The following is a 288,358-nucleotide window of genomic DNA, read 5'->3' as shown; positions in this document are numbered from 1 at the left end:
TGTGTTTCAGAACTGTCCGTCTACACCTGGGCTCATCTGCTTGTAATACGTGCAGTCTCTTTCCCCTTCCTAATTGATGCACTCGGTTTACTGATTTCTCCCTGCCCTTCTAAAATGATATAGCATATGCTGGTTTTTAGTTCTGTGCAGATACCAGTCTACTCCTGCATATCTCTCAGAAACATTACACTTTTATTGTTTTAAGGAATAATCTATTTTATGTTATATTTGTGTTAAGGTCTGTAATTCGAAATAGGCAAGCTGATAATTAGCCAGATCATTCTGCAATTTAGTGGAGCCTGTTAGAATCAAAATGATTCTTCAGAGTGCCGGGGTGTATTTGAGGGCGGGGGGTGGGGTGGGAACACTGCTTATGAGTTAGTATGATGAAGCAGGTCTGCATTGCTTATGTAAATATTTTTTCCTTTTTGAATCTACTTGTTTCTCTGTCTTTTTTTACAACAGCCATGTACCTTAATATCGCTTTTGAAGACTAGTAACAAATTTCCAGGACTGCATACTGTAAAATTAGGGAATGTCAGTTTTCAGAATGTCTCAAATCTTAATTTGGTTTCTTTGTGCTTGTTCATTGTGATGATTTTTAATTCACTACATTATATTCTACAGGGTCTTTACTTATTCAGGCTCAGGGAGAGATCTGGCCCCAGTGCAGCTTCAGGCTTATGTATTGAAAGAGACTGTTGTCTGTAAAAACTGTTTAACCTGTAGATGTTGAGAGTATGTAGAGAGTGGGGGAGAAGATTGCAGGGGAAAAAAAATGGTTTCATGGGTAAGCTAGTCAGATGAAAAGTGCCCTTGAGGATTGGATTCTGTTCCTCTCTCTGCCACAGAATTCCTATGTGATGCTAGGCAAGTCGTTTAAATGAAACTTTTCCCAAGTGGTGACTAATTGATTTGAGTGCTCTGCAATTCTGGTTGCATAATTTGAGATACTAGGGGCTTATATGCAGAAATGCTGAGGGTTTGCAGCTGCAGCTGAAGTCGATTAAAGTCTGTGCCCTGAATGTATGGAATTTTGTTTGATACTGAGCACTTGGAAAAATCTTATCTGAGATAAAATTAGCACTTGAGATTACTGAAGATTTTACCTTAATCTGTGCCTCATTTTGCAATCTATAAAAAAAGGGAAGTAATGCACGCTTGTCTCTTAAGATATTACAATGGTGAATAATATTATTGATGAACTCTGATGCCATTGTGATGGGCTTCAAAACAAATAACCACGGCTTCCAAACGTGTTTGAACAGCATGCAGCTAAGAGCAGATGAGGCCACACATGAACAAATGTGTGAAGAGAAAAATACTGAATAGCTGCTCACTGGGTAAGCAGTCATCTTCTGTATGTTGCATAAAGACAGAGTGGCAGGAGTAATGACGACAGATTGTAGTTCCTTTTCAGGGAACCACCAAGTTCTTCCCAAATCTCCTTTACCTGTTCAGAATACTCATTATTTTCTGTAGCATGTATTATCTTTATCATATTTCTGTTGTCCCTTCATTTTTAAACTGCAAGTTTATATTCTAGATTTAATTAAACTCAAATCTTATCTTTTAACAATCTCATTATTTTTTTTAACAATAGCTTCTCTTGCAACTTTTTAAAAAAAAAACAACTCTCTTGATTCAAAGAACAAAAATAGAACTTGACCAAAAATTTTTATCTTTTTGGTCTGTTTGCCAACAGTGTGCTCTTTGTCAACATTGCCACAGGGTATACAGCTTCCATTGCTGGCATCTGCCTAAAGTTGGCTCAGGGTTTGTGTGGGATTAATTGGAAGACGGGAGGTAGACGAGGAAATGGACTGATTTTAGTCCTCTTCTTCTCTCTTCTTGCTTCCTCAGTTTCTTCATCCTGCAGTAAATATTTCTTTTATTTTGGCCAGAGGTACTTACTGTGACTGATTTTTTTCAGAAATAGTTTTGCAATAGTTCTGCCACCACTGTTTTGTGTGCGGGTTTTTTTCCTTCCAAAAAAGTTATGAGGGGAAGCAATTGCACCTGATGGAATTCTTTTTGATTTCTTGGATTTGATTCCATGGCTGGGGTTATGAGACAGAGGGAAATGCGGCTTTGGCCTATTATTGATACTTGTAGGATTGTCAGTAACACAATGCTTTTTTCCATGTAGTAGCTTGTAGACTTGCAGGTTCAGTCCTTTCCTCTCCACCTGTGTCAAAAGTTACCTACTAAATATATGTTTGCTTGTCTGTTGGTCTTTCTCTTAGTCTTGACTTTATAACTTGAAAACTTGGGGGAGAACCCACGTTAGGATTTATCTTTGCTTCCTTTAAGTCCTGTGATCACAAAACTTTTCCTGTAGCTTTTGCATTTGAAATATTCTACATTTGTCAGTGTTTCTACTTGAGGCAGTAGGACCACAGTTTTAGCTTCCAACTTGCACTGTTACCTTTGATGCTGATAATCCTGTAATCCCATGTTGAGATGCAAGTAAATGAATTAGTAATAGCCACTATCTTCTGCAGTCAGTTGGCTGAAACAGATTTCTGGTAGCATAGTTAACAGCATGTAACCTGTGCCAAGTTTTTATTGCTGCTCACTCAACTGCTGATTCTTCTTTTTCGCAGGCATAGAAAAAGGCATTCTTTTCCCCTTTATTTTGGTCTTTTCTCCTTTTGCAGTGTTTGTCTTGCTACCAGCTCTGCTTACCCAACTTTGTAATTCCTGCAGTTGGCTATTGCTCTCTGTCCTGCTCTGTACTGCTTCCATGCTGAGAAGGTACCCTTAAAATACAGGTGTCAGAAGAAAATTCTTCTTATCTGTTACTTCTGCGTGTGATGAAAATGGGGGAAATGAAAATGGGGATGGAGGAAGCAAGAGATCTCTTCTTTTCAGCTGTTCAGTTCCAACTCTGCTGTTGTGACTTGAGAATAGGTCTCTCTGGGTGGATGAGAGATGATGGGAGGCAAATACGCTCCATACAAGTGCTGCCTTTTAAATATCGGTGGCTGAAAAACTGACCTTACGTTTGCCCCTTTACTTATTTTTCTCTCAGGAGCAGGGAGCATTTCCCAGTCTGTTTCACATGTGACTTCAGAGAGAATATTGGGTAAGAGCTATTATTTTCCCTCTCTCAGCCCTCTGATGGTGGTGACAGACTGTTTAGTTTCCCAGCAAAAAAGGCTTGTTTTTGCTGAATTATTTTTATGTCTGTATAAGGAGAGAAGCAGGCACATACATGTGTTTGATACCCCCCGCCTTTTGTAGTGATGAGGTAGTTGGATGTTGCACTCACCTAACTGAAGTAGATCGGGAGAAATGTTTACTTCATACTCATCTTCTCAGCTTTTCCTCCTTGTGCAGACCTGCCCTCTGTCTTTTCTAGACTTGTCTGGATTTTCACAGCATCCGGTTCAGCTGCAGCCTTGCTGTGGATATTGCTGTGAGAGCAGAAGCTCGGCACGTGCTGCCTCTACCAGCTGTTCCCTAGGCTGCTTCTGGAGGGGAATGCCCTGTTGCGAGGGTCTCCCAATTTAGGTAGAGTCTGTCTTGCTCTTCTGGCTCTTGCAGGCCAAGAGGGAGGCAGTTTATGGATAAGTATGAATTACTCCCCTCCTTGCCTGATGCAAACGATGCCTCCAAGGTAGTACTGGAAGAGAAGAGCAGTAATTGCTTGCAGGGAATGGCTTTATGAAAAGCAGGGAAGTGATCTTTCTGCCTCTCACTTGAGCCTGTGTGGTTCAGTTCAAACGTTTTGATTTGAAAAACACAGAAGGCAATTCAGGAAACAGTGTGCCACTGTCTGTAACAGTATCTGCCCACAGCTGCCCTAAATCTTGAGAGGTCATTATCTTACTTAAAGATTATTTGGCTCATTCTCACTAGAAATAATGTCAGAATAATGTCAGATAAGCATTTTTAGTGACCATAATAGCAGTTTTCCATACAAAATTGCTAGTGAATGGGAAGGGCTGTCTTCAAGTCAGTTCCATTGCAAGTCATTGCATATATATTGCTTTTTTAATATGGGCACGATTTTTTAAATTTAATTTTATTTAGCTTTCAGTTGCTTATAAATTAATTTTTGTGTGAATTTTAATTGACGATTCCAAATGCTAAACTTGATTTCGTTATCCAAGTACATTTGAACATCGGCTGGCTAATTTATGGCTCATACAGACTCTTGCGGGTTTTGTGAATAGTCTTTTGGGATGTTAGTGTCCCCTGTCCCCTTGCCTTCTGCCCTGGCCCTTTATCAGATTTGCCATGTTTTATGCCATCAATCTCTGAGTTGAGGTGGTCAGGCAATGCTCATGCTTTCAGCTCACTTTGTTAGGAGTGTGATAACTTTTAGCAAAGTGGTGGGCCATAGTAATAGGCAATTGGTTAAGCTTATTGGAGTTTAACTGAGATGTTTGTTAAGTTTTAGGGTGGGATGTGTCTTACGTGCAGAAATTTTGCTGACACTGGCATCTGTGCTACAGAGAGTGATGGAGGGCATTCTTATATTCTTTCAAGGAGGCTATGTACTAACTCAGCAGTGAATTACTATATAGGTAGTGGCATGTTACAACCTCCCTGAGGTCTTCTGAATCCCGAGGTAGTAATAGCTCATTAAAATGGTAGTTAATGAGTATAAAGGGATCATTATGCGACTCTCCTACATGACGGGTAGGGCTAAATCCTAACTAGTTCAGTAGAAAGTATTCTAAATAAAGGAGGAAGGAATTTGATAAATGCTGCTCGTAGTTCTTTATAAACCTCGCTATTTAAAGCAATGCATTTGAAAAAACACTCATAGAAATGCATTTTGAATAAATTAATACAGGTTTGTAAATATTTTAAGGCTTTCAGAGGTCTGTAATGAAGCATCTTTAGTTAAAAATATACACGGTTTTGTCACTTCTGATTAGTTGGGTTTAAAATTAGGAAAAAAAAAAAGAATTTTTCCCTTAGTACTTAAATTTGTTCTTTTTTTTTTTAGGATCTCAATATTTGTAGGCATTTTCTGTTCTATATGCCAAAAATAAATGGTGGAACAATTTCTCCTTGAGGGAGGAGGAGGGTAACATTGCCCTAATATGATTTTTTTCGTGGAAGACATAACCACCTCACACATGAGATCATCTTTTTTATGCCTTTCATTTAACTACAGTTGTTTTCTGGAGAAAGGTGTTAAGGATTTATCCAAACTGAACAACGTGGATTTTGTAGCAGTGAGATGTAAAACTTCTTGATCTCGGTAAATGCTTCATGTCTTCTTCCAGGCTCTAGAAGGACAAATAAACAAATGAAAGACTGCAGACTCAGGTACACCTAGATCTCAAAGCTCAAGTTCAGTGGACAGGGCTATTTTTAAGCATCCTTAAACTAAGAAAAATAACATTGCTTCTGCAAAATGAGTCCTTCAGAAATATTATAGTACGGTACAGAAGCTAGGTAAACAATAGGAAAAGGAAGGTGGAAGCAAATATAAAATGTATTAAATAAATATATTTATAAAAATATATAACTAGATTGTAAGTTGTAATAAATTATATATATGATTTTGAGAGAGGTGTTCCTGCTTTCTGTCATAAATGAATAAATTATAACTGCTGTGCCTGGACAGGGTTTACTACAGTGGCTCTATCATATCCTCATTTACGTGTTTTTGTTGCAGGAATTAAGTATGTATTTATAATAAACCAAATACAGAATAGTTTTAAAGCAATAGTTTAATTTTAAAAAAAGTTTTAATGATATTTGTAGAAATTCCTGCTTGCTTTTCGTGTTCAGTTTAGTCCTTATTTTCATCTGACATTCTCAAGGAACCTAGCTGACAATATCCATTCCGTATTATCTTTCAAGGCTAAAGCTAGTAACGAGCAGAGAAAGTATGCTAAACTCAAATTATGGATGACTTATTCATGATCATCTACTACAGGATGACTTTCGTAGTAGTTCAGAGTAACTGTATGTAACAGGAAAATTAAGCCTAATGCCTAGTGGTCCAAGTCATGGAGCAGAGCCCCATGGGCCTTCAAATTCATAGCAAAGTGTTTCCTGCCACCTCTTGATACTTGCCACTCCTTTCAAAGCCCTTTTAGGTTTTGTGAAAATCTCATTGACTCTTTCTCTTCCAGCATGAGCATCTGTCATCCTCAGTGTGACAAGAATACTGTCAGGACCTTTTAAACTACATAAACAGACGCAGTAAATCCAGTTGGAATATTTTCAGAATACTTATTGAATCAATCATCAAAGGGATATTTAATTCTAAAATACAGGACTGTTAGTGACCTACTATACCCTGCTGGGGTATATATAACAGAACCGGTTAAATCTAAGTCATGCCTGATAAATGTATGCAAGACCTGCCTGGAAAGGAGACTTCAGCAGTCTGTTCCAGTGATACACTAGTGATGCTTCTAGGAAGTTTTCTTGGTACCTAACTTGAATCTTCCTGTGCTGTTATCTGACTGTTACTGCTTAGCCCTGATAGATCAGACAAGGCAATTATTCCATTTTTCTTTACAGCTACCTTTTATGTATTTGAAGACGTTAATTTCCTTGTGTCAGCTGCCTTTTCTTTAGGCTTAAGTCACACTTGTTCTTTCAGTTTCTTTCAGTCACTATTTTTTCTCCTAGACTTCTTATTATTCAGGGTTTTTTTCTTATCTTCTAAACAGGCTTATAGCTTGTTTTAACCGCATTGTTTGAACTGGACACAGCAATCTGCTGAGGTCTTACAATTGCTGCATGAAATGGCATGGTTGCTCATTGCTGTACTGCACGTGTCACGGTGGGCTGTGCCGCACAGAAAGGCGACATCATGCCACTGACTCATGCTCAGCTTGTGATTCACTGATAATTTCTGCCTAACTGCTTTTTTCTGTCCTGTGTTTGTGCAGTTGATGAATTCTATCCAGATGTAGACCATTAGTCTTCCACTTAGGAAATAATGTCATATTTTTTTAAAGCAATTCTCCAATTTGTCCGGCTCTTTTAAAATTATAATTCTCTTTCACACCATCTTCGTAGGTTTTCCCAGGTTAGTGTTAACTAGCAGTTTAATAGTGATTCTGTAATTCAACTTGCTGGTTAAAATATTATCAGTGGACCTGGGACAGACCTCATAAAATCCTGCTTGATACACCTTTTCATTTTTGACAGTTAGATCCTTTAACTATTTGAGGTATGATTTATTTTCTTTCCAGTTTGTTTTGCACCTGCAAGAGAAGCTTCATGATACCCATGTTTTTGTCCTTTGTTTAAAGAATAGTGTGCATTAAAAACATTACTTAAGTCAAGATATGGAAGTGATCACTGTCTATTCATTCCCAGCTTTATTTAGCTGGGTTCTTAAAATACTTTGTGAAGTTAAGCAACAATTACAAATATAAATTAGAGCATTGTATAAGCATTAAGGACTGCTGGTGAGGTACGCTTGTTTACATGTGTTTTTATATTAGCATCTGTGTGTGAAAATACATATGATGGATGTGTGTGGGTGTATGGGCATATAAATTGGTGTCCTTCACTGCTGATAAGGCTGGGAAAGTTGCTAATAAATAGTTAATGTTTATTCTGAAAGTTGATGCTTGTGGGGATTATTCACTATGTAAATGTTGTGTTGATGCATAAGATAATGGGTGGATTTTTGAAAACTTCTGTGTTGGAGATAATTGTTCTCTGTTGGCTTCTTGTATGGTTTTATAATATTTTCTTTTCAGCCATACATCCTATATGCTGTCTCTCGTATGCCCTTTCCTTATTTTTTGGACGTCAGAAGGGAGGGTAATAAACACCTTTGAAAAACATGAAAAGTTTTAGAGCTTACAAAACAATTAAAGATGTAGTCACAAAAGTGACAGTGACAGTTCAGGTGACACAGGAATTCAGTATTTAGTAGCCCAAGCATTTTTTGGGGTTTTTTTTTTTTTATTTATTTTGGTCTTTGGTTTTCTTTAAGATCTAAGTCTGTGGTCATTAGTAATCTGCCTCCAAAAAATTATGCTTAAATTGAGATCTAGGAAGCAGTTATTTGAAAAGACAGGCTAGGTATGTAGAAGCATATGGGTCAGTAATGTCAGTTCTGGTGGAAGGGTGTAATGAGAACAGGATAAAGGAAGAGGATGAGGAGGTAAAGGCTTGGTATGGAAGTAGCCTGTAGCTGATTCTCTGATTTCCTTTAATTCCTTACCCTCTGGAAAGAAGTTGGAAACATACTAAAGCTGAAATGTAGCAATAAAACTATACAAACAATTAAATAGCAGCATATTTTGGGCATTACGTTGTAGGAAGGGTTGGAACTTGTCAGATCCAACACCCCAAAATCTTTGCCATCTTATAGTGATGCTCCACAGTGGTGAGCATGAACTGCATTCAGCTGTTCTTGGGTATAGTGTCACCTCTTTTGTAAATCAGGGGGCTGCCCTATCTAGGGGCAAAGGCATTGAGCAAGAAATGCACTGCAGGAGACATGACATTCTGCTTTCCCTGTTGACCTGGGTCGTAAAAGCAGTGGTCTTTCTTTGTAGCAATTTAGTTCCTGTGAATATGTTGCAGGATCAGGAATTTTGTAGGTAATATTTTTATCTGAGAGCTGTAGACTAGAAATATCTGATGCAAAAGGGAGATTTTCAAGAGAACTCCCTAGAAACAACTTTCCTTAGCCTATAAGGGAATACATGCAGGTATATATAAATATATACAACTATCTATATTATAAAAATATATATAACACGTATTATGTAAACAATAAATGTAATATATAAAATGGAATCAAAATAAATATGTAATAGTGTTCCTGGAAAAAACATATGAAATAAATAAAAGATACCTACTCATTCCTTCCTTTTGAACTACCAGAATGAAAAACTAAATGGAAATAAACTATAACAGTAGGCAGGATTTCAAATTGGTTTGTATTGGCTTGAATAATGTCCTCAGTTGTTGTTTGATAGCTTTTCTCCATTTTGAATTTGAAGAGTAATTCTAAAAATGTTGAGAGTTGGTAAGTGTTCTCTGCATCTCAGAGACAAAGCTCATGTTAAATTATAACTTACGGTTATACATGACAGTGTTCTCTTGGGCAATCTAATTTTTCCTAAATAATCAGTTTCTGAAAAATCTAAGTAGAAAAGGTAAAAGGCTAAAACCGTTGCAACAGAAGAAAAAAATTGCATATAAGTACTGTTGTTCAAATTGGTCAAGAAAACCTAAGCCCATGTAATTGTGCACATGTGCTGAGGAGAACACTTTTTTTGGTTTCTCAAGCATGAGGCAGCAGAATTTTCATTCATTTGGCACGCTAGGCTGAAAACAGAGTCTTCTTTCATTTGACACACTCCCCTGGAAACAAACATGCCAGTGAAGAGATTGTGCCAGTTATCAGAAGCTCACAGGAATACATTGTGCTGGTTTGTATTAATTTTCATTTCATGAATTGCTTTAAAACTTAGCAACATAAAAAAACATTAAAACACCTTTTTAGCGTTATTTTTAGTTCCTACATATTTCCCTGCTGTGCTGTTACTCAGTTTAAATCAACGGAATGTTGTGAGACACATGGCTTGGTTTGCAGCAGAGCAGATCTCTCCTCCTGCCTGGGTATACTTGGAGCATTCATCTGTAGAAAAGCAGCAAATTTAACTCATTTTACATCCTTGAAAAAAATGAGTGTCTTAGAAAGAAGTTCAATAAAAATAATGGGTGACTTGAACAAAGGTTATGCAGCAAGAAATTTAAGCCAAAACTCAGCTGGCATCTGTTAACTATAAAAGTTCACAGATAATGCTTGGTCTTCTGGGAGACACTTGCTTTTCTTTCCTAGAGTTATATTCTTCAGGATTGCCAGCAGGTCCTTCCCACCTCTGGAATTTGCTACAAGACTCTATTTCCCTCATGGATGTTTTTCCAAGTGCAAACTTGGCAAACTCAGGTGTACTTCTTGGAACTAATCTGGTCATGGGAGCTTAAGTTAGGACCAGGTTGCAGTGGATGCATGTGAAGCAAATATGGGAGTGGTATTTTAATCATTTGATATGAGAGAAGATTCATTTATTTCCTAGTCTTGTGCTGTTGCTGCTGTTAGAGGAGAAACCATGTTAGATGCGAGTATGTCTGCTTTATGTAGCTGTTGCTTTTTTTCCGGGTGCTACTGAGCGATTTTTGTGTGTAGAAACAGCATGCGGGTGTGTTTTGGTTTTTTTTTTAATTATTATTATTTTTTAAGGGTAAATTACTTTTTGAAAAGGTGTTTGAGGAAACAGGGATGCTTGTGATTGTGCACAGATGATCTGTATTGTGACATTTAAGGCTATTGGTATTGATGGTGGGAATTTTTTTGTTTGTTTCATTTACTTTTTTAAAACATTTTTTAAAAAAAAAGAAAAGGTACAAAGTCTAGAGCGAATGCAAGCCATTGAATTCTACAGCTTTGGTGGTAAGCTTCCAGAGTCAGAATGGCCTTCAAGCAGGTTGAAGAGGTATGGTGTCAGCCTATGCAGAACTAAAGTGGGGGTGGGAATTGGGTTGGAAGAAGGATCACAGCTATAAGGTTTCTGTCCTAAGAATTTACCTAGAGAAGGGTTGTGGAGCAACACTTGTCGCTGTTCTGTCCCCATATGAGAATGAGACACTTAAGAGGGATCACGCTGCGTTTCTTCCTGTTGCTCAAGGAATGAGGACTGTGGATATTTAATTGTTGCCCTACAGTCATGTTTGTTTAGTCTCTGACACTTACGGATATTAGGTTTTTTTGGACTTCACATGAAAACAACCAGGTGGAAAGTAGCAATGTTGCCACAATGTTTAACAGACAGCTGTAGCTTCTGTCCAGTTATCTGCCCCTGCTTGTTTTGTGAATTTTTGTGGGACAGCCTGTGCATACTGCAGTTTCAAATCACGGAAGAAAAATATGTGATTGTGAATTTACAAAGCTTACTTTTTGTTTCTTTTTCTGTACCATTCTGCTTCAACCTGTATACCTGATGGTCATCAAAAGGAAAGTAGTGACTTATACCCCATCTTGTACACAGAAATTCTGAATGGAATATTTTGTTGAAGAAACCATATACATTTGAATTGCTCTTGAATAAAAAAATCCCAAACACAAGAGTTATATAAGTTTGATTTATAATTTGGGAAGGCTGAAAAAGGCCTCATGAAGGCCTGCCTGCACTGAGGTTATTTACAGGTATAAGGTTCACGCTTGAAATACAGTCAGCTGGTGCTCTGTGCAATTGTCACTTTTGGTTGCTGTATAGCTTCAGTAACAGGCACTGTGGAAAATTCTACACAGTTATTCAGCAGCACTGCAATGAAATAGATATACTGATGTCATTCTCTTTTCACCCATTAACAAGTGATTGCACAAACTGCAAGTGAATAGAAACGTGATTTCTATCTGCATGCTTGGTCCTCTGGACCAACGTGCCTTCCCATTGCTAATAAAGATAATGCCACCTATTTGAAGACATCGGCAGGCATGCTTAAAACCCAAGATGAATTGAGCACATTTACTGCGTTAGAAGCAGTTGCTAAATTGTAAGTAACTAAGTCTTGTTGTATAACTGCATTGCACTCAAGGGAACAATTTAGATTTTGAATTGTATATGTTGGTAAGTGAAAACTATGTAGACATTGATTATTTTTTTCCCCTTGACCTAATCACTGTTTGCCTATGGCAATATCTGATATGTTATGTGTTCACCAAGAATTCTCTTGGGACCACAATGAAGCATTTTTTTAGCTTCATTAGTAATCATAGTTACATTAGGAATAGAAGGCAATGGAGTAATATACTTGTACTGTACTATACCAGTTTTCCTATTTATTGTAAAGGTGGAAGTGAACTCCGTAGGTAGGAGTCTGAATTTGTAAAGAGAGAGGAGGAGACCAGATTTGAATCTTTGTGCATTTTCAGCAAGAATTTAATTTTTTAAAAATGGAAGGCAAATGCCTATTTAGATTATTTATTTTTTATGTGTTGTGAAAAAATCCTTTCTTTGTTTCTCCTTATCTATTTGTAGTCTAATATTAGAACTTGTCTTGGTAATACTAGAGAATATGAAAATGATGCTGAGTAAAATAAAATTTAGTAGTGTGTTTTTCATTGTCTGAATTAAGCAAGCTGCCAAAAGTAAATGATATAAATAGTGAGAAGAATGTTTCCTCTTCTCCCCCACCCTGGGAATCTGATGTGTATCACCCTTTAGACAAAAAGTAAAAATTCCAACAGAGTACCTTAAGAAATGTGTTTAACTTTTGACATACTGTTGATTCCTTCAAATGGTAATTTTGTTTGTGTGCTAAAATATTTATTTGTAGTGTAAGGAATTCTGCAAAAAAGTGTAAAAGATTGAACTTCTAACTTCTATCTAGAGGTCATGTAACTAGACACATGGACACTCTGCTTGTTCAATAAAATGTTAGCAATTAAAAAATTCTCACATGAATACTTGCCTATTTGCACGCATAAGAGGCCAAACTATGGCCTACCTAAATATAGACTTGCAGTTTGGTATTTCTGAGAACTAATTCTAACACAAAACACCTTTTCCTCCATTGACTTGTCTACTATGTGCGTTTTTTTCCAGCTATGCAGTGACAGCTGAGCAGTTTTTATTTTAGCTTAGAGCATTCATTTTGCATTATCTTTTAATATAAGTGCTTATATTATGCTTTGTTTTTCAAAATATATGTGATGGAGTATTGCCTTTTTTCCTCCTGAACAGCAGTGACTCTCATGAAAGTGGACTTAGATGCTGCATGTGGAAGTGTGTGCTGTTGTTGCAGTGAACAACAAGTTCTCAACTTGTAAGATCCGTTAACTTGAAACGAGTGTGTAAAGAGATGTTCAACCTTGGAAGTATGATGGGACAATATTGCTTTGAAAAGATAGTTATCAAGAAATAGGGTGATGCTTTTGGTGTTTGTATCCGCGTGAGGGAGAGAGTGTGACAGGCTCATTTGCCTTAATTGGTGACAAAACTTGCAACCTGAAGCACGGTGTTGGAGAAATTGCTGAATGCACTAGCTGTCTGTAACATTACCAGCTCCTTCTGCTATTAACTGATATGCCTATACATACATTTATTTTTCCCTCCTTAGATGTAACTGAGATCGAGATTTCTGAATTGTAAACGAAGTCATCCAACACGTCTTCTGAGCTTTTTACTTAAAACAAACAAAACCTTAGTGTGGTCATGACTTTCTCTCTCTAATCTTTGGGCTTCTGCCCTAATATGTAAAATAATATCTTAGTCTGTAGGAAATACTGACTCTTAACTCGGTGTTCTGTTGCTCAGCCTTTATGGAAAATGTTACTGAAGGTGGCCAACAAAGTCAGTTAGCTATAAATGAAAGTCTCTTAGAACAGGTGACTTCAGTATGGTAGATGTTTCTTTATTAGTTTGAAAATAATTGTTCTTTGTAGCTTATTTAGGGTCATACACTGCTAGGAAGTTCTGTAGTGATGAGAGGCTTTTCTCAAAAACCAACCTCTTTTGTTCAGGGCAGCTCTTAGAGGATCTGGAACCTTGCCTGAAGATACCTAACATTACCTATACGTAACTAATTAGCAAAATGTTCAGAACATACAACATTTTCCTGTGTTGTGTTTGACAGTATTGTGAAGAATTGGTTAGCAGGCAGACTTATCGCTTTAGAAATTTATATGGACCAGTTGTAACTAAATCATTTACAGCAACATCCCATATTTAATTACTTATTGTTATTACTGTCCCCTGATTGCCCCCTATTTCCTGATTTTTATTTTCTATAGTAGTGTTGAAATACTATATTTTTGAAGCCAAGCCCACATTGTTTATGAAGTGGCTGACTGGGTTGGTAGATGGAGGGAAACAAAACAATCTCTAAATTATTTCTGGTAACTGAGATGAACAATCTGTTTTTGTAAATTTATAAATTTTTGTTTCAACTTCTCAAGGTGAAGCAACATAAATATTTAAGCTACTTTATTCTTTAAGAGTTGACTGGGGATCTCTTGCTTTGCTTAAGCATGAAACAGATAAACTACCTTTTGTGCTGATCTTTTACACAAATAATCATGCTGCTCCCAAATAAAACTAAAGTTTACATTGTTGGGATACAACTGAAAACACTGTAACTTTTTTTTGCTTGTTTGTTGTTTGAAGTAATTGGAAGAATACTATGGGACAACTCTTTAATACGCTTTTATCAGCTTTTTAATTGTTCATTGGGAGTGTTCCAAAAATAATATCAAGCACATCTAAATGTGTGGTAGAGAAGGAATAAACTGTGGTTTATCCAAAATACACGGTCTGGAGGTACTCATTTCTTGAGGTTATCATGTTCTCAAACCCTAATTTTTAAAAGATTTATTTACTTTGCATTTTCGCATTTACGTCATATAATTCTATTAAGTCTACATACCAAGAATTTAATGTTTCTTTGTGCTTCAAACAGATACATATTCACTGTCTCTTCCTTCCTCTTAACCAAGAGTTAAAAATAAACCTATAAAACAATGGCAATATGAAAGAACTCACTGGCAGTAATCAAGCTGGAAGCAAGCTGGTACTTAACCAGAGGAATTTTGCTTTGGTGTGCACACGCCTTAGAAGTAGCTGTTGGAAAATTTAAAAATGAAAAAATGCATGTGTGGTCTTTTCAGGAGAAGTCTTCCCTGTGAGTAATAAAAGCACCTTCCTTTGACAGACAAGAGACTATGGAAACTTTGGTCTTGCACTAGGGGATAATGCCAGCTTCCTTAAAATATAATTTCAAAGCTGAATTTTCTCAAATTCTGCACTTTTCCCCCCTTTATCCTTTTCCCCTTCCCCTCTTCCAGTCTTTCTCTAATATTCACTCCTGGCCTAAACTTGTATACAGCGTTATTATAGCCTCATGTTATAAAACGGAAAATTTTACAATGAAAATAATGATTTGTAATAAAAAGCCTGACAGACTAATTACAGTATTGCATTAATTATTATCTTATTTCAGCTCTGTTCCTCTCACAGCTGATTCAGATCTGGGTTTTGGTGTTTTTTAATCCCTATTGACACTGTAATTTTGAGAGAGAGAATATACTGGGGAACAATATATATAAAAGCAAGAAATAAAAATTGTCAGATAAACAGTTGATTTCTAAAATGTTGCTTTGGACATGTTAGTAATAGAATGCAAGTAGTTCTGTTTAAATGTGATGCTTTGTGGATCTTCTGGTGAGTGTAACACCTATATACTATACAATACAACTCTCAATCTTCCATAGCTGGATATTTTTACCGCATGTACTAAATAGCAGTCATTAATTCAGAAATTTGTGCATTGTGCAGTTAAGTTGGTACATCATTGATGCATTTTACGTTCTGAGTCTTTTTTTTCCTCCCAAAATGTGTGCAATTCTTACAATGATTAAGGTATAGATTGATGTCAGTGCTATAGTATAGCTTCAAGACTGCAATTTGAAGCTACTTTAGAAAAATACAGTTCTTCAGACATGGTGAAGCTGAAGTTGAATGGAAGTCCTATTAGTGGTGAATTACATGTAAATATTAATAAGGGAAGAGTTCATAGCAAGTCCTGAGTTTGGGAAATTGAGCATGATAATTTGCTGAAATGATGTCTGTCTTGAAGATACGCAGATGCAATAATTTTCAGTTTTTATTTGAACTTCTAAATGGTGCAGAAGGTGCCTGGCTTAGTTTTTAAGCAAGAAAGTGTTTGGAAGTTTTGGCAAATATAATTGTAATGGATGTATGGTAATGAAGGAAGTTAAGATGAAAGATTAATTGGACTGAATGACTGTTCAGTCATTTAGGCTAGGCTAGTTGCATGGTTTGGTTGTTAGACATCTCAAATTACGCTGCCTTAGTTCCTGCACTTGGTTGGCTGTCTTCACATCTTGACAAAGTTCTAGGAATTAGTTTCTGACAGCTTTGTTTTTCTTTTTCAGGATGCTTCTTCTGCAGACATTCGGAAAGCATATCGAAAGCTTTCACTAATTTTACACCCAGACAAGAATAAAGATGAAAACGCAGAAACACAGTTTAGGCAAGTAAGTGCAATGTGTAGCAGTAAAAGTTTTAGGGAAAATAGGATCAGAATTTTTTATGATGATGTCGTTTTAGTAAGAACAATGGTGCACCTTTGAAATGACTGAGTTGAACACTGAATTACATTTTTCCTGATGTAGCTAGAATAAAACCAAGTACACTTTTTCTGAATTAACTTGTTGAATAACTCAAATTTAGTATTTACCTGTATATTAAAAACAAGTTGAACATAATACTTACACTCTTAGGAGGAAAATATGTTTTGCACTTTATGTAAGACTGTTTATAAATAGTTTTTCAAAAGCAGTAGGGAAAATTTCTGATCAGTTCTCAATGTAGGCATAATTTAATGAAAAGAATTCATTTTAGTTTTTGAATTTTCACTTTTTGAATCCTTACAGAGGGAAACCATGAGACTGTTGTAATTAGCTCTACCTTTAAAAATACACTTCTGATGACTAAATACGGCCTACTTGATTTTAGTAAGATCTTTAGGATGAAACAAATGATACCTTTTATTTTTATGTGTAACTGAGACAAGACTCAGTTTGACAGATGTGAGGAGGGGAAAAAAAAGTCTTTTGTAGGAGTTGCTTTTTTGTGTATCTGGTGACACGTTGTATATGAATGTCACTGTTTCTTCTGCACTGAGTTTGCTTCTTAGTGTTGTAGGGAAAAATGAAAACTAGCAAAGTTCGTTAGTTGGCAAATGTAAAATATCATACTACTATTCAAACATTATAAACTCAATCCTAAAGTAAACTCTTTTGTGTGTTTTTTTCTTTTTCTGTTTTTGTTTTAGTTGGTGGCCATCTATGAGGTTTTAAAAGATGAAGAAAGGAGGCAGAGGTGAGTTAATTTGCACAGGTTCTTAAATAAAGCATTCATGCCAGTGATGTATCGAAGTCCTATTTGACTTAAATGTAACTCTTCAGATGATTTTTTGCATAATTTAAGTTTGTAATTTCTCTGTAGCTGTTTAATTAAAGATTTTATGTGGCATAAAGTGGAAGGTGGTGTGTATTTTTGTGTGATATACTGGTTATTCTCCTTTAAATCTAGTATTTGAAAGAACTTTAAAAGCTAGCTGTTATTTGGAGCGATTTTTTTAACACGTAACAGTTATATAATTTTTTGTTGACTTGTGTCAGTTGTCATTTCTTGTTTTATTAAAGCTGTGGTTGAAAATACAGGCCACTGATTCAACTGTCAGTTGTATCTCACTATATCAATAAAAGGTTTGTTGCATGATATTTAGGGATTATTTCCAGTGTATGTCGTCTTCAACATTTTCTGTTGCTTAGTTCATTGTTTTTTTCTTTCAGATGTATTATCTATAATACTGTAAACTTTGATATACATAGCATAATTTTTTTTAATAAATGCTAGTTGTCCTTACTGCTTCAGGAGCAGGTCCAGCAGTACCTGAAGAGGATAGGATTAAGACTGAAAACCTGGGGCTGATCTGCTTTCTGGAAGACTATTTTGACCTTTTTTTTTCTTTTTTTTCTTTTAAGCAGATGACCATTTAAACTAATGATTATCAGGAAAAGTGGGACACTGAAATCAGAGTTTTGCTTTTGGGTTGGAGTTTTAATAAATCATCTTTCGGCTTACAAGTCTTTAAACAGGGCTTCACGAGACATTTCTTGAAGGGTTTTTGGCTTTGTAGATGTCTTGGCAGGAGTCCAGGTTTTATAGTACAGATTATCTACTTTTTGATAATCCTCTCTTCAAGTCTCATGAAAATGTACTTCACAGAAGTACTTTTGGAAATTTGTATTTTTTTTTTATTTCACCTCTCACAAGAGAATTTCATTGTGAAGTTCTACTCAAGGAAAGTTTAAAAAAAATTGTTAGTTAAGTGGTTTCAGACCAGTTGAAAAGTGAGTTATCCCCCAAATTTTCCCACCTTTTTGTTTATAACATTGTTTACATACACTTTCTGATATTGCCTCTCTGGAACTTAGTTCCAGCATGCAACTTCTAGCAATTTCCTTGCAGCTGTAATAGCAGCTTTTTGCACAGAACTGTGATGCAGTAGCTTGTAAAAATTGTTTTTAAGCCTTGTATACATTACAAATGTGACTAATTTACCCAACTTGTTCGTGAGAATATTGTTAAGTAGTGCAGCAAGTGATTACAAATGAGAAGTTAAAGCAGCAGTAGATTGTTCTAGCTTAGATTGATTTCATTGTCAATAACTTAGTTTGAACACAGATAATGTTGTATTTTTCTTGCACAGTGTGAATGTATGGTTGATATTGCTTCTATAGTTGATTAAATATAAATGTAGTGGATTAAATAGTGTTTACCTTCAGAGAATTTTCTGGAAATAATATGCAGAGTTTAGAAATAACATGTGGAGTAGCAGAGCTATATGGTCTCGTTGCTTTGAGAAAACCTTTATTGATTGGATTTATTACACAGTCTAATGATAAACTCTCAGTTGAGCTTGTAAACAGCGGGTGGTCTGTCCTGTATCCTGTAAGGCATTGTGGTAGCATGTCTTTAAAACAAGCCTTAAGTAAGTGTGCTAGGAGCTGCTCTCCCTGTAATATCGTTTCTCTTGTAAGGTAACTCATGGGTTTCTTGCAATCGCATGGCAAAGGAAAGGGGGGAGTTGTTCCTTTTTGGGATCTTCCTACTTTAGATGTTGATATTTGGCTACGCATTGTGTGAGGTGATGGACCTAGTGGAAGAGGCTCAAAGTTTACTCTCATGCTCATGCACTGGGGAGAAGCTATGCTGCACCTTTTGTTTCTCGGGGCTTATCAACTCAGTTTTATCCTAATTCCAGAGACAGTTATTTGGATCTGCTGTAACAAGGCTTTCTGCCAGATTTTTTTCTTTTTCCTTCCCCTTGGCAGTGTGGTAGTTTTTATTTCTAAAGTAACTCAGAGACCTGATGGGATGAGGTGGAAATTAGTTCCATTTCTTACAAATCAGTTGGTGAGGAATTCTGGCAGTTTAGCTGGGAATCCCTTCACAACTGGACACCTAAATGGCTTGGGGCACGGGATTACACCACCTTGAGAAGAGTGAGCTGCAGGCTTCTGCTTCTGTACAGTGAAGTCAGCTGTACCTGCCTCTTACTGTTCATCTCAAAAGTGATGTAGTCCAGCATTGGTCCTGGTGTGCGTACAAAGAGTGGAACCATTAAAGGCAGGGATAAGGACCTGCACTGTATGAGTGAGCGATTAACTCATTTTGAAACAATAAAACTGAGCCTAATTACACCCTTCCTCCATGTCTTGGTGAACATCAGAGGTGTTAAGTGTTTGTGTGCATGTACAGAAACAGCGTTCTAAAAAGACAGATTTGTTGGCCAGCTATATGTAATTATTTTTCTAAAACCTTTGTATTTTCATATTTATCAGTGAATTTTTACTTTATCTTAAAATATTATAGTTTCGCTACTTACAATTATAATATAGGGCTTTATAATTAAAATGTGGTTTGCTTTTTGAGAAAGTTATATAGTTGCTTGTGAAGGTATACTAATATTATTAGTAGTACTACAGAATATAGTAATATTACCATGTTACTACTTTTCTCTTACATTCTTTGACTGATAAATAATCAAAACATTCTAATAGTCTAACATTAAACATACATGCAGCATTGTTTAATGTAGCAGTGTTTAATATTAAATTAAACATACATGCAGCAGAATATAATATTTTATGTTTTGTATACACACTGCAGAGTGTGTGAAATTCTACAGAAAAGTTTATCTTTAGAGTATGTAGAGATAGGTGCATTTCCTGAAATACACTTTACTTTAGGGCATTTATTGGTAAATCAACTTGACGATGATAGATTTTATTAGCCTTTGATTATTTTTAATTTATGAAAAAGTAGATAGTTTTACGCGCTTCTATTAACTGTAATTAGGCAAAAATCTTAGATTTAATTTCATTGTTTGTTACCATTTTAAGGAGCTTTTTTCACCTACCAGGCCTATCCTCTGTAACAATGTGGGCTTGATTACAGGAAGCATTTGCAAAGGAATCAAGATATACTTGTTTAGAGTAAGAAAGGTGTTTATCTTAGCATTCATTATAATTAAATGTCTGTATTCATAGGTATAAATTGTTCTGGCTGATGTTGCACTGGATGTCTTTGACAGCTTGAGGAAAAAAGGTCCCCAGAATAAAAAACACCAGTGCAGTCTTCCCGTAGTTCAGACTAGATCTCCTTAATTCAAGGTTACAGTATATAAACTATATCAGATCTCTGAAATTATTTGAAATATGAAATGCAGTGGCTCTCTTAAAGGCAAAAGTAAATTATAATTATATTAAAATAGATGATACTGTAATTAGCTACTACAGTTTTTTCTTGCGATGTAATTGATTCTACAAAGAGCTTGAAAAACTATTTCATTAAACTTTACAGAAGAATGAAATTTTAATAATCTTGCAGTTGGTTACTTGTTAATACAAGTAACAAGTCTTGTATAGAATCCTGAGTTTTACAATAAAGATTGAACTTAAGTTATAAATGCGGATTTTTTTTGTCTTTTTGTTTCTGTACTGGTGCTTTGGGGTTTTTTAACTTGCTGACTGCTACATTTCAGAGACAACTGGCAGGCATACTCATATGTCAAAGATTTGCTGCATTCTGTGTACATATGTCTGAGGAAAAAATACTGCAGATTTATTTTTCTTTTTCAGCTTGATATTTTTTTTTTCTTACATAGAGTAACAATATAGGTTGCCAAAAGGAGAATGCTTTGTAATTAAATTTTGAAGGTAGTTCTTGATGCACATGGATTAACTATCTACCTTTCATGGTTAATATAGGTTTCTATAAAGAAATTCTTTAATGAGAAAGTTGCTTTTAATTAAACCACATCCTAAATTTGGAAATCAAGATTTAAAATTATGGGAAGCTTCTGAGTTTCAGTAGGATCATTTTCCAGTTGAAAACCTAAAAATCATTGATATCTTTATTTTTCAAATACAGAACTTAATTACTATTGAAAGCAGTGATTTATCTTTTAACAGTATATATTCTAAAAAGTGGGTTATAATAGAAGCTATCTTTCCTTAAAATGGCCAGTCGTGTGAGCCATAATGCTCATTGATAGTAAAATCAATAGAGCATTGATTCTGAGACTTAATCCTTGGAGACTGTTGTTCGGAACAGCGGACATAGCCTAGTAAATACAGAGTGCTGTTTAAAGTGTTTAATGCAAGAGACTCTGCTGTCTTTATTTTTTCTTAACAGATAATTTATAATAGAACATGGTTGCCAAACGTTAGTTTGCAATCTTGTTTTACATATTACTGTATTGTTATCATTAGCATATATGGACCTTATTTAATCAGTAGCCACATTTTCAGTACATCAATTAACAAGCCTTAGTGTATAAGACAGGCAAATGCTTAATAAATTTATAGTAGTATTAAAAAAATTCTTTCTTGATGCTACATATATTTCTCTGAAGCTTTTAAAGGAAGAGCATCTTTTGTGAAATCTTGTTATTAACCTAATTTGTTTTAAAAATGGTTTTGTTTCTAAAATATTTTCTTGTATTCTAACAATAAAATGTTTAGCAAATGCATTATTATTTTTTAAATGTTAAACCTTCTACTTAATTCTTAAACAAAAAGTTAAGTAGAAGTTTTAGTTTTGAAATAACACCCTAAGCAATTTTTCTGAACAGAGTTTGTGTTAAGGCATCAGTAGTTAATTCGTTCTGACTTACTGGGCAAGGAAAAAAGTTATTACTTCAAATTTTACAATAATGGATATTAATATTCTCATAATTGTCGTGGAAGATAGAATTTTGTAATATGATTTTTACTTGTGGTAGCATTCAGAACACTGCTGAATCCTGAGGTGTTAAATCTTTTGCATAGAAATAATGGTGCCAACTTGAACAAATGTTTTATCTGAAGCGATGTGCTGAATTAAAGTATATTTTTTTTAATTGAAAACCATTGCCTCTTTTTCTGCTTAAAAAAATGAATTTGCTTGTGGAAATTTTTTTTAGTACATCTCCAAGGTATCAATTTAATAACTATCAAAGTAGCTAGTGCAGTTGTTGCATTTAAATTGATTTACATGTCAAGACTGGCAGTTTAGCAGCTGCGCTATTATTCCTCGATCGGTCAATTTACTTGAGAAAAACCTACTACTGAGTTCTACTGACCTGCATGACAATATAGGCCCTATTTCTATTCCTGTAATTAGGCCTGCGACTAACTCAGAATATTTTTAATTAAAATATTTTGGTCAATGTGTTGCACCAAATTAAGCCTTTCAGTGCAGATTTAATTCTGGAAATGGTGTGATTAGAATATATAATGAGTTGTGTTCAATTTAAGATTAACAGGTTGTGCATCTTGAACATACAGGTTTTTGAGTTTACTGTAGAGATTTTAGTTTGAAACTTTACGCTGAAAAGTTAACAAATAGAAAAATCTGGTTTGCATGTCTGTGGTTTGTTTATTTTTAAATTGATGGGTAACATACTGTAAATAAAAGACCCCAGACATACTAAGGTATTTCAGGACTTTTGTGTGAAGAAAAACTGACAAATTGTCATTAAATGGTTTCTGTACAGTCAATAGTGTTAGTAAAATTAAACAGTTTTAAAATAGATTGATTTTGGAGACAGCTTTTCAAATAGAAAATCAAAATTGTCTAGCTGTGGTGAACTTTGTTTTCTAACATCAAAATCAAGCCTTTAACTTAAATTCATAGCTGACACAGAATGGATGTTAAGTCTGGCAGCATTTTTCCCTAATGGATATCGTGCTACTTAAAGGACAAAACAAAAGAAAAGATACCTCTCCCCTCCCCCCAACACTTGTGCTTTTAACTTGTAAAAGAAAAAAAAAGGTTTCTAGTGTTCGAGACTTGTTCTTTGCTACCTATTTAGTAGTTTGTGGTTTGTTACTTACTTCTATTATGGAGACCTGCCCAGTGGTTAGTAGGCAGGTAGAACACATCTACATTTCTAGAAGTCTGTTGTTTCAGAAGTGAATGAACTGGGTGCGGTGGGGTTGTTGTGTTGCAGGAGCCATCAAATTACTTTTTTTCTTTTTTTTCCCCCAAAAGACTAGATACATTTCCCCAGTGTTTGGTTCTGGATTCTGTTTGTTTCCAGATGCAAGCCTAGCAGCTGACAAAACAAGGCATTGCTCTATTAAAAAAAAAAAAAATTACTAAATCATCTTTTGTGTGTGTACTATTCAAGCGGTCTGTGGATTATCATTTGGTTTGTTTTATAATTGGATGGTTTGGCTTATTTAATTTTTAGCTCTCCATGAAAGCCTGTTATATTTGCTACTGTAGGTATGATGATATTCTGATCAATGGACTACCAGATTGGCGACAGCCTGTATTCTACTACAGGCGGGTGAGAAAAATGAGCAATGCTGAGCTGGCATTACTCTTGTTCATTATACTCACAGTGGGTCATTATGCTGTGGTTTGGTCAATCTACCTGGAAAAACAGCTGGTAAGTATTGGTAATAAATCAAACTTGCTTCAATTATTAGTATTGAATTTCCTGCAGAAGTTCGCATATATAGGGATCTCTTTCCCTGTTTTCAATTTGGATTTTTCATATTTTAAAAGGATTATATTTAAAATGTTGATAATTATAGAATGAGATATTCAACATAGTAATCTAAAAACTACTTAATTTTTCTAGAATTGGTAATAAATAGCAAGAGATGGTTCTTTGGTTTTTAACTGGAAGGAAGAGGAGGAATAAAAACTCTTCTATCATCTTGACGCAGAATCATATGCTACTGTAGTCGTGTCTATGGTTTTCCTAAATGTTGTTTAAAAATAATAAGTTTTTATTCATTTAAAAGTCATACTTGCTTTGCCTTTGTTCTTAGCTAAATGCTTTTTTGTTTTGGGTTTTCGTTAACAGGATAGGCATTGGTAAGCAGTATAAAACACATTTTTTGATTATTTTCTTTTTTTGTCCTATAAAAACCTATTGCACTTAGTAGACTAGAAAAAAACGTAAGCATAACTTGAAAAATATTCATACATTAGCATCTATTTCCTTTTTTTATTTTCCACTGCATTATTGAAGTTGATGAATGAGAAAGGAGGCAAGTTGAATGCTTTCTCCTCTTAGAAAACTTTGATTGCTATGGAGATACACATGAGTGACAGAACTGGACTTCATGTGTGTTTAAAGACTGGATACCATGGCAACAGTTATTGTTAAGATAGATCATTTTACTTAATCATGTAGGACCTCTAGATACATTTGCATAAATGCTACTCTACTGTTTACCCTTCACAGAAGAGTCCCAGTAACATTTGTGGTTTACATGTTAATGATAACCTGTAACCGTAGTTCTTTCTACATCAAGGATGAACTGCTTAGCAGAAAAAAGAGAGAGAAGAAGAAAAAAACAGGCAGCAGGAGTACAGATGAAGCCAAACTTGCTGTTCTAGACAAAAATGAAAGGTGGGAAGGAACTCTCTTGTTTTCTGCATTTTAAAACATTTTATCAGCTACTGGTTTAGTTCTATCATTTTCTCCTTGCATCTTTGAAATATTTTATGAGAATAATAACTGTATTTGTAGTAACAGCCATTGCTGATATCAAGTGTGCCAGTGTAGATGTGTTTCCAGGTTTTGATTTGTAAATAAATGTGTGGTGTTTATTCAGCAGATCAACAATAATTGAAAGATTAAGGCTGAATTAATGGTATCTGGCTTATAGAAGGGTATTAGTTCTTCAAGTTTATTTTAGAAGGTTTTACAGCTTTTTCCATCTTTGAAGGTTTTTGCCTTTGATTACAATTAACAAATTTCAATTAATTTAAGTTTTATTTTATTACTATACCAAGTAAGGAGTTTTTATGGGCTTTTAATGCTTGTCTGATTTAATACTTTTTATCTGATTAACTTAAAAACAAGCGTGTTGGTAAAGGCTTCTAACACCATTGTTTGTTAAGAAACACATAGGGGAATAGTGACTTTCAGGACGCTCCAAAAGATACCACCATTTCTTCTATTGATTTATAGAAAGAAATAAAGGGTTTAAATAGTTCACACAGCAGGGGCATGAACTGGATCAATGCAGGATGGAGATCAGAGACCATTCTGCCTGTCGTCTTTCCTGATGACATCAGTGAGTAATGCTCCAGTGAACTGCAAATGACATTAATTTTTATGTATTGTTTTGTTTATGCTACAGTCTTCATATCTGGTTGTCAGCACTTGTGAACACTTGGTTGAGGCTTGAGGCTTTTTTGGTTTTGGGGTTTTTTTAAACTGAAGTGATTATGTGGCTTAAGAATTTATTTTCTTGAAGAAAAGCCCTTTTTAAGAGATTAAAATACAGCGATGATTAGAAATTAGCTATTACATATTTTGAATTAAATATTCAAAATGTATCTTTAATATTATGTAGTTACTCATTTTTATAGGAGTTGACAAGTGCTAATCATCTTAAAGGATAATGGGTAAGTTCTGACTTTGAGATTGTGTGGCAGTAATGAAAAACTTACAATTTTATTTGACTGCAGAGTATTGGACAAACCACAGTGGCATGACTTACTTCCATGCAAGCTGGGAATATGGTTCTGTCTCACTGTGAAAGCTTTACCTCAGCTATTCCAGGTAATAGTAATGATTTTAAGTTATATTACTTTATTTTTCTTGGTGGTGTTATTATGCATAATCAGAAGCGTAGCACTTGTTCTTATGAATTTTCTGGTTCGAGCGCATACCATATATATATTATTTTATATATATATAAAAATCACTCTTTGGAGGCAAATTTAATATCGTAAGTTCATCAAAATATGAATATATTTTAAATGGATATTAATCTTAACATGCTAGGGAATTCAGCAGCAGTTTCTGCTAGGCAAAACTACAAGAATAAATGATGGGAGAGGGATGATATATATACATCTAATTAGGAATAGCAATGTCTTTTAAGTGATCTGTTAACGAAAGCATTTTTATCTCAAATAGGCAAATGCAATGTTTTCATAGCAAATATTAATATGTCATTTAATTTTGGGGGAACAGTGAAATTACTTTTTCTGATTGAGTAAGCTTTTTTTTTGAGTCACTGGATAATGAGATAAATTGATATCTGAAATTACTAAGGTAAAATAACAAAGATATGGTTGTAATTTATAAACATAAATGAGGCAGACTTGCCCACAGTTGTGTTTTTTGAATCTAATACTAAAAGCTGTAAAATTTAGCTGATATTCATCCAGTGTAAGTATTGTCAGATCAGTTATCAGAATAACTTTTTTAATATCCCATGCTCCTTCTTTTCATTTCCCTTTAATACACCCATTTGTTTTTAATACCCTTGTCACTGCTAATGAATGTGGATCAGGGAATGCAAGATGGATTTTACTTTGGTTTACCGAAATATTGAGTATTAATTCTGAAGTATAAATGGCATCAATGTTCAATTTCTGTTCTGTGTTCAAGCTGGAGAAAGCATGTAATTCATAATTCCTAATCTGTTAGCAAAAGGCTTGTAAAAGTTATAAATGCTATAAAGTCTGGTCTTTTAGCATCCCATTTTTATAGCCTTTAACCTTTCCTACAAAGAGATGCAAAAGTTAATCTCTCTTCCTCTTTTAAAAGTTTCATCAGAACTGTGTGGCTATTTTATTAAAGAATCCTTTCTTTTTGTAAGTTTTTAAAGCAAAAGTGATGATGCTTAATTAAATCAACTGTTGTATCCAAATTAAATTTTGATGTTCATCCCTCATTGAGGCGAGTCAGATGAAAAAGAATTAAGTTCAGCAATTGCTGTTGCTGCATTTTTGAAACTTTCTTCGTAATTATAGTACTTTCCGTTTTGCCTTAATTGCAAAATATTCAAAATATTATAGAATATAGTAAGAGATTCATGAAGAATTTTTAATTAAGACTTCTTATAATCTTTCTAAGCTGTCATTTTCTCATTTTTGTGATTTTAAGATAGTCTGTTAAGAAGTCAGTTTAACAGGTTTCAGATTTTCTGTTCAAAAAGCAGTTCCTATGTCTGCCAGAATAGGCAGAAGAGATGAATACAACAGAAGTGATGTTTTGCGCTTTGTAGACACCTAGCCAATACTTCTTGCTGTGGATTTTAAATCCATTAAATTAATGGTAGTGGAAAAAAAGCTATCCAATAATTCATGGAAAATTGGAGACCAGCAAGCAGGGATTTGGTGGCAGGGGAAGCAGGATGTAGAGGAATTCAGAGCTGGAAGGCTTTGGAGCAAGGAGGAAGCGAAGAGATGGGGTTCTAGAGTAAATTGCCCCATAGGTAAATTACACTACTGCTTAACTCCAGGGTTTGTTTTGTTGTTGTTTAAGATGACCTGCCAATTATGTAAGTTGAAATGCAATAAAATGTAAGTAATCTTCAATATTTAGAATATTCAGGACTTCAGGTACCTGAAGTAAGTTACTGTAGCTTATTAGTTAACAATACTTAAAGAAGTATTATCTCTTCCGAGGAGCGTAAGGGCAGCAGTGACCTCATATTGGAGATGTTTTCTGAAATGACAGCGCAAAAGATATCTTTTCTGTTGTAGCTAGCTGGCTGGACAGAGACCTCTAGGCTCTTTTTGAGTTGTATTTCAGGTTTTAGCAAGATCTGCTTAGTTGCAATTACCAACATATAGCAAAAAAGTAGCTATATTTACATGATTATACCCAGGTACGGAGATCCTGTTTTGAATATAAGTGCTTTTCTTTTCAATAATACGCTAACATAGGCTTGAAATTTCAGAGTATTTCAGGCTTTTAGTGTAAGTAGAATCACTAGGGCAACTTATCTGGAAGATAAGACTTCTACAGATACCAAGTAGTGTTATATGTGCTAGTTACGCATGCAGATTCTTTAACAAGGTGTTACAGTGGTTGACATAAGGATGGCTGCTACAGATCTTAGTTGTTTATTGAGTTAATCGAAATGATTTCTTCAGTCATTTAAGAGCCAACAAGTTATTTACAAAGTTGGCTGTCATTCATCTGCAACTAATGCAATTGTAGATTAACTTTTAAAAATGCATCCATATTTAAATGAACCCTGTTTGGGACAGAAAAGGGTAAGAGTTAGCAATACTTTTCATTAAAGGCTGCTTCTGCCTCTGAGTTTTTCAAACCCTGTCAGTGAAATAGCTGAAATGCTTCCTCAAATTAAGGAAACAAAACTACCTGCCTGTGTACACAAGTTCTTCCTCAAAGGAAACTTTATTAAAAACAAACCCCCACAGCAAACCAACAACAACAAAAAAACCCAACAAAACAAAACAAAAACCACAAGTAGAGGTCAATTTAAACTTTCTGCCACTTCTTGTATTGATTCCTTTTACCTAGCATCCATCTCTCCCCCCATTAGTTAATGTGAATATTCTCCTTAAAACAGCTCTGTCTCAGGATTCAGGTTGCTGAGCTTCTGCCCATGCCTGGCTCTCATTTATCCAATTGAGTGTCTTTTTCCTACTTCCCCTCCTCCTTCAAAATGTCAGATTTCAGGAGGCACTTAAAATAATTAAGGTGGGCCTTTACTGAAGAAAAATGCTTTGTTTGTATGCCCTTGTGATGGCCTATGCCATTTTATCGTAGTCTGCATTTTATGTCAAGAAACTGGAAGAAAAATGGGTGAGAGGAGGATGAGAGAAACTAAAAAATGATTCTTTTTTTAAACTGTTGACAATTGTATTTTGAGAGAGACTACATAGGCTTTTATATCCACGCATTTAGTTTAGTTAAATTTGGAGGTGAAAACAGCATCTTTAAGCTTGTTTGAAGAAGCAAAGGGAAAAGAATACATAAAATGTACCATAAATCAAATATCTGTGGTGTGAAACAAACATTAAGTGGAGTGTAAATTACATTGACTATTACCAAGTTTAATTCTTATAATGTAGGCTCAAGAAAAAGATAGAAAAAGAATGCAAATTGTTTCTAAGGTCATTTATAGTTTACTCTTTCATGAGAATGACCTGAAAGAAGGCTATATGTTTAAAAAAATATCTAAAAGAAGACGCAAAAAAAAGAAACAGAACTCAATTAAAATGCTTATTGGAACTGAAAATTGTTCTTACAAAGAAATAAACCAACTAAATATAATGTGCAAGAATTTCAATTCAAATGGTGAATGTAATACAGAATAGACAGTTGTGTTAAGTATACTTTTCTTTTGTGGGAGAACAGTCATATGTAAATTGCAGTATATTCCCAAAACAGCTGACTAGAGTTTTTTCTTTGGATGTGCAGACATGCAACTTAAGAAAAGTCATCTTTCTTAAAAATGTTGTTAATTATTCTTCACAAAATATTTCCTTCAGAAAACTGAAGATAGGAGTGTTTGTTAGTGTTCCTGTTAACTATTTTTCCTCCACCTTGATGTGGTGAAGCTTAGCAATGAACGTCTTTATTTTTACACCAACTTCATTAATGCCAGTCAGCACTAGGAAATGTTTTTTATTAGTTAGATTGTGAGTCTGCTGTTGTCCTGAGTGTAATGAAGCAGAAAGCATTTTTATTTGTTTCAGACAGAAGAGGATTCTTGCTAAGAAAATAAAGTTTCCTGCTATCTTCTATCTATAATAGTGTAGGTGTAGCGCATACACCCTGGCAGTGAACTGTTGGAAGAACGTCTGGTGGCTCGCCAGTAATGAGAAGGCAGTTCAAGCTCAATACGTAGTTGCACTGGGTATAACCTAGTGAGATTATCAACAAAGCTTTCAATTACAATAGAAACTTTTGTTTATAAAGACCTTTGTGTAGCACGAAGTGAATTAAAACAAAAAGGCCAGTAATTTATTTTTATGTAGACTACCAGATGGTAATTACTGTAGCTGATTTAGTAGCCTGGAATAGATTCAAACTAGTGACCCAGAGGTGTTTAATTTCTTGGCATTTTTTCCTCAGGTTTTCTTTTAATCCATGATTACATTTCAACACCTGTTTAGAGATGGTTCAGCTTTGGTCTTAAACGGATTGGCAATGTGTCATTAAACTCAAGAGGCTTTGCCAGCGGGGCATCTCCTTTGGCAGAGTTAGCTTTTAAGCAAGATTTGATTAGGTCAGCAAACATTTGTGTGGGTTGTTTTTGTCTTCACATATGACTTTATATAAAATCATCGTGTGAGATTAAAATAAAATTTATTGCATTTAATAATGTATGCCTTAAAAAAGATATTTTTTGGAAGGGATTTATTCAAGTCAGTAAGGTTAAATATCTCCTTAACTCCCAAACCTTTACAGGGTTTTTTGACGTGTCCCAACTTACTGTACAGCATCAATGTTGATATAAGTTGTGGGGAGCAAGCAGTTGCAGGATGTGTGGTGCGAGTGATTGCCCATTTGCTCTGTTTCTTGCTTTTTCGCAGCTGTTGGGAGAACCAAAGTAGGGATGAAGCTCTTGACCCTGAGGTCAATTAGAAGCTTAGAAGCAGGTCAGAGGAGAGTGGATGGTAAAACAAGTATTCTGGATGTATGCAAGTGAGCAAAAATAATTTCCGCCTAACGGTACCATCTGAGGCTCTGGAGACAAAATGTGCGTTCCTGCATAGTAAAAGTTTTAAATAAATGTAAGACACTAAAGAAATTTGCCTTTAATTGCCTGTTGTTCTGTGGCAGCCAATTTTGTTCTGCTCCTTCAAATCACTTACTGTATGTCTGCATATCCCAGCACACACGTTAGAGGAGTGTAGCTCCAAGAGCAGCTTGTGCGTACAAGGCGATACTGGCTCTCAGTTGACGGTCTGTTCTGTTGTGGTATGAGGCTTCACGGGCTGTGAATGGGTCCCAGGGAGGCCTTGCAGCACTGGCCTCAGTTCCCCCTTCTGGCTGCCTTTGTTTCGCAGTGTGGATGTGGAATACCCAGCAGAAACTACATTAGCACAGCCTGCTGCTGGTCACTCCCATCTGAGGGTTGGGAACCACACTTCAACTGCCCACAGGCTGTATGCAGCTGAAGAGCCTGGCCACACCTGGTATTATTCCAAGGTCAAAGCATGATTTTCTGATTTATTTCCTATTTATTTGCTAGTTTGCCTTTGAGTAAACATGTAAAAATGCCAAAAAGAAATATAAATCGTAATGTTTAACTTTTTTTTTTACATTCTTTCTTACCGTAACACATTGATATTACTAGTTTATAAACTCATCAAAAGAGTGTGGTATAATGGCTGGCATTTTTATTGTGTAGAAATAGCAAATTGAAGGTTGGATGTTATGGTAATTTTAATTTGACTCCTTTTTCTCTCTCTTTTTTGTACAAATTGTACAAGAACACTGTACTCAAAAAGACAAAAAATTAGTTCAAGAACTTCATACAGATATTTCTCTTTAAGTCTATAGGTTGATTTAATAAGTATTAATGCAAAGAAAATTATTTCAATATACTGATTTTATGTATGCTTGTGGGAAAGTTTCCAGTTAACCGTAAATTCTGAGGGGATGCGTTTTGTTTGTATCAGTCCTTCACCCAGAGAAGTAAAATGTGAAGCTGATTCTATCACAACACCTGTAATGGAGACTCACATATGGCCAATACAGCAAGTTGTTTCCAATGTTTGCCTTATTTCTCCTAATCTCTAGTCTTTCTGTGGTAGACCAGAAAGCCAGGAAGATTAACTGGAGGGAAAAAAATCCCACAAAGCAAACAAACCAACAAAACCTCATCACCCTCCCCAAAAGTCAAGGAGAGGCCGGAGTGGCTGAGTCTTACTCAGAAGTGAAGTTTTTAGTTCCAGGGTTAGTACAGTTCGAATAAATATGGTATCTGTTGATTTAAAAACAACAAACAAACAACTAAAACAAAATTAAAAAATTGAAAACCCCACAAAAAACCCCAACCAAAACCCCAAACCCAAAACCCCCAAACAAACAAAGAAAAAACCCTTAAAAGTCCAGTATCAAGAATTTCCGTATTTCTGTATAACTCAAGTGCAGCTTTGTCTTGGCAATCTCAAATTTATTGACACGAGATGATACTGATATAAAGAGGAACTGAAATAGAAATACAAGAATTTTTCAATATTCTTGGTTCTTAATTGTGGTTAAAATATTGAAAATGTGTTAATGAAGTGTTTGTCAATTTGATTTTTCTTCTGCGACACTTTTTGAAACTTTTAGTTAAATATGAGGGTAATCACAGGAACTTCCAATACATGGCAGTTGAAATATAATTTAGAAATACTAATAGCAGAATTTTGCGTTTCTAATACGCACTTTTTTCATTCTGTTCCTTTTTGGAAACTGTGTATTTGAAATCATGGTATAATAAACCAGCATATATTACCCTCTTCATTATTCTTTTTGCTTAACTACATGCATATTACTGCTTTGATGGTGAAGAAAAGTAATGTATTTGCATTGATTTTCTTTTTTGAAAACTTCTCAAACTCCTGCAAAAGAGAACGAAATATTTCTGATTAGGTAAGCTGGAGCTTCTAGTTAGAACAGTTCTAAGCTTTGTATTTATGTGTCTCTTTCCTCTGTCCCTTTCCACCCACAGAAGGACAAAAATGTTGCTTTTCTTATGTTTATTACCTATTGAAGGTGAAATATACATCAGGTATGAAATTTTGACGTTGTGCATATTTTGAGCTGTTTGGGAAAAGTCCCCTGAAAGAAAAATCATTACTGAATCTTGGGGAAGGAGCATTAGATTGGAAGAGGCTGTATCTAGATTGCCAGTGTCTTTAGGGCCCTAAAATATCTGTATTGAGGCAAAATGACTGCTTAAACGTATCACTTTGGAAAAGTAAAAAATCTGGACATAAATCTATTTTGAAATACTCTTACTACCAAAACTGAATATCCTTGAAAACGAATATTCCTGTTTAGACTGACACTATTGAAAACTGATGAGGAGTAAATTGAAACATGCTTATTTATGTTAAGGCAGAAGTTTTCTTCAAGAACTTCCTATTTTAAACTGTTTGCCAGTGTTTCCTTCATTTTGACTTCTAAGTTCTAATACCTATATAGTTTGTGTCTGTGGCTAAAATCTTTACTCAGGTATGCCTTTTAATTTCTCTTTGCAACCTGTAGAGCCATTTCTTATGCTTTTGTGGGAAAGATTTGATTTTCAAGTCTTAAATCTATTTTGATTAAATTTTTTGTTTGTTTTTTTTTCTTTGCTTTACTTTATATGTATACATTTTTATGTGTGCTTCAAAATGTGCATTCTCCCCTTTTTTTTGCGATTATGGTATCAGCCATAATAAACTGTGATTAATAAGATAAAAGACTAATGTTGCCTTTGTTACCTGGATATTACTCCATTTGCAGTGATAATCCATTTTATATCTATAAAGCAACAGTACTATTAAATTTCATTTATGTGCTTCTGACTAGTTTTCTTTGTTGTTCAGCTATTGTTTCTCATTTTCATCTGAGCCACATTTCCAATTGTTCTGTGATTGACATGCTGGAGAGATTGACAGTTACCCCCTAGTGCCTGCTGTCTGGAGATCCCACAAGCAATAATGGATTTTACACCAGAATTTAGCATCAAATATTGGCTTTCAGTGTCAAATGGGTTAAATTTAAATGCCAGTTAATTGTAGCCATTTTGAAATCATAGCCTTAAACAAAAGCATTTTTTGGATATCAGTATGTCTGAGTCCTGTGTATGCCATGCAACCCAAACGTCTCAAACTTATAGCAGAACTTAACCGTTACATTATGGCTGTTTCTGTTTCTTAGTGATGCAAATAGTCCAAATCTGGAGAGTACAAGGAAAGTTTCCATATGTGATAGGGAATTCATATTTCAGGTAAACCAAAAAGAGAACCAATGCTGATCCTAATTTTGTCGTTCAATGTTATAACATAGAAACTGAATGTGTTTCCTCAAAGCCTTCATATCTGCTGTTAATGGTAGTCCTCCTGTACCTACACATGGTTTTTAGCCCCAATTCTACTAAAACCACCAAAACCCACCTCTTTCCCGTCCCCCAGAACAAAACTGTAAGCATGTGAGATGCTCTCATCTGCTATGTTGCAGCAGCAAAAAGTAATGTAAAGTCTTTAAAATTTCTTCTGTGTGCCGTGATCTCCTACATAAACCTGGCACAGAAATGTAACTTCCCATTTCTGTACCCAAATGTAAAGACAAATAGAGAGTAAGAAGTATTTTGGAAGGAGATGAAACCTTACTGATCTTTTGTGGGAATTTGTCAGAGTTGTTCCTCAGGCTGACTTGTATCAGTGAGATGTCTCTAAAACATTACGAAGTTCTGCTCAGAGCTGGATCATGATTCTGTCCTGTGTTGTCCCACCTCCCTCAAGTTATCTTTGAAGGGGTAGATGCCAGTATAATACAAAGAACAACTGTGGTGTCATAATATCTTTGCAGGAAGCAATGTTTTTGGATTATTTCTGCCATTAGAGGCAGCAGTAATGACTGCTTAACTCAGTTTTTATTTTCAAAATTTATTAAGATGTCTTATTTAATTTTTAATGTGACCAGATTTTGTTCAAATTTATGGGATTATAGTTGAAATTAAAAAAAAAAATACTGATGTTTTACAATACTTTCTACATTAAAATTTAAATCACCCTTTATATGTAAAAAGTGGGACTGTTAATGTAATAACAAGAATAAAGTTATTTTTATCTGTAAAGAACTAAAATTAGGTTTATCTAATACTAGAATTAATTTTGATTTAATATAATAAATGTTCTGCGTGCTTGGAAATGATAAGTAATAATTTGTCTATTTCAGCATTTCTATTATAGATTCATTGTTTTTGAATGAGTAGAGAAATCTCTTAAATTGGTAAGTGAGAGTAAGAAAACTCTCCATACCTCTTACTTCAGCAATCTGGTTGTTCATATTGGAAAGCTTTCGACGCAAATCTATCATCAGATTTTGGAAATGTGTAACTTACTGTGAGATATATGACAGGACTTCTAGTTTTATGTGTAAATTTGCCAGATAGATTTCAGATTAGAATCTAATCTGATCCTTGGAGGAAAAACAACTTAATATATATTTTCAACACTTTAATAGCAATGTAGAAGTTGGTTTAAAAAAAAAACGGGGAGGGGGAAAAAAAAGGCGGGGAACAAGTTGGGTTTTGGAACATGCAGTTTGTGTTACCATAATGAGTTCACACTAAGAGGACTGCTGACTAGCAATTGCCTTTGTTTGTCCCTGCACACACTACTCTAATTAAAAACTTTTCTTCCTGGAACTTCCAGATTGCTGATGTGAGCAAAGTGGGTACATGGCCTCTTACAAAGCTATAGGTAGTGATTAGAAATGTTTTTCTAACCATTTTGCTTTTCAGGTTGTCAGTGAGCATCATAGTCTATAATATCAATACTATTACATTTGAACCTTTATTACACAAAAATTCTACATTCTAAACAAATACTTTCTATACTGAAAATTACTGTAACTCAAGCAAACGAATGTATCTTAAATTTTTTTGTGAAGTTAATTGAGAACTTAAAACAGAGCCATTTCAATAACTTGTTTGTATAAGGATGCTAATGCCATTGCAACATTTTCTTAAAGGATGCCAGACAATTATATGTAGAATATAAAGAAACAAAAATGAAGGCGAAAGAAGATGCCCTGGCTAAGGCTGAACTTGAAACACTTCAGAGTGAGTTTTTACCACTGTCTTACTAAACAAAGATATAATACGATATACCTACTACACAGGATGTATGTGATCAAACATTTTTATAATCTTCTAAAACACGTGCTTTATATATTTCTGTACTGCTGTTAAATTTAAATAAGCTTTTAATTTTGTGACTAATTTTGCAGTAGGCTGCCCGTTTGTTCCTATAGAAGCACAAAACTCAGGTGATAGTTATATAGTAGCAACAAAAGCATACTTTGCTAGAAATGTTGCTTTATGGGAGAGGGAAATCTCAAATTTATAGATCTCAAAGTATACATTTTCCAAAGTCACCTCTTGCGTTTTGAGGATTTTTGTATTCTCTTTGTCTGTAAATATTTTTTTAGAAAAATATGTTTAATAATTCTTTTGTGCATATTGAGTTGATTTTTGTGATAGAAATAGGACATAATTTGTTCATCCAAAAGCATGGATTCAGACTTTGGAGATGGATTCATACTATTATTGAAATAAATGCCTTAAAGTCTTTACACTCGTATAAAAGACCAGAGAAGGCAATTAGCATTTCCCTTAATAAAGTATTCAATAATTATAGGTGACTTTTCCTTTTCTTCTTTCAGTTATTTGCTTTTTCCAAGGATTAAACCTACCCTCTTCTGAAGATAATTTTAAAAGTTTTTTTGTCTCTTTGTATGTGCATGCTTGCTTTATTTACTGTATGTAAGTGCATGCTTTTAAGTTCCTTTATTCTGACAAGTGCATTGAGTGCCCTATAATAATTTACTAGCTTTGAGTACGCGTAAGCCTTTAGGCACTTAAAATACAGCTGCATTATTTATATTTACAAAATAGCTTAATTTTGTAAAATCAGCGAAGAGATCCAGTTTCGGCGATAATTCCTAATTTATCTGTAGCTGAATCTATTCTGAGAAAATGGATAACATTCAGCACCTCAGCGAGCATCGTGGACCCAGGCCAAATTTAGCAAAATAGTGCATTTAATGCTTGTTAGGGAGGCCTGCCATTATGTTTGAGATACCTACCACAAAATGGGCCCTCGAAAAGGGTCTTGACTCGGGTTATTAAAAACTTGTTAAATTGTCAGATAGTAACGTATTGCCATTGTTCAAAATAGCTGGCATACATTCTTCATTGAAATCTGTGAACTACTACTGTTATAAAAGAACTAGTTTGTGAAAACAGAAGTGCAAGTGAAAGTATAAAGTCATTAAAATTGTAGCGTGCGTGCTACACTGAAAGACCATGTGTGAACTTTTCAGTATTTCTCCTCTGCCAGGTGTCATGTGAAAGTCACCTTTTTTTGTCACCTCCAGTAGCAGCGCCCACACGTGAGAGGTGTGGGTTTGGCGCACTTCCCCTTCCAGGTCACCCCTGACCTCTGACAGAAGCACGACCCTGTCCCCTGTCATGCTGCCGGGTGTGACGTGGTGTGTGACCCCCGTGTCTGCCAGGTGACCCAATGTCACTCGCCTGAGCAGGGTCCAGTCCTCACCAGTCTCACTGGATGGCATCCTACCCTCCCTTGGTAGGCTTGCTGGCAGGGAGCAAGAGGAAGGATTGAGAGTCACCACCCGTAATTAGCAGAGTTTGAAATTTGGCACAGAATTGATTTGGTCAGCCATAGCAGTGCTATCACTGGGTAGCAGAATGAGCTGTCGGTTAACTTCTTTTAAAAGAAATAAGACTCCCAAGAGAAGAACAAGAGATGCATCTATGTTACTGTAGGCATAAAAAAAATTATGTTATTTTTTCCTGAAGCTTGCATGCAAAGCATCTGTTAAATTTGCTTATTTCATTATAGTGTTTTGCATTGTCACTTCACAATTAGCATAGAAAGGTTGTAAATCACCAAATGTGCATTTTGTTTGCCCCCTTTCTTCTTAATTTTAGAGACCATCCGTGAAATGCGAGTTCATAATAACAGTTCCATCTATCTAATTGAGTAAATGTATCTCATGCAGATTAGCAATAGCTGTTTTACAGTGCTTGTTTTTTCATGATCTAATTGCTAGTTTACCCCCATGTCTATCTGCTTTCCTGCTGAAATTGTGTGGTATTCTGTAGGCAGCTTGAACTAAAACCAGAGAAGGGTACTGGAGGAGGAAAATATAATTTGCAAAGTAGAAAAGAGAGGACAGTATTGAGATGTCATTAAACTGCTATATTTGGTAAGGAGTGTGAAAAAGTAATTTCTTGGTAAGTCAATATTACACACAATTTTGATTTATTTTTCTGGCACTTTTGCAGTGTTTCTTATCACTTCTCAATCCATTCAAAACTGTCATTACTACCTTAGTAAAATATAGCAACTTTACAACTTTACCTTACAAAAATATAGCAACTGACAATACAGACCTTATGTTTCTAGGAAATGTGGTTTTGTATGGAATTACAGATAACTGGGTGTTCTATGTACAAAAATAGAAATGGTTTGCCTTACATTTTCTGATGCCCTTTTCACATTTAGATGCCAGAAGACAAAATATATTTTAAAATAAAAGTGCTTTGATTAGTAAACTTTCTGTTAACTTCTCCCTCTCCTGTAGTGTCACACATGCATATAATCCCTGCATGGGAGTGATTCTGTAACAATAGATAGCCCTGTTCTTCATAGTCATGGGATAAAATAGAGTATGTATTAACTGAACTGAGTAGTCATTAAACTCAGAAGGCTTAGGCATACACTGTTGGGACAGATGACTCTGCCCGTTTTTAAACTTAAATTGCAAGGTTTGAGTAGTTGTCAAGATAAATTCTAGCAGCTCTACTGGTCCTTTTCTTGCATGAAGTACTTCTTTCAACCACGTCCATTTTGGGGGGAAAACACATCTATTTTTCTTTCTTTATACTTAGCCTTGGCAGTTCTCTTACTTCCTGTTCTTCTTATGTTTCTTCTCCCTGATCTCCAATATGAAGATTTAAATTTATTTTTAAAATATGCCATTTTAAAGAAATAGTGCCTGCTAGATATTGCAAGTGAACTTTTCACTGGCATCCCAATTACCAAACATATTTGCATTGTAAATCCAGAACTCTTGCCAGGATGTACGAGGCATCTGGAAAAAACCATGGCAAGAAACTATTTTGTTTCTAGTTATAAACCATGTTGAATAGTACTTAGTTTTTTGAGTTTTTTCCTCACCCTCATCATTCAAGCTTTAATTGAAATACAAAGTTACTAGCCCTATGGTTGCATTGCTAGCCTTCTTTCTGTATTGAGGCTTTATGATGGTAGCTATAGTGGTATTTATATCTCTGTATAGGGCTTTATAGTAAGACATGTCTTACCTGAGTGTCTGCTGTGAAAAATCCAGAGCGATAGTGAAACCTTTAATACATTTAATTAAGTTTGGTTAGGCTTGGTTGTTCTCCCTTTCCAGACAGCTTGGAATACAACATATTGCTTGGGTAGCTTTTTATATTGTTTCATGAAACTTAGGGGCAGAAGATATCACTAGATCATTTAGTATAATGTGTTTATTTCAGACCCTTACAGGCAAAAATCAGTGAAAAATACTGATTCTCATGACTTGTCTTGTTTGACTTGTACCAGTGATGCACTTTAGCTTTTAGCGTCTTGTTATGCAAGATACAATATTGATCAGAAAACCTTGAGATGCCTTCTGTTCTTCATGGTTTGTACAGACAATTTTACTGTTATATAGTAATATCTTAATTTCAGGATGGATTTCTCTAGCTTTAGCTTTCAGTTGTTCATTATTAGCATTTTTCTGTGCTTAAAAAAAGAAGTTTTATTTATCTGAAGCATTTCTTTAGCCCTTAATTTCTGTGGATTTTCTGTACTCTATTTAGTTTTCCAGTGTAGCTCTAAGTATTGGACCCGGTGTTTGTATACATTTTTCTAATATTTGTCATCTTCTGATTATAAAATCACGTTTCTTCTATTATTACTGTTCTGTTTACAGAATCACAATTACCTTAGTTCCCATTGCTCTTTTAGCTCATTTCAGATTGCTTGTCCACCATAACTGCAAGCTCTTACATCAAAGGTTCCTTGCACACAGTCCTTCGTAAGTGCAGATATGGCATACGGTCCTTAACTATGTAGTTTTCAAAAATGCTTTTGATTTGATTGGTCCCAGACTACCAGCCAGTCTATGTTCCTACTTCCTCCTGTACTTTCCTCTTCACTGTAAACCATTTTGGCCAAATTTATGTAATCTAGTACTATACTGATGGTGACTTTAGTTTACTTCCAAACAGTTGACAAATATCTTGCATAATTGTTTTTAGTATTAATCCCTGCCAAAATGCAGTGTTTGCATGCCTGCTCAGTAATGATTTGCTGACAGACAGGTTCAGAGAAAATTAATTCATATAACGCATGCTTTTTTGGTCGACATGGGTGTGAATGTTCTGATCACTTAATTGTTACCTCTGAAGCCTAATTATGGCAAACTAAGTATCATCAGTTTCACTGATTGTTTTGGCAGGCCTGCTGAAAGGATTTTGAACTTGCAAGCTCGTGTGCTTTTTCCAGTTGTTTCAACTAGGCTATATGACGCCTCTCCCTACAAAACTTGCTGCAGATTTTATGGAAAATATTCCACTAACATACAGTGTCATGAGGTTCATTTGAAAGAGGCATGTGTGTTTCATCATATGTTTGTTGGAAGGCAAATTAGCTCTCAAATATTGGAGGTTTATTTCTAACCCTTTCATATTATGAGGATGAGGTATTTTGGGGGAATAGGAAGTTCTGGGAAGGGTAGATACTCAGAGAAGAAGATGAAAGACATCAAACCCTACAGCTTGTGAGAAGTTCTTTGTAGTTGAGGATATATTCATCGCTAAGCATGTTTTTAGTCAGTTTGCTCAAAAATAAACTAGCTTCTAGGTCTCAGTACAGCAGATGTATATATTTGTCTCCAATTCGTGATGCTTTCATATAATCCCATTGGCTTTATTATGAGTACAGAAATGTATTTTTTTTAAACATATGAGTGTTTGCCCCATATTGCATTAATATTGAATATAGTTTGCTCCATTTTTTCAGTAGACTGTCAAAAGCTTAGTACAATTTTTTTTCCAGACTTTTGGGTCTATTGTATTCTATCTAACGGTGTTGCTGTACATGCAAGTGAATTTTTCTCTGTCATGTTTTAAACAAATTTTAACGCTGTAAATGCTTTGATTGTTTTTAATAGATACGTAGGTAAGTGAACAATATTGAAAGAAAAGGATATCTCAATGCAGTATCTTACTGACTTGCCAAAAAGATGTTTGCTGTCTATCTCTGTGTGATCATATTTCTTGGTTACCAATGCATGAGATACCAGTCAGTCTGTCCCTTTTCTTTCTGTGATTTTCAAAACATCACTGTCTTTTTGACCATATTTTCTGTGAATTCTGTGAATTCTTGTTCATGCTTAAAGCTTAGAAGCCTTACAAAGAGAGGGAGCTCCAGCTTGATGTGTCATACTTTCTTTGCAGAAGTTCAGCACCTTTTTTTTTTTATTTGTTTTGTTTCTTTCTATATGAAGCGGTGATTTTTTCTGGGAAAAATTATCTGAATTCTTTAAATTTACATCAACTGGCAGGTAAAATCAGTATATACTTTTCTGAAAACTTTAAAATATGGACCTCTGATATTCATTATGGAAAAAGCACCACTGTTTTATTACATGGCAGTCGATCCAAAAGGCTAGCTGATTCCTTATCTCCTAAAAATGACAGCTGATATATCTTAAAGCAAATAACCATTAACCAGATACTATTAATTCTGCCACTGATAAAATTAATGTAGTAACAAGGTGGAAGGACTAACGAGGAAGGTCAAAGTATCTGATTATGTGCAAGTAATTCATCAAACTTCAAAACCTGGATCATGGCACCATAAACTATAAAATGTATAGCCAGTACTGGAATAGTTTTGGAGGCCTTTAGAAACATAAAGTACTGTACAGGTTAAGAGAGTTAGCTAATTGTTAAAGTCTGGGGATCCCAGTGATGGGTGTGTTTATATGCTGTTCAAACATAGGGGACAAATTATATCTCTTTTTTTAACTCTAAGTTGTTAAATACAGAGTCAAACTTAGTCTTCTGGTAAAGAACTTGATAGTTCTAAAGGTGGAAATTACTCATAGAAAATTAGTATCCTTGCAGTAAGAATTCAGCAAATGATAAACCAAAATTTCTGCTACAGAAGGACTAGAACTCTGTAAAAGTCATAACTCATGTCAAATACTGATCATTTTACATTGAGGTGGTAGATATCAAACAATTTCCATAGTGCTTATGATCTTGGATTATCCATTTACTTTCTGCTGTTGCCTGTTTTTTTTATTCTATTTAATAAACTAGAAAAGTTACTACACTGTAATTTGGCAATTAAAATACATAACGTTCCCAGAAAATACTAGTGAGAGTAAGCTATTAATTTACCCTATTGAGCTTGAAGTCAGGCTCTGGTTTCACCGAGACTGTTTCTCTCCATTGCATTTAGTTGTGTGAGCACCAGTTACTCTGTTCATACTTAAGGTCCGCTGGATATCGGTGCCTGCGTAGGGCATAGTGGTCTGATTGTGTCTCCAGTGGACAGAGGGTAGGCTGTCACAAAACTGGGAGGAACCTCTGAAATCTTTTTCTGTATGTTTTTCCTGTGTTTCAGTTAGATTTATGTTCTAACGATATTAGAACAGTATTTGAGACTGGAGGAGAAAAATGCATTTTAAAAGCCTGTTCTGTTATTGTGGATGGCCACATAGTCTAAACCCAGCACCATTAGAAGATGACACTAAGTACTAAGGCAACACTTGTCTTTCAAAACTCTGAATCACAGCTGCAGTTGCTACTGTCAGCACCATCAAACACATCCCTGCTTTAGATTGTGGTGGTGGCAGCAGCACTAGTTTCCTGGCTGTCTGTCAAGCCTTAGCAGATGTAGGATTCAGCTGTCTAGGCATCATCTACTATTTGGAAAACCTGATCCTTATTCTCTTCAGTGGAAAGCACCAGGTCAGGTCGGAATTGTCCTTTGGGCTGGCAGTTGAATTGGTGATAATGAAAAGGTAATATGGAAAGAGAGGTTTTCTTTCTAGTTCTTCCATCTGCTGTGAACTTCTGTTGGTTTGGGTGAAATAGTTTCAGTGATCTGTTTTGCTTTCTTCATCTTCACCTGAAAGAACAACAGTGCTTGGCTACCTTAAGTTGAGGCTTCATAGTGTACATCATTACCTCTGAACATAACTTCTGAACTTCCCCTATCTGAAATCCTTTATGATGTTACCATTAAACCACTTTTATGTACTTTCCTATTCTAAAAAGTGGCTTTCAAAAATTCTGAGGTGAAACTGTTCTCAATGGGTTATTGGGAGCCCTATGTCAAAAGTGCTGTGACTTCAATTCTTTTTTTTTTTTACTTCAATATGACAGCCATTGTGGTATGTAAGGGTTATGCTGAACTCCTTCATCTTTTTGTATATGCACAGGAGACAGTAGAGACAGATTTTTTAATTCTGGTTGAGTGCATGTTTGAGGTTGTACAGCCATCTTCTCTAGGTGGGATTTCTCATTCCTTTGATAGTCAGCAAACAGCGGAGTGTCTTATCTATGTTAGGTCTTCCTCTCTCACTTAACTGCCTCATTTTAAAGGCAGTTAAAATGATACCTCATTTTAAAGTGGGGTGCAGTGCAGTTTCGGAAATACTGTTACAGAATTAGTTCTAAAACTACAGAAAGAGCCTAGATGACCTATTTGCAGGCTAGGCTTTTCATTTTTAAATGCTAGTTAGATGTATTCAGGCTTTAACTATTCGCACATTTTGAGAGGGAAAATTAGCAAACAGTAGATGATGGGGTGCAAGATACAGGAAAATCCAACTGTCTCGGTGTGTCTCCCCTGTTAAATAATTCCAAGTGAACACATGCAGTGTGCTTGATTATTTTGCAGGATTGAAATACAGTAGTGGAAATTGTCATTTAAGGTAACTTCCTAGAATATTTTTGCCAGTATATGTGTTTGCAGTAAATAGCTGGTGAAGCCATTGTTACTTATCCTGACTCCAGAAGCTATTACCTATGGCAACTTTGGAGAAAAATGAGATAATGGCTAATATATGTGATTTGGTTTTAAAAATTACGTTTCGAAACAGACAAAAAGAATTTTGCAACAGTATTGTCTTTAATAACATCTGAACAATGAGAGAAATGCTGGTTAACATTTCTGGGCTTTCTTTTATATAAGTCATTTAATTATATTTACTGTGCATACCTATAGAAGAATGCTAAAAAAATCCAAAGACAAGTTTTTACTTAATATTTCATTTATTGAGAGTAATTTGACAATTACAAGCAAAATTAGAGATTTCTCACAAAAAGAGGTCTCTGAACAACATACATTTAAAAGTTTAAAAGATCATTAGTAATTTTGTTAACTTTCAACATCTGTATGAATTTCCTGTTCTTTTTGGACTTCTGAAAGGTGCCATGAAAGAGTTCTCTCTCCATTTATTGTTTTCTTAAGTATTCAGTTCCTAGGAGTTTATCAAGTCCATGGAGTCTTTCCACTGTTCTGTTCTTGCACATATACTGTTAGGAAAAGGAATTCTGCATCAGAGTCTGTAGGGAACAGTCCTCTGTCCTCTTTAGGATTTTTTTTAAGTAGCTTTCATGAAAAACAGATATTTCTTCTCTGGTGCTCAGAAAAGTATTAGGGCATAGTTGCAAAGGCAGATAAACTGATATAATGGCCCACGGCTGCTGCTAAGTGTGGTTCTCCTGTTCCTTGCCCACCATCTTTAAATGACTTGGATTCTTTCTTTTCGTTTGAGTGTAAAGGAGTAATTTTCTACTAGATCAGTGAATTTAATTAGTTTGCTAAGTGATTAGATGACTGTCGAAGCACAAATAGAAGAGAGAGGAGCACATAAGCACACAGTGGAGAGTGGAAAGGTGGAGGCAGAGTAGAACTTTCCTCTTTTGGCTACAGCCAGCTGTTAGATCAATTTAGTAGCATCCTTAGGAGCATCCAGTTATTGTGCATATTTTTTAAAACAATGAGGAAAAAACAAAAGAGTCCCACTTGGCATATCTGAAGTTTCTGGATGCTTTCTGAGTGCTCAAGCTTCTTTTTCTGATCCTTATCCTCTTGTCTTTCCTAAAGCTCTGGCAATTTTCAGTCAATCTTAAATCTTTCTTTTGAGATCATCTTACATAGTGGGTATGTTTTCAGTTGCTGGGATTTAGGTGGTTGTTACCCCTCCTTCCCGTACCCTAAGTTTGCTACTACTCTTTAATACCATTTGAAAGACAGATTGAGCAGAAAACAGTGATCAGTTTGAGAAATGATGTTCCAACATTTAAATCTTCCTAAATGTGTAAGTGCTAGAACAGAGCTATTTGTAGTTAGAGAAATCTGAGAACACAGAAGCTATCTATTGACTCAGAACCTTTTACTCAGCATAGCTGACCATAAAGCAATACAAAATTGTCTAAAACTCACCTTTCTGCCTTTGCCAGTTTCTTTGAAGCCAGCTGGACTTTCGAAATCTTTTAACAACTCCCTATGCTTTTGCCTGTACTAATCTTAATTGCCAGATGGTGTAGCAGTGGCAAGAGCTAACTGTGTTTTTGAGGGGCTCCTCATTTGGCCCTTTAAGACATAGTTCAGATAGAAGAGGGGCTAAGTGTGTGCATTGCTATTTACTTTTTTTTTCATAAAAATAAAATTATTATGCAAAACTCTGAATTTTCTTTTTAACAAAGAAATTGAAGCCCCTTCCTCAGTGGAAATTTTAATATTAAGAGTTGAGGAGCTAAGCCTGCTTCTGAATTATACTTCTCTGCAGTATTAGTAGCATTACTTTTTCTTCTTCTTTTTTACTCCTGTGTAGAGGAGAAGAAGCCTAAAGTCAAGAAACCAAAATCGGAATTCCCTGTATACACGGTTCTGGAGTCAAGTGCGTATATACCATCATATGATCATGGAGCTTCAATTGAAGAGATTGAGGAACAGATGGATGATTGGTTGGGAGGCAGGAACAGAACACAAAAAAAGAAGGTAAATTCAAAATCTTTCATGTTATATATTTTAAATGTTGATTCATTTGCTTGCCTCTTAAGAAAATGGAATAATGTATGTAAACCACCACAATATTCATATACTGTTAAAGTCTAGAGAAATATTAATTGTCAGGCAGAGACATAATGGAAAAGATTATACCAATATTCAGTGTAATTTGTGTAATGATACTGGAAATGTTATTATAATAGGATGTCATTGATGAAAATACCTGAAAGCTCTCTATAGTTTCTAATATAAATACTATTCTTGTTCACTAGAAGTTAGTAGAACATAATGCTGTCAGGTTATGTGAGGCTTGGTTCTTTCTCTTAGCTGCAGTTAATAATGTTTTGCTTGCAAGAATAGATTCTTCTCTATTTTAAAAACAAAAAAAAAAGCAAAGGAAAAAGAAACCTTTGCTTAATATCCAGGTGTAGTATCTTTTGATTACGGAACTGCTTATGTACTTTATGCATTTCATCTGACTTAGGGAAAAGTCCTAACAATTTGACTTAAGCCTATTGTTAAGGCTCTTGCTACTTAGAGGTAAGGGTTCTTAGTGGCAGTTAGTGTACTTCTGGTAAATATAAAATATAATATTAAAATATACTGGCTTGAAAATGTATAGTTTTCATCTTAGAACTAGATGAGATACACAGGTGACAGAAGAAATGTTATAAATTGGTCTCCTGACTTGAAAATCTGCCTTGCCTGGAAGACTGAAATGAGAAGAACGGTGTGTTTGGAGTGTAGTTAGGGCAACACATTGACTTCAGCGTCAAAATAGTGAAAGAAGTTCCTGCTGTCATTTGTTTGATTCCTCTGCTGATTTGTGCTGCAGATTTGCTTACTCCTTAGTTGTTTTCAAGCCTGTGAAAAATACTTCCTCCAATTTTTAGCCAGACTTGAAATTTTTACTTAACATAATTTGAATTTTGCATAATCATCTGTTTAATCATCTACCACTATTGGATTCCTAAGCTTCATGACTTCGCAGTTGCCAGTTTTATCTTGCTGTTACTTTTATCTTTCTGTATTATTTAGTACATCTGCATTATGTTTACTTTTATATTTCTGTAACAAATCCGTTCTGCAAATATGCTTAGCTTTTGACTTCTGTGTAAGGGATTGACACTCTGAATCCTTAAACACTGGAGCTCATTTTCACGCACTTAGAGAAAATAAGAACTCAGGTCCTTAATTCTGTAGATGAGTTGTCTTGAAAGTTAAGAGCATATGTACAGTCATTGCTTTGTTTACCTTAACTCAAGAAGCTCCTGTGGATTGGATTCCTGTTAGTTGCATCTCTGTGAACCAGCTTTGCTTACCAGGCTGTGTGGGCAAATGATTAAAGGAGAAAAGTACATGTTTGTTTACAGTAGCTTGGGTTGGTTGCATGCTTGTCTATCTGGATCCCCAAATTCACCTTCCCCTCTGATGGAAATTGAGTCTTTCTTTGGATTCCCGTGAAAATGAAGGAATTGAATAAGACTGGGTCTATTCCATCTATAATTTTGCACCTCCTACACAGAGTATATATATATTGTGTCTTCAGAGTCACTGCTAAGAGAACAAGATGTAGGTACATCCTTTCAGAAACAGGAGTCACAGAAATTAAAACATATCAAAGAACTGTTATTAAAAGGTAAGTAACTTGTTTTTCTATGCTTACCTAGACGTTCAGTATTGCATCTCATCACTTTGATTCATGAGTTTATTTATTGAATTATATTCTGTTACAAATGGGGTTAACATTTTAGGGACAAGCAGGCAATTTGCAGGTATACTGTCTGGGTAAAGTGTTTGACCTGAACAAACTGTGATGAGGTGTGCTTCCTTTCCTTGACAGCTAATATGTTACCACAATGCAACATCGACATTTAATACAGTAGTGGAGAGAATCAGATTCATAAACTGTACAAAGAAATGGAGAATATACGTTACTGGCTCTAGTAGCTTCTAGGAGCCATTTGTATGTCGATATGAGAATGTCTGTGTCATATGATTTGTAATAAGCTCACTGGGAAAATGGTTGTACCACAAGTTAATTGTTTCTAACTGTCATTCAATACTTTTTCCATTTTAGAAAGATGTATTTTCCTCCACTACACATCATAGATGTGTTTTGAGACAGCATCCCTCTTCTACCTCCCTCTTCTGCTTCTTGCATGGACACGCAAGTAGCGTGTAACATTCACTTCTCAGTTCTGCTTGTCTTAAGGAAAAAGTTACTCTTTCATAAATCATTTTGCCATCAGACTTTTTCTTGGGATTGTCATGCTTCACTCATGAGAAAGCTTGTTAGCTTTTTTTTTCCTTTTCTTTCATGATAGCTCAGGGATGTGGACCATGTATAGTCAACCAGGCTTGAGAGCAGTTATCCATGTGGAAAGATCAAAGTAGCTTGATAAAATATTGTTACTGTCATCCTTCCAGAAATAAGGAAGTGGAGTTGCTGTCCCTGATGTTGGTATACCGAGTGTAGATGATTACGATTTATTTCATATTATTCATGAACTGCTTTGCACTGTTGACATTTGTACTTAGGAGGTGCCTGTAATCATGGACTAGTGTTTTGGAAGTGCTGTACCATGCAGAGTGCCCGGTTTGATAAAAATTTAGGTTATGTTCAGTTGTTAGGTTGAAGTAAGTCCCCAAAAGGGTTGTCAAGCATTGGAGCAGACTGCCCCAGGAAATGGTTGAGTCATCATGCCTGGAGTTATTTAAAAGATGTGTAGATGTGGTGCTTAGGGACATGGTTTAGCGGTCAACTAGGCAGTGCTAGGTTAATGGTTGCACTTGATGATCTTAAAGGTCTTTTCCAACCTAAACGATTCTATGATTCTATGGCTCATGGGCTACAGTCCTGTAAGCTGTTTACTAATGTTTCTTCCAGTTCAGAAGAGTACATTTGCGCTCTTTAGAAGAGTGAATTTGGAAGTCTAAAGTTATGAATTTAGATGCATCAAAGCTGTATAAAAGAAAAATTAAGATTTTTATTGTTCCATCTGCAACAGGAATCTGGATATTTTTCTGACAGATACTAATCTAGGAAGTAACATTATCATAGACTAAAAAGCTTTGTAAAGTAGATTTGCCAACATGGAGAAGATAATGGCTTTCAGAAGTATCTGACTCACTATTTAGTTTCATAAGAGCTCTACATTTTATTTGTAGAGCAAGAGTGTGGCTTTGGCACTGCAGAAAAATAAAATGGCGATTTTCGTCGTAAAATAAATATTACTAATTGTTGATGATAACTGGAGTTCTGTATTTGTAAAAAAAAAAAAAAAGATATTTGTGTTTCTGTTAAGAGTTTGATGGATTTAAAATTGGTGGTTTCAGAGGCCAGTGTCCTGGGCTTCCAAAAAAACCCCCAAAAAATCACTTTTGTTTGGTAGCCTAGAAAGGCATAAGTTTTTGCTGATCTTTCCAATATGTCTGTTAAGTCAGGAGGTATAGGAATAAAGTGCAACTTGACGAAAGTTAAACTGTTGGATATTGTAACTGAATAGAAGAAAAATAAATGTTGATGTAAAGAAATAGGCCAAGAGGAATTGATCAGAGAGGCTGGAATTAAGATTAATCATGATCTGAGGATAGCTTTGGAATAAAATGAATAATTTGCTTCAGTGTTTATTAAAGATTATCTTGAAAGTAAAGGCTAATGAAAATTGCTTGGAAATGAGAATTAGCAGCTCTAATGGGGAGGTAAAGTTTTAATCTCAAATTCAGAAGACTTTGTAGGCTAGTCCTCACCTTAGAATTCATTTAAAGTATCATCCTTACTGAAGAGCAGACATCGTCCTTTTTAAGAAGGAAAAAAATATATGCCACTGTCACCCTACTAAGTGACCTAACTGTCAGTTCAAAATGAAATAGGAGCAATGTAAAAGTACATGGAGAATAATATAAAATGCAATTTGGAGAACAGTGTGGTTTTTTGATTGATCTACTAATTTTTATTGATAGTTGCTTAGAAACATTTGGCTTTTTTCTGTCTCGTGTTTGAATGTGGTATGGAGGCTATTGATGTACTGTTGATTACTGTTTCCATAGGGTTTAAGTATTGAAGTACATAAGGAACAAGCTATAGAGAAGAAAACAGCTTCCTTCTTGGGCAAGGTAAAATGATCTATGAAGGGATGTAGAAAGAGGAGTGTTTCCTGATTTTTCATAAGGTTACATAGCTGGCTGAAAATGTGCTTATAGCGTAGTAAAGTTATTCTTCGGTGTTAGTTTGAGAACACACTAAGTTGATGTCTGTAAAGGGCTTGTCTTGGTATGTTGTTACTCTCTACTTAGACCTGAATATTAAAAGGAAGTGAGCTATTGGGAGATATTCAGATAATATTCAGTATTACAGAACTGAGAGGTAATTTTTCTGCATTTCTCTGCAGCAGTGATCCATCCACCTTTAGGACTTTTTGTATAGTTTTGATCGTTGCACTTTTCAGAAAGAAATAAAAATTAATAGGAAGACTAGATCAGCAATAAAAAGAAATTTAGAAAGTCGTATTTATGAGGAAAGGTTAAATAGGTGGAGTTTTAGACCAGAAGAGGGAAGCTGTTGGGTAATAACTGAATGCATGATTTTTCCAGTCCATTCCAGGCTGTTGTAGGTAAAATGATAATCATTTATCATTACTTACTACCTTTCATAAATTTGGAGAGAAAGAAATATTGAATTTAATTTGCAGCCAGGATGTTTAAATTCAGATTTGGGAACACATGTAGGGACAGATGCATAACTAGCGCATGTTACCTAGACCATTTATGAAACCTTTGTTTGACCATCTATGCTGTTCTTAAACTCCATCTGTTGAAAATAGTGTAAGCAGACTCAATTGTATTTGAGAGCATGGAAATGAAGTAATGAGACTCTTGAGGGATTTTTTTCTATATAGGAAATCGTATACTTACCTAGCACTAAATGGCATACTCATGTAGCACTGTCTACACTATTCATGCAAACTGCATATGACTACGAAGCTGAGAGGAATTACTAAAAGCTCATTCTAATACTGATAACAAAGCTTTTCAGAGCAAGTACTGAAAAAGTTTATTTCTAAAATTATTTTTGTTTTGTCACTGAATATTTGTACTTCCAGGTGAGATCTTCTTTCAGGTTAAGAGGACATAAGTAACTTGATTTACTTAGCTCGAGCTTCTGAATTTTTTTTTTCTTTATCTGTCACCAAAAATTGACTGGAAAAAGTGTTCCGTGTATGCTTGTTAGGAATTAAGGGAAATTTAGAGGGAATGTTATCATGGGCTTCCTTCTAGGTTGCATTATTTTGTGGTCTGCATATGTTGTTAAGCCACTATTGCATTACTTTGTAGCCATTTAACCCAACTTTCCTGTTGGGCAGCCTATTATGTGAAGCTGGAAGAAAAAAAGCAACTTATTAGAGGACATGTTTTGCTACATCTGATCTTGTTCTGTCCTTTTTGCAAATATTCATGCAAGAATATATGTATTTACCGTTTCTGGAATCATTCTATTGATGAATCATTGCGAAGTAATTTCTCTCCCAGTGGGATTTCTCTCATATTCTTTCTTCTGATTTGATTTTACATGATTTGTAACACATGCTGTTTTCATGAGAGTTCATTGTTTATGTGAATAATGTTGTTATTGCATGAAAGTCTTGGCCCTTGAGAAATCAATGAGAGATTTATCGTTGTCTTCAGTGGGACCAGGATTATAATTCCTTTTGGTTTACAGATTGCTCATCTTCTTCCTCTGGAATCTTCTCTTCGTTGCATATCATTATTTGACTCATTCGTCTCTGAAGATAGAGTTCCAAGTTCTACCTCAATGAGGGGTGAATACTTTTGACCTTTTGATATTTGCTTGCTCTGTAAAGGGGAGATAAAGGTGGAGAAAGACAGTGCCTGATCCCTTCCAGCTGGACCAGATGTATGAATAGAAAATCATGTTTCTCATTATTTTTGTTTTTCATGTTATCCTGCAGCACTTCTTGGCATTTGGGTGTTTTTGATATTGCAGGAGCACCTGGCTTGATTTTACTAAAGCAGGAGTAGTAAAAACTATTTTTGTGCACAGAGCTTGGGAAGCTTAGGTAATGTGGATCTCCTGCATTTGCTACACTTTACTTTTTACCCTTAAATTAGGATTATTAAAAATACCATGAAACAAAAGTATACATAAGCATGGTTTTTACACAATTTATTGGTAGGTGCTGGAAACATAGTAGTTTCAGGTTTTTTCAGTTGTTGAATTCTAGGCTGTGGTCATCTTGTACTGAACTGTTTTCTGGTTAAAATGCAGTTTGTGGTTTTATTTTTCTCAGCCTGGGTCATCAAAGCACTGTGTTTCATAGATAGGACATTGATAACCGAGTGAGCTTTTTAATCATGAAGGTTTTATTTGAAAGCTGGTTGTGGAGCAACGATATAAAATAACTTAACTTTAAATGTATAAAGGAGGTCACTCTGCTTTATAACATTAAAAGGCAAAATGCTATACAAATGCTAAGTTATTAATTTGTTAGTTTAAAAAGTATAGTTTTGACAATTAAATCTTAGTCATTTTATAATCTTGCACATTTCATAATTGCCAGCTAGCCTGCCACCTGCTCTCTTCTGCCTTGAATCTTCCCACATCTGTGCTGCTTTGAAATCTGAGTATACTTTTTCTTTAGTAGCAAATAACATGGTGCTTGTTCTAATCAGACGTCGTATGATGGATTACCTGAATACAGTTTCCAGGCTTTTAAAAAATGTTAATTCCTTAAGCAAGCAGTTTGTATCTTAGCAGGATTAAGGTGCTGTGTAAACCAGATGTTTTAATAAATTGGTCTTCAAGGGGAAGGGTTATTCTATTTTAGTGTGCTACCTGAGGTCATCTAGTTTTGAAATAACTTAATTTTGTTCTTCTAAGCAGTGAAACAAATATAGTATCTGAAAAGCATGCCTGTATTCTAAATCTCTTTTATTCCTGGGACAGGTACAAGTAAGCAACTAGCAGTCTGAGGTTCCCCATGGTGTCCTGCTAGTGTGCCTTGACCCTGACCCAGAGGGATTGCTGTAGGTTGAGAAAGTGAATCACTCTGTGTGCTCATTGAATTTAAGGCTCTATATTGAGACTGCCAGCAACCATACCTGTTAGTGTCAGTTATGAAGCTATTCACTGGGAGCTAGTCTAAGCTCATAATACATTTTAACCTGAGCTCCAAACTCTCATCAAATGGTGATGGCTTTGAGTCACTATTGATCTGGGCCATATTGAATTTAGTAACCCTGAGGTGAAAATCTCAGTATTCTATTACCAAACTCTTAAGCAATGTAGTGTCACTGAAAAGATACTTCATTTTAAAAAAAAACACTCAAAAATCTGCATTAGAGTGGTACTGAAAGTGTTAAGTTAGAAGACTCCAGGCTTTCCTGTAGTTTATTATGCTTTATGTCACTGCAAATGTTGCGGACCCAGCCTGAGTAAAATATTGAGTTTTGCATTTTAAAATAACTCTACAGTTTAAGTCCTATAGGTTAATCTTACAGTTATCATATTTACATTAGAGTTATTAGTGTTAATGAAAAAGCTACTTTTGTCCTATACACATACTTTTTAAAATAGGTGTTTAAGTCTGTCTATGTAATATACTCGGGCTCCTGCCTGAGGTCAGTGAACAGGTACAGAACAATATGTACATGTTTCTTCTGTGCAGCAGAATGATAATGATAAAATATTGATGATAACAGTTGGGACAGTGTGGAGAAGGCACCCTTTTGTTATATACTGTGTTTGTGAAATAGGGAACAGGACTTGATTTACCAAGACAGTAGATGGGCACCTTGGTTATTCCAAAATGTTAGTGTAATTTTTTTGTCCCATACATATATATTAGTGATTCTGTTCCTCTTTGCTAGCTATCAAGTCAGTCAGCCTAATGAACAAAAGAAAACGAGAAAAACTTTGAATTTTTCGAGTATCATACTTAACAGCCAATGTTTTTGTTGGTTTTATGGCTAATCTTTTTGTTTCTTTATGTGACTGTTGAACCAGAGTAGTCTCTTTCTAGCAAATTAGTGCATTTAGCATATTTCTAGCCAACTGCTGTATTTTTTATTTTGTTTAGAAACAATACATTTATGTACTCTTTGAATCATCTTTCCTTAAATGCAGACAATAGCCTTCTTTTCAGGCTTCTGTCTTAAATATTTAAGCCTCTGTGGACTTTACTTTGGAATTGAATATCTTTAAGGAGAGAATAAATGTGATTTTTTAAGAAAATATTATTTTTAATTATTGAGTTTTCCTTGGAGAGGATGACCCACATCTTTAAATCTAGAATAAGACCTCTCTGCTTTTAAGCTGTGAATATAAAATCATTAGGGTCAGAAATCTAATTTCATTTGCAGTATTAAACATTCAATGCTTTTAATCCTCAGCTTTTCTTAAGGAAGAATAAAGTTACAGGATGATGATACATTCTTCGACTAGCATCTCAAGTTGGTGTTTTCAGTGTTATGGCAGATATACATCAAAGAATGAATTGTATTTGTAAATACAAAATGGAGAAAATAAATTTTCCTAGCGATGGATTCAGAGAAAATAGTTGTTATGACTGGGACAAATGCCAGAAGTAGTAAGCATCGAACCAAGAGTTACGGAGTTTTGCCTAAAATAGGTCAGGAATATATGAACACTGTGAATAAACACTAACTGAACAACTGCTGTGTAAGATTGTGGAATTTACGTATTCCCTTTTCTGCCTTTCTCTCTTTGACTTATTAGTTAGATTGGTTAGGTTAACAAAGCATGGGAAACTTTATTTCTTTATTTAGTCTTGTATTTACAGAAAGTAATGGTGTATTTATAGAATATGTAATTCAATAATATTCTACTCTCAAATGTGCCATGCTCAGGCTGGCTAGAACTAGATTGGGTGGAGAGGTGTTGTAATCTATGCAAGCAGGAAAGTCATGCTATGAGCCTTTAAGGAGAATATTAAAAAGCATCTAAATGGTATAGAGAAATGATTTGATATGACAGCCAGGGAAAAAGTTTTTTGGAAACTGTATGTTTCACAGCACAATCAAAATTCACTCTAGATTGCAAAGGAAACGAACAGCCAAAATATGTATTTCTCTAAGGACATTTCCTAAAGATAGTAACAATATGTTATATAAACACTTATACATTAGTTAAAAAAAAAACCACACACACACAGCTGTGCATATGTATTGAATTAAGGCCATACAGTTGACATTTGTGTGATATTTCCTGATCTTGATTGAGTTTTTAAACTTTCTGTCTAATTAAATATAGTAGCATAGGTTCTTGTCTTGCACGGACAAGAAGAATAATACACTGATTTCAACACCATGCTATAGATGCTGTGGTGTCAAATTCTAGCTTTCAGTAGTTTTTCAACTGAATCTGTTATTCCAGAAGAAGTGATGGATGTGACTTGCTGCCATAATTCAGTCTGACTAGTTTTACATGTGTGTTTTCCGTATGAGGTCCTCAGTTTTTTGAGTCTCTCAGTTGAAAACTAACCAAGAGCTCAAGTTAATTGTGCAAAGTGTTAATCTGTGTGGACAAACACACAGGTTTTTTAAAATGCAGCTCTGTTTCTGCACTGGGCAGCACTATAACCTCTGTTTAGACAGCTGCCTGGGTCTCAACTAGGACTATATATCTTCTGTTACATTAACTTTTATAACTCAGGTTGGACTTCTTAATTTATCTCAGGTCTCAAGTCCTGTTTCATTTCTGAGATCGACATGATAGTTGTCTATCACAGAAAGACATGGTAGTTGACGTAAGAGAAACCTCATACCTGTGAGGAGAAACAGGAACTCAATCTTTCTCAGTCAACCGTTGAAAATCTGACTCTTTTCATGGGGAGTGTCTCTTCTGTTCTGAAGCTGATACCCATTTTACATAGATTTGCAAGAAGCTGTGCAGTGCCTTTGTAAATACAAGTCTTCATTGCACTGGTTTTGTCTCCCTCAGCCTGGGAGAGATGCAGAAAAACATCCGATGGGACTGCTCCGATTTAGCCCAGTTGGGGTCAGGGGGTGGTGGAAATCCTGATTTTCCCTGGCGGTGCTCCCTCCCTGTCACCTTCCAAAACAAAGTCACTCCTGTCTCAACTATGAAAGGAAGAGTAGAGAAGCAGAAGGAGGAGATTGTAGTTGCACATAGAAGGGATAGAAGCTGGAGGAAGATGTGAAAGCTGGTTAATCCCTGTGACCTTGCCCCACTTGCTCCTGCTCATCTGACAGAAGGGAGAGAGAGCAGTCGAGAGTTGACACAGTGTATCCTTTGAATTCTGCCAATAAATGAGAGGCAAGGTTGATAAATATCCCTGAAATGGGATTTTCACAGGATCCACAACTTGGGGATCAGAAAGAATTTGCAGTTTATGGCACCAACTTCTGTAGTGCAATTCACTGCTGCTCTTTTTGGCTTTTTAACGTGAATTTGAAAAGTGCGGACTGTTGCAAAATAGTTACTTTTCTTGGTGTGAGTTTAGCTATCTTTAAATTGGAGAATGAAGTTGACTTCAAATAAATACAGTTTTAATTTATAAATGTAAATAAATATTGATGTTGCTATATCGTATTTTCCAGAGAAACCAATTAAAATCTGGTTAGATTCAGCATCTTACCTTCTTTCACAATGGACAGTGCTGTTGCTTTCCTTTTCTTCCTGAGGCTATAACTATAGTGGGGTTCGGTCAAATTTATTTATAGAAATTGGCCAGAAACTATAATCTAGGGTAAACTCCAGCAACTAAAAATAAACTGAACAATGTGAGAGATGTTTGGCTTTTGTTTTCCCAGTAAAGATAAATATGTAATCCTGCCTTGCCAAGGAATGATTTAATACTACCGACATAAGCATTTCGCCACTTAGGAATTTTCAGAGAATCTCAATGTAGTTATTAGCCATTTTCTGTATAGTTTTTGACAGGCAGGATGCAGTCTTGAAAAGATCACCTTTAGTCTTCAAACCCTCAGTTCAGCACACTTGAGCATGCAGTTGCATTCCATTTAAATGAATAGGAGTTGTGTCCATATTTGAAGTTAAGTACACTTTGAATTATTTGGCCTGAACCATTCTTTATAAAATGCTACTGGATAATGTATTACTTACCCAAATCTGCAAAAGAGGAAAGCACTCTTAATGATAGCACAATATGAGAAATGGTGCATTGCAGTTGAGATTTGTTTGTCATATTGGTGATGGCACTTCCCATAATTTCCAAAATGCAGAATTTCTTAAATACAGTGACTGTCCTTGAGATGCAAATTGTGAAGGAGTGGAGGTTCTCGCATCGTTTGCAATTGAGTACTATGGAAAATCTGTGTTTTGCTGCAGTCCTGGACTTTCACAAAGTAAGCATGCATTTACTTACAAAAGTAGCCGTTTTGATGTGTTGTATAGCATCAGATTTTTTTACTTGGACCTCTTTAGGGAACATGAGCATTCTGACCATCCAAAGTTCTCCTAGTGGTGTTCTCTTTTTAATCATGAAATAAACTGTGTGCCTGGATTTGTTATTTTGTTAAAAGACACGCACATGAATATAGAAAATACAATACTTCAATTTTTACTGTTTACAAGGTGATACTTGCAATTCACATTGGAAATCTGATTTGGAACAGCTCTATAAAGAAAATAATGTCAACAGAGAACCTAGGTAGTAAGTTAGTAACTTCGTGTGTGTGTGTGTGTTTTTAACTATGTTTGTCTGGACTGGATATCTACTAGTATCAGCAATATTTCGCTGCCTTGCGCTCTTTTTCTTTATTGCCCTTGTTTGTTACTTGCCCAGTAACAAGAAAGTGAGCACGGGAAGAATGAGACTGATGTTAATGATGGCCATTTTCAAATGGCCACAAATTATGGGAAGGAAAAGCTGTGCGTATGAGGAAAGTGAAGGCTAACTTTGATTTTTAATAAGCCCAGGCTTTGTGGTTATATTTGGGAATTTGACAGGCAGATTCAATGTTTATATGTTAAGCAGTTTAAGTAGTGTTGCCCTTATTTTCAATTACACACATACTATTTAATGATAATTAATATTTTTTATATTTGGGGTTCTTTTGGAAGTGCAGCTGCTTGAGGTTGCCATCACAGATCTGTGTTTTATGAATTCATGAAAACTACTCGAGATTTTTTTTTTTTGCCTCCCCCACCCTCCTCGTTATTACATGACAACTTGGACTGTTGGAAAACAGAACTGAAAATTTAGTTTAGTATGGGCCATGTAAATTATATTTTCCAGGTAGCCCGTTTACGGTCCTAAGTGCATATTGTTTCTGATTCTTGCAGGCATATTCTGATGGAATAGTAGATGCTTTCCTTTTTTGCTTTCCTTTTTTGCTTTCCTTTTTTGCTTTCCTTTTTTGCTTTCCTTTTTTGCTTTCCTTTTTTGCTTTCCTTTTTTGCTTTCCTTTTTTGCTTTCCTTTTTTGCTTTCCTTTTTTGCTTTCCTTTTTTGCTTTCCTTTTTTGCTTTCCTTTTTTGCTTTCCTTTTTTGCTTTCCTTTTTGCTTTCCTTTTTGCTTTCCTTTTTGCTTTCCTTTTTGCTTTCCTTTTTGCTTTCCTTTTTGCTTTCCTTTTTGCTTTCCTTTTTGCTTTCCTTTTTGCTTTCCTTTTTGCTTTCCTTTTTGCTTTCCTTTTTGCTTTCCTTTTTGCTTTCCTTTTTGCTTTCCTTTTTGCTTTCCTTTTTGCTTTCCTTTTTGCTTTCCTTTTTGCTTTCCTTTTTGCTTTCCTTTTTGCTTTCCTTTTTGCTTTCCTTTTTGCTTTCCTTTTTGCTTTCCTTTTTGCTTTCCTTTTTGCTTTCCTTTTTGCTTTCCTTTTTGCTTTCCTTTTTGCTTTCCTTTTTGCTTTCCTTTTTGCTTTCCTTTTTGCTTTCCTTTTTGCTTTCCTTTTTGCTTTCCTTTTTGCTTTCCTTTTTGCTTTCCTTTTTGCTTTCCTTTTTGCTTTCCTTTTTGCTTTCCTTTTTGCTTTCCTTTTTGCTTTCCTTTTTGCTTTCCTTTTTGCTTTCCTTTTTGCTTTCCTTTTTGCTTTCCTTTTTGCTTTCCTTTTTGCTTTCCTTTTTGCTTTCCTTTTTGCTTTCCTTTTTGCTTTCCTTTTTGCTTTCCTTTTTGCTTTCCTTTTTGCTTTCCTTTTTGCTTTCCTTTTTGCTTTCCTTTTTGCTTTCCTTTTTGCTTTCCTTTTTGCTTTCCTTTTTGCTTTCCTTTTTGCTTTCCTTTTTGCTTTCCTTTTTGCTTTCCTTTTTGCTTTCCTTTTTGCTTTCCTTTTTGCTTTCCTTTTTGCTTTCCTTTTTGCTTTCCTTTTTGCTTTCCTTTTTGCTTTCCTTTTTGCTTTCCTTTTTGCTTTCCTTTTTGCTTTCCTTTTTGCTTTCCTTTTTGCTTTCCTTTTTGCTTTCCTTTTTGCTTTCCTTTTTGCTTTCCTTTTTGCTTTCCTTTTTGGCCAGAATTCACAGCTGTCTTAAACTGTGAATTCTTTTCCTGAAGAATTCATTGACCTATGTACTCTAGAAGATTTGCAGTTTCCTGTTCTCTATCCAGTGGTAATACTTCTCAAACTGCATTTAAAAATCCAAATAGAGTGGTGTTTTGGGAGAGAATTAAACAAAAAACTTTTATTCCTTTTCTTTGGGAATTTGTCTCCACATCAATGTATCACAGGCCAAGCCTAATTACCTATTCAACCTATAGTTTATTTGATCTGCATGCCTGAGTGTCCTACCATCAAATTTACTGAAGAGCGTCTCACTTTTTTCTGCATTAAAACAATTGCCTTGAAACAGCTAACAATTAAAAAATAAATGAGTTAACACTTTCTGCTAAATGCTACCATTTAGGTTGTAATATGCAATTAAAAACTACATTTTAATTTCTGTTCAATTACATTGACTTAAATAGTAATTTTAGTGTTATATTTATGAACCATTTAATTGTGACATTTTTCCTCTGGCTTGTGTAATGGAAAAGTAGATTTGATTTTGAGAATGCAGCAAGAAATAACCTTTTTCCCCCCATGGTTTTCTGTAATGACAAACAGAAAAAGATGAAATTAGCTGGGCTTTGTGTAAATACAACAGAACAATTTAATTTCAAAAGCCATAAAAATATGTCATAATTTGAATTATTTTTCATGTTTTTGAAAACTATCTACTTCATAGGAGGAATATTCAGATTGCTTTATGGTAATATGTAGGTAGGTATTTGAAACATTCCTGCATGTATTTGGTCATGTTAAAGGCTATAGGTTAAAGAAAGCTTTGTATAAAGTCTAGAATCAAAGCCTGGTAGATCCTGAAGTGTGAAAACATTAATTGTAGAGCAGCAGCATTTTTCAGGTGTGTATTGCTAGAGACAGATGCTTTACTACTTTTTGGCTTTAGATCCTTTTTTTTAAAAAGAAAATGGTGTTTGAGTTGATGCATTGCAAATAACTAGTTAACATATTTTTATGTTAATGCTAAAGGGAACTTGCTATGGAACAAGCTGCATATTAGAATGGATTAGGATTTTCTGTTCCCCTCTGAACCCAACTCCCTCCAGATCCTTTTAGCATGCTGAAAATCACTTTGTTTGAAGCATTCTCTAACTTCCAACATAAACTTATGGTACATTGACACCTGAGTGCTCATGTCCCACTTTTGTGATGAGTTAGTCTGTTATGTCTGTGAACCTGGGTGTAGGGATGTGAACAGGATCAGAAAACCATTCTAGATTAAACAAAACAAAACCTGGCCTAAAAAGCGTGTGTGTTTGTTTATTTTCTAAAGGTCTCTGTGTCTCTGGACAGACCTTATTTCATCCATTTGGTAGTATCTTTTGCTTTTTTGATCTCTGAATAACACTGGAAGTTTATAGTCACCCTTCTACCAGTAAATGTGGCTTTTTTTATGTCAATTCCAGTTGATGAGCTTCCAGCTTATCTATAAATTGAAAGGATCATGCACTTTATTTAATGTTATCCCATTTGTGTTACCAGATTCATAAAGTTCTTATTTATGCTGATCTTTGCCAAGAACCAGAATTTTAAAATACCATTTTTTTTCTGGTGTCCAATCCTGATGTTACAGACCAAGAGATGTTTGTTTCATGAAAATTTATATCTTAGGGATGGAATGAACCTTAAGACATCTAGTTGCGTTTTCTCCTGTTAAACAAGTTCAGGTATTGCAGTGACCTGTGCCTTAATTAGATGCTGAATATACCTCATTTTGGTGAGGACACAGCAGCTTCGCTACCAAGAAGGGTTCTTAGTATCTTTTAATTAGACCATTGCTGGAGAAGTCATCACAGAACAGTCTTTCAATTCCTGTCCCATCCTCATAACTCAGTATCTTCCATATAGCAGTGTCAGCATGACTGATGGATCTGCTTAAGAAAGGAGGAAGAGTATAATGTAAGAAAAAATACACTTTTTGTTCTGGGATTTTCGAAGTTTGATGTAAGTAGGGGTAGTAGGAGAAGGATGGCAATAAATTATGTGATGAGTATGTACTGAGAGATGTACTAGGAGAACTGTAGCTCTGAAATGTCATCCCTCATGCCATAGGAAGGATGACCTCTGAAAACAAAACTCAAATTTACTGGAAGTGCAACAGCAGATTATAGGAGGCTGTGCCTCCGTGTATATGTTGTGACTGCATGGAGGAGTTGTGGGATTTTGGATGCATTTCTACACTGACTTTGATAGATACCTTTTTTTCCCTCAAGCCATGTAGAATTTTAAGTGTAACTTTGAAAAACCTTTTATCTTTGTAATAATTTCCTAACCTATAAATTACTTATACCTTCACCCAAATTTAACTGTTTTAACAGGGCTTTGTGATTCAGGATACAAGAATGTGATTCAGGATACAAGAATGGGCACAAATGTGAATGTGAGTGTCCCTCTGAACATCAGGAAACACGTTTTTACTGTGAGAGTGACAGAGCACTGGCACAGGTTGCCCAGGGAGGTGGTGGAGTCTCCCTCCTTGGAGATAGGTATTCAAAAGCTGTCTTGTCATGGTCCTCAGCAACTGGCTCTAGGTGTCCCTGCTTGAGCAAAGTGTTGGACCAGACGACTTCCAGAGGTCCCTCCCAACCTCACCCATTCTGTGATTCTGTAGTATTAAGTGGTATGCATTTACTCATTGTCTTTAACTCTATTCTCAAAGAATGCAAGGGTAATGTCAGTTTTAATTGACTAAAATAAAGTATTCTGAGAGAAACATCTTACTCATCAAATATAAGTCATGTCTTTCCTGATCAAGGAAAACTGAAATAGAAATGATTATTCAAAACACCTCTTGTTAAAGAAAGCCAGGGGTAGGAAGTTCATTAGTTAATTTAGGCTTCTGATACTATTTGAGGACTGTGTAGGGAGTAATTATTCTCTAACTTTAAATGAGGACATTTATAACTAAACGCCCTAATAACTTTGTTCTTGGTTTTGTGTTCTTTTCATATATGCTCATTTTATCTGTGTTTTATGGAATTGTCATTTTTATCTGTGATCTCTTTGAAACTTTGCGATCCTGAAAGAGTTCAGTATTTCAGTGAAGGCAACCAATACATGCTGCCATTTAAAAGAGGTGACAATAACATCTTTAGAATGTAGACATCCATGGAAGATTTTCCTTTTTTATAAGCTAGTCAAAAAAAGAAAAAATGAAAAAATGTGAATAAATGTTTCGGAAGTGCCTAAATCACTGAGGGAGTAACTTTTTATTAGAAGTCAATAACTTTTACCTAAAATTGTCATTGGTTAATGTAGGAAATCCAACCAATTTGTTTTGTTATACCCAATAGATAACAATTTTTTTTATTTATTTCTTGTGGAGGTAGATTTGCAGACTACTGTATTGCTAGCAGAGTTTTACTTTAAATCTGGTATTTGTGCTGTTGTAACCAACAACAGCAATCGTAGATGCTCAAAACAGTTTTGAGGGGAGATCACCAAAGAATTCCCCAAAATTTCTCCTAAATACAAACCAGGATGTTGTAATTTGTTACTTCATAATTCTTTGGTGGGTTTACTGTGGCTGGCTGCCAGGTGCCCAGTCAGCCACTCTCTCACTCCCTCTCCTCAACAGGACTGGAGGAGAAAATAAGATGAAAAAGCTTGTAGGTCAAGGTAAAGGCATGGAGATAAGTGATCAATTACTGTCACAAGCAAAACAGACTCGACTTGGGGACAATTAATTTATTACCAGTTAAAATAGAGTTGGATGGTGAGAAACAAAGACAAAACCTAAAACACCTTCCTCCCACTCCCCTTGAAGCTGAAGGCTCAACTTCAGTCCTTCTTTTCCAGTTCCTCTACCTCCTCCCTGCTCCCAGTGGCACGGAGGTGATGGGGTATGCGGGGTTTGGTCAGTCTGTAACAATTCCTCACTGCTGCTCCTTCCTTCTCACACTTTTCCCTGCTCCAGCGTGGGTCCGCCACAGGCTGCAGTCCTTCGGGATAAACCTGCTCCAGCATGGGTCCTCCACGGGTCATGGTTCCTTCAGGGCATATCCACCTGCTCCAGTGTGGGGTCCTCCACAGGCTGCAGTGTGGATACCTGCACCAGCATGGTCTCCATGGGCTGCAGGGAAATCTCTGCTCTGGCTTCTGGAGCACCTCCTCCCCCTCCTCTGACCTTGGTGTCTGCAGGGCTGTTTCTCACACTTTCCTTCACTCCTCACACTGCTGTGCAGCGTTTTGCCCTTTCTTAAATATGTTTCCCCAAAGTGCCACCAGCTTGGCTGACGGGCTCATCTGTCTCCTGCAGTGGGTCTGTTGGAGCCGGTTGGAGCTGGCTGTGTCCAACACGGGGCAGCCCCTCACCTCCTCCCAGAGAGGCCACTCCGGCTACCAAAATCTTGGCACAGACACCTGATAAAAAATTCTCACTTTTCCTATCATATTTCTAAAGATTTTTACAACGAAATACTGAAGTGTTTTCATTCTTTTTACCTCCCCTGTTTTTCCAGGTGATGTAGCTTTAACCAGATGATTGTTCATATCAATGACTAGTCATTAACAAATCATTATTTTAGAGCAAATTCAGCTCTATTGACAAGAAAATATTTTTATTAAAGTAATTTAGAGATGTTTTTTGAGGTGTTCTTGTTCTGCAAAACCTGAAAATTACTGCTCAGCATTGCTTTCCCCTACAGATTCTTTATGAAGAACTGGAGCACTTTCAAAGAAAGTATTACAAACCGCTCTTGGCTCTGAATTCTCAAAGTAGGAATAAATAATGAGTAGGAAAGGGGAGGAAAGATCAGTTCTGAATGGCTTTTTGTAATTTGGGGATTTACATGAAAAAAGATGGAAAATAGACATAAAGAAAATCTGTAGAAATTACTCAAGGGTTGGAAATGGTATCTACTGATACTTGGAGAGTAACTTTTTAACTTAGCAGGTGCCTTCATGGGTGAAAATACTTGTTATTAAAGGGCCACTCAGTCTGGGAGAAAGACACAGAAGAGCCAATGGCTAGAAGTGAAAGCCAGAGACGTTGGAATTAATGTAGTATAATAGCAATCATCTTCTGAGTATATAGCTCATCCAGTGCTTCATTTTTAAGTCACTGTTTTCTGTTAGATGATTGATTACTACTGTTTTTCAAGTGTCTGCAACTTTCTGAATATAGTCACAACTTTAAAACATTGTCTTACTGCTTCATGTAGCTGGTTCTTGATTTATATTTACTTTTCATCCTCCTGCCCTGCTTTTTGTCTGTCTGTTAGAACACAAGTTTTTCAGTCTGAAGGTATGGCTTATGATAAGTCTAGGAATGGCCTGGCAGCACCATGTAATACTGCCGAAGGTAGCGGTGGGAGAATCTGTTATTCCTTCAGGCTTCCTGCTGAGGTTAAGTAAGCAATATATATATATAGGTACATAGAGATGCACAGCTTAGGAATGAGAAAGCTGAATAATAATTCCTTTTTGACCTGCATTATCTGTGAAACGTACTTGTAAATAAAGATTTTAGTTGATGGTTCTGAACAGATGGCAACTGGTTTTGCTTTCCCAAAAACATAGGGGAGCTGTTACATTGACATTATACACTTACGGACATATTTGCATTTTGGTTTCTAATATGCTTAAACTCTCAAAGTAAACGTAATTTTTTTTTCTTTTTTAATGTTTAAAAATAATCTGTTGACATGCAGTTAGGATGGGTTAACAGACTGCTTGAAGTTTAAAAAAAAATTTGTCAAAATTGTGAGTAATCAATATGGTAGCCAGTGGAAGAATCTCAAATATACCCATTTTACTGGAATTAAGTTATTCTTGTCTCAGACTAAAAAGTGAAGATAGGTACTTAATTGGGGGAAAAAAGCTTCAGAAAGGTAAAGACTTATGCAAAAGAGCATAAGATTTGCAAGTCAAATGCAAATCCAAAATAAGTTAAGCCCAAGAACAAAAAATTATTACTTTTTTCCAAAGAAAGTAGATGAAGGAACACTGCCAAGGATTTTGTTGAAGTAGTGGATGATCAAAATATAAAGCAGTTTCAACAAGATGCTAGGGCTAAAAGTCCTTTTCACCCATGTTTACTACAAAGGAGTTTAGGGAGTTTTTGACATCATGTATTGAAAGCAAGTGGGGAGGGAGTGTTTTAGATTGAAGCATTCATCTGAAGTTGATAAATAAAAAATTGCTTGGAACGATGGTCTTCACCATTAGTTGACCTAAAAAGAACTCTAATTAATACTACTGTTAATATTTTAGCAATTACTTAAATGAGCCTTGAAATGACAGATGGAAATAGGATACCAATTTCTGAGCTTCATTGAGGATGCTGGGAAGTACAGACTGGGTAGCATGAATTCCATACTGGGTAATTTCTTTAAATTACGAAATGAATGATACTATTAGATGCACCAATTTCAAAATAATAGTAAAAAGTCAGTGTGAATTTAAAGAAAAGCTGTGCCTTATTATTAGAGCTTTACAGCGTACTCGGATTTTATAAAGCTTTTGACAGGTTCTGTCAGCAAGACTTCTTATAGAGACAGAATAATGGTAAGATGAAAGAGAAGATCTTTAGAGTAATGCTTAATTAAAGAACAGGAAACAGATACATTTTTGTTATTGCAAAATGTCACTAGAGGAGTTTCATGTATATCTGCAAGGATCTGTTCAAATGGTCTATAGTGTGGTGAATTGCAAGTGGTGGTGCAGAATTATTCAGGGCAGCACTAATTGAAATATCTGTGAAATCCCCGTTCTGAAACAGGCAAGATCTAGAAAAATCTCTCCTGAGGAGTCCTGTCTTTTCCTACGGACTCTCCTGCTGCAGAAAAATTGTCTTCAACTGTGTGTTTAGAAATTAAAGAAACCACACTGCTTACTGGTAGTGTGTTGGTTTTGGTGGGGTTTGTTTGTTTTTTTGTTTTGCTTTCTCCCTCCTATATTATGTATAGAGCTGCAAAGCAGGGCAGAAATACATTGGACAGAGAAATGAAAAGGCAGCAGGGTATGGTGAGAAGTGAGAAACTGAATGTGTGTAGAAAGCCAGCTTATAATGTTAATTAAGAGGAAAAATGGGATGAGGAGAGCAGAAAACTTCATCATTGGCTTTGTAACAGAAATGGGTTCAACTTCATGCTTAGGAAGTCCCTAATCCGGGTTGGGGGCAGCTGTGAGGGAAAATATCTCTCTGTCCTAGAACATTTGCGGCTGCTAGAAGACCTGATACTGAGGCAGATGAAACTTCATGCTTCTCTTCTTAGGCTCTCACTTTTCTCTAAGAGCTGTTGTCTATTTACATTATGTGTATTGTTTAATATTTTAATGCTTTTAATGCTGAAGGCATTCCTGTGTGAGGAACAGTATAAACAAAAATGATTATGGTTAGGTTATTATCTTGACAAGCTTATGATATAAGTGAAGATAATTAGTTGTATCTTCATATTTACATGTAGTTGCTTTGAAAAATTCTAAAATTAATCTCTAATGTTCTTTTAGACCTATTGTTTAAGATATTATTATTGTAATATATTGTTTAAGATTAAATAATTTAAAGTTACTGGGACCAGAGGATATGCAACCAAGAGTTCAAAGAAAATTTAAGGATTAAATAATTCAATTAACTGTTTATTTTCTTGGGTGCCTGAGGACTGAAATGGCAAATGTGTCATTCTATTTATTTATTAAGTTGTCAGTGGAATTCAGGGACCTTTACGGGCCTGTACATCTGACATCTCTTTAGGGAAAACTATCAAAAACTGAAATAAATAATAGAATTAGTGAGCACCGGCTAAATATGACCTGCTAGGAATTGTGCTGCTCAGTGTATTCATGTAGTGTAGTGAACATGAGAGTATGGTAAAAAGGTGAGCTTTGAGGAGAGAGAGTTTATCAATGATAGTATTATTTGGAATAATGAAGATGAAAAGAGACACTGAAGAACTGCAGAGTGATCTTGTAAGTTTGATTGCTTGGGCAATAAAATGGCAGAAAAACTTCTCAATATGTAAATATGAAGTGATGCAAGTGTTGATATAGTGAAGTCCTAAATTCATGCACAAGATGATGAGCGCTGAGCTGGCCATGATTCTTGAGGAATGAGATCTTAGGAGTTATCAGTGCGGGCTTCATTGAAAACATCAGCTCAGTATCACTCAAAAAAACAATGCAAATGTTAGAAATTGTTAAGAAAAGAATAGAGAGCAAAACAGAAGAATGCTTATTCCACTGTATAAACTTATGATTAATCCTGCTGTGTGCAGTTTGGTTCAAAGAGATTGGTTATAATGGAATTGCAGGTGGTTTAGAAAAAGGCATCATGGGCAGTATTATGCATAAGATGGCTTTCACATGAGAAACCAGCTGGTTAGACTAGGTCTCTTTAGCCAGGAAGAGACAACTTACGGGGGAATACTATAGAGGGATATTTTGAACAAAGTTGTAAGTGACATGGAAGTCAGTAGACGTAGGCTGTTTGCTGGTTCTTCACTTTCAGTGAAGAAAGGCAAGAGCTAGGTGTCATCAAACCTAGCAGGAGGCAGGTTCAAAACAGACAAAATAAAGAGGTTCCTTGTATAATGGGTAGCAGATGTGTGCAACTCCTCATTGAAGATGATGTTGCAAATCCAGAAAGTTTACATAGTTTCAGGGGAGAGAGGAAAAAACACTGAAAGAGAGATTCATTGAGGGTTACTAAATAGATGAAATATATCAGCCTAGAGAAATTCCTTAAGCTGAAAATAATTGGAGTTAAGGAAAGTATTAGGGGAAATATAGATAACCTATATACTTGCCTTCCTCTTACTCTTAGTATCTGGATATGGCCCCTGTTTTTTCAAAGCAGAGTGGGACTGGAAAGGATGAGTGATAAATATAGTCCTTTTTGTTATCACAAGGTATGTAGTAAAGTTTTCTGCAGCTGCACTCCCTGAGCACAAATTATGAGCTTACTGGCCTACCTTGACCATTGATCTGAAACAGTATAGATGTCCTTATGGTTTTGTTGGCTCAAGTAATAAAAATTGTACTGGTGGAAATGGGATTTGAGTTATGGCTTTGAAGGAACAAAGAGTTGGGTGAACATGTTGTGGCTTTGAATATGAGTTCAGATTATTAATACCCTTTAGCAGATCTTCAGAGCTTCACAAGAGATCTTTAGAACTGTAGCAGATCCTTAGAACTGTAGCTGGATCACAATGCCAGATATGTATTAGACTTGATAAAACAAGACCGACTTCATGCTTCTTGTAGGTAAAGCAAGAAATTGTAAGAATATGGAAGAATAATGTAAGAAAAATAAGACATTATGGGCAAGAAATTAAATCAGAAATACTTTTAGATTCTGTTCTTACAGTTAGTGGATAGAAACACCACCTTCTTGTAGGTTAAATGTATCCTGAATTGCAAAACTGACTGGGATTTTACTAGGACCCTTGTTCTACAAACGTTTGCACAGGTATTTTTAAATAGATGTTGCCTCATAGTTTATTTGCAAGATCATGGACTAGACATGCTCAAATCACCAAAATTAGATGAAGCATAGCACAAAGTCCTAGCCAGATTGAAAACATTATCCAAACTTCCATACAACAGTGATTTTAATTGAATCTACAGTGTATTGATGACAGGAAGAAACGGTCTAAAGCTAAAATTTAATCTAAAAGAATCCAATTATCTCATATTGTCAAGTCAATATAAATAACTTTTAAAGTTTCTTTATAAACTCACAAATACTAGCCACTTCCCAATTTTATCAATAAAAGGGTATATAGTTTTATACTTATTAATGTTAACAGGTCTAAACAAGTCAGACTGTTTTCTTGAAAAGAAATGTTTTATTGTCTAAAAATTTGCTTCTAATGTAATTGAAAATAGAGTTGCTCATATTTTTAAAAAATCCTAATAGTGTAAAACTCTGTCAAGCTGAAATAGCTGGTATGGAATTGCTGAGTGCAGATACACAGGTAAAAGTGATGATAAACAATAAACCACATTCATATTTCTTTTCTATAGAAGGTGCGTAGTGGTTTAGGTGAACTAATCCTTCAATATTGCTAGCTATGTATGATAAACCACGTTAAAGGATTATTATTTATGGGAATGCTATGAATTTTTTATATCTACACTTGTAGTTCATTTTCATTTTAAAGACTGTAGACCATAACTCTGTACTTTTAATTTTGTATTCAGTATGGGGAGTTAATCCCAGAACGGGGCTTTTTTGATGCAAAATCTGAATGCTTGTGTAGTAACAACAGCTGTCCCCTCACCATGTGGTGTCTTCCATTGCTTTACTGTAGAGATGAATTTTAGCCCAGTGTTTCAGTAATATTGGACACACATGGTTTTAGGTGACAAAGCAGTATGTTTATGCATTCATTTGACTCTCGCAGTTACAGTTGGCTACAGATTAGAACAGGGAGAATACATTCACACCATGACCACCCTCATAGCTGCTTGTAGTAGTTGGATCACAGTAGGCGCTGTTGCATCTAAAGACACAATTAACTGTTGCTGAGGAATTGCAAATTCACTAAAGCTCTTTAGAGCTTTAGCGGTTGAGAGTGGATTTTCTAAAAGCTTTTCCAAAGATTTTCCAAATTTATAAATGTTTGAGATCTTCACATTCTAAATTTACTGTCAGCTTGAAATAAGATTAACAAGTTGATATTTTAATGTAGCTAATGAATTCTTCTGCTGTGAATTAACTATATAGTTAGCTACAGATCTACAGAATGATTGTAGTTTTGTCTGTTAGTTAGGAAGACAACCTTACGACTTCTGTAATATTTACAAATGGTTAGTAAAGTTTTGAGCACATAGGAAAATCAAAGCTTACCGAAAAAGTCTGAAAATAAAACTTACCAGAAAGCTTCTGACGCATCACTGAAAAGATCATCTTGATTTCCATGTGTAATTGCTTAAATGTGCTTTGGATATGGTAAGAGAGAATAGCTGTGAATTTACTTTAAAAAAATAAACAAACAAACAAACAAAATCCCCCAAAGCACCACCACCCCACCTCCCCCCCCAAAAACCACAACAATCCAGCAAAAAACCTCCATAAAGTTTTAATACAAATTAAATAGAAAATTACAGCAAAGTGCATATTAAGGCTAATTTTGAGGTATGAAATTTGACTAATTTTTGAACAAAAGGCTTTTAACCAAAAATCTTAGAAGAATTTATTATTTAAATTACAGTGATGAAAATTTTTATAAGTAGAACGTTAAGTAGTCCAGATCTTCCTTTCTAAAAATCTCTGAGAAATACTTTAGTATAAAATATATATGTGGAGTATAATATAATAAATAAATATATGGAGTATATTAACTTGTTTAATACAATAAAAGTAATAAGGTTATCGTTCAATGTGGAGATTTTCTATGTGTTTATAATTTCTTCTGTAGGCCAAGTGTAATTGTATGATAATGTATGTAATGTATGTGTGAGATCTCTCACATACACACACGTTATTTAAGCGTCTTGCGTTTGGATCATCATAGATAATTCATTTTATATTTGTATTAAAAACTATCCGAATATGATTGTCTGAGGCTTTCAGCATTGAATAAAGGACTACATGATCCAAACTAGGACGATTGATGAAATCCTTGCTACTATTGACTATTATTTACTGTCTTTTAAGTGGCAGGTTGTATTTATGCCAATTTATCTGCTTCAGGGAACACTCTTGATAGCAGAACAAAGTGAATAAAAGTAGTTTGCTTTGCAAATGAATGCAAATGGTGGAGCCTTTCGGGAAGCCCTTTAACAGAAGCAATGCACTTTGATTATGAGTGAAGCTGCCATTTGGACATGGTGAAAAGAGCACGCTTGAACCATTGATTGGGGGAGACAGTAAAAAGTCAGGAAGGGCCCCGTTAAGCTTGCAGTGCGGCAGGCGGATGTCAGTGTGGTTAGAGCACAGTGGGAGAATGACAGGCAGGATTAGTGTCAGGGAGAAGCCTTGCTGTAGTTGTGGAGATGGTCCCTGGGGTCACTCACCTCTGACTGTTGTTCTGTGCTGATGACTGTGTAATGCAAACTGCTTGATATGTGCCTGTTCATTATCGGAAATGGTGATTAGAAGAGGTATGTGTCATAAAGAATTCCTCAAAAATAAATAAAATGGCAAACTACTGATGGTAACAAAGATTCGGCTCTGCAGTTGTTGCCAAAGACGCTGCAAATGTCAAAGATGGATACTGCGTCTTGACTTCTGAGGCAAACGCGATTTCATGCCTTAAACTGCTATGATTGTATGTTCCTTGCTTTGTTCACTTTTATTTGGCCGTTATGAAGACAGTTATTTTTAACAGATTGTCTTATGTAGTTAGAGCAAAACATTTTTATAGCTTTTGGTTATTGGGTGGTAGAAGCATCTGGTTTGGTTTTGTGGCATAACCGTGTTTTGAGGGGGGGAAGGTTGTTGTTTAATAGTTTTAATGGAATATTAGAATCAACAGATTTCATTCCTGAATCATCCCAAAATGCTAAAACACAGGATGATTACAGTGACAAAAAGCTAAAATGACTGTTCTCTTTTATTTAGAGGCTTTTTTAAAAGGTAAAAATGGGGATATTTTCTTGTCTTTGCTGAAAAATCTTACATGTGCAATTAAATAAATGTCTAAAATTTTGCATCTTAAATTGTGATTTAATCTTTAATAAAAGTATTGTTGCTTTTTATCTTTATTGCATTTTATAGTTATGTACATTGTATAAATGTTGATAGAAATTAAATGTGTTAGTGTGTACAATATACAAAATGCATTTTTTGAGTGTTAAGGATTTTTAATACTGTTGGTCTGTTGTTTTTATGCGTTTTTGGCAACAGCACAGGGAGATGGCACCCAGATACTTGAAACTATTAATTTTTTTTTTTACACGATGTGAATAATTCGTTTGAAGGGGTTTTTTCAGTATATTACCTCACAAAATATGTCCAATATCCCAGTGTAATGAATGTTTTACAAATGTTTTACAGGCACCTGAATGGACAGAGGAGGACCTCAGCCAGCTGACAAGAAGTATGGTTAAGTTCCCAGGGGGGACCCCAGGTCGATGGGAAAAGATTGCTCACGAATTGGGTCGATCAGTGGCAGATGTGAGTTCACTCAGATTTGCATTGTATAGCGAGTGACAAACCAGAACAAGACAGGCAGTGTAGAAGGCAGACGTATATGGGGGCCGACATTGTCTTTTCAGAGAGGCTACAATCCTTTTAGGACCTGGAAGTGAACCATTAACTAACTATGCAAGAAGCAGATGTCAGCCAGCCTCTCCCTCCACAATTAACAGCTGTAACTGATCAGCTGGATGGGGGATTCTGGTGCTTACAGACTTGGCTACTGTAACCCAATAACAGAAAAACAATGCGCTTCAGGTTTTGAAGCAACCTCCTTTCACTGCAAGCGAATGTTTGTGTGACTTGGTTAAAGATTATATTTCTGTTTCAAGCCAGTCCTTAAAAAATGTAGATGAGCCTAATGGTGTTTAGACAGGTGGTTTCCATTAATTAAACTGAAATATCTTTACAAACTTTAAAATGAGTTATACATGTGATACTATTTCAGTCCCTTTTTCTGGATTATAGCATGGTTAATAACGATACTGTGTGAAATGATTAATATCCTTGTTAATTCATATTTTATAGTATTGTACCAGATACCAAAGAAAGCTTGTACTTAGGGATTTTAAGTGTTATGATCTTAAAACCCTTAGGGGCTAGGCTGTAAAAGACTTTCGCTTTTCAAGCAATAGATCACTAGAACATGATATAGTGTCTACTGAGGACCATTTGAAATCCCTTTCAGCTGACCCTATTTTATAGGCTCTGGAGGGGTTAATGAGAATAATGTTTAAATCTGTTGATGTACATTTTGAGATTAGATGTTCTTTATTTATTATATTTCAGCAGTTCTCTTAAATAATGGGAAACAAAGCCTCTGGCTAGAGTGAAACGTAACCCATTATAGCCTTCTGGGCAATTTGCGTACTACTGAAGTGTTTTTTCCCCCTGTTGATATAATCACAAAAAGATATTTTTAGAAGTTATTTTTAAAGATTTAGTGCATCTATACAATTCTGTTACATATACTAGAAAACAAGCCATTTGCATTCTTATCATTTTAGAACAACGCATATTATTTGCAACTAAGTGGATGTAAGAAAGAAGTTACTAACCTGCTATGCAAATGAAATTGTCTGGTTTTGTTTATCCTGTTTAGTGTTGTTTATTAAACTCCTGAAGTATTCATACTACTGAAGTGGAGTGACTTTATTAAAAAGATGCTACATTTTACTAAGCGGATACTAACAGCAAAAATATTTCACGTGGCTTGGGTAGTATGCAGTGTGCATGGGAAAGATCTTTTAGATTGCTTTGGAAAAACTGATTAATTTGCTTGATACTGATAATACAACCATGTGGAATGATTCCACATATACCCATCACAAAACTAACGCTATCTTAAGACTGCCTTTTGCACCCATTTTCTGCTTTATTCCCTGACACAGGTGTAAAAACATTCTTTATTAAGAATCCTTTGCATAATATATTTGGCCACCATACTTGCACACATCCAGTACGGGAAAGAAAAAACAAAGCTCACTTGCTTCTTCCATTAGGTGAGAAGTCTTGAGCAACATACTCTTCTTTTCAGTGAATTGGAAAGAGAAATGAAAGAAAGGTGTATGTTCTAAGAGCTGTCATTTTCTTGTATGAAAAAAGGAATTTTCAGGGATTTTTATGTGTGGAAAAAGGTCTGAGTGTAATCCTTTTTACTTTCAGTGACCTCCAACTATATGATTAATGTAAGTGTTCTCCACACAAGTTTTTACTTCTCTAAAAATTTCCCACTGCTGATAATGCTAGGTCAGCTTTCCTGACACAGGCTACTTACTAAGAGTTTCTGCTACTTTTATCATCACATTGCACAGAGTTACAGCGATTAGGTTTTAAGAGGAAACACTTAAACAAAAGTTTCCTGGAAACTTCTCTGGATCTGAAACTGTTACTGCATCAGTATTGTTGAAGGTGACATAGAATAGCAGCAAGGATTCTTATTTTGCTTGGGCATCACCATAGTTGAATAAGAAATGTTAATCTAAAGCTGCAGGAAGAACTTCTGGTTTTGTGAAACTTTGTGCACAGAAAGAGAGGTGTTTGCATGTGCAGGCAGTGTTTGCTGCCCAAACAACTGTTCCCTGTTTCCACTGGGAGAGGTGCAGGGAGATAAATTTTGGTGTATGAGGTGCTGTCTTGAAATAGCTTGTGTAGCAGAGTTTGGGAATCCCTTGCTTACAGCTAATTTAACATTAGTCAAGCCAGAGAGAGTTTGAAGTGTGTATTATCTGGCAAATGCACTAGATCTTAAAAAAGAAAAATATTCAAGGGCAAATTTGAATTTATTTTTTCCGACATTTTCTGTGACACAGGAAATACTTTTTAAAAATTTGAGACCACTTTCTGCTTGTTTCTTCTCCTGTAAAGTATCAAGAGCAATAAGGCTTAGTTTTCCTTTCAGTTAGAGAACTATAGTAGAAAGGATTGACAAGGTACAGTGTGCTTGTTTCCATGTGATTTTAAGCATTCAAATGCTTTTTAATAGTAGATTAGCGAAACAGGTGTTAATAAAAACAGCTCAAAGTAGTCCAGTCCAAAATGATTTCTCCATTGTTGCTTCTGTCTCAAAGCTTTCTTCCTCAGAAAAAAAAAAGGCTAGAAAAATATTTCAATACTTTTTAAAGAATAAGCTGAAACCATTCATATATACCAGAAGAGCATCAGTGATATTCACTCCCTCTAGCCACCCCAAAGGAATTCCATTTTAAATTGTCTTAAACCCCTTCCTTTTTTAAAAAAGTAAATTCCTACATCAAACTATATTCGTTTCCATTGGCAATTTTTAAGCAGGATGAAGTGACTTGAGGGGAGACTGTTCTTGGCTTTTGTGAACTTTTCTGCTTCGTGGTGTTGTTTTAATGTAGTTTCGTGGATTTATTTGTTTTGGAGTTTTTTTAATGTATTTCTGAATTTTCCTCCTGCCATTATGTTAATGAGTTTTGGAACAGTATGAAGCAAAGTTTCTAATGCTTGGAGCTTTAATACTGCTTTTTCACATACAAAGAAAGCCCAGAAAGTTTGTGTGTCTGACTCATTTCCAGAGAGATTTTTTCAGCTTGAAAAATTCTTCCTTGATTTTGCTAGAACGTGACTTTGATACCCCAGAACCTGGTGAGCACATGTATATCTTACAAAGCTAAGAGAAACTGAAAGTATATTGGAAGATGAGTAGAATTCAAAAAAGGTCGGAACAAATTGGAAAAATAAGATGCAAAGAATGGGGTGAAATTAAACAGACAATATATGCAAGGACACACAGTAAGATGGTGATCAGGTTCACAAATAAAAGATGCCAAACAACTGGCTGAGCTTAGATACAAGTCAACAACTAGCGAGTCGTTGTGAAAAAGGCAAGCATCTTACTGAGAATATACAAACAGGAGGATGGTAAACCTGCATCTACATCCTTAGTTTGTGTCTAGTTTTCAGTATTGTAGTTAAACACTTGATTCAGTATAAAGCATCCAAATGAGAATAAAGAGAATAATGGGTCTCTAAAGCATGATCTACAAGGAAAGATTGTGAAGGAATTCATGTTGTTGAACTGAAACAAAATATGAACTGAATATGTAAGTATTCAACTACATAAAAAGAAAACTGTAAAGAGGAAGGGGCTTGTGCGTTGTATTAGTTTTATAGGGCAAGAACTAATTACCTCAAATTTTATCACAGGCTGCAGAGTTAGACATTAAGGGGCAAAGACTTACAATGGAGATGATAAAGCAGTGGAATGAGTTGCTGTGGAGTCTCTATATTTGCAGTCCTTTAAGAACAGGTTACACAAACATCTGCAAGAAACATCAATGTAGTGATTCTGCCTGAGGTTAGGTCCTTCTCTTCATATGGTCTATGATTAGACTAGCAAGTGCAAGCTGTCTAGGAGGAAAGGGAGAGGAAACAAAACCTTCCCTACAATTGGAAGCATGTGTGAACTCATTTTTAAAAATATAAAATTAAAGCCAGATAGTCACTGTAGTTGGTTAGTAATCACTGGTATACCTTAGATTGACTGTTCTTAAATTCAGTAATTCCTAACAAAGTAATCTTTCAGATGTTTTTTTTTCTTTTCTACTACAATTCAAATTGGGGTTTTGTAGACATTTAAGTTTATTAGTTGTTATTTCCCAAAATACTGCACAAATAAAGATTACTGTAAGGCCCATTATATGGGTATGTCTACCAGATTCTCTGTCCAAACAGGTACATCCACACGATGTGATGCAGACCACTGGGAAAGTGCCAGCCAAATCCAACAATAAACAGCTATGTCTATGCTGTAGTGCCCTTGAGCTCACTCAGCTCCACTGTTTCTATTTATGCTGCCTCATGTGATACCAGCATAAATATCTTTGCAACATATTCGTACGCTTTTCAGCTCAGAGCTGATTTAAGCTTGCAACCGTGGTGCAGACATGCTGTAAGTAGGCTTATTACTTTAACTTTTGTCATGTTAAATATAGGATATGTTTGTCTTGTCTCTCTTCAGGAAGACATCTTTTAACAACCAATGAATAATCAACCCAAAATAGATGAGGTTAAGTTGTGCTCATTTTATCAGTATGTTTAATTATTTAAATTGCTAATTGTCATTTTAATATGTGCATATTGGGGATAATGAAATCTTATTGCTTTCACAACTGAAAGCTTCTACAGCTTTTTAAGTAATTTTTATGGCAATTGGCTGGTGTTATAAATTAGATTTTCAAGTATTTTGATTATGAAAGGGAAATGGAGTTCAGTTAACTCTAATCAGGGTTCCTGCCTGCTGACCTGGTTACCTGTACCACTGCTCTCTGTCATCCTCTAAACATCTGTTCTTTGACCCATTTTCCTTGCTGAATTTGTTGCTCCAGGGTTAGTTCTCATTCCTGTCCTCCAATACTTAAGGAAATAATTGACCTCTTAAAACAAAATAAAAAAGTTATGTTTGAATTTCCTAAGCACTGTGAACACCCTATAACATAGTATAAATAATGAATGGAATGGAGTTTCAAAACTACTGTTTCTGCACAATTTATATTGTTTGATTTGACAAATGCTAAGCCTTATGAAGATTTCTAATAATGATTGTCAGCTTTTGCTGAATTCAAAAATTGAGAAAAGGCACTTAGATGTGAAATTATAAAAGTATATTGTACTTGACAATACCTACTCTTATAGATAAAAAGTTTAAAAAAAAAATTTGCTGAAAGGCATAAATTAATTTCAGTAACTACAAAGGACGTTCAAATTGTAAAAATAACAGAGGAAGTAAAAGCTGTCTGGCATGCCAAACAGACTTTAATGTGATTATTAGGTGCAGGTTTTTTAAATTAAAGGCAAAGAGATCTCAGATTTCATACTTGTGAAGTAATATCATTCATTTGTCTTACAGGATTTAAACTGATTCTGTTTGCTCCTGCAGGCACTAATCTCATGCATTTGTGTTGCAGGAACAGACTGATTGGGATTTGCTGCTTGTGTAGAAAAACACTAAGGTAGACAGCAAAGCAATAGACAGGTGGTTATATTTGAGCAGACATTCTGAATGATCATGAAACCTGAAAGCATAAGGTTTGGCGGGGTGCTTATTTGGGGGGGTGATATCTCTTGTTGTCCTGGTTCCAGCTGGGACAGGGTTAACTCTCTTCCCAGTAGCTTGGGGGGTGCTGTGTTTTGGGTTCGGTGTGAAAGGAGCGTTGATGGCCCATTGATGCTTTGGCTGTTGCTGGGGGATGCTTGCACCGGGAGGGGGGAGCACAGCCGGGGTGGTGGACCCAGCTGGCCAATGGGGTATTCTATACCATGTGACATCATGCTCAGTATAAAAACCAGGTGGGGGGGGCTCGCCCCCCGTTCGTGACACGCGGTCGGCGGTCGGTGAGCGGTTGTGTTGTGCATTGCCTGTTTTGTGTATTCTGTTATTGTTGTTGTTCTCATTGTTATTATTACTGTTCTACTTAGTTTTATTTCAATTATTAAACTGTTTTTATCTCAACCCGGGAGCTTTCCTACTTGTGCCCTCCCAATTCTCTCCCCCATCCCACCGTGGTGTGGCGTTTATTTTTGCTGGCTGGGGTTAAACCACGACACCTGTATGTCAAAGCAACAGTTTCAGCCTTTAAGTCTGACTGCAAGAGTTCATACTCATTGTACTTTATATGCCATGCTAAAACAGATTTCTTATTTTTGACAAATGCAAGCTCATTACCTCGCCAGCAAGAAAACATCTATATGAGAAATGATCCATATGTAGAAGTTCATTAATTTATTAGGTTTTTTGTTTCTGGAGATTGGTTTCCTAAGTCTGTTTTACATTTCGTGTACTGTGTCTGTGTTAACTCAGTTACTGTCCTCTCCAGTTGTGGATATTCTGAAACATTCACCCTTAGCAGCTTGCATATATTTATGTAATCAATAGTTCTTCCAGTTGCTTATTGAAGTATAAAGACCTAGCTCTGGATCGAGGTCCAAAAGAGGTTATGAATATCTAAGATGGGATTTAGATCATATGTAGGTCATGTAGATCCCTCAATCTGAGAAGGAAATCTTTGAAACACCTGTGTAATCCCACAGACACACCAGAATGTCTCTTGTAATACTTGGAGGGGAGGAAAAGGTGGTTGCTGTTTACAGTTCCCTCATGGCACTAAGTTTTCTTCTATGCAGTTGTACACTTGCCCCTACAGTTTTTGCAGAATTGGGCAGCACTATGCATCTTATACCCAAATGCAAACCGGATTGATTTCCTTCTCGTGAAGCATGACCAGAGCATTCATCTCACTTAAAGGAGGAAGTTTTTTACAGAAAACAATGGGACACCAACTTTTAATTCAAATAGATGGCATGTGGGGTGGTCAAGCCAGTGCTGCTGCAATTTCTTGAGTGGCTTGAATTAATGTAATGTCTCACATACATCCTGGTGAGCTGGGTTTGAATTCCATTGCAGAATTCAAATCTTCTGACTCTCAGGAAAGGTAATGCATTTTGCATCAACAGTCACGAAATAAGATGTCCAAGTAGTTGTTGCAATGAGCATTTGAGCCAAACTCCTCTCTTACATGAGTGCCCGTAGTATTGAGCTAAAGGCTCTCAAACATGGATTTTAACAAAAGCAAACAAACAAAAAAGCTTAGTATGAAGTCTCCAACATCATGACAATTCTAGTTGCTGAGTTCTTCCTCTTTCTGTGGCCTGAAAAAATTCTTCTGCTGCTTTAAATTAACTATTTGGGCACTTAAACTGGAGAGAGGCTGGTGTTCTACATCTGGTAATTTAGGCCAAGTTTGCCTTTTTTGCAGGCTACATCTTAAACTGCCTTATAACTAAACTCACAGTTGTTTTGGGGATTTCTGTTGAGGTAGTTACCTCTTCTCCATCTGCTGTGGCAAAGTTCAGAATCACACATGGCTTCAAAGTCCGTAGCCATAAGAAAACTCTACTGTTGCCGGCTGCAACTGGTTGGTCTAAGCAAATTCAGATAAATTCATAACATATCTCTCAGTTCTTTCAAGAATAAAATTGTCCTTAAAATACTCATTTGCTATGTTAGCATTAAATTCAATGTGTAATTTACACAGTGGATAAAGACTAGTTACATTACATACTTTTGAGAAAATCAGTAACAATCTACTAAGCAAACTGCTACAAGTGGTGCCAAAACAAAAATGCATCTTCTAATTTGAAATACTTCATTTCAAGAGATCTACTAAGTTGCACATAAGGATACTTGCAAAAAATGGAGACTGATTTGGCTTGATGCTTTAGTATTTGAAGTTTCATCAATCTGTTAAAATTGGAAGATGATTTTAGCAGTCTTTTTAGTGTATGTAAGGGAAGGCAGTTCATAAAGCAACAAATTTTGAGTATGTCGCGTGAAAATAAAGGAATGGGTCATCATTGTTGTCTGACTTGGGTCAAACAGTTCTTGATATAGTTGTGGTTGCTATGAAAAAGCTATTCAAATCTAGATTAGAAGAATAACTCAGGGTAGCAGGTAGTATTTTGGTTCTAAGGGGAGAATTTCAAATTTAGCAATTTATTCTATGCTGTTCTGGAAGGTTAGATCTGCAAAAAAACTACTACTTTGATAAAGCCAGGAAGGCATTAAAATCCTTCTGTCTGGCTTTCCTTTATGAGAAAAATGTGATTTTTATCTCACATTAGCCCCAAAGATTCAAGAAATTCCTCATTGCTGCTTATTAGGCTCAGCTACTCACAGGCTGTCTCCACATTATATTTTTCCATAATTCCACAGATCTTGGCATTATGCATGACATAACTGACAGGGAGCATGCAGGAAGATAACAACTGGGTGAACAGAACACTGCTATTGGGATAGCAAATTTCTGATAGCTGATGCTGAGAAACTGTGGCAGCTTTAGTAGGTATTTAGAGGACTTCTGCTCAGGAAGATGCTAAGAATAGTAAACAATTTTATCAGGACCTCCAGTTTTCAGCAGCACAATAGCATGTCATCCTTCTTTGCAAGAAGGTTATATACATTCGGGAAACCAAGCCACATGGGTTCTCTCTTCCTCTACAAAAAAACCCACATTATTTTCTCAGAATGTTGTTAGAACCCAAGAGATTTGTACTTCTGTAATCAGCTGGTGCAATCCTGATCAAAATAGTATCCTATTCAGAGAAGGAGGGTAGATTGTTGCATACAGAAGATTGCCAGAAGACAGCAAAACGGCAAAGGCTTCAAAGTCCCATTGGCGTGTGCCCTGCGAAGCTAGGCTGGTCCTGGTGCTGGAGGGGTCAGCTGAAGTGATGGGCTGGTGGCTGCTGCTGTGGGAATGGGGAATTGCTCTCCTCTTCTGCAAAAGGGCTGTTTCTCTCTGTTTTTTATCAGTAGGATCACTGTACCTGACTTTACAGTTTTTCCCTCTAAGTCTGCCACAATTCTGTGCATTTTTTATGCCTGCCTTCCCTGCAGGATGAAACGTAGCCTCTCATTCACGTGATAGCAAAATTTGCTTTTGCCTATGGTACTGATAGTCTTTTAAGCTGACTCTGAATAATTTTTTTTTTCTCCTGTATGTCTCTGAAGCATTGATTGTTCCATCTGAAAGAGGTGGCAGGTGTCCAGGGTAACAAGAGATTTAACATCTGGATGGTCACGATGAGGAATGTTTTTACTGCTAGGTGTCTTGTTGAGTAGCAACTAGTCTTGTGATCTGGACTAATTGTCAGCAGTACAGGAGGAAACCAGCTCTGTCTGGCTTTCATCGCATAAAATCATCCTACTAATCCCACTTGCTTTCAATAAAACCTTTTTGTAGCTGAAGAACTATTGAAACTGAATTCAGAAGGGAGTTCTCAGAAGCAAACTGTTCCTGGGGCTTCTTTCTGTAGGTCCCATAGTAAGATGGTTTGATTTCTACTTCAGCAATTTGGTTGCTTGCATCCAACATTTTTTTTTGGTCATCTTTCTCTGTCTAAGAAAATCTGTTTCACTGTGCATGTGATTATCTGACTTTGTGACTTCTGTTATCCCTTGTGGACCACAGGGTTGCCTAGGTTATTCGGGTGTAAAAACAGCAAGGTTTAAAGTTGATTCCTATAAAATAATGCAGTGTGTCTGTTTAGCAGTACAAATACTTGCAGGAATGTGAGATCTGCCCTCTTCTGTTTTAGATCAATTTCACAGTCTTGATCCTTATTATTTAAGGTGTCCCCAGATGCAGGATTTCTTAAGGGCTGGCTAATCTCTGATGAAAACTGTTGTCAATAACAGCAGGCTTTTAGCATGACTTTTCACAGTAATGATAAAACTCATAATTTAATATACATGAAAACTATAATTTTAAAGCATTATGCAGGAACAATCAGCAATAATAACTAGAAGAGTAATTCTACAACTGCTTCATACTTTGAATAACAGTATTTTCAAGTATGTTATCTGTTACCTAATGAAAGGGTAATAATATAAGCAAGTTGTTATAAGAAATGGAGTAGAGAAAGCAATGGCGCAATTTACGTTGCGTAAAGAACTAGCTAGTAGATAACACTACTCACCACTGGAGAGGAAATTTAAATTTATATTAAGGATCTCTCAAAGTATGGAGGAACTGGCACCAGAAAAGACTGTAAATTTGAGTGGCAAGAGCAATTATTAAACACAAACAGATCAAATTGAAATACAATTTCATATGTTCCATAGGTTGGATTCCTAATAATCCTTAGTAGTTTGATACTGACATGTTATGATTCAGGCCCTATGTCGGCATCTTTAATGGCAATGACAGTTGAAGCTGATGGACAAACAAATCTTAAGTCTAAATAAGTGATACCTGAACTTGTAAGTGAAAAGAGCTGGAGTAAACATGAACTTTACATAGCACCTGGAAAAGGACTTGCAAAATCATCTGTATGAAGAAGAAAGCTGACAAAAAAAAAAAAAAGAAAAAAGGAGAATAATAGACAAATAATCTTCTCATAAAACCTATGAATGATGATAGTAAAGCTGTGAGTAAGAAGCTTGATGAGTTGTCAAACTTAGGTCAACTCAAGGTGCTTGTTCGGTGTTTGAAATTGTAGATTTTCAATATCTAAACCATACGCACAGTTGTTATCCAGCTTACCTGGTGAATGTTCAAATTGAAAGTCCATCAAAATATGGACAGATATCATAATGCCTTCAAAAGAGAAAGTCTCGGAAATATTTGATGTAGTAAATGGAGTAATTTACTACAAATGCTACATCTGGGTTCACCAAGTTGTTATGACTGAAGTTACCCAAAAAAAAGATAACCTAAGGCAAAACTGTTACTTCTGAACTTTTTGCATGTAGGGGGAAATGTGAAATGCCATTAGGATCTAGAAATAAAGCAAAACCCTTCACTGTTCTAGCTGGTTTAGATTCTAATTCGATTAGATGTAATATGCAGCAAAATTTATATCTATTACAGGATACCTACACTAACCTAATTTGGGAACGTCTGTCTTGTAAAGGAAACCTGAATCCAGCATACTGATTTGCACCACTTCCAATGCAAAGTTTATGTTGCATGTGTAGACTCAGTTTGAAAGATAAAACAGTAATTGCCAACCTCCGAAAACGTCAGAGGTTCAACATAGAGAAAACTGAACGTTGGCATTGGAGTAGCAACTCGGTATACCTGTCTTTGTCACTGCTTGCAACTTATTCTGCGCTGTTTGGTTCAGGGAATCTCTTTTCTCTTTTTTTCCTCTCTTGGCCTTATGAGTAGGCTGTAAATCTTTGAAAGAAGTACTTAAGAAATAGCAAAATGGTTTAGAAGCAGTTTTCTGGAATACATGAACATAGATAAATAATGCCTTGTCATATTCACAGTGAATCCACTGCATCATTGCAGCAAGCTCTAAAGAATCAGCTGCTTGTTTGCATGACAAGTTCTTCTCACTCTTTTCAAAATAATTAATTATAATCCAGTTTACATAACATAATTTCTATTTAAGAGATGTAGAGCAGGACACCACTAAGGATCCATTCTGTTCAGCAGTCAAGAACGGATTCCCTTCCACTCAGCCTTTTAAAGCATTGGCCCTATAAAGAAAAGTATTGGCCCTATAAAGACACTCTACTAATAATGGAAATGGAACACAAACATTTTAATTTCAATTCTTTTAAACCATAAACTCTTCAAGAAAGGCAATTTCTGTTAGTGGATCACCTGTTTGAAGGAGGATTGTTAAAACAGCAGAGGTCTATGCTGTGGCTCTGAAGGTCTAAATGGCTCATATTGTGAGTAAATATGATCCCATGTGGAGGAGTTTCTGACTTTGTAGGTGATGTATTTTTTATTTTTGCTCTGGGCAGCACACTACCAAATGCCTTACATTAAACGGATGTTAACATCTGAAGTCCCAGGCTCAAATAGCAGGAAACGCAGGCTACCCATCCTGGGTAGTATCAGTTCTGATTCAGTACGTTGCCTGTTTACATGTTAAGTTTTATTTGATTTGGGTGGCTCAGGCTACTTGATTTCAATTTCTAGCTTTTTCACAAAGACCTCATATTCAAAAATAATGAAATTGAAATCTGGTATTAATAAAACATTTTCAGTAATTAAAAAGTGTGTATATTTCTTTGATTACTACATTTTAAAATAATTTTACATGGTACTTGAATTTTGGACTCTAGATCATTTGATATAACACAGCTGCTAAGTGACTAAAAGGATCTTAATTTTAAATGAAGCCTGTCAATTGTTATCTATAGTGAGGACTAGAAATTTGGGATGGGGAAGCTCCTCGCTCTGGGTGCTGAGAAAGCCTGTTTGTTTCCTTACTTAAGTAAAAATGAAAATGCTAAATCTGGTGTTACTCTTCTCCCAGGACACAAATTTCGGTATACATGGAGAGGTTGAAGCAGGCAGCTCTCCATCCTTTGGATTCTCATGTAATAAACTTTTTTCCTGAAATGTCAGGACTTAGGAGGTGTCTTTGCTGATCTTTGTCAGTCAAACTGTTACATTTTATTTTGGGGCTGAATGCCAGTCCATTAATGTGCTTCATCATCTAGACCTACATGGATTATTTTCTTCTGTTGTTTAGTATTGAGAAACTAACATCTAGATGATAACTCATTTGTTTCCTTTTTCCCCCTCTCCTTGTGGTATTTTTAGGTTAGAGAATTAGGGTTTAACAATGAAAGAAAATAAAATTTGAATATAAACTGTGAGGTATTATGGTGATAGTAATAGAAATGTGTAGCATTGCTTACATTATTTTAATGTTAGGAATGTTTTAGAAAGGACAAAGTCTAGAAAGTTATTTTTTGCTAGTTTGGGATCCATATATGAACAAAGCTGGTAAAAGAACATCAGCCTCACCGTATTTAATATATGTTCAATGGTGATATTTTGCAGTAAGCTGCTAATGAATTCTTCAATATCTTCAATAATGCAATTTTTAATAGTCCTTTTTGTTGTTGTTGTTTTCATGCAGGTTACGATGAAAGCCAAACAACTGAAGGATTCTGTTACATATACACCAGGTGTGTGCTACTGGATCCTCACTGATTGTCCCGGTTTTGGCTGGGATAGGGTTAAATTTCTTCCTAGTGCTGTGTTTTGGATTTAGTAGGAGGAGAATGTTGATAACACACTGATGTTTTCAGTTGTTGCTAAGTGCCCTCCTAGTCCAAGGACAGCTCCCGTGCCTACTGACTGAGCTAGGTACACAAGATGGGAGGGAACATAATCAGGACAGCCAGCCCAGCTGGCCAATGGGGTATTCCATACCATGTGACGTCATGCTCAGTATATGAAGGGTAGGCGTGATCCAGGAAGTACCGATCGCTACTTGGTTATCGGTCAGCGCGGGTGGTGAGCAATTGCATTGTGCATCACTCGTTTTGTATATTCTATCATTATTATTTTCCCTTTTTCTGTTCTATTAAACTGTCCTCATCTCAACCCACGAGTTTTTCTCACTCTTACCCTTCCGATTCTCTCCCCGTCCCACTGGGGGGGGGCGGGGGGAGTGAGTGAGCGGCTGCGTGGTATTTGGCTGCCTGCCAGGTTAAACCACAACACTGATGCTTATAAAAAGCACTGTATTTGGATTATAGCTATGCAAATACAGTGCATTTTGTACCTTTCAGGGTATGCTTTGCAGAGAGGCTTTTGCAACCTTGCCTTACTTTGAGCGAAGAGAAGAACTGAGGGGTATTCTGCAAGAATGTTTCCCTTTAGCTACATCCTCCCAGGCTTTCTTACTCAGTTTATTGTGGGTTTTGTTCATCTGTTCATGCTGTTCTGTTATGCTTGTTTATATCAGTGTGGTAATTTACTAGTACTTCACATATACCAGATAAGCATTGGTGAAGTTCATTGCTTCATAACAAATACCCTAATTTCTCGATAAGCATTTTCCTTAAGCTCTTAATCCAGAAGAGCTTTTTCTCCTCTCTGCACTATGCCAGGTACCTTTTATTTGCGGGCAGTTCCCTGCTTGTTTGTGGTTTGTTTTATTTTTTTAGAAGTGTAACAACAATACTTCTAACAGGTATCATTAGGCTCTCCGAGCTTAAAACACTGGCCCAGAATTCCAAGAATGTCAAAGTCAACGTGAATTTGCCAGACCACATAATCACCCAGCGAGAAAGGGAGGAGGAAGAGGAAGAGGAGGAGGAGGGGAACTACGATCATATCCCAGAGCAGATGGATGTCCAAATAGATCAAAAGGAGACCATTGCAAGTGAAACTAGACACCGCAAACGAAAAACTATCAAAGCACCTGAAATGACTCTACCAGCAACGAAAGAGGTACCAGAAGAGAAGGGCAGAGGAAGACGCCAGAAAGATTTTGATAACACTGAGCAAGAGGAAGAGAGTGAGGATGAGAGCAGAAAAAGAGAGAAAAGCCGTGCCCCAGAAGAACTGTGGACTCAAAATCAACAGAAACTTCTTGAAATGGCCTTGCAGCAGTATCCAAAGGGAACATCGGATCGCTGGGATAAAATAGCAAAATGTGTTCCTGGAAAAAGCAAGGTATGCTTAGTTTCGTTTGAACTACAGTATAAATTGAGGGGAAACATATTTTCTACCAATTTATGATTACCTTAAGAACTGAGGGTCCATGCAGAAAGGTGAGGTCTTTACTTAGCCTATCAGTCCAGACATAATTGACCTAACGAGCATTACTGTCATCTTTGTTGTTTTTATTTAAAATATATTTTCATTTAATTTAGTTTGTTTGATCTATTACAGAAAATGCTGAAATAACTCCTGTTTCATTTAAAATACCTACCTCTCCTCTGCCTTTCAGATCTTCAATTGCAGGACAAATTAGATTTTAAAACAAATTTTGATTCAAAGTTAGTAACCAAATGTTGGTGAGCTGCTTTGCTTACACTTTTACAATACCTTTCTCATCTCAATGAACAAACAAAATAAGTAATCCATCTGCAAGTGTTAAATGCTCAATAATCTATCTAATGTTTTTGTAAGTATAATCTTTTTAAAATAGAGTTTGTTGTCATTGATATAGTTGGTCTGTGTTAGATTCCATTATAGTTGTGATAGATTAGTGTGCTTGCTTCAGTCATTGTAGCTGCAGAGAATCCTAGTTGTATTTGTGCCAAAACCAGCGTGAGAGAGCAGGAAACGTGGGTGGGGGATCTGAGCGTTTCTCTGGCTGTGAAGCTGTTCAACAGTATCTGGTGTCAGTAGGTGCTTTAGTGACCGCAGAGGCTTGTCTTTAACAGGGTAACCTGTCTGCAGCGTGGCTCATACCAGAATAACTGCTCTGAAACAGATATTACAATACAACTGTTTAATAATTGCTTTTACAGTCATTGTCAAGAAATACTGGGAAACTGTTTTCCTGGGTTTGTGCACTCTTTAAAGAGAAGAGTTAGCCATTAAGAAACGTAAATGGAAAGTTCATTTTTTCTAATCTGCTCTGCGCTAGATGTAGATTCTCCTTCTGAAATTCAGTGCGCAACTTTAAAAAAAACCAACCAACCAACCAGACAAAAAACACAAAACAAACATACAAAAACCCCCCCACAATCCCCAGAACCTAGCTCTTCTTCTAGAATGAGGTAGCATGTATAGAGTTAAAGCAATACTAAAATATCAAACTTTAATTAACACTTCTGTTTTGCCTTTTAGGAGGAGTGTATAGCAAGATACAAGTTGCTTGTTGAACTGGTACAAAAGAAAAAAATGGCTAAAAGCTGAATGTTCTGAATAGAAGAGATTTAGCTCATCTTTGTCAAAATGGGGGTTAAAATCTCATCTGCAGGAAACTGCATTTTTGTACCTCAGTATTTCTATGCGTCATGTGCCTTAGTAAAAGAAAATATCAATAAATCTTATACCATCCTACCTAACTATTTTGTGTGTTGAAGAATGAAGGTCTATTTTTGTGTTGGAGAGCTGCTTATGCAGATGTGCGATAACAATGTCTGAAAAATTAGTGGACCTTCAGGAGAAGCCACACTGATAATTGCATACTAGAACTGGTAGGTTTACAGCTAATGAATATACAGAATATAAAGAATTTTAAATGTTGTTTTGCAAAAGAGGATTGATCTGAAACTGTTAAGCAAGGACGAGAGTAATGGAACTCTGCACTCGATATTTTTTTCTTTCTTGAAGACAATATGCTTACAAGCATGTCTGCTGCTACATGAAATGTCTATTCACTCTAACAATATTTTGAAATGAGCAGTATTTCTAATCTTAACATCCACATACATTTATATGCATTTGCAATATAATTCCTTTTTTACCAACTCTAGAGACTAATACACAGTGATATTTGGTAGTGCTGTTATTTGGTAAAGTTGAAATGGGTAAGAACGTTAAATGTCTCTAATTAAGATATCTAAGACACATACTTCATGACCAGTTTTTAACTACAGAATAGGACTTAAAAGCTAACATTATTGAGCTGAGAGTTCTCATATTTGGGGGGGGTTTGTATACCCTGGATTCAATGTAGTTTGATTTTATATTTGAAAAATAGGTAATAAGGGTTATTATTCATTATTTGCTATTTTGTTTTTCATAATTTTGGAAAAGTTATACAAAGCTTAAAATGCTGGGATAAAGGGTGCTTAATGGGCTGTAAATTATATCAATAAATCACAGCAGTGATCAGTCTTTTACAAGAAACACTAGAGACTTGCATTTTTTAAAGAATTATTTACCACTCAAATTCTGATTTAATACCAGGATTCTAATAAGTTTTTGAGCTTTAATTTAAAATTAAAATGAAAAATCAGAGGACCATATATCTGAACTCAAAATCAGAGCTTGGTGGCTGAAAATCTCTGTTAACTTTCTGCCATTTACACTGTTGATTTTCCCCAGTACCTGTTTGCCAATTGTGTTGCTTCTGACAGATCAGCATTTCACAAAATTTCATCCCATTCCCATAAAACTTTAAGGGAGAAGTATTTAGGGCAGATAACAGTGTTCCATATGTGTTCCTTACCAAGTGGAACTTCTTTTTTTTTTTGTCACATATAAAAAATTCATCTTAGTAGAGAGAAACAATGATATTATGGAAACTTCACTAGACACAAAATAATGCATCTGAATTTTGTTTCACAGAGAACTTCACAGGTTAACTGCATTGGAAACTAAACATATTTAGAAGCTGTGCTATGATCTGTGTGTGCTAATTGATCAAATAGTAATTCTCTGCTACTAACACACTTATGAAGGAAGCGTCTTAAGTGAGATATTTTCAAGAGATATCAGGAAATACTAACTTTAAAAAGGTATTAGTCATCCAGAACAGTCAAAGATAGATGACTGTAGCTGTAAAGCAAGGTAATTGAAATGGCTACAAAGAAAAGCTGCTGAAATGCTTAGGTGAATTGGTGAAAATTAACTTGGCGGAGCATTGTTAGGGCTGGGGTAGAAGAACGAGCAAATGGAGATGTATTGTTCATGAAAAAAATAGACTGGTAATTGGAATATTTCTGCTATTTCAAAAAAAGAAAGCAAGTAAGGGGAAAGTATAGCCTGTGGGGATGAGAGTCATCTTTCCTCTCCACGCTGGGTTTACAAGACTTCACCTGGAATGGTGTGCCCAGTTTGGTATGGCACACTTCAAGGAAGACGCAGACCATCCAGAAGAGAGCAAAGAGAATGATCCAAAGTCTACAAAGCCTGATTTGCTAGAAGGACAGAAGGAATTGTTGGTATTTGCTCCACACTAGAGAGGGAAATAAATCTTCAGGTATGTAAAAGGAGAGCTTTGCACTTGCGTGATCTCTGTCTCTCCCTGATGCAATTAATACAGAACTGTTGACACGTCTGTTGTGGCTATGAAGAATAATAATGGGCTCACTTTGGAGCAAGAAATAGTTTAGTCAGATATTGGGGCAAAAAAATCCAGTGGCAAATGTAATAAGGACTTGGGAGGACTTTGACACCTTTATCACTGGAAATCTTTAAAAACTTACACGTGTAAGAGTACCTGCTCAAGACTTGCCCATATCATTAGTGTGTATGTATGTGGCAATTACATACTGCCTGCCCAACACCCTCAACTTCTCTCCGCCCTGGGGGGGGGTCTAAGGAAGAAGGACGAGCACCACTTACTGGTAAGAAACTTTTTTCTCCTTTTTTGTCTGTAAGAACATTCATACTGAGAAACTTAAAGCAGTGCTCCTGACAAATACAGTTTATCTGAAGGAAGATCCTTAAGGATGGGCAAAGATTGTACGTCATTGTGTCGCACTTGTCAGGTTGAGTACAGCAGTAGATGTGAATGTCTAATCACAGGTGCTGCTCATGCCTGGATGGAAGTGAATTGATGCAGTGCATCCTTATTGCTTGAAGAATCAAGCTGCCTTGAATGTAGAGGCGAGCTGGCTGTGTAAGAGAAATGCACTGGCCTCCTCCACAGTGGAACTGCACCATGAACGGGTGGCAGGCCCAACTGGAAAGGTTTTGCAATGCACTGGTGGGTCATTTGGAACTGGAAGGGTGTTTCACACTGAGCAGTCTGGCAGTGTAGGTCTTGGGATGAGGAACGTGAGTCAGTGTCCAGCAGCGGTGGATCTAATGCCTGCAACCACATGCTCAGAGATAACCGTGCAGGAGGGATCCTTCATGTAGCGAAAGCTTTGTCTGGGCACCATCCACTCTTATGTCAAGTTTCGTTCCTCAGGGGCCAAAGGAGTTGGCTTTTGCATTCGGCTGTGGGGAGGAGGGTGATATGGGACGGCGTCCAGGATCTTCAGGCTCTCTCAGGATCCTCTCCTGGGGTTGCTGGGTCTTTTTTGCATGCTGAGACCGCAGGCCCTTTTGGCAGCAGCTCTAGTCTGTGATCACTGAGGTGAGATGTGATGCTCTCCAGAGAAGTGGGAAACTGCAGCCAGTCTCCATAAGAATACCCAGGCTTTGTTTTCTCATGGTTCTGTTATCCACCAACAAAGCTACTGCTTTTCTAAAACTTCCTGTCCATGAAAATCGAGGTCACTCTAGGATTGGAATTTAAGCAACTTCTTCCAACTTTGGTTCTAGCACAGGGTGCAGATTTTTTTCAAGTAATGTTAATATTTTTACTTTCCTGGGCAGTTGTGAGCTGTACCTCAAAGTGCCTTTTGCATTGTAACTAACTTTGTGCATGAAAAGCTTTCAATTGCACTTAAATGAGTCCGATCTGAGTCTATTCTGAGCATCTTCTGCATGTCCCTGTTGATGGAATAGGCAAGATGCTACGGAAAGGGGCATTTGGGGCAGACTGGCCAGGGAGGGTAGCATTACTGTACCATGCTGAGGATACAGTTCAAATGCCAAGCTAAAGCATCAGGCTTTTGTAAAATAATAGCCTGACAACCATACACAAGTGAATGAGTAGAGTGTGATTGAGACACTATAAAGGTTAGTAGTGCTCTAATTTAGGTGAGTTTAGTTCTCAAAGACAGACTAACAGATGCTGTTCTCCTGTGTCCTGTAGATCTGTTTGGACTATATTATTCTCAACTTTACAGCTGACAATGTATGAACTAATTAAAAAAAAAACCATTTGTTTCAGGGAAGATTTTGCAATGTGACTTCTTTATGAGATGACAGAGTCTGAAAACAATAGAAACATTGAGTGTTTGACTTTAAAGGAGAGCTTTTTTAGGCAGAACCAACAGTGAGATTTTAGTGAAGCTTATGAAAAGCAGGCACCAGAAAATCAGTCAGTTAAATGTCACATAATCACATAGCTGAGAGTAGCTCCTACTAACACAGCTTGAATGGATGGAGTTGATAAAACCAGGATTTGAGGTGTCATAGGCTGTCCAGGATTAGTTGGCTCTGTAAGCCATAAGGTGTGTTGTCTTTGTTGTCAGTAAAGCTAAATTTTTGGTGAAAAAAACAGCAGAAAGTTCAAAAGCCTGTTAACATGAAACTCTCCTGAAATGCGGTCGTGTCGTCTGTGCTGCTCTCCTGACCCTGAACCCAGAGCGGCTCCCGACGCATTTGAGGGTGGCTTGGGAACCCGCCACTCGGCTCCCAGGGACCTGCGTAGTGGCTTGGGCGGCTTTGGCATCAGAGGCATTCCACAGGGACGGCAGTGTTGGCCTCTACTGAACTGGTGCCAAATCAGCCACAGACCATCATCTTTGATGTCGGGATCTGCAAAATCATTGAAACAAGGTTGGTTTTGACTGCATCTGGCCCTCACGTGAACTTGGCTTTGATGTGGTCTCTTCCTTTACAGGGCTAGTGAACTGAATTTTTGTTTAGATGTCAGAACTGTCCTTTTCATTATTTCCCTGCTGTTGATTGTTGGTCCATCAGGACTACGAGTACAGTAAAACATCCACTGCTATGTTGGGTTTCTGGCACCAATCTCTAACAAGCTGAAATTTTAAGAATGTCCCAAATTTGACGATCTCACCAGTACTTCCAACTTTCCCCCCTTCATGCTTCTCTACACCTTACCAGGCGCCTCATACCAGAGTTTAGGCAGTCCCTCTCAAATAAACACACAAGGAAAAGCAGGACTTACCCCTTCTACTGGTTACTGTGGTACTGCTCCAATAGGAGCAAGGTGACTTAAGGTCAAGTTTTTAGATTCATCTTAGGTCCATGAACAAAGCAGCAGCAGTGTAACCCTCCAGTCCCTGACTCCAGTAGAAGGGACTTGGGATTCCCTGGAGGCCTGGTGCTGCGGGCATATTGGGCTTTTCTTCCCCCTCACCTGCAGGTCTAGCAGTACGAAGTACAAGTCCAGTGGCCCAGCACATATGTGCTATGTACTCTTCCTTCTTAGCATTAAGTAACAAATAGTCAATGCCCAACAGAGCCAGAAGAAAGATGGTACCCAGTTCTAGAACTTGTCTAGACGGTGCACAGCTTTAATCAGTAGAAATGCCTTCTGTTCAGCTCATCTTCCGAGCCTCTTCACCTCATAGCATAAAACATTCATCAACCACCCCTAGAACATAGGAGGTTTTTTCTTGCCCTGATGGCTGAGGCACCATCCAGCAGGTGGGAGGGTGGGGGGTAGTGATGCCCCCAGCTGTGCCAGATGATGGTTCGCAGTCCCCTGCTGTTAGTTCTGAGCTTGCTCATTTACTGATCTTCTCTCAGGACTCCAGTTTTCCCCATTTGGAAATAAAACACAAATATTCAATGCCCAGGACTTGAGCAGATGGAACAAGACACATGGCATAGGCCGATGGCAGCACCATCTTCCTGCTGCTTATTCCAAAAGCTGCACCTGACGAGCAAGGGGCTAAAAATGGTGAGGGAGCCCTTGCCTGCCAAACCCCCTGCTACCACAAACCTCACATTTTATCTTCAAGTGACAGTACGGGAAGGGTCAAGTCCCTCCTTGCTGCCTGGGAAATAAAAGACCAGGAGTTCAGCTGTGTGTTTACCACGCCCCCCCCAGGGACAACAAGCAAAGTTTCTGAAAAACACTGAGCTGGTTTTACAGAAAATACAATACAAAAATTACAGCAACAACCAAAGGCCTCAATCACCTTGACACAGGCACTGCGTAGATAACGAACCGGTCCCGTCTCCGCAGTCCTCTCACCAAGTTATTTCAAAATGAACTGGGGCCATTAGAGCAACAGCTCACTCCTCCTCCTGCAATTTCACAGTAATTTCTCTTTGAAGGATGAAAGCAAAAACCTCTGACATCAGACTATGGCACAGGGCTGCGACTGGACATTTACATGCAGTCAGCACAAGTGTCCCTGGACAGTATTGCAGCTGCATCAGTGTCTCTTGAAAGCAAAAATCTATGTAAGAAACATTTTAAAAAATTTGTTGTAATAAATTTTAGTGGCCATGTGCAATTGAAATCCTTCCTGTCATGTCAATAGAAACATTCCATTCTTCTACAAGACTCACATTCACACAAGCAGTATACAACTATAAACATTATTAAAGTTTATTAACAAAAGCTTTGTACATATCTTTTCATACACTTGGAATTTTACATCTAGTCAAAATAACAGCACATTTCCATCTTACCTTTTGTACAAATTGTTACAGAATATCCACCAGTGTGTTGAGTAAGTAAAATAAACCACTGGTTTGCTTTTGTAAAGTATCTACAAAAGTGATTTGTGACATTTTTAAAAAATTCCCCAGAACATATAAAAATAAATTATTTTTACTTTTGCAATTAAATCTACTAATTAGAAATATTACAAATCAAAATATCAATGTTTTCTTATGAATTCTTCACAATACAAAACAGATTCACAAAACTTTATTTACAGAAATGAGGTAAGAACTGTGCAATGTTTAACTAAGAAACATATTGCAGAATTAACATGTTCTTCCAAATAAGTACACAGTGGAGGTCTAATTACAGCTGGGTCTTTTCCTCTAATAATTCCCACCTTAATATTGATTAGTGGTGATTACCCCCATTTAAACTATCCTTCACCATACTGCATAGACTCACGCCATGAAATCAGCTACCGTCGGAAGTGTTGTAACACGAGTTCACCCGTTTCAACCACTTGTAAATTTCAGTGGGAAATATTAACTCACTTTTTTGGTAATTTATTAGCGAAAAGTGACCCAGGTAACAATCTGCCTGAGCTATCTACAGTGGTATAAACACCTCTAGGAAAGGCAGAACAACAAGGCTGCTGGTGCAACACAGAATATTCCCGCTGCTAACGAGGACACATCTAGTGCATGATCAGCTGTTTGCAGCCATTTCAACAAAATGGAGGTAGCAACAGGCACTTGGTTTAGGCCAAACACTACACGTACTTCTTCCAGTGTGGCCTTCTCATCTGGTAAGGAAACTTTGTCACTGGAACCAAACTGGTTCCTTTAAAAACCTCAGAACCCTAAAACCTACACCAAAATTAATAAACTTTGGATTTCATACTGTAATTCTTACTCAGGAAAAACTCCCACTATATAACAACAGGAATTTAAAGGAATAAAAAGTTCAGAAATGGATTCCCTTAGGAGTCAGGTTTCAAAACAGGTGCGTAAAAAAGAAATGACAAACAGCAAGTCCAGGCTGCCATTACAAGCTTAGTCTAGGAGGGTATATTGCAACTGCAGCAGAAGATCAGACTGGCTCGGGTTGGGGTAGGTTGGTTGGTTGTTTTAAAACTACTGCTCTGAAACCAAAGTAATGCATGACTGCAGACAGTTTACTAGTCTTTAAATTTATAAGGTTAGGACTGAAGAGTCAAGTATATGTTTTTCTATGGTTGAATTTGTACTTAGTACCATCATATTGACAAAATAATTACGGTTTGCAGAGTTTTATCTATTTCACAGTCTGAAACATTAAAAAGTACATCCATTTTAGTGCAACAAAAAGCAAATGAAAGCCTACCAAAAATATCCTTATGAAAATTATTAACCTTTTGCTGTGCAGTAAGAGTTCCTTGTTGCATTTCTTCGATCTGCAGAAAGGAAAACTGCAGTTTGCAGCCAGATGAAGTGCTGTAACAGCAGGACATGCAGTTCTCAAGTATCATTCAAATGTCAACTCTTCTCTGACGCAACTGGTCCAGTTTTATCATTGAGCCTCTGTGTAAGAGAAAATACTTCTAAAAATCAGATTATAAAATACAGAGTTAAGTAAAATTAAATTCAAACAAATGACAAAGCAGACGAGGTACATTTACTAGAGCTATCTAAATAGTAACTTTTGCATTGTAAAGAATAATCATGTACTGTAGAATAAAAAGTGAGAAAGGAAAGAATAATTAAAGGAGTAGTCCTACATCGAATCAACTCATACTAAGTTCATCACAGCTAGCATTAGAAAACACCAGTTTTGCTTCTACTTTCATTCCAGCAAGACTTTCTGTTCCTGGCTGTTGGTCTCTCCTTAGAACCACATGACAGTCAAGACAAATACCAGGTGACCTCTGCTACGTTCTACCCACTGGAGAAGGCTGAAATCTACCCTTCTCCATCAGAATAGAAATACAATTTCCATTTTGCCCCCGTCATGATTATCCTTCTTCCATAAATTGCTACAAAGACATTTCCTGCAAGTATTGAACAGGACTGAGCAAAAACCTCATTCACTGAGCATTCAGAAACACTTGAAAACCTGTTCCAATTGGAAATGAGAGTAAAACATTCAAACTTTAGGCAAATAGAGAATTTATTAAAAATTCTTTCTGGATTAAAATAGTTCAACAATCCAACGCAATCCGCCTCAATTCTAACCTTTAAAAAAAAAAATAAAAGCAATTTCATAAGAAATTTATTTCTAAGGGTTTTGTTCAAAAGATGTTCTGAGATTTCCTGGAATTGTTTACAGCTAACTGTTATAAGAACAAAAACTAAAATTGTAACAGCATATTTGTAAAATGTATTAGTGCTGCCCGGTCACGCTGTCTAAACCTAGTAATAGCCATTTCAAAAAATTCAAAATAAGGTCACATATAGAATAGTTTGTTCTGATGCAAACCAAATACAGGGTCTCCATTCCATTCACTACTAATTTTTAGAAAATGAGGGGAGATAAATTTTAAACATACTAGAACAAATTGTGAACATTCCTAAATGAAGGCAAGGCATTGAGCAAATCCCTGTGATAGAGCGGTTCTGCTCTGACATTCAGTGACCAGGAAAGAACGTGATCTTACTGGAGTCCTGCAGTTTGCAGTACGGTTGCAACATCAGAACAACATCATGCAACATCGTGACAATGACCATGCCCAAAGCTTAAAAAAAGTAAAAGCTCGTATTTTTTGAATGGAAGGGAGCTGTTTCCAGGAAAACTGTCTTGAAAATTCATCATTTATGTTTTGTGTCTCACTTTATGTTTGGGAAACACCACAAAAGCCCAGCTGCCTGAGTCCTTCTCCACCACTGTGCCCCTAAAGTAGCTTTAGGAGGTTTTGAGGGTGGGGAGTGGAGAGGGGACAAGTATCTAGCCCCAAACTCTTCCCACCTGCTGTTGCAGACTCGCTTCCCTTTTATCACTACCACTGCCACTTGATGTCTTCTCCAAGGAATACTGGAACTTCTTCTTCCTGCTCTACTCATCCTTTGTTTTTGCAAGTTCCACATGCTCCTTCCCTTCATCCTCTCTTATCTTAGTTGCACGACCCTTAGAGAATGAAATCTATTCTCTGACTCCTAGAAGAAAGAATTCCTGTCTTGGGGATGGAGGTTACGGGCAAATGCTGAAGATGATGGAACATCTCTGCCAGAAAATTGTGTCGTGTTTCCTTATCTGTCTGGGAAAGGTTTTATTACTCTGTCAAGCAAAGGAGTTGCTCAGCCTCCTAGGGTACAGCCTCATCTTCCCACGCCAGAACCAAGATACACGTAGCCCATTCTCCTAATATGTATTTCACCTTCCCGGCAACGGGACCCTCATCTCTCAAGTCATCAACTAATCTCTGCAGCTCCACAGTGCCTGAGGCCTGGCCAGGACAAACTCTTCAAGTAAGGTGATAAAAGGAATGATCTACAAAATAGTGGACACAAAGCTGGGGAAGAAGGTGGAGCGAGGAGGACTAGGGCTGCAGTTGCAATGACAAGAGGAAGGCAAGGGTCACTGGATTGGTGTCCTCATCCACGGAAGCAGGAGTGTGCAGCAGACAGGTTAGGTGTAAGTGACTACAAGTTCACAGTTCTGAACCTCATTAAGTGCAGCCCAAGGCTCAAGAAAAAGAAAATAAAACAAAGAAAAAATCCACCATCCTTGAGTTGTGAATATAGGCACATAACTTGCTTCGTATCTTTTAGTTACCTCATGGAGGTACTACATTGAAAATGAGGTGAGAAATATACTTACTGTCACCTTCTGAGCTGCGTTATCTCCATGAATTGTAAGGAATGGGTTGGTAGTAGCTGCATTAAGTGGTGAGGCCTGTGTGCCTGAAAGTAAGTTGTTTATGGGTATCTGTGCTCCTCCAGTAATCTGCAACTGCTGTACTTCAGATTGATGGTGTTGGTGGTGGTGATGTTGTTGCTGTACTAATTGATACAAAAGGGCCTGATGTTGTTCCTTGAGTAATACAAGGAGAGGGAGGAGAAAAAAAAAAAATATCAAGAATTAGTTACTGAAAATAGCTCCTCCCTGGGTTCTTGCTTATCCAAATCTTCAGTCAGTGCAACCCTTAACCTGATCCCAGCTAATTTACGTTACACGAACGAAGTTCCACGAGACTGTGGGAAAGGGAAGAAAGTGCCTATAAAATTTCCTGAAATCAGTAGCTCAGCAGAAGTTCAGCTAAGCCTGCTGGCTTCATCAGGCCTCTATCAGAAGAAACATACCTGAGAAGAATAGCAAACCATGTTTGTCAAAGTACTAAAACTACACAATACAAATAGTTAAACCAGTTACCTAATGAACTACATGTATACTGCAAGGCAGAGCAAAGACAGTTCATAAGATGATACCCAAAAATCTTTTGCTAGAATCCTAGTGGAATTGGAGAATAGCTTAGGAATTGTTAGAATCCATACGTGGTCCCAAACTCTGCTGCCCACAGCCGATGCCGAGAGACACAAGCCAGCATGTCCACACGGGACAAAATAGGACTGAAGGCACTAGGGAACAATTTTTCTAGCAATACACACAGCCCAATAATATCCTGTAATTTAGCATGACTATCATCCAAAAAGGTTGAAGCAACTGAAAAGCTAAAAGACTATCAAAACCTGTAATATCCAGTTAAACACATTTCTAGTATTTATATTAGGGTGAGGAGTTTATCTATGCCTTAGAATACAACAGAAGAATAAATCTTAATTAACTGGAAAACTTACTGATGTGAGTTGCTGGGTACTTAGTAATTGCTGAAATTGCTGGTGCTGTTGATGGAGTAGAAGTTGTCTCTGTTGGTCAGGAAGTAATCCTAGTCCTGAGGCACTGTAGGGTTTGACAGGATAATACTGTAGTTTATATGAAAGTATGGGAACTTTTTACTCCAGCTTTCCATTGAAACAAAGAAAAGATGTATATAAATAGACAGTTCCTATTTAGCATTTTGGTTGCATACAGTCAAATATTAAATTGTCTGTCTGTCCAGTTGCATTTTTTGATACGTACCTAGACTTTAGCACCACCACCCCCAGTCTCATTTATGCTGAGCAACAGCAACACCTTGCCTATAACGTAAGTCTACTACATGCACATTATTTTAAACTCAGATAATAATTACCATTTCTACATTTTTCAAATACTTCATACAGAAAGGTCAGATTTTTATATTATAAGACAGCTCTTGCCAACCTTTAATGCTTAGTTAACTAGCATTTACTTTGCCTTGGTTTCCTTCTAATTCTCATCTTTTGCTATATTCAAATCTATCACTATTGCCTATACCTTGTCTGTAATTTAGCAAACACATTCAGCCTTGAAGTGGACCAACTGATACTGCCCTGGAATGAAGCAGGCTGCCTCTGCACTTGCCTACTGCTTAGCTATTAGTCCCTATTTTCATGCCTACGAAACATTTTCTGCAGGGAACTGATCCAGCTGACAACTGGTCTGGAAATAAAGGGTTTCTTCAGCTATGCCAGTTCACTGCAAGACCAACAGCATGAACAAGGGTGGTTTTGGAATAGAAGACCAGGAAGACAGCTGGATGTACTCTTTTGGTACCAGGATTAGCTTTTACTAGTTTAAAACACCCACTGAATTATTGAAGTGTAGTTTCATGATAGGTTTACCCCGCTATTGAAAGGTTAAGTATTTCCCTTTCATTTTTGTCTCTTCCCCTTGCACTAGCTCTTGCACAATGAGCTGCATCTCGTGGGAATGGAGCCGAAACCTAAGCCAGTACGAAACACACTGAAAGATTATTAATGTAGATGAGGTTATTGTGTGAATGCACAAGCACTAGTACCAGCAAGAAGGTGTGCGTAGGATGACCAACAGGATGACAGGATTGCTAGTTGTGATTGGTAGTAAGGAATTAAATTAACTTAAATCGCCACAAATCCGCACAGTTAGGCTACAACCATTTAGCTCTTCAGGACACAATATTTATCTTGCCTTTCTACAGTAGCTAGCATACTGTAGCCTGGCTCCGTGATCACTTTGACATTTACTTTGTATTAACCAGCCAGTATGAAAATACCCATAGCATCACCATTCTCTACTGCTGGGACAGGGCAAGCAACACATAAACTTTGTTTCATACTTCATTGGATGGCCTCAATGCTATGGGAAACACGTGCTGGGCTGCATTTACTATTTCCCATCATCTACTTCACAACATCCATTACTATAATTTCTACCACTTTCCTGGTTCTCAAACCTCTTGTCAATGGTCCTTTTCCCTAGCCAAGAAACCAATTCTACTGGTCCTTTGCAAACCATTTTGCCTCTGATTATTCTTGGTGTACTGCTTTTTCCTTGTATTGTATCCTTTTCTGAAACTGTATAATCAGAACTGCACATAATATTCCAGCTGCACACACACCAGGGATTTAATGTGACCAAACACAAAATGGATAACACCATTCTATTTATGCCCAATAACTCCTAGCAATGTTTGTTTGATTGTTGATGAAAACAGAGATGACACTTCACCTATCCAAGGGAACTCCTAGGTTTTCCTCCTGAGCTACAACAGGAAAACTCAGGCCTAACATAAGCTAGAAGTGTGTATATGTTTGACTTTCAATCGATGACACTCATCAATTAATTGAAATTATTTCAAAAAGCTTTAAATTCAAATGTATTGAAAATATTTGCAACTGCAAAAAATAAGTACCTTCAGTTTGACTAATATTACCATTACTTACTTCTTCTGTTTTAACTTCACTTTTTCTGTATTCTGCTATACTGGAATGAATCTTGTCCACTGTTTTTTCATTCTTTTATCCCATTCTTTCTTTTTTCCTATATCATGTTTTACCTTTGCACTTCTTTTTTCTGCTGTTATTCTCCCTTCTCTTTATCCACTCTGTCTTCCTCTCTTGCTCTACATTGGCACTTGAAAGAAAATACCCTCAGCCAGCAGCTGAGATCTAAGCATCTAGAAACAAAACCTAACCGCAGAAGACAAAACGCTGCAGCTCTCGAGCTTCCCAGAAGAGGCAGTTCACTGGATTTCACCACAGAGCTTTCCCTAAATCAGATCAGCTTGGAATGTAAAGGTAATCCTTTTTAGCTTCTCATTAAAAGGTATACGATCAGTCTGAAACTCTCTATCCTATGGTCTTCTCTGGTTGTGAGAATGTAAAGAAACAATCCTATCTTTTTCCTCAAATCATCCATATTAAGCCATCTTCTTCCCAGAAAAGGATCGAGTCTTTTTCTCTGCCAAATGAACGTAGGCTCTTTTACCTACAATTTGAAACTCTCTCAAACAGCAGCATGCAGATGAGTGTTTTCTCACCTCCCTATGTCCCACAGTTAAAGAGCTCATGTGAATAAGGACAATATGTATAAAAAAGTCTTCATGTATTGGTGAATAATCTAGCTATTTTTCACATGAAAGTGTCTGAACAGATTCTGAAGCTTGGGAAGTTACTGTAAGTAGCAACTTACAGGAACATCTGGGAAGTCTTTTAAGTACAGAAAAATACAAAAAGGTTAGAAAGTAGGGCTGAGTTCTCATGTGACTTTCCATCACCGTGAGAATACTGATATAAGCCAGCTCCAATCTTGATCACCATCATCAGGTTTGGAGAGCTCGCAACAGCGTGTTAGCAAACCTCCATGCCTGCCTGTGCTTGTTACCATTTAACCCTCCCACTTACGCAGTTCAAGGAGTGGTGATGCCTAGAAGAATTTGATATTAAAGAAATAGTCAACTAGGTGCCACTGAAACAGCATTGAACTCAAGAGGGGCAGGAACAAACAATGTCCCATAGAGTTTCAGAACCAATAATCTCAACCAGTGGAAAATACTTCCCCCCCCACCCCCTTCATTCAAAGTCATCCCAGAGCCTCTTCACAACTTAGTTCCAGTAACAGAAATTTTTTTTCGTATTTTTCACTGAAGCACTTGTAATGGAAGAAACAGGAATGAGGAATGTACATGTCATTGTTAAAATCATATTAGCACTAATTAGCATTAGTGCTTGCTCGGCCTGAACTTTTTTCCTCTAAATATACAACCAGAAATACTGAAAACTCACAGAAAATGGGGGCAATTGTGAAACACCTCAAAAGGAAGGGAGCCCAGCAAATCATCTGGATGAGATCAATAAAGCAGAGAATTGTGTGAAAAGTGCAATTTTAAATTTAAAATAAACATTAAGTTAAAATTAATATTAATTTTAAATTAGTATTATTGACGGAGCAGTGCAGAAAGAGATCATGCAAGAATAGAAATAAAAAAATGGAAATGTTGGCAGAGTTGTACATCATAAGTTTCTTGTAGCAGAAAATAGGGAATCATTGGAGTATTCCAGACCATGGTAAAAGTTAGAATGAGAGCTCATGAACAGGATACTAGTTGCAGTATTCTGCATGAACTGGAGTAGTCTACTACTAGGCTACACACTCAAGAGCAGCAAAGATGGATATAAAAAAAAAAAAAGGGGGGGACAAAAGAACTTCTGCAATATAAAAAGTCAGAAATAAATAATCAGTGCATTGACAAAATCATATGAGACAACAGCAACATGACTGGTATATTTTGGCATTACCTGAAAGTGGAAAGCATTATACAACTGGTTAATATTATTGTCTTTGTCTAATATTTCTCACTCCTCCTCACACTGCTGAGGAGAGTAATGCAAAATTCTTGTGTTTTCAGCAGACCTCTGATACTCAATAAAGAAGATAACTTTTCATTAATAAAATGTCTTTTGTTTAACGTATGAAATGTTATGTTCATATATGATATAAACTATGAAAAATATAACCTCCTCAGTAAAATATAATAGCACATCAAAACAACCGATACACTTGGAAGTATCAGGTTTTACGAGCCTATTGAAGCAATACCACACAATGATACTGCACACAAACATTCAGGAGCTGCCAAACAAACAGCAAGGAAAGAAACTGGAAGAAGCAGCTACAAAACCAGGGATCCCTTGCATCATTCCAATCACATGCGCCTTTTTTGGTGGGTAATCCACCATAATCTTCAGAAATAAACTCTACTTAAAAACAAGTAATCTACTCCCTATTTGCAGGCATTTCTTTCTACATAGAACCGTAGCTCTCCTTCCTAAGCGAAGGACAATACAAGGGGTGGGGGGAAGGGGAGCGGGGAGAATGAGTTAGCCCAGACTCTGCTCTAACCCAAAATACTTCCAGACCAAGCAGTCCATTCCCCTTCCTGGAAAGCAGCTGTCTCCTTTTGTTACCCATTTGCCTTGCAACTCAAGCAGCAGCAGTTTATGCTACTGAGAATACCTGGTTTTTGGGGGAGGGCTGTTACGAATACACAAATGTGGATCTTTTTATGCATTTAAAAATCCTTAGGAATACCACTTGAAAAAATAATTTTGCCATCTTTGGAGTCACAGATGCAGAGAACTGAAAACACCATGCAACTGTACCACTACTCTGGTTAGTTATGCCTATTACACCTTTAATTACACGACCATATAGTGTTCTCCTCCTCCTCCCCCCTTCTTACTGCAACAAATGGTGGCTTTTCCAGTGCTACTTTAATCATGGAAGAACAATTCGCAGGACAAAGAATATTGTTTTCTGAACTAAAAAAAAAAAGAGCTGAAGCACATTTACATAATGACATTTGTTTGGAAATGTGACTTGATTAAAGAACAGGAATCAATGGACACTAGGATTCCCAACAGCTAAACAGAAAACATCTTTTCTTTAACTTGACTATTCGTGCTTCCATTAAATGCCTTCTTACTTTCAGGAGCAGAACCCAGTTTGACAATTACAGGTTAAGGAAGAAAACAGGACCTTTTGAATAAGACAGTTAAAAAATAGTTAAACTGAAGAACAGCAAGCACTATCAGGAAAAACAAAAATCAGCAAATTCTTACCTGTTATTTAACGTGGTTGGCAGAGGATGCGTTGCATTGGGTGGCACAGTTGCATGAGTGAGAGGAGAAGGGTTCTGTGATATTGTTGCTGGGGTCTGAATTACCCCATTTAAAGCCCCTACAATTCCATTGATTGCCAGCTGGCTGGCTGGCAGTGCTCCAATTATTCCACCCACACCAGGCACTGCAGGAATGGTGGAGGTTACAGTCTGCATACCACTAGCTAGTGCCCCCACTGTCACACCATTGACCTGTTGAACTCCTGTGACTCCCGAGCCTTGCTGAGCTGGACTCTGCCCAGCAGGTGGTGGAGTGGAAAGAGCTGATGAACTGCTGGTGCTTTGTCCGCTGGAGGTTATCTCCTGGTGTAAAAACAAACAACAAAACCCCCTCAGCTGCATAAAATTTCACCTAACAGCACAATGCAAGGACTATGATGAGTTAACTTGTAACAAGTTTAAGTTTAGAAGAAACAAATAAAAATTACCTGATTTAATACAGGAAGAGAATTGTCTGGTAAAAAACTGTTTCCCAGATGAGGGCTTTTACTGCTGTTCAAGGAATCAGTGCTAGGTGCTAAAGTAATTATTTCAAAAAACACACAGTGGTTAAATTTCTGTAACATGTAAAAAAATTCAGAGTAATTATTTCAAAATAATGAAAAAGGTAAACACAGAAAATGTAAAGTCAACCTTAAAATCATTGCTGAATAGTAAAATATTAACTAAATAATTGGTGAATCAATAGATTCAAACAGATGTGCTCCAGACTGAAGTAAAAAAGAAACTGCACTGAAACAAGTAGTAATGGTTCATATAAATCTTCCAATTGACTTTTAAACACACAAACAAATACTTAGTCTATATTCATCCTACATATATATGCATCTCCCATCAATGGCATACATGGATGAAACAGATACTTCATATAAATACATGTTCGAATTACTTTTACACTTTAATACTCTACTTACCTGCTTGTACTGGAAAGGCATGTACTTGATGAGAAGGGCTAGGATTTGAAGATAGTGTTGGAAAGGGCACCGAAAGCTGTGCATTGAGTAGCTGAAGCCGCTCCTTCTTAGCGGTCAGATTCTTTATCTGTTCTTCTAACCGCCTATTTTCAACCTGAAGTTGGTGTAATGATTTAAGCATTCCTAAAACTAAGGTAAAAATGCAAATGTTATCTTTCACAACCACATTCAAAGAATGAATAACATCTTCATTTTTTTTAATTTCTGTATTACAATTTAAGACTAGCATTAAGTCATATGTGAAAATATAAATAAAGTTATTACTGAGAGATACATTACAGAAATTTGACTTTAAGTGGAGAGGTTTAGGATCGATTTTGTGTAATTTCAAGTGCAGAAAAAAGTACGTAGCATGTGATAGTAATTTTGCAATATATCTACACCCTGGCTTAAATACAGATAAAGTCGTGTCATTAGAGCTGACATTCATTTTAAGCAAACAGCAGTACATGATAACTTATCCCCAAACCAGAATATAAAAATAGTATTATTTTAGTAGCACAAGTTAATTGCATAGTTGGGAAAAATCTATTTCAGCTGCAGTATTAGAAATTTTAAACATTATCAACACAGAAAAAGTTTGACAAATATGCATTCAACTAACAATACAGCCGATCGACAACATTTATGTAAAAACAAGCAAGTTAGTGAAAAGGGAGTTTTTCTGCTTTAACGCCCTGTACAGTGAATCACAGACGTGCAGAAACAATGAAAAAGAAAGTCATCCAGCGTGAAGTTATCATGACACACCTTGTGAGCAGGAGCTCTCATTTGAGCGGCTATCTACAAATCACCCAGCAGGGAGCACTGTGTGAGCACTGCAGTTACCACCCCATTTTTGCAGAAAAAGGGCATCATCGTCTGTACTAACCTGATTTTTACCAAGCACAGTTTTCTCAAACTGTGATTTGGTTTCAGAACTTGGATTTCCCAACTAGTACTAGAGTGTGACTGTAAAGCCACAGGGATAGCCATTTTTTTTTAATTCTAAATTGTATTTGTTTAACATGACCTCTGGGCCTACTACAGACATAAGTCTACTGGTATAGGCACATCTGGTCATTTCCCAAGGATTTAGCTTTTATCCCTCCTCTTCAAGAACATACAAAGGAACCCTCAGTGAGCCCAAATGAGATGCAGTAAGACTTAGCTAAACCTGTCCTCCAGCTATCATGTTTAAAGGATTATCCCTGCATGAATTTCCTCACAATTAGCATTTTTGTCAGAATACCATTCATAAAAATACCAACTAGATACCACTTTACACTACCAACATGAGGAATAGTATGTTCAATAAAATATAACAGAAACCCTAACCTGGTATTAAAAACATTTTTTTAAATGTATTCAATCATTGTCTTTCATACTGATATATTGTTGAATATGGAGAACCAAGTGATCTACTCATCACTTATGCTTTTAATGTATTCATTCTTCGACTATTCCACTCTATTAAACATAACTTGGGAAAATAATGATTTGCTTGCTTTGAGAATTTCACCAGAAATGCAGAGCATAGTAAAGATACGAAAGGCCAGTAGGACACCTGCCTAACATTTGTAAGTATTTTTTTAAAACAGCAAGAGAATTAGTTTAGAATTTAAAAATGAAAACTATAACAATAAAAAATTATTACGCCAATTTATAATCACACAATATAAAGCAAACTGAGGAACTGTGCTATACTATTTACAGTAGTGGATCTAAGAGTCCAGAATTCATTTCCAAACTCTGCAACCGACCAGCTGGATCTGCAAGTCACTTCCTCTTGCATGACACAATTTCCCCATCCATAAAAATGTAGATAATTATAGAGAACTCTTTTGTAATCTACTGAAGCCATGTTCTGCATTAAGAACTATGTTACAATGATACACTACAGTTGTATTTCTATTCACAGCAGAAAATAAGTTTTTTTAAAATTCTTGGACAAGCACTGAATGGCAGTTCTGAATAACAGAGTTAAGAAAAGCAGTAATAAACACAGAATGTGAGTACTTACTGTCACTAGGGGTGCCTTGCTCTAATAAAAACTGCTGTCCTTCACTCCATTGCCTCTCCAGAAGCTGTTCTATGCTGGCTGCTACTGGGGGCAAATTTTCCCCACAACTGTTGCCTGATTGATCATAGCGAATCTGCAAGCTGCTTACAGGGGATCTGTTGAAAATATTGCAATTTATTGTTTAAAGAAAAGGATGGAAGGAAATGTATTAGTATAAGGCTGGTGAAGTTTCTTACCTGATATCAGCCCTTAGCACCTACATATCTTACATTTCCAAGACTAAGTTAATTCATCAAAATCACTAAGAACTCCTGGTTCTCACTGCCATGACTTAAATAAAAGAAAGATGTAATATTTCACAGCATGAGAATTTATACTGAGAAAGCACATAACCTCTTCTTGCATACAGACTAACATAATAGCTAACTGACAAAAATCATTGTATTACATTATGCAACACATACTTCTACAGCAGGAAACCATTGTATATGGATACACAGAGCACCTGTCTTTTAAAAAAAAAAATCTTCAAACCTTTCCCAGAGAAAACTGGGAAAATAAAAAAAAGTATTAAAATCAGCACAATAATGGTACTTCCACATAGAAAGGCCATATATTAATTCCACTGTCTAACTTGTTCTAAAAAGAATCATGTAAAACCAGATTTTTGAGGGACTTTGTGAAAATATTATTTCACAAGGGACGCAATGAAAGTTAAAGTTATCCTCTGCCTGTGCTGTGCACACTTAATATACTCCCTTTTTTACTCATGATCACACACAGTTCAAAGAATAATCCCTTTGCCACATGTCTTTTCTCATTCAGAAGAAAATCAAATATTCAGCACACAGCCACTAAGAAAGCTGGGTACCCCTCAGGTCCTATGAGAAGGCTTCTTTTGCATTGGATGGGGCAAAATTTAACCTTTGAGCAAAACCAGATGCTCAGTGTATTTCTGACTCAGGATTCTGGCCTCATGTATGCATAGCCCCATTCCTCATACAGGACCAACACCAAAGCCCACTAAAAGTTGGCTGGTGTTTTTGTTTGTTTGTTTTGTTGTGTTTTTGTTGTTTTTTTTTTTTAAATCAACTCCAGTGAGCTCAGATTCGGATTCTTATTACTTACAGTAATAACTATTGGTGCCATCACAGGATCACAGCCACACTGTTCTACATGTAGTGCAAACTTACCAACAAGACCACCATAGTCCCAGTACAGGACAACATACAGGGCTCAGGAAATCATTGTGTTAATTATGATTAGCGTAATAAGCAGTGGTCACAGCACATTAGCTACCTAATGACCGTCAAGCATTTTGGAGGCACCAGAGCAAAGCGATTTTTACGAGAAAAGGTTTTAAGTAGGTGACTTAAGAGCTCTCCAAGTATTTATAAGTAATTCCTCTTTTGCATACAGGATGAAAGAAGAAAAACACTTGTTAAAACAAAAAGCCCTGATGAATGGGTAACCAAGGTAATGTTTTTTGACAAGAGATGACAACTCAACAGCGTTTAACAGTTCAGCACAGACATGGCAAAAACAGCCTTAAAACTAGTTGTTTACACTATGTGCTGAAGTGATAAGAAGAAAGGTTTATGTGGAAACATTCTGAACAGATGTACTACACTCCACACAAACAACACACTTAAAAAAACCCCAACCAACCAAAAAAAACTAAAAAACAAAACAAAACGAAACCCAGAAAACAAATACAGAAAACCACCACACAATCCCTGCAGCAACTTCTTTCTAAGTATGCATGCTTTTGAAGGGCGCATAACGCTACTCTAACAGATTGCGCCATTTGAATTATAAATCACCAACAAAATTCTTGTTGGGCTTAGGACTGTTTCCTATCAATTTCACAAAGGTAGAAAGAAAGCAACACATGATTGTATAACCTCTGCAATCCTTCACTGGAAGCCTGTACAGAAGGAGAAAAAAAATAAAATCTAGATTTCCATGTATTGCAACATTAGTCAATCCATCCTCTTCCAGCTGAACACTTGCCTCATTCATTAGACATGATACGGTTCTTGCATACTAGGTTGAATCCTTATTCCAAATAGTATTGGATCATAGTTTCTGATAGGAATATAAATGTGCTGTATGCGCAGGTCCAATGCTGTCATTGAGATGGGAATCCCTTGTTTCATGTTTCATACCTTGCTTACTTTCACAACTGGTTTTTTTTTTGAAGTTTGGGGTACATTCATACTCTTATAGTATTAATTGTAAGCAATACTGAATTTAGATATAGGCATATATACATACTTCAGTGCAGGTATTACATAACTCATTTTTAAATCTAAGGTTAAGTATGGGGTAAAAAAAGTTTAAGTGCTACCTTGGGAAAAGCGGCAATTCCTTTGCAAAATGGAAACAGCTTACATATACCAGGTATAGTTATATTTCTCATATATATTAAAACTTTAAATATGACAGCTTGAACATCAAACACTGTGATTATATAGGGGTAGAAAGATATAACAATATGAATTTGAAGTGACCATACAAGCTCATGAGTCACATACGTCTTCTCTGAAGAGCTGCAATCGGCTGCGTCATCAACAGCAAACAATTGTTTCTGCAAGTGTTTTTATTTTAAGCAACTATTTGAAAATTACATGGTTCTTTCAGAGAAGTGTGTTATTCATGAATCTCATAAGCTTCAAAGGGAAGAGAGTCAGAACTTGCAGAAAAATAATTTTAATAGATAAAGCAGGTAACATTCAGAGTTGCAAAGTTTTCAGATAGCAGATTTTTGAAGTTAGCTTTTTATTCACTATAAACCATATTTTAAGTAACCAGATTTACTTACTTATTTAGTTGGGGAAGGTGGGAAGGTACCTACACATTTTAGAAACGTCGACATATGTGTGATCTTTCTTATCACACAAACCAGGGGTGAAATTTGCTGACTACTGAACTTAACTGAATGGGTAAGTTTTCTAAATTTTTTCCATGCGAGGTATTTCAAACTAAGTTTTTCCACCTTTCAATTTTGGAACTACAGCAGTGATTTCTCCCCCTTTCCCCCCCACTTTTAGCTTGTTTTTGAACAACTCTACTGCCAAGCAAAAGTTATCTGCTCTTTGCGAAGTGATACAGCTTCCATACGCTGAAGGAAGCTCTGCAATTGTGGACTGAGGTGGCCTTTGTATCATACATTTCTCCTTTGCCATCCGCACCAAAAACAGCTGAAATTTGACCATGTTGTAAGTGCTGGACTGTATATACCCTGAACACACGCACCGTAGAAGCATCATATTTAAGAAGTTTAGCTTCCCAAATATTCTACCTAGAGACAGCCTGAACACAACTGTGGCCTACTGCAAATCATACAAAGACCAGGTCTGTGCATATTAACTAAGAAGGCATTAAAACTTGTAATTACCACAATGCATGTATGCATAAGAGGACTAGTTAATATACAATGAAAAGTTCTGGAATTTCCTAATTGTTGAGCATTTCCCTTTCCAAAATTCTCTTAATTTACTTGACTGTATATATACAGACATATTCCTTATTTATATAAAGATTTATATGCTAATGTAAATATATGTATTTATTCTGAGAACACAATCTAAACTAATTTGTAAATTCTCTATTTATTGTTTTAGAAGCAACACATATTGGAAAGCTTAAAAGCCAGTTCATTACTAGGTAATAACACCGAAGTATTATAATGGATATTCTCACCCCATTCACCAAGAAGTCTGTTGATTAATTAAGGAGTATAATACAAGATCAACAACACCAGACATGTACATTAAATTATCTAATTTGGAGATATTTATTATAAATTCCTGTAATAAACACATGCTGTAACAATCAAATTCATTGTTACAATGCTGTATCTGTGTAAGTACCATTTTTTAGCTATCCTAAAATCCTTTTCAAGATAAAATCCCCATGGTTAGTCCCTAAGTAAAAAAAATACAGTAACAACACTATAAAATCTAATTCATATGGGACCCAGTATGGAAAATAAAGCCCTTTAAAAACAAAGATTCACTTAAAATAAACAGAAAATATTACTGAAGTATTTAAAACACCATATTGAAATTTTAAGAGAAGTATTTTAAAACAAAATAATGTGATACAATTCCAGCAGAATTCTTACATCAAACTTCTGTAGTAGAGGTGAATTGCAGCGCAACAAAAAAAGTACTTTTTTTTTTGACAGAGAATTGTTGCGTATTTTGAAGTGGTGAGGGGAACAGAAGAAAATACTTGTTTGATGTTTTTACTGATATTTAACTTCTCAGACTATCTTATTCCTGTGATAGTTGTAGTCTTTAAGTCTATAGGATTTTGGCATTTTTGCAAATATGACTAAAACATGCTTATCGTAACAAATCTGAGGAGGTAAGTAGTACATGTGGATTAAATGATAGAGAAATCCCTCTAAAGCAAGTCTCCATTTCTTAAGTAAAGTCCTTCATTTGTAAACCTAATTTCAGTTGATATAAAAGTAAATTTCAGCACATTTTTAGCTATCTGGACATATTAGGGGTTTTTTTTAGACAGATGTATCTATGTAAAAATAAATTTAGATATACATGTGTGTGTATATATACACATATATATATATATATGCTTTTAAAACACTTATGTATTATTAGTAAAAAGACAGCGAAGTTTCCAAATCTTAAAACATTTCCTCTGCCTGCACTCTCCAATGTAAATAATGCTTACCGTGGTGAGAGACTTCCTCTGGGTGAACCTCCTCTGCCAACAAGGCTGCGGCTATTATCTCCGAGATCTTGATCTGCAGTGTAAATATTTCACAGCTGATAAATCGACTCTTCTTAGATAAGAGTTTTAAAGCTGATGTAGATATTTTAAAAATACCTTAAATCTCAACTTCTATCTGTAGTTACTGCTGAAGAGTGAATACGTAAGTAGTTTAAGATTGCTGAACTGTAGCATGTAAGGTGTTGTCCTTACACATTTCTGAGGCTGTACCAGGCCATGGATTATGTTCACTTCTTTCATTCCTTTCAGTTTTACAGCACAGAAGCGTGGTTTGCATTTGCAGTACCCTCCCCTCAGCCACTTTTAATTTCTACGGTGAAAGTAATGAATCACAGCTGTGGACAGCTAATCTGTATGCTTATCACAGCAAATCCTGATGCTCTGTATTTTTTTTAACACTTTGCATCCCAAAACAACTCATAAAATATATAACTTATTAAACTTACCGCTGCCATCTAACAAGCACACATTATTCTGCAAATTTACTGAAAACTTTATGAAAACGTATAATTCACTAATTCCTATTTATAAGCAGAAGCATAGGAAAGTCCCTTGCTAAAAAGGTAGTAAAACAAACAAAAAAGGCCTCATTAAATATACGAAAACGTTTTGCTTGGAAGGACTCAAAAGGGTTATTTTCCCTATGGCCTCTCAATAAAATAACCCTATCTGCCCCCTTCAAGGTTGCCCTCCCCCTATTCTGAGTCAGGCGACCTCCGACCTCTTGGAGGGCAAAGACATGACTGATCCATTCTTGGTAAACTGCTAAACTCATTCCCTTCCCCCAAACAGGCATGACTACTACGACATGTCAACAAATCCTTACGGAGGGAATGAAACAAAGCAAAGCCAGCGGCTCATTAAAACTGTAGAGGAAAGCCAACGGTACAAAATGCCAATCAGTAAATATTCACAAGATTATTAAAAGCTGCAGAAGTTCTCTAACGGGATCTCTTTCACACGAAGTTGTATGTAATGCAATTTCATGAATTATGCAAATAAAGGTTTAACTATTCACGACAAAACCCAGAGCTGTGTTACTCTCGTTGCAAAGAGCTCCGAACTGAACACATCAATCACAGAAGTCACTGGAGACATTGTTGCATTCCTGCCTGCTGATGGCTCTGCTTAAACATTTACATTTCAGACACTAAAAAAAAAAAAAAAAAAAAAGAAAGAAAGAAAAAAAAGGGGGGCAGGGGGGCAAGAAAAACCACGCTGTTCTGCAGGACAACTGAGTCTTTACTTTCAACACGTAACAACTTTATACAAACATTTAATAACCAAATGTATTAAAAATAAAATTAAACAATCTTCTTAAAAATACTTCAGTCTGCAAAGTTGCACATTTGTCACCAGCAGCGGGAAGCTTACCTGCTTGGCTGTTTTCAGACTGAGCTATAAGTGCTGCCACTGCTGAATTTGGGTTCAGCCTATTGCCATACATGTGGGATGGAGGCAGACTGAGCGAAGATCCAGGTAGGGTGCTTGCCTGCAAGAAACCAGTTAAAACTTGAATCCTTTTTTTTAAATGGGGAAGAAATGCTAAACATATTTTAAAGAAGCCTTACTAATGCACAATTATTAATTTTTTTCAAAGTTGAATGCTTTTTAAAAACTGAATGTATTTAAAAGAAAAAATATTATTTTCCCTTTGTGAGTACAGAAATAGAATTGCAGTACTTTGAAAATGTATCAGGTTTTAAAGTGTGTTTTACTTGTCGTTGGCAAGATCTGTTAATAAAAAAACCTTCTAATAAAAAAAATTACTGCAGCAAATATTAAGAATACCTGAATTGCATTTTAGAACAACCACCATGTAGCAGGATGGGTAGACTTCCTTGCAATCCTGAAGTATGCACTCAATGCTAGGACTTAGTAGCATGGCGACCATGTGGTTATCCTACTAATTATTTAATCTTATTAAACCATTTACAAAATAAGGGCAGGTAGACAACAGATGTCTCACAAATGCTTGGGTTCCTTACATCACAAGCCGGCTGTGGGGGTCAAAAGGTCCAACTTTCAGCTCTATAGTTTAACTACACAGAGCCATATTTCCTTTGCTCGACTCGGTCATTAGTAAAACCTGCACACTATTTTGTTACTTCCTATTTTGATAGACTTGGAAGCCTGGTGTTTTTTTGTTTTGTTTTGTTTTTATTTTAAAGAACGCAAACAGCCATTACAAGTATGTTTTCTATACAATAGGGGGCTCGCCGAATCACAGCTTTGCCCTGACCCCATATAAGGAACTGTATTTTTGGCAGTTGGCCAGCTCTACTTATTGAAGAGCTCCCAAAGTTTGTGTTCATTCATGTTGCTAACCACAATTCTGAAGGTCTCTGCTGGGACTTGTGCCAAACAAGCGAAAATGAACCCTTAAACAGATGAAGCTAAGGAGGCTGGCCAAAATCTTGCATAATCCAACGCAATAAAAATACCTTCTTCCTTGGCTGCTTATGCTTTTTCCCTTTCGAAGAAAAGATTTGTGTCAAATGCTGAGTTGCAGAGACAGGCAATCAAAGAAAAAAAGGCACGGCTGCTTATTAAAAAGGCATTTTCCTACCTGATACAAAAATTATTTCAGAACAAAGAAAAGATTGCAATATTGGGGGGGTGTGAGTGAATCAAAAGATACACAACCTGTGTGATCACTGGTTTTAAAATGCATCTTTTAAGAAAATGTAAACAACCCTTACAAAGGAAACTTTTTTTGAAAAACGAAAAAAGAAGGTGAACAGTAAGGAACTCAATTTGTGGGACATTTTGACATGTATAACTGCACACAAGAGACGGGGGAAACATACTGGTTATTACAGCAAAATATTACAGAGTATAAACTATGTCTCTGGAAAGAATCACACACTACCATTAAGTTTTGGCTTTCAGCCAACATATTAAACTTGATGAATGGACTTTTATGAATTCACACAACTGTTTTCAATGATGCTTTATTTACTATATACTGGTGAGAAACTGTGCCTGATACTTACATTCTTCTACTGTCACAAAGTTAGAAAAAGCCACAAGTAATTACGTACGATGATCAGGTTTTTTTCACTTTTCAGTTTAAAGATATGTGCAACATTGCTAGCCACAGAACCACAGTTTCACTTCAAATCTGGCTGTTATTCCTTTTTTTTTTTTTTTTTTTTTTTTTTTTTTTTTAAGAACTGCAGGTCTTTAGTAGAATTAATCTGAATTAGTTGTAAGTCTTAAAAATAATGCAGGTATAACAGCTTCCAGAAATACAGTAGATATTAGTACTGTGACACTGATGAAGGCAGCAATACTGCACAGCTCCTGCTATTTTCCTTAATAAACGCCTATAGTGTGACTCCAATGCAACTATTATTTTCACTAGCAACCTTCAGCTGTTTTCCTCTCAAAAACAAAACAAACTTCAAAAACAGTTTAGCTTTTTGTCAAATTCTTTCACTGAAGAAACCTTACAGAATGGAATATTACAAGATTCAACCATTATTTGCTTCCATATCTAAGAGGCAAGACTAGCAAAATAAAAATCTACATACACTTTATTTAAATAAATTGGTTGAGGTTATGAATTCTATTAATACCGTTTGTGCTTTTATTTTTTAAACTACAAACACCAGGTCTTATTTCTGTTTAGTTTGAGAATATTTCTATAAAAGATTTCTCTTAATTCTAGTGAGTGTACTGCTCACATTTTACACAGAAGCCGCTATACTTACTCTCACTCTATGTAATTCAGTGCAAGGCTGCTTAAACCTGTGCAATAGCAACTATGTATTAATTTATGGTGGCAGGGCAGCTATAATCAGCAAGGAGAATACACGTTTATTTGACTGAAACATGCCCAAATAGCTTTAAGAAGTTTCTAAAAGTATCTAAGTATCTTGAAAGGAGTTGCTAAAGTCTGTTGAGTAACCATCACATCACAAAACAAAAGACATCAAAGGAATTAAACAATGTTTGCTAAGTGGGTTGATATAACAGATCAAAAGACTTAGCATAATTTAAACAATATCTAAGAACTTGAGTTTTTTAACAAGTGGTGGTTCACCCTAAACTTAACCCCTGTTTATACTTCAAAATAATAGTAAAGGTGTCCTACAACAAGTTGGAACTACAAAAGTTCTAGTGCCATCACGTATCCTATGCAACTCTCAAAGGAAAAAGTCACATCAGTAAAATTGTTCAAGTAAGATGGAGGCAAAAAAAAAACACTTTTAAAATACTTTTTTTAAATGGCAATGTAAAATGACAAGAATAATGATTTGCGAAGCTTTATTATGTATGTGACGACTTCATCTGACAGGGAAGTAGAGGAGGTGGAGTGCTGCTACATTATTTAAAGGTGAAATAGGAGCTTCATGTTTCACTCACAGTCGAAACAAGCTGTAGCAAGCACTTATTAAAAATGCGCAATCATCCTGTCAATACATATTAAGGTCACAGGACTGAAACATGTTCTAAAATGCAGAACTTTTAAAGCTGTAGTATTCTTTACTTCAACTGATTCTATTTAAACAGTCAACACAATACACAATCAAAATGTATGAACTAACAAAATAAAGAGACTGTTAAGTATTTATTTTGAAAAGGTAGCAAATTTTCCTGAAGAGATTTTAGCAGAAGGATTTAAGCCCATCTAGAGGTATATAATACACTGCTTTCATTTATGGCGTGTTCAATAAATCAGTAAAGCAATAAGCAGCAGAGCAGCACAGAAGGAAGATACACTGTAATTCATGGAATGCCCGAGTGCAATAAGAATACATGATTGATACTTGATTGATGCTTAAAAACACTTCCTCTACAGCAAGAGAGAAAGTGCAAGTATATTTTTCTAATTAAAGAACTAGATTTGCAAGGTAACTGAATTTAACTCGTATATATAAATATCCTCTGAAACATTTAAAATAGTTTTAGATTTGTTTGCATCACTCCAAAATGGTATTTTACTGTAACAGTATGACTATAAAGTTTCCCAAGTTGACAACTATTCGCATTCATAACCAGTCGTTTACCTAAATTTCCAGGGAAAAGTTTCTTCATTTCAGAAGTTACGTGTTCTTTAAGCAAAAAAAAGGTAGGGGAGAAAAATGAGCCAATACTTAGCTGTACACAATTAGATTAGGTCTCAAAAATTTGAGAACCTTTGAACATGCCTATTCCCCTGTTCCTTTCAAGTTTTATGCTATGAAATATTTTCTGATAACAGGCCTCATTTCTGTCTCAGCTCCACACCAGTAAGGGTTTAATACTCAGCGTGTGATGAGAGATGAAACCAAGTGTGAACAACTTTCGGGTCCCATGAGTAGGCTGACTGTTGAAGCTGTCAGGTTCAATTGCATCATTCCACATTATTCAATGCCCCAAACTGCTCCCTAATTGTTAGGGGCTTAACATATTCAAAACCATTGTTTAGGCTAATGCTGAAATGCCTACAGTTGAGTTTCCATAAAGAAAGGGGAGGGATTTAATTGTAGTTAAACCATTACTGAACTCTCCTCCTTTCATGATAGGACAACAAGGATGGCCGGAACAACCAATTCCAAGACGGCTTCTTCATCAGTTTATATCCAATCAACATCCCTTTTCCCCTCTGCTTTAGAAACAGTCATTGCTATATTGTAGCTTTGCATTGTATTATGATAATGCTTCACAATTAGTGACAGATCACCTAATTACCTACTTCAGCCAATATCTATTTGTCAACAATAATTTCAAAGGTTATTTATATTTCTTGTTTAAAATAAAAAAAAAAAAAATCATTGCTCCTGCACTGTCTACATCCCTTGAAGTATGAGTACCAGATTAATGTGGTTGGGGTCACACCATTTACCAATCATGCTAGGTTCTTCACAGCACAATGCTGTGATAGAAAGCACAAAGCTACCCCTCGTTCCTAAATTAACACAAAGTAAAGAAATCAAGAGCACTAGGTATCACCAACAACTACTTCTTATGGCCAACTACTACTGAAAAACTACTGAAAACAGTATAAAAAAAAAATTGATGCAGAAAGTTTAAAGCTAAATTTTCTGTGAGCTATTCTGCCACACTTCTGAGAAGATGTTACTAATGCTTTCCATTCAATTGTCTAGCTTCATGAAATACGGAAGGAAATTCAAGCACTAGACCAAATATTAACATCAGCTTACTTCATCTAGAAGTCATGTTGAACTGATGTATTTTGGTCAATGGCAAACAACACTTATCTGAACAACGTAGTATTGAAAATAACATCAAAATTAAAACCTGCATTGCAATTAAATGAGCTTAGATATTAAAACATATTAATGCTATGTACATAATGATAATCAATAATTGATAATATACATATATAAAAATTAATTGCTTTTCTTTGGAAGCAAAAAGAGCTGCCTATCAAGTGACAGCAGCAAAAGCAACCTGGTCTTATGTTTCCTAGCTTAACCTGGACAAGTGAAGAAAAGTGGTTTTTATCCCTAGAATTTTTAAGGCCAGTTACACTATGGGAAGCATATAACAGTTGGCTTTTCTTGGGTATGCAATGCAATGGGAAGAATGTGCTATTGCTTCCTTTTATTCTTTCAGTGCTTCTGCTACAATCTTTAACTTCATTTAGGGCATGTGGGGGAACCACTGCTATACATCATCACCTGCCTTACTGAATTCTGTTAGCTGTTCATCTGGGATGGCAATACACACCCACAGAAGGGTGGCCAGACTGCAGTTAACTGCAGCAATACAACCAAATTCCTAGGAAGCCCAAGAGGAAGTTCTGCCACATCAACAGCTTTTCATGCATCACTTGCTGCAACACAACTCTGGAATATTTTCACCACAAATATGGAATTTGCTTAGAAATGTTATCTAGACCTTGTTTCCAATGAAAAAAAATCCAAATTCCTTTTTACTTTCCTGTATGCCAAGAAATACAAATGGAATTGAGGACAACACAGAAAACCCTTAATAAAATACTGTTTCCACATTTCTTCTGAAAACCATCATATGACTTTTCAAAACAACTAGCACAACACAAAATAATATTAAAATGCAGCATGATAAACACTATTTATATATTTTAACTAAATCAATACTTTCATTTACACCTTTTTAATTTATATTTTGGCTTTCATAGTTATAAGTTGAACATAATTAATTTTCAAGCAAACTATATCAACTTCTTGACTAAAACAGCCTACAGCACTATTGATGACTGAAAGCGGAAAGTGTACTTTTCACAGCTAACCTCACCTCACCTGACATCATACATACATCACCAATGTGAATCAACCCCAAACATCCACTGTAGTCTTTTACTCATTCATTCCACAAAAGCAATACTGGGATTGACGATAACCCATCCCATACTGCCACCATTACCATCCAAGCACTCTGAAGTCCTTAAAATTTGGGTTTCTTTTAAAACAGATAATCAAGGTGGAATTTTACAATAAATGTTTTCACTAACTGGCTGAAATAAAAGAATTAATTGAAAAGCTTAATTAGGAGCTGGAAAAGTTAAAACGAAATCAGAAAAAGGGTCTGTGATATCTTAGAAGAAAAAAGCAACTTTTCAATCAAAAAGAGCATTAATTACAAATGTACAAATTATTATAATTAAAATCTGTCAGGAAAACTGTATACGTGACATGTAAAATCATCCTATGGATACATTATTCACATCATTAGTACTTTTTATGTTACTAGCAAAAATAAATACTTTGAACTCCTAGCTGTAATGAAGACTTTTGCTTATGAACAAGCAAATAATCAAATACTGTCTTTGAGAATCAATTGTTTGATTAAATGTACAAATAAATCCTTCAATTAAATGAAACCATCTAACCTTCAAACAGCTGCACTCAAATATTTTCCAAGAAGGGCATGAATGAATGCAACTGGGAAACACAGTGGGATTTGAAAGGCAAAATGAAAAATTAATGGCACACCTACAGAAACTAATTTATACCTCTGCCCAGTGTACAACAAGGGCACATCAAGTCATTAAAAACCACATGGGTAGAAGGCCTATCTTCCAATAATGTGAAAAAGCTATAACCTCAAATGTACTACCAGTTTACTCATCCCTTCCATGGTAACTAAGCTGGATATTATATAAAATTTTAACCAATTAAAATCTATTTATTTATAAACTAGACACAAAAAAAGAGACTTTTACAAAAACTTATTACAATACTACCTCATTAAGAGGTCTTTGTTGTTTGGTTGGGTTTGCCCTCTTTTTTTTTTTTAAAAAAAAAAAAAAAGGCTTTACAGAGATAAGACCCTGGGATTCGTCCACCTCCCCCACAAACCTAACTGAAAACAGAGCTATCATTTTGACACAAATCCTTTTTACCTCAAGTTTGTTCCTCCATCCTTTCCATCTACCTCTGCCTTCATAGCACTTAACCTGTATGTGCTTTACATAGACAATGGAAGCAATATCTTACCCAAGAATCTGTTTTCCTTAAGAACAATAACCTATATATTGGGAATCACAATTTCACTCTCATATTCACTAGCAGAAAGAATGACTTGATTAGGAAACAAACCCAGTATACCCATGTAGTAATCTATTTTCTTCACGTAAGTATTCCAAAGAAAGCCAGACACTTGAAATACGGCAAATAATGGATCTGAGAGAAAAGCAACTACTGTCAAGATCATCTATAATTTCAAAAATAGTAATAATAAAGAATCAGCCACTTATTCACAAACACTGACATTTTAACATTCTAAATAAACCTCAGTAGTCTTTGCTATTTAAGAGATGAAACAAACACTTACAGTAGCAGAATTACTGCTGTGTAAAAATGCTTGCAAGATTCTCAATATTTTATACAAGGCCTATAAGGACACTGCATCAGCAATGAACTTTGCAGCTTGTAACAAAGCATACACCATGTAAACTTGAAATCTTTTTCAAGTCAAACCTAAACATCTGGTTTCATCTAAATAATTTTTATTTATTCTTTCCATTGCATACAGACTAGAAAATTTCACATTTTTCACATTCAACACCATTACTATTGTCTCAGGCAGCTAAATTGAAGTAGTGCTACACTCAGTTCAACGAAGAGGTCAATGTGCCTCAGTTGCCTGGAGACTGATGGTTGCTACAGCAGCACCAGATAAGCCAAGCTAAATAAGCTTCAGCTTGAAGGCAGAAAACATTTATTGCTAGACCGAAACATTGATGCAGTTGTCTCAGCATGCAGCACTGCGCAAAATCATGCAACTGCCTTTCAGACTACCTGTATATTATATAAGTCTACGCGAAGACAATCTTACCGAAGCAAGAGGAAAATACAAAAAGTAAAGATTTTAATTGGGCTAAATACTAGATTACTTGCAACTATGATCCCTTTGTTCTTCTAGTTGAGTCACATGTTAGAAGGAATTCTCCCTCTGGCTGTAAATTCTTCCTCCTTGCTACTCTCCTCCACCCCCACCCCAAAAATCCTCAGTTTGATTGAATGAGAAGAAAATCAGATTTCTACCCGTTTTGCCTAGAAGTAACAAGGAATTAAAACAGCTTTTAAGTGACGAACAAGAAAATTTAGATGGAAAAACCTTTACTAGCATGGACCTTTTACATTTTTAATTTTGCAAGACGCTTAAATTTAAGTGGCTGTGACACAAGGTTTAGTGGTTTTGGAAGGAAAGTCACTGTTTTGCAGTGACATCTCACACCACAATACCAAACTCCTCTCTGTCTACAACATACTGAGGGATGCATTTAGCACACTTTCTAAATCTACCAGCGCTGGCAATTTCCTGTGGCAATGAGTCCCAAGGATGAGCAACATATTCTATTAAGAATGATTTCTTTTTGTTCTGGATATGCTGTCTTTTTCTTTTATATCTTTTTCTTAAGTTATGAGACAAGAAGAACAGAGTAATTTCAGCATCCAAACAGCCTGTGATCCATGTTGATAGTTTATCTTTGACCCAGTGGGTAGGAACCTCTTTTGAGAGATCTTATCATTAAGAGGTGTTTTGATAGTCACATAAAATATGTTAATTGGTTTTCATGTATCCACCATTTCTATTGATTAGAGAATTTTAGTACCGCAGTAAGGATATGATTTCCTTTTTCTGGAAGCATGCTGCTTAAACCATGCAATATCATGATCTCCAGATGTTTTATAATTCTCTTTTTAATTGACACTCATATTAAAGGTAATACAAATCATCTTTAGAAAGACAAATGCAGAAAATACAACCAAACTGACCACAAATTTGCAAAACCTGCTACTTTACACACTGTACGGCAATGTATAAATTGAACTTAAAAAAATCAACAAATAGAACTTACAAAACATACTGTTTATCTACAGGAAAGATCCCTTGCTCTAGATTACATCAAATGCATTAGTATCAGCGAAAGGAAAAGACTGGTATGACCTGATGTCATGATCACCAGAGGAAGCATAGTTTGGAGAAATTTGGCAATACATTAACATATTGTCATAAGCACTGTCTATGCTTTACATAAATGACTGATTTCTAAGGGGTGAGAGGTTTCACCACAAGGCACCCACCCTTTACTAGCTTTGCAGATAAGCAGCAGATATCGATACTATCTGCACTCTGGACTTCATAAGAGCTATTCTGGCATTCAACATCTCAGCTATTTCTATATTAAGAAACAGACTTCAGGAAGTGGCCTGAAAAAATGTAAAAAGAGCATAAGGGTCTTCCTAAATTATGGAAATAATCTCTGATTACATGTCTTACGTAATTTACCATAATTAGGATAAATTCCTTTGCAATGCAAGAAAGGATTATTGCTTAAATAAGTTTGTTGAGACCATTTCAAAGTCTCTAGTTTTAAGTCTGAAAACATTCTGATCCAAAGGTGTCTGCAAGACTATTATACTAAATTCTTAACTTCAGCCATTACACATGGTTACGATGTGTACCTTTGGGAGCAAAGCAGGAAGCTCACTTAAGCAGCCAACCATCTACTGCAGGTTACTTGAAGTCTGAGATTGTCACATCTGTCACATCCCAATGTCCTAGAACTGAGGGCAATTTGTCTTTTTTCCTGTATTCATTCTACTCCCCAAATAAAAGTTCATTAAACGCTGACAGCTAGTAGACCTGCCATTTTCTAGAGTACCCACAGAGAGGATGGCCCAGAAACTTTCCTTAAATGGACTTACACTTTCAGCTGCCCAGCTCTAGCAAACTTCAGATGCTTAGCCTGAAACTTTCCTCCCTTTCTCACATTTACTTTGAGCTGGATATTTCATTAAAAAAAAAAAAAAAAGGGCAGGAAACAGGGTATGTTTCTCTGAGCAAGACTGGGAAACAGAAGTAGATGGAGGAGTATCTTCCTTAGCCATACTGAATTTGAGAATATGACATACATAATTTGAGACTACAACTGCAAACTTGGCAGCAATATCAATCAGGTAGGTGCATTTTACTGTCCTATGAAAATGCCCAAATCCCCCTTCTGAAGACTTGCCAAAAAACCTCTCAACTTGAATTTTCAGCAAAGACTACTTGTTGAAGATGTACTCTTAAATTCCCTCATAGTTTCAGCCCTGTTTTGGAAGGTATAAATAAGATTGCTCCCAAAACTGCTCCTAACTTCTCTGTTGATAGGGAGAAGAACTAAGAATAGAGTTCCTTTTTCCTGTGTTTTCATCCATTTTCCTGTGAGTGCCAGGATAGAAAAGAAAAAGGAGGAGAAAGTTCCCTTGATAGATGCAAAATAATGAGCAGACTTAAACTATGACAAGAAAAAAAAATAGTGTAAACTAGTGATGTGGAGAAAGAGCAGGGGACGACTACAGACATCAAAATTAGGGAGTAGACTAATTCAGAAAGTGAGAAAATAAAAACCACAGGACAGAAGCATCTGAAACATCAGATGCCCAACATTTAGAATCTGAAAAGATCTCAGGATTCCTGAGCTTTCACATTCCCCTATTGTTAACAAATAACTCCAAATCTATTGAAAAAAAAATAAGCCTTATCTCCCTCTAAAAGCTGGATCAGACAAAGGAAGATAACCATCACTATATGAATGCTAAAGAAAACCCTGCTGTTCTTCTACCGCTCCTAAAGGGAGTAAAGCCAAACGAACTTCAGAAGGGATAATGGAAGTGATTAAAGCAAACTTATTTCACTTAGAATTGCAACTGAGTAGCAGACCTACCTTCCCAATTATCGCATCTCCACCATGGAGGCAGTATTTTATTACACTATGTTGAAGCGGACCTATCATGCCATCACAAATAAATCCTGGACCAAGAAGAGTAACGAACAGCAACTACTCAGTTTCCCTATCTCTGTGCAAGCCATAAGGACTGCTGTTACAGATACTTCTTGTCCTTTTCTTTCTCTTTAATAGCTGCTTCTGTGCCAAAGGAAGCACAGTGCATAAAGTAAGAGATGGGAACTTAGTAAGAAGGTAAAACAGAAGCTGCAGAGGAAGAAAAACAGCTTGAAAAAGAAAGAAGAATCCACTAGCAAAAAACATTTTTCTCTCTGTCCTAAGGAGAAAATAATCTTTTGGACTGTATCTGTAAAACAGGTTAGTAACAAGTATGTGCAATATTGCTTGAAACTGCCTCACCGATGAGCTTATTACAGTCACTAAGAGCACAGATACCATCACATGGGAGAAGAAGAAAAAAAAAAATCATCTACAAAGTCACAATTTGATCATATTAAATTTCCAGAACAAGAATAAATCCTGAAAATTTCTGAATAAACTGAGACTACTATAATGTAAAGATCATACATTACTGAATCATACAATACCAGCACCAAATAGTCAATGAGCTTCAAATGTTTAAAATAAAAGGTTGTATGTCTTAAAGAAACCAATACACGCCATTTCCACACCCACTAAAAATACTATTAAAATCAGACGGCAAGATACCTAAATGCATTTTTTTCTTAAAAGGAATACAGTCTGAGAGATGGCTTTAATAAATCAATGACTGGAAGAAAACCCAGTCAAAAACCTTTAATTCCATTTCTGCAGTCTGATCCTGTATTCTGAATGTAGAGACACCAGAAACAAACGGCCACAGAGCAGTAGTGGGGTAATTTCACTCATCTAAGTCATCAAAAAGAATAGACGGCTCAACCAATTTCAGTCTCAATCTCACCAAAGTAGCAAACATTTCGTTATAAAACACTAAATAAACTAAGCCAAAATTTAAAAAGAAAATTTTTTTTTTTTTTAACCTAACAACACCATTTCCTGATAAGCAGAAAACAAATCCTGCTGTACAATATCAAAAGATACTGAGGCACCCAGGTCACCGCTTTTTTTATGAACGTATATTAATCACTACAAATAACTTATCAGAAAGAGCAACACAGCAAACTTACAGAACAACACAAGAGGCTGACAAACATTTCTGCTATAATTATGAAACACAAGGAAATCTTTGAGATAAAAACTGAGCATGAGACCTCGGAGTGGTGTAACTTGTGACTTGGCTTAATAGGGAAAAATTAAGACACTATTCAAAATCCAAATGCAAGAAAGTGATTTTTGTCAACAACAGAGCACAAATTAATATTCATACGAAAGTTAAAGGCATGCTTCTGAGAGAAAAGACAATAGTTTGGGATACAGTAATTTGCTGTTACACGCAAAACAGGCAGTATCGACAAGCATATCAAGAGATTCAATTCACAGAAAACCAGGACCAAATATTTGTGTGAGCTGTACCTTCTTTCTTGTATCGCTTTTTTCCTATGTTCTTGCAACTGTTAAATGCATTGTTATGCTAATAAAGCCTCAATGAATTAAGCAGTGTAACCTATCTGACGCTATGCCCAAGACATAAAAAAGAGGCATAGGATGCAAAAAAATCTGCATTTCCAGCAAGTGGCATTTTTACTAAACCACTGATTCCCACCTGGTGAGGAACACCAGCATTTAAATTCAGTTATGGCACAGCATGGAACACAAGCTAATAATCTCTTCTGGATTTATTAGATTGGAATAGAAACTATGAGTGGCATGAGGGAGAAGAAAATGAAACACAAAAGAAAAGTGATTGCAACAAGGCTCATACTGTGTTTTTGTCTTAAAAACAAACAAACAAAAACCACAGTATGGGAACTATCATACTAGACAATAGAATGAAAGAATCAAAATCCAGGATTTTCAAGTCGTTTTTTTTTTTAAGCTTTAAAATCAGTGTTGTTTAGTTGTTGAAGGAAAAAGCAGCACTTGGGGGTCTTAATCACTAAAGTTTTATATGGACATAGCAGTTATTCAAAAATAACAAAAGGCACAGTAGTATTACCTAATTTTCTCACTCTAGGACAGTTGATTTCAACTGCTTGCAAGTTTTCTTAACACTGTGAACAAAATTTTCTTTATTAGATGTCTACCATAACCTCCTAATCAAAATAGTTCAGCCAATTTTGAGACTAATTCTATGGAAATATTTTTTTTTTCCAAGACCACCTCTTCAGAATTTCTTAACACCCTTGCTTTAAAAAAAAGGATGCAAAAAATCCATCAAAAATTGACAAATTTATGATGTCCCAAAAATCATAATTACAAATGCCCAATAGAGACCAAGAAAACCTAACAACTGAAATCTTAGAGGAGTGCACCTTGTCAGCACATCTTTGAGGCTCTTCCAATTTTTAGTACTATTCCAACTGCATGTCTGCCATCCTGACCAAATAGCTGAGCAACCAAGGTTTGGGCAGACTTGCTCTCTTAACTAATAGTTTAAATAAAACCTACTTTTTTACTTGTTACTTTTTATCTGCTATAGAGGCACAAGCTTACCTTAACTTATAACCATTGTATGTACACCTAGGATCTTAGTTGATTTTAATTAGAACACTACACAAAAAATACATTAGCACACTGTTATTCGAAGACTTTCATGGTCAAGAGGTGGGTAAACACTGAGAATACATCCACAAGAGCCCAGTAAGCAGACACAGCACTCTGATGAAACTTTGCAGAACTAAGTAGGTAAAAACCCTAGCCCTTGAAGTATAGTCAGTCATTTACGATAACCAGATTAAAAAAAAAAAATGGTTCTCTTGAATTGGAGAACAACTGCATGGTAAAATAGGCTCTCTTGACTGAGACTCTTCAAACACTAGTAAAGACCTCATGAACTGAAACTGACGAAGACTCCCAGAGGCCAGGAAAAACAAAGGCACGTTACAGGTGGTTGTCATGATTTAGCATGAATCAAAAGACACTTCCAGTGGGGAAGACCTGCTTGGTATTTTCAAGTCTTGAAAGTTGGGAAAAAGCATCTAATCTGCCTGGACAATGACAGAAGCAGCACCAATCTAAACCTCAACCAGGACATGAAAGCACTTAATATTTTAAAATTCACAACAGACATCCATCTTCTTTCTCCTCCATGCTAGAAAGTACTCTGTAAACTCATTTTCCCCATGAATGAGGAAGAACTGTGTCCATGGACCTTAAAGCCAACTGACTGTTCACCTCTTGCCACTACAGCTTCTTTGTAGGAAGTTTCTCTCAAAACTGATAAATCAGCAAGGTAAAAAAACCCAGAAAGGTGACAGTTAAAGCAATTTAGCCTCAACTGGAAACTTCCATTGCCTACCTGTTGGATGTTACTAGAAGCCAGATAAAAAGGAAAAGTGCCAGTCTAACTGCAAATGGTGAAGACAGGGAATACAGAATGGAAAAAAGGTTGGGACAATAAATATAGATGCCTTGGTTGCAGAGCATAACTTGGAGACATGTCATGCTACAAAGCTTATCTGAGGCGTGATGTTTGGTTGAAATATCAATGCCTGTATAATGGTTCAGATAGTGGAAAGATCAAGCTGAAATTTATGCATTGACACCACTGATATAAGAAAAAACTATGCCTTCACCAATTTCCAATTGGCAGACACTAGTTACCAAAGTGTAGTCCTAGAACCATTGAAGCAGCATAGGACTTCGTTAATTCTCTGTGCAAACACAGGTGTTCCCTTTTAAGGCTGTCAACCAAAATTTCTCACCATTTGAACCTCCCTTTATAGTTCAGAACCAAAAGGCTCTTTAAATGGTAGTACCTGTGAATAAGATCCTGACAAGTAAATCTATGACCACTTGAAAACAAGTTAGGTACTGAGGTAAGATACAAGACTCCTCGGGGGCGGGGGGAATCATCATGCAAAAAAACAAACAACCACAATCCGAACACCTCTCCCAAAAAACAGAGCCAAAGGAAGGACAGGAATTTTAAGCACTTAACCTAGGGGAGGCTCTCTAGTTCAGCTAAACACTAAGAGAAAGTGCACCTCCTTGGGTATACTTCACCTTCTTATGATAACATGAGGAAAAAAATACTACGGTATTTCCGTTCCTGTCTGCTAAATATAGGCTCTGTCCCATTGCTTTTTGAAGATGTTTATCCTCTGACAGAGTTTAACAAATAGAAGTGATGGTGCACAATTCTTGCTTATTTAACTTTTTCCATGTCATTTGTGATTTTACAGACCCTTCTCTTATCCCATCTCAGAGTCTCTTTTTCAGGCCAAGAGTCTTACACTATTTACTCATTCCTTATAAAGAGGCTGTTCCTTGCCATTGTTCACTACCATGGCTCTTCTTGTACCTCTTTTCATACTGTATCTGTTTTGAATAGAAACTGCCTTTTTCCTTTAACATGAATTTCATTTGCCCTCTTACCACCTTGTCAACATAGGCTGCTGAGGTCTTTCAGCAGTTTTTGACAGCTGATCTTCATAATAGCTCATTGCATAACCTAGCATAATCAGCAAACTTGGCTTCTGTTCCTCCTCCTTTTCCTAGATCATTTATGAATACATTGAGCTGTACAAAAGGCCGTAACACTGATCTTTCCAAGAGTCTGATGGTAAACCTCTCCACTGTGAAAACTGAGCATCTACTTGTTTGGGTTTTTTTAAATCTTTTAATCTGCTACTAAATTATGACACAACCTCTCCCCTTATCTCCAGACTGCTCAATTTAAGTGTCTTCAGTGAGTTATGTTGTGTAATACTCTTTGGGAATTAAGGGGGTGGGGTGGGGAAGGGACTAAGTCCAATTCGTTGTGATTTCCCTTCACAAAAGCTATATTGGCTCTTTGCCAAAACATCGTATTTTTAATTCATTTCTTTAAAATAGTTTCTATCAATTCGTGCAACAGACATGTCACCCAATTTTGTGTGAAACTGGCCAACAGGTTCCAAAGTTACAAGACAGAAGTCACACTGGCATAACGCAAGCCTTATTTCTTCAGGAAACCAGTCCAGAAGAATTACTTAAAAATATGAACCGCCACCTGTAACAACGAAGTGGTATTTGATACTGAAATGTATCCTATGTTGGCTTGCACATAGTATTTCTGATATACATGTACTATACACACATGCGTGTGCACATACACACATGCGCATATAAGTATGTATGTATTACGCTTGATTTTAATTCTTCGGGTTTATATCCACTATCTTAAGTCACTGTGGACTCTACAAATTAAAAGTGGATGGCTTATATGCACACAAAAAAAGATATATTTGATATGTTCATTGTAACACAGATTCCCATCAGAAAATGAAAAATATAAGGAACACGAAGTATAAAAACATAATGTCCAGTACACTATTCCTTCATACTTATACTCTAATCATGGTGGCTCTCCACAACAATAACTTCATACTCTCTTGCCTTGATAAATGCAATCTTGCCCAACTTAAATTCATTAAAAAGAACTACCATAAAGATATTTTTTCTGGTTCATTACTTCGACTATGTCACCCTTCTGCACTTCTCCAATGCCCCCCTTATCCCTTCACCATCAAACATGAACTACGTATCTTCATTTGTATGACCTTCCAAATACAAAACTGTAGCATATGTGTCAACTTTCATTTGCTATCAAGATGTCAGCCTTGGCCACCTCTTTGCCAGGGCTAGCCTTAGCTGTCCATTTGTCAAATCTCCCAAATAAACCCCTCTGTTCCTTTAACTGATACCAGCATTTTTGCATGAAACATGCAAAATTTTATGTGTTTTCCTCTTTTAAATCCTTTCGTAAAACATTGTTCTGATAACAGAGTTGGTTAAAGCACTGATTAATTGTAACCAGCACTTATGCTACTAGTCATAATATAGTCATTATTACTACACACTTCCACAGACCATTTTTAAAAATCTATGTGCGCTACAAAGATGGGACTATGTAATATTATGGGGAACTTCTAGCCACTGTAACATTTTCACAACAAATACAATGTTTATGAACCTATTTTCCAAACAAATTATTGTCTCTTTTAACATTGAAAATAAGCACGTCAGTAACATGGTTTGCTATCTTAAACTCTTGCGATGGTTTACCTGAGTTGCAGCAACAACAGTAGTTATAGAAGGCGCAGTTGAAGGTGATAGAGCTCCCACTTGCTGCAAGTGGCCTGAAGCCTGCTGAGGTAAATGAGAGCTGGAAACGGGAGTGCTAGATCCTGAGCCAGATACTGCATTTGGAAATGATACTGCTACATCATTGCTGCTAAAAATACCTGAAAAAAATTACAAAAACGATTACATGCATCTCTCTCTCTTCCCCTCCCTGTTTTCTAGTAACCATGTAAATATGCAGTAGAAAATTAATCAAGACAAACAAGATCACTTAATACATAATGCAGAAAGTTGCTGTGTTGAAATTCTAACCATGCTGATTGATAAAAGTGCTCTCGTCATTTGACATTCTACAGTTCGGGGAACACAGTTCTAAGTTTTTGTAAAACATATTTTGTGTGAGAAATCAAATATTTATGTGCATTACAAACTGCTCAAATATTAACAGTAGCAGAATTTTTGGCTAAAATGCCTGCCTTCAGCTGAGTCTGCTATCAGAGTTTGTTCTTTCAATTAATTACTGTAAAAGTTAAAGTAGATAAAGAACGAAGCATTGGGCTATATAACTGAACATACACAATACAAATGGAAAAATACTTCTTAACTTTGAAGTAAAATGTTTCTGAACAACATTTTTGTTCTCTATCCAAAACTGTAATTTTGGCAACTAAGGATTGCTTGTGTATTTTCAGAAAAATATTGACAGCAAGTCTGAGGACAAAGTACTCAGATTTGCTGGTAGAACTGGTGTTATTTCATTTATTCACAAACTAAAACTCCATCCGTGATATAAGAATGCTTGACTAACATTTCTGCTAGAACAGCCAACAAGTAGATGATAAACATGTTAACATTAGTCAGACTTGTACGTTAGCAATTTAAATAGGAAGAGTTCATACCCCTCTGTGAAGCCATTACTTCTGTTCATCTACATGCAGGGTAAAGTTCATTATATAGGTTGGGAAAAAACCCTACTGACCAGAAGCCCAGGACAAGAAGTAGTACCTGTCTATGAAACTGTTAGGCTCCACGTGCATTAGATAAGTGAGCTGTCAGCTGGCCAAGGAATATCAAGCATGGTAGCACTGAACTGCAGTTAGAGGAAGAGTGCCACAGGGAGTAAACAGAAGTAGAATGAACATGGTTAGATCAAAAAAAGCAACAGAACTGAAATGCCAGTTAGAAGGCAAAGGTGGAGCTAGTTTGTCACTTATACAAATAATGATTTGAAGAAGGCAGTGACAATAAGAAGATACGCAATGTTAAAACACCACTCGCCACCCAGCAATCCCTCTGAGCACAGGCAGTCAAGAGAGACTAACATCATCCAAACCCACACATAATATGCAAACACTGATGCATCTTAAATTCCCTGCCTCTATTAACTGTCAAGAAAAACGGAAGAGAAAACCAGGCAGATCCAGTAGAGAAAGAAGATATGAAAAAAACAGCTGAAGACACATTCTGACAACACTTTTTTCCTGCCTAACCAAGGTTAGTGATTTCTTATCATCTCCTCCCCAATCTCTTTATCATAGCACAATTCCATACCTGCTCTGCTTTTCTACTGACCTTTGTATCTTTTTCCATTTAGCACACCTTCCTGTGTCATCTTCCCCTCCTTTTCTTTTGGTCACCATCCCAAAAATCTAAGTTATGACATTACTAGCAGTTAAGATCCTTAAAGTGTTCACTTTGTTATGACCGTTCTCCAGTTATATCTGCCTCATCTAACTAGACAGTAAATGCTATGCATCCTACTCTAATTCATCCCTACACACCACCAAAATGAACATGATTAACAAACAGCCTTGCTACTGAGTCTACGATACAATTACAATCACAAAAACTGAAATATACTCCAGGTCCTAAAAAGATTTTTTTAAAATCTGCTTTCAATCAGAGATTTCAAATTAATAAAAAGGATGAGATTTTTGACCCTTTGTATTTTGAATGCATTAAAATGACTAAATGTACAAAAATTTTGAAAAAGATGAGATTCCTATGAAATTATCTGGCTCCAGGAACCATGAATTTTAAGGGTAAAAATAATGAAATATCACAACATTTATGATCAAATCATAAGAGCTCATCACCACTCTCACAGAATCTCAAATATCACTCTCATAGAATGTCAATGACAATGAGTGGAGAAAACAAAATTTTTGGTGAGAGTCAAGTAATAAAAAAGAAAGATATTTTGCCAGAAAGGTAAAACAACTCCAAAATTTTAAAGCCATTGTAGATTTTTTTCTTAATTTTTCAAAATCATATTTAATAACTGCAGAATTGCTGCTGCTTCTATTTTAATGATAAGGTTTATTCTTCCTCTTAAAAATAAAATTCTGGAATACAAGCAGATAGTTATAAAGTCACAGGCAAAAAACTATTTCAAAAGAAAGACAAGCAGTAAACTAGTTTGCCAGTGGAATGAGGTAAGTTATTATTTGTTGCTAGTAGTAGTAGTAGTATTAAAAACACTCACTATTTGTTGCTGTTGCAAAATACAGGACAAATATGACCTATCTGCACACTCTGTTTGGGCTAAGTACTTTTATCTAGCAGTACCTTACCTAATACACAAAGTACATGCACCTTCTGGAACTAGTCATGCAACCAAGATATTACTCCATGTAAGCATTCGAGTGAACTGTATGCTAAACACACAAATAAATCCTTCATTTTCACACCATTTCAAAAATACCTGTATAAAAACTATGTGCATATCATATTAGAAAGCCAAGAAAGTACATATTTAAAATGTCTCAAACATATCAAGTTGTCCTTTTGGGGCTTGGGGAGAGATAAATCACTTTCTGGATCAGGAAGGAATGAAAGCCTGAACAAACCACTATAAACCACACCAATGTTTAAAACAAACAAACCACCTTGAAGTCCTTCCCATATTACTGAAAAGCCAAATAGCTATAGCTTGTGATGAACAGCATTGTGTAATTTGCCAGAGGCATAAACAGTATGGTTAAATACAACCTTCAGCATTTTGAACAGAACACAGTTCTTCAACTGCAGGTGGAAATGGACATGTAACACTGTTCAGGTAAAGTCTGGCTGTGCTTAACACCGCTAACACAGCTATAGAACGTGGTTTCAGGTTCTGACAGATAAAATGCATATATAGCCTGCCTTGCTGGAGTGAAAGGCTTAACAAAAAGGCCACTGCAAAAAAAAAAAAAAAAAAAAAAAAAATCTCTGGACAACAAACAACTGCCTGCTTAGCACAGAAGGGTAGTACTATAGAGCAGGGAACACATCAGATTATGCAGATTGGAAAAAACTGTATTCTTTTTGCTGACAATCAATGACGAAATAGATAATAGAAAAAATAAAAGAACTTCAAGAATAGTGAAAAACAAAATAGCCTCAATTCAGAACTAGCTGTGCAGCAACATACACCAAGTGGCACACAGAACAATTTTAATGATTTTATTCAAAATCTCAAAAATAAGTGGTTCCATGAGCAGAAGAATTAACAAAACAGATTAAATTCTGGCTTTCAGCAGTGGTGCATCTCACAGATGACATCAATACACTAAGCTTTCCCACCACGATTTCCGTACCTAGCTACAAAATCCTCAGTTCTTTTTATTTTCTAGTAGTACACCCCACTACATTATTCAGCTCCCTTACATTCCCTTCCTATGCTAGTGATTGCCTAGTTCAGCAAGAGACAAAAATAGGCTGTGATTACTCTTGTAGCCATACACTATCCATCCCTATTACAGGAACTTACATATTTTAGACTCCTTTATCAAGTTTGCTCGAAATTGGACAATAGGTTGAAAGCTTACTGCGGGCCAAAAATCAAGAGAGACAACATACAGACTGCTTCCTTAGGAAGCTAGGAAAATGTTGTCCCTACCATAAAGCTGTATCTTCTTTTTTAAATCAGTAACTTGAAACTCTTGCAACAATTGTGAAAAGAGGAAGTTATCTAAGATATCTATCATAGGTTGCTGATCCTAGCATTTTGCCAAAACTTAAGGAATAAGCAGAATCTGATCAAAGAGTTTTTTTAAAAATGTAAACTTGCAACCCCACAAAAGTTGCATAGAACTACAGAATCTTCCTGCTTGGGGGAGAACAGATGGACATGGGGCAGGAAATTTTGAGTTACAAGAACAAGAACTTCTTTACAAAAACTGAAGCTATATACACGTTTTCAGTACCTCCACTTCCTGTGATCTCAAAAAAAAACTCCCCTAAAACCATGACAGCTTTCTATATAGAGCAAAATGAAAAAGTGCCTTTGAATGAAGCAGTCCATTAATTAGTAACTAAACATGTAGAAAAATTGATTAAGTTTAGTTACACAAGAAAGAACATGTTCTCTTCCAGTAGAATGTTAATAGTGGAAGAAATATCCCACTATTTGTTATTTTGTAATATGGACATAAACTGAAGTGAATCTAATGCTAAACACAAGTGAATAAAAACCAAGTTATTGTGACACAGTTGTCTAAAAAGAGAAGAAAGTTGTGTTTAAAACTGCCAAGCTAGCAACAATATTTCAATTCAATTAATCTGAGATAATGAAACTATAGCTTGGATGCTAGGGCCAACCTATTTCCTTCATGAAGAAATTTGAAATCTAAGAATCAAATAATCAACCTGTTTTCCTGCTGCTGATGAACAAAGTGGTAGAGTTCACTTTCAAATAAGTTTCTACAAGATTCCGCAGTAACAGTTCTAGAAGTGCACAGAAATGATAATTACTGATCTGCAGCCTGATGACAAGCCAGGACCTCCCTCCCTTTCCATGACTGGGGGTCCTTTTTTGATGGAGGCACAGCAGTCTCTGTCACAAATCAACAGTCAATACCCTCCTTTTATGAAGGGCATTCTGTGTCCTCTCCATGATGAGGTAGAAGGAAAAAAAGCTCCCAAACTCAAAGTACCCAAAGAACACACACCACTGGCAGTGGGGGGGGAGGAGGGAAGATACGAAACACAGGTACACACATCTTCAAAATGGAACAACTATTCTAGTTTCGTATCTACTGACAGAAGGCAGACTGCTGTAATTACTCCCTTTGAAAATACTCCATAGATTGGATTTATAGTCAAAAACGAAAATACTTGACAAGAACCTTCACACAACTGAGGAATACAATTCGGCATGGCAATGTCACACATATGATGAATCAGTGATCTAAGAACAAGGTCATATCATCTGAAGTCTGCTATCAAACACCATTAGAATTAACCCCAAATCCTTGGCAGATCAGCTACCAAAAGATGCTTAGTCAATCTCTTCTGCTTACTTTCACTCCCATGTTCATAATCCTGACTGTACAGCTATCTACAGTCATTCAGAAACGTATTCAATAATGGGGTGAGGGGTGAAGGATCAGAACTGATCCATGTAGTTACCAAAATGGTCTACTCCTCTGTTCAGCTAGTCCCACCTGCTATAGTGAACATATAGTTGTTTTATATTTGATCCCACATTCATTAATGACCACACATGATGTCAGCAGTGTTACAGAACTCACTCTTCAATAAACTGTGAGGAATACATACACCAGTTAACTAACATGAAACAACACATATGAGGTGCTTAAACCAAGCTCAATCAGTATACAGTCCTCAATTAGACTTTTATTTCCACAGGTAGGCTTTTTAAGTGCAAGATTTCAAACCTGCCTAAACCAGTCAGAAAGGTTACAGCTTCCTGGTGCAGAATGTGCCTACTCCTACTTTGAATTAATCCAAGCTGCTACAGGTCTTACACTACAGCCTTCCAGTGCAGAAGGGCTCAAACCCACGTTTTTCATAGCCCAGCCAAGGTGAATTTGCTCTCTGAGAGGAGAGGTTTGACCATGACACGAAGGGACAGATGAATGACACGCTGGACTAGGAACACAGGGAGAACTGTATCATTTTTCTAGCCCTAGTATATCCATTTCTAACAGTGACCAACAGCAGGTGCACAAGGGAAAGCACAAGAAAAGGGCAAGCATGAAGTAATACTTCCCTCAAATATTCTCCCAGCCTCTAGAAATCTATAACTTATGGATTTTGAGCTTGAGGAATGGTCTTTGTAATTATTAGCCTTTAATTTGCTTCCAACCCTGCCCCAATGAGTTTCTTCCAATCCTTTGTGAACAGTTGTAACTTTTCATACCATATCCCATGGCAAAGTTACACCTCAGCTAAACTGTGCGGTCTTTTTTTTGTTGGGGGGGGGGGGGGGGGAGTGGAAGACAGGGACAACACAGGGACAAACCTCCTTTTACTTGTTTCTTCCAGATGTTCTGATTTCCCACAATAAATCTTTGAGATGCTTTACAATTACCTGTTTAAGGTTCACATATATAATTAACTCAGCTTTACGAAATCAGACACATTAAGAATTTCCTGCCTATTCTAGTCTGATTCAACAAATTTTGAAGTACTTTTCTAGAATAAGAGCAATACGATAATGAGCTCCATGATCATATCTGAGACACATAGCTCAGCACTACAGGAAAGACCTGTAGTTCAAGTGTGTCACAGCACAGAAAGATCTTTGCAAGAAGAAAAAGTTAGAAAGTTATGGAAGAACAATTGATAAATAACGATCTTAACTTTTATTTAGATGTTCACTTTTGTCGTGGTGAGCCAAGACATACAAGCCTACATTACTTTAAAACAACATACTAAAAACATAGTAGTTTTAGGCCCACTAAACGAGTATTCCTGAGTAGGAGCATGACACTTGTGATCTACGTTTCTTAATGGTTTCCAGGGAGAACTTAATGTGTTTGCTTAAGATCTCTGAAAATCTACCATAGCTTCAAACCATTCTGACAGAAATCTCAGTGCTGAAATGGTGAGTCACTGGAAACACTAGATTCCTCTTCACTATTAACATAATATAGTCTTTTAAAGGAGTTTCTACTTCAAAAGTTTTCTCTCTTTTGGATTCCAGTGATCTGAAGTTGGTGTCTTTGAAGGCATGCTGCAGGATGCTTGATTGAGCCAGAATTTTCAAAAAGAGGGCCATTAGAGAGGCTAACGAATAACAACGGCAATTCTGTTGTGATTAGTTATTTCTGGTGGTGGGGAACAGCTGTTGCCTGGACTGCTGAAAGACTACACATCGCTGTCATTAGCAACAACTAAAGCTTTAAAGTGGTATTCTAGAAACTCACAGACAGGTAGTTATACTTAAGGTTGTAGTATTTGACAACTGAACAGTAACACTCCATTATTCAATACTCCGAAAAAATGAGCATAAAGGAACTATTTCAGGATGACTTTGTAATTTGTCCTTCTCTTCTTCTTCCCTTTTTTAAATTTATGTGGTTTAGCTGAACTACTGTCCCCGTGCTTCTATACCAGCAGATGCCTTTTTATCAACACTGTAAAAGCCTGCCCAAGTTGGGCTAGATTCAAAAATTTTAACTCATTAATTTAACTCTCAGTAGAGATTCTGACTAGTTTAGGTTATCTTGTTTAAAAAATCATATCATACATACTAAATTTTGCCTGCACTGATGTGGAGGCCAAGTCTACAGAACTGAAAACTTCCTTTGGAAACGAGCTGTCTGCTAAACCTGATCACAGTGCTAGCATTGGCACCATGGATGTCTGTTCTGTGCTACGACTCTCCTCACTGCAACTCACAAATTAGCATAAGACAGAACAAGCATAAACAGAGACCTGAAAACAGGAAGAGGAGTAAGAAATAAAACAGACAGCAGACAGAACAAGCGAGCACAGAAGTAGCCACAGAAAGGCTACAACCAACCATTACAATTTACAACTAGCTCTAACACAAAATTTTAACATTCAGGTCATCACTCCCCATAGTCTTTTTTTAAAGTATGCACTAAAATCCTCAACAGATATGTATCTCTGTATCCCCTCCTCCTGCTTTCCAGTGGTAGGCCCATAAAAATGATGCAGAAGGGATGAGACTTAAAGGTCAAGTCAAAAAAGTTTGACTGTAATGTCCAGAGTAAGACTGAGAAGGACAAAGCACAAAGTTATCACACAGCGAATAGCGGTAAAAACTTTACATCTCTCAACTGCAATTTTTCACTATTTTTTTAAACCAGTTTTTAAAAAAGCATGAGAAATAAGTTGACCATACAACCGAGAAACAAAGCTCTGTGTACCAAGTCTCTTACCGGCAAAACTGCAGTGTGCCACTTCTGCCTTGAAGTGTCTTGACTCCTTTCTATTAAGACAGGTATCTTTATGGAAAGATACAGCCTGCATGACTCCATTTTCTAGTCCTCTTTTATAACTGACCCTTTCAAATGTGTTCAAGTGTTTAGCTATCGTCTTTCCTCCTTTACACTTTGTCAGCACCAAATTCAACTGACAGGCTTTGACCATCACCTTTATACTAGCATAATGATCAAATGAACCTCTCTGCTCCAAACTTGTATTTGTCTCCACTCAAACCAAAACTCTCAGTTTTTTCTTCTCCACACTTTCTTGCTGATGTGCAGCCAGCTTAAACTCAGTGCAATGCAAAAAACAAGCTTCTGATACACTGCCTCCATCAAAACTCCTACAAACAATGACTCTCCCAGTCCTCAGCATTATCTGACTCATAATCTGAATATGCTATTGGAGTAAACTATCTTCCTATATTTAAATATTGATCTCAAGTTTGAATACTTTCTTTTCATCCTATACACACATGGCAAGATCTTTCCTTGCTGTTCACATTACCAAAATTTCTACCTACCCTCATTTATGTCACCCATATATATATGCTCCTGCCAAAACAAGAGTACGCAAAAAGACCCCTGCAAGATTGGGGGGGGGGGAAGTAACCAACTTTAAAATCTTACTTAGAGAAACATGGGAAGGTAGATAAAACACACACACCACAAAAAAAAAAAACAAACAAAAAAACCCACCAAACCACCACAAAAAAACCCCAACCAAAAAACCATCCCACCAAAACCCACACCAGGCAGATTAGATGATAAATCCTGTCCAAACACTGTTCTAAAACAAAAACAAACATACATGTAGGTAACATTATGCTGCCCCAAAATAATGAGTCATACAAAGCATTTTATTGCTTGACAAGAAAGCATACAACATTAAGTAATCACTTTCCTCTATGCTCTTCCAACTTCTATGCTGGAGTTAGGAATACACAATCAGTTTTTAAAAAAGTGCAATGTGGAAAGAAGTCATCACACATGGCGTTCCATCAATTTCTATTCTGCACTGTTGTGTACCTATACTTCTTCAACATTAAATAGCAAAAAGGCTCTGCTTATAAAATAGCAGAAACTCACCAAGTCCAAATTCAGCACACTTTGTCAGATACCCTTCAGATGTTTTATTTTTGTTCAGAAAAATGGTGAGCTTGCTTTCCTTCATCTCAAAGCGGGTTCAGAGCACTGTATACCTGGGAGAGTGAGAGGGAAACCCTATATCAAAAGGAAAAAAGCTAAACCTATTTTACTAAAGCAAAGCAAATCTAGAGAAATTTCAGTATTTCTCACCACATGTAGACTACAAAATATAAATTTAAGGTAATAATTTTTTTTTTATTATTTAAGAGACCCACCACTATAGACATCTGCCTAACAGATGTTAATTCGTGGCTCCAACAATGTGAAAAGCAAAGTCCTATAAAACCTTAATGATTGCTAGCTTAAAACGCAAAGAACTTCACCATGCAAAGTTTAAATATTTAAATTCTTTTGCATATGCTGAACTCCAAGTTAATACAATTTGCAACGTATACAGCACTGCTCTTCCAACATACACATACAGCAATAAGAAAATCATTCTATTTGGCTGACACCAATGGATAAAAAATTCTGATTTTTATTAACAGATTGCCTGACACCAGTTAAATGTAACATTGAGAAATAAACTTGATCATCTTCAAAACTAGCCTCATGAGAGGGTTTTAACTATAAATATTCCCTCCTAAATCTTTCAGTAACTTGTGAATATAGCTATGATTGTTTCCTACAAGTGAACAAAAGCCTTGGAAAAGTAAACCAAGTTCTAATTTAATAAGATATATTTCATTTCCACTGGCTATGAGTGAACTCAGAACAAGGGGTACAAAGCCAATAGGGAATACTAAAGTGAAAACGGCAATTAGATACATTAAAGATTCAATATTGTTCCCTCTGAAATTGATAGTACTGTTATCAGTGACACAAATGGGCAGCATTGGGCTGTCAGAACAAAGAATGGACAAAACAAGGCTACCTTCACATGCATTACTTGTAGTAATTTAAGTAGTCAGGAAGGCAAGTGAGAGAATGCCAGAGGTAGACACCACTATAACACAGCTATGAATGGAGCACAGAAGAACAACTAGAAACACTATTCACAAAATTAAAGAAAAGAATCTCAGAACTGGAATAAAACTGTTATCATTTTACTGCGCACATACAAAAAGATCATAAAAAGAGAACTGAGGAACTATTGACCTATCAGGCTCCTGCAGCCAATCTACAAAGTTTTCACTCAAGTACTGAACAATTGACTCACTGCAGACCTGTATTTCACCCAATCCATAGAATATGCGGACCTTCAATCAGGCTTTTCCACAAAAGGCTACCCTTTGTGATAAATGAACCTCTGAAAAAGACTCTAATATAACTTACCATTATGTATGGTATTCATCAATTTTGAGAAAGCTTTTGAGTTAGGAGAAAAAGGGCTTCATGTTAAGATCATGTTTAACAGACACACAAAAGAATATATGTATAGACAGGAATTTCAGTGAACAATAATATACCTGAATACATCTTTCTTGTATTAGAGCTCTGATCACAGTAGCTCAAATTGTAAAACGGATTTATTTCTATCCACTATAATTTTTTACTTATATTTCTTTTGTCAGTGTTTGTTAGCTTTTAAATGTCGAGTATAAGAAGAACATTCCAGCACACGCCAATTAGCTGCATTCTAAAGCTACTATTACAAATAAAAAAATCAAATATTCTTTCCAGCCACAATCAGTCTTACCAACAAAAGAATTATTTTAATTTCATTGTCCGCAACAAATTCAGAAACTTAAACTGAAGCTGCCTTGCTAATTTTTATCACAAGGCATCTTTTTTGCTTCACTGATAGACTGAGACTAACTCAAGCAATCAAAAAGTTTAACAGAAAACAGTTGTGTCTCCTTAGGGAGCTCAGTTGAAGACGAACTCAAATGTGTAGAGAGAAAGAACGTCCAACTAGTGGTATACCAAAGGACATGCTCACACACACTTCCTTTTCTTCAAGGGCTGGGGTTTTTAGAGAATATTGATCTTTGGCCATGAAGTGCCAGAATACACTCACATCCTCTGCTGGGTAGCTAGAAGTCTCTGTAAGTCAACCTCCACAGCAACACAACGCTTTTATGCCCAGTTGCAGAGTGATGGCAGTCATGCAGATGGCCCACTTCTTCCACTTATGCCACCAATTTATTCATACTTAGGATAATGACCTCATGACTACAAAATTATTTTAGTTTCAATTTACTAGTTCACTCTTTCACACTACTAATGAACAAAGCCCTCAGCTTATTTGTCTGGTTTGACAAGATGATAAAATGAATGATTTTGCAGGTGAGAGTGTAGCGAACACCTGTCATATGTCCGTGGGCAAACTTTCTACCTGCATCAGCCTCTGAGGTCTGATTGTAACAACAGTTTGTGTTCCAACAGGGTGAATGTCTTTTATGCTTTATTTTTCTTTTCTTTATTCTCCCCACAACTGGCAGCTACTAAAGACTGCTGTCAGAAGCCATTTTTTTAACTGCCAGGCTCTTCTGAACATCAGGACTCCAAAAAAATGAATTAACACCAAAGACAATTTAAACTTTTGTCATTGATACTAGAATATTATGAAACTAATTTAGAAGTCATTAAAAAAAAAAACCAACCTTGCCTTTTACTTACTGCCTAAACTAGCCAAAGTTATTTCCATGGAAAAAACTTAAAATTTAGAATATTTTCATTACAACATTACAGACCAAGTCTGTACTGTAAAAAACCAAAAAGTAATGTTTTTTAAATTTTGTGGTAGAGGAAAAAAAACCCACAATATACAAAATCCTGGATGATTCTTTACAAAAGTGGATTAATTCGATAAATACGAAACTGATAATTTTAATTAACCTTCTCAACAGTTTTCAGAGAACTAACAACAATGTACTATTGTACACTAATCAAAACTATTACTTTACAAGGCAAAAAAAAAAAAAAAAATCACTAAAACGCACAGAATTAATATGGCTGGGATCATATACATTACACTATTGGGACAAAGACAAATTCTGCCTCAGATGCAGAGGACACGATGCAACTGCTGTCTGCCACCCTTAAGAGCAGAATCATTACTTTGAAAGTCTCTTTTTTTGGAATCCTTAAGATTCCCAGTAGGAAGTAAAAAGACTGTCATGCAATGATCAAAAAAGACAAATACAGTGTTACGAATTATCAGAGGGAACAGAGAACAAAACAAAAAGCATAATTATGCCACTTGAAAAATTCATGTTGCACCTATATTTCAAATACTACCTGCACTTCTCAAAAAAGGATACAGTAGCACTAAAAGAGATCTGGAAAGGATAAGACAGATATAGTATGAATGAACAGAAGGTACTAAGATATCTCGGTCTAAAAAAGGTAATGAGGGGAAATGACAGAAATGTATCAATTAGGAATACTCTAAAGATGTTTAATATTTTTAATGACTATTCACAGTTTTTAGAGGAGTGTCAAAACATGATCAGCAACAGCTGTGAACAAAGTACATCCTTTTACAATACATAAAGATATGAAATTCATCTCTCACATTTCAGATATCAACAGCATAAATGGTTTCAAAAATTATTAGACAAATTCACAGAAGAGATCAATAGCTACAGATATCCAACCTTGAGATGAGATGCAAGGAATCCCAGTAAGAAAATGTCCTGTTTAACCTAACTCCTTTGAAACAAACTGTTCTAACACAGACTTCATCTAGTTACATGATGAACGGTGTCCTGGTTTTGGCTGGGATAGAGTTAATTTTCTGCCTAATAGTTGGTATAGTGCTGTGTTTTGGATTTAGTATGAAAATAACGTTGATACACACTGATATTTTAGTTGTTGCTAAGTAGTGCTTACATAGTCAAGGACTTTTCAGCTCTGCCAGGTGCACAAGAAGCTGGGAGGGAGCACAGCCAGGACAGTTGACCCAAATTGGCCAACGGGGTATTCCATACCATACGATGTCATGCTCAGTATAGAAACTGGGGGAGGGGGCTGGGGAGCAGCAATTGCTACTCGGGGACCGGCTGTGCATCGGTCGGCGGGTGGTGAGCAACTGCATCGTGCATCACTTGCTTTGTATATTCTATTATTATTATTACTACTATTTTACTTTATTTTATTTCAATTATTAAACTGTCTTTATGTCAACCCATGAGTTTTCTCACTTTTACTCTCCCAATTCTCTCCCCCATCGCACCAGAGTAGGGGGAGTGAGCGAGCGGCTGCGTGGTGTTTAGTTGCTGGCTGGGGTTAAACCATGACAAGGGCCAACGCTAGATCAGCCCTCCTTGTGACTGATGGAGCTAATTCTACGCTCCCCCCAAGCCTCAACACAGAACAGAAGGAGAACTGTTCCCCTACTGCTCTTCCCTTCCACACCCCATAAATTAGTAGAAGGTAGATGAAAAAAAGTGTTTTAATCTGGAAGGAAAAAAGAGCTACTGTCTGGGTTCCTGGTATAACTGCCTCTATTGGCAGCTACCTCTTTCCTGACTTTTCCTGCACTGAAGTACCCTCCCAGCCACCTAGTTTTCTCCTACAATGTACAGCCAAGTTATTGAACTCCAACATGCTAAGGTGTCAAGAAAGGTTAGCGATGGTGAACGGTAACCATATATGCCAAAAAAACGTATGCTGTAATAGCTGGACTTCACATTCATTGTTTTCCTTTATTTTCCATCTCTGCTGCCTTACGCACTTTGCTCTCAGTCTTGCATGAATCCTTCCTTCATCTAATCCTTATGGTAGGGGCTACTGCTTGCTTTAAAACCTTACAATTATTCTTCCTTAAAATCAATGCTGCTCAGGAAGACTTCGTTGCTTCCAGCTCATTCATTTCAATTAGTTTCAAAGTATCTCAGAATTGACTGTGTATTAATACTTACATCCGAGTCACCATCCTTTTACTGTTCATTACCTGTTTTTAAAGGAATTGGTTATGCATACAAAAAATAAAGTTAAATTCTAAGCTTACTACTCCCACAGCACAAAAAAGACCTAGTGACTTGGTCCTTGAAAGGATGTTATTTGCTGTAACCAACCACTAAATCCTTCAGATCAGGAATTAGTCCATGACAGCTATCACACTTTTAAAAAAAAAAAAAAAAAAAACAACAAATCAGCATTTGAGATTCTTACGTGAAAGCTAACTATATTAATGGCTCGAGAGTTGCTTTTTGATTTGTTTGGGGGAATGGGTTTTTTTTTGTTGTGGGTGATTGTTTTTTTTTTTAAATTCACTTGGAACCTCTAGTCATTCTTATCAGGAAGTTCTTCTCGTAAGCATTTAAAACAAATAAACAATGGAAAATAGATATAAAGCCAGGTCAAGTACAAAGGATCTGATAGGATTACTCATGCACAAGCCCCAGACACATGTTCGTATTCTTCAGCTCTGTTTACAGCTTCCATGAATCTCTTCTCAACTCAAGTTTCTAGAGCTATACTGGTTCAAAGACCATAAATGCTCACTCTTTTGGACAAAAATTTCCAGTTTTTTCAAGTTACTTAGTCTAAAGAGAACCCTCTTCAGAAACTTTTTACCATTGCATGTAATTCTCCCTCATGACAACATATGCAGCAAGCTAGATCACCATCAAAATTAACAGTTATCTTAGTGTTACCCTTATGGCCTTCTCACAGACACCTTATATATCTACCAGATCTGACACAAAAAAATGAAGAATTCTATTTAAAAGCTGAATAAAAAGTATAGAAAGAACAATATGAAGTAATGAGTTTGCATCTAAACTAAGTGTTAAATCCCAGTTCAGTTCAAATGGACCAAAAATTCACTTTAAATTCAGGATCAGACAAGAAGTAGCTTTTCTAACAATATAAAATAATTTGTTTCACTTACTACTTCTTGCATTACCACCACAAAAGCCCTGATAAGAACTATTTTGCTAAGTATTTTGACAGCATGCTTTGTGTGTACGGCATACCTGTATATTTAACTCCTACGACACTTTTTCAATTACGTCTAACGCTCCTGAAAGAGAGGTTTATTTGAGTAATCTTCTGGAAATACGGTGTTGGCTTATCTGTGCCAACTTTTTGCATTTTATTTATGCTGGGGAGATCTATTAAAAATGACCTCATATCCAGGTGGATCAACATCAAGATCTTGCAGGTTTTAAGCAACTAGCACAGGTAATCTTTATAAAGTATCAGGAACTGCCATACAGTGAAAAGGCACTGGGATATATTGTCATTTAGTGTAGCTAAGACACGTATTTACATCTGGACAGACACTGAATTCCACAGTTTCCCTTTTTTAAAGTGTTCTTAAATACAAAAGCTATTGAAATCTTCGATTTTATCTGCAAAGCTATCCCGGTTGGTTCCTGCCATTTTAACTAGAGCTAGGCATTTGGATTGTCATCAGCCACGGCGTATGAAGCTACCTGGGGACTGCCTGACTTCAAATATTTCACTACAGAGCAAGAATTGCTGTGGTACACGTGCCCCAACGTTGTACCAAGCAACATACACACAGTACCACACCACAGCATAGGCTATCAAGAGCTTCAGGAAGCTACTGTTAGTACTATCACCTCTGTGCAACGTGTTTAAGAAAGTAAAATAAATTACTTGAATAAGAAGGAAGCATATGGAAATGTGGAGTTGATAATCAGACACTTGGTCTGATTATATCTGTTTAAAAAGAGCATAGTATACAGATAGTATAGTTCCTGTACATCAACACAGGAATCTGTCCACTAAGTCTTAATGGATTTGTCCCCAAGCAACATCTTTCAGTTAAAAGCTCACTTATTTTAAGGTAACTAGTCATCTTTATACCACTACATTATGTTAGTATTTCTACTTAAATATTTTGTTTTCTTTTTAAAACTTTACAGGGGAATCTCAGAAATTATTATGACAATCAACAACAGCTCTAGACGTCAGAGCCTCTTCTTATATAGTAGTTAGTCACCCCAATCTTAATCCTGAAACAACTTGCAGTCAATTTAACTTCTGATATGGCAGCTCTTCACATCAAATAAATGGAAAATTTAAACGCAAAGTACATTTCCTTCTGATTTTAAAAACCTCACTGTAGTGCTATCACCTCTGACTGACAACAACAACAAAAAAAGAATTTTACCATATGAATTGGACAGCCTTCAGAGGGACAAAAATGCTGCAAATACTATCAACACATACACATCACTTATTTTTCAGCTATATTTGATTTCTAAAAGATTTTAAATATTGTAAGATCTGAAAAGTACCATTTTCAAGAAGGGGTAAAAAATCCTACTGCTCCTTTTATAGTCAAACCTCTTCTTTGCCCCCCCTCCCCACTTTTTTTATGTTCCCATGTCACCTTTAACAGATTTTATGGAGTTAAAAGACTGATTGCTATCTCACATTTGACTTACAAGGAATGCCTTACTCTAGTAAATTGGCTCCAGATGCTGAAAAATGTTCACACTCAGAGAGATGTACATTTTAATTTAAAAATCTATATATACAAAATTATATCAAATGAAGGGGGGTTTTAAGTCTAATTTTTAAAGGAGATCCTGGGAACTAAATAGTTGCAAGTAAGCAACCACCACCTGTATCTCACTTCAGTTTCCACACAGCAACAGAATTTCATTTAAGGAATATTTCCTTCATCTTCAGAAAAGCGATACACCTCTAAAGCAAATATCAAGTTCTGCAACAAAGACATCTGATAGGACAGAAATCTTAATTGCTTCGGAGTGTCTCCCTGTTCCCCTGATCTGTATATTTTAAATTCTAATTCTTAGTTTTATAAAAAGAGCTAAAGAACTAACATAATCCAAGCACAAAACTGGAAGTTTCAGTACATTTTCTTTTTCTGCCCTTTTTTTTTTTTTATAAATATAATAATGATAATACCACATACTTTTACTCCATGTATCTGCAAAGATAATCAACTCCTGGAAAAGTAGGCAGTTTATTTTGTTCACTATGCAGGCAACAATAATAGCAAAGCTGTCAGCTACATCTCATCCATACAATGTAGTTTACCCAGATTACCCAGGCCTAAAATAAGTGAGTTTTTATTAGGAATTCAAACCTAACACCAAATATATACAAGGCACTTCGAAGGCTTATGGGTCAAATATAATCTAAAAGCCAACAGTTTTAAAAAGGTCTTCGAAAACCTTCCCTCACCAAACAAGAAAGATTTATAGCTAAATTTGAAAAGTAGTAAGTACAGCAACTTAAGTAGCCTTTAAGCCCCCCTCAGTCCATTTTCTTCTCTGCCAATATAGATACAACTAACAAAAAGCCAATGTATTTATACAGATATTTATTATGTTTCGAAAAGATCGTATTTAGATGCCAATTCTGCAAATAATTCTGTATGGGCAAAAATCTAGACCTACGGAATTTATTTTATTCATTATTAAATTCATATTTGGGTAGAAGATTTACAAATCTTGAATAAAAACAAAATTTCAAATAATTTATAAATAATTACATCTTTTTGCTCAGCTGTTTAAAATTATTATGTCTTTCTCCTGAAATGAATAACTACCAAAATCTTCTTTATTCTCTTTTTAAATGAAAGACCTAAAAGGGAACTCAAAAAAACCCACATTCCATATTAATCTGTTTTTTGTTTTCTTGGGTTTTTTTAGAATCTGAAATGCATTACAAGTTCATAATTTAAACATACTATTTGCTGTTTACTATCAGATCATAATAAATAAATGATTATATATTTTTAAATGTAACTAGCAACTAATGCCCAGAGTCACACCATAATTTGGGAATATAGTTTAAAGTATATAATCTTCAAAATTTCCATTTTAACCTGACAGACACTTACGTTCTCATACAACAATTAACTCATCAGGTAAAATCTCATTTCCACAGCTGCCAAGATCTCCAATATAAGCAGGCCTAAGCAGCCTGACATGCAAGCTATGCCCTAGCTACTAAAATTTACCTTCCTTTCCCTGGGACATTTTTTCACTTCAGAAAGCCCTCACCATCTGTTTTCACTCAAAAAAAAAAAGTACAATTTTTTGAGAAAGGAAAACTTTCTTTTGTTTTGAATCAAGTTTGTTTCAAAGCAATGCTCCAAGAGTCTCGAGTCTTGCGACATTCACAGGGGAGCTGATTTGTATCTAATGCACAAACCACTGCTTCCATGGAAAGTCAGGCAGCCTGGAGACTTCAAAGGTGGAAAGACTGAACATTTCTTGTTTTCAGCAGCCTATCTAATTAAGTACTATAGGTCTGTATTTTTCTGTCAACATTTTTTTTAAAACCAGAAAATGGGGCAATTACCAGTATGCAGTATGGAATTACCAATGAAAAAATCTTGACCAGGAATATTAATTCTTCCTGTATAACAATTATGATCATGCTTTTAACCATTTTTGTAAACTGAAATATTCTCAAATTAAAGATACTTCAGTCTATCAAAGATCTTAGGACTCTCTGAAAAGGACATTTTAAAAATTTTGATCATTGTATGCCTCTTCTCAACTTTCCTATATTCATATTTTAGGAGGAAATTAATATCAGAATTAACTATAGTACTCTGCTACCTGCAATATCTATGGAGTAATTTCAAGTGATATAACTTTTCTATCCCTTCTTGAAATGAGTATCACTGGGATGACAATAGCCTTTTTTTCCTAAAGCATCTCAATATGAGATAATGTTCAGTTCTCCATCATTATTCAGAGTTTTTCATAATTGTTTTCAAAACACATCTCTCTTACAAGGTTCATTATTCAGTATTTTTTGTACAAAACTTTCTTAATCAAGGAATTATTATTTATTACATCCGAGTACAGTTCTTATAACATACATTTTTAGAAACCACCGTGAACACTCAGAGAAAGTAGCAAAGATTTCTTAATTTCTTTCCAATCTTTGATAAAAGCATACAACATACCATGTTGGGAACTAATTTCTGCAGAACCATACTGCCTGACAATTCCCCACTAACTACTGTATTTTGAAATGCATTAGTTGCCCAGTTACAGTCTACTTCATATGCCAAACTGATGCACTATGTTAATTTTTCTTTCAGAAATCAAAGGCATAAATACAGCACAGAATTAGGTTCATAGATAAGAGCTAAATAAGAATTTCTGTGAGCACATGATTTGATTCTTAGCCCTATAACTTCCTGCACCTCCAAATCCAATAAAAATGCTCGACTAAACTGTATCTTCTAGACGATTTTCAGAGCCATTACTGAGAATTTTTCAACTATTATTTTCTCTCACTTGATCATGGTTTTACCTTTTTTGTTAGGTTAAGGGTCTTTATAGTATCAGTTTTCAGTTCCCCATATGATATCCAGACAAATAAATTCACTCCTTAGCTTTTCTACAGTAATGTGCTTTTTCCAGTCCTTGAATCCTTCTCTTCTTTACACACAGCAGATACCGGAACTAGATACAGTATTTGAAGACCAGATGCACTCTGCTGAATACAGAGCTACCTTTCTCATTAGTTTGCTGTTTATGCATTCAAACCTTTTTAAAAACAGCTCAGCACTGGAAGCTCAGGCATAAAAAGAATAAAAATGAATGATCAGTTATTTTCAGTCTTTCCTTCCCCAGAAGGCCATCTTATCCTGCAAGTACACATCTGTCCTTCTTAGATATAATCTTTTACTTTACGTCCACCAACACAACTCTTAGTTTTATTGCTTACCAAGAGATCCATTCTACCCTGTCCTCATACCCAGATTTTTTCAGAAATTGCAGAATTTTCCAATAAATAGTATAAAATTGATAACGGATGCACAGGGAAATAACAAACCCCAAAGTAAACACTTTGATTTAATAATTCTCTGATCAAAATTAAATTGAGACTTATCCATTAACTACATTTAATCCAAAGGTTTGCAGACTTCCTATCATTCCAAGTCTTTATTTAAAATGTCATGCTGTATCAATTGAAATCTACTATGGCACTGCTTTTATTTAAAAAATTCAAAAAAAAAAGTCCAATAAGTTATTTTCCATAACTCACAGTAACCGCCATTACTCATTACATCTCTTAACATTTTTCTTTCTTGTATCAGGCACATCCTAATTACATAATATTAACTACCCGCCAGTCTCCTACAACTTCAGAAATTTTAAAGACTTAATGAAATTTAACACTGACAGTCTGAAAACGTGAAAATATGAAGTACGCATCATCAGGAAATGCCAATTTATTACTTCTGGCTGTAGCTGCTGATAACACCTGTTTTAGTTAAGAACACTAATGGGGGATCCATTTCACAATAATCCCCATTTTCATAAGCTTCTACTACCTCATGTGATTTCTTCCCAATTACTTGATGTCTCCATGTTTTCTATACCAACAATCAAAATTTTAACATTTTCATCTCATATCAAACCAATACCATTTCTGTTGAGCCTCAAATATGAAGAATGGCATTCTCTGCACAAAATTGTGTGTTGTTTTCTACACCGTTTGCTTAGTCCTTATAGGCCATTAGTATCTATTAGTATCAATTTGTCCTTTCTATTCTGTCTCCTCTGGAATACAAACTGGTTTTTTAACACAGCAAGACTTCTTTTTCTGCTTCAGCTTCTGGGGCACCTAGCAGATAAATGTAATAGCACAAACTGTTTCAGAATAATTTTGTCTAAACTCTTTCTCCCAATAGATTTAGCTAGTAAGTCAAAGACTACAGAGGAGTTTAAACATAACATCATAAAGATTTAACATAAGCTCTGAGAGACTTGGTATCTCAATGAGAATGATTTCAAGTTACTCATCTACTTTGAACCTTGGAGTTCTCTTACATCATCAGTATGACAACGAGCTTAAAAGATCATCTCCTTGCACAGAAGTACATTTGGCAGAGGCTTCATCACTGCTTGAATCAGATGAGAAAGGAGGATAAAATACATGGACTAAGCTGAAGCATTTAGTAAACTCCTATATAAAGCTGAAATTTGACTGCACAAGACGTAAGATGAACCCAGAGGGGCTTGTGCCAATTTGAAATACTGCTATATTAAAGTACAATACTGGGTTTGGATACATCCTTTATTCCAAAAACTGTCTAGTATTATCAACCAGAGCCTACTGAAGACTGGTCAAGGGTAGAATATATATGATGTGACTGCTCAAGGGTAGAATATATATGATGTAGAGACAAAAATGTAGGAAGACAAATTATAAGGTTGCCTCAATTGTGCCAAAGGAATTCCACAAGATGGGCACAGCAAGGATGCTGAGAGAATGGGCTAACCATTTCTAGGCCCAATTTGGAATTTAACCTTCTCCAGTCGTCTTAGGGGAAAAAAAGAATTGCTTTATAAGCTGTTGTAGTGTTTACAGTACTCATAAGGGCATAAAATCAATCATTTAAAAATTAAAATATTGAAGCAGATGATCCCCTGAAGTCCTTAGCAACTGAAGTTGATACTATACAATTTGTTGTACACTTGAAATCAAGAATGGAACTGGGAAAGACAGAGAAGCATCCCTATATGCTGAAGCACTGTAATTCTTCCAGCAGCAAGTATCTATGCAGAACTTGAAGATAACTGTGCAAGAACTTTATCTACCATAAAACAGAAATTTCAGTTCACTTCTGACACTTGATTGCTTTTCATTTTACCTTGCTGCATTATTCCACAAAAGTCAGAAGGTACTGTATGTCACATAAAATGTTTTTTTCCCCTATTGCTGTGGGACATGAGTTCTCAGAAAGTTCTTCAGGCACTAGAGTGTACTCCAAAAAACAAGGGGCCAGAGCTTGCACAAACTGCTTGACAGAAAAATACAGAATGTATGAAAGTTATTTATTACATCTGTATTTTTTCTTCTTCCCACCACCTTATTAGTTTCTGCACTACTGTTGAAATAAAGTGCAAGTATGGTAAAAGAAACATTTGATCTTGGAATCTACTACTAGCAGAGGTAAGCATTGGGACAAAATGCTACTCATCTCTTCCAGTCCTTAGATGAAGGTTTTCTGTTCTTCAATCACCATTGTTGTGACAAGAAAAAAATAAAAATCTTCAGCAGAAGGGATCCCTCCTTTACAAATACTTCGGACTAGAAATCTTTAAGTATTATTGCCTAGAAGGATGCTGAGAATGAACTTAATCCTGAGAATACTAGTGTGACTTTTAAAAAGTTAAATAGCTCTATAAAATTGTAAAGTTCAGATGAAACCCTCCCCCATTAAAAAATCTGGATCCTGAAATAATTCCAAAGACCAGACCCATTTTGGGGGAACCAGTATCAGCTTTATATAACTACCACTGACAACTGACTTATGTCTTCTTAGACAACAAACTTGCAGTGCTTGTGAATTTCCAGCAGAAAGATAAGCACAGTTTGTAAATAAGCTGTTATTGGCTAAAGAAGCTTTTTTTTTTTTGACAGGGACAGATATACTAGAAAAATGTTAATTCAATATAAAAATTCCTTATTACCCTACCAACTAAATTTTATTTCATTTTTTTATACTTTTCATTCCTTTGAGTACACTGTTAAAGTAATGCATACAGTGTTTCCTATCAGATTATAAATACATTTCAGAAAAAATTATAAACAGCATTAAGATTGAACATTCAAGTGCTCAAAATTTTGGAATCATCAGATCAGTTGCGTGGCAACTGTAATACAACCTGAGTGTATGTATTGTAACAGCTTTCAGTTACATGGCCTTGTACTATTCATGGTACATCTCTGTTCTTATTAAGCAGGAAAACAGAAGTTCTGTAGACTGGAAAAAAGTTTGGAGAGGACAAATATTTTCACAAAATGAGCTGAATGTACTTATCCTGGATAAAAGTTTTATGGAAGACATTTAATTATGTATAAATTTGCATTACCTTTTAAAATACCTTTTCCTTTACATTTCATCTAATTTGAACATTAACTGTGAACAGGATTGTCATAAGTCTGTGAAGTAATGATTTTCATAATTTTTACGGATCTCAACAAGTACTCTTAAGAAAATGGAAAAAGAATGATAGCTTATGATAGCTGCAGCTAAGGAGGTTATTAAAAAAAAAAAAAAAGAGGAGATTCTTGAAAAAGTGCCTCAAAAGCTTTGTTTAGTATGGTCTAACTCATTCCTGATTCTGCTTCTTTGAAATAAGAAGGCAATTCCAAGTAAAAGTCAGTAAAAACTTTTTGGCTTGACTTCCCCTGCATTTTCTCTCACTCCACTTAGATGTACAAAATCTTATTTGGGGTTTTGGGTCAAATCAATTAGATTCACTTGTCAGATTTTGTTACTGGGCAATATAGAGACATTTCAAAGAGAAACATCAGCATATGATACCTGAGAAAATGTTATGTTTCTGATAATACTGATAATACTCATCTACCCTTCCTCATTGTAACAAAGTTGTAAATGGACTGCTAAACCCAGAAAATGCTTATGATGAAGTGAGGAAAGCAGCACTACAACCATAAGAAAGAGGGGAAATCAGGGAGAAGAACTCATTAAAACAATATGCTCAGACGCAAGCAGAAGTTTGTGGATGAATTTAGAGCTCATGCTCGAAGGCAAAGACATCTGGTTTTGCTTCTTTGGGTTTTCTGGGTTTTGTTGGGGTGATTTTGTTTATGGTTTTTGTTTGTTTGTTTGTTTTTCATTCATATTCTCTGGCACCTTCAGAAAATATCACTATTTTAGAGGACAGGTCTAATGCTGGCTAGCAAGAATCTAAGTATGCTTAACAGAGGTGAAATTATAGGCTGAATATCATGATAAAGGTAATAAAACCTACCCGGTATTTCCATCCACGTATTTCAAAGCTTTTTACAAAGGGAGTTTAACATTATCACTGACATTTTATAGATGGAAGTGTGAGATGCAATAAAGAGGACAAAGGAAGCAAGGATGTACCTGGCCAGCAAAAGGCCTGTTCAAGGAGCTGAAAAAACCAGAATATTCCAAGACAAATATAAGGTGGGAAACATGGGTCATTCACTTCAAACCAAGACCTTGTCCTTCCAGCTGTTACCGCAACTACAACAATATATAATCCACCTCAAAGGGATCATAAAGGAGTAAGAAAGTTCATACTAAAATAACCAGAATACTGATCTAAATCTATTGGATGATCTCTGTCCATAACAGATACGAGGTTAACGTGTTTTTAAAACTGCATTTTAATCAAAAAGATGTGAAATAGGAAGTTTTGTCACATAGCATTTCTCCCTGTTGATTTCAATGCAGGAAAAATATTTTTTTAATATTGTTGCCACCGCTATTGCCATTATTACCTGTAATAAAAATCATCATTTGCCTACACCTAACGAAGATTTAAAATAATGTGGTTTTGAGAACAAGTTTTGGAATACCTGCCTTCTTCTGAAACAAATACAAAGTTTTTTGTTTCTTGATGTATATTTTTCAAGTATCTTGTGTTTATACAGTGAAAATATACAATATAAAAGCATAAAACCCCGCCCACAACCAAATATTCAAGTTCCATTTCTCTTTCCTCCCAAAAAAGAACAATTAAGCAAAAAATCCACTAGAACAACAAAAAAGACAAAATTTCAAAGTTACAAAAACGAGGTATCAGATAGTTTGCTATTTTTTTATCCAAACACAAAGGCCTCAAAAGAAACTTCAAAGCAACAAAGACTTCGGTAGATAGTTTTGCAAGGTCATTCCACACACAGGTTTACTGGGAACAGAAAGCCTCTCACAGCCCCAGATGCACATAACATTTAGAACAGAGGAAGAACAAACCAGCTAATTTCAATTGCTAAAAAGCACACAAGAATATGAAAATGTCATCTGGCTGCACAGGGGTCCAGATTCAGAATATCTGTTTACATGTTTAAACTGTTAATTCTCCATATAGACATTTTGATTTTTAGTTAAACTAAATTGGGAAAAAATAATTGACGGAAATAATCGAGGGACATGCTCAGCACAGCTGACATGCTTGAGTACTGATTTTGTTTCCTCTATGTAACAGAATATACAGACAACATAGTCTGTATAAACTATCATTTATTTTAGCTAAACCTGTCACATGTAATTTCTAAAGAACCTATTTTCATGCAACTTATTTTTCCCCCTACAGCCTCAAAACCTGCATTTATATAGCATATAGGTCAATACACAGGTCAATCTACTACAGCCACCTACAGCACAGTGGCACCTATACATGGAACAAAACTTGACGTGTTCTAATTTTTACTTTTTTTGCCCAATGTGAATTTCAAGATACTTTAAATGATACTCTGTTCTTGAAAAGCATACTCAGAATTACGGCTAAAATAATAAAGACATATTTTGAGGTAAGAAAACAAATCCAATAAATGCCTACCTGAACCCACTGGAGATGAGCCAACACTAAGACTTTGTAAACTTCCATTCCTGAGCAAAGTTGGAGATTTTTGAAGACCAGAGCTTGTCACGCTTCCTGCAGCAGATGCCACAGATGAAGTTGGGGAAGCAGAAGAAACTGAAAGATGGGAAATACTTTCTTGACTTTTATTTCCTTTGGGTCTACCAGGCCCATGTTTACTTTGCTTATTTCCTTTCCGTTTCTTCTCTGTTACAGTTTCTTCTTCTATTCCAGAAGTCTGAGCTCGTTTGTATGCTGTTGAAGTAAGGCTTGAGTTACCTATGTCTCCAGGTGAGCTGTCAAAGTTTTTAGATTGGGAAACAGCTGATGATGAAGGGAGCCCAATTAAGGAAGTGAAACAATTGACACCCCCCTCTTGACTCCCAGTCTCTCCTTTATGTACATCTTTGGTTGAAGCCTGTTGAGAATGTGTGAAACTGTCACTTCGCAGATCTGCATCTGTAAAACTCAAAAAATCCTGGGGAGATTGAACTGAACTTCCAGAAGATGACTTTATGCTCCCAGGAGTGCCCAAAAAGCTTCCTAAAAAAGAAAGTAAAGAAAAAGTACTTTTTTTTTTTTTCCCCTGTAGTTGATGGAAATTGATGGGAAAGATTAGTATCTTAGAATACAAAACTTTAAAGTGCAAGGACTTTATGAAAAGTGTTATCAAGAGCTAAAGAATTTATTTTTAAGATAACTCGTGGCTTCTCCTGCTGATCTTCATTCTGCTGGATCTGATTCTCAGATTCCTATCTGAGATTCAGATTTGAATTTGGGGCACAAACAAGGTGAAAATGAATAAAAGGAGAAAAAAAAGTTTGCTGCTTAGGCAACTTTAACACCCCCCATGTTTTGAAGCCACAACAAACACTCAGTGCAAGTCAGAGCAGTTTTTTTTAAACATACACAAATATAAAAAGAAGGTGGCTGATAGAAACGTGCTAAGATCACATGCCTACAACCTTGCTTACAATTCTACCTAAATCAAGGGTTTGACACAGGTCAAGGGAACAGCAATTGCACTTAATTTACCCTGGCTAAGGAGGTGTTCCACAGAAGAGGTATTTTTCAAAACGACAGGAGAGGAAGTGGAGAAAAGTGTATAAAATTGGCATTTTATGATTTCTTTAGCACTGTCAGAGAACCATAAAGATCTTTTGTGTAATAGAATTACATTGCTTCTGCAGTATTTGGAAGGCAGTCATTTCATCACTGTGTTAGCACATGCAAAGCAGAAAATGGAGTACACTTAGTAAATACAAACACCTACTTTCACTGAAATTCAGTAATTTTGTATGGGTAGGTGCATGTGGATACTGTTTGCAGTGAGCAAGATTTTTCTTTAAATGCAGGATTCCAGAAGGCAATTCTCAAAGTTTTGAGAATTTAAACAAAAAAACACTTTTTTCCAAGTAAAAAAAGCCTGAAATGTTGAAAGAGTTCTAGACAAATTTAAAAGTGCTCACTGCATAAATAAACGCAAAGAAAGAGCAACATCATAAAGCAGAAAGGACAGTCAGCTACTACACACCACAGTGAAAATTATGGAAAAACAATTACTTTATAGAAGGCCTAGTTTGTTGCGTTTCAGAACAACATGTTTTATTAGCTAAGTAATAAAAAATAGACTTTTAAAATTTTTTCATCTTTCTTTAACTCTGACGAAGATGCCATAATAAAATTAGCTTTTCAGAAGTGTCAACAGTGCATTTAGTGGGTTTTAGCATGTTCAAAACAAACTTTTTGCATTACATAAGATAAATAAACTGTATATACTTGCCACATAATCATCATCTGCTTATGTATTTCAATGACAAAAAAATAAAAGTAAAAAGGTCTTTCACTTTGAAGAAAATAGTGTATTTTAAATGTCTGCATCTTGAAAAATTAATTAGGGGCCACCGCATCCTATACATTAGGTAGTCCAGTTTCGTTCGAATATGCACTAACTACAAAACATCAGTATTATTCCCTTAAAGAGCTAAAACAGACTCCTAGACTCAAATTCATATGTTAAATCTTACCCCAGACTAACTTTTCAGCCCATAAAGAAACTTCTGGTTTTAGCAGTTAAAGAGAATACCTTAACAGTCTAAACAAAAGCATCAGTTTTGCCCTTTAAAGATGCACGACCTTCTTTTTCATGTTATGACAATGAATGCTTTTTCCCTGAAAAAAGATCTTTTTTCCCCAAATGAAACAACATTCTCATTATTGAGGATAAAGGATGAACTACTTTTCAAGTTTTAAATATGTAAGATTTCTAATTCATGTCAAAGCAGAAGTCATGTTACAGCATAACAATTAATACCTTGCTGAAAAGGGCTAGCTGCAGTCACAGTTGTTCCTGGATTTCTTCCAGCACCAGGCTTTCTTCCCCTCTGACCTGAGCTATGACCTGCAGATTTCTTCCCTTTGCTCTCTGACCCTCTAGCCTCTGAAGAATCTTTTCCACTTGAAACGTGTGTAGAAACTTCCTGGAAATTTGCATTTGTAAATCGAGCTGTGGTATCTTCCAGCCGCTTCAAGGAGCCTGACATGGAGTTGTTGCTAGTGCTTGTGTATGTCTAGCATTTTGATAAGAGAAAAGAAATAAGATAAAAGAAACAGGTCACACAAAAAACTGTAACAAAAGAACTGTTTAAAAGAACTCATTCTTTCAAATAAATTTAGAAGTGTTCAAATACTAAGGTAACTGGCAACAGCAGGAGTTACATAAACCGAATTGCTAAGATTTTCAGCAAACAATTGAAGTGCATAAAACTTCATTTAGTGGAAAAATGCACAAAATTAACGTCAGCTTTGGTTGAAATTTTTACGGCATTGAGGTCAATGGATTAATCTCAAATCTATGGTTACACAGTCTTTATATTCTATTTAAATAATATAGTTATTTTACTGCTTAAAATTAAAAACTAAAAAGAAAAAATGAGATTTCAAATGCTTTTCTGAAAATACAATTTTTATGCAGTTTGTTTTGTCAAACTGGAAACATCATTCCATCAGCAGTGGAACTGATGAAGGCTTCAGAACCCAGGAACTTGTATTTTTAAGACTTTATAGTCTCAACACTGAACCAAAATCAACTCCAACAAGCCCAACTGCCCCGTATGTCTTCACTTCCCATCATCACACTAGGATTCCCTGCCATCTGAACCATTCAGTCAGTTGCTTAAGTATCATCAAGTAAAGACAACATGAGATCTAGTTGGGCAAAACACAGGCAGGAATGACTGGCTACCTACTACAACCCTGCTGCCTGACAGGAAGAAAAAAGCCTAACACACTCTTGAGCTCCCACTGAAGATTTCTTCCTCAATCCCCACCCATCCCCAAAAATGTTGGCCCTTCTCCTACACCCATAAACTCTTCACAGGACTTTCAACAATTTTATCTTTAGGCCCGTTATTCTTCCATTAAATTTTGTGAGAATTGTTCATATTGGTGAACAATAGTGAAAATAGGTTCACAGAACGCAATTAGGTGGGCAGGGAAATTGTGTGCACAGCATTAGGAAACCACACAAACGAATATTATTGTTTTCATAATTAAAAAAAAAATTTAGACTTGTGATAGCAGAATTTTAATATCAGAAGAAAGAAAATGAAAGCAAAATTACAAAAAAGGAAATAATATTCTATTGTTATTTATACTCAAACCAGCTAGTAAAATAGCCTTTTGACTGTACCAAGCTGCTTCAACAAAAAAATATTAATCAAACCTAGAAGCTACTCATCTGTTCAAAACAAGCTTAGTTTGTTTTTCAGTTCTTTATAGAAGAGAGTTTAACTAGTATCTAAATTTATCTCCGTTAAAGACCACACAAACACACGCCTCTCAAAATTGAGCATATACTCAAGTTTTCTCTTCCCCAACTGGGATGCTTGCTGAATTTAGGCCTACAGTAGAATATTTCCTCATTTTTACATACAGCTTTGTATGGCTGGTATAAAAAGTCCTCCATATTTTCATTAAAACAGCTAAGAAATTTACATAGAACTTACTTTTCAGCTGCAAATGCCAGAAGACAACTAAATATGCAAGCTTTGAGGAAGACAAAAATTTCAATCTATTTGCGTACTGGCCTGCATGAATTATTGGGGGGAGGAGTAGTCTTTATTTGGGGGGGAGGAATCCACTTGGCCAATAGCATCTTTAAAAACATGGTTTCCATGGAAATTGCTTTACTTGAATTCTACTGCTAGTCTGTTGGTTTAGTATTAGTTTCTACTGTTGTTTTTTCAACTTGTTCCATGCAAACACTGTAAACCAAGCTAAGACGGGTACTGCTTTCCAAACTACAACAGCAGACCCAAATGACTCCAAAGACAGCAAAGTAACACATGGATCTGAAGGATTCGAACTGGTTCCGTTTCATGCTTTGTTTTACACTGTCAGTGTCTCCACGCAGTATAGGTCACCGTAGAAAACAACCAGACTCACTCTTCAAGCACTTTCCCCATTAGCTTAGGCTAGTCCTGAAGCTCTCCATCTCACTTAGACCAAACCTACATGACCTAGTGTAGTAAAAAGCCATGTAAAGACAATGCTTCTAAACTCTTCACTCGTGAGGAAAAGAAGTAGAGCACAGCCTAAACAGAAATCCAGTATTAAAACCTACTATAGAATCAAATTTGATTTTGTCAGTTCCACTTGAGAGAAGTGATTCTACTTATCTTAACATCTGAAGCTGAAACTTTTATATACTAACTCATGTTGAGTACCATTATGTCTTTAAGGTCCACAAGTAACAATGCCTCCATGTTAGCATTAAATTAAGAATAAACAAATGTTTCATATTTTCATACTGGTCAATTACTGCTATTTTTTCTTCTTATAGCAAGTAAGCCAAATCATAATAAAATTAATCTCGCTATACAATATTCTAAATGAAAAATATATATCATTACGAACATGTACAAAGTATTTGTAAAATATCCACTGATATGAAACAAACTCTGCATACCCCATCTAAAATCCAACAATTTTTAGCTAGCAAAGAATTTATTTTAATTTACCTACCTAAAAGAAAGGCAAAACAGCCCTTCAAAATTGCAAATATAGGCATACCATGAACTGCAGTAAAAATATATTATGGATTTTCTGAATAACAGTGAAGAAAAATCAGTTTAAGTCTGTTAAAGTACAATGTTAAAAATAATTTACATCAAATTCATATTACTATACTGGTAACTGTTTCTAATGAAGCTGGAGCCAATTCTAAGGTAAGTTTAGTAGTTAACTTTTTGAACTATTACAAAGTCCACAAGTATGCTCAATTTTCCTGAAACTGATGTGTCACTTGACCCGAGTTAAGAAGCAGTGGTTCAAATTTGGGTCATTTGAACAAAAGGTTTCCAGACATGCAATAACCTAAAACAAAAGTCAGGCTTTTTCTAGGATCCGGGATTTCTCCTCTTATCCAATTCCTTCCTTTCCTAATCTTTATCTCCTATCCACTCATTTAAATATTAATTGCAAGGATAATTCTCTATAGGTATCAACAATCATAGTTTGATGTTACTAGTATCTCTTCTCCTTTACTGCGCGGGGGGGATGGGGTGGATTTTTTTTTTCCTTTTAAAAAGGAAATTAAGAGTTTTACATAGCTCTGCAGACTGGCCAGGGCTAGAAAATGACAAGTAGGCATTAATTTGCATATACTGTGCACAGATTTGGTTTGACTGCAAGCCTGAATCCTGCTCCTAGCAGATTTTGGAGAACATGCATGCACATTGCAGTTCTGCTTTTGAAAATTTTCCTCCAACAGGCATTTCTGTTTTGGAAGGTGCTGTAAAGCGTACTGAAATCTACATGCTTACTCAGAGTATCTTGAACACGAATATGATGCAATAGACACTCAGAGAAGTAAAATCGGTATCATTTGGTCAGTATTTTTTCCCCAGATTATATTCCTTACTTTAAGGAGTTAAGTGCAATGAAGTGCCCTACAACAGATATGCATTGAGAATCCACAAGATATGCAGTAAGATCTAAGGTAAAACTGCAGCACAAACTTTAGATTATTAAGCTAATTGGTTCATAGAACTTACCCACCCCTAAACAAACTGCTTTTCTAAAACCATAAGTTCTAAAAGACGAAGGCCTAACATAAATGTCACAAAAAACCCTAATATGCCACAGCAAAGTTATAATGGGTTTTTTGGTTTGTTTGTTGGGGGGGGGAGAAGGGGGGTGGGTTTTGAGGTCAGGAGAGTGAGACTGGCAAGGAGCAAGGATCTGAGGATGGAGGCAGAACTCCTTTGGTTATTTAATGATTGGCTTCAGCCTCTGCAGTCCCCCCTCCTCCCAGCACAGCCTTTTTAAATGGAATATGCTACTCGAGGCCCTCCCCTTCACTGCTCACACTCCAGTCAGTCATTTTCCTCCATTTAAGTACAAACATCCCCCAAAAAGGAGATTCCCCTGATGCTGTCACCCAACACCATTCCTTGGTTTATTTCGGAGGACTTGACTAGCTATGTCATGAACGCTAATCCTGTTCTCAAAAAGCAACCAGTATTTGCCAGTGCAATTACTAAACTCTGTGTGTCTCAGGGTTCCTTTATGCTTCCCATAAACCAGTTTGCAGTTTTTTTTTTCCTAAAAGCTCACTTTCACATTGCCAATTCGGTGCACAGAGAGCTACTGTCATTTTACACTCCCGTATATCACTCTCTGCACCCTGAAGAGTTATACCACCCATCTGCAGCAAGTCTTACAACTTCTGGGAAAGCTACAGATTTACGGTAAAGGCGTAATAATCATTCTTGCTATACACAGTACGTCCCAAGGCTTGAGAAGCCGTTAGCCCTAATACAGATATATAGGCCAGTAGTCTTGCACAGAGAAGGGAAGGACCACAGCAGGTAGTCATCCACTAAAATGCCAGATGGTAAGGGAATGGTCCAAGCAAAAAACCACCCAAAAAAAAAAAAAACCACCAACCCACACACACAACCCCGTAGCCCACAAACACCACGCTACTGTAGGATAGTGACGTTCAGTCATCCAAATAGAGATTTTTCTATTTATTTCATGCCTTCTGTATTCTACTGCAGTAGGATCTGATCACCTCCCCTGGGAACCACAGCAGGCTGACACTCAGGGTGAACTGAGGAGGGTTATCACCATCATCTCTGCAGAAAAAATTCAGTCAGCTATACTTTCTGTTTGCAGTATCTTTTAGTTACTAGCTACAATTTGAAAGCAGATACACTGTCTTGTGTATCTTTCCATACATCAATGTTTTGGGGTTTTAACTAAAAAAAAACAAGAAAAAAAAAGACACCTGTATTTTTCTGGATTTGTTAAATGATACACATTTTTAAACTTTCGATACAAGCCCAGCCTCCCAAAGCTCAAAACCTGAGACAGAAGCTTTTATCAGGGCTAAATAAAGGGTTGATAGCAATTCCCAACTAAGAGGAAGGCCAGAAGAAAACCTCATCCAAAGAGGCAGAGAACTCAAGTTCCTAAGTTATTCTAGTCCTTCTTAAAACATTCTGCATCTATGGCCCAAAAGAAAAGTGAAAAATTTGTTAATACATTAATCAAAGAGTAGTTAAGAATTTCTAATTTCAAACTTTTTCAAGCTTAACTGATCCAGACTGAGCAGTGTTTGCTGAGACATTACAGGGATGCACAAAACGCATACTCGTAACTCAACACAGCATTTGGACTGGAATCTCAGTAAAATTTCTTGGAATTAAATTTTGCAGACAGGCAAGCCAAGTATACTAACTCAGATAATGTAAATCCACAATTTATTCTGCTGTCTTTCATGAATATATCTTAGGAAGCCACTCATCCAGATAAAAACATGCTTTAAGGTATCACCTGCATAAATGGTCATTCCCACTGTATCACAAAGGATTTCACTTCTTTAAAAAGGAAAATCAAAATGCATTTCAAGTTCCAGTACCCCCAACAGGAACAATGCGGCAGCAGAAGTGATTATATAGCATGATAAAATAGTGTATTCACTGCAAAGACAGACTACTGTGAAAAAGACATTAAGTCCAAATCAATTCTGATAACTCCATATAAAAGGATACACAAAAGTAACATATTAACAAAATATTCTGAACCAAATATTTATCTCACAAGAAAACAAAGCTTGTTTAATTATTAAAATTTCAAATTTTTGAGGAACACCCTATGAATTTATAACTGAGAAAAGCAAATACATGTAAATGGTGTCAAAAGGACTTAGGAAAAAAAAAAATTAAAGGAAGATAACTGAAGGAGCTAGCCACAGAAAACACTTCCAAATAGCCAGCAGACACTTTTTTTAAAAACATAATCACGCTTAGTAGCTTCATTAAAAAAAAAAAAACCACAAAACAACGGAACACCAATTTTCCTGATGGTCTGAAGCATTATAAAAAGAAGGTAGAAAATGAAGCAGATAGCTTAGATAGAAAGAAACATGGGGTGTAAAAGGTTAAAAAAAGAAAACTAACAGAAGACATGTTGATATTTAAATTCCACAATGAATACTTCTGTTTTCATTTAATTCATTTATAATTGAAGTTGTAGAATTATAGAGTTTCTATTCTCTTTAGTTATTGCTATACTATATACATATATAGTACAATCTTGATCAATAGTATGGCCAACAACTCGGCAACATTTTCATTTTTTACTTGGATTAAACAGAGGTCTGCTAAAAATGGGATTTTACTTTTGTTCACCTTACTGAAGTGTACACCATTCAGTCGTAAACCTTGTAATTAGGAAAACTCTAGGGAGGAGCAATTAGAAAATAGATTAGCAGAAAAACAGAATCCAACTGTGTCTTCAGCATTAAAAGCATATTCTAATAGATGGGACTCAAAAATAACCAATATTTCAATATATTTTCTTTAACTTTTACACAAATATACAGCAACATCACTTTTCGTTAAAACTTTTGATGATGATTAGATAAGCGTAATACAAAAGGGATATATTCAAGTAAGATAAGATCATAGATAGCACAAAGCCTAAACAAAAATTGTATCATCTAAAGGAAGTTCCCACACAAGAAAATGAGTTTTATGAGTTGTCTCAGACCCAAGACGAATATGTTCAGGACAAATTAATGCAATGAAATAACAAATCACATGGACCAGTCAGTACTATTCAGAGTTCTACAACAATTTCAATAAAAACTGTCACACTTACTGATTGCAATATCTAATTGCTCTCAAATCAAAACAGCAAAGCAGCAAATTTTCTTTTTTTTTTTTTTTCCAATAAAGAGTTATTGGGAGTTTCAGAAAACCACTGACTAGTAAGTCTCACTTGGCATAATAGTGTCAAAAAGAATGCAGTAGAACCAGAAACAAGATTAGTTTATCAGAAGCGTGAGTCACAAATAATGGGATGTTAACAGGTACATATCCTCAAGTTAATACTCCTACTATTGAGAACAAAGAAATATCCAAAGCATACTAAAAAACTAACTTTCTTGGTGATGATTCTTGAAGTTGATACCATTAGTTATCCAGGGACTCGAGAAAGTTGGTATTTCAATTGTTTTACCCTGTCCTGACAAGGTCTTGGTGTACCACATGCAGATAGACACATTTGTTGAATATTGCATCTCAGCAATCAAACTACATACAGTTAACACAAGTTTTGGCTAAAAAACAGTGCTCTACATACTGACGGCTAATTAATTCAAACCATGATTCCCTGACTGGGACATCAAACATTCCTACAAGAACGGGACAAATGTTTTCCAACTTTGAAATCAGAAAACCCATTTCTCAATACTGCTATCCACTTTGTAATACTATCATTAGTGTTATTTTTTTGGCGGATGGCAAAAGTGATTCTTGTAGAGTACAATGAGAACAGTCCCTATTATTTAACCCTCTATGTTGTCCCTTGAGTTAGATATTTGCTAGCACATTAACAGGACTGAAAGACCACAGAACCTAATGGAGCAGACTGCTAAAAAGGCAATGTGATATTACTAGTATATGAAGCATAAGCTGCAATTTCCTAATTACCAGCTTAAATGCTTACAGGTGTGTGCTGAGCTGCTGCCGAACAAGTGAATTTCAAAGGAAAGATTTTCTAAAACTTCTCAAATTATTAAGCATAAATCAATGAAATAAAACCTACTGGAGTATCAGTGGCACCTGATTGGTGCCATTAAATCACTTGCTATTCAATTACAAAAATCTAAGCCTTTCTTCATATTATAAACTTTAAAGTATTTTAGGATTTTACATTATAGGAAAAAATACCAAGTGTGTTTGATAATTATAGAATCTATGTCATTTTAAAGCTCCAGTATATACACTGGAATGATTACATCATGAAATTTCAACACAAGAACTGAAGTGGAAGAGGAGGAAAACACATTAACTTACTTTCTCTGTAGTTACAGTAAGAGATGGAACCAGGGATGGTGAGGACTCCGATTGCTTCTTGTATTTTTGCTTGTGTTTATCTTTCTCTTTATATTTCTAGAAGTTATAAAAGACAATATAACCTAAGTTCAGCTTCATCTTTAACATAACCCGTTTTAAGTAGCATCAAGTGTTAACAAAATTTAAGAGAGATACTAATAATGTCCTGTGCTATTTTAATGGAAACAACATTCATGTTTTGAAATTTTTATAATGTAATTTTATAAGAGCAAATCAAGTATTTATATTTGCTTTCAAAATACACAAACTGAAATTCTTCAATTATAGCCAGCATTTATGAATCCACTGTTGTTAATATTATCCACCTTCCCAATAATCAATTAACCAACAAAAAAAGCGGATTAAAAACAGAGACATGGCTTCTGCTTCAGAGGTCTTCCTGCATTTATGCACCTGCACAGTATTTTTTGTTGGGATATTACTGTAAATTAATGCAAGGTTTTAGCTTTGGCTCCCCTACTGACATCTCCATGCATAAGAATGTGAAATTTTATTTAGATTTCATTCCCAAAAAGGTGCATGCAGTTTACATACTAAATAAGTATCTTCCATGTTAAGCTGAACAAAATACAAAAAGCTATACAAAGCAAGTGTGCTTTCTAAAGAGGCTAAGAATTTAAATTTTTTTTTTTTTTTAACCACTACATGAAGCATTGGCAGTGTCAACGAAATTATGCAGAGAGAAAATAATTTCTTAACCCAGGACCTTTAGAGTATAATAGAAGTCTTCCACGCTGAGAGAAATCAATTCTTTAGAGGATTACAGAATCAGATCCAAATTGTATTTGTTTAAGTAATTCAGACAAATAAAAAAAAATACAGAGTCTGACAAAATAAACAATTCAACTTGGAATACAGAAGGAGTTCAATATTTTTACTAATTTAATGACAAGCAAGTCTAGAGGGTCACTTTTTCCTTAGTGTCATAATATGGTTTATTTCGACAGTCAACATCAGAAGATGCAGAGAAACCATAGGTGTGAGAGGTTACTTGTAAGCTACTGGCACTCAAGTATTTTGCTTCTCTAACTATACATTTGTGGAATTTTTGTGTACTCTCACAAAACCCAGCAGAACAGTTTAATCTTATGGCCATTTGTTCATAATGAATACTTCAACAGAAAGCTACCAAAAAATGAATACATATGAATTGACACAAGGGGTTTAAAACTCACATTGAGTCATTGAAAATACGGAGTAGCTTGAAAAGATGAGGAAGACTACTTAAAATGTGTAAGTCTGAATAGCCATATGAAAACTCAGTAACTGTTTTGAATTTTGAAAATTAACCATGGTGATCGTCCTCTAACTATCAAATGATTATCCAGACCCTCAAAAGAAAACATAATTTGTTCAACAGTGACTGCACAACCACCAGGACAAGATGCAATATCACCAAGTGTCAGCTTTCTATTTCAGTCACAACAGAAGAAATACCAGAAATGTGTTTCATGGAATCAGCCCAAGAGAGTAAGAGAATGCATTCTCAAGTTCTCTAATAAAGTAGAATCAGTTAACTGACAATCTAGATGCAAAGCTGAAAGCAAACCAGATTTATCTCTACCTTTATGAACTATAAATAGCATTTGACTTACTTAGAGATTGCCTTGTCTCTAACCAGCCCCAAACCCATTTAACTCAACTTATAACCTCATTTAGCCAGGAAGGAAATACAGTTTATTCCAAAAAAATCATAAATAAAGTACCAAAGGTATCTTCACCAAAATATCATGCAAAAATATACTTGCTAGAATACAATACATAAAATTCTCTTGATTCTTGTACACTTTTTAAAACTCAAAGAAAAGTCCAAGAGAACTCTTTAAAAGGCTGATGGGGATTTCTAGGTTTGTTTTTTTCATACACTGCAGGTTTTTTTTTCCCCCCGGTGTGCGGCTTGGATAGAAATATGCAGTTTTCCCTTTAGTAACAAAGTGTGCAGGTGTCATAATTACAATAATGTACACCATAAGGTAGGATTTCAATTGTTTAAAATCTAATATAGGCTTGTTGAGGGAGTTTTAGATCAGGGAGGTTCTTTTTGGTTTGGTTTGTTTTTTTTCTGGAGAGGGACTGTTTGTTTTGGTCTTTTTAGACTTGGAAAATACACTTCGAAAGAAAAAAAAAAAGGAGAGGCGGGAATCAAATGCAGTGCACAATCTTTTCACTAATTTCTTAAATACAACAATCCCAAAAGTGCTACCCATACTGCCAGAAAACAAAGAAGGATCAAGACAAAACAGAAGCATCTACACCAAGACTGCCATGTTAACCATCACATCGGTTGATCCAAAAGCCTTTCATCAGTGCTAGTTACCCAGCTTACCATATCATCAGTATACATGTTTAGATAAACTTAAGTAACAATTTCACTGAACCCCAAACAAGCCTTAAGAGGGAAGTTATGAAATGGAAATCTAAGCCCCTGCCTGAGTTTCTTTAGCTTTCATCATTTAGATGATTTAGAAATCACCCTCAAGAAATTTTTTTATTTATAATTTCGGAGCCAAGAGGCAATTTTAATTTGCTTTAAGATGAAACTTCACAGCAGTATCAGTAAACAAGAGGAAATGTTTAAATGAACATGTTTTACAGTCTCTTCTGTTGACTTTCTAGTGTTCTTTTACTCCCAGTGTTAATTTTGTCTGAAAGGCAAAGAAACAAAAAATTCTGATCAAAGGAATAGTCAGGAGGACTTCACATTACATTCTGTAATGTACTGAAATCACTTTGTTAGTAGTCTCAATGGAAAAGGACGTGTCAAGAAGACGGAAAGAGGGACACAAGAAAGAGTGGAGGGAGGGGGGCATAAACAACTAAGAGCCTGGAAAAAATATGCTTTAGGTTCTGTAAAGTGAAGCATTAGCAACCACATCAAATTCCTCTCCCAGATCCAAAACATCAACACAAAGTTTGCCAGGACAGTTTACCATGGTTACAGCTTACCACTCAAGGCCACTGGAGGGTACCCCACCCTAAGGCCTTCTGCATACAAAGATCTCATCCACAGGAGGTCTGCTGTCCTTAACTCTATATTCCCTCCTCCTTTTAGGTTACACTTCCTCTGACAAATAATCTCTCCTCTTTTTTTTCTTCTTTTCTTTTTTTTCCTAGGGAAAGTTCAGAAGTCCTACTTCTGAATGTGAATTGACTCTAGATACAAACAACATCAAAGAAGCGGAGAAAATTTCACTGCAGGAAAACCTTTGAAAGGAATGCTCAGGTTTTATGTTAATAAGAATAAAAATTTCAGCAACAACCTGCTGAGATGAAGAGACTCAGCTCCCACAAAGTGACTCCTTGCAGCTACACCCTCTTCTCACCACAAAGATGCATACAAAGCATAATAAGAGTTCTGAAATACCCACTTTTAGATCCAGAAAAGGAATAACAGAGGGACATGATTCCCACAATGTTTAACAAATATGACAGCTTTCAATCAAGTCTGTCTCAAAGGACACACAAACTAGCCATCTTCCCTACCGCCAGAAACAGAACAAACAGTTGGCCCTTCACGGACAATTCACTGCATGCTTTGCTTTTGTGAGACCTCCTCTGACCAGCCACAGCTCAAAAAAAAAAAAAAAAAAAAAAAAATTTAGCAGCTGCTCACTAAGACAAACATCCATCCAGAAAGCCATACGGAAACCTACCATTCTAGGGAAGGTAATGATATCAAATGTCTGACCTTTTACAAGCTTTACTGTAAGGAAAAAAAGGGCAGAAATTACTCTTAACAAGGACTGAAAATAATATTGCTAGTAAGTGAAAGCTAAGGGAGCCCTGAGGGCAGACAGAACCCATGTATCCCATTTATATACTCAGACTTAAATTTTTTAAAGATTCATAGGCACAAATTCAAATGTTCCAAATACCTGTATTTTAAGACAGTTGCAGAGCTGATAAATGCAATGCCACATTCTGTAAAAACAGGTTAGCAGAAGAAACATTCCAAGGAAGAATACGTTAAAAAATACAGAGCCAACTACAAAACTGACAAAGCAAACTTCAATCTTGGTTCACAAATAGGATAGCTCAATAGACCAGATTCAGGTATCTCCTGAAACCTTTCTTACTGTAAGAAAAATAAGGCACGATTGCCATGCAGCCATTGGGTAAGCAGCTGTAACATTATTCATCCTAGAATTTGAAGAGCCCTGGATTTATGATGTAGCTAAATACCAATACAAAATACCTAGAGTTCATATGTCATGATTAATCAGAAAACTTTATTTATCACTAGGGATCTCATTTTTGGCTTTTGTCTCTTATGTAAAAAATTACGTAATACCTTCTTAATTCCAATAGCTACATGCTACAAGATAAGAAAACAAATATGGTGCAAGATTTCTGGAATTCTATAGCACTTTCTGTATATTGCCCTCTTGTGGGGTAGAGGGGTGGAGAAGGGAAAAAAGCACATTTTGATTGCTTCTATTTCTCCCACAAAGATTCAATCTACAAAATTATTACATAATATGATTTCACAAATACAGTTTGGTTCCAACTCTTTGGTTTTGTAGCTTATATATACACGTTGGATCACTCTGAAGATCAGCACTTGCTCATTCATTTTCTTTAACGTACTTTCAGAGGAAACATTGTTATCAGACTACTGAACGAAAATATCATCTCATCGAAATATCAAAATAAGGATCATGCATAATTTTATCTTAGCTCTGATCTGTTACCAACAGAATAAATGTTATCAAATCTTTCTTTCCACAGTTTGGACCTCAATGTCTGGGAAGACTGAATAATGCAAGTGAATGATAACTTTTCCAGTACAGATGGAATGGATGAGTTCAGCTTTTCTCTAATAGCATTATTAATTCATAACTTTCCACATGGAAGTATCATTTAACTTGTTAAAGGTATTTACCCTTATTTGCAATTCATTTTTGTCTCAGGAACGCACAGCCTTCTCCAAAGACATTTCCACAGCACTTCATTTCATTAAACTACGTTCTGAAGTTCAGCGTTTAACAGTTCACTGTTACAAAGGGGGGGAAAAAAAGTTTCCTAACCCCTCTCTCACCTTTCCCACACTGCTTAGCCTGTCAGACCTTCTGTGTGCCAATTCAAACTGCTAAAACAGCAGCAACAAACAACAAAGTGGATAGTTTTCTGCTGTTTTAGCGAGGTAAGTTAGTTCTGTGAAGGAGCATGAGAGATGGACAGCAACAGAGACAAGAAGAGGCAGACGCAGAACGGAGGAGCAAGACCTCACCTGCCCAGGGAAGAGGAGACTAACTTCTATTTTGGAAGAATTAGCACACATGCACACTACCAGCAAGCACTAATGCTCAGCCCTTCAGACAAACCTGCTTGGGCTGACCTTGAAGTATTCCATTTTTATCCCCTTCTTTATTACAAAAATCATAAACCCCCCCCACTACCTTTGGTTGTCCCAAGTTTTCAAACCTTAACATTTTCAAATCTATTTTCCTTAGTGATTCTTGTAAGCAAAATCATCCGAATGTCTAAATAACTAATTTTTCAGCCACTGTTTTTGACTCCCTCAAATAATTCCAAGGTATCAGAATGTTCTATTAGCAGAGAGTACTCAGATTGGTGCTTTTGTCATTTAGGGATTTTCTGCACTATCTTTCCATCACTGAAGCTTGTAAATACACAGCTGTCACCATCACAACTAACATCTTTAATAGAAAGCTGCGCATAGTTCTTGCTAATCCCCAATACAAGACCTGCTTGGCTTCTTATTTGTGAGTAGTAGCTATCAGTAATATAACCACAACAATTCGAGAATGAAAGATGCCCACGGTCCACAAGTTTCAAATTCAAATCCTAATTTATCTTATTTTGACAAGAACAGCCCTAGCTCAGGGATTCATCTATCTATCATTTCATACAGTATAAACCACTGAAGGAAAATTAAATGCAGCAGCAGCATTGCTGCAGTCACAGTAGTAAAAGAATATAGGCACAGGCTAGTGGAAGACTACTGCCAGCATTATTCAAATACATACATATTCATCTCTAAGCACGAAACTTGTACTTAAGTACCAATCCTTGATATAATTACTTAAAAGATTCAAAAACCTCACTTCAGTACAGGGTTAACGGTCAGAATTTTAACTGTCAGTGGTAAAAAGACTCAAGAATCGATGATAAAAATGCCAGCCAAAGCTTCTCTTAGGTGCAAGACTAACTCACAACAACTCTTATTCAGAATAAGCTACTCTTCTTTCGATAGTTAACATTAAAATACACTTTTTCTGTTATTTACACAGTTTAATATTAATGGTTAGTGATGGATACTCAGTGCTAAACACTTGAGTAGCACTTTATAACTTCAAAAATGGTGCAAGACTAACTAAATCAAGGCCACTATTTATTGTCCATGCTCGCCTTCATTTATTCCTACAAAAATTGCAAGCATTTCAAACTTTAAAATATGTATTATGTTACATACTGTGAAATGCTCCACTGTCTGTAAGGTAACTTAAAGATACTCATCAAATATGTGTCAAGAAATAGGCAAACAGAATGGCAAGCAAAAAAAATACATTTAATTTTCCTGGCTCAGCCAGCTTAACATTGCAGATCACCTTTAACTGCATATGGTCTACCAGCACACAAAACATTGTACCTGGTGAACAGCATATACATACAACTTTAGAAAAAAGTATCAAGATTATCTTGTAGAAACTGTTACAAAGTCAACACAAAGTACTAATAGTCTTGTATTAATCTAGGATCCAAAGCAAAGAAAAAGAAGTATCTCAAAGCACCTTTTGCTTCTAGTTACAGAATTGACATGTAGGAAGATACATTGCTCAAACAGAAATAAAAATCAAGCAGTAACCTTAATGATGTATTTTTAATGTTCAGGTGTCATTTAGTTTTCAAATTAAGACAAACAACATTGCATAATTTTCTCAAGCAAGAAACGTTCACAATTCTTCAAAGTTCAGCTTACTTTTTACCCCAATTATTCAAAAGTTACTCTCCTCTATCTTATAACGTGGCAGAGTACAAACATTGAGGAGTTAACTAAATGATGCTACAATACACTGAACTTGTAAAAAGATCAAAATCATAATCAGACAAAAAGTCTTTTAAAATTTTGTGAAGATATTGATGAAACTGAAGTAAGTAAGATGTAATAATAGCATAAATAAGAGTAACATCTAGTAATACCTCAAGTATATCATAACAATTTTTCAATGAAACAAAGTCTTTTGGTTGATCCCTGCAGACTAAGGAAGACATCCAGACTAACAATGTGATTTTTCTTAAAAAAAACCCCCACAATTCATGTTTGATGAGCACAGTAAGAACTTACCACAGTAGAGATCTACTCAAAATTCTGATTCTCCCAGTACTGCTCTAGAGACGGCTATAAAAACTATGGTGAAGTAGCAGCTCCATGAAAGAAACAAATAAATAACAGAATTTCTTCAGATAAATGTTTGAGGATTTTGCCACCCGTGGAATTTCAATTTTCAGTCTACAGAGACAATTATCACTGCTACTAATCACTATTATTCCATGCACAGGTTCTGCAGGGATCAGGTTTTGAGTTTGTTTTCTTTCACGGTGAAAAGCATAAGACTAAAATGTGTACCTTGAGGGAAAAGGGACAGCTGCAGCTAATGCAGCCTTACAAAATTCTTCATCTTACAGAGCAGTTTTCAGGTATACCTGAAGTGGTATTTTACAATTTGATTTTACAATATTTACTAATCTCAGGTGCCAAGCTTAATATTATTATGAGGTGTTTGTTGTGATAAGGTACACTAAGAGCATTATTTTTTTTTCCATAATATATATAATGTGTTACTGTAAGGTTAGAAAAATATGAGGTAGTCAAATCAGTAATTCCATGATAAGCATGATAATTGAAACAGAAGTTCCTACTTTTCCTCTTACTAAAATAAAAGAAAATATAAATAAAAATGAGCTTATCTGCTTATATACTTCTTCCTGACCTCCATAAGAGATCATTTTGCTGTTTCATCAACACCAACTGGTGCCTGTTCCAGTAGTTGCAGTTGCTGCAGTACATGCAGTTGACTATCAGGCCGACACAGAATACAGAGCAAGTTAACACAGAACTTTAGCAGGCAACAAATCAAACAAGAAGATGCCACCTTTGCTCTTAATCCTGCAGGCTTTAAAGATATATATTACTGAATATACTCAGATAGAGTAGCTTTCTAATGAAATTTTGTTTACACAGTCACACTCTGTCAGTCCTCCCAAATAACTAGACTTTCAACACAATTCGACATGAAGAGATGTTAAAAAAGAAAAAATTACACTCCTACAAAGTCAGTAAAGAACAGGTGCCCAGAAACAGAAATAGTATTCATCGGCACCAACAGTAAAAGACTGCAGCATGAAGTCACCCCTTTTTGAACACCATGGAACCCACATAAAAATTCAGTCTTAGGAAACAGGAACCAGGTTATGCAGCTCATAGATAGATATTAAAGACCATCTATAAACTGAGCTACATACAGTATATACTTATTGACTAGTTTTTAGAGGTGTTTTAGAGGCATTCTTCTTTCCCTCCGACTGAACAGAATTTGGAAGAAGTCAATATGGATAAGCATCACCATTAGCATCCATACCACACAATTTTCATTTGAATAATATTACTTCAAAAATTAAAATTGAAGTAATTTCAAAGTGGTTGCAAAACACTTTTCTTCTAGTTATTTTTAGCATTCTTACAATTTTGTTTCGTACGTCAAGAACAGCTGAAAGTATTAAACTGTCAAATCTATTAAACTGATTAACAAAAACTTTTAAAAGTTAATAAAAATGCAGTGGGATACTGCATTACTGAGATGAATCTGGAGCTTTTTTCCCTAAAAAGTTACACAAAAACCCAATGTTCAAATAACATAATGAATTTTATGAAATGAGCCAATTAACAAAGGAATGACATAATTAGAATTGCCTTTGCAACACTCTGCTTTATACAGTACTATAAATTGACTCTTCAGGACTAAATCAGAATATTTTTTTTTTTTAACAAGAGAAAAAGGAAACCATTGCTTATGCAGCTGAATGATAACCCAAAGAACGGCAATCCGTTCCTATTTTTGCCACAGAATCTTATGTGATGCATAGCAGGTCAATTTTATCTTTTCACAGTCAGTTATTCAGACAGTGAGGAATACATAATGAACACTTGATCTGAGTGTTTAGGACTTGATTTGTAACAGCCCACATAGAGCATTAAAATACATTAAAAAGCACGAAGTGCCTTTCTCCCAAATGAAATTCATAGCTCTGACATGAATGTAGGCTCCTTCACAATATATTGGGAAAGTTTGGGCAGTTCAGAATGCAGTTCACAAACCAACACACAGCTAGCCTATGGAAACTTTCAATGAGTAGAGGTGTGTTTTAAATTTTCCCTTCCCATGGGCCTAACAACCAAACGCACGGCTACGATGGAACACGCCAAATGTCACACACTGCCTCAAACTCTTCTTAAATGTTCAAGTTTCTCCCCTTAAAATCAGAGAAGGTGTAACATTTATTTAAGAACAGGACAAGCAGCAAGAAGATGCCCATAATGAATTCCCTTTAGCCAGTAGCTCAGTGTTTAGAACACTTGTCCTGACTCCTGCATTTTAGGTTCTCCGCAGACTGCCATCCTCCAACTTCCAATAGTGCCCTTGGGCTCCTCGTCACTATTTTGTTCTTTTTGCCTCTTCAATCACCACTTCTTACACATTTGCAGTCTTCAGTCACAAGCCCATTTTTGTTTATTTTGCATCATATGAGCCATCACAGCAAAGAGTTTTAAATTTCCCCTTCCTGCTCAGCCCAGACCGAAGCACTTCCAGTAGAAAAGGAATTTATGTAATTCAGCTGCTACATAGTAGTTACTTACTATGTAGTAAATTCACATTTTTCAGAAGTCAAACATATAATGCTAGTAAGCTTGCCTAATTTTCACATAAGTGGCAAGAAACACTTCCTTTACACAAAAGGCCAATCCCAGACATGTTTAGTTCCTTCTTTGGTCCCTTCCAAAGATAACGCTGCCAAGAACATTAGCAAAGCAAGGTATTTTTCTACAGCTTCGTGGTGGCCTAAGTTTTTCGCCAAAAAGCTTGAGAAAACACCTGGGCCCTGAAAAAAGGGATATTATAACAGGACGTCAAGCAACATACTACCAATCCTACCTAAGAGGCACACAGCCTTATCTTTCTTAATTTCTAAATAACATCTCTACCATAGAAACTAACAATACTTAGTGCAGCAGCAATCAGAATATAATTAAGCTATTTATTCTGTAGCTTCAAATTCCTCATTAAAATTAAATCATACCAAAGGTTTGGTTTTTTTAATTATTACACCCTTATATATTTGCTATCGATTTTGTAAGCACAGTGCCCAGAAGAGACTAAATGCATATTACAAAGGAAAACACATGCTTTCAACTCAGTGTCTATTTACAAAAATGACAGCTACCTATATCAACATTTTCAGTCCAACTTCTTATTGCAAAATAATATTTTATATCCAAATGGATAGCTTTTGAGGTCTGACAATAAAAATGGTTCCAATCCTCAACCCATACAGTTTCTGCTTGGCAAAAGGGAAAGCTTTAAGGATGCCTAAAGATCAGATTATCCAAATATCCAAAGAACAAAGATGAAAGATAAAGTAGAAACTAGAGTGCCCTTACTGGGAGGGCGAGACTCCACTGTATCTGGGAAGAAAGATATACATATTTACAGTAATATGACAAAAATCCAGATTCCAAACAGATTTATAGAAGAGGAAAATAAGGAGTGTCACCTTAAAAAATGACCCTACTCCTGCAAGATATACTGTATATTTGATATACTATATCAAATAAGACATCACATGCAGAAGGTAATGAAATTTACCAAGAGAATAAGCCTCCATACCACATATGGTTAATTGGCTGAAGATTAGTATTTTGCAAAGCACAGGTCATTTTTTAAACTATAGAACATGTAAGATTAAAAACGCCAAACAAAAAATCTGTAGCCACAAAAAGTTAGGTGATTAACAGCTTAAGGAAACTGCAACTTTTTTCACCACTCGGAGGTTTTGACTAGAATAGTGTTTTGTTATTATACAACATATAAAGCAAATATAACTTGATACGTGAACATGCTGTAACGTGCCATGAGAACCAGCGAATGTCAAATAACAGGTTAGTGCTTCAAACTGCACTGCTTCACTTGGTATTACAGATCATGAGATCTTCTGGATTACCATGTTTCAGTTCATGAAAGGTAGAAGAAACTTTAACATCCTGTTTATAGCAAACTTCAAGTCACAGAAGAAGGCCAGGACTTGCAAGGGCAAGCCATAACATTAACTATTTCTAGAAGATCCACATCAAAACACTTCCAGAGCAGGACAAGCTGAGCAGCTAGCAGAAAAATAGCTGATACACTGGCTGAACACGCTGTTAGAAAGTCCCTCCGAGTATTCCCTGAAGATTTTACAGATACTACAACCTGAAGAAGCATAGTATCTCCAGTCAAACTCACTTAAAAAAACCACACAAACCACAAAACAACAATAGGTTTTTTGCACTGCTCAGACATACGAAACTGAAATTGAGCCTCATGCTCACACCTCAAAGTTTCTTCAAATTCAACTTCAAAGTTTTGTCAACGTGAGTAAAAATCCATGCATGTATTTTGACAAAACATGACCTGAAATATGACAGCAGTGAAAAACTAAGCAAACTAAGAAAAAAATATGGCAAATATTGGTAAAGTTTTACCTTGCAGGTAATTCTGTAGTCTGCAATTCAAGATTTTTTTTTTCCGCCAATGTGTTACTAAGAAAAGAAGATCTGCCAAAAACCCACACTTTTGTTATTTTAGTCATAAATTTAGAGGTATAATCACATCACAATGCACACCAGACTCTTCTGCATTACCAGATGAAAATGGAACTATTCACCTAAACCATTAACCAGATCTAAAGACACTTTTTAGAATACTATCCAAGAACAATGGCGATCAACATCCATCCAAAGTGGAAGTGAGCTTAAAAACCAAATCAAATATTAAGGTGACTAAGGGTCTGAAGACTGACACTTGTTATTCAATTTCCTGTCACTATAAATATAGCTCCTTCATAAATACACATTTGGTCAATACATTGATTTCAATTTTTATGTAATGATTTTGAATAATGCAAAACTAAGTCTACCCACACCCGCAGAAAAGTCTTGTTAGTTGTACAGGATGCGTGCAGGTGAGCAGCTTTGCACGTATTCTTAGAGGGCTAAAAAAGAGCCAAAGCAAATTTGCATTATTGTGCCACTGTGTTATCACCCTGTGTTGAATTTAGATGACAAATTTCCCGCAGACAACTATTAATCTAGCAGTAATAAAAACAAAGTAATAATCATTATGAATTTAAAATTCTTTTCTAAAAATATGTAAAGTTAAATTGTTAAAAGAGTACACCAATGATAGAAATTAGCAGTCAGTTATGTTCTTTGTACCCTCACAGAAGATTCCCAGGTGAATGACAAGGTATTTTGCCATCACAGTGGGCTTGACTACCCGTACCAGTAAAATGTGTCAACAAGAGATGTCAGTTCTTTGATGAGGAGAAAAAGATATAACAGGTTGAAACATAAAAAATTAGATGCACCTGTTTGTCAGCACACTTGCTAAAATGTCTGCTCGTTTTTCTTTCCTGCCTAGTCACAAAGGCTACACAAAAAAATCCCTAATGGAAAACTAAAGCACAGGAAGCTGCGTGGAAACAGCCTTCACAATGGATATGTTTCAGTGTGTATCCCAAAACGAATGATAAACAGGAATAGGAAGGTGCACGTACAAATGCACCTGAAGATGTTTCCTCATTGGACCCTAGTACCTCTAGTTTATCACCTATGTTATTTATTATTCAGTGCTTCAGGAACAAGATTTCCTTCACGCTTTTCAGCAAAAATTAAATTTATCAGAAATTGCTACTATTAAGCAGATGTGCCACATAATTAGCAACGACAAATCCACTTACTTTTTTCTCCTTCTCATGATGTTTATCCTGAGAGTGAGAGGAAGAATCACTTAAACTTTGATCATATGACCTATTAGATCCCCGTTTGCTCTTTTTCTAAAAAGAGAAAATATATTTATGGATAGAGAAAAGGAACCATTTGAATAAATAAAAAGTATAGAGCATTTCAACTGATAAGATGCCTTACTGCTTGAAGAAAAAAAAACTTCAGTTACTGAAAAAAACTGACAAATTACTAACACTAATAAAATTAACAAGACTACCCAACGTATACCAGGAAAAAAGCCTATCCTTACATCCACTTTTACACCTCCCACAAATTTGCAAGATATGCTTTCCACAGAGAAATGAGATATGCCACTTTTTAAAGGTTAAAAGATGCTACACAATTTTCAAGTTTTCGTAATATAAAACATAAAAGATGCTCAAATGAGTATCACATGAAGCCGCAGTGCTAGCACTGCCACATGCTTGAACGCATTGTGAGGTGGCTGCTTTATGGCTTCATGATTTATTATACAAGTGACCTGTCTGCAATATTTTCTTTAAAATGGTTTAAAAAATAGGATACAGAATGCTATGGTCATGTATGCATTCACAAGCAGCAGATATAATTGCCTGTATTTCTGTAATGTTTGAGAGCCCAGTCCAGGACTGCAAACACTTTATACTAGGCCAGTGTTCAAAATGCTTGTTATACTACCATAGCTGAGGTAGCATTATAAAGACATTTCACATCAGTGCTTTGCCAACCAAAGTTTTCAGTGGTATAATAGACATATGCCACCCACCATCTTCAGTAGTAAACACTAAACACCTGTATTTACCAGGCATCAACAGTCACGATAATCCTAAAGAAACACTAAAAACACTTAAACGATCCTGCCAGTCTTTACTATTCTTAACACTATAGTTTTGTAATGGAAAGCTAACTAATTACATGCCAAATATGGAGTTATGTCTTTATCATTAAACTTGCTTTTGAAATAAACATACATGTTCTCAATAATAGCAGCACTGGAACATTCAAATCAAATGCATAATAGTGTAAGAGCTTGCCTTCACTGCTAAGTAACAGACCATTTTTGTTCTTTTTGTATACTTAGCTCAAGATAATAATAATAAAAAAAAATCTTAGCTTAGTAAGGGCCTAGAAAGCCCTGTCTTATATTCATTACGAAGCAAACTCATCAATATTCACAAGAGCACAAAACTAGCCTCCCCAAGCTTATCTTCCAGAAAGCTAAAATGGTTCATTAGCCCTGTATTTTTACCTCATTGCAACCTATTCAAAAGTCACCCAAGTATTCACCTTTTTTAGCAGTGAAAACAAGTAATCAGCAAGTTTAGCTACACTTACAGCAGTATCTGAACTTAAATCTATATATTTTAATTTTCATAATTCAATATTCATAAATAACGTTTTTTAGACATCAGTAAGTCCTTCAAGTCCACACACTCACACACACGTACACAGAAACAGATATCTGGAACTGTCAAACTGATAAGAAGCGATAGAAAAGACTCCAGAAGTCTGATCCAAAACCTACTGAGATAACTGAGAAATTTCAAAGTTTTTTGTTTGCTTGTTTGTTTTTTAAAAATCAAACCTCCAGTCACTTCCTTGAGGTTGTGTTTCAGAGAACTTATAGGCAGGGAATATCCACTGGCTACACGGTGAGAGATAGAACAAAAGGGAAAACATATTTTAAAAAAAAAAAAAAAAATAGTAACAGAAGCAGAAAGAAATGGAGGGCTTCTTTATTCTCTAATATACAGGATAATAAGTAACACTTTCTAGATTATTCCAAAATGGACTAAATTCCAAGAAGCCAACTAATCAAATAGCAAAAGAAAACATTACAGGAACTTAGGAACTTAATGAAAAAAACACTAAATGTGCATGCTATTTCTGCCAGAGGGGAAAAACCCACAGATCTAGAAAGTAACCACTTATATACGCATTTTCAGTTAGTACTTCTGTAACTGTGATTAAAACATTGTTTTAATGAAATACAATCTACTTTCTGAGCTACATGAAAATATCATTTCTAGTGTTAATAGCAATTCAGAGTGAAAAAATAAGTCAGTGACATTTATTTATAGAATTTAACAAATACATACCAGTTTACTAAAATGGTATTTACAGTAGCCACAGTATTGGACGTTATCTGCACCATTGCCTTCTTCTTCACAAAGAAGTCCTGCAAACTGTGCACTAAAAATAAACCAAACAACATTCAAGAAAAGCAATTTTACATCAACTTGTACCACAATATCACAACTGATAACATACAGATCCTTATATCTGCATTTAATAGAAGAGATTTCCACACAAGTGGCTTCTAATGGCATGCGAGGAGCACATAACCCACCTTTGTATCCCAGTGAAAAACATGTACGGTTTATATTTTGGCCTGATGCCTTTTTCAGAGTCTTTAAGCCACTCACAGAAGCTTATAGCTTGAAAATCTACATTTATTATGCAGCTACTGCCACAAATGAATAAACCAAGCAATTTACAATGATTCTTAGCTCAAATTCAAGCCAAAAATTATCTACAGAAAGAGTTTTTAACAAAACAATACTGTAGATCCAAAGAAGAAATTTTTCTAAAGTTGCATACATCCTTCTCTACTTTGCCAGGAAAAGTACCTTTTTTTTTATTTTTTAAATAAAGCTTCAATGACATAATAAATCAAACCATATTCATTGGTTTAAAAGACTGTGGCAGGTTAATTTCTTTTAAAAAGAACAAGACTTACAAGTTTCCTTGCCTGGGCTAATTATTACCTTATTCTACTACATTTTTTCAAATCAAATTTGCTTTTCACCATTTGTAACGTTGATTTATTTTCTTTATCAAAACCAACTTAGACATTGAAAAACCAAATACTGTTTAATTTTCCATATCGTTTTCATTAGCATAATAATGCAATGTTACAGTCAAAATTATGCATGGGAGTATTTAAATGGAAGAACAATATATAAGGCAGCTTATTTTCATGGCTTATTAAAATAACTTTCCCCTCATTTATACATTATGTTCTTGGGCAATCCAGAAATACTGCTTCCTAAATACATGCACACCTACAGCAGATGCCAACTAAAGAATACATTTAACAGGATCTCTTTAAGCGAAGATTTATTTTTCTAAACTTGCCATACAAAAACAGATGGACTCGAGCTCATTTTCTTCCTTAGACATTAGTTTTGTTAACCCAAAATTGATACACCTCGCCCTGGATCTCTGCCTTCTGTAGCTTTCACATTTTTCTTCCATTTTTTAAATATTACAGAAGCCTCTCCATATCCTCAGTTACACTACTGTCTCGCTAGATATCATTTTATAGTACATACCTGGTTTTTTTTAGAATCAAAAAATCCTAAAAACTGGCAAGATAAATATTTTAATTTTGAAACTAATTCCCATGTTCTTTATGGCATTCACTGAAAACAGGCTTTTGGAAGAAAGAAAAAATGATTAAAAGGACTCTTGTATGCATGCAAGAGTTTGAAAGAAAAGAGACCTTTCCATCCAAACACTTGCAGGTGTGAAAAAAATGTATATATCCAAGTAACCTCTTTACATGGTATGCACGCTTTGAGGAACACAATCCATTTTCACCATAAAAAGAAACTTGACATTGATCACATCCAATGAAAAATTAGATGCTTATGAAAGAGTAAAACCAACCAGACAGTCAAGTAATTAAAAGAAAAAAAAGAAGAGTTGCCAAGAAATCAGTGCCTAAACTACACAATTATATCCTTTAAGATCTGCACTTGATTACACTGAAGAAAATACATTTAAGTAATTTAAGTACGTGTGCAAATACCATTTCCCTGACTGAACTGGTCATGAAGAAGCATACTGGGGCACTCATAAAACAGACAGGTAAATCCACAGATTATGTAGCTAGACAGTCTATGTAATCTGCTATCTATCTACTGCAAAATAGCTTCAGCTGAATCTGAAAAAACAAATAATGCCTGTAAATTGTGGGGCGGAACTCCTTTTGCCTCTTTTTACCTGTTGACATGTGGTTTAATCTAATTATCCAGCCTCTGTTAGAAGTCCATAAAGTGAGACAAGCATCTCCTAAATGGAAGCAAACCTAAATATCTTAAAGTGGAATGAATCAGATGGTGGACACAGCTGTTTTTCTGCAACAGCCATACGTGAAACCTAAATGAATAGCTCAGGATAGATGTGTACCATTTAGATAAAACCAGTGAGGTGAATTACCCCCAAATGTTTGGAAATCTGTACCGGAAGGGGCGAGTCTAGTGCATTTTTATGTATAGCTCAATAATTTTTCCCACTGATTTACCAAAAGTAAACATCAAATCAGTTCATGGGTAAAAAACCAATGTCTTCACATTCCCACATCCTATAAAATACCATCTAAGAAAAATATCGTAAGACAAAAAAACCACTAAACCTTATTCACAGGAGCACACAGCATTTAATACAACCCAAGGGAGTATTATCAGACAGCTTTTGCAGCTCACAGCAATGTCTATGCTGCCACTGCCATATTGCTAGTAAACTCTATTATAATGAAGTTGGATATTTCTACACAAACCACTTTACTATATTTCTTTACTCAGATATATACTAAATGAAGAGTTTATTCATTACATTGTGTGCATTGATTCTTTCTGGAACATCAGAGATGTTAAATAATAAAATATACTTACCACGTTACGTGAAAAGCTTGTCGACATCCATGTTTATTACATGTCATACAAGCACCAGTGGCTGCTTTACTTTCTCTGCCTTGCTCATCACAAATATAGCATGTCTATCAAAGAGAAAATACTTAATATAACAAGAAGCATACAAATAAATGCTGTGCTACTCACAGGAGATTCTAGTGTGAGAACTACTGGATTCTGCAGCTAAGCTTATATGAGAACTTCTTTGTAAAAGTCTAATTATGTTTGTTTGCAAAAGGAGATCACCTGGTAGACACCTGGGATCTGTGTAACACTTCACTAACGCTAAAGCAGTACAAATACTAATTTACTTAAATTATATATCGCTATTCAACCAGCCAAACAGTCAAACAGCCAAAGGTTAATAGCACTAGGCTTCATGATTTTCCTTGCTTTCAAGTTTGTGTTTACGTCCTTTTAGGTTGCAATCATTTTCACATTCATTTAACATTACCTGTATTGGTGGCATTCAGAAACATCAAATTAGACTGAGTGCCTAATGGTACAAGATACCATATGGTATACGTGCATATGTCTACAAAATTACATACAGAAAAACTGCAAACTTAAAATTTTATTTGTATATTTGGTATAAAAAATTTTCAGAAGTCTCATAGCATGCTTCAACATTCACATGATGCTCAGTTACCTTTAATTAAATATGGTGTTTAACAGAACTTTGCTTTGATTTCAGCATGACTTGGACAGCCCCATAAATATCTTAGAAACTAATCAAGCAAGAACCTTCTGTAAACAAAGCTTAAATTAGTATATCAAACCCATTTCAAGCTCAAAAACAAGCTAAAATGAAAACAAACTGTCTAGTACCTGAAAATCTTTTCATAGCATTTCTGTCAATTTACTTGTTTTACTGGGATACTAGGGCAATTTGTAATATTTTCAAAAACATTCTCAGTAAAATGGAAGAAGAAAAATTAAGACAAAAAGAATCCAAAATCTTTCTCACTATTCAATACTGTTTTTTTTTTAAATATGTGGCCAATAAAAATGGATACATGCTGTATGGAAGCTCACTATTATACTAGACATCACTACAATCTCTCACCAGCATTTTAGGGAGAAACGTCAGGCAAAACTAAATCTCCCTCCTTTTTTTACTGTCCTAATTACTGAAATGCCGCTTAGAGAGATTTCTATCATATCACATTTATGTGTAAAATTTAACAATTTAAGAATAGATTTTTAATGAAAGTATCCTCCAGCATTGGGGCAGTCAAGTGTCTGTTTTTAAATGAGCGAGAACCTTATTGACCTAACAAACATCATCAACACACTGCTACCTCTGTAGAAATCCCATTACAAGATTTTAGATGAGAAAAGAGAAACTTCCCCCCAAAAATTGTCTACATTGAAACTGTAACCGGCTTATTGCAGTTGTATCACAACCTCCCTTCAGTGAAGCAGAGAATGAGAATAATAAAAAGAACATCAAACATGGGTAGTAGAAAATACAGTTTAAGAAAAATGGACCAAGATACCACTGATATAAATAAGAAGGATATAACGCAAAACTAGTTATTACTTAGGAAAGACATGAAAATGAGTGAAATTCTGAGATCACAACAGCGTTTAACAGAGGTATTTAGAACGACATTTAACATGAGACGTCAGCTAACTAAAGCATTTTTGTTAACATGCAAGACTCTAGGGTAGGCGAGTCATTCTTGTATGGTTTCCACAAGACTTAAAAAGCATTAAACCCAACAGACAATATATCCTAAAATCATACCCTATATCCTAACATTTGAAGGATCAAAAAGGGAATAATCCTACTTAATTCTTTGCCTTGCTCCCTTTGTACATCAAGGTAGTGCATACAGATAATTCAGTTGTTTGACAGGGTCTGAGACTGGCTGCTTTATAGCTTTCCATACCATGACGTGACACATTTAGATTTTAGGAACAAGCAAGGTCATGATCTATCAACCTCACCTGAGTAACTATATTAAAGAGTAAGTAACTTCAAAAGTAAGGTACCTCTATAAACAGAGAGTTCGACAGACTCCATAAAACTCAAGCTCTAGTTACTGTTCTGTTTTTTTCAAAGTTTTGCCTTAAGATCTGTAATTTTTTTCCTCACTGAAGCTCAGAAAAAGTCATATAAGCATTCCATTTAGTAAGGATGTACGCCCTGTTTTTTCAACACTACATACTACATTTAGGATCTGTTTCAGGACCCCTTAAACAAATTGACAGTAAAATTACTGAAAAATTATAACAAATGACCAGCTACATTACAAAAAAGTTTGAACACAACATGGTGGACTGCCTACCCATTTTAACAAGCTCAATGAACTTTTATCCTTCCTACAAGAGTCATGAGAAGTACAAAACATGTTTCCTAATCTTCCATATGAAACAGGGACAAAGAAGGTTCATCTTCCCATTCCAAAATGGTTCTCTCTAAAGCTGAGCTTCTCATACCTCTACCTTCTCTTAGACACACAAACAATTCCAGAAGCCTGAGAACCTTTATCTTTCACAAAGCAGAAAACCAAAGACTTTCATGCATTTGCAAATCCATGCAATTGCTACACCTCCTCTGAAACCTCTGGAATGGGGAAGTGTAAAACTCTGTGTCTCACCACCTACAGCAGTGCTGCTCTTCAGAGCTCTTAAAGGAAGAGAGTACTTAGACTTCTCCCGAACTCATTGGAAAATAAGGAAAACATTACACAAAGGTTTTGATTCAGCAAGGAAATTTTGCTCAAAAAATACAACAAATATCTTGGTTTCTTTAATGGCAAAATATATGTTTTGCAAAGCTGCCTTTATGTTTCTGCCAGTATTTTTTCTTCAAAATTCAAAATGTAAACCTTCCCTGCAAAAGCAAAGAAGGGAAGATGAAGCAAGAAAAAATTTACAAAACAAAAAGTAATTTGAGAAATAGTTTACTCTACTTGTAACAGCTACCCAAGAGCATTCCCTGCTTACAGAATCAAACCTAGGAATTGTACAGAAATTTCTCATTGTTGCAGCAAGTACTGAAATAAAAGTCTAACAGCTGCCTTTACTACTAGGCAGATCAAGAAACTCCAAATACACTTATTTTTTAATCAGCTCTTAAAAGAGATTCCTAAAAGCAGTAATTATATTCAATTACCACATACTTTCAAATGAACCTGAAAGAGAAAAATAAAGCTCACAAAAAATAAATAGAGATTATCCATGCATAACCATCCAAGGAATAACAAATATCTACTAAATAGGAGAGCAACTACTAGTCCATTTCTTTTTGGAAGCAACTGTGTAAGAAGAGTTTTCCTGTTAGTTAACCCACTAATCAAGTCATTCAGCGGATTCATTCTGTAATGTGATGGTTTTTATCCCAGAAGCAGGTAAACTTCAGGGAAATAGCAGCCAAACGTCTTTAGATTGATAAGCCTCATGCGTTGGTGTCTGCTGTTTTTCTTCTTGCATTTAAGATTACTGCACTTTGTAATATTGCATATTTTGCAGTGTTCACTAAAGAAACAAGTGCATCGAAAAGACTGTGTAAATTAAGTAGTATCTCCTGGCAAAACTCCAATGACGTTTGTTTCTATTTTAAAGACTACAGTATTAATTTTCCCTTATGGTAATTTTCATTGACCTGTATGGTCCCTCAATTCCATACGCTAGCCTTCTATATGTATTCAGCCGCCTATGCAGAATTATTTAGCACTTCACAGGAAATAAAATCTCTCTTAAAATCATCTATTCCAACCTGAGTTGACAGACAGAATGAAATTAGCACTAAGCCTCTGTAAAAGGAGAAACAACTCTAGTCATTTTTTCCTAATTACACGTTTACATTTGTTCACAATGCACCACAAATGTTTTAAGAACTGTTTGCCATATCTACTTCTCAAAAAAACTGCTTTTCTTTCCCATTTTCTCTCAAATTGATAAAGTCAGAGTTAAATGCTTTACAAAATTTCTGATCTAAAAAACGTATCATTTAAATAAACACAGTTTATACTGAATAGCAAGGGGGGTAGGGAGGTGAAGTTATTGCAGGCTGCCTGAAAGGGAATTAGTAGTTGTATTGGTTTTGGTGGTATTGCTCAAAACCAGCCTACTTGGGAACTGGTGGCAGTTTAGCCCAGCAGTACCAAACTCAGCACTGGCTACAGATCTATCAAAAAAGGTGGGAGAGTCCCCAGTCAGCGACCGCCTCTTAAATTCTGTGCTGTTACAACTAGACTGCTGTTGGTGAAGTTAGATTGGTTTCACGAGGTTTGCTGCAGCAACTGCACTATAGGCATTTCTTTGATTTCCCCAAAACCCACAACCGCTATCTCACGGAACCAAATAGACCAAATAAAGACAGCAAGAAGCGGGTTCTGTAAAACAAGAGGGAAAAAAAAAATAGTAATTTGCAGGCTAGGGGTGTGACTCCAAACTTTGAAATTTGTAATACAAATATTTTTACAATATACTGTAGAGGTCTGTATAAAAGTAGTTTTAGGCTGACTGTTATCATGGAAAATAGGCCCAAATCAGAACACCCACCAAAAAAATGCAGAAAACGAAAAGCTTGACACCATCAGGAACTTCATCTATATAAGCTGTATGGCACTAGTAATTATCTAGCAAGCCAAAAAAATCATGGTAATTACAGACCAACAAAATGCAAATATGGAATTTTAGCAGTAAGAGACAACTATACATTGTATATTTGGACGAAAAACAGTTCAAGAAAGAAGCAACTTGAATTAAAAGTCTAAAGACATAGACCAACAATGGACTTTGTGAACAAGTAATATTAAAAGACACAAGGTACATTTTTTGAAGTTACAAGGCTTTACTCATCCAATATCAGTTACCATCGGTAGAAATGGTGCAAAATAAAACAAAATCCACTGTGTTGCACAAAATTTTTGAAGTACATTAGGGAAGAACCACTACCAATTAAAAAAACCATTATGGCTACTACTCAAGTTAAAATGAGAAAACATATGTGCTGTTGGCCCAGAGTTGAGGAGAAAGAGGAAATAAACTCATCTGCCACAGCAAATCTGTACTGCTTTGTGTCCAAGCTCAAAAATTTTATTAGTTTTGCACTTAACCTCACTGTCGCATGTTCTTGTCAATGCAAAAGAAAGCCAATAGTGAGGAGCCAATACAGATGCTCAGGTAGCACGTAATGAGAAACCATAAGAACCTAGATTTTGATTCCTGGCTTTTCGGATATACTGGTAAATAATATGGGCAAAACATACTGACAGCAATTATGAGAATGCGAAACAGACACGGAAAAGACCAAAGTACAAGAGAAGAAAAAATGATAGGAAAACGGGAGGGGGCGCATAAATCAGACATGTAAACTGAAGGGAAAAAAAAAAGTAATGGGAGGTCACAGAGACGACATGAAAAGGTCTGGTTTCCCTGTAGGAAGAACACCAGAGGTGATACATGTCTTTTTTTTTCCCTTTCTTTCTTTTATAACACAGTCTATTCCTCTTTTACCCCAGTGTCCACAAATCACCATAAAATAAGAGAAAGAAACTAGAGGTAAAAAGAACACAAGAAAAATATGTAACCAAACTAATCAGAAATTCAGACATTTTGCTGTTTACAGAAGGGAAAATATAAAAATACAAAGGAGGAAGTAGTTATATCTAGTGGCAAAGAGGTAGTATAAGAAAAAACAAGTAGAAAAATGTAACTATCAATATAAAACATTAATAAGTTACTTTTACATTGCTTTGCCCTTTTTTTTTAAATAAAGTCTCACCACACTTCATAAAACATTCCGTCTCACTCTGATACTTATTTAGCAGTTCTTCTACAAGCAAATAATCCCACTAAAGCGAATACTGTTTACAAAGGCAAAAGTCTGCCAGCTTTTGCTTCAATATATTAGCATAGCTTTTCTTCCTAAAAGAAATGTTTATGAACATCATATCAATGCTTAAAACAGTAGGACTTAGTGGTAATTAATAATAACATTTCAAATAAGCTGTAATAATATTTCAACCTATGGGAAATATTTCACATTCCTTTCAAAATAAACTGTTATTCAAAGATCACAATATTTTTAATTAACAAAACAGTCCCTAATCTGTAAAAGAATAATGAGACATGGCAGATAACCTTACAGTTTAATTTAATCATAGAGCTTTCTTAATTCTTGAATTTATCATAAAGCCATAGCAGAAAACATACACCATTACTGCAAACATTTATGAATTCTATATAAAGTGCATTCTAAGAAGTGTAGTTTTAGATTATTAAAGCTCACAAGTTTTAAAATAAATACATTAGATATAGATAAAAAGACATATAATTATACCTTATTATAACGATCATGAGGAACAGACTGCAACACGATAGGTTCCATTGTAGAAACATTTGCAAACTGCACCTCGGGAATGTACAGAGCACAAACCACATGAGCCCAACCTACAAAAAGTTATAATTGTATTTAATTTTAATGTTTTCTTAGAAGCTAAAAGGACATTTCAATTATAGCACAAAGACCTTTTACAACACTTTTTTCCATGGACTATTTTAACTGTTTAAAATATTACAGACATAAATAACTTAAGTCATGTTTACATTTCATTTTATATTATCCAATACTATTATATTATTATTATTATTATTATTATTATGTTTAGATGAGCTGTAATAGTTTTTAAAGTTTATTCAGTGGAGAATTTATACAAATACTCCTCCATGAAATCCAAATACTAATGATTTATACAAACAGCGACACACAAACAGAAAAACGATTATTTCTTTACATTTCTTGGATCAACATAGTCATCGCGTAAAAGCTATGCAAAGTCCTGCAAAAGGGAAATATCCTCTGAACAAACTAGTATCCATGTAAGCATTACCATCATATAAGACTTCTGTGTACACTTTTTATTTAAACAAAGTCATTCTAATTTGACTAGACTCCTGTATTCTTTCTATAGAAAGAAATCCCAACACACACACCCCCACATCCCCTCTACCAAATCTCTACTTTTCCTTCTTTAAAGGTGTGGCCAACTCATTTTTTCATAGGAATATCAACTCCTACATCCAGTCCTGTTCTAACTCATTAACTTGGGGTCATCAATAAATGCTTAGTTACTTACTATATTGTCCTTCAACAACATTTCAAGAAGTAAACATTTGGTTGGATGGGGGCAGCGGAAACACCAATTCAGAAAGAAACCTACTAATTTTAGGCCTTTTTTCAATACTAAGGATCCTGAGAGCTGTCAGTTTGTTTCAGTGGAGGACAGTTTGCCATAACTGTAAATTTAGCAGAAGCTGCTATACAGCTAACCCAGCATACTAATATACCAACACTAATAACAGAATTACAAGAGTAATATCGCATAGTACAAAGCTGCCTCATCTGAAAGTGAATTTCATGTGGCTAATCGTTTAGCATGAATTCTGTTCTTCCCCAAGAGGAAAACTAAAGTCTTTTGTCATAAGACCTTCAGTACACCTTAAAAATAATTGTGCTTTCCTCCTACCCAGGCTTACTTGTATGCAAATATTAAGGACATAAAATGACAGACTTACATAATTAGATAATCTAGCAGATTATTAGATTAGGTAAACAAAGTAAATTATCATTGTGCAAATGCATCCTATAACAAAAAAACAAACCACACCATACTGCCTCAATGCAGACCTTTTTGAGTTTTGTTTTCATCTTGGATTTTCTCTTTTTAACTCCTCTGCTGAATCTAAAGGTTCCTAATTTCTTCACCCAACTGTACTTTGACTCTTAAACTGAGTTAAACATAAAGTTGTACTTACTTACAGTAGTATTGTTGAGACTCTGGAATGGTATTTAATATTTGGAATTGCATATGTGCTTTTTATTCTTTTCTTAAAGCACAAATCTTTTCTAGTTGCTTCCAACCGATTGGTGTCCCCCCCCTCCCCATTTACTAAATCGGTAGTTGCAATTTTACACAGCTCTTATAGTCAACATAACACGCATCATTCTAGTATTTCATCTGCAACCAAATACAGTATCTGTGCTGCTTCATCATTTTATTCACAAATAATCTGTAGAGTTATTCCACACAGAAAAAGCATAAGACTAATAAAAGAATAGCGAAAAGAAAGTATAAACTGCCAACTTGAGCTGCTTTTAAAAAAGGTTCCAACAGACCATTTTAAAATTATCATTAACAGACAGACTGAAAACAACTATAAAAATCGCAGTCTTTTTTTGTTCTCTCCTCTACTTGAAATATCTCCAGGGAGTAAGTGCTTATAAGGACTTTTCGAAGACTTGCAAACTGCCCTAAGCCAGAGTCATCTTACTAAAGACAGATAAATAAATGTTAACGTGGTGTTAATGGTGAATATTTATCTTTAAATCTCCTCTCAAAAAATTGACTCAAATAGAAACACCATTCACCTAATAAAGCCAATAAACCAGCAGAAAAGTGACACTGAAATTTTAAAAAAACCCTTCTTCAGTTAGTTACTCATAAACAGATGGCAAAAGCTTTTACTTCAGACTTAATTAAGCCTGTACTCCAGTTACGCTTATAATGAAAAATTATTACGTAAATATACAAAACATACCAGAGACATTAAAAAAAAAAAAAAAAAACCACTTACTAAGTCAACTGCAATTTAGGTAAGTAAAGAATTTTCACTACAAGAAACCAGTTTCAGAATTAACTTTAGCTGAATACTACTCCATCACTATCAAAAAAAACTAAACAATATAGCCAGAAACCTACAAACTTAATATATTCTGATTTCCAAAATATATAGCGCACATCCAGGATAGTTGTGGGCAATAGCACCCCTTTATCTTTCATGATAACAAGAACAGTATCTATATAATGAAACAAATGAAGTACCACAGCACTAACACACTTTTTGAAGAAGTGGTCAGTAAGTGCCCAGGGAACTGAGGACAAGGGACCTTTTCCATTGGTTTCCATCCGGTATCTTTAGACCCCAGATAATTTGACCTTGCTGAAAAATCACAACCTGTGCAATAAAAATTTAACCATAGCGGAGGCGGCAGCACCCTTATGTTACCAGCCTCAAACGCCTACATCATAAAAGAAGCCTAACTCCAGCACCAGCTCCCACTAGGACTCAGAGACCCCATACACAACTGCTTAAATGTTCTTTTGTCCAAAGTTTCACCAGTGAAGAAATATAAAATTGTCAGAGAGCAATACCCAGCTCACCTGGAAGAGACGAAAGAGACAGAGGTTCAGCAGCTCTCCCTGAAGAAAGAATAAGAAAGACACTTTTCCATAACAAGTGTGGTTAAGGACTGGTTGCCTAAAGGTGCTGTGAAGTCTCCATCTTTGGAAAATTCAAGAAGGTCTGTAGACTCCTCCACAAAACTTGTCAACTTAATGGAGGTCAAGAAGATTCAGTTTTGCCATATAAGGACCAGAAAGTAGTGGAGGAAAACAGTGGAGGAAAAAGGAAGCAAACAACAATCATCTTTTTCCTAAGCATCAAAAGACTAGTCACTTTCGCTACAAAGAGTAAGCATGGAAGCAAGGACACCTACAGCCAAACAAAGTAAGTGTGATAACTCTCCCCCATCTCACTGATGGAAGAACAAGCCACTAGCATATAAGCAGACTTTACTTTTAATGTTTTCTGCAACTGAGAGGGCTCTTGACTATAATAACACAGTGAGGAAAATGCCTCCCCCATCCTTCACTGCCACTTCCTTCTCTTTAGACAACTACTCTCAGGCAGAACACGGAGCTCAGAATCCCAACAGAATAAAGTACCTATTGCCATGTTCAGAGTTGAGTGCTTTTGTTTCTTACTGGATGACAACTGCCTACTTTCTCTGCAGGGATAATGAAACATCCTAAAGAGACACCCACACAAACTGTACATAGAGCTGATAAGAGAAGCAAGCATTTACAAGGACTTACGATATTTAAGACTACATTAAAATACATATTTTTCAATTAACTCCATCTAAGCCATAAACTTCCTATTCAAATCACTTGCTACATTATTCTTGGGCAACTATCAACTTCATCAGCAACTATACATCTTTTTCTTCCCCAGCCCCCCCCCCAACCCATCATTAAATCCAGTCCTTTGAGCCTTCCCAATGTTTAAGTGTGAAAAATACTGTTGTATACCTATGTTTTAGAGTTTTTAAAAAACTCCAGTAGCACTGTTCTACACATTCAATAACATTTAAAACATTCTCACTAGTTTCTGTTGGAGCTGAAATTAATTTATCACCATTCCTCTTCACGCAAAACACCGCATAGAAGTAACAACAGGATACTCTGACTTTTGTTAATTGTTCTCCAAACTTAGCCAGGAACCCGTGCCATTTTTCAGATCACTTTTGTTCCAAATGAGTACTTTTGTTCCAAACGAGTTTTTTAAAAACCAGCTGTATAGACCACATCCTTTACTATTCAAATCAATAAGCTTCCATTCACTTTGGATGTGCATGGTTTGCATCCAAACAACTGGCCACAGATTTATTACCCACTTATTTTAATTTTACTTATAAAATTTACAGTAATTACTAACAAACTCTTACTATTGCCACTGAATTGCTTATACTCAATTTACTTCTGCTTTCATCTCCCTTCCAGGACAAATGGGGTGGGAGGGGGGCACAAATGTTTTTGTAAATGCAGGTACTGTCGTCTTGCAAAATGTTCTTAAAATTTTCCCTATCCTCAGAATTTTCTTTTCTTTTTTTTTTCTTATTTCACTTACTATTACTTAATCTTTGAGAAGGTGGCCATTTTATGTATGTGCTTTCTCAATAATAGTATTTTTACTAGATGATAATGCCTGGCTTGCTTATTCTAAAATAAACTTAGGCTTTAGCTTAAAAACAAGAAATTAAGAAAAGTATTATTATAAGGATTCAAATCAGCCACTGAGTTTTCTTGTTTCTGTGCATTCTTATCAGAACTGCTTTCTCCGAAACTGCTGAAAAAAATACTCACAGCAGGCTACCATGGTCTGGCAGCTTCACTGTCTCTTTTGCTTTGAACAATCCAATATTCTAAAACAATCAATGCCTCCATCCAGAAATTGTAAAATGTCATCAGTTTTTGTTTATTACTTATTAGAAACAACTTATTGATGACAGCCAAATTAAAATTAAAAATATTTATTTCAACTGTGCTTTCAAGTCCAATAACTTTGGGAAATGCTGCTTACCTTTCAAAAAAAAAAAAATCCACTGTGCTTTCTAGATAACATCACACAAGTACAGCTAAGACACTTTCCTTTGAAGAGATCTTAGGAAACAACTCCAACCAACATTAAAACAACATCAAAACCACATATAAACCAACTCCAAGATTTACTTTGATAACAATAATAATGACAACAGTTTTCTCCAATATCAGAAATTGGAAATTCATGCTGAAAAGCCTTCAAAGTTGAAATATGTCTTATGAAACTTCCAGCTTTTCACCTGAGTCCTTTTTTATTTTGATTTATCCCTCAGAAAGACACACCACTGAGTTTTGCCGATTTTTACGTCTTGTTCTAGCATGCAAGATGTTTAATTACCAGCACAGAATCTATCCAAATTTTACCAATCTTTTGCTGAGATTTTTATTTCAGGTGCCCAACTATTTTTTAACTCAACGAAAACCTAACAGTACATACTTAGCGGGTATAATTTGAACATACATTATTCATTAACATTCGGAGTAACAAATCTCAGGCTCCAGAACTCTAACTGAAAATAAGTAGTTGATCTGTTATCTCAATGCGACAGAGAACAGGTAACTCCTAACAATTTCACCATCAGCAAACAAAAGACTATTGCCAGCAAAGAACTCTATAACTAGAAGCAAACTCTAACAAAGTAATCTAAAATTAGCAAATAAAACCCAGGGAGATAAATAATATACAGTACATTATCCATCTAACTAAATTTTTGCCTTTACAACTACTGTTTAAGTGTTTAAAACTTGACTCACAAGCACTTTCACCGTAAATAAAGTCATAGTGCTTTTAAACAATCTTCCAGTGCAAATTTTGAAGACTTGCTTTTATAATCCTTTACTTCATAATAAAATAACAGCAACAGACTTACAATCCATCCTACCATCCAAATCAAGAGAAGTCCACCTACAGCTTGTGAACTAACAGACACAGAGTAGGCACTACACTAGCGCTATGTCCCACAACCAATGTTGAAGCTGTGCTGCAAAGCAGTAACAGACTGTAGAGGCCAGAATCATGAAGTCACACTGAGATCCAGCCACAGTGCCAGTGTGGTCCCACAAGAGAGCTCTGGGATGTCATCACCATCTCCTAACCCTGCACCAATTCCAGAGTAAAATTGGTTTATGCGTTCTGTGTAAGTCCTAAAGAGTCCATTATATCTCACTAAGGAGATTTTACTTTATTTGTAACTACAGCTCACTTCTAAACCAAGTGAATGTATTCTTCTAGCATGGAAAAATCTTTCTCTGTTGAAATGTTAGTTTCTTATTAGGGTTGCTCCAGGTTGCAGTTTAAGGATACACCTCAATCCATTTCAGCTGTGGGCTGTCACTAACAGGTAAGGTCTCACTTTACTCTTCACTTTCAACTGTACATCCCTACCCTCTCCCTGTTGTATAAGCTTGCCATGTAGCAGGGCAGATAAAATTTTATTCACCTGATTACTAAACCTGGGGTTATTCATCGGATTACTAAACTAAAGTTTACCTTGCAGTAGGATCACTAAATAAGTTGATGCAATCCATACTGAGGTCGTGTGATTACCATATGCAAAATCACCAGTGAAGAAACATCCAGTCATGGGAAAACCACCGTCCACTCCTTTAAGCAGAGGTCAATAGCTGTCCTAGATTACGTGAAACTGCACCCTCAGCGTCCACAACTGTCAGATCTGCTGACTGACCCCAAGACTCAGCTCCATCCCACTCTGAAAGGTGAATCCAGCAAAGATTACTTAAGACCATTATTGTTACTATTTGCAGAGGGTAAGATTAAGTACTATTTTAGACCTCTAGTTAAGTGTTTCTTCATTAAGGCATTCCACATGCTTTTATTTTGACCCTCATCTTCCTTTCCTGTAAAGACAATAAAACTTGCAGAAAAGAAATCTGTCAGCTTAAGTTACTGTCTTTTCCTTACCCTAGTAAATACAGTTTTAGAGTTTGCTATAGTTAATATAGTATTATTCACTAATGATCTGCTCTTTTCAAAGGTGGGTAAAAAGAAGGTGCTCACACTAACCGCTAGAGATCTCACCAGTGTGGTTGGCAGTCAACTTTATCATTGGTACATTGAATGAACCAACGGACAACTTCTGTTAAAAAACAAGTAAATAAATACTGTTTGTCTATGAAGAAAAGGCTTCACTCTACAGAGTCCTACTATAGAATTTCACCGAACTCTCCATTTATCAAAATTTGTTCCTAAACTAAAGAATTGGTACAGAAGAAAAATTCACTTTGGGTCATTATTCAGCAGCATAACAAATACTTTGTTTTTGAAACAGCTACAGATTACATTCCACTGGTCCACTGAGTAAGCTAATGGCTTTAATAATTTTATCTGGCATGCTACGGCATTGATGAGTCTCTTCCCCCTCCCTCAAGAAATCCTTTTATACAACAAAACGAAAAAATGTCATAAATATCTATCTAAAGCTCTAAAATGTTTTTTTCCCCTAGTTATACACTATGATCACTAGCAATGTAAATAATAAATATACAATATAGATTATATGGTAATATGTATATTAGTAAAATATTTTAAATTGCGTATCCATTTTTACCGTCTTTCCCAGTTAAAAAAAAAATATACACATACAAACTCCTGCAAATCTGCGCAAAAGAACCAGAACATTTGTAAGTGAGCACTTCTTGCAAAACGCATACACCTGAATGTGTACGTATGACATTATACCATCCATATTCTTAGACGTTAATACCAGAACAGTAAATCTGATGGTGAGAGCTGCTGACTCTAATAGTAGCAATAGCAATAGGAAAACCTAGCATATGATGTTTTTATAGACTTGGGAGATCCCAACGCTAACCCAGGAGATGGGAAGAGGGCCTGGACGATGACATAAAACCACCACATTGTTAGCTGGCCTTTTCCCAAGCAGCTGCATGAAAGAAGTCTTGGTGAAAAATCACACAAAGAATGCTGTTACACAGCATTCCTGATCATCATCCAATGGAATCAGATTTCAAAGTAACAACTTGTACAGCAAAATCAAGCCTTTCAGGCTTACAAAAAACTGTGGACAAAGATTACTGTAAGAAAACTATTTGAATGGGAGATGCGCAATATTAGATACAACTGAACAATTTGCTTAGAAGAACAGATGCATACTCAGTATTATGAGAAGGTAAAAGAATTGGCATTCAAAAAACTATAATCAGTTCAAATGGTCATGATTTTATTTCCTCCTCACTGAGTGTCAAAAACTGAAAGGAAATTACTGCAACAGTTAAGGAAACATTACTGAATTTAAAAGGCCCAAAACTGTCAAACAGCCTACAGTTCTCAAGTATCTTCAAACAAATGCTCACTTGTTGCATTTCTGTTTTTCAAAAAAATGTGTTTATATTTTGTCCAACTACTAATCCACATACAGAGTAAAAAGCTAAAGAAAAGTTAATCTCTCTTTCAATAGCCTTCTTACACATAAGACAGCAAATCAATAAGCAACTCATACATACCAGTTTTTCTCATTTTAAAAAACTTTTCTATTCAGCCATGTGGTTAAAACCACAGTAGTGCCCCTAAATGAACATGAATACCAAACTTAGCAAGGAATTTTGTCAATAAATATATTCAAAGAGAAAAGTTCCTTTTTCAACTCAATCCTACTTTTCTACTTCTAGTATCAATTAAAAATAAATAAATAAATAAAACAAAACCCAGTAAATAACAGAATTTACAGAACTGCAGTCTCTGAACACTGAAAAAGTGCTAATGTTTATGGAAAAACAAATTCCACAAAGTCCACATATAGGGAAGACTATTTTTTGTTCACAAAACTTAACCATAGCTGTAAGACAATCACAGATATTAGGCAGCCGAATACTAAAATGTATTCAACGCTTATTCCTAAAATTTCTGACAATCACCCTGATGATAACCATGCAACGTCCCACTACTTCAACAAATTAATTAAATCGAATGTGCAGCTAAGTACAGTCAACTCTTGATAATCCTTAGCACGGATAAACTGCCACAGATAAGCCACACCATGGATATTAGTCCAGGCTACACTCTGCTAAATGCAACTGTATTGTTTCCAAGATCTGTGCAAGTGCAGGAGCAGAATGACCATTTTCACATAGTGTGAAGAGACTGAACAAACATTTGCAACCAGACCTTAGCTGCTTCTGTTCAGGGTCAGTTCAGGTCTCCAACGATGGAAAGCACATGAGGGACACCGAAGCAGGCTAGGACATGTTCCGCTCAAATCCAGACAGAATTATCTCTTTGGGCTCGATACAGGTTCTGATTACAGCGACAGCCGCCACCATCACCAAGCCAAGAACAGGCAGGCATCTGTGTACTCTCCAGTGTACCAAAAAAGGTTATGAGCAACAAAAACTGCCATTTCCATTTGGTGCTTCACATTAACTCTTTAGTCCTTCCAGATCCAGACACCCTAGCAACTTGGCGCAGAACCTTCTGCATGAGTTTCCAACACTAAGTAGAATGTCTCCACAACACTGTCTAGAAAACACTTGGCTAGTACAGTCCCTATTATCTAGCATAACTGAACTTCCCCTATCCCACTCCACCTCCAACAACCCAAATAGCCAAGAGTTAACTATGGCTGTAAAAATAGTTAATGCCTCAAAAATGTAAATTACCCATGTCTTCTGTTCTCAGAGCAGATGCAGAAAACAGCGCACTCAATTTTAAGAACATTCTTCAGGCAAAAGCCTTGCTAAAATCAATACTTTGGTTCCAATTTCAGGATCTGTCCTAGTCTCGAGGTAGTATGAATGTTTAGGGTATTCTGCAATCAATGAGAAAAATTTGTACCAAAAATGGTGACCTATAATTACATTCGTAGTCTATGTTAGGGAATACTAAACCATACTGTAATCATTTTGCAGTCTAGAGATTCCATGGCATCATGTACAGTAGATTTGCTTCTCTAAAATTTCATATTCAGCTCTGGTAAAGATTATGTATCATTTGGAAGACATATAGAGAAAGGGAAAGGGGATGGTCAGTTTTCTGTACAAGGAACACCCAGTCAGTCTGGGCTCCTTCATCCTGAAAAGGAGACAAAAGACAAATATGACAGAGGTCTATAAAGCCAGAAGAGGTATTGAAAAGGTGAACATAGAATAATTGCTTTTTACCACTTCCTATCACTTAGCAAGTGCCAAGTGGCATCAAATAAAACCATGAGGTAACAGATTCAAAACAAACTAGCATACATCTCACCACATTGTACAGATCAACTGCAAAATGCCTTGTCAGACAACATTATGGACACTAACCTTTATACAGAAGTGGACACATTAATAGTGTGATGGACTCTTGTTCCATTAAACACAAAAATACCACCTCTGGTTAAAGAAGTCCAGAAGCGTAAATTCTCGTAAGCTGGGAAAGTATTCTGAGAAAGCATGCAAGAATTTTCCCAAGAATCCAGTTCATACTGTTAAAGAGAGCAGGCCAAATGTTGTTTGGCCTCCACTATATGCTCCTCTCCTATTACGATCTCAGGCTGGCACTTTAAAGTCCTATGTAAGATCCATGACAGTACTGCTCCAAGAATGCTGTATTTACGGTACCACTGAAAACTGTAATTCTGTATTTGCCATAGATGATACTGGAGAACCCAACATTAACCCTCAGCAACTGTACTGATAAGCACGACAAAGGTACAGTAGATGTCTCCAATCAGAAATATAAAACCTAAAAAGCAAATCTAAAGAAGTGTTGATCTCCAGAAAGTCAGATAAGCAGTAAAAGGAGAGAGAGAAGGAAAAAGGCGGCACACAAAGGAACCTCATGCCACAAAAAAAACCCAAGCACACGAACACAACCACACCATACACCACCATTACTATTTTCTAGTCAGTCAGTAACATTTAAAAACAAGTCTGGTTCCTAGACTACTTTGTCATTGTAATGGTAGTGTATGGTGTGGTTGTGCCCCAGAGTTCTTAAAGGCAAGATAACACAATTACGTGAGAGCTATAAGATTAGGCTGCTTTCAGGTACGGTTGTGTCACTGACTTAAGACAGATAATGAACAGGCTGCTGCTAAAAGAATATTCCTGGTCATTCCCCTATATAAGAATTAGCATGGTCAGCTGGATCAGGGAACTGATTTCATTTAGCTGAAAATTAACCTGGGGGGGAGAAAACAAAAAAAAAAAGTTTTAAACGCTAGTACCATCACAAAGGAGGAGAAAGTAATGCATAGCAAGGACCCTCCCCGCAGTAACAGCATCTTACTGCAGGTTAAGAAAATCATGGAACCCTATAGTAAAAGCTCAATAGACCAAAAAACATTACGATTCCTGACATAAAAGAAAATACAGTATTTTCAACACCCAAACAAAACACATTTCTTCACATTATTAAAAAGCAAATATTCAGAAAATTGTTACCAAAAAAAAAAAAGATTTAAAAAAATAAAAAATCTGCAAGAGCAGCAGACCATGTATGAGCTAAGCTATCTGCATATTCAAAACAAAAACTGCATTGGTTTTCTGGCCACAAAATGAAGTTACTGTTGCCAGAAGGCAGAAAGAAGCATAACTTTATATCACTGACATAAAATCAGTAATTTCTTCACTTGTTCTGAAAAGCTAAGACCATTTAATTATTTCTATACTGACAGAAAGACTCCATAATTACATATTTCTAAAGCTGTACCCTTACAAGGTTTTATCAGAAATGTTTGTTTCGAAGTTTTTTCAGGAATACCTTCATCTTTTTATCATTTCACTTGGCAACAAATGGTGTAACAGCATTAAAAAAAAAAATCCAAGTATTAACCTACTGTAAATATAATTTAAAACTGAGAAGCCCATTACATGACCTTCAACAATATTTCCTTAAGTCTGAAACTCTTCTGGCACAATCCCTTGTTAGGCAACTCTTTGAAAGGAAAGCTTCAGGTTAAGAATGTAGATTTCTGAAATACAATACCAGTCAGAGTTCTTTTTTTCCAAGATTCACAACCTTCGGTAAAGCTGTTATTTAAAGGCCATTTGGTCCATAAAGTAGAATTTGCTGTATTCAACACCATGGACAAGATCTATTACTGAGGGAGGGATGCTTCCAGAAGCTGAAGTACAAATTCTTAAGACTTATCTGCTACGAAATTTTCACTATGAAGCTTTCACTGATTAAAACAGTTGGTCATGAAAATTATAATAGGGACAATATTGTTCGTATAGTGTAACATCTTTGCTATTTAAACTTAAATAATTTCAATCTTATACTCACTTTCAGACAAGAATTCATAATTACAATTAATACAGCTATAAGAGAGATAACTAAAAGGATGCTCAGATCTTTGTGCATACTGTGAAAATATGTTCTCAAGACTTTACGCAAAAAAAAAGTTTCAAAATTACCATACAGAATAGCAAGGCATTCCCAAACACTGCTTTAAGTATAAAAACAGAAAACACTTCAGCCACTTCACAAATTTTACTGTATATTTCAAGAGGTTTGAGGCTTTCTTATTACTTATTTCCTAAAAAAGCAAGTGTCCAGCTGCCATTTTTGAAGAAATTAATTCAACACTGCCAAGTATCAACCTGTCTGAGAGGAAGAATAGTTCTAAGGCTAAAGTACTGGGCTGGCACTTAAGATGGTAGCTTCACTGACACACAGACAACACAGACTTAATACAATCTCCCAACATTCATAAATGACACTAAGTTCACTAATGTGTTTGAGATAAGCAGACACTAGAATGGTGAATGCTAGAGCGTATGCTGTACATTGCAGCCAAAGTGTAGACAAGGGAAAGTGTAGATCAGCCCGAACACAAGCAGGCTCTGCGTTCCTGCAACTCAACTGCAACAGAAATAGCAAAGCTGCATCAACTGCGTCAACACTAAGCTAAGTTAAGATATAAATTAGTTAGAATATTATGTATGCAGCATAAAATCTCCAGAATACAATTTACATAGAGTGTTCAAATGAAACCCAGAATCCTGATCATACTTTCTCCTCTCACAAGAGAAAGGGCTCAGTGTCAAAATGACCAGGCTATTTACAGATAGATGATGGACAGGAATTTATAAGTATGCAGTAAAGAGAGAAAAGGAATTCCAAAAGTGATTGAAAAGTTAATTGAAATTTTTCATTCATATCACCCATTAGTACAAACCAAACCAAGACAGGATACTCAGTGGAGACTTTCTCTAGCAGTTCTACTCAGCAGGAGCAGAACTGATGATAACCTGAACGATGAAATTAGAAAGATGCAAGGGACAGGTAATCACTACTGCAACTTTTCAGCTCTAACTTCTTTGTTACAGAACGTATTAGTAAATCAGGCATGAAAGAGCTATCCTTTGAAAATGCACTGGTGCATTCAGTCTGGGCTACAGACATAAAAATTCCATTTTCCTCCATGAATGGTACACTTTCAACAGCTTTCTATAAACGTTCAAACTCCAACTGAATACACATAAAATTTATCCTTTTTCCCCATTAAAATCTTATGTTAAAATGCAGTTTCTCCTTCATTGTAACTCTTTCTAAAAATAAAACTGAGAATAATGATTGATGTTCTCAAACTAAATTCAACCTAAATTGGACAAATAAAGGTTACTGTAAAATAGTTCTCTTTCCAAACCAGCCAGTGTTTTCATTTATGTTTAGGATCCCTATAATTTTTTTTCCACAGACTTATTTCCCTCATACAAAATAAGAGAGTTCACAAAAAATAAGAATAAAACTTACCCCCATTATCTGTTCTCTTTAAAGCACCATCCTTATGAGGGCATAATTCACATCTCTAGGGAAAAAAGCAAAAATAAAATAAAAAAATGGAATGATCATAGGAGCATTGAAAAAGAAACCACACACATCAAATCTGTTAGCTGTCATTAAGGAAGCAACCATTCCTTCAAAGTGAATGAGTGTGTTTTCCCTTAACCTTTACTTGAATATTAATGTTAGTTTGTCACAAAAGAAGCCTTCTCCTTCAGATCTTGAAACTATGATATATTTAAACTATTTGCAGTTCCACCTCCAAGTTTTTATTCCTGGATTCCACACCCTGGAATTCTGGAGACAAGCCTCCAAAAACTATAGCATGGGGTAGACTCGCTTGATAAGAAACTTGGGCACAGTCCAAAGACTCCTTACACTATTTCTTTCTCCTAGGATCTCTGTATTCACCAAGGTGGTCAATCACAAAGACGTGCCATGGATATATTAGCACAGGTGCACATACTATAGCTGACTTCACAGTCTCTGCTGACTCTCACTTACCCTGAGAGACCAAAAATAATCTTGCTTTCTGTCTCAGAAAAAAAAGAGGTCTGAAGTTGACTCATCCTCGAAATTCACCAGACTGCCTGTCTGGAAACATGCAGTTTGACCTCATATTCTTCTGACATACACCAGGATCACAACAGTACAACCTTTCTGCTACTGCTGCCTCTATCAAGTTCCTAATATCAAGTTCATCTCTAAGTGTTCTAGAGCAGTGTGAACCAATTTCAAATCAGTTCAGAGATGACAGAAATGGAACAGGTTTGACACACATTCCACTTCAACTGCTCCAAATGACATGCAAAGGAACACCTTTATAGGAGACCCTATACCTAGGAATCACCTTACTAAAACCTTTATGAATTCCCAAATCAGGAACAACTCAAAGCATACCAATCTAATAAGCTTTTTAAGAAACTGAAGAACAGTCTGATCATCAGATGCAAACTTAACACCACATCCTTCAAATGGAGAGGAACATCTGGCATCAATCCAGATCTTCTGTGTGTTCCCTGAACAGTACTATTCTCCTTTACCAGCTAACTGGCAAGTCAGCAGATAAAGGAGCCTATGATGCTAGAAGTGACTCAGAAACAGATTGTTCAAACTTATTTGAGGAATGAGAAACTCCATTCCTGAAATTCATATGGCTGAAATATATCTTGAGGACTATCTATTCCTCTTAACCTGTAAGAAAATTGATATTAGCAGCTGTCGTGGTTTAGCCCCAGATGGCAACTAAGCACCACACGCTCACTCACTTCCCCTTCCGCCGGGGCGGATGAGGGAGAGAATCAGACAAGTAAAAGTGAGAAAACTCATGGGTTAAGAACAGTTTAATAATTGAAATAAAATAAATTATTATTATTATTATTATTACAGATTGTAATGAAAAGGAACATAACAAAAAGAGAGAGAAATAAAACCCAAGAAAGACAAGTGATGCAAATGAAAAACAATTGCTCACCACCAACCAACCGATGCCCAGCCTGTACCCAAGCAGCGGCCACGCCTTGGCCAACTCCCCCAGTTTATATGCTGAGCATGATGTCATATGCTATGGAATATCCCTTTGGCCAGTTGGGGTTAGCTGTCCTGGCTGTGCCCCCCCTCCCAGCTTCTTGTGCACCTCCAGCCTTCTCGTTGGCAGGCCGGTATGACAAGACGAAAGTCCTTGAAAGCTTAGCAACAACTAAAACATCAGTGTGTTATCAACATTATTCTCATCCCAATCCAAAACACAGCACTATTCCAGCTACTAGAAAGAAAATTAACTCTATCCCAGCCGAAACCAGTTCAGCAGCAAAGAGGCTTTCACAAAGGGTAGAACAGAAAAGTTCTTAAATTATTTTTCCTCAGTACATTGGTATAGACGGCTGCACACAGAAAGAAGAATCCTTAGGATTGCTGCTTTTTGTCTTTTGCTTCACTCCTCCCTCCCTCACGTTCACCCACTAAAATGATCAGCAATTTATTGAAACGCAGTATTAAGCCTATGGTGAAATTTAAAGATAAAAGTGGTTGAAAATTTCTGAACCGTTCTGTAAGTTGCCTGCAGACTGGGAGCATTACACCATTTTTTGAAAGTCAAGATTACAAGGACTTCCTTGCAACTGAGATGAACTGATCAGTTCATTTTAAACAAAATCCTACATACGCAGTATGTATGTGAGCTGTATCTTAACACTCTGGCTTTCCAAACATTAAATACTAGGTGCTGAGAGACACTCAATAGCAGTAGGTTCATTTCAGTGAATTCCCCATACACTGAATCAGATTCTCAAAGCAAGAAGTCTGGTATATATTGACACTGACAGTGTAATAAAGTTTGTTCCCACCCCAAAGCTGTGAGCTGGGAGCTTAAGGCCAGTGAGCGGACATGACATATCTACCACTGAGACAAGGGAAGCTGTTAACATAGTCTACCTTGCCCCACCTCTGCAAGCCCGTGGAAGTTTGACATACATTTTCACTAGTGGCAAAACCAGTTTTGGAGGTTCTCTTCTTCCCGCCGCCTCTCCCTTATTAATCTCTCCCTCCACCGCTCCCTCAGCTGCTCACCCAAGTATCTGTAGGGCTGCACCTTAAACCAGATCAGTGAAATGGAGTGAAATTAACTTTTTCTTTTTAACATTTTTAATTTTTCAGGTCGTATCACTGATGCAATTTAAGCATAATCCCACAATCAGTTGCATCAGCAAAACCGAAAGCAGGGAACCATAGCACTGCAGCATTAATAATTGAAGAATTAGCAAACTTCTTAAACAAACTTTACCACAAAATAAAAAAATTTACAGTGATCATAGGACACTGAGTAGTAAGGAACTGAACCAGTCCTTTAGGCAGAAGAGTTAAGCATGCTCCACTCAGTCTCTTCAGAGCTGTTTCAACTAATTTCTTTTTGTCTCATATCTCTAATAGGACTTGGGTCCATTAGGTCTTCCCTCATTACTTCTCTGCAGGCCTGGCTGCAACCAGTCAGAGAAGATAGAAGACAGAAAACTGAAATGGAGGAGGGAGCTTTGACAGTGGAAGAAAACCCAAGTGCAGGGAGTTCTGCAGAGTATCCTCTTGCTGGCAGGGTGCAGTCCTGCACTCAGCTCTTACAGAGCTGGAGCTGGGCAACTATGCAGACATACTTGCACTCTGATGACACAGAACGCTTCTGGTGCGGGAATTCTGGCTACAATCTGCAATAAAGTAGCACCCTAGTAACCTAATAACACCATACAGTGACCCTTTCCACTTCCCCCTCTAGGTTATGAGCCTACTCCTTCCCAGGCTCCACACTCTCAGATTCTGTCACCCATTTCTGTTCTCCCAAGTTTCAATCTGCACCACATAGTAACACCAGTAGCTTTGCCAGGTGGCAACAGTGTGCTTCATCCCTTGAGACAAGTCAGTAGTAGAGGATTTTTCCTTTTTTCTTTTTTTCTTTTTTTTTTTTTTTTTTAACTAACACTTTATTACTGGTTCTAAAATCTTACAGCAATATAGTATTTCAAAGAATGTGATAGAATTTGCGAAGTGACTGAAAAAAATCTTAGGTACTTTCACAATGCTTAAATGCATGTTGTTACAAAGGATTCTGTAGGAGAAAGGAAAGGAAATAGTTGGGTGTATATGTATCTCAGAAGCCCAGTTACTTGTAATTTCTTATTTGAATGTTTTTGTTTATGCAGTGTCGTCTTCTTCCAGTTTACTTATGGATGCAGCTTGGAGTTTAAGTGAACAGCAACAGCTGAATCTCTCCACTAAATGCCACATCACATACAACTTGTATGATGAAATAAAGCTTTGATCTCTGCAACACAGTATAAGGAATAATCTGACCATCTGTACGGATGATCAGATGATCTCTATTTGAGCACATGGACCATGCCAGGGCTCTCCTTCTCCAGTTGTGCGTTCTAAGTCTTAGCTCTGGCAAAGGATTTCTGACACAAATGTATTGTCTGAGCATTCAAAAGCATTGTGAGGAACTACTAAACAAGCTGGGGGGTAGGAAGGGGTAGCAGGGGCAGACATGACACCCAAAAGATATTACAGCATAAATAGGGCAAGCTCCTATGACTGATCAACAGTTCAGATAAACATCATCAGGCTAGACAGAGCAAATGTCAATACCAAAGAGGCTAACTGTGACCCAAGAGAATAACCTCATTCTTTGGTGTGCTGAAGGGCACTAGTCCTACAACAGGGAGAGGCTACCAGTGCATGTGGTGCTGTAGGTACAGCCAGTTGAATCAGATATAAAGAAGAGTGAAAAAGACACAAACACTGGCTGAAGGAAGACTGAAATTGTAGCAAGTGACATTGTCCTTCCCCTCCCATCCTTACAGATTGTAACACGGACATGTCATTTTCGTTTCGTGGAACAGACTAAGTTCACGGATCTAGCTTCTGTACAAGCAGAATTCAGCTGAACTCTCAGCAGGAATTGCTTTGGACTATGAGGTCTCCTGTAGAGGACAAAATTGAAACCAATCTCAAACTTCTGTAGCTGGAACAGTCTGACAGTGTGACTGTCACAACTCACTTCTGAGCTACAAAAACAGCAAGTTAATTAAGTGAAAGAAGACTGATCCTCTAACCTTAGCATCCAGGCAAACTGAGACTGCCTGGGTCTGTTGAAAAACGCACTGCCTCCTGAGGGGCCCAATCTTCAAAAAGCAGAGACCTGAAGTGGTCAAAAGTATGGGAGGCCCATGCAGAAGGGGAAAGAACCAAATTTTTTTTGTCATTATTAAAAAAGTAGAAATAACCAAGAAATCAATAAAAGTAAAATAAAAAAAAATAAAGAATGGGGGTGTCCACTAAAGATACCCAGCAGAAAAAAGTTCCAAGACCGGAAGACCAAAATAAGAGAAGTAAAGAAGAGGCTAAATAAACCCATCTTCCCGTACTGAATTAGTTACAGTCCAATTTGGCTCCACTGCATTGTGGCACAAAGCTTTCTCCCCCTATTTTAGATAAATAGGCCTTTCCATTTTAACCAGGACTAACAGCTACCTTAACCATAAGTAGATAACATTAGACAAATCTAATTACTGGTGTCACCTTGGTTAATCTAACTCTACCAATTTTTCAATTGGAAATGGAGGAAAGGCACATAGAAGCTGATTTAATCTAACAGACTACCTTACTCATGTTGAAATGAAGAGAAAGAGCAAGAGACACATAGTAGATAAGGAAGATAAAGAGAGACAGGAACAAGACTATACAAGTAGGAGAAGAGAAAAAAAGAATAGTAGGAATATAGCATTGTTCTTCCCTCAGGGTTCTGTAAATTTGGAGCAAGTTTCATAAAGCATCATCTGCAGACATCCATTATATGCTGTCTCTTGTTATAAGGAAACAAAGGTCAAAGAATTCTTGTGCAAGTGATTTGCTGAATTCTGGTCCAAGGTAGGCCAATGGAACCATTCACCTGAATAATGACTGTCAACCAAGTAAAGTCCTGCAGGACTGAATTCCCAGCATTGCAATGAGGCAACAAACTGTGTCTCAATATGACCTGTTAACCTAAATAACACAAGAAGATCTACAGCAGATTAAATAGACCACAGTTCCTAAAAGTTAGCGGAGAAATTAGGCTGCAGTTCCAGCTGACTTTACTTCAGGCTCACTTTAAGCTAACATAATTGCGCACTGCTGCCAAAAGAAGATCACTGGCCATCCCCTGCTGTGTACCTTCCACTGCCTCCCTTGCTCTGGGAAGAGCATTCATTTGACCGTATGGAAATCCTAATCAGCAAGCTGAAAATAAAATTCTTTTTTTTTCAGCCAAATCACTTCTTTGAGCCACCTTTCCATAGGGCCACACGAACAATAATGCCAGATAAAAAACGTAACAGGAACACAGATAGGGAGTAGGGCAAGGATACAACCACCCTGTTAAGGAGGTGGCATCATCTATGCTGGCTCCGAGCGAGTATGGAATTACAACCATACAAGGGCCTTAAAAAAAAAAAAAAAAACAACAAAAAATAACCGACCAAAACATCACCACACACACAAAAAGAAAACAAACCAAAACCAACAAAACCAAAAAACCATATACCACACCTGAAACAGACTAATTTAATTTCAGTAGTAATGTAGACATATTTCTTGGGCCCAGACACAGACATATTTATTAGGCCAATTTTGTTTTGGTATTTCCCTGACATTCATATATTCCAAGTTTTTTAACAGGCATCAGCCATATACACACAAACTGTTTAGTTTACAAGCTTATTTTCCCTCCCAAGCTGTACTATACCCAGCATGACACCTATGCTTCCAGTACAGTTTTTTTTATCCAAAGTACATTTTGATCACAAAATTACTGTTTCATATTGCTTGACAACAGCAAACAAACAGTATTTAACTTTAAGAGATTGCAATACATGACCCTTGAAGTTACAAATAACAAAATAGCAAGTTACACAAAATCAGCATCACAGTTCTTGAAACCTGACACTCTTTATCTCTTTCAACCCTTTCATCAAGAGGAGTTAAAACTTGACATACAAAACATTTTATTCTGTTGCTCCTGTTAATCATTAATCAAACAGCAGACTGGTTAAAACCATTTGTTTTTGTTGCGAGTTTTAGTCCACATTTTAGTGAAAACAAACCCTGCACACGCTCCATCAAATTCTTGTGACTTTCTTAAAACTAACCTAGGAGGAGAGAGTCGGCTGCCAAGCAGAAGTCATTTTATTGCTTTACTTCTGAATTTGCTTCCAAATTCATCTACTTTACAGCATGCCATGCTACTGGGTATTTCTGTATATCTCAAAATGCACTAACTCAACACACTCCCCCGAAGCACATGGACAGATTTACAAAGGTAAGCAAAGCAGCTGACCAGAAGGTTAGTTTCCAATCAATGGCTTTCCAACCGGCAGCCCCTGATGCTCTCAGCAACCTTGTCTCCCTCCCATTCATCGGTAGTTGCGGAAGCCTGCAGCACAGCTGATTGCGTCCAGGCATTCATCTCCCAAGTTCTGTGGTACAGCTTCACCTGCCTTCACCAATATTCCATCCCATTTTGTCTCACCCTGGGGTGTTACCAGAAGGAAACATACAAAAGTCACCTCTAATACTCTTTATCATATCTAAGATGATCTTTCCAAGTCCTATAGACTTTGAAAATGCTAGATGGTCTCATACGCTACTACTTCAGGTAATACAAACCTACTTAATATGGGTTAAAAAAATGGTTTAGAAGGGTAAAGACATCCATATGGGTAGTTATTGCAGTTAACATAAAACAATTTAACACTGGCAGGCACATACCCATTGCTGTCAAAAACGTAAAAATCCTGGGGGGAAAAAAATTGATATCTAGAAAACAGTTTTGGATACAAAGTTGATCACAAATCATGTCTAGAGTTTCAGTTATGCCAATGCTGCACATACGTCATCCTACCTATATGTACCTAGTATTCATTTTTTGATGAAAAATTATCTTCTAAGCTCAAAACATTTTTGCTATTTATCTTCCTTTTCCCCCAAAAGGTGTGAAATTAGTATTCCATCTTCTCCAGAGGAAAGTGTCTTGCATTTTCTCATCTTCCTCTTATACTTTTCTTTCTACATCCCTCTTCCCCATAGTGTTTTGGCCCATGTCTTTGATGGGGGGGGGGCAGGGGGGATGTAAAAAAAATAACACGCATACATTAGAATGAAAACACTGAAAATAAGAAAAACTAATAAACCTGGAAAAATTCGGGGTCATTTTAGCGATTACTTTGTGTTAGATTCAGACAAATATGGTACTGAACAACCAATGTAAACATAGCTCCCTCTATAAAGAGACACCATACTCTAAAGACACTTACATAAAAGTGTACTAATTACACCACAGACAACTAGATTAAAATTATCAGAAAACCTCACTCAAATTCAGCTCATCAGAGAGTATCTACAGAAGAACAACTGCCTTAGAGCCTACAAAGAAATAGTTTTTGCAAGATTAGGCAACCAGAAGAAGAAAAACACACAGATCTTTGCAGAGAGGTGCAAACCAGCATACTGGAAATTTAGATCTTGGCATAAATTCTATCAATAGATGAGAATTCAGAGGCAGTTAGTACAAAAACAGACCCAGCAACAGGATGCGTACCAGACTGACCATGTCTACATCTGCTGGCAGTAACTCACCCCAGCCCTCAGAACCCAGTCACATCTCATTTTTCCGTTCACCCCTTAAAACTATCTTCTATGAAGCAAAACCGATACTGCAACATACAAAGACTAACCAGAGAAGATCATTCTCACAGCCTTGAAGCCTCCAGAAAGTCCAATAAAACTCACAAGCATTCCCAGATGCTGCTGAAATTACCGAACCTCTACTCGCACCAACTTAGGCTATCTATTCATATCAAACCCTTTTACTCTGATATTTTACTGATCTTTTCTTTGGTGTTTTTTCCTTAAAACCAATTAGGTACTTTGAAAATTCCCACCAGAGTTTATTTCTGATTTTTTACACCCATGCTTTATAATACTTGCCAGAGTCAAAACTTCATTTTTCACTTGTTCAGTACAGCAAAAAGGATGAATTGCATAACCCCTTTTCCAAAAGCTTCTACAGGAATACATGGACCAACCAATGAAGAGGCTGCTATCTACAAAACCAAATCCACATTTTCTTATTTATCAGTTTCTAAACTACAGCTAGATAGCAATATACCTTATCAGTAGTCTCAACGTACAGTATTTTAAGACCTTACTTATAAACCCACAAAATACCCACCTTCAGTATTTTGATCTAAATGGCTCTATAAATGATAGCTTGCAACCATGCAAGTATTTGAAGCAGAAGTCAACGAGTAGCTAACTACACAATTTTTCGACCAAGGTATCTGAAGAGAAACAAACTAAAGTTCCAGTGTTTCCAACCTATGATTCACACCAGACTCCAATATTTATAAGCCACAATGAAGAACCAACAGGAATCAAAAGATCTTCTGCCACGTTCAAGAATCCCCAACTGGCTGACACCACTAATAGAGCAAACGAACGCATACTGTCAGTAATTCTCTTCAAAAGTGCTATGTTCTGCAACTTGACAACTTAAGAAATTAAGTCATCTCCATCTTCAAATAATCATTTCTTGATGCTGACAAATTTGCCAATTCTCTGCCCCATCTCCATTCAGTCATCTGTCCCAGGAGAAGGAAAGAACTTTTTTTTTAAAGGAGACAGTTGACAGGTAAAAGAAAAACAGACTGACTACCTGAAGCATTTCGGGTTTTATACCTGGATAAATTAAAGAGACTCGACCTAGTTCTCTTTATCAAGGCATCAGATAAAAATATATGCAGATTCAGTTAGCTCTGTCAAAAACATGTACTACAGATTTACAGACTATGACAAGAAGATTAGAGGCACTCAATGTGCAAATCAGCTTTCTTCCAAGACCATCCAGTCAGTACGTACTACAGGTGACGTATAGTCATACTTTTACTCAATACATGTAAGGTAACTAGAAGAGAGATAACATAATGTACAATGTAACATAGTGACGACACACAGCATGTATCAAGATCTGGCTACTCCAACTTCAGAAGTCCAAACCCATAAATCTCCCATCACGTATTTAAGACTAGTAAGCCCTGTTAGATGTTGCAGGAATCCAAATTGTAAACATACACAAGTTTAAGATTCACACATTGATCTGTAGTGGAAAGCATCAGAAGGCTATGAGAAATACCTGTCATGTTTGCCTGGATTTCCAACTAAACACCCAAGCTTTTTTTACCAGGCTGAAAGAACGCTACTGACCAATTCAATCTAGCTGAAGAAAACACAGTATGCGATGGTTTGCTTCAGTGTCCTCCTGTAACATATCACAGCTGTACCCTAAAAATTCCTAGGTATAAAATGCTGGCATGCATTCTAAGGGTCCTTGCAGTTAAGGAGCTCCTTGCTTACTTTAGAGACTACTTCTGCCAGTGATTTAACAGTCTAGCAATGAAACTAACAGGCACAAAACATTTCTGTGTAAGAATTAAGCAATTCCTGTAATGGAAAATGTTTTGCTCTAGTTTCACATTGATTAGTAATTCTGCCACAGAACCTTTAGAGCATTTACTAAAGTACCTGTGATATTGATACCCATGTTAAAAAATTTTTGATCAAGTAGTACTTGAGTGATGAAATTATTTTACACTGTTTTAGAGCCTGAATGCTTTATGTATCCATATTTAGCGTAATGTAATTATGAATTACTGCACAAATAAGGTGTACATTTAGGTAAACTGCAGCTAATCAAAACTGGAAAAAAAAATTAGCAGATCTTTTCTGCTGTAATGAAGTGCTTCAAATAAGTTATGAACTCAGCTGTGTATTTAGAAACCAAGTAGCAAGTATGCATACAAGCAGGGAAAAATGCAGCACAGCCAAAAAAAGCCCTGAAGGCAGCACAATCAGAAATAGCATTAATACTCCCACTTTGATATGCACGGCACACAATAGTGCATAAGGTTCAGTTCACCAGTTGGATAGGAAGATGCAGGGAAACTGTACTGCACTTCTGCAGCACCTTCTGCCGTTTGTACTGCTAACCTTGATGACAAGAAACTATGCAATCCTAAGCAATTCCGTCATCTTTTGAGTAACAGTGCAATAAAGTTATGCCTAAGTTATCTGTAACCACTACGCATACAACACAAATCTGAACAGGAAAAAGTATTTTCTCCTATTCATGAAGTGCCAAGCCAACAACACTCACCCATCTATGTAATGGACAAGAAACACACATCACTTAATCAATAGCATTTCAGAATAAAAGTTGTTGTTTCACATGCTGTGCCTAAGTATCTTTAGGCAGACCTTTTATTCCGGTTATCCAGCTACAAACAAACATTCACTGCCTTCCAAGCTGCATAGCCATTAATAAAAGACACAACTGTGTTGTTGGGTTTATTTTGGGGTTTGTTTGTTGTTTTTTTTTTTTTTGGGGGGGGGGGAAGAAGGAGGAAGCAGGAGGATATTCTTAATAAGTAGTAGTTTCTCATATTTATAAAAAAATCTACTAGCAATTTGTATTTTACAGTTACTTTTCTTTCTCTTATTTATAAGTTTACTACTCTACTGCTGTGTAAAAGCCACATAAATAACAAAAGCACATAGGCCAATTTTTCTGTTGTATCCTCAAAACTAAAGCAATTTTTCTATTACTTTTTATAGTATTCTTAAAAGTAGTTGTAGTAATACTCTTACATAAAATGTCCTTTAAGGAAAATTATGGATACACATTAAAAAAAAACATTCATTTCAAAAATTTCTTTAAGAATTATTTCAAGAGATATCTTCAAAGAGAACACGTAGTATATTAGTCCTGAATAATTTGGTGGCCAGTATTTCAAATTGAAGAAAAAAAGAAAACAGCAAGTTTTCTTCTTCTAAAATTAAGTTTAGTTCACCTCTATTGTGACCATATTTATCAACGTACATTCCAGTTTACAGATACAGGTATAATAACCACAGCAAAATTGATTCTAAGCACAGGCACAGAGATCCCATTCCCCTGGAGGCAGCCTGTTGAGCCAGAGCTGTCAGAGCTCTGATCACAAACCTACCTGCATATCGAAAGCCTACTTTCCTATTTCCTCCTTCTTTGCCTCCTTCTTTTTAGGCAAAAGGCAAGTAATACTACACCTATGTTTATTTCATACTACATAAACGCTGGTGCTGGGGTGTTAAACTACGGATACATCTTATGAGCAACTCCACAATAACAAACTTGTAGATGCATGTGATGGAATATTTTTTTAAAAAAGGGAACTTGGAGAGTAGAATTACAACCATTGTTATATTGAAGGTTTTAAAAAAAAAAAAAAAAAACAAACACACTCAAGCATTCAGACTGTGTATCATCTGTGCAGCAGATGCAGGAACACCTCAGGTCTGGCAGGATTACTAGCAGGAACCCATCACTATGAGAGCACAATGTACCTGAACTGGCTCTGGAGGTAAATAGTATAGCTGCATTTCCACAGCTCTGAATCCTTAAGTATTAAGTACTGTATGATCTAAACTGACCCTGCAATGAGAGTCTTTCTGTCTCCACACTGAATTCCAAGAAGCACATGTGCAAGTGCAGAGACTCCAGTTACACTAGATTCAGCTGAGATCCAGATGAATACCATCTCAAATCTTATGTGGCTAACTCCACAGGGAGTCACAGACCCCTCAACACATTCCCTGGGACTAAAATCCAGGTGGCTTATTAGACCAGCTGTAGTGTCACGCAAATGTGCCGACTCAGTTCTGGGCCAGTACTGTATTCAACTTCATAAGCCACCCCAAAAGACTAACACAAAAATGCTAAGTGGAAAAAACACCACCTTTACAACATTAGAGTAATTTGTACCAAGTCCAAACTGATTCTTCCAGATGCAATGACAGGCTTATAATATACATATTCCAGTGAAACAGATCAACAGCATATTAATTCACTTGCAATGCTGTAAGCAATCTGACGTCACAAATACAAGCTCAGCTGTGTTTGAGGTAGTAAAACTTTCTGGAATTCATAACACTGAAGTTCAGTATTGAGATCTCCTGGTCCCTTTGAATCAACTTGGATTCACAAGGACCACCATCTACACGTAGCTAATAAGCCTGACCAAGCTAACTGTTTGCGCAAATGTTGCATGCCTCTGTGCTGCCTGGTATCTCTATCACATGGATTATTCCAGCTCCCTCATGATAAGCACGAATAGTAATAGCTTGTAGTAAACCATAAACACATTGTCTGTTTATACCCCACTATATACTATAATTAAATCATTCTCAAAATAAGATCATCAAGAAATATGTTTGGCATATAATAGGATGATGGGAAAAAAAATCTTTTTGAACTGCAGCTTTGCTACAATTCCCAAACTTAGCTTCTCTAGTCTCTCTTTGGGTACCAGTAGTATCAGCCCCTGGAAAACATATATGCACCGTCCAATTTCCCAAGCCAGGACCCAAAGTCCTTTACATACTACTGCATATGTATACATTCTCACACAGACCCTAATATTTTTTTTTCCTACATCAACATGTATCTGCCCTGGTTTTTGATTCAGAAGTTCAGGTACATGTGAAGACATCAAAAGGGCCCACTATGCAGGGTAATAACAGCTGGTGCTGACACAGACAAAGCCGGGAGCAGTTGTCACCCTTCTTGAAGAGATTCACATTCCAAGCTCACCATAGGTCAAGCTAAGATAAATTAGCTGATTTAGGGAAAACTAAGACTTTTCAAGCAATAGTTAAGAACTTACGCAGTGATTGTAAAAAGTGTATACTGGGATTACAACCTTCTATTTATTATGTACTACATATGCATGATCATAGGGTAGGCCAAATAATTACCAGACGCCTCAATATGTCCATTATCCAAACAGTTCAGGTTTACAAAAATCGCAGTTTCTCTCACACACAAAAACATGACCCTGCTAGAGCCAAGACTCAGCATGGCTTGTCAGGTATGGAACTGTGCTTTCCAACTAGTAGTTGATCATTCAAAACCCAAGACATTGGCTACCACCTCACTACCAAAAATGCAGAAGTCAACCAGCCAGGAGGCTTGGGTGGCTGGAAAAAAAAAAACACAGCCACCGCTTTCACTGACAAGCCATATGTAGCAGCTTAGCGGCAGCACACAAAAGAAAGGGAACACAGTAGTGTAGAAAAGCTGAAAGTATGTGGGAAGCCAACTGCTCTAACCTGCTGTTAAGCAAAGTTCTCGGGTGACCCACCTAGTTGAGTTACATGCTGTGCTCCTGAGTTAGTCTATTTCTTTCAGTTGTTAAAGCAAGACTAACTTTAGAGCAAGCAATTAACCCTGGTTTCCAGAATTTGATTTATTTGCCCAGTAACTGCTGCTTAAAAAAAAAAAAAACAAAACAAAACACCACGCCAAAAACACACAACGCAGACAGCATCAGCAGGGAAAAATATGCCTTGAGTGCAAGACTCAGGTCTTATTAAAGATTAAAAGCAAGTAAGTAAGTAGAAGCATGTTCAATGTAATACGGTTAATTCTGGTTTTGTTTTTAGACAAAAACGTCAACAGAAAAACTAAGCTTCAGTCTCCTACAGTGATGATAAGGAGGTCTGCTTTTGCAAGTAAGTGCATTACAACTTCTGAGTCTGATACACTAGTTACAATAAAGTTCCAGTTTTCATACTGAAGTCAGAGCTTCAGTTTAGTTTTTTAATGTTAAGGGCTTCTCTAAGACACTTCAGAGACAGGCACCATGTTTCCAACTCACTAACATACAAGTAGTTGTTAAAACTTCAACTGTTACCAATCCGTTCCACCTCACATGCAATTAGTTTCACTTTAGAACCATTTAAACCTATGCTATATTACAAATGGGAAAGATTTTTTTTTTTTGAAACAAGATCAATACTCAACTTGTTGAACTGTACCATAAACAGGCCCCGTTAGGTGGAAACAAGAATAGAATACACCAGGCAGAGAATTCAGTTAAGTTCATCACTATTCCTTCTTAACTTCAAACACCAAAAGCAGTATAATGCCTATTAAAGCTATTCTTTTTGGTAAACTCAATAAATTATCGGAACGCAGTGAGACATTGTTTATTTCAGAACTCAGTACCATTCTCCTTCATTCCTTGTGTCAGGTGAAGCCAGGAATAACTATATCCTAAATCCTGATGAGAATTCCCTATTATGCACCAGAAGAATCCTCCTTCCTGCCACCACCTCTCTTTCCCCCCCCCCCTCTATATTTTTAACTTTGCTGTCAACCTGTATATATCAAACTCAGCAACATTAAAAAATGCTACTCTCAAAACTTTACATTGCTGATGGTCTTCCCAGGAAAAGAAAGAAACAGCCTTTCTTTAGAAAGGGCAGCAGTTTAGATTTTCTGTTGACAAATATTTGGAGAGCACATAGAAATCAATCCGTTCTTGCTCCCACCAACAGGTCTGCTTTGGAGAGAGTAACAAAGTCTAGGTTACTAGGGCATTATGAAAACATTAGTGGCAAGTTGGGAAAAAGTAGAGGAACAAGATTTTTCAGTCCTGTGCCAAAAATTCACAGAACATTAAATCATCCTACCATTTCTGTAGTATTTTATATTAGAAAAGGAAATAGGTACAGCAAACAGCTCATGTAAACACTCTGTCCATCACCAACAGTAACTGAAAATTTGATCTCAGGCTCTTCATTTGTCTTTAGATAGGAAAGGAACACCTTAGTCTTTCTAAATACTCTATCTTTTGCTGGATACAAACTAAAAAGTGCCAAGTAGCGAGAAAGGTGATTGTCTTTTTCTAAAAATGCCTGGTACCATGCAGCTTGGTCTAATAACATACAAATCTGACCAAAAAAAAACCAAAATGTAATCAAGAAAAAAAAAAGTGTTGGGGTTTTTTGTTGTTACTCAGAAAGATTATCTGAATCCCCAATATTTACCATAAAAAATTAAAAAGACAGAGAAAGAAAATATTTCTCAGTTAGAAGTATCACATTCCAAGTAAGCATTAGATTCCGAAATTAAGAACACTACTTATTGCTTAAGCGTTCCTGGACTGAAGCTTTCAACTGGCAATCTAAAGTTGCTGTAAAAGAAAATTGGACACAGATTTGATTTCTTCCCCATACCTAACTATATAAGCATTAAACTGAAAAAATTACACAAAACCCACACTATAGATAAGAAGAAAATAATCTTTGAAACAGTTGGGAAAAAAACTAAAAAAAAAAAAAAAACCAAAAACCAACACCAAAAAAAACTCAAACACACACATTCCCCCCAACAGAAATTGTCAGAATACTTAGAGACAGTTACATATTTCCACTTAAAAAAACAAAAAGAAGAAAACGGGTCTTTCTCAATAGCATCTAGATGGAATTATGACAGAAAGCTAAGCTATTTTCTACTAGTACAGGGATACCTGGGTAAATATTATCCACACAAGCATTATAACTAGCATTATTTAATAAACAAAGCACATACCACTCTGGCTGCTCTTTCCTGAGATTCACACTTCCTGCAAAACCAAGGTCCAGTGGGTACTTGAACAATTCCATAGCAAGCTGTTTTGAACAAGACAAAATATTTCAGCAAACATAAGCAGCACTACAGTACTACTACTATGAATGTTATAAAAAAAGCTTAGTATTAGTTGATCTCACATCTTCATAAGTCAAACTGACATCTATACATTGCACATTAAATCCTACCACAATAGTACTCAAAATGAAGTACAAGTTTCCACTTAAAAATTTATGCAAAAATTGATAAATAAATTTCTTAAATAAAAAAAAAAATACTGATTAGCTTGAAAAGTAGTATAACCATTCAAAAGCAGCAATGTTTATTTACTAGCAAAACAGATAAAACACTTCACAATAACAAACCCCCATTTACTGTAAAGTCTTTTTTAACAGAAAAATAAAAGCAACTAACAAATCTGAGTTTGTCATAAGACATTCATACACTTAGTTATAATCAAGTTCTCTTACTCTTTATGAGTAAACTGGTCTTAAGTAGGAAATCCATAATAAACAGAACAAAGACACAAAGTTTGCTTCCCCCCCCCCTGAAAATTCATATGGGGCTGTAAATACAAACTAAACTGACCATCAGGGCTAGGATCGGTTGCAACGATAGCCAGGCTACAACATAAGTCCTTAGGAAAGAGAATTTGAGACATGCAGATTTCTCTGCAAGACTGTCATCTATATTTTTATAGTATATTAAAAAAAAACAGGAGTTTGAGAAGAAATTCCACAGAAAAAGAGTTAGTAATTTGGCAGTACTGTTCATGTTTGAAATGCACAGATCAAGAAACTTTAAGAACTGCTGAGGGAATGAAAATACAAGAACACAAGTGCTGTGAGTATATTCTAATGTCTGCATGGGTTTAACAACTAATTACAAACAATCGAAAAGCCAAACATTTTCCTCAAAAATATAACCCTGAATCTGACATCATATTTTTAAATATCTTGATTTCCAACAATCATATGTTACTTAAATAAGAAGATCTGGTTTAAGTGTGTAACTAGGAAAAAAAAATATATATGATAAATTAATAGTTAACAGGAAAGCTGAGATTAAATTAGTATCTTCTAGTATATATACAAAAATATTATTGGTCTTGTGCTAGCCTGAAGAAGAAAAAAAAAAAGCAGTAATGCAATAGTAGTATAAAAAATGTCGGCTAATACACCTTTCCTTCTACAAAGGAAAGTCAATGAAATCATTTCCTATTATATACATACATGGAGTCATATTAAGACTCGTTGTCAGATTTTCAAATACATTATCCAAGTAGTGACAGACCTAACTATCTTGATAAGCCCTTTCTACTGTACAATAACGTTCTTTAACATGAGAAAAAACATCTTGTTTTCGTTGCATCTATATTAACCACAGATGAGGGGGACTTTGAATTCCTCTTCAGAAATTAAGAGGGAGACTTTAAATGTGCAATCACACATTTAAATTAGCAAGAGACAGCGCAGGGTAAGAAACTAATTACAGAACGCAACTCAGAGACAGGGCTGGCAATTAGATTTAAAGGCAACACGAGTTGGGCAAAGACCAAAGTTGAAGCAAAGTACTCTTGCATCTGCAAACGTAAGAGAGTACACCTCGAGCCTGAAAAAGTCCACCACGGGTTTGTGCTCTGATACACTGTGATACTGTTTATTGACTTGCAGGACTTCCTTTGGTTTATACTTCCACTACTATGCAAAGCTTCTTTAAACACATTAAGAGATTTTGTCCTCCACAACTTGCCAATGGCTTAACACTTGAAAAGAAGTTTCCTCTGAATTAAAAATAATTATAATAACAAAAATGCAGTTAATAAAGTCTCCTGGGTAATACTGCTGTCTGAACTTCAAATAAGGATTACCAGCTTCAACCATGAGGACTACTGCTTTTATTACAGTAAGACTCCAAAAAGAGTGGACACGCTTCCTCTACCACCTTCACATGACGCATCAAATCCAAAACATAAAACATCAATGATACAGTGAAACAAAACATACAATTCTTCTTTTCTTAAGACCTCTACAACAGCATCTGGATTTAGAAGCAGCAGCACTTTGCACACTTCCTGCCAGATTCAAATTCAGATTTGGACCCCACCTTAAAAAAACAAATAAGTTCAATATTCTTGTACCCAATTTACTGAAGTGTGCCTCTATATTAGGAATACTTCCTAAAATAGACTTCTGTTGTTCCCACTATTTCAGCTATTGCTATAGTCAAATTCTTTCACTGAAAATATCAGCAAGGCTCTAGATGCAAAGAAAGATGCCCAAGAAAATACAAAAGTAATAGCTGGTTTAGGTACGACTTCTAAAAGTATTCATGTTTTAGTGTTCTTCTTCATGACTCTCAGATTCCACAAAAGCAGAGTTAAGTTACTGGTTAACGTTACTCAGCTCTTAAGACAACAGAAAACTGATTCAAAACCAGACTAATTTCACAGATCCTGTCAGCTCCCCTCTGCGTTCAATCCAACACTAAGAAGAATAACTGAGTTCTTTTACAGATCTCCTTAAATTATTACTATTTCGCATTATTTCTTGTCAGTTTAAAAAGGAGCATATACCTGAAACAAGCTGTTACTATATCATCTTCAACACAATTTACGATAAAGCATGAAACACACATTAGTAGTATTTTCACATGCGCTAGGCATTCAGACTAATGAACTAGATTTAGGTTTTTCTGTCTCCTCCAATTTGTTCACCATCAAAGAGCAAGCCAGGGAGTTGATACGACTGCTTGGGAGTTGATACGGAGAAACTACCATCTTATTCCTTATTTCTGCTACTATAAACCAAAAGTCATCATAACTTCCTTTCTTACAATGTAAGCAGCAGAATCCAGTCTCTCCCTCTGCTCTCCCAAGAAGGGTCAACCCACTGACAGAAACAAAACAATCACACATAGAGGGAACATGCCAGCTCCTGAGCTGAGCTGGAAACCAACCAACCAGCCTCCACTAATCCAAACAAATCCAGCATCAGCCATTCCGACAAGCACCCTCCCCCTGCAGATCCACAACAGGAAGTCTTTTCATCTACCAGGAAACATCAGCCAAATGACATTCAAGGAAAGGCAGGCAGAGGAAGAAATCACATGATAGCTAACTCTTTCCTACACACCGCTCCCTTCCAGTCCTAAACCCTCCTCGTCTACTGGCTGCCCCTCAAATAATTTTTTCTAACTTGGGAAAGGCAGGAACAACAGGCATCGAGTATAGGAATAAAGAAATACAGCAACAATTGCCAGAACAGAGATTAGTAAGAAGTTCCACAGAGAAGGAAAGGAGTTTTAGGTAGTCTTTGGATTGCTGCAGCTGAGGTTGTTAACAGGGTGCAAAGGCGGACTGGGAAGCATCAGCACTGAAGAGGTACAAGAGGAGGAGCAAGGGAAAAAAACCTGGAAGGGGGGTTCTTCTTTCCTCATAGCCATAATATAGGAAGTCATAATAGAGGAAGTCTCACGTGAGGGAAAAGACAGACAGACTGGAAGGATAGAGGATGACAGGACAGGTCAGACCAGAAAGCACGTGGCCCTAGAAACAGGGAAATAGGCTTCATGGGTGACAAGGAGGAGCTGGGAGTGGGGAGGGAGAGAAGAAGGGTAGAAAAAAGGCCAAGGGGGGGCAAGAGGGAGGAAGCAGGCCCAAGGGAAGAGGACAGGGAGCATCAAGAAGGAAGTAGCGAGGCTGGAGGCCAGAGCGGGTGCGCTGGCACTCGCCTGCCTACTCACCTTGATGCACTGCGACATTGCAGCCGTGCCCGTCGCAGTAGACAAGCGGGTTCTCGGCCCAGCCCCTCTCGTCGGAGCACACGCAGCAGCCGCCGATCATCTCCTTCATGCTATTGGAGAACTCGCCCTCCAGTGACACAGGCAGCAGCAACGGCTCGCTAGAGACCATCTAAGGGTTAAAAACACCGTCGTCAACAACACACACGCACACACACGCTTCACCCCCTGCCTGCCCCCTCCCCCGGCGGTGTCTCCCCTCAGTCACTCAGCCGCCGCCGCCGCCACCGCCGCCACGGCAATGATTTAGGGCCCATGACCGCTGGCTGAGAGCCTCTTCTCGCCCCCGCCCGACCAACCGGCCAGGCTGTATCAGTCACGCAAGCAGGCAAGGGCAGCCCGGCGGCGGTACACTGAGGAGGACACCACACAGCAGGCAGACAGGCAAGCAAGCGGGGCCTGCGCGCAGGCGCACTGCGCGCCCCCGCCGGGAAGGCCTCGGCCTGGGCCTCCTCGCGATGGTTCACGAGCCGCCCAGGGAACGTGAGCCGCGGCGGAGCGCGCGCCCCCCACCCGCCCAACGGCTCCAACCGCCGCGCCGAGAGAGCGTGCGCGAGCGAGCGGCGCCCCGCCAGGACCGCCCGCCCGCCCCTCGCCTCGCCTCCGCGCGGGCCGGAAGAGCCGGCTCTGCCGGGCACCTGATGGCCCGGCCCGGCCCGGCCCGGCCCGCCGAGCGCGCCCGCCGCCCCGGCCTGCTAGCCGCGCCGTCCCCGCTCGGGCACCCACCTCGGCGTGCTGCCACTCTCCGTCCCCCGGGCGAGCCATCTCGACCCCCCCGGCCGGCCTAACCCTAACGCGCTCCGCGCCGCCACCTCCCGCCGGGGCCGCCGGCCGGGCCGCTCAGCGCGCTTCGGGACAGCCCGTGCGAAACCGCCTCCCTTCCCCGCCCGGGCGAGCGTTAGACGGGCTTATTGCTGCCCCCCTCCCCTCGGTGTGTGGGGGGGCGGGGGAGGTGGCAGACATGCGCCCCGCTCCCACCCGCGATGTCACTCTGCTCATGCCCCCTTCAGGAAGGCTGGAGGACTCGCCCCATTCCCGCCCTCCCCTCCCGCCCCGCAGAAAACATTTTTACTATCTTGTTTATTTTCCCCCTGATGTGACTGCTGGACTAATGCATTCCCGCTCCCAACTTTTATTATCCTGTTTATATCCCCTCGGTGTGCCTGCAGGACTAATGCGTTCTCACTATTACGCCGCTTCCCTGCCCTCGCCGCAACTTTTACTATTTTGTTTATTTTCCCTTCGATGGGGCTGCAAAACTAATGCATTATTAATCCTGCTCGCTCTTCTCCCCCAAAACTCCTCGTGCGGATGCAGCGCTGCGTGGCTATTGCTGCCACAGCGGCGAAAGTGGTATGACAAATAGAGAAACCAGGGAGGCCACAGCGACACAAAACCAAACATGTTCTTCAACACAGCTGTCCTCTACTTTTACTTAGAGGTGGATATGCCTTTCTGGAAGTTGGGCGTTTGCGGGTTTTTTAGTAAAACAATTATAGTTCTCTTGTCTCTTTTAATTAAAGCGGGAAAAAGGGGGGGGGGGGGGCGGGGAGAAAACCTGGGGGGAGAGAGAGCTGAGGTGGTCAGCAGAGAGGAAAATCTCAGGCTATTCAATTCTCCATTGTGAGCAGGTATGCCTGTAGCAGAAGGAACTAATTGTGGTGATTGTTAGGAGCACAGAGAAATTAAATGCAGCCTTGCAAAATTCTGCTCACTCGCTTGCCCCAGGGCCAGCATTTATTTATTTATTTATTTATTTAGTGTTGGGCAAGGAAGATATCATTGCTCTATCTTCATTATCATGCTAAATGGCGGAGAAGCAGAATTTGTGCATGGACACTATTTTTCATGATGATTTTGCAAGGCCAGCTTAGTTGATTCGGTATCTGTACAAATCACTACTGAATTATGTACATTCCTGGACACGTCACTACCTAGACGCATATTTATGCGGGTTATATTTTATACATTGTTAACTAATAAAACATCTGCACTTGTGTATGGGAGCATGACGAACTGCTACATGGAAGGAAGAGGTGGGATGTGCACAACTCTCTCCTTCTAGAGACATCTGAGTCTCCAGTTTGTACGCAGGATATCTTGGGTCAAGCTCTTTTCCCTCCGTGAAAGTTTTAAGTGAAATTATTTAGATAGAGGAAGAAGGCAGGGCGGGTGAAAAAGGAATGATGAAGGTAGCTTCCTAGATGAAGGGCCCAGCTAAACATGCGGTTAACGCAGCCATTTGAGACACATTCTAAACATTTCTCTGTAAATGTATGTTCCAATATCCTTGAGAGTTTAGAAATTTTTAAGGCATATGTAAAAAATGGGGGTGGGGCTGGAATGTAGTACGTTTCAGTTTCTGTAAAATCATTCAGTGATTGCTCTCAGAAAAACCCCATCCCACACCCAAATGTCCTGTCTCAACACTGAAGAACACAAATTTGAACATAAAACTATTTATGTTCTAAAACATACTTACAACACTATTTTTATTACTTTTAAAGCTTATAAAAATACCCTGAAAATTGCAGGTGCAAGCAATTACTTTGTAAGGAAATAAAGCAATTAATATATGCTGGTGTTTTAAAAAACGCAAATTATTTGAAGCTGATAGATACAGTGCCCCAGCCCTTCTTCATTCTTGTCAAGAAAATGACATCTAATTTAAAAAGCATTCTCAACGATTCTGTTAACCCTGACAACAAAAAAAAAAATATCACGGTACAGCAGCAAATCTGTCCTTTATTTCCCTGACAGGTAAATTAAAATAAATATCCTTTTAAAATGAAAATATATTAAATATATTTTAATTTGTTGGACAAATTTCTACATTTAGTAAAACTTTAGTATAACTTTTAGTAAAAAAAAACCAAACAATTCTAAATTTTTCTCACAGCCTTTTTTTTTTTTTTTTAATTAATTGACAAGGTCTTCCTGCAATTTCTTCTTTGAAAAGCAACTAGTACAATTCCCGGGTCTGTCTTTTTTTTTTTTTTTTTTTTTAATGTTAGCTATTATAAGGCTCCATTTTTAGTTTTACAAAGAAGCATCACCAAAGAAAAAAATTAATCACTTTGTAACAACTTGATTAAAGCCACGCCATGGCAACAAGAGTGTATTAGTGAAAAAACTACTGTATAGTTTTCAAATAAAAATATTTTAATCTCATACCATGTAACACACCAGCTCAGTACTGAACAGCCTGAAATTTTGCTTTGGTCAAAATTCAGTCAAGCCTAATACATTCAATTATTTAATGAAACATTTGTTGTCTTTTTTATGGATTTCTGTTTAATTCTTTCTATAGAAAGAATGTACATGGACCAAAAGGAACTTCATGACTACCACCTTATGGTATTGTGTAATATTTGATGGAAAAATTTAGATAACCTCTTGATAGTTCTGTAAAACAATCATTTAGAGAAGACCTTTGAAATGCAAAATAGGAAAAGAAATGCATTACCACTAGATAAATACTGCAAGCACTAAGCCTGTAACAGCTATGGAATCAGAACATAAAATCTTGTAGCATATATGTTCTTATGATTGTAGTATTTAATAAGCACTGACATGACACAGAAGGCCAATTTTCTTTTTAAAAAAAGAAGCCTGTCCTTCTTAGAGTGATATATAAGAGATTAAAATAATTAGAGAGGAATATAATTCAGTGAGTAAGAATGAATAATTTCATTGTTAATCTAAATGCAAGGAGAAAATCCAATTCTCTTAAAAGGAACCTACAAAACCTAGAGGCTGAACAAGTTAGATTATAAGAAACATACAAGAAGATTATATGTTTTCATATTTTTTTAGAGTTTAGATACTTTTTCAAATACAGTGGATGCATAAGTGAAAGAAAATTACACACTCCAAATGTGAATTGTTTTTAAAAGTTTAAGGAATTCCCCAAGAAAATGTTAACATACATCAGCACATAACACTTTAGCTTCATTAACAAAAATAAAGAGATATTCACCTTAAATGTTTACTACCAATTCATCAGTTCCAACAATAATGCTAAGATTTTTTAATAGTTGCTCTAAATTTCACTTTTTTTTCCTAAAACTTGCAAAATCATATTGTAAGTTTAGTGAATAAAACAAAGCATTGAACAAGAAAAAGTCTTTCATTTACAAAACCGCATTACCAGTTGGATATAATCATCACAACAGTCTTTCAGGAATAACAGAAAAAGCATAGACTTTATATAAAATGCATACTATGTTAGAAAACATTAATTAATATTGGGACTTGGAGCTGTAGAGTGGGGAAACTCATTTCTTCCCAGAAAGCAAATTTCTCATAGCGATTTTTACTCCATTTTCAGATTGGGTCTTTGTTGAGAAAGCTTTGATCTTTACCTATGTGCAAAAGGATACATGCTGCAGCTAAACAGATGCAACTGAAAACAGGAAAATTGCAATAACTTAGTGATAGTCAATAGGTAGAATAATACATCTCCCGATTATCCATTCAAAATACATTGATGCTTGTCTGCCTTTTGTTTATGTGGGTTTAAATCATTCACAGTCTTCACTGAAATACATTCTAATCGTGGGTATTTGCTTCATTTCTGGGAAGGCAGCAGCAAAATGGTCACTTTACGCAAAATAAAATGCGACTCTTGTGTGTTGACCTTTGCACACAGTGTGTTTTAAATGGCAGTTTGCCTTAGATCCAACAAATTATTTCTATCCATGTTCAATTATGAAGGATATAGCATGTCTACAGAACTCATATTAAAAAAGTTAATGTATCTTTACATGCTTACTCTTAAATTATACTAAGAAAGAGTAGAGTTTTCTTCTTCCTCCTGTTCTTTAATATACTGCTCAAACCTGTATTTAACAGCTATCCAAATGCAATGTACTGAATAATTAAAAAGTTTCAACATTTAACATGTAGCCACTTCTTGATCGGGAGTTTGCATGCTATATATTTACATGTTATGCAAGTACAGGTAGCAGCATCAAAGGTCATGTCAGTGCATCTCCTGGACATCATGCCTCTTCATATGTTGGGCTATTCTCTTTTGTGCGAACGTAATTACAAATTTTGTAATTCTTTACACTGCAAAGAAAGGGGGAAGTAATTCCACCAACTATTGTATTCATTTTCTTGCTTTTAATTGTATTATCACCTTTGGAGACTTTGGTAAATTCCACTTAACTAGCAGCAATGGATAAAATTGGTGGTTTTCAAGTACTGCTTCTGTTACTAATGTTGGCATTTAAATGTTAATTTCAGACTGAGGTTTACAGTAAACATGAAACAAGGGATTTTCTTTGAATGAACAATCTTAAACCAAAATTCTAAATAAAGGAATCCTAGCACAGGATGTTTTTAAGCGCAGTGATTATTTCCTTTTAAAGATTTAACATTCCCTAAATGATAGAAGTTAAAGATTTAAACGTGACAGTTAATTTATAATTCTCTACATTAAAAAGGCATTTAAATGTTAACCACATTTTTATATGAGTCAAGTCAAAGTAATGATAATTACAGTATGATACAAAGGAACCTGAAATAAACTTCTAGCAAACCATATTGAATATTAATGCTGTACTAAGCCCTGAAAAGCTTGGTTAGTAAACTCTAGAATTTAGATAATATGCAACTTAAACATAACGCACGGCTTTTCTTCAAAGAAGAATACTTCATTCCAAAGTTTGGATTTTTATGAGGTATGTATTAATTAATTGGATTTTTATTAAATACATTTACATAGCATCACTCCAAAACCAAGCCTCAGATTACTTTTCTTCTATAGGCATATCTCTATGTTGGATTTTCTCAATTAACGTTCCATATAAATTAACAGCATTTTTCCATGTTTGTTGTGTTGCAATCAGCAGTGTGATACTGCATTGTGTCACAGGTCACATTTATTTGATTTCAATTTAGGAATGGTATCTGTACTACATATTAAATAGGAGAAACGACATGCTGAATTTCCCATCAAATATCTTAAATGCAGACCTATTTTAGATGGATTTGTATAAACAAAACACATATATCTAATATAGGCGTGGGAAAGGAAAAGCTGGTTTGTTATATGCTAAAGCAAATTGGAGTAAATCAACCGCATCCGTGGGCTGTATAAGCAATACTACTCTGCTTTTCCCAGTACCATTTGGACAAAACAATGTTACTTTTTTATTTAAAGTGTTTTCTTCTCAACAAGGGGCCACCACTTCCCAATCTCAAAAACACGCCCCAGAATATGTTAATTAATTGTATTGTGTCTCTGAAAGAAAGAGGTTGCCAAATGCAATAAAAAAAAGTCTTTCGATCAGTGAGCTCCATTCCCACTGCTAGTTACCATCTAATTTCAATTCCACATATATATACACATAGATACATTTCCTCTCGGTACGATTTTGACCATTAAAAACTGTCTAAGAGCGAAAGTCTAACTTGACCACATAGGGTGTATCTGGGAAGCTTAACATTCCTGGTGAATTAAGCGCGCAAGCCTCGGATCACTTTTTGTCAATCTTGCTATGGTACTTCAGAGTCGGGAATGTGGGTAATTTTTATATCGTGGTACTTCCCAATTAAAAGTAACAACAATGCTCCTTTGTGAAAAAAACTTAATATATGAAATATGTCAACACATTCCGCACAAATACAAAATAAAGAGCAATGAATAATGGCAACAAACAGTCTCTCTCCCTGACTATTTTTTTTAATCTTCCTTTTCAATAAGATAGTTTTCAAATAGCGATATATTGTTTTAGTAAATACAAGAGCATTAAATGTCCTTTTGAATGACGCTTTCTAAATTTGTAGTTACCTTTTGAAAATTGCCAAGCAGCAATCAAGAGTAAATGCATCTCCGGAATACTCAAGTAGGAGAAGTAAAACAAAACAAAACAAAACAATCTTTCTTTCCTCGATCTTAAAGTTAATGCCTGTAGATATTACCAAGCATTTCCTATTAATATTACTTGCATCTTCAGCTTTCGAATAACATGGATGCTTTTTACCATTTAAACTGAATTGAGCTTTTATTTGGAGGAGTCCCACAAAAGCCTGCAAGTTTACAAAGAGTGAAAGAGAAGTCCCAAACTGTATTATCTTAAACAATGACTGCAAGCATGCAACTTCCCAAGTGTGTGTGGGGGGAGGAAAGTCACTTCAGAATTATTTTCAGCTAGGTGACATCCATAAACACCATCCTTTAACTTCTTTCACTTGCTGCTCATGATCAATGCAAAACATTCATTTCTTGGCGATGTATTTAATTAAAAAAAAAATCTAGACATCACTTCTAATCTTTTAAAATAAATTTTCATGCACTCGGAGATAACTTGCTAAAAATAATCACAGTTCTCCTATAAAGGATTTTCTTAAAATAACTAGCTCTCTAGAAATTCTTTCCTCATCACAAATATGAGCCCCCACCCGTTTTAATTTAATCTTCCAGAAACAACGTGCAAAGACATATTTTTTCCCTTAGAAGATCAAGGGCACTTGTTGGAAATTTTCTTGAACATCAAGTTAGTCAATTCTTCCCCTATGTAAATACATGAGAAAGTTCAGGTCTGAAATGGCGTACCAAAAGAATTTAATTTCTAATTATTTTCAGGGGGAAAAAAAAAGGACAACAAACACTTTTCCTATAAAACAAATCTTTAAAAATCTCAAACCAACATAAAACAATCACTTGGGGGGAAAAAAAAATCCAGACATCACGGTGCTTATATGAAAAACAGGATAAGATTAATCTTCATTTTTATGAACAGACCATTAAGACCAGTTCCTGCCAAAATTCTCTTTGGCTACATTTATTATTCCAAATCCAGTGGTTCGGCGCAGTTTCTCCCGATTTCTTTAAGAAGCCCTGCTCTCAAATCCGCCCACAAACAGATGTTACTTCATGTACAAATCCACTGCGGCAGTGGGTGTTTTTTACCTTTCAAGTAACACGTGAGCTACAGCCCCACAGACGCTCCCTCAGTGGATGGCACTTCTAAAGACTCCTCTTACTTATGTACCCGTTTTCCTGCCGGAACCCCCGAGCCCCTGCCTGCGAGCACACCGGCGTGCGGGGGTCCCGGCGGCGGCGGGGCGAGCGGAGCCGCTCGGCAGGAGCTCTTCTCCTTCCCTCGCTCCGGCCGGGCGAGCCTCGCCGGCGGAAAGCGGCGCGAAGGAGGCGGCCGGGGAACAATGGGGAGCGCCCAGAGGAGAGGGAGCCCCGGCCGCGCTTCCTCCGGGCCCGGCCCCGCTCCCACCGCTTCCTGCGGCCTCGCACGCCGCTCTCCCGGGGAGCGCGGGCCGCCGCCGGCGGGCTCCCGCCCCGCTCGCTGCCTGGCCGACACGGCCCCTCCATGTTACCTACGGCAGCCTGCCCGGAGCCCGCCCCGCTGACGGGAGACCCTCGCTCACCCTTGAAATCCCCCCGGCACGCCTGCCAGTTCAGCGCCGCGCTGCCGAGGGCGCCCACGGGTTTTACTCTCAGCCGCTCACCCCCGGGATCTCCCGCCCCCGGCGCGAAGCCTGCCGGAGGGCGAGTGGGGCTGCCCGGCTGGCCCGCCGCCAGCCTCGCTCCCGAGCCTCTCCCGGGCTCGGCGGTGCGGGCAGGCCGGTCTATGGGAGCCCTCGCCCCTCCGCTGGCTGCCCTGACCTCCTGCCAGCGGCCCCGTCCCCTCGCATGCCATGAGCACTACCAGCAGGAGAGGAGGCAGCACTACAGACGCGCCCCGACCCGGGCGCTGCAGTGCTCGCCTCTTCCCTTCAGGGGACGGTGCTGCACACAAAAGACGGCCCAGCTTTGTTCTCCTCCCTGACCCCCAAGTCCCCTTTTCTCCGCCACAGAAGCCGCCGGGAGAGGGGAACGGGAAAGACCGGGAGGACGAAGACGGGGAGCGGCCAGCTGCCCGCAGCGCTGGCCGCTTCGCAGGGTCGCTCGCCACCATTGCCTTTCCCTAGACTCGCCCTCGTGGCATGCCCGCGGCCTGCCCTCGAAGCCTACCTGCTCACGGCGGGCCTCCCGAGCCGGCCCGGAGCTGCGTCCGTGAGCCCTCCCGCCCCGTTCCCTCGCCCCCACCCGCCTCAGCGCCTTCGACCTGCTGCCAGCCTCGCCGAGCGCGCCCGCGGCCCTCAGCCCCGCCGACCCCAGCGCCGGGCACCGCGCTCCCGCCCTCCTGCGGTCCCTCATCCCCCGCTCGCAGCTAGCGGGTCTTTCACGTGTCGCTTCGCCCAAAATCCCACCGGGGCTGCAAAGGCACTTCTCCGTGTTTCAGTCACCAGAGCCTGCCTCTCGAGTTTCCACACGGGATCACCCGCCTCACACACCCACGGGGGAAAAAAAAAACAGCACGGTACCAACGCAAGGTATTATTTGAGGGCTTCGTCCTCAGATGTACGCAAAGCGTACTGCTTTCTAATCTTGATGGGTTTGGTTCGGAGACGGAGTGATATTTAAACTATAGCGCTGCCTACTTTGCCGCCTGCGATCCGAAGTCCGGCAGAATGGCGTGTTTCTCGCCACCACGTTAAAAACACTGTACAGCGGAAAACAAGACACCAGGATCCAGCGGGAAACTCAAAGCATGTTTGAGAGTGGGAGCTACAACACGACACTGAGGAAAAACCACGGCTTGATTTAAATAATTGCATAATATTAGGATTTAACTTATAAATGTTTACATTTGTGTGATTTGATTAATGTCACGTTTGATTTCCTTAAAGCCACTGACAAGGTACTTTAAAACACGAGATTAACGTCTACCAGTAACATTCAACAGGCAAATCCTCCTCCCGGCGCCCTGCCTTCCCCCCAAGCCCGGGCAGGTCGGGGCCTCGCCCCTCAGCCGGTAAGGGCTCCCCCCTCCCCGAAGCCCCAGCGAACGCTCTTCCTGCCCCGCGCCCCCCGGGAGCCCTTCCCTCCTCCCCGCTCCCACGCGCGTCCTGCGGGTCTCGGTGCCCGCGCCGCACGTGACGGCCACTGAGGGGATTCCCCCGCAGCCGCCCTCCCCCCGGCCCCCGCCACCTTCTGCGGGGTTAAGCCAGCCCTTCGGTGCGCCTCACGCCCCGTTCAAACGCGGCCGGGCCCGCCACAGCCTCTCCCCGCCCCCACCGGGCCGTTACCGCCGCCGCCGCCACAGGGACACCTCGACCCCCCCTCCCCCCGGTGCTGGGCGCTCCTCGAGGCGCCGCCGCTCCCGGCTTGTCCCGGGATGGCGGGGGGGGGGGGGGGGGGGGCCGGAGGCTCGAGCGCGGCACGAGCGCGGCCGGCGCGGGGAGTTGTGGGTAGGAAAGTGGTCGGGCGGCAAAGGAAGCGGCGGGCGCGGGGGAGGGGTGAAAGGTCAGCGGCCGAGAGCCCCCGCGCCCGCGCCAATGGCGGGCGGCGCCTCAGCGGGCGGGCGGGCCCCGCTGCCGCCACACGGCCCGGCCCGGCCCGGCCCGGCCCCGCAGCGCCCTGCGCTTCCCTCACAGCAAGTTGGGGCCGCCGCCCGCCCCGGCTGTAAACACGGAGCGTGTGTGCCTCCGGCGGGCGGCGGGGCCGGGCTACCGGCGCTCCTGGGGGACGGGACGGGGCCCGGCCCGGCCCTGCCCGCCGCCCTTTGTAACGGTTCGCGGCGAGGCGGCGCGCCCGCCGCGCCGAGCCCTCCGCGGAGCGGAGCGCCGGCGATGTTTGTTTGCACACAACCCCACCCCCACCCGCTCTTTGCTCTTTGATGCAATTTATTTGATTTGCAAATAATTGCAGATTTTTTTCCTCTCCCTCTCCCCCCGCCTCCTAACCTCCGCTTCCTCCCTCGCCGCCTCGCCAGTTACCAGGGGGATCCGTCCTTCCCGGCAGCACGGGTCAAGGCGCCCGCCGTGGCTCGGGGCAGACCCCGCGCACAAAGGTCCCGGCTCGGGGGCGGCCCCGCTCCCGCTCCCACCGGCCGCGGCTCGCCGTCGCGGGGACTCTCCGGTGAGTTCAGAGCCATGAAATCGGCAACTTCTGCTGGCAGCGGGCACCGCCGCTGCGGCGGTCTCCGGCGGTAAACGGGGGGTTATTTAAATTGCTCCGCAACTTCCCGCCCGTCCCTTGCACCCCCGCCGCCGCACAGCCTCCAAGGTAAAGTTTAAGCAAGTCCCCCCGCCAGCCCTTCGCAACAAGACTCAAACGGAGGAGGGAAATGTGGAATGTTCACACGGAGAAGTGGTCCCCTTTGTTCTTTCATTGTTTCTACCCGAACTGGCGGATACAAGGACAAACACTTACCTTCTCTCCTTTTTGCTCCAAAACACACACGTTTCCATCAGCTGTAAAATGCACGGTCCACCTTGGAAGCGACTACAAATGTCGGGAGAGTTTGTATTCCATTCTTTTTCGCTCTCTGCTCTTTTTACCGTAAGATTAAGTTGCCGAGCACGTTGTTGCAAGCTGTAGCCCCCCGCCTTAGTGAATGGTCACGTTTAGGACCCTCCAAGTCCATCCTAATTCTGCCAGTAGAATGGAGGGTATTGGAGGTCTAAACTTTCAAAAGGGTAAGGGCCTGCGTCTATCTAGCAGACTTGAAAACGCACCCAGTTCCTCACTCACTTCCACAAAATGGATATAAACATTTCACCCCGGACAACTCAATGAAATATACATTTTAAAGCTTGAATGTAGAAAAGCTGTTCTCTCAGCTGAGATACGCTAAAAGCAAACTGGCGTGAAGAAAATCTACCTCGGTGTATTCCGCAGTGGGAATCCTTTCTGTCTGGAGTTTAAAACAAACAAATCAATAAGAGCATCATATAGAAATACTAAGCCTAAAGTTTAAAAGGAAACCTCCGAGAGGAACGTGCTACCCAGGGTGGAATGGAGAACCACAGCTTTTTAAAGTGCCCCTTTCTCGCAAAAATGACTGCTTTTCATTTTTTTCCCCCGTGCGACCAAGGCGGGGGAGAGGAACCCATGTTCTGCTTCCTTTGTAGTCCAGCCGGTGTTTCGCACCCAGCCACACAGGCAATTCCCCCCCGAACCTTGCTTTAATCTGATTATGATGAGATTTGCTGATACAATGAATATTTGAAATGATCCTCGTGTCTTAGTGAGCGGGGTGCATTTTCGGGCTCCCGTTTCCAGGGTTCCCCGCCGCAGAGGGGAGAGGGGCGGTGGGGAGACCCCGTTCCGCGGGCCCGGCGGGGCGGCAGCCGGGGGGGCAGCCCCCTCCTCCAGTGCCCAGGGGCGCCGGATTAATTCAGCCCAACTCCCTCGGCCGGTGGTTGGAGCGGGATCCTTAAGTGCCTTTTCCCCCCGCATCATCACGCCTTTGCCAACTGAAAAATAAACAAATTAAAAAAAAAAAAAAAAAAGAAAGAGGATGCAGGCGACCCAAGTAATTGTGGGACCGGGAGTGCGTGTTGTCTCACACCCCCCTTCTCCCCCTCCTCCCGATGTGGCCTTAACAGCGAGCGGGAAGGCCGGTCTGTTTCATAGGGCCATATTACAACCAACAAGGTAAATAGGGAGCCGTGGGGGGAGAGGGAGGGAGGGAGGGAGGGAGGGAGGGAGGGAAGGAGGGAGAGGGGCTTTTCTTTGATAGCGTTTAATTGGAATTGAAACATTCTGGGGCTGTAAACATTCTTTATTTATTCAGCACACATAAGCGCGCATTGTTTTATCACCATCATAATTACGGTGTCCTTTAAACTGACTGATAGCAAAGGAGATAAGGGAATGCGCCTTTAGCTCCAGATCAAATCGCTGGCTTTCCCCGCTCCCCGGGTCACCAGGATCCACACGGTCCTTGGAGATGAGGAGTGCCGGAAGATTGTGGCCTGGCCATCCCTTACGTCATGGAAGTGATTTGTACCACATTGCTAATTTGGTGCAATTCATAACCTCCTGATCTCCTACGTTTTGCAACTGCTTTTCAGTTTGCGGGGTATGTTTTTTAGGATGTAGTTCCCTAAGTGTAGAAATTAAGAGCCATCACCTATGTGCAGGAGAGAATCTTATTTCCCAATGTTTGTTGCTTTACCTTTGTCTAATTAAAAATGCAAACTTTTAGGATCCTTTCAGAACAAAGCCTCACCAAATCCCCTTCACGTCCAAGGATTTGCAAATTTATAAAGGCTGCATTGAATTCAGCATGGGTCAAGGGGCAAAAAAAGGGTAGAAGGTCACTGCATTTTGATTATGGGTCAGTAAACAACATGGCATGTAGTATGTGTCCAGAAACTCCTGCTAAAAAGTATTTTAAAACTACGAGGAGTATCAAACTCAAGAAATAGTCTTAGCCCGTGGTGATTATAAATTGCTCAAAATTCTAGTGTGCAAGTGACACCCCAGCCCCCACGGAAAAAAAAACACAACTTAAAAAGCACTTAGCAGAACTCTGCATTGCTGCTTTGTTTACGGGGGGGGGGGGGGGGGGAGAGAAAAAAGGAAAAAAAAAGAAGAAAAAACCAACCCTGAAACTCCTAGGCATAAGAGTGTTAGCCAGATTATGATGTTTTTTTTCAGACTGATGGTTGGTATTTCTTTGTCCTACACATTTAGGAGACTTAGTTATACATTCTGATTTTTTTGTCATACTAGAATTTACGGCAAATTTTAGGTACTACAGTCACATTTGGCTGATTTTTAAAAAGCAGAAGGATCCTATTATACTGTTCTTTGACCCTATTACATTTACGTTACTGGACTCTTTGTGTAGCCTCTAGCTGCTTTCTATCTGTGTCCTCCTTGAGCAAAATATGCCCACCAATATCTAAAAGCAGGGTATAGGGTTAGAAATCAAGTTCTCATTTCAAATATATATTTCTGCCCAGCGCCATGAAAGCAAAAGGTTTATTTAATGCTTGTCAATACCTGAACACATGGTCCAGCACTTAACAAATAATAATAAATAATAATAATACTCTAATAATGTGGCAATCCTAGTGTGAAAATGCACATGACCTCTCAGGTTTTCCCGAAGATTTTCAAAAGAATTCTCCCCATTAGTACAACCGCTGGTGGACATCACTGTTGCATTTCCCAACGAAACGTTTAAAAGACTGTAAATGGTGTGTGCATTACTTCATTGCAGAAGGAAGAGGTCAGGCTGAATTGCACTGGTATTTAAACATAATCATACTATGAAAATAAATCAAAACATCACGTAAAAGCAGTATTTTAAATGTTACACACATTTTCTTTCTGGAACGACGTGGTTAAGCACTTCCCCGCGAGCACATATATTTTAACACAAGTTTACAAAAATGAAAGTATATGATTTCCAATAAATGGGAATAGGTCTACAGCGAGGTATTATGAATATTATTTTGCTCTTTCTTTCCTAATGAGGTTTATCCTTCGGCCAGACAGCTTCAAGACTGAAATACTACTGACTATAGAGTGTAGATTGCAGATTGCACGCTACTCAACGTGAAAAGGAGCACGTTTGATTGATAGTCTCTGTGTATGTGTGCGCCTATACACACAACTCTCTGTAGTTGCATGTATATGTATTTGGCAAAACCTGGGCGTCCTTATCTTAAGAAATGAGAGGCAAACGTCCATCCCTTTAATCATGTTCATCTTTGATCACCAGCGAGGGTGACACAGTCCACAAAATTAACAAAGAAACTCCCTTGCTTTTGAGAGATAGCTACATATACATCTGGGTCTGCACACACATGCACGACATACACGCGGACACACAAACACGCAGGCATACACCCCGGCTCCCAGTAAGTAAATTATTGCATAACTTTTCATGTAATTGATACCAGACACCTTTAATTTTTAATTTTCATTCTTTCGGCCAGCTTTCACATTAACAATCTAAGCCATAAATGTTGGTGGCTATTGATCGCAATCCCCTGTGTGCGTGCAAATCCATTTTCAAGTCCCCTGCCTTTAATGTGCGTGTGCGTGTGCAAGGGGCCTCTGCCGGCTCTTTATCAGGATCTCCCCCCAGCCTGCTCGAAGACGACCCCGGATGCACAACGTGTGCTGATGGCCAAGGGAAAGCACAAAAAAAAAACCAAAACAAAACAAACGATGGAGAAGTAGAGAAACAAGAGGTCTCCGTGTGAGATGCGGAGAGAGATATGCAACCGAAAGTGTGTGTAAGTATACGGTGGGGACGTGTAGGCTGGGCGTCTGACATTTCCCAAGACTTCTGGTGGGTTTCTCCCTGTCGACATTTGGCTCTGCCTCGACCCCGGCGCCCACGGCCGCACCTTGGGGATCACCGAGGTTTGCCGAGGAGCCGCTGCTAGTTTTAAACATTTGGTAGCGCCGGAATTAAACAAACAAAAATAACGCATTTTTTAAACGGTTGCCGAATCCCACTGCCAGGCTGTCACTGACAGTACGCGGGTGCGTGTGCCCGTGGCTCCCTGCGTGCGAGTGCACGCGTGGATTTGCACGGGAATCCAAGCCAGCTGAACTACCTGGCAAATAAAGGACTTTTCAGCCCACCGGGGTTTTTGGTAACGTCTTCCGAGCAGCTTTCTCGGAGTTTACTGTTCCTTTACTGTTGACTCCATAGCCTTAACCTTAAAGCAGGGGGAGGAGAGCAGTGGGGAGGGGGTGGGGGTGTTGGCAGCATATAAGTACATCAGGAGGAATTTTTAAACGACCTTATTGTCTCTAGCTCTAGAAAGACTACGATGATTTCTTTTTAGCGCCAGCAGCTGTTTTCTCTCGAAACTTTGCTTTCAGCCTCAGCGTGTACCAGGGTGCCTCTCACACGAGCGAGAAAGAGAAAGGCAAGGCTGGGGGATCCAGATGCAAGGCGAGGGAAGGCGAACTCCGCGGATGGTCTTAGCTGTGCCGAGGCATTGTTCACTGCTGCCTCTCGGTTACGTTCAAAGGCTGAAATATCACGAGATCCACTCAATGATCCTTTTCTAATTCGAGGGACAAAATGTAATTTGCTGTAGCTCTGCTTTCTCGGATGGGAATACTATCCCTAGGTTTCAAATGGAAGAACTAGGCATCGCGGTTCGCACACACATGGATTAAGTTGAACAGCGGCGATTACATCTGCGCTGAGAGCAACAGTAGTCCAGGGCTGACTTTTCAAATCTCAGCCCTCCGAGTTAGAGGCTCCCTTGAATAGACTTCCTCCATTCCCGGATGCACTTCTCCAAATTCCCACTTCTCTCTAGAATTCCTGCGAAATTGGGGGCTCGCCTGCATTCCGCCTTGGCACGCAAAGCTGCGTTTTTACAGAGTGATTATGCGCTTTATTTTAGCTGTACCTGACGGGGTAACACGAACTCCACGCACCATATTGCCAATACGCGGAGTGGATATTGACCTTTGGGATTGAAGATTTTTTTAATTCTTTTTTTTTTCCTCCGTCGATTTTTTGCCAAGTCCCAGAAATATGAGATGTCTCATTAATCTCACGGATATGCCTGATTCTGGATGTGCAGTGATACATAAAAGTGCTCGTGTTTGTATCCAGCGGAACACTGGATGCACGGCAGAGATTGGTGATTTTTTTTTTTTGCAGCGCCTAACGTGCAAACCGCAAGCAGCATCATTTTAACGTGACAAGGGAGAGGCATGCAGCTATCGCAACATTTGCGAAATCCTCGTTCCTGACACTCGAACAATTTAACGTTCCGAAGAAGAGGTTAAACCTTCATGCTGCTTCTTCAAATTGATTTTAAGGGGCTGCTATAAATGGAACATCAAAAAGCTGCGGCAGGGCTACTCCGAGCGGAATATGCAAACTGCGAGCCAGAAGCATCCTAGTCCGTTGCAGTATCGTACATTGTGTGTGCCAGCACTTTTTTGTTATTACGTAAAGGCTCTTGGAAGCACCTTGGATATTTTACATTCTCCTTTCTCTGCTGGAAGCAATCAGCACGCAGGAATCCTGACGTGGGCTCTGGGACTATAGGACATTCCAGCTCGTGATCCAGCACGGTTAATTGTGAAAAGTGTATACATTTCTGGCTTATCTATGCTTTGTTATGGGTCTGACGTGAGCCCACGTCCTCCTCCCCCCTCCCGCAATATTACAGGCAGAATTTCAGTTAAAAGTGTTACAGTATCTCGGTGCAGGAACCCGTGATATTCAGACAGCAAAATAACCTTAGTCCCCGGCTGTAAAAAGCTAATTAAGCAGAAGAGGAAAATCAAGAGAAACTCGAAAATGTAAGTATTCCCTCTCGTTAACAACCGAGCATTTAACTTTGGAGCCTCAGAAAGGGAAATACCAGGCTGTTCTGCACGTTTTCGCTAAGCTTCATTTTCCACACAATGCAGAATAAAACGCTAGTTTAAAGCGGCTACGTTACCGAAGGATTTTCCATCGCTACGATCAGACTTATGTCCTTTAAATTCACGGCATGCACAAAAGAGCAACGTTTGTCCAAAACGGGCTAAAAATATACGAAACGGTAGGGAAAAAAGCGTACAAATCCTTCCTCGGAAGCTAGCGACGAGGAAGTCTGAGAGGTCTGAGTGTGTTTGAGCTCGGATTGTTTAATAGAAAGATTTATATACTAACTGTATTATTTACTTTGGGAGGGGAGGTGGCAGTATAAGGGTATGCTAATTAGTGGGAGATTTTTTGGGGGAAGGGGTGGAATATCAATTTTTATTGCATCACCTGTCAGGAGTGTCCAATCAGCGTTGGCTTTAGGGGAATTAATTGATGAAGGTGTCTCCGGACGAGCTCACTTCACTCTGTCATTTTATTTGTAGCTAAAGCAGCGGCGGGAATAGCAGCTGCATTTCTTTTCTCTTCCTCCCTTCACATTCCATTATCATAGTTTCCAATGGAAAAGCAGGGAATGAAAGGGAACAGGTACTGATCTTCAGCAGCAACTTAGAGAAACACTTTGGCAAACCTGATTTTTAAGATTATATATTGATTGTAGCCTCACGGTATTTTTTTAATTTATTTTTTTAATTTTGTCTAAAGTTTGGCACTTCATTCACCAGGAATAACAGCCTTTGTTATATTTTATTAGCAGGATGCCTTGAGACAAATACAGCATCTGGCTGAGGATTGTGTGTGTGTGGCTTTTTCTTTTTTTTTTTTTGTCTTTTTTTTTTTTTCATCTCTCTCTCTCTCTCTGCAAATGCTGGGAATAATTTAATTCACGAAATGGGAGACCTGAAGTCGGGTTTTGAAGAGGTGGATGGCGTGAGGCTCGGCTACCTCATCATTAAAGGAAAGCAAATGTTTGCACTCTCCCAGGTTTTTACAGACCTGCTCAAAAACATCCCGCGAACTACCGTGCACAAGCGAATGGATCATTTAAAAGTAAAAAAGCATCACTGCGACCTAGAGGAGTTGAGGAAACTCAAAGCCATCAACTCCATCGCTTTCCACGCCGCCAAATGCACCCTGATCTCCAGAGAGGACGTGGAAGCCCTTTACACATCCTGCAAAACCGAACGGGTCCTTAGGACGAAACGGAGGAAAATAAGCCGGGCGCTGTCAACCGCCGACCTCCGGCCGGAGCTCGCGGCCACCGACCCCTTCTCCGGCTTCTGGAAGGAGAACAAACTTTGGCTGGGTTTGAATGACTCCCCCCGGCCCCTGCTGCCCGTCCGGAGGAAAGCTTTGCGTCCGGGGGACACAGCCTTGCTACCGGCCTCTCATCTACCTCACATTTTTAGTAAATACACTGGCCACAGCTTCCCAGAAATCGCTCGGGCGCCTTGCAAACCCCCCGTAAACTATGAAACGGAGCCGGCGGCGGGCGGCTGCGCGCCCCTCCGCGCCCGCCGCCCGCCCGCCGCCCGCCCCCCGCCCGCCGCCGCGGTGCGGCCGCGGCTCCCGGCCGCCGGCCCCCCGCCCCTGCCCGCCCGCTGCCGTCGCCACCGCCACGGGGCGGCCGCCGCCGCCGGCGCGCTGGGCCCCCCCGGCGGCGCCCGCCGGGCCCTGGCCGCGCCGCGGCCCTGCCGGCCCCGCGGCGCCCCGCGGTTGCCGCTGCCGCTGCCCCGCGGCTTCGGGCCGCCGCCGCCCGCCTTCCCCGAGAGCGGCAGCAGCGACTCGGAGTCCAGCTGCTGCTCCGGCCGCGCCGCCCACGACTCGGACTGCGGCTCCAGCCTCTCCAGCTCCAGCGAGGGCAGCTCGGAGGAGGAGGACGAGGAGGAGGAGGAGGACGAGGAGGGCAGCGGCGCCTCGGACTCCAGCGAGGGCAGCTCGGAGGAGGAGGAGGAAGAGGAGGAGGAAGAGGAGGAGGAGGAGGAGGAGGAGGACAGCACCTCGGACTCCGACTCCAGCTCGGTCTCCAGCCAGGTCTCGGTGCAGAGCATCCGCTTCAGGCGCACCAGCTTCTGCAGCCCGCCCGGCGTGGTCCACGCCAACTTCTTGTACCATCTGGCGGCCGCCGCCGCCCCCCGGCCCCCGGCCACGGCCCCGGCCCCGGCCCCGGCCCCGGCGGAGCCCGGCGGGCTGCCCGCCCTCCGCGGCGCTCCCGGCGGAGTCAAGCCGGAGCTGACGGAGGAGTGGGGCCGCCCCGGCTGGGCTCCCGCCGCCCCGGCGCTGCGCTGCTCCGGCGGCCTGGGGAGCTGCTTCGCGGAGATAAGAGATGATAGGGTATCCGAGCTCACATTCCCACACTCTGAATTTTCCAATAATGCCAAGAGTACTGACCTAACAATTAACTGTGTTGCAAAGGGGGCCTCTTCACCTAGCCCAAAGACAAACAATGCATTTCCACAACAAAGAATACTCAGAGAGGCAAGGAAATGCCTTCAAGCAACTACTACACACCGTGCAGATAACAATACAATAGCTGCTAGGTTCTTAAATAATGATTTTTCATCAGCGCCAGCAAATTCAGAGAAAGATTCCAAAATCCCTCATTGTATTGAATTTGCCACGGATTTGCCCTCTTTACAAACTGATCCTGAGGAGGATGCTGCTTCTCCAGGGGCAGCAGCAGCAGCTGAGCTCCAGTGCACTGATACAGGCAATAAGGCATTGCCATTCCTGCACAGCATTAAAATCAAAATAGAGGACAGCAGTGCGAACGACGAGTATGAGCCTGACCTTACAACACATAAGCTAAAGTGTGAGTGCAATGATACTAAGGATGAGTTTTACGGTGTGACTGAGAGTAATAACCAGGACGCTTTATTAACAGCCAAGGAAGATTCTGCATGCACTGAGAAAGAAACCACTTCCTTAAACCCGCTGACTCAGAGTCAGGTCCTCTCATGCACTTTAGGTACTCCAAAACCTGAGGATGGGGAGTATAAATTTGGAGCAAGGGTGAGAAAAAATTACAGGACACTGGTTTTGGGAAAGCGACCTGTACTGCAGACTCCTCCAGTCAAACCAAATTTGAAATCAGCTCGAAGCCCACGTCCTACAGGTAAAATCGAGACACATGAAGGAACACTGGATGATTTTACAGTTAACAATAGACGCAAAAGGGTAGCCAGCAATGTAGCATCAGCAGTGAAAAGGCCATTTAATTTCATGGCAAATTTTCCCTGTCCACCATCACTAATTATTGGCAATGATGGGGATTTGTTGCCAGCTTATTCCTTAAACACCACTAAGGATTCCCAACCACCTCACAAGGCCCATCCTGTATGGAAATGGCAGCTGGGCGGTTCTGCAATACCTCTTCCACCTAGCCACAAATTCAGGAAGTTTAATTAATAAAATAGTTTGGAAAATATTTTCTTGAATCACCTTTAACTTTCTTACGTTTTTTAAACTCTGCAGGATGGTTTGTACAAGCCCATTAATGCTATACACACTTTTGGAATCCTGTTTTATCACATTGTGAAGACAGAAACCGGATTACTATTTTCTTTACCATTACAACAGTGGTTTTTTCGTTTGGTTTTGTTTTTTTTTTTTTTGGTTCTGTTGCTTTTTTTTTTTTTTTTTTTTTTGTTTGTTACATTCCACAGAGCACTTCAGGCTAAAGACTCAAGTTAAACTCAGTTATTATGGTAGAGCTGGAACACTTTACTGTTTAAATGCTAATAATGCACCGGTACCTCAATTCAACTGCTGCAAATAAATGTCAAAAGGTTGAATAATAAATATTAGAATGAGCCATTAAATTTATGCACTAGATTTCGAAAATGGAAGTCTAACTGTTAATTCAGTTAAAGTTTGTTAAGTTACATGGTTGCACAGTAAGGGTTCACTATAATTCAATGTGGCAGCAGCTTACTTTTCGGGAGCTTTGTTTTTGGGTGCAGGGGTGTCTTTTTCGAAGAGCAGTTGCACTTATTCCTTTTTCTCTGGTTTGGAAAGGCTGGGGTCGGCCTGCGACCCCAGTGCTGGGAAAAGCTGCCTCATCTGAAATCAGTAAATAAATGTGGAATTATATTTTTGGTAAAAGGGTGTCTTTTTACTTGTATAGCCACTCTTTGCAATTGGGAAGCCTTTTTGTTTCACCCAGAGGTCTTAAATAAGGTTACTGTTACTCACTAATGTCATACTTAAGTTGTGGTCTGAACATGCCCCTTACAAACTTGCAAAGCAACTAAAATATTTGCCCGGCTAGCAGTACAATTTATGGTCCAGCCCCTCACGCTGGCTGGAGGAAATAGCAAAGCAGTAAATACAACACAGAAAGTGAAACGAGAGGCCGTAAGTGGAAAGAATACACAAAATGAGAAGACCATGCTATTCATAGCTTTTTGGCACCAAAACTCAGGCGTTTCAACCGTGTTACACTTCCCGGTTCTATCCTCATCTCTTGAAATTTGTTGTCGTGGTTTTTTTTTTGCCATGCCATCCTCTCTATGTAGCAGAAACATTTCTACTGCACGTGACAATCAGAGGCAATTATCTATATTTGCACTTAATATCGAAATAGTCGAACAGGCAGACTTCTAGAGTCTAGCCCTCGGTAAGACATGCTGGTATAATATATTGTGATGATGGAAGCAGTAAATCAAAATTATGGAAATTTGCACTGTTGAAAAGCATGCTTTAGCTTTATTTTCAATTAAAAACACTGTTTAAAAAAAAATTCCTGATTCCATACACTTTGAATTATTGCAGAGTTATCCGTGGTTTCCTCTCCGTTTGTAAGTTCACTGTTTTTATTTGGAGGAAATACGCTTCAAGAGGTTAACTGTTTCCCTCCCTCCCCCCCAACCCCTCGAAAAGAAAGGGAAGGGGAAAAAAAAAAGAGAAAGGCTGGAGGCCGAGGTGGAGGCAGAGCTGAGGACGGGGGAAGGTCTCTCTTGCGGGGGGAGGACGGGTACAGCAACTCTGAAAACAGCCTGAAAAGTTTGCAGCTTGAGAAAGGCAGTTATAATTGAGTTGCTGAATCAGCAGAGTTTAGGATGAATAATTGCTGGTTTCTTTCTTTGGATTAGCATTTTATTTATACTAGATCATTCCCAAATTAAATTTTAAGGATTCCACTCATCGATCAATCCCGGGAGAATAATTTATCGTAAATCAAAAAAGGAAAACAAAGCAACAATGCAATGTTTACTGTGTGACTCAAAGTCAACATTTCTGATGGCAATCCACTGCCTGGGTTTCCATTTTTTAATTCCTGCCTTTTGTGATGCCCTCTCCCAACCCCTCGTGTCTCTAAATATTCCAAGCAGTCACTAACTGATTTCAGCTCTGTTTACTATATCCACACCGTAGTTTTCCTCTCATTGTAAAAGGCCTAGTCTGAGAATACCTGCAGCCAAATATATTTAGAAAGAGTAAACAATTGCCTTTCAGTGGAGTTACCCTTCCCCCCTGCATGCACACGCACACACACACACACACGCACACACATCACTTTAAACTGCCAATTGCAAAAGGTGCATTGCATACTTAACCGCTCTGCTGAAATTACGATGGTCATGAAAAATCTGCTTACTGAAGTTGTTCTGAGATGAATGTTTACGTTCGTATGTTTAGAGCTGCACAGATTACAGCCTTATTTCCAGAGAACTGTAAATACGTACAAAACGTACTGCTCAGGAAAGCCCCCCGCTCTGTTAGAAAGCCGTGTCTGCTTGACAAAGGTCTTCCCTTGACCAAAAAAAAAAAAAAGAAAAAAAGAAAAAAAAAAAGCCACACCCAAAAGCTACAAAGGTGCAATATGCAAACTTGAAACCTAAAATTTCGCCTTGTCAATTAAACAACGTATCACTTTCAAAGTAACTCCATCCCCTGACCCTGTTTACTTCCAATTAGAGATATGCTGATTTGGCCAGGAATTGTAAATTACAGAGGTGCCTTTTCAGGTTCCCGAAATAATCCGGGGGGGGGGGGGGGGGGAAGGAATAAGCATAAATTTATACCAAATAGGCTCTGCAGAGTTGAGGACGTGAAATATGGCGCCCAGCCCTGCCAGCGGCCCGGCAGCTCCAGGCCCGGGAGCGGGAGCGGGAGCGGGGCAGGGAGCGCCCCGGGCCCGGCACCCAGCGGGCACCCCCGGCAGGCTGCTCTGCCGGGCGCCCCTCCACGCAGGCAACATCAAAAGCAAGAAGTTAAACAGCCAAATAATTTTCACACGTGTACACCTCAGTTTAGTGCAAGCCACTAACAAGGACATTCGTGTTTTTACTACCGTTGGAGAAATTAGCCAGGTACAATAACTCACTGGGGGAAAAAAAAAAAGGTATTCTTTCCAGTTCTGGTAGTTTGGTAACTGTTTCTGATGGCATTGTAATTATTATTGCGAGCAGCGTTCATTATCATTTCAGCCTAAATAATATAAAGTCATATCATTGAGTTACGTAAAAATATCCAATTTTCTCCCATAAAGGTAAGTTCTAATAACGAGGAAAAACAAAGGTTTTACAAGTGAGACAGGTTACCATTTTGTTGCAATGTTTACAGGAGATAAAACTTAAAATGTATTAGTAATGAATTGCCACCATTTTCCGATTCCTGGTGCATACAAAAATCAACAGAATTTTCTAGAGGAAAAAGCAATCGCGGGAAGCGCGTGTACTTTATGGACTATACTCCATAGGTATTTGCCACAAGTAGAGTTCACCGGTAAATTTATTGGGAAGATTTCTGCTGCCAGATGGAAAACAAAAGAAAGTTTTGGACTATGTTAAATTCTCTAGAGCATTAAAAAGGGAACACGTGTAATGCCTTCAGCAACGAGGTATATTGCCTTAAAAGATGTAACCTGCCGTTTACAACAATTTGAGAAGTGATTGTTCTATAACCTACACTTACTTGACTACAGTGGGATAATCTCTTTACTGGTTGTTTATTTAAAACGCCACTACTAGCAATAATGCGAAATAGTGGTAACTGTTGTATGAAGTTTGCTGTTCAATCAACTCACTCGGTGATATTTTACATGGTCTCTGATCCTTTTTCCTCTGACAGATTTAGTTGCCGATAAATTAAAGTTTCTGCAGAAATGAGAGCAATGCTATCATGTTTGTGTTTGTCACTGTTCACACGTGCGAGTGGCTGAGACAGAGAGGGGTAGAGAAGTGGCATTTTCGACACACGGCGCTAATCTACAGGAAAATATTCTACACATGCAGTATGTTAGAGAACATGAAACATGGATAACGTCGTTAATTGTGGTTTTTATGGTTAAGAGGATTGCTGGAAAGAATATGGAATGGCTCATCCTGGGATCTATTTGGTCAGCTTGGAAGTGCAAAAGGAGGGCGAGCGCCTGAAAATGAAAAGCCCTGGCTAGCGAAATAAGGAGGGAGGCACAGGGATCTACCTTGCTCAACTCGTGCTTGCAGGCATTACCCATTCTCCCGGTGTTCAGCCCTGCAACCGCGCCTAAAGAAAGCGCGGTCTAACAGCTCCGGGGCTGAGCGCGGGGCTCCCGGCTGCAGGGCGGCCAGGGCTCGCCGGTGAGTGCCGCAGTCTGCCCGAAAACCTTTCGGGAAGGGACAGCTAACCGCTTTTAGGCCTTCCACGTTGCATTTTTTCACTGCGCTGATATAATTATTTGCCGTGCCCTAGGCCCCTCTCTCTCCCCCTCTCCCTTTCACTCCGAGGCGGCCTCACAAGCCCCCGCTTTAAAAGGCCCGAGATGTTTTGCATGAGGCGCTCACAATAGGGGTTGAGAGAATTGACAGTTTCAAAAACAAGGCGCCCTGTCCTTTCCAGATGCCGAGGACCCCTCTCCCGCACCATCTCTCGTTTGCTCCTCGCTGCTGGTGGCTTTATCCTTAGCATTGCAAATATACGGCAACAGCTGTGTTTGTAAACAGGGGGGAGGCCGGAGGGAGCCCCGCCGCCGCCGCCGGCCCTGCTCCGCGCGGCGCGCTGCCTCCGCTGGCCGCCGCTTCGCCGCCTCACCAGCCGCCGCCTGGAAATTAAAAAAAAAAAAAAAAAAAAAAAAAAGAGGGAGATTAAAAAAATGAAGGGAGCGGGGCCGGGGCGCGGGAGGAGCGGCGGCCCTCGAGCGGCGGGCCTGCTCGGCGGCGGGGCGGCCCCTACGCGACGGGCCCGGGGGACAGCGCGCCTCGGGCCGCCATCTTGCCCGGCGCCACACAGCCTCCCCCGGCACCCCGGCCCGGCTTCCCCACTCCCGGAGCGGCTCCCCGCGGCCGGGCGGGGGCGGCGCGGCAGCCTGCGGGGCCCCCGGGGGCTCCCGCACTTCAAAGCGGCCTCTCGGCGGGGCCGCGGCTCCCACCCCGCTCCCCCCTCCGGCTCCTCCGCTGGGGCGTCCATCTTCCCGGGCTCTCCTGTGGCGCGGCCCCGGCCCCGCCGCCTCCCGCCCTGCCCTCTCTGTTCGCGGGGGCCCGCGGCCGGGGGAAAAGCCACGGGGGGAAGCCCGCGGTGGTTCCGCGGGGCCCTCGGGGCAGCTGCCGGGCGAGGGGCCGGCGCGGGCGGCCCCGGGCCGCGGCGGGGAGGCGGCCAGGGAGCTGCCGGCGGGGCCCGGCGCCGGGGGAGGCCTGGGGGTTCCGGGGGAGGCCTGGGGGCTCGGCGGAGGCCGTGCGCCCTCCGGCCCCGCGGAGCTGGCCCGGGGAGGGGACGGGGAGCGGGGTCAGCGCAGAAAGTGCAAGAGGGCTGTTTGCTCTTGCGTCTAAAATGCAGTCGGGGCTGTAAAGCGTGTGAAATTACGCACTGGTCTCTTAAAGAGTGGCTAATTTATAGTAAATAGCGAGGGCTTTGTAAATGGCTTTATTATGTTGTTTCTTGTTAATTGTTGAGAAAATCCCCATTGTTGAGTGTGAATGGCTTTATGGGCTAACCCGGTCTCCGGTGCAATCCAGGGGCAGTAAATGGCCGCTACGCTAATGTGGGCCGTAGCGAAAAGCCGGCACCAGCCGCGGTGACCTTTGGGCGGCGGTGCCGCGGTGCGCGGAGGGGCCGGGCCGGGCCGCGCCGGGGGTGCGAGGCCGGGCCGGGCAGCGGGGCCGCGCTAAAATGGACGCCCCACAGGCAGCCCTTGCGCCGGGCGCGGCTGCAGCTTCGTCCCCTCGCAGCGGGGAAGCGCCGGGACCCCGGAAGGGCGGTGACCCCCCTCTCCCGGCCCGGCAGCCCGAGGAGCAGCGGCGCGGAGCGGCCCCGCGGCGGGCCCGGCCGGCTCTCCCGGCGCAGGGCCGAGCCCGCCGGCCCCGCCGTGGCAGCGCACACGTGCAGGGGCCTCTCCTCGCCTTTGTTAGCGGCCGCGCTGCCCGCCTGCCCTGCAACGCCCCGGCCGGCAGGCCGGGGTGCCCCTGTCCCGCCGAGGGGCACGTCTACCCGGCGAGGAGGGCCGGGGGCGCCCCGGCAGCGCCGCGCTCCAAGGCGGCCTTCGGCGTCCCTCCTCGCCGCCCCCCTTAGACAAATAAACAGGAGCCAGCACCCCCAGCCCTTGCTCCCCCTGTCGCGAAGGGGGTGGGAGGTAGGGGAGCCGCAAACTTCCCCAAACTCCGCATGGCGGCCCCCCGGCCGCGGGGGGAGGCAGGCCGCTGCTGCCGGCGGTCGGAGGAACCGGGACGCAGGGGCTCCCCCGCCGCTGGAACATAAACGCCGTTTCACCGAAACTCCTCCCGAGTGCACGTGCCTGCATATTATAAAATACAAATCGCGATGAAATGTAAATTCCACTCTAGAAACTTATATTGGGCTATTCTCTTTCCTGAAATCTCTCCCCCTCTGATTTCGCTATTAGGAGAAATCCCCCTGGGTTTAAAGCACTTGTTTCACGGATTTCTGTACAGCCCACATCTGTTGGCTTCCCCTCTGCGGCTCGCCCCTTCTGCAGGCAGAGGACGTCGCGGGTCTCCCGGCGGGGCCGGCCATGCCGAGCCGCGGAGGGGCCGCCGCAACCCCCGCCTTGCCCCTCGGAGCGCAGCGATTTTCCAAACTGCCTTTCAGGATCGGGATTGAATTGCAAACGTGTCAGATGCACGGCTCCCCCTTCCCCGGGACTTGCGCTCGCAGCGCTTTTCCAGGCTGATTAGTAGTGTCGGAGCAGCTAGATAGGGCTGTACAGTCCATTTCCCTCAAAACAGGATGTTTCCATCAACCTGTATTTGGTTTTCCCTAAAGAGCAGCGGAGAGTTTAGCTGGGAAACACGTCCCGGCTAAACCCTCGCCTTCAGCTGCCACTCGGGTCACTTCACATCTTCGTATTATATTTCATTCTGTCATTCCCCTTTCTCTACCTTCCCGGGCAAAATAAATAAACCAACAAACAAACAGAGCCTTGGAAAAGCCGTGCTGATGGAGAAGCGCGAGGCTGCCGCACCGGCAGCGCCCGGCGGAGCGGCGGGGCCGGCGAGCCGCCTCCTCGCCGGCCGGGGTGCGGCTCGGCCCGGGGAACACCCTCCCCGGCCCCCGGTTTAGCCGGCTGTTGGTCCCGGAGCGAACCCCCTGCTCTCCCGGACCACCTCCCGCCCGAGGAGCGGCTGCCGCCCCGGGAGCAGCGCGTTTGCTGGGGTTTCCTCTGTGCGTCTGTGGAGATGCGTGTGAACGGGGCTGCCAGTGTTAAAACTGCCACATAACCTGTGCGAACATATGTTTTATATTTACCCGCGATGCTTTTGTATTCCTGGGATTCAGGGGTAAACTGCCCGAGACAATAGCAAACCCAGAAATATTATCTAGTCAACTGCATGAAAAGAAGAAAAAAAGGGGGTCGCTCGCTTGTGGAAATGGTTGTTTCCATTTACGTGGACATGACAGTTTGCGTAAGGATAAATAGCGATAACGTGCTATTCCGTCCACAGTTTTCCAGACCGTTTGAAAAACTTTACTGTGTCTGCTGCGGATGTTTGAAGTAGCACATTATAACCAGAAGAAGGATTTTCAGGTTGTTTCCCGCTATGACATAATCGTCCCCGTCAAAATCTGGCTAAGTTAGCCGGAGGGAAAAAGATGTTCATGCTAAATTATGTGGGAGAAGAAAAGAGAGGACGGCGTTTAATACGCGCTATAAAATAATGTCAGATCTCCCCGGCTGTGATCTCGCAGTCTCTCTTACATTTTAGGGGAAGGTTATAAATGGTTACCTGGGGTTTACAAATTTTGCTAGTAAAATCTCATTAATTCCATTATGATTTCTGTATCCTTCTCCCGTAAAGGAGCCTGTAAAATGTATTAATTCTACACAAGCCCTGCCATTCATCAAGTCCGCGAACATTTGTATTTCCCTATCTCACTGCGTAGAGGCCGATAAATAGAAAGGCTCTCCAGATAATCGCTGATATCTCTTGTCCTCCACGCAGAGCACTTGGTGGTATTTGTTCCGTCCCGGAAAAGCGAGCTTCTTAAAGAGGCTTGAAAGTAGGTGAACTTTTTAAAACACACCTGAAGGTTGGGAATCTTTATACGTGTTTGCATTGCTCGTGGGGCAAAGAGGAGGATAGCCGGCAGCAATTCCTCATCAGCGGACTTAAAAGAGGCTCCTGCCTTTCCCGAGGCCTTTCTCCCTCCTTCCCTCCCTCCCTCCCTCCCTCTCTGTAAACACCAGCGCACAGATGCGGCGAGGGTTCCCGTGAAAACTCCAGCCCGGAGCCCGCTCCTCCGCCAGCGCCTGCGGTGCTGCATTTGTTCCTCCCGTTTTCCGCAGGAGACGGATGACATCGGGTTTAGGAAAAAGCTCCGGAGGGTAACTGAGAGTTCAGCGGCTCCCAGCCCCAACGCCAGCACAAATTGCAAGATCATTTTGCTGCGGCTTCGTGCGAGCTGCTCTGGCTTCACAAAACCTGTAAACCCAAGCCGCCTTGCAGACAAAATTTACTGCGTGTATTTGGTTTAGCAACGTCGATGGCGTCTGATCATTTAGAAAGACGAACTACATAAACATCTGATAGTTTGTATTAGAATCAAGCACAGTGACAATTGCACAGAGCTGGTTTTAATTTTATTCCAAAGTGTTTACACATCGACATATGGTAAATTTGTCTTCACTGAGAAAGTTAAGAATCAATAGCGTTAATAGCTTTGCATAGACATGATAGCGATTAACATTTCTGCATCTCAGCCCAAAGTTCCTGAAGATAAATGCTTGGGTGCTGAAAGAAAAAGGGTTTTAAACTGAAGATTAACTGGCTGTGCCCGCAAAGGTGCTTGGAGGTTGCTCGTAGGCACCGCCGAGTTCAGCAGGACCCGCTCCCTCTCTGCTGAGGGGTATGAAGGAGCAGCAGCGCCTTTGCTCCGCTTTTATCTTTACTTTGCAACGCTGTTGCTCACCAGTACCTGCAAAGCCCACGCCTGAAAAAAAAAACCGGCTTCTTCCCGTCGAGGAGAGATGGTCTATGGTAAAAGGCTGGAGCCTGGTTCCCCCTGACTCCGACTGGGATGACAGCGTTGTCCAGGAGCCTCTCTCGCTCCCAGGGAAGCGGGAAAAGCAAAGCTACACGAGCTCGCTCCCTGGTTCACGCTATCAAGGTGCCGCAGATACTTTAGGGTACTCCCAAGGGATGTCCAGCGACCTCCAGTCGTAGCAAGACGGGGTGGCAAAAACTCGGTTGTGCCGGGACATTTTCTGGAATCGAGGATGTGCTCCCAATGAGATCATAAAACTATATATTTATGTATATTAAAAAAAACATTCATACGCAGGAGTCATCGACATTTGCAAACGCTGCTAATGCAGCAATTTTCCCCAACATCGAAGGACTGTTATTTTTAATTTTCAGGTGTTGCTTTAGGAAGATCATGAAATCACGTAGAAACTCTAAAGCTAACCCAATCTACAGATGTCTATGCACGTCTCTAAGTCAAACAGGTCAAATATTTTTTAAACATGCATTTACCAAGAGAAAAAAAAAAAAGGCATCTAAGCTGGAAACCTGTGGGGGCATAACAAAAGGAAAGAGGCCAGAAAGAAATATCCCACAGTGGATTACAAGGTTATGGGACAGGTCACTATAGGAAAGTTAAACAAAAAATGAAGGGTAAATTATATAAACCTCACATAATTAAAAAATAGTTAGTTCCAATGTTGTAGTTATACCCTTAGATATTTGTTGAGTTTGTTGATCAAGTGCCTGTGAATTTATTGGGAGTTTATTCTGTTAATATACCTTTATTTACCCGGCGTTTGATTTTTCACATAATTAGAAAACTGACCGCAGCCTTTAATGACTGTGTATTTAATGAAGACTATCATTATTTTACACTGCAGACAAATGTACAGAATGAGCTATTATAGGAGGGGACGTAGTCAGGCAAGAAATAAACCCAGCCTTATAGAGAGAGGACTCCAAGACAGTAATATATTAAATATTGCAGCGATCGATTTCAATACCCTGAGTGGACACAGGAATAAAAATTCACCCCCAAGATGAAATGATTAGGAATCTTTTGCTGGGAGGAAAAAAAAAAAAAAAGTGAATTTTTTTTTTTTCCCCAGATCCTTTTTGTTCAGGTTAGAAGAGGGCCGAGCAAGCATCTTTCAAGCTCTCGGGTCCCGGTTTGGGATATAACCCTAAAGGTTAGCCGCATCTCAATGGCGTTTCTCTGTGGTAAAAAGATGGGTCTTTGTCCGAAGACAGCCGGATTAAATATCAAGCCCGGCTCCGGTGCGCGGGTCCGGGGCAAGCCCCCCTGGCAGCGGCCCCGCGGAGCGGCTGCCGCCCGCGGCAGGGCTGCGTACCGGGGCGCCTGGCTGGGGCTGTGGGGTTCTCCCGCAGCCCGGAGCCCGGGCCGGGCCGGGCCGGGCCGGGCCGGGCGGCGGGGGCCGGCTCTCGCCTCGGCCGCCGGGGCGGCTGCGGGGGGGCGGCGGCGGCGGCGGCGCGCCCCGGTGCCGGCGCTGGAGGGGAGCGCGACCGGGCCGGCCCCCGGCAGCCCCTTTGTAGCCAGGCCAATTAAAACGGCACACAAAGCTGCGCCCCAGCCGCCCTCCGCTCCCACCGCTGCCCCCAGCCCTCTCTCCCCTTCCTTCCCTCTCCCCCCCCGCCAGCCACGGCCCTTCTCGGCTTTAATTCATAATTAAAAGGCGGAATGAAAGTTAAAGAGGGGACAGAGGAGGGGCGAAGCGTTTCCGCGCCCCGCGGGAGCCCGCCTGGGCGCTGGGGATGGGGGCGAAGGTGGCCGGGAGTCGTGCGGGGCTGCCGGGCTGGGGTCCCCCCCACCCTCCGGGCCACCTCCCTCCTCCTCCTCCTCCTCTTCCTCCTCCTCCTCCTCCTCCTCGGGGGTGCTGGGGTGGCCGCCCTGCACAAGGCTGTTGGCGGTAGCCGGGGCTGAGGCTTGGCAGGGCATCGACCGGGGGCTCGGGTTTGCTCCACTCCCGCTCGGCTGCAGGGGAGAGGAATTACAGCCCGGAAAATGTGAACCTGTTGACTGCCACATCCCGAGTGAAAGGGCCGGTAGTCTTTTACATTCCCAAACCTATGAAGTTGGGATGCCATCGCTGGGCCCCTGGATTCACCTGTCACTGCAATCACTGCTCCCGAGCACTGACAAATATTCACAATAAAAGAGTGAAAGGGTCTCTTAAGGTTCACTGATTTGTGTGTAGAACTTTGGAAAACTGCAAACAAGCGAGAAAAATTGTCCATTCTTGTGAAGGGAAATACAAGTTTGCACTTAACCGTTCAGCGACAAAACCCGAGGACTGGCCAAAGAGCCGGTGACATACACTGTAATCTCCATAACAATTTCATTTCCTCCCTTCCCTCTATCCCTCTTTACTGGTTAGCAAAGGGGAAAATCTATGGGTTTAATCCCGAGGAAGGCTTTCCATTTATTCCCACTGCAGGGAGAAGGGGATATTGAGAAAAGCTAACAGATTCCCAACAAAATGGAGAGGGGAGTCCTCGGGCTCTGCGCTGGGAGAGGCGGGCTGGGAGCATCCAGCTAGAGGACACATGCGAATCAGAGTGAAATAGAAACTGGCGCTATTAAATTTCCTTTTAAGTGTGCCTTTGGATTAGTTGTACACGGAATCTAGTAATTAAGGCCGTTCTCTTTAGAGAAAACCTTTTCGGTTTCGTATTCCAGCGTCGGGCGTGATTGCGGCGTGTTCGAGAGAAAAAATAAAGGACCAGTTTTTCCTTTGAGTGCAAAAAAGTTGCTGCCACATAAGTGGTTTTTACTAAAGACGATATTAAATTGTAGGGTATTAGCAATAATCAGCGAGGGATCTGTTTTATACCGTCTCAGGCCTCAGAATCTGCGGTTCCCGTCTTGCTGGGACCAGGGAAAAGCGCTTCCCGATTAAATTCTGCATTAATAGAACTTGGCAACCGGCAACAAAAACCTTGCTTAAGTGAAATGAAGAGACAAAAGGCACTTTAAATGCTGAGGTTGGGGGCTGGGGAGCTTATGCCACTAATTTTAAATGAAGACGACGTTCATGCCTTGCAACCGGTGGAGAGCCCGTGCTTAGGCTGGGTGAGGGATAGCACTAATTCTCCTTCGTGGGCTCGCTGCGAGGCTCCGGGCAGGGCTCGCCGCCCTCCGCATCCCCCTCGCCTCCCAGGGACGCAGCATTTGTATCCGAGACCTGGGAGATCCCCTCGGCTCCCAGGCGGAGCTGCCTCCACCTGATCCGCCCTGGCGATTTAGAAGAAGGGACCTCAGCTCCACCGGCCGGGGAGCCCCCGGCGCCCGGGACCGGCGGGGGGTGATGGTGGGGATGGGTGTCCCCACGCACTGCCCAGGGGAGAGGTCCCAAATGGGGCATTTCCACGACCCGCTCTGGGGAAGGTTGTTCCACCTTCCCCTTGAGACGCGGGTGTCGTTTCCCACGGGGACACGCGATCTCGGAAGTCCCTTCCCGGTGCCCATGAGCTCTGTGCTGCGCGCGGGGGCGGGGGGGAGCTCCCACGCGTGTCCGTGGGCCGGCGCAGCGGGCCGCCCGGCAGCGCGGCGGCGGGACGGAGCCCCCTCCGGCGGGGTGTGCGCGGAGCCGCGCTGCGCGGAGCGGGGCCGCAGCCCGTGCCGGGGCCGGCTCTAGGCGCGGAAATAGAAATGTAACATCTCTCCAGACAAATTAATTTTTGACGGATTTATGGCAGGGTTTGCTTTCAAGATATTCATTGGCTCCTCCGAGCTGTAATAAAGTCCGGGGTGCAGAAGTATAAACACGCACCGTCTGCTCGGCGGAAACCCTCCAACAGTATCTGCCAGCGAAAGATCAAGACACTTTGTGCATTTTCCATAGATAATGCCCATATTCCGAATGAGTGATCAGAGAACTCCGGTATTGTTAAGTAAAATGAGAGGAAGGCGAGTGACGTGGGAGTCGAACAATGGCATTTCTGAATCAGTTTGGTTGATTGACATTTGGGGGCTTCATGACCCGAGGGAATAGGACTCATTACCGTGAATACACCAAAACATCAACCGAGATTAGAACTCTGGATCTTTTAAAAATCCTATTTCATTCCAAATTATAGTGGGAAAATACCAATTCTAAGAAAAAAGAAAGAGAGAGGGAAGAAATTACTCCTTTATGCTTCTTTAATTGCTCAAAGTCCCCAAAATAGAGGAAGAAATAACGTTCAGATTTTAGGCAGTATTTAAGAGGAGAAAATCAACTTTACAAACTAAAAATCTTGCCGCAGACAGAACACTAAATACGAGGAAACATATTTCTGGGACCTGCAGATCTTGCGCCGAGCTGAGATGGGAATAGGCGCACGGTGCAGGAATAACTTAATAAGGATATTTGACAGATTGATATGAATGACTAATTAGATATTATTCCATTTTCCTTCGCTACGCATTTTATTTCCTCAGGAATAACCCTCAGGAAAAGGACGTGAGGGGGAAAAAAAAAAAAAAAAAAAAAGAAAAAGAAAGGGAAAATAAAAGGGTGAGGAAAAATGTGTCCAAACCAGCCCGGAGAGTCAGGAGAGGCAGTCGCGAGGGGTGACACTGGATTCTGTTTGGAAGACCGGCTGGCTCTGAACAAAGTCCATTTCTCACAAAATTGGGAGCCAAAAATATTGAGGGGTGTGTGGCAGGGGAGGGCAAAATCCCCGAGCGCCGGTGACCGTCCTTCCCCGGCAGCGCAGCCCCCGCCAGAGCCAGCGGCCGTCAGGGTTTGCCCACCTTCAAAACTATCTCCGGGTCCTGAAACCGAAAACACCGTCCCCGGGTCCAGCGCAGGGCCAATGTATTTCAAATGCAGTGGTATTTGCTCCCCTCCTATCTTCAGGGAAATAAACGCACACGGCGTTCCTGGTACAGGATGAAGCGCTTACCCCGTGACATTATGAATGTGGCTGCAAGAAAAGGTGGCCGTGTTATCAAATTTTCCATCAGTTATCGAAGCTTAGGATTGCTTAGGAGTCATTGCTTTGCACAATGGAAACAAGGACGGTTTTATTTATTCGGCGACCAGAAAATACAAATAATTAGGACCCTGGCAATCTTGCCAAATAAATGTAGTGCTTTCAGGTTAAAACACAGACACACAAACAAACCCGATGATTATCTAAACGTTCAATTATACATTTACTAATACGGCCAATGACTCAGAGCCTCCGCACATCTAGATACCATCTTTATATGGAGACATCTTGGTTTTAATTAATGATTGCTTTATTCTCATTATTCTCCAGAAAAATAGGGGTCACGTCACATTAAAATTAAGATTATTTTCATTTATTTAGGCTCTTAAGCAAAAATCAGTCTAATTATATTTCGAATTACGAGGGAGAGGCAATTTAACTCGTTGGAGAGTCGGAACAAAGGCTCGCCACCCGGTATCGCACAATCCCGATCTCGGGGTGGGGAAGGAGCGACCTAGCTTTCCCCCACGTTCTCTTTCGGTACCATCTGGGGCGAAGAGCGGGACAAAGCGGTCGGGCGGCACCGCGCCTGCCGCCCGCGGTGCCCCGCACGCCCGAGCCCCGGCCCAGCCCCGCTCATTGCCAGAGACCCGGCCGGCACCGGCACTTGGGCGGGGGTAGTTGAACCTGCGGCGCGCCCGCCCGTCAGCCCATCCGCGGGCACGGCGGGGAGAGCCCGCCCGTGGCTCCCGGGAGCGTGCCCGGAGCGGGGGGCTGCGGGGGCAGCGGGGGCGCGGCGGGCACACTCCGCTCTGCCGAGCGGCGGCGGCCCGGGCCCCGCACCTGCGCGGGGCCCCCGCGGGGATAGCCCGGGGGAGGGCAGCGCCCCCGGCCGCCGGGGGAACAAAGGCGGCGGCGCGGGGGGCGCCCGCTCGGCCGCGGCGGCGGGTGCCGGGCGAGGGGAGGCCGCCGGCGGAGGGGCCGCCCCGCCGCCGCCGAGGCCGCGGCCCCCGCCCGCCGCTGGCGGCGCCAAACGCGGGCCGGCAGCGCCCCCTGCAGGGCGGCGGCGGCGCGGCAGCGCCGCGGCGGCGGCACCGCCCCTTAAAGGGGCAGGAGCTCTTAAGGTGGAACGGGCGGGGAGCGGCGGCGGCGGCCCCTCCGCCCCGCGGCTGGGCGCAGGGAACCCGCGTCCCGCCCGACGGCGGCGGCGGCAGCGCCGCCGCTGACCTTGTCCTGAAATACCGTCGATGCTGTCGTCGTCTCCGTCCTCGCCCCCCGCTCTCCCGGGAAGGCATCGCTGCTTTTGCGGTGCGTGTCGGTGAAGCGCGAAGTGCTCCCACGGGCGTGATTTTCCACGCGGGAGTCGCGGACTGGGTGGATTAGTCGGGGGCAGCGGTGCGGGGGCAACTCCCGCCACCAGCTGCGGCGGGGACATCCCCGAGGGAGGTGCCGGTGGGTCTGCCGGGCCGAACCAGCCTCTCCGACAGCCGCGGCGCCGCTAACGGGGCCCGACCTTCGGCCCCTGGGACCCCCAGCGCTTCGTGCTTTGCTTCATGGCGGGGACCATCCCGCTCGCTCCCGGGGTGCGGGCAGTGCCCGCCGCTCCGCTCCGCACCGCGCGGGGCCGGGAGCGCGCAGAGCTCCTGCCAGCCCCGGGCAGCTTCAGCGAGGGCTCCGGCCGGCTGCTCGGGCAGATGCTCTCCCACGTCCCCGTGCTCCTCGCGCGCACACGGGCACGGCGGCAGCTCTGTTTCGGGGGAGGCGCGGCGGGGGCGTTCCCAGGCAAGCTATCGCCGCAGAGCATCCTCCCCCCGCCTTGCGCCACCCGTCCCTGGAGCAAACCAAATAAAGTTAATTAAGAAAAAATAAAAGGGCGGGGGGACAACGTCCCCCCTCAACCGTATTTTGCAGCTGCCCGAGTAGGGCCGTGCGGCCCCGTCCCGCCCTCCCTGGGGCAGCGAGGGATGGAGGCGCGCTTCTCCGCGGTCCCTCCCCACCCGGCAGCCTCACCGAGTAGTGATTTTATTCTGGCTCTTGGGGTTAGTGAGAAGGAGCGGTGGCAGCACGGAGGGTCCTCCCAGAGAAGCGCCGGCGCTGAGCCCCCGAGGGGCCGCAGCGCGCAGGGAGCCGGTGCCGGTGGCGGCCCCACGGCCGTGACAGCGGGGCGAGTGGACACCGGCGAACCTCAGCAACGGCATCCGCATCAGCATCTCTTTCACTCTCAAAAACGAAGCCGAGGAGGCAGACGCGGGAGCTGGGGATGCCTCTCGCTTGCGCAAGGGCGCGATCGTTGCTCTGAAAATTCAGGGCCGAATTTCTCATGTTTCTAGACGGGGGATGTTTTTTGGCGGGGGGCTTGTGTTAGAAACTAATGAAGACAAATCTGCATCAGAGCTACTCCACACAGGCCATTAAGCACGACGAGGTTTCCCCCTCGTGTTATTAAGCGGTGATTTGTGAGCGCCGCGTATGGTGGTAACGGCGGGGCGGCCCCACCGCGCAGAACCGCGCAGCGCCCGCGCTCTGAGGGCGGCTTGCAAGCTCCGAGCCTCCATCGAGCTGGCCGAAATAACAGCGAAATATTTTCAAAATCACACCCGTTTTCTGCGCCCCCCCTTCCCGCGCAGCAGAGCTGAATGATGCCGGCTGGCGTGGCGCTGCGCGGCTCGGCGCGGCGCCGCGCGGAGCGGTCCCCGACCTGCTCCGCTGTCTGTTTTAAGTGAAATAGACCAGCGAAGCTCTGAAACAAGGCGAGGAAGGAAGGGCCGTGTCCTCCACGCATCGCCGCCTTATTTTTTGTTGTCCGCTTGAAGTTTCTACGGAGTAGCCAAGAAATTAGCGCTGGATCTCTCCCCACCAGAGAAGGTCCCCGAAATTTGGCATTTATATGTTTACCTTGCTGGTAGGCTTTAATGGGCGGTAAAGCTGGAAGCTTAGAAAAGTAAACAAAAATTGCATCCTGCCAAATTACCCGGTACACAAATGCTGGAGGGGGGAAGCGGCGTTTCACTCCGGGGTTCATGCACAAGAGAATTAAAAATAGTACACTGCGATTTATTGATTAATCTAATGTTTGAGGGAAAAGCTGTAAAATCCTGAAGGGGCAAGCTGTGCCATGGGAAAGCAACAATCCCATAGACTTCAGCGGACCGTGCCACAGTAAGCCATAATAACGGCGCTTAAAGCAGCAGCACCAAATCAGGTACCTAATCTCCCTAAAGCATCAGAATATTCTGTCTTCCCTTGACAAAGGAGCCCTCATCCAAAGCATTTTGTTCCTCTTGCCAGAATGAAACACATTTTCCTTCCCAAAGTAAACATAATGCATGTGACTAAAACACTGGCAGGGCCAACAGCAGGGAATTTAACTTTTAAAGAAACCGATCTCTGTCGGTGATTGATGCTGTGTCGCTCTGACAACAGAGAGTGTGTAGCTAATTGCCTCTATAAACGAAAAAGATATTGCCCTCATTTTATCAAACACATTCTTTGTCCGGGGCTAAAACAAGTGTCACAGTAAATGAACATGACTGTAGGGATTGATAGTTTCCCAGCAGTGAAATCTGAATAAGAACGCCACGTTGGCAACCAGTGTCTGGTTTAAACTGGGAAGAAGGTTTGCATTTATTTTTCAGGAGCAGTTTCCCTTCCAAGGATCGACCTATGTGGCTACGATCACCTGGGTGCTGCTGGTCGGGGTACCCCACAGCTCCTGTCACCAGGACCTCGAGGACCTCCTGGAGGCCCTTGGGACCCCTCCAGCCCCGGGGACCTCTCTGGCCCTTGGAACTTCTCCAGGCAGAGCTTTGGCCACGGCTGCCCAGGCAGGCTGGTCTACAGGGTACAGCTCTCCCACCCACCCTCCACAAGGCATCATGGAGAAGGGACTGCAATAGGTTTCCTTTGGGTTTCACTGAAGTACAGGGTGATCCTGACTTTTTTTTTGCAGAGGGGCTTCAGAAGTTTTCTCTTTGTTCTCCAAGAATAATTTTTTCTTTATATCTTGAAGGCCAACAGCCAGTATTAAGAAGAAAAAGGGAAAACTTTACAGCAATATTTTATTCAAACAGGTAACAGCAAATTCTGTGTGAGCCCCTAAAAAATTAAAATTTCATCTTCAGCCAACACCAAAATGTGGCTTCTGGGATGTCTCTTTCACAACTGCTCAGTTTACACTTTTACTCCCATCCTTCCCCTTACAAGCCATTCCCTCAACTTTATATCCAGGCAGGGTAACGATGCCCTGTTGCACTCTCTGTTTTTTTTTCAAAGGGATATTGAAATTTTGAAGAGCATGGAGAAAAGACCCTCCCCTCCCAGCCTTATGTTTTGAAATCCCAAAGTGCCATACAAGATTCTCTTGGAGCGTATCCTTTCTTAAGGGACTGGATTACAACATGAAATACCTCCAGAGATGGAAATGTGAGATGTGGAAGGTCTTTTTAACCTAGTGGGGAAAGGCACAGCCTGAACAAATAGCTGGAAACTGGAGCTGGACGGAATTACCAGTGAAGGAAAGCACTTGTTGGTAAGATACTGCCCAGGGAAGTGGCTAATTCACCTTTATTTGCTGCTTTTAAGCCTTCCTGGAAATTATGCTTTTGTCAGACACAAGTTACTGTGTTCACACTGGGTGAAGCGGATAAGATCTAATGGCCAACGATAACCAAAATATATCTACTCTGTCTGGACTTGGCATTTTTGTAGATTCACTGAATTTAACACTGAGGGTCACAGCTTCTTCTTCTGCTTAGTCCAAACTCAGTGACACTCATCAAGAAGCATGTGAAGATCCTGAAACACAGGTACCTTCCCTTGGGGCTGCTGTCAAGTAGTTTTTAATTTTCCTTCAGTTTATCTAGAGTTGTTATTGACAAAGCACCTCCGGAGTAAAGCATTTTTGCATATTTATTTATGCTTCAGGTTTAAACTCTCAAATCCATTCCCTGGTCTTTTTTCTCTAAGATTTTGCCCCTTACTCCATGCAATAACAAGCACATTCTCGGTGCTGATATTTTCCCTGCTGAACCTGCCTTACAGATAGCATGAACAGTGCAGTTATGCCTATTAGTCACAGTGCTCGGCCCTGGTGTTAGACTAATTTGGAAAGACTTCCTGCATAGCAAGAAACAGCAGGATTTGATCATAGTCAGAGATCCATTACAACGTGCAGTAAGGCTCTTGAAGGAGCCATTATCACCTGGGACATTTAAAAAACTGCGTTCCATGAGGCATCAGTAAAAAAACCACGAAGCAGCACTGCATTCAAAGGAAGACGTATCGCTCAATCTGTTAGATCTTTTCTATCACCGAATTCTAGGACAGTGATTTGATTAAATAGTAATAATAAAAAAATCTGACAAAACAGGGAGAGAACGGACAGTGAATATTGACTCTTTAACTGCACTATTTTGCGGAATATTAAATTAATGTTCCCACATGATGTCCAGGCATCCATCCTGATCTCCCTGGAGTCAATGGTGACATTTCTATTGCCTTTCCGTGGAAGAGGGCTATTTATCTGAGGGCATCTTGATCAAAATAAACACAAGGAAATAGATTGTACTTGAAAATATTTTGAACTTCCTTTTGCTTGATTTGAACAACTGCTTTGGTCCTGGGTTATTAAATCTTGACTTTACCCCAAGAGAGGTTGCTGTTGTATTACTATCCTCTTTCCTTTGCTGCAGGGATAATCAAACATTTCAATAGCTTTCTGTTGACTGTGAAACTACAGTTACTTTTAACCGTTTTTCAGCCTATTCAAACAAAAATGTTAATGAAAACATCTTCAGACAGCGCTTGGTCAATGTAAATATCAATTAGACTTCCAAAAAAACGAGTGCTCTATTAACAGTTATAAAGCAGATATTTTACAGAGAGGGAAATACATTGATACACTTTGTACTGAAAAGAAAATCACCTTGTGAAATTTGAGTACCAGTTCTAGGCAAATATACAGATTTTTGAAGATATCTTCTGTTTTAAAATGCTACCCTAGAGCTCACAGCTCACATCTTGGGCTCACAACAACTGACATATTCTCCATTTTTAACAAAATAAAACATGCTGATCTTTGGATGAGTGCTATGGGAAAAAAGTGCATCTCTCCTGGTTTATATTAGACAGCCTTTTTGCTGCTTTCTTGTAGGCCCCCCCCCTTTTTTTCCCCATGAAAACATCCCCACAATAAGATTCACAGCTGTTTACATGAATGTCTAACCCTATCAGCTGCGAAGGGGGAGATCTATAATCTTGCCCCGTTATTCTTTGTTTTTAACTAATGTAGCTGTCACTGATTTTTGACCTGGGTTCCCAGGACAAAAATAAGTAGTACTGGGAAAATCTGGTTGGTTTTCCAAATGTCTTTTCGTAGGGTTCTGTAAATAATGGTGTTCAGAAGTATGCAAGGTATGAGCCCCGTTGTATTATGTGACCTCTTAGGTATTAACAACGTGCATTTCTATAGTCTTTATTTAAGCAGTCAAGTTACAAACAAACACAGGCCAACACAACAAACTCAGAGCAAGAATTTACCATCTGCGTCTCAGCATAAAAACCTTCCCCAACAAGTGGATAATTTGCTTTCTTCATTCAGCAATATAACTCAGCCGGACAATTAGAGGCCCTGGTATTTTAATAAACTTTCCTGGGGGCGGAGGAGGCAGGGAAGGGTTAAACCGTGCAGCCTCGCCCGCCTCCCAGCCCCTTCCGCGGGGGCGCAGGGGAAGGATCGTGGCCATTTCTAAGGAGAGAGGGGTGCGAAGGGAAAGCTGGCTGCGTCGGCTGTCTGGTCAGGGGAAAAAGCTTTGTTTGGTGTTACTTTGCGTATTAATGAACTATGCCTTACGGGAAGGGCCTACAAGAGATCTGGGAGTTTCCCGGGCGGGCAGGGGTCTCCCCGGGCTGCGAGGGAGCCCGGCGCTCCGGAGGGATGCTCCGGAGGGATGTTGAGAACCCCGCGCCCCGGCTCCCGGGGGTACGCGGGCACAAAGCAGGCAGGGACACGGTCCTGTAGCCGTCCCCCGGGAGCACAAGTTGTCCCATCAGGATCCCCCTCACACGTTTTCCCTCTCCAGCCCAGGCTCCTCAGGAGCCAGTCCGGCGGCAGCTCCACCCCCGACCCCCCCGGCCCCTGCTCAGCCCCCGCGGGGCGGTGTGTGTGTGGGTCACCGCTTCCCCCTGCCCCGGGGCGGCATGTGGGGGGGGTCACCGCCTCCCCCTGCCCCGGGGCAGCCTAGCCCCGGCTTTCGCCCGGCTCTTACAGGAGGAACTTCGTGGCTTTACGGTCGCGGGTAGCGTTTTGCCAGGACGGAGCCGCCCACGCGTGGAAGCCGGGCGGGCAGCGCGGGTGCGCTTCTCTCGTTTGCTGCGGAAAACCGGGCTCGAAGCGCAGCCGCCGGGTTCAAGGCCGGGGAGGCTGCGGCGGCTCGGGAGCGTCTTCTGCTTCTGCGGGGGCCACGCCGTCGGTTTGACCCACGGGCTTAAAAATACACAAGCGGGGACTTTCCGTCCCATCCCCGTCTGCCCCTGAGCAGCCAGGGTTTCCTAAATGACTGCTTGGGCGCAGTTGTTTGACTCTCCCGCAGGAGCTGGTGCAGGTCAAACCCGTGCCCCCCCCCTCCCCCCCGCCCCCAGCCGTCCCCCACCCGCGGGTGGGTGCCCTCTCTCCCCTCCTTGCTCTATTCTGTTATATGCAGACCCTCCCCAAAACCACCCTCCTGCCCTTCCATGCGTCCAGTGCTGTGAATGCAGCAAATGAATCAGTAATACCTGGGTTCAGGTATTCCCCAGGAGTTTAAAAAACTCCTCTTGGGAAATTAAGGATGATAGAAAACTGGGAATTACCTATCCACAACCAAATCTCCTCCAGAGTAAAGACAGTGAAATGTATTTAATGCTGAGTCACAATGAGATAAATATTTTCCCAAAAATAACCTCATTCATTACACAAACCTGATTAATGCTTTATGTCTGTGGCTGTTTATTGACTACCAAATCAAGCCTTGTGGGAAAAAAACCCAACCCAACAAATCCTAATAATATATGATTGTGCAATTAAAGACCGTCGTATAATGTGTGCACAAAAGGGACTAAATTAAAACCACACAAGCAGCCATATACCAGCATCCTAATTCTTCAGTACCTTTCTTTGTAGGCTGGGTTTTCTAAAGGTGAAAACAACCTCTCTCTTCCCCCCCCCCGCTAATGTGGAATTCCCAGCGACGGCAGCAGCATTCCTCGTTAGCAGGATCTGAAACCTGAACCTTCAGCCAGGCATCACAGTTTCAGTTACAGGACTAACTGTGCTGGTCCCATCCAGGATAATAGCGCTATTTTGGGTGTGGAGAATGGGTTCCCGGGGTCACGCTGGGAGCGGCGGAGTGGGCAGTGGGCTGCGCACCCCTCTGCTCCCCCCTTTCACCATCACTGCTTGCCTTCAGCCTCTGGTGCAGGGGGTGCTATAGCTGCTCCCATAGTAGTATCTTGGTCTGACCTTTGGTGGAAAAGTGCACGCTTAGTTATTTTTGGTGTGTCGCCACCATTTTTGTTGAGAATGTGACTGAAAGAAATGTTTGTAGCTTCTATCTTGGCCAAATTGGAACACAAAGTCATAGGACAGGGAAAAGGCTCTTTTCTGGTTCTGGGTCTTTCCTCTCGCTAAAATTCAAAAATCTTTTGAAAGCAAGTTGAAGGTAGTATAAATTCCCTAATATGTTCCAAAAGTGTTTTATAAAGGAAGGTGTTTTGCAGCACAAACACTAGGGTAACCACTTACTTAGTTTACCAATATTTTAACTCCAAGGCAGGATTGACAAGGTGTTTGCTGCTTGTGGTCTCCATCCTCATTTAAAAAATAGTAAAACTTCTGCCACAACAGAGGACTGATTTTATTGTTGTTGTCTGTGTCTACATGTGAAAATTTACCACTAGACAGATTTTTAAGAGAAGTACATAGGGAAGACTGTTTCTGTGGTCTCTTTGCAAGAGGTCTACTTACCCCTGTCAGATTTCTACAGGCCACTGCTGATTTTACTAAAACTGAAACGCTTACTTTGACTTTGCATTGTGCATTATTTTAAGAGCAGAAGATGGCATATAAACACCTTTTATCTACTTTCCCTCCTACCGAGCTTGTAACATCAAAGATCATCCCATTCATCTTCGTTTCAAGGTGGGCTGTAAGTTTTCATCTGACAGGGTTGTTGAAAATCAAACTGACGGTACTTGATCACAGTGGGATCTGCATGAAAATCCATCTACAAGTTGAGCTGTAATACTTACCTGTCTAGGTCAATTTGAGAACAACAAGAATGATAAGCACATAAAGCTGAAATAGTGGTGTATCACAGTAGGACTGTTCCACCGCCACTATAGCAGAAAAGGCTGATTTAAGTAAATGTGGAGCTGCATGCAAAGCCACATGATTTCGTCCCAGAGGTTATTAGATGCAATTCGTTGTGATAATTTGTCTTTCCACTTGCCCTGACTTCGTATGCCATATTGCCTGGGGATTATCCCAGCCGAAGAAGGAGGATTAAGGTATGTGAAGGAATGTAGTGGAAGTGTCCACAGAGGTTTCCTGTTGAACAGGCGAAGAGCAAACAAATCCATGCATATGCCTTGGTGTTGTGGGAGAAAAAATGCTGGTTTCCAGTGGGGCTCAAGTTGTCACTGGAAAGCTTACGGGTGCAGGGCACAGCCACAGCCGGCACGAGCTGGAGGTTCAGCTTCTGCCTACTGCAGGGGAGCCCTGGGAGGCCATGGCTTATTGTCAGCGTAGTTTTGGCATTGCTAAGCAAAACAGACCCAGCAGCAGATCATATATTTATTTATACATTGTTATTCTATCAATTATATAATTTATATATACAGAAAAATGAGAAAAATCCTCTCCCCTTTCAAAATGAAATGACAGTATGCTGTGATGTTCTGCCACTTCTCTGCAGTCTCATATATCAAATAACCTAACTATATTAATCAGATACGTAGGCAAAACACTTTTTTCCCCTGAGAGTTAGCCTTGCTTTAAAAAAAAAAAGTTTCTTTTGACTTAGATACACTGGCTCTGCATGGACATGAGTAACCCTAAAGAAGCTACTTCCATAAGTAAATCTTGGACATCACATATTTATTTGAAAATTCAGTCATTAGCTGTGTATCTTCCCATAATTAGAGCAAGTTTGCCAGATATATGAATGTTCACATGTGTATTAGTGGTTAAGCTAGTAATATTGCCTATAACTAAATCTTTCTGACTCTTTCCATTATGTGGCCATGCTTATAACTCAGCCAAACTTTAACTACTAGGACCGAAACTTTCCAAAGAAATATTAAGCCTGAGGCAGAACTTGCAATGGAAAGTTTCAACTAAAAGAGTTCAGATTTCTCTAAAAACAAGAGTGAGAAAATTGCTTTGTTTGGCTCATGTTAACAAAATAAAAAAAAAAAGAAATCCCAAACCTTACAGAAAAGCTGTAGTGTTTTCTATAATGGTGTCATGATCCGGTATTCGGGGAAACAATTTGGAAGGACACTTCTAGCTGCTCCTGGGAAAACGTGTGGGAGTTTGGTCGAGCCACAATCCTCAGGGCAGTTACAGTCTGAGTGTATTCGGGCCTTTGTGCTCAAGTCTCCCAAGGATTTGACCCAACTGTCAAACCCTTGTTTCTCCCGGCCTCGGAGGCTGCCGTGGGGCTGAGCTCTCCGGAGGGGCTGGGGTGGCACCCCGGAACATCCCACGCTTTTGAGCCAGGGGGGCTGTGGGGAGAGGGGCTGTGGGGTGCTGCCTATCCTTTCCACGAAGGAAATTTCCATTAGGAAATTATGTACAAAAATAAGCGGAGGTTGTGAAGTCAAGTGCTCAGGAATTAGGAAATGCCAGAGTGACGTTTCCTGTGCCGTCTTCCCTCTTTGTCCCTCTTTGTGTAGCCGTTATGATGCAACCTTGGAGCGCTCGAACTATTTTTACAGCTTTGTCCTTAAAAGCATTTATTTTCTTGCGATAACAACTAATAATTATTTTTAATTGTTTAGTAGTAATAGCCTGTCGGCTGTGCACGTTACAGAATAAAAATGTTTTTTTTTCTTGAGTAAAGCAGTTTCTTTAATCAAATTTTGATGTTGTTGAAACCGAGTGTCCTGTGACCCTAATGGAGATAGATGTCCGTAAACGAACTGGATCTGTCAGAGCTGTTGTCTCTCTTCCTTGTCTTTTGTTTGTTTCTGTCTTGTAACTTTTGACCGTTCTTGGTCCTTATCTTAACGTTGTAGCAAGGAGATCAGTATTCAGCAAAACAAAAAAACACCGGCTAAACCGGAGCGGTTCATGTTGCCCTAAAGAGGAAGGAAGGATGCCTCTTCCTGCCTAACCGACGGTGTGTTCTGCAAGGCGTTACTTATTGCTCTGCTTTCCCCTGCCTGTTTCCTGGAGAAGGTGGAAAACAAAATGATAAACGTCCTTGGCTGAAGCTTGCACAAATTAGGTTACAGAGACAAATTACTTCCCAGATCTTCTTATTGTACATCCTTGGCAGGTTTTGTCTAAAATTAAAAATACGTATTCTGTGTATCCCTGCTCCATTACTGCCTGCAAATATATAAATTAAACATATCAAAGCAGAATAGACTTCAATTGTCTCAGATACAAGTTGTACTTTCTTCCAAAAAGAAAGAAGTCTGAGTAAGGAAATACAACAGCAGTGGTGAAGTTCCTACTCTCATATCATACTGACTCAAATCTGACACTTGCCTTCCAGCATTTAAAAAGCAAATTTTTACGACAATGTCCACAGAAAGCAGTGAGTTTTTGGGAACATAATAGATAAAAGCTTCATCAGTTAATATAAAACCAGGGATCAGCTGAACGCCATAGAAGACAGGGTTCTAGATTTCTACTCTTGGTAGAAAAACTAAAAGTATTATGCCCCCCCCCCCGAAGTTTAATAAAATTTAAAAGCAATTGCAGAAATTACAGTGCAGTTATGACTTGCAGGGGTGCGGGCAGCCTTCCCCCCTGTCGCTGATGCCAGCTTGCCTGCCCGGCCCTGCAGGGAGGGGATGCTGTGCTGCTGGGGGGTGGCTGGGTGCAGGCAGGGCTCACGGATCCTGCCCCGGCCCTCTAGCCCCCCGGCCGGCCACGCCGCCCTCCACCACACACTGCTCTCTCTGGGGGATCTGAGCATGCCAGAGCTGCTCCTTGGGTGCCATGAGTCATCTCCTGTCAGGAGAAACAAGATACTTCTGGAATTTTATCGAATTCCCTTTAACACCTGTCTGGAAGAGTTGCAGTGGTTGTTTTTTTTAGTATTTGATTTTTCCAGTCTTCCCCTGAATCTGCATACCTTTTGTTAATATATTACAAGGTATTATGCACCGTTTTTTTGTATCAGCAGGCACAGATTGTCTAGCTGCCCAGTTAGTAAAATTCCCTTTGAAGAAATGTGTGCCTGGGATTTCCCCCCCCGATTTCTCCTGTTGCTCTGACCCACTGCCCTCCCTGCAGGACGGGCACCTACCCCTGCTCTCACCGCTCATCTCCCTCCTGGCGCCTTCGCTCCTGCCTCAAGCTCTCCTTCCACCTCCTGGCACCGTGTTGCCCTGGAGTCACTGAAACAGGGCTCTTTCCTCTCACACACCTGTAGAGAAGTGAGACGCTGTGTCTGAAAATCAAGCTGGGGTTTGTGGGGTTAAAAATAGTCCCACTGGGAGACAGACAGATAGCTGAGCCCTGACTCATTAATTGTAATTAGCTGAAGGTATCTTCCTAGCATAGTCCTGTTGTTCTTGGATGAGAACTGTGAGCATGAAGCCAGTAGGCTGATTACTCTTCATTCCTTTCATAAACCACCTTATAACATACTTACTTTATATTGTACTATACAATGTGATCATATGATTACCTTAAGCTTTTGGCACACGTACATCAGGTTCCCTCTCTGTATCACCATAGATGCAGCCCTGTGGGCTGAACCACAGGATTACGGATTTCATCAACATGTCTGTAACAGTCTCAAGCTCCTTTTCATGCTCCAGCAGCTCTGCTGTTGCATATTTTCAAAAGTGTCTGTCATACACAACCAGAAAGCGGTGATTTCCAGATGGTATTTTTCAGTCCTTGAAATTAATCTGTATGAACTCCAGGCAATTACTCTGTTGATACTATATTTGAACTGGGGTCTCCTTTGATAGACACTTTTGTGCATAAGAAGTGACCAGGATCCTCAGGTTGGTCTTACCCAATGTGGGGAGACCAGAGGGAGCCTGTGCACTTGTGCCCTGCAAACAGCAGTCGCATTTTCCTTTTGTTTTCTGTTGAGCTGCAAATGTTTATTTGGCCGGTTTGTGAATCCATCTCCATGGATGTCTTGCTAGGCTGGGCTTGATAAGGAGTTGCTACAGGCTGTTGTGAGCCTGTGTACACTGAATTCCTTATTGAGTAAATGTAAATGAGAGGATTTGAGGACTTCCACAACAATTGAACTCTCCAGTTCTGTAGCAACCCTCATTTAATCTGTGGGAAACTCATCAAAGAGCACCTACCAGCCTCACCAGTTTCGGATCCCACCAGGAGATTTTGAGGCATTGCAAACTCCCGCAGATTGACGGGTGGATCTGAAAACGTGAACAAAACATGGCTCAGAAACCGTTCCTTTGTTTTACTCATCAGCTTTTCTTCTTCCTTTGTCTAGATAATTTGTTTCTTAAATGACAAGATGATGCTGTTGGTTCTGATAATGTGCTCAAAGCTTTTGTAGATGTGGTGTCTTCTGTGCAGATAGCCTGTGGTTTTGCCAGTATCTTTTTGTTTTGTATGCTTTCTGGTAGTGGTCTGGAACTCTTAGCCTGTCCTCACTAACTATATGCTCAGGATGCAGCTCCTTAAAGGCTGCTATTTGTTTCTTGAGGTTTAAGCCTTTAAAAGGTTAAAAATTGTTGCCACTCTTAATGTGTCTTATGAAATATGTGAAGGCTTCTTCAGTTCTCAGAAACAACATTTTGAACGGAACTAAAATCTCTTTAGTTCTTTAATTTAAAAAACTCTGCAGATCCTTCAGTATGTCTAAATAGTGCCTGATTCATTCCGGATTCAGAAGGCACTCTGAAGGACCGAAGCAATCCAAATATGCCGTTTATTTCCTTGGTCCTTTGCTCCCATCATTACCTGACACTGCTGAAATATCTTGCTCCTAGTCTTTTATCCATGTGTTTGACCTGCCTGTGCATTACGTCTCATGCAGCCAATGCATGTTTTTACATCTCTTTTGGGCTTTTGAGGGTGTGGAGGTGGGGATGTCCAGGGTTAGGCACATCGTCCAGTCAGGCTAACCTCCAGAATATCACTTAGCTTCACTGTTACCTGATATTCAGGGAATTCAAGCTGGGAACTGCCTGCCAAGAACACTCCTTAGTTTAAGTGCGATCTGATGTTGCACTTGATCATATCTTGGCAAGCTCCCCTTTATTCTTGGAGGATGCACTGGTGCAGCGTTACTGCAGCTGTGCTAATTGCTTCCTTTCACTGCCTTCCACAAAGGCTTCTGTTAAGTCAATCCCTAACTTGTACCGGCCAGGCTGCCTCACCACTTTTCACCTCTGTTGCTATCAGAGGCTTTGAGATGCTGTCTCCACCATCTGATTTTTCATTAGCTGCACCTCCTGCCCAGCCTTAGCGATGGCTCCTGTGCACAGCTCATTCCTCGGTTCAGCCTGTAACATACTTCTGCTGAATGGCAATCTTGTTCTCGTACAAAAACATGGATCTTGCCACGTTCAGAAAGAGTTGGATTTCCACTGCTGTGCTCAGCAGTGCTCAGCAATAGCCATTATTTTAATTTGTGTAGTCCACACTTGCTTTCCTTCCAGCATGTCAGTTTGTCCAAGAACTGGCGTAATTTCAAACCTCTGAGCCATCACTGTGGTGTGCTGGCTACTGAAGTCCTCTAGCCCAAATGTGGTCATGCAGCTCTTTGCATGGATCGTACTAGCGGTTGCTGGCAGTGGCTCTTGTCTGCCAGCAGCTTTATTCCCTTGCATATCGTTTCCCTCTGGACAGCCTGTGCTTAGTGCTGTTGCCTAGCGTGGCCTGTGGGCATCACCTGGCCTGGGACCCAGTGGGGAAAAAGTTTTTTATCCACTGTAGGTGGGAGATTCTGGCCCATTGCCCTCAGTAATGGGGTAATTGCTCCACTAGCCACTATTTCTTCAAGTGCATAAAGGTTTGACAAAGGAGCCCTCCCCTGGCAGAGAATTAACAGCTAACGTCCCTAAAGAAACCGCATTTCTATTTTTACACTGCTAATTCTCCAGCAGTAACCTGGACCAGGACCTGTGGCTGTAGAAAGCAGGCAGTTGCCAGGGGCACTAAACTGCTGGAGACTGTTGCAAAACGGTCACAGATTTGCCGCCTGCCTTGCTTATGCCAAGGCGCAGGAAGACCAGGCTGGTTTCTCTCTCTGAGGGAAAGCACACGGGCTCAGCTCGGTGGAGGGCGGCCGCCCCTGGCAGCAGCCGTGCTGCTCCCCGCTCCTCTCGGCTGGGTGGCAGCAGCAGCAGCAAGCCCAGATCTTCTCGGCTCTTCTCCTGGCTGGTCCTGTCAGCTCTGCCCCTTTCCAATAGCCTCTTGTTGCAGCAGGATCCTTGCTTGGCTGAGCTGGGCCCCTTGTTCCTGGGGTGTAGATTGAGTTGTCACCTCCCTCCTGCCCAGCTGGCAGTGACCTGCTCCATGCACTGCCCGGCCTCCTGCCCTCTTCTGGCAGGAGTGACGCAGACCCCTCGGCATGCCGGGCTCTCCTCCACGGGGGGTCTTCTCCCACCCCGGGAGGGATGCGGGGCCAAGCCCCCTCCTCCCGGCCCCTCTCTGCCCCCCGGCACAGCCCAGGGGTGCTGCTTGTTGCTGCCCATCTGCCGTTCTTCGTTATCAGGCAGAGGCCAACCCGCTGGTTGTCGCTGGCTATCTCAGAGGGACGCTGGTGGGTGCTAAATTGTCTGAAGCTGATAAAAAGCAGCTGGGTGGATATTTTAAACAGAACATTCGTTGCATCTGTAAATCTGTAAAAACAAATGCCAAGACAAACCTTCAGCGAGTTTATAGCCCTGTTTTGGGTTTCCAGCCCTTCAGCTGCAGCTCTTCCGGCTCTGAAGAGGGGATGCTGGCGGCACAGGCATTTGTGCCCTCAGACACAGTCCAGCCAATGGTCCAAAACCATATAACATATCTTTAAAACTCCATTTCTTTTTCAGTTTGAGTGACTCTTCTTCCTCCTTGTGATTAAAAGAATATGTTTATTGTCTTTTCTGGGTGAGGTGAAACGCAACCGGTGCATCAGTGGACGACTTTGTGCCACTCCATCCACTGACCTTCCTGGATATATTAGGAGCGTGGCTGTTTTGAGAGCCTGCATTACTCCAGGTCACATCACCGTGTTGAAACGCAGGTACCCAATCTGCTGATCAATAGCAGGGAAAAGGGAGGTTTGTCCTCATCCAGGTTACAAAAGCTTTCCAATGTTTTCCTCACAGCTCATGGCTCCCAAAATACTATTCTTCCCTTTACCCATTTTTCTTCAGCTTTCCAAAACTCTTTGCCTTAACTATAACTTCAAGTCTATTCAACATGATCTATTTACTGTCAAATCCTGTTAATTCCTAGAGGGGATTGTTTCTTTGTTTCCTGCCTAATAAACATGTTACGCTGTGTTTTTGCCCAGTGAAGAAATGATGAATGTGGTTAGAGCCTTGGTTAGCTGCCGGGTGGTGAAGAGCTTGCAGAAGGAGCAGGGAGGGCAGTGAGCACAGGACAGGACAGAAGAAGGGTTTCCCCTCCTTCTTCTGTTGGCTTTTTCTCCCACTGGCTGTCCAGGAGATGGTAGGACCTTGCTCTCCCCCTTTCATCGACACAGTTAACATCTGTGAAGGGGTTGGAGGCAAATGCCAGGAAGGAAGAAGAGCTATTTAAGCTAACGGGCAGCGTTGGGTCAAGTGAGGTATAAACTGCCAATGAATACACTTTGGGTAGAACTTAGAAGAAGGTTTCCCACCATTAGAAGGGCACGTTTTTGGAGGCTTGATGGTGCTTCCTGAGGTTACGTGACATGGTGTGTGATGTAATCGGGGACTCTGATTAATTTAAACTGTATCTTTATTCTTGACTTGTAGTTATAATCTAGGAACCGTGTTTTCAGGAGTTTGCAGATTTAATACGTTGCCTGTTTTGATGTCAGAATAACATTTTTTCCTGTTAGGGTAAAACTGAGGAAGGACAGGCATTTTTATGTCTTATTTGTCTGTTTTTCCACTTATATATAATTATGGCAATAAATCTGGTATAGGACATGGGTATAAATATTAAGTACATTTTATACCTTTGTAATATTTAGTGTAATAATTACTTTGAAACTTGAAGCATGGATAGGAGGTTGAAGTATGATCTCCCAGAAGTGAAGAGCTGGGGTTTTGCTGGTAGACTGCTGAAAAAGGAGACCCAGAGCCTCTGCAGGTTGAGAGCCCCCACTCCGTGCTCCTCTCTTTCTCTTTAAGATGAGAAGATGTCAGATGTCTGAAACTGGTTTCTGTAGGTAGGCTGAGGACAATCAGCCATGAATTATAAAAGTTGTACGGTGGGAGTCCTGTAACTCCTACACTGGATCCACTTAAATGCTTGGATATGTTAAGCTAATAAAGTTGCAGGCTGTCGCTGAAATCCATCCCAGAGTCTGTCTTCAATAGCCTCCTTGTAGTGATTAATGACAGCAAGCCCGTTGCTGTTTGCAATGAAGGATTTGCTTGTATCTGTCTGCATTTGCAGATAGCGAAGTTTCAGATAACGGATTATAGTTCCTGTGGTTCTTTGTTGCCTAGAACACGGCACAGAAATTTTACACCCCTGTAAATTGTTGTCAAATGCTGCTATTCTGGTTTGGTAATCCACGTGTTCATTTTGCATAGCTGTAACTGAATAGTTACGGTATAATGTCGGGAGGAGAATTGGGACCCTTGATTCCAGCGGTGTTGCCGTATCAGTAGTTCAGACAGCTTTTCCCCTTCCAGTCCTGGATAGATGTATACTGGAATATTTTTATAGATGTTGGCAGCCCAGGAAACAATAATTAGCATGATGATGACTAGTAATTTGCCATCAATGGCTTGTTTTATTTACAAAACATCTGTTCTTCATAAGTCCTCCTCTTCTTTCCCTTTTTCATCATGCTTATGCCCATGATATTAAAAAAATTCTTTTTTTTTTTTCTTAAAAAATAATGACATGAACGTTGCTCAAGTATAAGTAAAATAAACTCTAGGAATCATTAAACTATCAAATATTTTCTATGTAAGTACCAATAACCATTCTCTAATTGTATTTCAATTAAGTTTGTGGTTTAAATATTCTGCAGTCCTTGGTGGGATGAAAAGACAGAAAAGCAAAAACAAATTAAAGTGATCAAAAGATCTGATTTCCCAAGAACATGTCTTGGCTATTGCCAAGGCTCTTGATGCCTTGAGGATGTCTTGTTTCTCATGGTCAAACCTCAGACAAACAAATGGACTTGCCGGAGTTCCCTCTTCCCATCTTCCTGCTAAAGCTCAAAATGTTTTTTAGATTTCTTCAGTGCTTTCTGCAATAGCCTTAGGCATTAGTTAGATCTCTCAATTAGAAGCATAGCATAATGTTAAATGTTTTGACTGTCAAAAACATCCCTGTCATTTATAATACGGCTGTGAGGTCCAACATACACGTGCATATATTGCAAATCAAAAGTATCTTTCCGTTTGGTTTGGTACCGATCACAGTTTGTATAAGTACTGCAGGTTTGACATGTGCAGCCACAGGGCTTTTCATTTACTTTGTTAAAGAAAAGACCTCCCATTAGACTCAGGTGAGTGATTAAAAAAAAAAATTATGCAGATATCTGCAAACAAATTTCACCCACTTGACTTGGAGTGTTCAACTTGTATTGCTGATATTTTCTTCAATATATTTCTAATTTTGTGTTACATTTATAGATATTTTTTGCATTGTATCCTTCACTTTGGATCGTTCCAGCATCCTTCCCATTAAAATTAATCTGAATGTTTCCTTACTGGGGGAAGGCAGGGAGAGGCAGGAGAGCAATGGGGAAAATCCCATTCATTGGTTCGGCAGCGCTGATGGAGCTGAATGAAATCTTTCCACTCATTCAGTTTCTGTGGCCTAATATTCACCACCTTGTGACTCCTTGGCTTGTGCCCATGGCACACTGAATTCCCAGATGGTCTCCGCATTGAAATGCTAGCCAGGCTTGGGACTGTTCGGCTTCCAAGACTAGGCAAAACTGGGTGCATTGAGTCTAGCATGGCAAAAGGCCAATCTGCACCTAACCATGTAATAATTTACAGATACATACGAATCCTTCATATTCTGGAAGATATTTTTCATTCAGGGTACATATATATGTCCCATTAAACTGAGTAACAGTTACGCGTGTTCATGGAGAGGAGAATAACTTCTGTGTTTGCCTTCTTACAAGGCATATGCTGTTACGATATATATTTTTAATTGATTAAGAGGTGGGAACAGTAACAGTGTATCTGATCCAAGTTTTTAGCAAAAGACTCTTTATTGGCCTCCATACTGTAAAACATTATTCTAGGCATGATCCCAAAGGCATTTTTAATCATCAGGCTAGATGAAAAGAATATACATTTCTAAGTATCCTGGAAGTACTAGTAATTTAAATTACAAGTTTATCTTGTTAACATTTTGTTTGGTGGGCAATAAGCCACAATTCAGAAATGTTAAACAAAATCCCGTCTTTTTTATAAAAATATGTTTCAGAGCTTTGGAAGCTTTTCCCTTCTCAGTCCTTTGCTGTTTGCATGGTAGGATCTCAAATATACTGTCCTTGTTATTAGCAGAAGAATGGTCCTTGCAACCTGAGTTTGGGTTGGCTGCGGCACCCCAGGTTATTGTCCGGCACAGGCCCACGCTTATGCATGCCATGAGGATCCTGAGACCTGTCAACTCGTCCTAGGCATTATATGATCAAAAATGATGCCTTATATCTAAAGCACACAGAAGGTGACTTTTCTGGTATTTTCAAGGCCAGTAAGTGGCTGTGGCTGGAATCGCAGCTTTAGCTCATGCTCACAGGTAGCTGTGGGGTTGCCTTGTGCGTGTGTAATTTATCTGCTTGGGACTGTAGCCCTCACTTAGCACTTATCCTGCTCCCGCAGCCGGAGCGTGCCCTTGGCAGTGCTTCCTTGAAAGGTGTTCTCTTGAATTCCCCTCATTGTTGTGTTTTTACATTTTAAATAATGCTCCAACATTTTAATACTAAAGGCCAACGTAAACATTTATATATTCTTAAATAACCTAAATGAGTGTGCATGGTCTATAGACTCTTTTCTAAAAAAAAACCCAAAACCACCTTCCTTTCCTTTGCAAATGATTTATAGTACGAGATTCTATCATTATTTTCATAAGCTCATACTGTATGAAAGTGTAGCATGGACTATCTCAGAGCTATTGAAATAGGTGATGAAAGCCATAAAGTTAGGAAAGTATACAACTGTATGATAACTATTCATACGTCCGCTTTGAAATAAGAATATGCCACGTAAAAGTTAAGTTTTATGAGCAGACATGTTAGCACGACCTCTTATTGAGGTCTTCTGTAGCTTCTACGAAAAGACTCAGTTCTCAATTGTTTATAACTCTGCCATCTGTTATCTGCTCAGACTGAAACTTCCCTTAGTGTGAACCTGGGTTGTGCTGTATTAGTGTGGAAAACTTCAGCCGGAACGGTTCATCCGGTAGGGGGAAACAGCTTTAGCCATGTTAAAACTCCTTTTTTAATGGTATATGAGCTTCTTGCTTTGGAACGGGCTTCTTGATAAGGGGGTGGGGAAGAAGGGTCTTGGAGCAGGATTTTTGTCTTATTCTGAAACGGAAAATGTGGTCAAATGTGGTTTATAAAACAAAGCCATTGTGCGCAGATGCCCTGTAGATACAGTAGACTATAGTCTCTATACTTCTAACCAGGAATCCCATGCATGGAGAGCATCTCAAGCCCCTGATAGCTTGTGTGTGTGATTAGAAACCATGTTTCTGACAGGAGAGGAGGGTGATGGTGAGCCCCAGCTTCAGAGGGTGTGTGCCCAGGGCAGCCTTTCAGGGTGGTGCCATTCCCAAGCAGGACAGAGTTTGATGGGACAAGCACAGTCCTGCCTGGGCAATTATTTTGTGAAGGACAGTTGGCAGGCAATGCTGAGCATTTCAGAGATCACCTTATCACACTCAGTAGCAGCGTTACCACCCCGAAGGCTGCCACTGTGCCTTAACATGCCAAGACTCACAAGAGCTTCCCATCACGCCCTTCAGTGGTCTTAACTTCTGATCTCTTCCCAGAGCAGCCAGGAAGCACAAATGGGACATCATTGCTCTGTTTGAAGCCTCTCTTAGGGGACAAGCTTAAAATTTCATCTTCCTCCCACCTCTCTCCTTTAGCTGCATTTGCGTGTGTGCCTGTGTGCGTTTCTATTTACCAAGAATCAATTGCTGCTGTCTGAGACATATCTGCCTCTGTAATTCTTGCTGTGCTCAGAGCGGTGAGCTAAAAGAGATGCCTGAGCAACCCCGATGTAGTAAAGATTTGTCATGTTGCTAACAAAGGTCTGCAGTTTTCAATAAACTGAACTGTGAGTATTGAAGGCAGAACTGCAGTTTCCTATCTTTTGTCATTTTTTCTCCCTTCTTCTTGTTATTTATCTTGTTTGACGCTAAAAATAAAAGGAATTAGTCTTTAACCATTTACACATGAAAGCTGAGAGCTATCATTTAAATATTTTTACCAACAAGGGACATTTGATACTCTTTGAGAGATTGCCAAGTGAAGAAAAATGTTATAAAGAGGGAAGAGGAAGGAGATTGTATAAAATTTGGCATAGCAAGTATTCGATTTGTTTTCCCCTTTTCTTTCTGTGTGTGTTCAATCAGTTATCTTGGTGGGTGAAATATTACAAGTGAAACCAACTTTTTGGTAACAGAATCTCACTGTGAAACTGAATTTGCTTGGGCCGGGCAGACACTGTGGGCTGAGCCTGTTAGCCTCTGCTTAGCTTTGGTTTTTGGTGTATCTATTCTGGCTGGAGGCTTGAACTAGACGGTGGGAGGAAATATCTGTTTACTGGAGATTTTCTACCCCATACCTAAGGCTTTGTGCATAACTTCAAAATAAATATTATGTTGGGCTTTTTAATGTGTAATGAAATTATTGAAGTGAGTAACATACTGACTGAAATTAATAGTTTCAGTCAGGGTTCAATGAAGTTAACCCAAACACTCCTTACTAGGGGACAGTAACGAGAGAGACTCCCAAACAAAAGCCTAAAATATCCCTGGGAATGGATGTGACATTGGTCAAAATCCTTCTCCCTGATGAGGACAGAAATGTGAAGGAGAGACTTTTCTTAAAATGTTTGGGTAGGGAAATAAATACAAGTTACCCGAGGTTCTCCGGCCAGGGATGGTGAGAGCCTGGCCTGGGTGCCCCAGCAGCAGGATGTTTGCTAGAAGCAGAGAGCCTAGTTCTGAGAATTGATATGAGGGACCAGAAGTGAAGACCTGGCCAAAAAGCTCTTCCTTTTTCGATAAAGAGAGAAATAGGCATCTATGAAAGGAGGGACTCCTGGAGGGCAGCTCAGGCCGTGACTCGGTCTGGGCTGAAGACTGGAGAGCTGCGGAGAAGCTACTAACCATTTGTCTGATGTGAACTTTGAATTATGCAGACACATAGAAATCCCAAGCAATGATGCAGACTCAGAAAGACAGAAGATAGTCTCTAGCTGAAAACATCTGCAAGGTATTTACCAAAAGTGTAGCTATAAAATAGAGCTTGTAGGGTCCTATTAATCTGTACAGCCTTTAATCTGTACAGCCTGGTAAGGAAGGGTATTTCACACAGTCTAGCAACTGGGCAGCAAGTCTTCATTTAGACAGAAACGGTGAAGGCGGCTTTGGTTCATGTGATTAAAATAAAAAGCATCTACTTTCATATGGCTGCATTCTTGCACATTAATAAGTCAAAAAAAGATTCATATTTAATTACTGTAAATAGGGAATTTGCTGAAATAGCCATTTAAAAATGATGTTGCATGAGAATTATTCTTTTACAAAGATTATTAAGATGCAGTTACTTCATTTATGCATCATGTTACCTTAGGTTAATTGGCATTTATTTCAGAAGAAGAATTCACTGAGATAATATTATAATCTTGTAGTCAATTGTCCTGGTTATGCTAGGAATGATTGTATCGAATATTGATACAAGAATTGTGACAAGAATGACTATAAAATTTAAAGAAAAAAAGAAATGTATAAGAAATGAATTACTGGTGTAAAAATGTAGAATTATCTTCTTCAAGCTCATCTGTAAAATCCAGAATTTTCAGTCCAGCACTGGACTTCATCAAGGAAAAATGTTGTTTTCGTTTATATTATTTAAAATCTTATATAAAGCAGCAGTTTTTAATGACATCAGGATTTTTTTTTAATTACTTTCAGTTACTTTATTCTTTTAGGAGACTTCTAAATTTTTAGTGTTTATTTTGTTTATATATGTGATATGCATTGGAAAGAAAGTAAATCTCATTATAAGATTTTCTTCAGCTATTAGCCCCCTAAACCAGTCTCAAATTCTGTTTTTTGCCAATTTTGCAGTAGGGCAGTGTTTAGATTCTATGTATTTTTTTCATGGTGGAGTAGAAGAACATCTAAGAACAAAGCTCCTCTTTTATCTGCATTTTGCTTCTTACCCACAACATTTGATTCACGTCACGGTGAATCAAATCTGCTCCTAGCCAAGAGGTACACAATCAGCAGGGATGAAATGGAGTGATATTCCTGAAATGTCCCTTTACTTCTGCCCTAAAACCTAATCCCGTGTGCTCTCATTGTGTTTCTGAGCAAGTTTGAACCTGGAACTTGTTTCCTTATAACCTGGCTATTAGACTCTTTTTCCATTGGCACGAGACAGACAACTTGGTGTGTTCGCCCAACTCAGGGCCCCATTTATACAGACAAATTTACTGTGCCAGAAGTTACATTAAAGCGTCATACTGCCCTAGTTGTTTTAGAACAGGATTCTGTAACATGGTAAACTTTCCTACATAAACATTTACCTATGCAGAATTTATGCCTGTACATTTTTGCTTTTTTAAAAAATAAAAATCACATTTTTCATTCTTGAAGTGGTGAAGACAACTTTCACATATATACTACAACATTGCCGTTTCCTGTTTCCAGAGAAAAAATATTGTCTACTGTGAAGGCTAACCCTTTCCTTTAGATTTATAGCATTATCTGCACACCTACTCAGCTGAAAAGGATGAAGAGGCAGGAGTCAAACAAATGGACACTGCTGGGCTTACCAGCCCAGAAAAAAATAATGAAGGAAAGCAGCCTCAATATATTTTATTTCCCACTAAATGCTGATAAACATAACATAAATTAGCTCTCTTAATGACCCTGTCTATACTGTTGTATGTGGGTACCTGGTACTCCAACATGATTGCAACGCAGTCTGTTAGCAATCTTCGCAACTTCACAGCGTTTTGGATATAGATGGAGAGCAGTGTACACGTTGACTTAAAATACCCCAGTAAGTGAGAAGCAAGTCTTTAGGGCAGGGCTTTAGAAAGCTCTTCCTCGGAATGATGTATCCATGAGCAACTGGGTATGTGCACCAAGGAAATGGAGCGATTTGAGCATTATTATGAGGTATAACCAGGAAAATTGGCTGAAATAAAAATGAGAATTGGATATCTAGAAGAATTGCATTCTGATTCGTAGATGTGTTTGATTGTGATAACTTGGAAATTACTACCTGAAGAAAGCTGTTGAAACACTGTTGAGATGTTTATAATGAAAATGGATGTGTTCCATACAGATCAAAATGGGACTGACGCTGGACACACTAAGTCATTGGGAGGCCTTTCTACCTTTCATTTACTTTGTCCTGCAAGTCATCACCCAACATGTGAAAAGTGGGAAAGCTTGTCTTTATTTGATATTAATACATGCTAACATCCTTTAATTGGTGTAATTGCATAATGATAGTACTGTTTCCCCTTTATGGTGTTTTGACTGTATTTAATCTTGGGAGAAACCCTGGGGAATGCCTCTAGTGCCCTCTTTGCAGGCCAGTGGCTGTCCTGGGTACAGCGCTTGGAAGATGCGGCTCTGCTGCTTCAGCTAGCCTGCAGCTAGCTTGGTTGGAGCGAGCTTAAATCTCTCCGTGCCACGCTCCACCGCAAGGCACTGAGTGGCCTTGAAAAGGCTTGGGATAATTAAGTTTTACTTTAGAAGTCTTGCCCCACTGAACTCCACGGCAAAACGGCAGTTGACTTCACAGGGATAAAACCTGTCTCTTATTCTTGCTAGATTTGGACTAGAAATCTCAGCTTCCACTACGGCTAATGGAAGTCACATGCACGTTCCAGGAGGAGAGCTGATCTCTTTCATCTCTTGAGTACCATGCTCCTCTGTGGCACTTCCAAGGCTGCATCAGTTATCGCAGGTCCGTTTATTTTAATGATGCAGCAGGAGTGTCCTAACTTCCTATGAAGGTACTTTGTTGTAATTATCTTGTATGTCTAGGGGCACCGCAAGGGGTTACATTTATTTTACTGCCAAAGAACTGTTGTTTCAGCTGCAGTTCTATGAAGAAACAATCACATCTCCAGCAGTTTGTTAGATTAATCACAGGTGTGTAATCCCAGCGCATACCCTAGAGGGTATATCCTTTGACCCGTTTCCCTTTTTTAAAGGGGAAACTCTGAATTAATATCAGTTGCATTGCTTATCACCGTTCACATTGGGTTTCTGCAGGACGCTGCAAAAAATAAACTAAAAGCTTCTATGACCTTTATTTTACTTGTGTATAAATGAGTATTGTAATTTAACAAACCTGAATTGCTCATTGGCAAAATCCCCTGGAAAACTGAAAGTTAATGATAGGAGTTAGAATGCAGAACTGGTTCAGGAACTAAGTAAAGCCTGTAGAAGTGAAGAATTTGTCTACTCTTAGCACCTAGCCGTGCTTCAGTGTTTTATCCCAATGGCATTAAAATAACTAGCTCAGCAACTCATTATTTATTACTTTGCAGTAAGCAATAAGTAAAGATCACTGATGTTCAGCAATCTATGTGCTCATTGCACAGGTTTAAAATAGGATCACCTTTGAGTTTAAGATAGTAATTCCTCCTTCAGGATAACAGTAGCACCAAGTTGCACCGCTTTCCAGCTTCATTTAATGCCTTGTGCTACAGACCAGCACCGAATGAATGTTAAGAGTCTTTAGAGACAAAACTGAAGGTTTTCTGGACTATAAAAGATTTTTACATTTCAATCATGTAACCATCTAATGTAGAAACAAGTAAGTATCCAAGAACTTGACATTTTGTAAACTATAGTATGTTTAAAAGCCTCATCTGGGGAAAATTCAATGAGTACATGAGAAAGAATATGCATTTGCCTTTATTATAAGTTGAATTCTTACAATAAAATAGCCTTAGTAATAGAATCTCTGTAGGGGAATGGATTTCTGTACATTAAAAATAAATACATCTAATGATTCATAGAAACATATGAACTGTTTTACCCAGGAGTATATTTTGAAGTAATTTTGGCTGCTTAGTCCTCTGGTTTTTTTGGAAATGAGATTTTTGTTTTACCTGAAGCAGTGAGCGTGGTGGGTTGGTATCAGTGTCTACCACAGCACTCCGGAGACATGTGTACACTGTGAGAAAGTGGGATGAAATATTAGGGCTTCAAAATAACTGTATCTGTATTTCTGAACTTCTATGTTGAGCCCTATCCTGAAACAAATTCAGACACAAGAAAAATCATTGCTGAAGGATTGTTCCATACCAAGACTCAGCTCCATACCAAAATGTAGCACTATGTGAATCAGTGAATGTGCACCCGAATAGGTATTTAATTAAGGTGATGAATGCGAATGATGAATGACTACTGGCATGGATTTTGCAAGGGCTTGTGCAGGAATGCAGCTCTTCCCAAGCACAGAGCCCTGTGGACTGCTAGTCCGTGGTGGTGGTGCAGATGTGAAGAATTTGTAAAGCAGTGAGGAGGTTTGGGAAAAACACCATTCTGGAAGGGGTTAAACCCAAATTTTCTTGCTGTCTGTATTCTTCGCTCATGCTGCCCTGGAAGTCTAGAGTGGCTCTTGGATATTTAGGAGTTGGCCTTAATATAAGTCTTTTGTATGCCCTAAGGATCTGTTCAATATGCACAGTACATCCTTAGTTTCCTGGTTTATCACTAAGCACAGAAAATCAAGCTTGCTATTGTTTTAGCAGAAGCCTTTCTAGGAAAGCAGTGGTCTGGTTGGTCTTGCAGAACAAGGCAGAGCTGCAGTTCTTCAAGATATTTATACGAAATGCATCCAATGGGAATTCAGATTCCTTCTGGGGTTCCTTTCTTGGACAGGGTATTGCAAATAATAACCTTTAGCTGCTATTAATAATCTATTAACTCCTTTGATGGCTCTAGTGAACACAGCTGTGTGACAGGAAATCTTGTTTTGGGAGAATGGATGTAGAGAGTCCACCCTGAAAAAGATATTTGTGGGAAGAAGAAAAGGGATTTAAAAAAAAAAAAAAGTGCCTTGCCTCAGCTGAGTGTTTGTTTCTTATATTATTTTGCTTTATAATAGCATCAACTTCAAAGCCCAATTAACACTTTTATGAACACAGTATGACTGGTGAACTAGTTCCCATGTTTTTTGCTAAAGACAAGGTTGTTTTCTGCTAGGGCGAATTCATACGAAGGCTTTCTCAAAACAGACGCTACTTGAAACTTAATTGAAAATGACAACTTCTAATTCTGAAAAAAACTGCAAAAATGAACATAATTTTTTTTGCAGTAAGGTTTTCCTTAGCGTCACAGTGATTGAGCTAGTGACAAGCGCCTGCTCGGCTTCCCACATGAGGCTGCTCTGGTGCAGTAATAGAAGATTAATCAGAGAAAATGACTAATACTGGAAATATAATACTTAATTTTTCAGGCACTGCTAATTTGTTACATTTGGCCTGCAATGATCCAAACTATTAACAACCACTGTGTTGCAAGAGGAGCAAGAAACCCTGTTCGTTCCTATTGAATCATTTCATACGCTGATATCTTCGCTTTGAGACTTGTCGAAAGAGTACTAACAGTAAGAAGGAAGCATATTAATTTTATAAAAAAAGAATAAGCTTCCCACTTTGATTGCTTCCACTGAATGTTTAGCAATGTAAATTTGACCAAAGGAACACATAAGAACTGAATAAAGCCTTCAGAATTTCTCTGTGCAGTGATAACCTGGACTTGTACCAGATGTTTCTTTTAAAAAATCCTGGGAGTACTTTCACTCTGTGTAAGTCTTGGCTGGAGAAAGTCGTAGCAATTGCCACAGCCAGGCTGTGGAATAAGTTTATTAGTATTTACAGACAGAAGAAACTGAATGATCATAAATCCTAGTCCAGTGGGGCATTTTATATTGTTATTGTTATTTGAATTTTAAATTGGGAAACGATAACGATTTTACTGAAATCAAAGGGGAAAACTTGCAGTGATTTTAATTAAGCAGAACTTCATCGAAGATCCCTGTTCAAAGTGTTTTTTTAACAAGAACGTTATATGTTGAATACTTCACAGGGGCATGTTACTGAGAAAGCCCCTCTCCTCCGGTTTCATTTTAAGACTGACCGTTCCTGTGAATGGGCAGGTAGAGCCACTCCACTTAGAAGGAATTAGATTCCTTAAAACAGGATAGAACGATGGGAAATGCATGCAAAGACTGGGCCAGATACGTCTTATTTACATATATGCTTATGTATACTTTACATAAAGCTGTATACCACTCCCTGACAATCTCGCTTGACCCAGGCAGACGACTCATGGAGTACTTAGTGCTGGCCAACATTAGTACGACCGGTAGACCATGGCCCTCTGTAGCAAAGCTAGCATTAAAAACTGGATCTCAAGGGTTAAACCCTGTGCACTATCCACAGACAACCCTTTCTCCAATCTTCAAGGACAGCCCAACACTAGAACATATTAATGCAATAAATCTCTTTTTTTTTTTTTCCGATTTAAAACCCACCAGGTGTAAGGAATACTGTTAAGATTTAAAGTTTTGAAATTCCGTGAAACCACCTTCTGACACCGCACACCCCGGCGTTTTGCAGATGACACCCCCTCGCTCAGCACACGGCTTTCACACGGCCAGAAGCGGCCAGGAGCAGGGAGAGGCGGCATGGTCCGGGCGGGGAGGCTGAGAAGCCGCACACGGCCGTCTCCCCGTGGGCAGCCTGCCTAGCAGGTCCCACCCGGCACGCTGCTTGGAGCAGGGGGAATCGGGAGGATGGGGCTGGAGACCCCTTGGCTGATTGATGCTGGCTGGAGGCTGGCCTGGCCAGGTGCCAGCGCCTCCGCCACTTTGAAAGACTTCTTTGAACCACATCTGTTTTTTCCAGCAACGGAGGACGAGTCAGTGCTAATCCAAGGACTAGTCCTGCAAACTGTGAAGAAGCTCGGATTTGTTGTTTGCTGACAGGGTTCTGATTCTTTTTTTATTTTAGAGGATTTCTTCATCTTAGCTGTATGCTCCAGCGTGTAATGCATATCAGTTTCAGAATAAACACTGTGATTTTTCTGTGTTTAAGTGAGTGCTGCTGTATTCTGTACGTGCTTCTCTAAGCAGTGGAGTGTGGAAATGGAAATGATACATTTAATGCTTGCAATTAAGCGTAGATACCTAACAGCAAGAAAAGAAAGGAAAGGAAAAGGAAAGGGTCTATGAATGTAAGATAAATCTTATTTTAAAATTATCTGTAGTATCCCAGATATGTCTGATGTTTGTTTATAGTATTTGACATGCATGTGTTTGTTTAAGTAACCAATGGTAATCTCTCTGAAATTAACTGTATACTAGTAACACCTGTTTGTCAATTTTACATGCAATTGCTCTGGGGTTTAATGCTGCGTAACCCTTCCTGAAAAAACAGAACTCTGCCTCCTGCTTCAGCAAAGATTTAAAGTGAGAAGGAGATGCAGCAGAATTGCAGAGGACATTGAGTGCCTCTGTTCTGTGCCATCAGTTTTTTTTTTAATCTAAAAAGCCTTATCTTTTTT

At 38.7% G+C, this 288,358-nt stretch overlaps 3 protein-coding genes across 16 annotated transcripts in view; 2 read left to right on the top strand and 1 right to left on the bottom strand.

Moving 5' to 3' along the window:
* DNAJC1 (DnaJ heat shock protein family (Hsp40) member C1) overlaps positions 1-88,030 on the top strand; it is a 112,773-nt gene extending 24,743 nt beyond the window's left edge. Inside the window, exons 2-12 of one of the 2 annotated variants that reach the window (XM_075143928.1) lie at positions 15,911-16,012; positions 16,813-16,859; positions 23,322-23,487; positions 24,365-24,462; positions 25,530-25,623; positions 35,515-35,605; positions 45,463-45,629; positions 72,087-72,206; positions 85,143-85,191; positions 86,205-86,689; positions 87,815-88,030. In XM_075143928.1, the coding sequence (XP_075000029.1) occupies positions 15,911-16,012; positions 16,813-16,859; positions 23,322-23,487; positions 24,365-24,462; positions 25,530-25,623; positions 35,515-35,605; positions 45,463-45,629; positions 72,087-72,206; positions 85,143-85,191; positions 86,205-86,689; positions 87,815-87,883 (1,488 nt within the window). In that variant the 3' untranslated portion in view covers positions 87,884-88,030. Of the gene's footprint in view, positions 1-15,910; positions 16,013-16,812; positions 16,860-23,286; positions 23,488-24,364; positions 24,463-25,529; positions 25,624-35,514; positions 35,606-45,462; positions 45,630-72,086; positions 72,207-85,142; positions 85,192-86,204; positions 86,690-87,814 lie in introns of those variants that run through there. The other variant, XM_075143927.1, reaches the window with a different exon arrangement.
* Positions 88,031-94,040: 6,010 nt separating this feature from the next.
* Positions 94,041-224,599, bottom strand: MLLT10 (MLLT10 histone lysine methyltransferase DOT1L cofactor). Of its 13 annotated transcripts, none has more exons than XM_075143916.1 (22): positions 224,409-224,591; positions 223,626-223,794; positions 219,843-219,922; positions 203,822-203,876; positions 193,105-193,143; positions 190,224-190,333; positions 183,908-184,011; positions 181,328-181,421; positions 179,204-179,299; positions 166,127-166,222; positions 158,071-158,326; positions 155,736-156,299; positions 130,178-130,356; positions 113,230-113,347; positions 111,796-111,868; positions 107,092-107,246; positions 105,030-105,218; positions 104,544-104,632; positions 104,057-104,418; positions 98,894-98,996; positions 97,917-98,129; positions 94,041-95,700 (listed from the first exon to the last, which is right to left on the bottom strand). In XM_075143916.1, the coding sequence occupies exons 1-22, from the start codon at positions 224,445-224,447 to the stop codon at positions 95,632-95,634; spliced, it is 3,252 nt and encodes a 1,083-aa protein (XP_075000017.1). In that variant the 5' UTR covers positions 224,448-224,591; the 3' UTR covers positions 94,041-95,631. The 13 variants fall into 13 exon arrangements, 11 of the variants coding, with proteins under 11 accessions (XP_075000017.1, XP_075000018.1, XP_075000020.1 ...); XM_075143917.1 differs by having other exon boundaries at positions 94,041-95,683; positions 224,409-224,586; XM_075143919.1 differs by lacking the exon at positions 179,204-179,299 and having other exon boundaries at positions 224,409-224,590.
* Positions 224,600-241,738: 17,139 nt separating this feature from the next.
* On the top strand, positions 241,739-246,805 carry SKIDA1 (SKI/DACH domain containing 1). Its single transcript, XM_075143915.1, has one exon. The coding sequence runs from the start codon at positions 241,739-241,741 to the stop codon at positions 244,253-244,255; it is 2,517 nt and encodes an 838-aa protein (XP_075000016.1). The 3' UTR covers positions 244,256-246,805.
* The last annotated feature ends 41,553 nt before the right edge of the window (positions 246,806-288,358 follow it).

This window comes from Calonectris borealis, chromosome 2 (assembly GCF_964195595.1).
Source record: "Calonectris borealis chromosome 2, bCalBor7.hap1.2, whole genome shotgun sequence".
In the NCBI taxonomy this organism is placed as follows: Eukaryota; Metazoa; Chordata; class Aves; order Procellariiformes; family Procellariidae; genus Calonectris; species Calonectris borealis.
The sequence above is the reverse complement of the archived record's forward strand: the minus strand, read 5'-3'. Positions and strand labels throughout refer to the sequence as shown.

Coding starts and splice junctions, on each gene's coding strand:
- MLLT10 (XM_075143916.1), bottom strand. CDS start 224,447: ATGGCTCGCCCGGGGGACGGAGAGTGGCAGCACGCCGAG. Junction 203,877..219,842: donor AGGAAAGAGCAGCCAGAGTG/GTATGTGCTTTG, acceptor TTTTTTCCCTAG/AGATGTGAATTATGCCCTCA. Junction 179,300..181,327: donor AATACCATTTTAGTAAACTG/GTATGTATTTGT, acceptor TTCTCTTTTTAG/AAAAAGAGCAAACGGGGATC.
- SKIDA1 (XM_075143915.1), top strand. CDS start 241,739: ATGGGAGACCTGAAGTCGGGTTTTGAAGAGGTGGATGGCGTGAGGCTC.